This window comes from Sceloporus undulatus, chromosome 4, assembly GCF_019175285.1.
Source record: "Sceloporus undulatus isolate JIND9_A2432 ecotype Alabama chromosome 4, SceUnd_v1.1, whole genome shotgun sequence".
NCBI classification, from domain to species: domain Eukaryota; kingdom Metazoa; phylum Chordata; class Lepidosauria; order Squamata; family Phrynosomatidae; genus Sceloporus; species Sceloporus undulatus.
The window spans coordinates 173,863,885-174,091,770 of record NC_056525.1 but is presented as its reverse complement, the minus strand read 5'-3'; the positions used below and the strand labels follow the sequence as shown (position 1 = coordinate 174,091,770).

Here is a 227,886-nt window from a genome sequence, read left to right as displayed (position 1 = left end):
TAAGTGTCACCTTAAATGAATATTTTTAAACATAATTTTTGGTGGAAAACATTGAGGCAGAAAGTAAACAAGTGGAAAGATTTTGAAATCATTGGTATTATTCATATTGAAATGAATAGGGGATTTTTCTGAAAATGAGGATACAGTCATTGCAGTGGCATCTATTAATAACTTTGGATTTGAAGAATGGATAAACTTATTTCCCTAGGAAACATATTCCTGATAAATGAACCCTTTGTAAGCCACCTGAAGCTGCATCTGCACAACAGAAATAATCCCGTTTGATTCCACTTTAACTGCCATGGCTCAATGCTATGGAGTTCTGGGAAGTGTAGTTATGTGAGACATTTCCCAGAATCCCATAGCATTGAACCATGGCAGATAAAGTGGTGCAAAACTGGATTATTTCTGCACTGCGGATGCAGCCCCAGGCATTTTATTTTATTTTTTAACAATAATAGAGTAACCCAAATGTGCTCCAATAAATTTATTAGGAAAGAATAGTCTGCAGGTGTTGCAAAGGCTTTTGGCTGCAGAACAGTTATTCCAGTAAAAATAAATTCCAAATCACATTCATTAGCCATAAGCTTCAGTGACTTACACAGATTTAACAATTTTGGTCCTTTCTGCATTTGAGAAGGAAAGGATAGCTAAACTGAATTTTAGATAAAGGGATTATATTACTTTCATACTCGGAAAAAAACAAACCCTGCAAGTGTTCTGAAGTATGATTTTAGGTGTAGCATTTTTTTCATTTCTGATAAGTATATTTTGAACCTTGCATGCAGAAACGTGGTGGTGGTGGTTGTCTGCATGCTTATCAAGCATTTTTATAAGTTTACAACAGGAAACCTGTTATTTAGTAAATGTTTTATACATTAAGAACTGATTCTCACCAACTTCCTTAAAATATGTTTATTGTTCTCAGCCTCAGTGTCACTAATGCTAAACAATGGTTGCATTATAATATGCTCATACTCTCTCTCTAAACCTACTTTTGATTTTTTTTAAGTGTTGTGAACTGAGTTTGAGACAAGTTCCACACTAGTGTTTAAATTTCTAGTTATAGCACATAAACAATTGTTTAGAATCATAGAATCGTAGAGTTGGAAGAGACCACTAGGGCCATCCAGTCCAACCCCCTGCCATGCAGGAAATCCAAATCAAAGCATCCCTGACAGATGGCCATCCAGCCTCTGTTTAAAAACCTCCAAGGAAGGAGACTCTATCACCCTCCGAGGGAGTGCCCTTACTGTCAGGAAGTTCCTCCTAATGTTCAGGTGGAATCTCTTTTCTTGTAGCTTGCATCCATTGTTCCGGGTCCTGTTCTCTGGAGCAGAGTTTGTTTTCCAGTTTCTATTTTCACCCTTTCCACAGTATCCTTAAGACTCTTTCTTATGATAGTAAAACCAAAGAAAGGACTCCATCATTTTATTTTTAATGTTCATGCTAAATTTTCCATTAACTTGACTTCAACACAGAATTGAAGTTATCACTGTTGTATGGAGCTGGGATGTTGATGTATATGTCTTACTAGGAAAATTAACACACTGTAGTGGGGTGGGCACAGTGTGACCCATGAGCTGCATGTGGCCCTTGGCTCCACTTTTGTGGTCATCAGACCCCCAAAACCTCCCATTATCCCCTATTTAAAAAATTTCAGCATAGTATTGGGGCAATTTTTGTCCCAAGTTACATAGAACTCCCCTCCAATGTATGAAAATAACGTTTACAACTATCTCATAACTTTATGTTAGCCCCAAACCTCCATTTTCTTCTGCAGTACTTCTCAAATTGGTGGCAGTAAGTGGCATGAGAAGAACTACAGAGGAAAACATATTTGAGCTTGTTGGAGGGGTATTGTGTGGGCTTGCCAAGGGGGAAGCCCACAGGGATCAAGTCCAGCCTAGATCAATGTGGTGGAGGAGTAATGAGGGGTTCATTGCCTTTCCCTGCCAACTTATCTCCCCCAGTGAGGGAGAGACAGCTGGGTCCATATGCCTCTTCTCCACCTAGAACTGTGGCTGCCCCAACTTAACATAAAAGGACTCATGAATCATCACTGAAATGAACAGAGTCGCAAAATTTAATGATTCATCTTGACAAATGAGAGTCAGTTGGTTCTCTTATGGTCTTTTATATCAGAAGGGTTGGTATGATTCATCAGCTGAGTTGTTTTAGCCAAGTCTGCTACATACATGATTTTTCCTTGTGCCAAGGCAGCTGCTCTCTCTCTCTCTCTCCCTCTATAACTCTTCTGTTAAAACTTTTTTGTCCCAGGAAGAAAATACTGCAGCTGTGAGGAAACAGTTGCTGCCCCAAGAACTTTTCTATGGGCAAAAGGGGGAATTGAGAGGCAGCTGGTGGTACATGTCACCAGAAAACATCTCCCCTATTTAAGAAACAAAAAAACAGGAGGGTGGAGAAGAAATCTAGCAAAACCTTTAAGACTTAACCGCTTTATATTTTGGCATGAGCTTTCATGGATATCAGTCTATCAAGCCAGTTGTGGAAGTGGAACAGAATGTAATAGGATACAGAAAGATGCTGATCATGACCCTGGCCATAAATCTTTAAATAACTATAAGGTGATACAGGTCTTTCAAGTGGCTGGTATAGGCTGAGTCTCTGAAATCCAAAATACTCCAAAAATCAAGACTTTTTTATTAGTGGCTTGACACCTTTGCTTTCTGATGGAGCAGTGAACAAAACTATGTTTCATGCACAAAATACCAAAACTATTGTATAGAATTGCAAGCTCAAACTATGTGGTTGCGGTGTATATGAAACATAAATTAATTTTGTGTTTCAACTTAGATCCCATCTCCAAGATATCTTGTTATGTATGTATATCCAGATACAGATATTCTAAAATAAAATTTAAAAATGCAAAAACCAAAGCATTGCTAGTCCCAAACATTTTGGATGAGGGAGACTCAAGCTGTAGTATGAATGTCCCTAGGAAGAAAGGAAAATAGAAATCTCCAGAGAAAAGGAACATAATTCCATTGCTCCCAACAGTACATCTGAACTAGATAAGACTTGGGTTTGATCCAGCGGGATTATTAAGGTGGAATGGATGAGTCTAGGTATGTGACACCTCTGGGATGTGCCAAGTTGAGTAACAGAATTGAATTATTACAAGAAAAGTTGTGTGGCAATTTTGAACTCAACTCTCAGAAACAGCAGGTGTCAGCAAATCAAGCATCATAGCTCATGGCAATCCTAACACAGTCTCTGCTTATGAGTACACAGCACATTTCCTATGTGCTGAGCCAGCACTTCTTTTCTTGTGAAATAGACAATACTTCCCAATGCAGAACATAAGTATAGTTATTAGGATCTTATATTAGCTTCCTCATAGTACAGAGGACATAAATATAATGAGTACTTCATTATTCTCTGTATGCCAACTTTACCTTTCTGATAGATGTAACTTCTGCCACAAGATTGTTTGAGCTGGAAGCTCTTAACTAGATCACCCTTGTACGCTTGATCTTTTATTCTTGTGTGCTGATTTCTCCCATTGTAAACTTATAAACTTTCACATCTTTAAGAATCATGTAGTGTAGGATATTTTGATGGGTAGAGTGTTCATACCATTGAATGACAAGCCCCTCTTCAGCATTCTGTGCAGGGTCTGCAAAAGTTACATTTTGCACAGCAACTCCTCAAAACATCCAACTAGCAAAGCCACTAGTATATTGAGCAGGCAGATTCTAACAGCAATGTTTTGAAACTCTGGTTCAGTGTGCTATTTAAAAGCACAGGAGGTTTCTGCTCTTTGCCTCTGAGCATTCTGTGGTATGATGAGAGGAGCACAAATAAGAACCAAAGGAAGCAGCAACTGAGTGAGAGGGAGCATGGCAAGGAAAAAGCAAGGTTAGAAAAGAGGGGATCTAAAAATGTTGATTTCAGGTATGTCTGAAGACAGATTTTTAGCAAACATATGAGAATTGTTAGCACAAGCTCCACACAGCGAGCCATTTTTTAAAAACTCACCTCTTACCCTAGTGTCTTTATTTGATTTACTGGACTTGAATCTTGCATTGATGGCTGATCAGAGCAAATGCTCGTGTGATCACTGTCCCAAGACTTGCCAGACGGGATTTATGTGTTTATGTGGCTGCATTACAGTATTCCAGAGTCATATTACAAATGTTAAGGTGCATCATTATTATATCAATTTTCTCTCAAGCTAAAAATAAAAACAAATCAGAACAGAGGATTACCTGAATAACACACTGTATCTTAGAGCTTGCTTTGCAAGTGCATTTGTGAATTGTTATCCTTACTATGAGTTTCCTTGAGAGGGCAGCAAAGGACAAGCAAAGCATTCATTGTGGACTCCAGCCATCAGAGTTCACTGCAAGCTGTATAAAGGCCTCTGATGTAAGAGGTCTTGTGACTATACCAATGTGACCAGATGGCCTAGCTAGCAGCCCATCCAGAGAATAACAACCCTCTTAAGAGCGGTACAAATGTCTGCCAAGACCTCTAAGAAAATACAAACAATGACTGAGCTGGTAGATCAAACTGAGAACTGTCTGCTTGAATGCAAGGTGTGCTTTGAAAAATACAATGAGCAGAAAAAACACCGGCCAAGGAACTTACCATGTGGGCATGTGATGTGCTTCGAGTGTGTTACGTCTTTGGCTCACCCCCGGACCTTTAAGTTGGAGTGCCCGTTTTGTCGCAGGATTTGCAAATCTTCAGAGACCAGCGATTGTTTGCCATTGCTGCACCTGATGGAAATCTTGAACCCTTCTGTTAATAATGCTCCAGTTCCAGGAAGGACCATAGGGAGGACAGCTGAGGATGTGTCGACCCCAGCTTCTCAGGTCTTAACATTCACTCTTTCCTTTGGAGGATGGGGAACACTGATCAACCCAACAGGAATTGCCGTGTGTCAGAAGTCTGGTTGTGCAGCAGTGGTTCACGATGGCAAGAAACGGATTAAACTGTTTACTTTCACTGGAAACTGCATGCAACAATTTGGCGAAAGAGGACAGGCAGGAAATGACATCAGGTACCCAAATGATATCACAGCCACACTGGATGGTCATGTCGTCATCACAGACAGCGGGGATCATTCGGTGAAAGTGTTTGATTTTAATGGCAGAGGCAAACTGGTCATCTCAGAGTCCTTTTGTTTACCCTGGGGATTGGCTACTACACCTCAGAATGAAATTATCATGACAGATTCAGAGGCAGGTACTCTGTATTGCTTGAGTGCTGACTTTAAAAGGGGGGAATTAAAGGGAGTGAGAAAACTGCATTCTGATTTGTGCAACCCAAGAAAAGTGGCTGTTTCTCAGACCTCTGGAGCCATTGCGGTCATAGAACATTTGATGGCAAAAGGACCAAGTTATGGCAGCACAAGAGTGAAAGTTTTCAGTGCAGATATGCAGGTCATTGGTCAGGTGGACAGTTTTGGTCTGAATCTAGTTTATCCTTTCAAAATTTATGCCAGTGGTGTGACCTTCAGCAAGGAAGGTCATGTAATAGTTACCGATGCTTACAACCAAGCAGTATTCTGTCTAGGAAAACCTGAAGAATTCCCCGCATGCAAACCTTTAATTACCCAGGGTCTTTCTTACCCCTTGGCATTAACATTTACAACAGATAATTCTCTGATTGTTTTGGATGGTGGCGATCATTCCTTAAAAGTATATACTTTTAAGTGATGCCTTATATAAATGTATATAAGGTTATCACATGGTATGGGAGAAACGGCTGCTTTCCCCAGCCTTAGACAAAGAGTACATGGAAGGCCTTCAAGCACAACTATACACTCTCTGTGGGAATAGCTGGTACAAGCCTTCTTCATGCTAGTAGTATTGAAATCCAGTGCAATTCAATTGGAATATCTGACTGTCCAGATATTTTGGACTACAACTCCAACAATCCCTGATCATTGGCCCTGTTGATTGACACTTCTGGGAACTGAAAGTTGAAATGCCTGGAGAATGCACCTAGGAGTAAGTACCGCTGGACTTCGTGGGGATAACTTCTGAGTAGCCATGAGCAAGACTGTGATGTAAATAGGCTATTCCCACAGAAATGATCGTAGTAAGATGCTGTGGTGGCTACAAATGAACAATTCCAGTGTTTTTCTGTGTCAGTCTGAGGACAGGAGTTCTTTCTCTTGCATTTTTTAGATGTTGCATATGAAAGCACCCTTTCAGCCAATTTGTTATGACCCTCCTGAACCTTTTTAGGCAAGTAGACAGTTTTGGCATTAGTAAAAGGTCATGATTTATGTCACTGCACAGACCATTGGGAACTAACACATGGAATGTCACACTAAGGCAGAAGCATCAGTCCAACTCAGAGCATGGAAATCATGTCACAAGTAATGTAGTACCTTGTAATTAATTTGTCTTTTGTAACCTTTGAAAAACAATGTAACAAGTGAGAATGTTGTTAGAATGTATTGATTTAATGAGCATTGTTTTCTGCTTATACTTTTAGATATTTAAATATGCTTTTTGTCAGTTTTTAAAAAATTCTGTGATTCTCTTATGAATCCAGTTTCACCCCTCAAAAAAGGAGTAACAAAAACAACAAAAACCATAAGTAATGCAATGAGGTATTTTTGAAAAAAGATTGCAGTGAGTAACAATAATAAATACCTCTGTACTTTAATGACTAACAAGAATGAAATACTTTTTAAAAGGAACTTTCCAAGCTCCAGTGCTCCTGACACATAGGGAAAACCTGCTTGTACTGTTTGTGTTGTGGTGTCATCATGCAAAGCATTTAAGCAGAACAAAGCAGGGCAAAGAAGAGGCATGTTCAGGGTGATGAGGCTTGGGGCATAGCTCACACCCCTGGCATTATACTTGCTTTTATCTCACACCTTGGAGCTAGTTAAACTAGTACAAACTTGCCTGCCTGTAATATAAACTGAAGGCTTTTAAAGAATGCTGTGTGAATGTGCCTTGTATAGGATAGACCTGCTTCGTTTGCTTAAAATGGATATCTGTCAGTGACCGCTGCTTCATCTGTTACTGTAGCTGTCCATATAGGTTGGAGACACAGTTCAGAAAACCTGCTTTTTGGGGCTGTAATTCTCACTGCTCACGCTGGCTAGGAAATTGTCAGAGTCACAGTCCGAACACACTCACAATTTCCAAACTAACACTTAGATGTGCCTATTGGGATGTGTAAATTAATATTGTTATTTATTTTTACAGCCAGTTTAACTGTACAAATTGTTGTTTAAATGCTATGATGTGAAACTTTTTTTTTAATGAATGTAATAGCCATGCTTCATATTAAATGCAACTGCATGTTCATTTTCTTCAGTGTTTATATACACATATATATGTGTGTGTGTGTGTGCGTGTGTGTGTGTCAAAAGCAATCTCCATGACTGAGTAGTTTAGTGAAGAAATCTTGCTGTTTTTTAATTCAAAATCTCCCCGCATATAGACACACACCACTGTTTCTTCTCTCATGGGGAAAAATGCCTATCTGTATCATTTAACTAGCAAGAAGAAAAGTATCTGGGAACAATTCTGAGTCAGAGAATATGTGTAGAACAGAAAAATAAAGTGGCTGCATTTTTCTGACAGTTTCTACTGAAATCTGTGACCTCAGAGTCTTCTTTTAATTATGGTAAAAGAAAAGTGAAAAGATATATATGGTTGTAGCTAGCATGTATTTTGGCCCGAATACAGAGTTTTTTGGTATTGATAGGAAGTACCAGATCCATGTAAACAGAATGGCACAGTATATTCCTAGTAGCACAGGCCCAGGGACGTAGCTAGGATTTTAGGAAGGGGGGGAGTCCAGACTAAGTGCCACCATTATAATGTGGCTTTGGTGTGGCGGCGCAGCAGCACACACCATTCATTTTTCTAATGGACCCCAAGAACCCGCCCCCCCTTGGCTATGTCCCTGACAGGCAACCTTTAAAAAGATGAGTACTTTCTTAACTAGAAGTAATTTGAGACAATGATTGAAATGAGATTAATTAATTCTTGATTATTGGATTATCAGATATTTTTAGCATTTTTTTTTAAATTAAGAAATTACTCAGGAAATAAATGTGATGGAGATATACACACATTGTAGGTTTCCATGAAGTAAAATTACCCAAGTCAGTTTGGTTTGGTGCAATACAGAGCAATGCCCCACTGCAAGGAGTGAGCAGCTTTTTGCTCGTTCTTCCTCTTCCCAGGCAGAACCTGCCTCTCCAGTGCTCCTGGGTCCCCAAACATGCACCAAACCATGTTCTGGAGGACTGGCATCCATAGAAGTGTGTGGGGAGACAGTGGATGCTGGATCCTAATTGCCTCTGTCAGTGGAAATAGCTTTTTTCCATTCCTGGAAAGTTGACTTTGGATCCAGCCCATGTTTTATTCTGCAGCAGAGACTCCAGCCACATATGGAGAGAGAAATTCCAGAAGTGCAAGCAGGGAACAGGCACTAGGGATCACATTGAAAATATACAATGGATAATGGTACACACCAAAAGTATTCCAGAAGAAACTGCAAATGCTTTACAGCTAAGCATTTGACTGCACAGATCATTAAAAACTATGGATTGATCTGAAAGAAGTGGCAGTACCAGAACACTGTATTGTCCTGATGCATAGCCTGTATTCAGGAGAGGAAGCTACTGTTAGAACAGAATATGGAGAAACTCAGAGGTTCTCAACTGGAAAGGGAATCAGACAAGGCAGCATTCTATCATCCCATCTATTCAACTTGTATGCAGAAAATATCATATACAGAGCAAGACACAGAGGAAGGAGGAGGAAGGATTGGAGGAAGGAGTATTGACAAACATATGCAGATGACACCATAATACTAGCAGAAAACACCAAAGATTTGGAACAATTACTAAAGAAAGTCAGAGAGGAAAATGCTAAGGCATGCTTGCTGTTGAAAAGAAAACAAAAATAATAACCACAGATGAGCTGCAGGAATAGCTTCAATACAGATGATGAAGAAATGGAAATATTTAAAGATTTTCTGTACCTTGGATCCATCATTGTTCAGAACTCAGAAATGCAGAAATCAGAAGAAGATTTGGATTGAGAAGGGCAGTTGTGAAAGAACAAGACAAGATCTTAAACTGCAAAGATATTAAAACTGAATAACAAAGCTAGGATCCTCCAAGCCATCATATTTCCATCACCATGTACAGATATGCAAGCTGGAAATTAAGAAAGCAGAAAGGAAGATCATCAATTCATTTGAGATGTAGTTCTGGAGAAGAGTGCTGTGGATATTGTGGACAGCCAAAAAGATAAACAAATGCGTTCTTGAACAGATCACACCTGAACTCTCCCTGAAAGCCAAGGTAACTACATTGAGGTTGTTGTACTTCGGCCACATCATAAGAGGAGATGACCTACTAGAAAAGACAATAATGCTAGGAAAGGCAGAGAGAAATAGAAAAAGAGGAAGATCAAATACCAGATGGATAAAATCAATCAAGGAGGCCATGGCCCGGAGCCTTTGGGACCTGAGCAAAGTAGTTAAGGGCAGGAGGGCTTGGACATGTATCATTCATAGGGACACCATGAGCTGAGGCTGACTTGAAATCATTTGAGATTCTGTTTAAATCCAATTGTGTTTGGTAATTAAATATATAATTAACTTGTTTAGGAGGGAAATGCTGGAATGATATTGACCTTACCTGCATGGTGATATCATGGCAGCACAGAACTGGCACAACGGACTCTAAAATATGTTTTCATTTTCATTTGTAAATGTGATGTTTTAATAAAAGGTTTCCTACCCTGAGTGACATGGATAAGGGAGAGTCTGGCCAACTTGCTGAGGCTCAGAAGAGAGTTTGACAAAGGGATTGCAAGAAGGTTTGAGAAAGATTTGCACTCCCCCCCCCCCCCCCCCCCCTGCATATAGTAAAGATTAACTGAGACAGAAGACTGTTTTAAGAGGATTAGCTAGTTATTTTTAAATACCCCATAAAATAAACCACACCAATATTATTAAGTAGCTCTGGGCCATAAGAGACAGGATAGATAAAACCTCTGATTGGATCTCCTGACCATTTGTTTTCACTTTAGATAAACCACAAGACTTAATATTTCTCTCTTCCAATAAAATCCACTTTGTTTTCCCTCAGTGCTAAAATCTGTAATCGCATCCATTTGCAGCTACGCCCTACACAAGAAATGGGGAAATCTCTTCCTCCCAGGGACTGTATGGGAGTGGTGTGCTAAGTTGAAGCTACTGGTGGATAAAGCCAGAACCCAATGTTGGCAGCAGGTCACTCCTTTTCTCCCTTCATACACTCCTCTCTCACTGCCTTGAAGGCCGGTGAGGAAGTAAGATTGCCTGGTTTCAGGACATAAACTCAGATAGCAGGGAATTGCTGTACATCGCTGTGTTCGCAGGCAGGGAGACAAATTTCAGGGCAAGCAGTGTTGGAAGAAGATAATCTGTATATATGAAATGATTTAAATGGTGGGCACCATATTGTCCAGCTTGTCACAGATAAAAACTAGGATACATGTGGCCAAGCAACATTAGAGTGTGATCTAGCTGGGAAAAGTTATTCATAAAGAAGAGCACACATACCTGGAGAGGCTCCAGCACTTTGTTTTTAACTGAGCGTACTGGGAAAGGCACTCTCAGGGAGTGGTGCTGTGAGATTCCTGCTCGACTCCTTGGCCTATGGAGACCCTCAGGATTCAGTCTCATTCTCTATGCAATATAATATCTACATGAAATTGCTTGGAAAGGTGTTCTGGAGTTCTGGAGTAAGGTGTTACCAGTATGCTGATGATACCAAGCTCTTATCACTTCTTTCCACCTAATTCCAAGGAACTTGTTCCTGTACTAAATCTCTGCCTGGCAGCTGTAATGAATTGGATGAAGACAGGGTTGTTCCTGGTAAGTCAAAATATAGGTCTGGGAATAGGGATTCAGCCTGTGATAGGTGGGGTTATTCTTCCCCAGAAAACACAGGTTTGTAGTTTGGTAGTACTCCTAGATTCAGCACTGAGCCTAGAGGCCCAGGTTTCAGCAGCAACCAGGAGCACATTTGCACCATTACAACTAGTGTACCATCAGGCCTCAGGCCACCAGAAAGCCAGGAAGGAGATGAAGCAACTGGAGAGAGTCAGTGAATACATGCCCTTGGGTCCATCACACCATTTCAATCAACGCAGTGAGTTGAGTGTCAGCATTGAGATTTTTGAGTTTTCTTACTGTACAGAGCTTGGTAGTAATGACATGGAGCCTGGTGAGGGGAAAAGTTTTCCTGAGGTGAGCAAGATTTCTAGAAGCCTCAGCAGCAGTGTAGGGTTTGCGGAAAAAATGACCACATGTCATGCAGGTAAGGCCATGCAGGATGCAAGGAGCAGGAATGGCAACAACTATTGCAGCTACAGAGTACATGTTGCTCTCTGAGTGGCTATTGAAAATTGAAAATGGCATGCTCTCCCATTCAGCTGAGTTACCATATTATCTGATGAGCCACGTTTTACCTAGGTTGTCTTGATTTTCCGGGATTCTCTTGTGTCGGATGCACTGAATATTAATAGATGTGAGGGTATCTGCAGTTTTGTAGAGAGGAGAAGGTAGATGAAAAATTAAGAATGTTTCCTGCATTCTAACCTCTCCTAACTGAGACACATACTTCCTTACCTGATCTAACCAGTGAGTTATGCAACAGGAGTTCTCCCCCATCTATATATAACTTGCTGGGATGGGAACCATGACTTCACACAAATTTGTATCCAGATATAAATCACTTTTTGAAAGTTGTCTGTCTCCACTGCATTGCTTTCAGTAATGAACAGAGATGCACATCTGAATATGCATCCAAGTGTAGGGATGGGGGAATCTATCAAGTCTCACATTCTCAAACACTTGAATGTTAAAACTGGGTTTCTTCATCCAACTAGTAGAGCGTATGTTTCTGCCAGGATAGTTAATAAGGTGAGGGGTTTTATCTTTATCCTCCTTCCCCCTCAAGTACACAACAAAGTGGAGAGAGGCTTCCAGGTTCGCTCTGTCCCCATGGCCACTTATCAGCTACATGGGCACACTTGGACATGTTCTGGCTATCCTTGACTTGTCATAGGAACTTATTGCTTGGCTATTGAAACTGGCTTACCTCTATCCAGTTTAATTCAGGCGGCAACCTGATCTCAACAGAAGATTTTAGCCACCAAATTTGCAGCTCAAATACAGCCCAGGTGCATCCAGGAGCGCTCTGCATAGCTCTTTTCAAATCCGGGAGTTTTCTGACTAAAGAAAATGGCCAGCAGAGAGCTCCTGGAAGCAGAAATAGACCTGGACTGTATTTGGGTGACAAATTCAGCAGCTGCCCGAATTAAACTTTAAACCAGATAGAAGTAAGCCGGTTCTAACAGCCAAGTGATAAAAATGACATGATTTAGGTAAGTATCTGACAGTTCTCTACTGTAATACACTGATCCCCAGAATCCTTCAATGGATCTGCCAACATAATCAAATAATTGTTGAAGACATGATGATGATGATGATGATGATGATGATGATGATGATGATGATTTTATTTATATCCTGTTTCCCCCAAACAACAAATTTAAAGCAGTACAAATTAAAAACAATACAAAAGCATTAAAATATAACTATAAAGTTTAAAAACAAGTAGATAATTGATAAAGTTAAAAAGATTGAACATTAAACATATTAAAATATATTTAAAAACTGTATACAAAGCTTCACATACTAACTGCACAGCATTTAAACCCTGGTGGCATGTTTTTACCTGCTCCTGAAAGAAGAGCAAAGATGGAGCCCTTCTGGTCTCTCTAGGGAGGGAGATTCAAAATCTGGGAGCAGCCACTGAGAAGGCTATGTGTCATCAGAAGAGACTCAATAGCTTGCTGAACAACCTGACTACTTGTCTATACTGGACAGAAGGATGATGACTGAAGACAAGGGACATCCTCTCTGGTACACAGAAGAAATAATTTCTGAAGGTTGTCAAGATTCAGAATAATTTGGGACATATATGCAGAACTAGTAAAGTTCTAAGAATTGGTATTATATCATGCTGAAGCCAAGCAGGCAGTGACAGGATGATGCTCTGGGTCCCAGATCATCATCATCTTAACACTGCTCATTTATAGATGGAGTCAGCATATTGTTTTACCAGTTCTTAAAATAAATGCTACTACTTCTACAAAGGTGGTGGTGGTGGTGGTTTATTAAATGACTATTATGGTTGATGCAGCAAGTAATGAAGGAAATTGTTATTGATTTGACAGTTGTTAAAAATATGCAGTTTAATTTGAAAGAAGTGGTACATACTTCCTGTTCTTATGGACAGATGCCAGCTTTCTATGCTGTGAAGCAGAGCATGTGTGTGGAAAGCACAGAGAAACACTAAAATTGCTTATCATGAATGTAGCAAGAGGAAAAAGCTGCAGTCTTTTCCTACAAGATATTTATCTCCACATTTAGTGTAACAGCACTTCCATAAATGTGAACAGTTTGTTATCCTTAGCTGCAAATCATTTTCCCCTTTAAAGACTTTCTAGTTATAGAGAAAGTCCTATCACTTCATCTGCAATAGCTGGGGGGGGGGGCATTTTTAGCAGGAAAAAAATGGTTGGTATGGATCATTTTAAGACCCATCCCTTTCATTGCCAATTTCTCCACTCAGCATCACCCACTTCTAAAAGTACTTATCAGTTTCCCAGACTACTGTGGTTCCTTTATACTTAGTTGTGTGAAAAAGACAACTTGCTCTCTCAACCTTTGCCCGTCTTGGTTGGCCGTCCAGGGGGTGATGCCATTAGGTTATTATTAAAGTACATAATCAATGCATCCTTCAGGGAAGGCTTTCTTCCATCTTGTCTTAAGCAGGCAGTGGTTAAACCACTTCTAAAGAAGCCTTCCCTTGACCCCCTGGATGGAAACAACTATAGGCCTGTTTCATTCTTACCATTTTTGGGCAAGGTAATTGAGAGGGCAGTTGCCATGCAACTCCAAGCAGTCTTGGATGAAACGGATTTTCTAGATTCATTTCAAACAGGTTTTAGGGCGGGCTACCGAGTTGAGATGGCCTTGGTCGCCTTAGGCGACGGGAAGTGTGACCCTGTTGGTGCTTTTGGACCCCTCAGCAGCCTTCGATACCATAGACCATGGTATCCTTCTGGAGCACCTGAGAGAGCTGGGAATCGAAAGGTCTGATCCTACCTCTTGGGTAGATTCCAGATGGTGTTGCTTGGGGACAGTTATTCGGCCAAGAGAGAGCTCAGGTTGGGCGTCCTTCAAGGCGCGATTCTGTCTCCCATGTTGTTCAACATTTACATGATGCCACTGGATGAGATCATCTGGAGACATATGGTGGGGTGTTATCAGTACGCTGATGACACCCAAATATATTTCTCTATGTCTCAGACTGCTGCAGTGACTAAGGAAGGCATCTCTCCTCTGAATGCCTGTCTTAATGCGGTAATGGACTGGATGAGGGAAAACAAACTCAAGCCGAATCCAGATAGTTAGTTTCCAGGCAAGATACAAAGTGTTGGTTTTAACCTTTAAAGCCCTATATGGCTTGAGTCCTGACTTCTTGTGGGAACGCCTTCTCCCATATCATCCTCCCCACACTCCTCGTTCTGCTGGGAAGAATCTTATTCAACCAAAGAGGACTAGACTTTCGGCAGTGACCCTGCGTTCCTTTTCAGCAGTTGCTCCTAGACTCTGGAATAACCTGCTGGACGGGATCTGTCAGATCACCACCTTGGAAACTTTTAAGAAGGCAATTAAGACGGATCTCTTCCGGCAGGACTTTCCAGACTAGGTCTACCTCTATCTACCTGTCTCCCCACCCTCACTTTCCCCCCCTTTTTTCTCCATCCCCATTTCCACCCTATTTGGACCCCGCTATAAAAATTCCTACAAATCTTCTACTGTTTTTAACTGCTATTTTATAGTATTGTTTTAATGTCCTTCTGGTTTAATCTCCTTTTAGTATTACTATGTTTTTATACTGAGGGGGAAGGACAGGGTTTTTTAGAATTTTTAACTGTATCTTGTTTTATTGTTGCAATCCGCTTGGATTCCAAGTGATTAAGCAGAACATAAATAATAATAATAATAATAATATAGAAATGAAAATACCTTTTTGAAATTTTGCATTAGTTAGATATTTTGGGAATCTTTTTAGCTGAATGCGTGGGGCATAATTTGTCCTAAATTAATTAATGAACGAATAGGTACAGATAAAATGACTACACATATTGTATCCAATATTTTGATATATTTGAGATTGTGTCAGCAAATGAGATTTATGAAGAGCCCATAACAGTAAATGTTTGTATTTTTATTGTAGATGTATCTCTAACTAACAGACAGATGGATAGATGGGTGAATGTGTGGGTGGGTGGGTGGATAGATACATGAGACCCAGCTTATGTGGCCCTTCATTCTGATCAGACAGTGGCCACCCAGTTGTCTCTGAAGCCCAACAGCAGGATATTAACACACAATAAATCCTTCCTTGGCATAAAGAGGCAGTTGGTAAAGCAGCATACAGTCTTATCCTCTAATAATTTATCTAATCTCTTTTGAAAGTCACAGAGCTGGTGGCCATCACAACATCTGGTAGTGGTGAATTTCATACTTCAACTGCACACTGTGTAAGAAGCACTTCCTTTATCTGCCCTGATTTGCCCACCATTCATTTTCACTTACAAAATATTATGACAGAGGAGAGAAAAAATTTTTTTCCTATTTACCTTCACCATACCAGGTGTATGCCACATTTTGTATACCACACAGGTCTTTACCTTCTTACCTTTGTTTTCTGAACTATAAATAAATAAATAAATAAATAAATAAATAAAATCCATGTAATTATAACCTTTCCTCATACGGGAATCACTGCAATCCTTGATCATTCTGGTTGCCTTTCTTTTAGTCCCCTTTCAACTCTACAGAATCTTTTCTGAACCACGTAAGTATACCAAATATAGTTGCTCCATAGATTTGCATAAAGACTTTATAAACTTGGCCCTTTTATTTTTTACCTCTTTCCTAACAATCCCTGGAATGGAATCTGACTGGCAGATATCTTGCTTGAATGTTTTTTTTAACAGAATTTGGGATATTGCCATTATGATGAAATATGCTACTTTTGTACAGATCTGTGAAAGTAGGTAATGGATTCCATTTTACAGAAGTATTACTTATATTTTGGAATGAGCATCTTCATGATGATCTGCATTCTTACATTGTTTACTCTTTAACATACAAAGTGGCATTATTTTCTTCTATAGATAATAAAACTTAGACTCATATTTTTTTATATTCTATTTGTTCTGAATATATAAGTAATAAATTGATATGCACATTTTGTAAGTTGGCCTCTTACTTCGTTTCATCGGGAGCCCCCAGTCTCAATTTGGGATTCATATTCACAATAGAACTGTGGGGATCTGTTTCAGCCATACTTGCATACCAGACATTCTTTATCGTAATGATGAAGAGAGTGAATGCTTTGGAGGGAGGGGCCAATAATGGAAGTCTTGTCCTTGTTGCAGTTCACACTCATTTATACTGTATATGTCACGATTCTGGACTGTGACTGTGGCTGTTAATTGCTTTTTAGGGGTACAAAATTCATTTTCTAGCTCTAGAATGCTGTACAGAAATGAGAACTAACTGTAATGGGGCAGAGCAAAAGCCTTAAATGTAAGATGCTGGGAGTATCTGATCTCACTTTAAAAGTTAATCACTGTATATCTTATTTAGTTAGGATAAACCTCCTAGTATCCTTTTTCTTTAGAAAATATTTCCGGTTTTCTGTACATTTTGTTATATCATGGTCTCTATGATTTACCGTTTTTATTTACTTTATGCTGTTTTATTATGTTTTTATATTAAACAATTGATAGCATAAAGTTCTATTAATAAAATCTTCTTTATTAAAGAAGAAAGCAGTTCCAGTTCTTTATCCTTTTGTAGTCTTTAGTATTTGGCTAAAAAGTTGGAGAGATTGTTAAATTTCTCCACTTTTCCCACTATTTCATCCTTCCAAAACGTGACTGAGATCTTTTGGTATATATACATTAGTATAACCATATGTATAAATGTATTGTTATGTGTTTGTACTAACTGCTTTTCCTGTATTTTGTATGTATAGTGTTAATAATAAAAATTTAAAAAGAGTTAATCACTGTGTTTTGCATTGGCAGGAAAGATTATGATGAGAATGTAATGTCCTTGTCGTTTGCTCTCCTTAACACATACACACATACTTAGTATATAATTCAGCTGTGCCTGTCACAAAAACACCACCCACATTTGGGGACAGATTTAAGTAAAAGACATCTGTCTTTCTCTCCCCCGTTTGTTTTCAAATATATGGGGTTTTTTGTGGCGTCCTAACAATGAATAGATTTTTTTTAATGCACACTTAGCAAGGCATTACACAGATTGAATGGTTTGGTAAGTGGCCTTAGAGCATGGGTGGGAATGCAGTGGAGCTGTGGTGGAGGGAGGCCATTTTCTGCCCCTAATACGGTAAAAATGTCAAGGAAAGGAGCGCCCACCATCCCCACCACCTATTTAAAAGACATATAATGGATTGGCTCATTAAAGTATGAATACATGGAAATAGATAAATTAACTCAATTAACTTCTTCATCCGCCTTAGCTCCCTGTTTGCTTCTTTTGGCCTTCAGCCTCATTCTAACTCCTCAACCCATTCTTCTGGTCACTGTCTCGACCTAATTCTTGCAGCTAAATGTGTCATTTCCGACACCTGGCATCGATTTTCCATTGTCTGACCACCATTAATTTCTTTTACTCTTACTTATATCCCACTCCCTCGTCGTACTGTCCAGCGCCATTTCCGCCACCTTCAGTCTGTTAACTCTGACCATCTCGGTAAAACTTTGAATTCATCTCTCTCTCTCTTGATCTTGGAAACTCTGCTGATCATCGCAATGTCTTTATTTAATTCCACTCTTTCTTCAACTCTCGACAGCTTGCTCCTGTATCTGTACGCCTGTCTTCCCTATGACTAGGCCTCAGCCCTGGCTCACTCCCACTATCAGGTTCCTCTGATCCTGCTCTCGAGCAGCCGAACGTCTTTGGAAAAGTCTAGAGAACCGCCGATTTCATTCATTATAATTCATGCTTTTTTCTTTTTCACGCGCTCTGTCTATGGCAAAACAGAACTATTTAAATCGCTGATACGCGTAGGGTTGCCATAAGGCAGGACCTCCAACGGGACAAAGTGGCAAAGGTAGGGCAAATTTCAAATGTAGACATGTTTTTTTAAAAATGGGACACATGAAAAAATTGATAATTTTTTTAAAATGTTAATATAAATGCATGTTCTTAGGCATGCTCAAAATGGAGGACTTTTGGCATTATTCCTAGACAGAAGGCTGAAATGTACTTCTCTTTCTGGCCAAACACCCCCCCCCCCCAATTCTACAAGAACATTTCCCACTTCCAAGCAGGCTAGCATTGCGATCACAGGCAGACCCTTGTGCCACTGCAAACTACATGTCCCACTCCCAAGCAGCCATAGCATTTGCAAGATCACAGGCAGACCTTGTGCCATGCAACTACATGTCCCACTCCCAAGCAGCCACAGCATTTGCAAGATCACAGGCAGACCCTTGTGCCACTGCAAACTACATGTCCCACTCAAGCAGCCATGCATTTGCAAGATCACAGGCAGACCCTTGTGCCACTGCAACACTACATTTCCCACTCCCAAGCCTTCTTAGCAATTCCCCTTCCTCCTTTTCCTTGCCCCCTCCAACCCCCCCAACCCCTCACCCCCTCTTTTTCCCAGGTATGTCTCACTTAGGAGGGATTTATGGGACAGATCCAAAGCCTTTTTTCTATTCTAATGGGGGAAAAGCCTTGAGAAGCCCTGAGCCCCTGAGAAGAAGAGGAGGGGGGCTTAGGAGAGGAAGAAAGAGAAAAGAGATGAGGAGGGGGGAGAAAGGAAGAAAAAGGAGAGGAGGAAGAGGAGGAGGAGAAAAAAAACCGGAACAAATAAGAAGAGAAGGAGGAGAAGAGAAAGAGAAGAGGGAAGACAAAAAGCAACTTGCCTGCAAAGCCCTCTCCGCTTGGAAATTTGGAGCTGCCCAAATAAGGAAGCCGAGGGCTGGACCAATGAGGCAGGGCAGTGCAGCAGACCCGCCCTGCTGGTTTCAGTCCTCCTCTGCTGCTCTCAGCATGTTTCATAGCAGCACTCTATAGAAGGCAGGCAGCAGCCCTGGGACTCAGAGTTGGGCAGCCACCCGGGGCGGGGGCGGGGCGACCGGGCACGCCCCCAGGGGCGGGAAGTCCGCCCACCACCGGAAATGGCAACCCTAGATACGCGCTAATGAGAGGCGTTTGCAGCGTTTGTTCTCCTGCTTCAACACACTACTAAAACCTTCCTCTCCCCCCTGTTTCATCATTTTCCCCCACTGACTTCGCCAACTATTCTCACTAAAGTCACTACTATCGATCCGAAATAGTTCCTCCGACTTGCCCCTACCCCTAACCTCCTGGTAACTTCTACTAATAAACTCTCTGGGTTTCCCCCTGTTTTCTCTGGATGAACTCTCTACGCTGCTAAATTCTTCCAAACCTACTACCTGCTCTCTTGATCCTATTCCCTCCCGTCTCCTAATCTCTATAGCCCTTCTCTTCTGCCCTCGCTCCTCATATCAATCTCTCTCTCTCTATGGGTTCCTTCCCTTCTGACTTCAAACATGCTCTCGTTCCCCAATCTGAAGAAACCCTCTCTGACCCCTCTTCTTTGTCTAGTATCGTCCAATTCTCTTCTTCCTTTTCTTCTAAGGTCCTAGAAGGGTCGTTTATTCTCGCTGTATTAAGTTTTTGAAGCCAACTCCATCCTGGACCCTTTCCAGTCTGGCTTCCGCCCACGGCACTCTACAGAGACAGCCCTCACCAAGATCTCAAACGATCTCTTGCGGGCCAAGGCAACGGCCTCCTCTTTCTCATTCTTCTTGATTGTCTGCGGCCTTTGACACTGTGATCACTGTCTCCTGGTTGATTACTCTCTGACCTTGGGTTCTCCGACTCTGCTCTCGACTGGTTTAAATCTTACTTGTAGACAGATCTTTTGCAGTGGTCACGGGTGGTCAGACTTCATCCTCTGTTCCCCTATCTGTTGGAGTTCCCCAGGGCTCTGTCTTGGGTCCCCTTTTTCTCTCTTATACACACTGTCTCTAGGTAACTCATTTCTTTTGGTTTCTCCTATCATCTGTACGCTGACGACACTCAGCTGTATCTCTCCACCCCTGACCTTTCGACGGGCTTGAACAGCAAGTTTCTTCTTGTCTGACTTCCATCTCTCAGTGGATGCGGCTTCGGTGCTTGAAGCTCAACATGTCTAAGACTGAGCTTCTTGTCTTTCCACCTAAACCCACCTTCAATATTCCTTTTCTGTTTCTGTCAACAACACTTCTATTCAACTGGTTCATCAAGCCCGCAGTCTTGGCTTCATTTTTGACTCTTCTCTGTCATTATTCCCCAGATCCAGGCCACCGCCAGGCCTGTAGATTCTTTCTCCACCAACATTGCCAAGTCCGTCCATTCCTCTCAGCCTCTACTGCCAAGACTCTAGTCCATGCCCTAGTGGTTTCGCGACTAGATTATTGTAACCTCCTTCTAACAGGGCTTCCTCTTTCACACCTCCCATCCTTTAATCTCTGTCCAGTATTCAGCTGCCCGTATTGTCACATCCGCTCGCCGCTTTGACCATGTTTACTCTTTATCCTCCTTCATTGGCTCTTCCCTTCCCGCATACGGTACAGCTTTTATTATTGACTTTCAAAGCCCTCCATGGATTGGCCCCTCCTTACATTATCTGACCTTCTTTTCCTTACATTCTTACTCGCACCCTCCGCTCTGGTATCAAGGTCTCCTGTCATAGTGTAGGACTACCACTGCCCTCTCCGAATTCGTCCCTTCTCGCTTGCTGCCCTTACTCCTGGAACTCTTCCCCCACATGCACACCTCATCACTTCTTACCCAGTTTCAAAACTGAGTTAAGACTCTATTGTTTAGAGAAGCATTCCCAGAGGTGACCCCTCTCTGACCCAGGAAGCTCTTTTAACCATTAATTAAGAAGCCAAGCCTTCCTCCAGTCCATCTGCCTTGGTCCAGGCCTCGGAGGTGGAGAAGATCTGCTGGACCTGATCCCATTCCCCACACCCACTCCCTTCCTTTGTGTTGTGTCTTCTTAGATTGTAAGCCTGAGGGCAGGGAACCGTCTAATAAAGATGTATGTACGCGTGGTAAATTTACAGTGCTTTATAAATAAAGGTTTATATATAAAATAATTATTATATACAAGGGAGATCCTTGGATATTTTAAAATGGATGGGAACCATTTCTCAATTATCTAATCGACACAAAGTTCCTAAATTCACTATGGGCTGGATAAAGTTTTTGCTTTCATTGTTGAGAAAGTTTATATGACGGGAGAGATTAGGTGATGTGTATATAGAAAGTGTTTAAAATTGATGGAGAAATCAAAGTCAAATCAGAATTAAATTTTTATTTTATGATATGTTATTGTCATCTATGCATACACTCGTCCCCGGGTTACGAATAATTCGTTCCGCCATTTTGTAACCCGGGGATCGTAGCCGAATCCCCAAGGGCTAATGGGGAAAAGCCGCGGCTGCGCCGCGGCTCATCAAAACAGCGCCGGCTTTTTTTCGCAGCCGGGGAACGTTCGTAACCCGGAAATAATAATTAATTTATTTTTTTCGTATCCCGGGATTTCGTATCGCGGCGCGTTCGTATCCCGGGTACCAGTGTATATGTATTTTATGAATATGTATGTATGGGGGATTGTCTTTTATGTCTTTATAGTTATGTCTTTTTAATGGTTTTAAAAAAAAAAAGACGAATTGCAGCTCCTAGAGAATTCCAGTACTCATTGATGTGGAAAGGGGCAGAAAAAGGGCAGTCTGGAAAAGCATTTCCAGGACCTCATTTGCCCATGCCTGCCTAAAGGAACAAACTCCTTTTTATCTATCTTGCAATCTTGGCAACTCCTCAAAACATTCTTCTTGCTATCTTGAATAGATTTTTAAAAAAATCTGGAAAAGACTTAATGACAGACAGTTAAAACGGAACAGCAAATCACAATTGGTATCTGAAAGTCACAGATCTCAAGGCTTCCCATTAGATTAATTGGGTGATTCACTCTGATGGTTGTTTTAACTTATTCTCAACAGTCCAGCTATATTGTTCAAAAGCCCTAAGCCAAAATTGAAACATATTTCTCCTTTTTTCCTAAAAGAACAAGAGCCTGTTAAGCAAAACACAAACCATACCTAAAGTCCCTATCGTCTACATGGGAAACATGGTCCATACCGCAAACCTTGATCCATATCCCTCTCTCAGGATTTACCCACATTGTACATGTTTATGGTTATATTATTCAAGATGGTTTTAACAGTGTTTTAACTGAGATGTTATACTGTAATACGCCTATAAGTCGACCTCCTGTTAATTTAAGGGGTGTTTGGGTCCAAAATATGGATTAATAGGACCTTGGAAAATGAGGTATACCAAAGGACTAAAGGATGAAGCAAGGGAAACAACTCAAAGAACTTACAAAATTCCCCAAGGCATAACTGTGCTCACACTAAGGCTGATGGATGAGGAAGAGGGGTCTGTGTGTGTGTGTCAGTGCTTCAAGGACAGATTAAACACTTGCCTTTCACAGGGTGGTTGCTTTTTTAAAGAACTAAGTACAGTATTTACATTGACACATAACTCAGGTTTTTGGATCAATTTTTAAAATAATTTTCTAACTTATACACATGTGTATACAGTATGTATTTTTAACGTTTAAAATTCTTGTAATCATTATTGTTTTTAAATTGATTTTATGTAAACCACCCTGAGATTGTAGTTTTTGTGGGTTTTTCAGGCTATGTGGCCCTGTCTAGCAGAGTTTCTTCTTGACGTTTTGGCCAGCATCTGGCTGGCATCTTCAGAGAAACGTCGAAAGAGAAACCTGCTATTGGCCACATAGCCCGAAAAACCCACAAAAAAACTATGGATGCCGGCCATGAAAGCCTTCGACTTTACACCCTGAGATCTTCAGATAAAGGGCAAGATATACATATTTTAATAAATGTAATATAAATATATATGCTCATTTATCCTGAAATAGAAGAGTGTCACTTGGAAGAAGTTGCGTTATACTCCAGAACTTTCTGGAAAAGACTTTTGCCCCATATTATTTGTGACTATTTGGAGAACTTTTCCAGAATATTCTTTTTGGGTGGCTATTCTTGTTTTTAGGAACAGTGATTATGGCCTGCACAATGCCATCCGTGGGAAGTGGGGGAAATGCCTAAAAGCCACTTTGCTCTCTCTTTCTGAATCTTTTCTGGGAGTGTACTGGATTCACCACCTAATGCAGAAGCACCAATGTAGGGCCTTGTGCATTTATAACTCCTCTGGCTTTAATTCAAATCAGTGCCATCTGGTTTGTCTTAAATCTCCCCAGACATTCACATGTTTCTTCCCGTCATAGATCCCTTCACTAGCTACCAGTTCAGGCCAGGGCCTGTTTTAAATTTTTGGTTCTTGTATTTAAGGCTTTGTGTGCTAATCTCCCTTAGTACATGGCAGTTCAGCTAGCATGGTAGGCATCATCTAGGAATTTAAATTTTATAGGCAGAGGATTATTTTCTGTTCCATTGATGTGCACAGCTTTCTCAAGGCTGCAAGCCTTTCAAGATCTGGATCCACATCTGTGAAACAATCTTCCTCTGGATCTCCAGCTGGAGGAGGATCCCATACATTTTTTGTAAGGGGTTAAAGACCTGCCTCTTTGATTCACTAGATTAAGCTGCTGAGTTGTGCCTCAGGTTGCTGAGACGGGTAAGGACTGGTAGGATGTTGTGGAGGAGGTTATATATATTTATAGAATTACATTTCACCATCTCTGTATTTGACTGTATATATTTGGTGGAAATGGTGTTATAAATCTTGTTGCTATTTATTATTATTATTATTAAATAAGTGTTGCCAACACAGCATAACTCTCCAGTGATCTTTTAGCCAAAGGAAATAGACACTTGAAACCTTGCTGCCAAAATGTTTTGCTGCATGAAGGAGCAGTACTGACTGAACAATATTATGAAAAACAGACACTTTCTAATTCCATAATCATATTACATCCAAATAGGCTATCTGGGAACTGGGAATATCAACGAAGCAGCACTACAGACTGATTATTTTATATCCCAAAATAAAAAAAACCCTAATGTTCAAATAACAAACTAATGATCGTATGGAAGGAGAATATTTACCATTATTTATTTGCTTATCTAGGTGTTTTTCTCTGCCCAGGATCAGTTGTAACAAGCTTTCCAGAGTTAGTCAATGATCCGAAAGTCTAAGCAGAGGTCTAAACTTTAAGGTGTATTCCTACATATGCTTACCTGTGATTTCATTGATCTCAGTAGGGCTGGCTTAAGTGTGCATGATTAAGACTGCAAGGTCATTCCCCTGCCTCCAATCCCAAAACGTTGCCTTCTGTACCTGGTTTGTGATATAACACTTTCATCTCCAGGAGATATGTAAGTTGTGCCAGTGTTTTGCCTCAGTAGGGAACTGAACAAACTTGTGCCATGTAGCTGAGCCTCAAAACATGTGGATGTCTGCAGGGGGAGGCCTTTGCATGAACAACTGTATATATAGAGGCTTCCATACAACTTGAGATCTTGAAAGTACAGGGTTTCCCCCTATCCATTTCTGCACTGTTAAGTAAGGATTGTTTGGGGATAGGATTCCATGTCACACAAAACATAGGGAGTAGAGCTACATGGCATGACCCATTCCAGCTTGGGAGGTTCAGCTATCTCCTTAGATAGACATAGTGCTGCCTACACAGGTCTATAATGCCTGTCCCATTGCCTCACACACTGTATTTAGGATAAAATACAAGCATTTACATTACAAAGTAAACCTCCTTTCTACAAAACCTTTTAACAGATGTTCCCAGCCTTAATTTTCGTCCTTATCCCCTGTCTAGCTGGAAGATTTTTAGCAGCACCAGCATTGGGAGAATGGTAAAGGAGGGTTTGGGGAAAAAGATACAGAACTTCTTCTGGTGTTAAGTTGCAGCAGCATGTCAGCATTAAACAGGGAAATAGAATTTGAGCCTGAAAAGAATGGGGTTCTCTAGTCAGCCCTACCATAGCTGTGTCTGCCTGCCTACAATAAGCAAGGCACAAGAATAGCAGTCTCCAGAATCCCTTACTGAGCAGACATGAGCAGAAAAACAGAGCGAAAGGGGGAGAGCTGATAAACCTGCCTCATCTGCCCAGCATGTTCAAAAGGAACATGGATCTGTAAGTCTGGCCACCCGAATGACAATCATAAGAAAAGTTGAGCCTGGTGAAAGAAACAGTTCTCCTTTAATGCATTTTGTTAGAAGCTTTCAGGTGGTCTCTAGAAGGTTCAAATTGTTCTTGTTTACTTATGCAAGGCTAATCTGATCTGGTTGCTTCCTTTCAAACATGCTTAGTATTGATTTTGAATAGAAAATTGCTGAAACATGTTGAACTGCGCTTCTTCTTTTGCAGGGGAAGAACCTATCCCTATTCTTTCCATGTCATTTCTGTCTCTGGTACTAAATTTTCTATAAAAAAGTCATGTCCAGGAACACATCTACTTCCTTAACTGAGGTATACCTGGAGTGCTAGATAATGCCTTTGATTTTCTCTTCAGGGTGTCAATATGTGTTAAATGTAGGGGGTCTTCCACATTTGCTGTGGTTAGGGACGCAGGGCCACCATGAAAGAGCAAAAACACAAATAAAAAACCCCCATTTTTTTTAACCTGAGATAACATCTCTCCAAAAAACTCTAGGTCCTCCACCACAACTCTATGGCCAGATGCCAGATGTCGACCATAGAATTGCTCTGGAGGACTTACAAATGCCTAGAGAAGTGTTTTCTCTAGGATCGCTATGTCCTCCAGCGTGACACTACCTACGGTCAACATCTGGCAGAGTTGTGCTGGAAGACCCAGAGATTCTAGAGAGACTATATTAATTAAATCTGGAAAAGTCTTGTTTGGAGGTTCTAGCAGGGGAGCGCAGCTATCGTATACCCTTGACCGAAGAACGGTACCAGTCATCCTCTTCCACCGAGCGCACAGCTTCGGGAGGGACGCACATGGAGCGGTGAGGGAGGAAGGGGACACCCGCCTAGCCAGCCTGATCAGCTGAATCAACCCTGGCGATCAATGGGGTGACAGATGTCTCAGCCAGATCGCCCTCACATCCGGTACCCAACCTAAAATTATTTTATGAGGCATCTTGTTTAAATTGTATAAAAGATTAGGTACAATTAAAAGATAAAGATATATTGACATTACAGAGGGTTGATTTGAGATTTGGATTTCATGCCTTTCTCTTTTATTAGAAAGAAAAAGCAAATAAGGATATGAATATGAAATGTGGAGGGCTGGCTGTACATTGTACACACATGGATCTATTCTGGTCCTAATCTGGTGGTATTCAAGCTTTTTGCCCTTGGGACCCCCCCTTTACATCTACATGCAGACCTTGCATGCCGCCTCCACTTGATGTAGTAAATTAATAAAAATAAAAATACTTTAGTGCGTATATTTTCATTCACACATTCTTGTACAATCGACCCTCCTTATCCACAGATTCAAGCATCCACAGCTTGAAAATATTCCAAAAAAGTATAAATTCCAAATGGCAAACCTTGATTTTCCATTTTATATAAGGGACATCATTGTGCTCTGCCATTATACTTAATGGGACTTGAGCATCCATGGATTTTGTTATCCACGGGGGATCCTGGGACCAAACCCCAGCGGATAACAAGGTCCCACCGTATATGCATATTTTAACATTTTATAAGGAATTAACATCATTCAAATTAGAACAATTTTATTTACGTAAATTCAATATTTAACTCAGCACATGTGTACATTACACATAAAAAAGTTTGGGACAAGGAGGAAGAGGACGGACGGATCAGGGCCACAAGTCTCGCTTCCAATAATCCAATGAACCCTTGAGCAACTCTTGTGTTCCCATTGGGGGGGGTGTCTTGCCCCAGTGTTTGAGAAACATTGTCCCAAGCAATCTATAATGTTCTCAGGTTAAAGAGAAAATGGCTTTAACAATAATGTTCAGCAACCTGACTCCATTTTTATTATCTGTCTTTTATTCAGCATCTACGATTTTGTCAGTGCTATACAGAAGCAAAAAGACAAGACAGGCTTCATAATCCAATAGAACCAATACTAAAGCAGAAAGGAATGGGGAGGAAACCAAGCAAATTCAGATAACAATTCTTGAAGTTAGATAATCCCAGCAATATTTTCTGATTTGGAGAGATGGGCCTCCCTGTCCTGAAGATACACACACAAACCATCAGCTGTTAAGACCTTGGGCTATGGCTGAACCCAGATGATGCCTCCTTTCAGCTCTGCAGTCCCTCACAAGATAAGATGCCAGGCAAAGCACTGCTCCTCAGCCTCTCCATCAGCAATATCCAGATAATGGCACTGATTTGCAATCCTTGCATGGATTACAGAGATCAATGTATGCGAAGCACTTGGAATAATCTGAGTAACCAGACTGCAGGAGCTGGGCTGAAAACCACAACTGGGTCACAGTCACACACTGGCAGCCTGATTGTAATTTTAAAAGAATGCACACACACACCATACATTTTGCACCATTAGATACCCAGGTAAGAGTATAATTCAGAGACATAGATCCAATTACACACTGCAGAAATAATCCAGTTTGAGATCGCTTTAACTGCCCTGGCTCAATGCTAGGGAGTTCTGGGGACTGTAGTTCTGTGAGACATTTAGCCTTCCTTGTCAGAACAATAAACTACAATTCCCAAGATTCCCAAGGCGGTTAAAGCGGTTTCAAACTAGATTATTTCTGAAGTGTGTTTTAGACCATAGCCATGTTAGGTCCAAAACACACTGCAGAAATAATCTAGTTTGAAACCGCTTTAACTTCCCTGGCTCAATGCTAGGGAATCCTGGGAACTGTAGTGTTTGTGAGACATTTAGCCTTCTCTGTCAGAGAGTTCTGCTGCCACAATAAACTACAGTTCCCAGGATTCCCCAGCACTGAGGCAGTTGAAGGAGCCTCAAAATGGAATTATTCCCGCAGTGTGTTTTGGACCTTAGCCCGGAATATCGCTATGCCAAGGGATTTTGTGACGCCTTTGAGACTAAAACGAGCAAAAGATGTCGTAGCAGCAAAAGCTTTCCAAAAAGGCCTGGGCTGAATCATCCACATTACAGAAACTGATGCAGTTTGACGCCGCTTTAACTGCCATTGCTCAATGCTAGAGAATCCTGGGAATTGTAGTTCCGTGAGACATTTAGCCTTTTCTCTCAGAGAGCTCTGGTGCAACAACGAACTACAATTCCCAGAATTCCATAGTAAGGAGCCATGGCAAGTACAGCGGTGACAAAGTAGCTCTGTCTCGGCGTTCTTTTCCTTCTGCGCATGCGCAGAGGCGGCCGCTGCTCCACAGGCCGGACGGCGCCTCCCGAAGCTCTCCATATAAACGTTTTCCCTCCTCCCTCCCTCTTTTCCGAAGACGTTCGGCAATCTCCGTCACTTTCCGACCTCTCTCTTCTTCCCTCCCGTCTGCCTGGTCCTGGAATCTCACCCGAAGGCAGAGCGGGAGGGAGGGACGGAGGGAGGGAGGCGAAGATGGGGAGGAGGAGGAGGAGGAGGGCGGGAGAGTCGGGAAGGGGGCCAGGGCAGCAGGGCTTCTCGCAGGGCAGACGAGGCTGAGCGGGAGAAGAGTGGCCTGACTGAGGCGAAGAGTTGTGGAACTTGAGGCTAATAAAGAACGCTTCGGGCGGCTTGAGGCGACTGCGGGTGGTTTGTGGGTTCTGACTGAGAGGCTCGAGGCGAAGAAGGAGAGCTTGGCGGCGCCTGCGTCCTCCCTCCCTCCTCCTCCTCCTCCTCCTCGTCCTTCCTCCGCCCCAGCGATGGCGGCGGGGCTGCGGCGGGAGACTCCTCCCGGCGGCGGGTGCCTGCCCTGAGAGACGGATCGAGGGAGGGAAGCGCCGCCGAGGCTCCGAGGGAAGGGCTGGAGAGGGTCGCCGCCGGGGGTCCCCCCTCCTGCTCCTGCTGCTCCTCGCACGAAGATGTCGGACACCAAGGTGAAAGTGGCCGTCAGAGTCCGGCCCTTGAACAGGAGAGGTAATAATGACGGAGGCGGAACAGGAGGAATAGCCACAACGACGGCAACAAAAGAGAGGGATGTTCGCCTTTATCCTAGTCCCTGCTTGTCTTCCTTGGAGGAGGAGGAGGAGCTTGCTGCATCCACATTGGAGAAATAACCCGGTTTAGCACCGCTTTAACACTTTCTGGCTCTCTGCTATGGAATTCTGGGAGTTGGAGCTCCGCTCTGGGCCCACAACAAACTCCAGCTCCCAGAATTCCATAGCAGAGAGCCAGAGAACAAGTGAAAGCGGCCCCGTGGTTCCACACACAGGGAGGCCAGGCGTCCTCCTTTTCCAGGACGTGTCCTACGTCTCAACCTTCTGCCCAGGAGAAATTGCAAAAGGTCCTCCATTTTGAGCAGGACCAAGAAGCACGGATTTACATCGACATGAGTGTTTGTACAGCTTTTGTTTTCTTGAACGTAGAGAGATCTTGTGGCCCCTCTGAGACTAAGCCATGGACAGAGGTTGTTGGCAGCGTGAGCTTTCCTAGACTTGAGTCTACTTCCTCAGATGCATTTGATCCCCTGTTCACAAATGCGCCTGAGGAAGCAGACTCAAGTCTTCTTTCTTTCAGTCGGTGTCAAAGGTGCTACAAGATCTCTCTACAGACACCTTTAAGACAAACTGATTTAGGGAGTACAAACTATCACTGATACCTCTTTGAAAACTTACTGTTCAGAAAGCTCTGGAGAGTTCTGGTCACACCTTTGAGACTGACTGAAAGAAAGATTGGCAGCATGAGCTTTGGTAGACTTGAGTCTACTTCCTCAGATGTATTTGGTGGCCTGGAAGCTAGGCGCAGGCATATATCTGTCTGTATCTGGGCAGGTTTCTTGAAGAGGCTGATGGATTTCCACTCCATTTGGCTAAATTTGGTGCTTTCCATAGTGGTAGTTTTCAAAGATATAGCTGTGTTAGTCTGTAGAATCAGTACGTGGAAAGGTCTTGTAGCGCCTTTGAGACTCACTGAGAGAAAGAAATTGGCAGCACGTCCATAAAGGTGCCAGCCGTCCTGTGTTTCAGAAATGAACATAGCCCTCAGTAGTGGACAGCCCCTGTGGCTCTGTAGGCCTCCCAAATTCTTGCTCCAGGTCTTTTTAGGGGGGATGAGAACAACGCCCCTGTCATTTCCTATACTCATAGCAGCAAGTGGGTGTTGTTTTCTAGACAGCAGAAGAAAGAAACAGGAAAAGCTCTGCTGTCTGGGGATGGAGTGTGTATCGTTCTGTCAGGGAATGTTCTGAACTCCTCTGTTGTGTTATGTTCCAGAAATGGAGCTGAATACCAAGTGCATTGTGGAGATGGAAGGGAATCAAACTGTCTTGCATCCTCCACCGTCAAACAACAAACAAGGAGAAAACAGGTAAAAAAGGAACACATCTAACTCTATATTTTCAAGTAAAGTAACGATTTCCATGTATGATCTTGCTGAGGAAACATCAACTATTTCAGCACCTCTATTCAGGAAATATAGTCCTGGCATATTATTTTTTGTGGGTGACATAAACAAGGAACAAGATTAATTAAACTACAACACTTGAATGTTGAGATGTGTGTATAGAAAGTTGTTAGTGTTAGCCTTGTAACTGAATTTCACTGTTACTGAGGCATATACCGTCCAGAGTTGATTTGGGAGCAAAGTATTAATTTAGATTCTTAGGCAGAAAAAGAAATCATTGGGGTTGTTTATTAGCTTCCAACTGGATTATCTGCTGGTTTCGTTGTTCATTACAGTTTGTTTTAATGAGGAGAAAGTGCTAAAATAATTTATGTAGCTTGCATTTATTTGTAAAATCTTGAACGGAAGGAACAGTTGGAAACAGTCCGAAATACCAATGTGCAAGTATGTAAAAATAGATATTTTTTCTTTTATTAGTTTTGAGAGGTCAGGAGGGGAGGTTGTGCAAAGGACACATGGATGGGAAAGTTACATTAGTATTCAGTTATTGTTATCAGTTGATTGTTACGACTATTTGGCTTTATACTGAGGGGGATTTTAGGTAAGATTATGTCCTCAAAGTTTTTATTTACACAGAATTCAGTTGAGGGAGAACTAGGGATGTAAAAGTTGTCTCAAAATATCTTTCTTCAGAAACAGAACTAATAACCAGGAAAGAAAGGAAGATAGCAGACTTTCGTGCCGTTAGTGAAGTGTGTATTTATAGGGCTTCTCTTGTGCTGCTCAGATTCTAGTATTTTTGATATTTGCATCTGAATTGCGCTATTAGGAGGGAAGTAAAGGGAAGTATTTGTCTGAAAGATGGAGAGGTGTCTGAAACTTCTTACTTAAATTTCTTCTCTTATGAACTTTGATCAGTAAAAGCTCAGTCATGTGCATTAATCAACAGCACAAAGTAGTCAGCATAAATTGCTAAGGCTGATAACATTAGTGCAATCTGTGGCATTGAACTTGGACTAAGTTAAAAGCACCTGCAACTGTAAGGTATTGGTGTCCTGTTGTATTTATGCATTTGTGTGTGCATTTGAAAATCATTGCTTATTCTTCTGGTCTAATTTTCCTTCCTTGCAGAAGTAAGACCTTGGTTTAAGGAAGTGCCATATATTCTGTTCTGAGCAGCACATTGCTGAATCCAAGTAATTAGGGCTTTAAAAGGAAATTTATTGGGCCCCAATGAGGACTGGACAAGTGTAATGTACTCTGAATAAAGAGCCTCTGATACTCCATGAAGTGGCCAACTGCAGTGGGAGCCAGTTTCCATACCTATGTGCCAGGCTGCTTGTGCAATTTTCAGCTGAAAATCACCAAAAGTACAGTCCAGATGTGACCAGAAATCTACTTCTGCTTTGACCATCTTGTTATTTGTATGGTTTTTGGTGGGATAAGAATATTAAAAGGAAACTGTTGTGTTTGGGGGCATGGTGGCAGTGTTTTGGGTCATTTGAGGATGCTTTTTACCATTTTTTTAAATAGGGGAGGGGTTGAGGGATTGGGGCAGAATGCGTTGCAGTTTTCCTGCCCTTGCTGTACATGCTACACTCTCCAAAATTTCTTCAAGGATGGCATCTGCACTGCAGAAATGATTCTGCTTGACATCACTTTAACGGCCAGCTTCACTGCACAGTGCTATAGAATTCTGGGAATTATAATTTGTTGAGGCAACAGAGCTCTCCAAGAGAGAAAGTGAAATGTCTCACAAAACTACAATTAACAGAATTCAATAGCATAGAGCCATGGCAGTTAAAGTGCTGTCAAAATGGAAAACCTGTGTAGAGTGCTTGACAATAATCCAGCAGTGATATAACCGGAGTATGTAGCCAGATCTGCCTCTTATGGGAACGCTTGCAAGCCCCTCTGGCCATATGACTCTTCAAGAGCAATAATGGATCAAGAAGTGTTCTTAGCCTGGAAACTTGATACTACTGAAAGATGTGTACCTCTGCTAAATTACCTGGTTGTGTAATATTAGCTTCATGAAAAAGCAGCTGAGACAGAACTTGCAACCCATTTGTGTGCAGAATTACTTGTAGCTTGAAGGTAATGGGCTTAAGGATAAAATCAAGGTGTTAGTAAGATGGAGTTGCCTGGCCCAGAATAGTCCCACTGTAGTGTCACACTTCACATGAAGAGTGGCTGGTGGATCTGCCATCACAGCGATGGTGACTCTGCTCTAGATTTTACTGCTGCTTTTTCTCTGCAGCTGCTGTGTGTTGAACAGGAGCTCTCCTGGTGCTGGAGGTTCAGCACCAGCAGAGGTACTAAGCAGTGTTGGAGCAGGTCCTGGAGGAGCAGTAGTAAAATCAAGAGTGGATTTGCCACCCCTACAGTAGTGAGATTTACTGGGCACCTTTGGGTCATACATCTTAAGGATGAAGGTCTGCCTTGTTTTTTCAGTTTTCTAGCTACAGGGGAAAACAATATTTGCAGTGACAAAGCTAGTTCATCATATTCCTTCTTTGTATGCTGTTTTATTTATTGGATTTTAAAAAAAACTGCCTAATTTCCATACTTTTAACAATTAATTTTTTCCCTTTTTTAATACATGTTGAATGAACAACCTTATATATATATTTTTAAAGAAAACCATGATAGACAATAGAGTTATTTGTGGGGGCTGATAAAGTTTGTCCTTTTACAGTACAGTATTTAACATTGCTTCAGGCTTAAAGAAAGTTAGGAGGGAAAGGTTCCAACTCTGGGGAGTTGGTGTTTTGTTGCAAAAGCCTCAGCTGAAACTTATCTGAATGGAGTGTCAAGTGAAATGAGACAGCTACCAACTGTCTTTGTATCCAGAGGAATTATCAGCCAGAAAGAAGCTGCTATGCAGGCGCTCTTCATATCACCTGCTTGAGGTAGAAGATTGAATAACAGCTGACAACAGTCTTTGCCTTTGTTTATAGGAAACTGCAAAACTATCTGATCTTGACCTCTCTTAAATTGCTGTCCCTGTTAAAACTTATCAGGATGCAAAGTGATTTAGGTACAGTTTTTTTTTAAAAAAATTGAATAGAGAAACAAGCATTTATGAGCTGCTTTAGCGATTTCACTAATCACATTCTAGACAGTGACCTAGTTACTATTCTGGTGAAGTACCACTCTCAAACTGTGCATTATTGAAACTCCACGATTCAGGTGACACATATGTGACAGTGTTGTTTCTGATGTATATGAAATCAAAGAGGAAGCAGCTGGTATTGGTTCTTGTTGACAGCACTTCATACTTCTTTTTCATGTGTTTGCAGGTATCAGTTTCAGAGTTTCCTTTTTCAGTATAGAGAGACTAAACACAGTCCTTATTCAAATAATAGAAATATCAAAGCAGATTAAAGATTTTCTTTGAAGATCTGTTTTTGAATGAAAAATATTGGCTTAGGTAAGGCTGTTTAAAAGTTAGACTAGCTGTTGTTAAAGGCTTTACAAGCATGAGTTGCCCAGTACTTTTTCTGATGAATTCTGTATAACTGAAAATATACATGTTGAATGAACTACCTTAATTTTTCAAACTTCTGAGATAGGAAAAATACCAAAAATGTCATAGTTTTGACTAGTCAAAAATATACTTTACAACACATGTAGTATTTAATGTATTGTAGTTTGTAAGAGTTTAGAAAGTCTTACATATAATTGACTTATGTGGGTACCGGAGCAATCATTATGTTTTCACGTAACTGTTATCCTCCCAGCTCAAAGAGGTCATTAGAGATGTGTAGCAATGTTAAATGTAGCATTACCTTGAATGTGTTAGGTACAGTAAATGGTATTTTTGTGAACTGGCCAGAGAATTGTGTTCCTGGGTAGTTGATATAAATACAATAAATAAGCAGCATGTAAATTGCCTCTCATGCCACAGTTAATATAAACTATATAACAATGTAATACAATAAACTATAGCATACTGAGGTATACATTTGATTATAGCGCTATTGGTATACAAAGAGGACTGTAATATTCTTGTGATTTAAAAAAAACGATGTCCGTTCCCCACCTTTCTTCCAAGCATAAGAGAACAATCTAGAGTATATATGGGGTTGTGCAGTCCGCCCCTGAAGGGGTGGCCTACAGCCGCCTCCATCTTCGCCAAATCGGGGTCATGGCAACCGCACGATGCGGTCCAATCTGGCCTTCCCATGGCGCAAAAAGGAGCTGGAAAAAAGTGGTTCCTTTTTGTGCTTTATGGCACTCCTTTGGCACTGCATCATGCGGATGCAGCGCCAGAGGAGTGCCATGACACTGTGCATCGCCAGACTTCGACTTTGTCCCCATGCTGGCTCCCTAGTCTCTGTAGTCTATAGTCTGCATAGCCCCCTAGTCTCTATAGTGGCCCATCCTTCTTATTGGGTTGTGGAGTGTTGTGTAATTTTCATCATAAAACCTTCAGGGGTGCGCAGTTAGTGGCCATCCGGATGTTGTTAGCCTACAGGTCCTATGATCTCTCACCAATGATTGTACAATCTAGGGCTGATGGGAGTTGCACTCCAGCTTCATCTAGAATGCCGCTAGTTGCCCCACCCTATACATAACTACTGTATAGTGAAAGTGTAGTGGATGAGAGTGCGCCCACTCACATGTGCAAGTGTACATTTTATTTATTTATATCAAGGATTTGAATTTGTAATCTTTGTGTGAATACAATGATTTAGTCATGTGTTAGTGCATGTAGATTTGTCCCAACTTCCAGGTTGACATGAAATTTCATGCACAGTTGAATATAAAATTTCACTAAATTGTTAATTATACAGTCCGTCCTTGCTTTATGCGGGGGATCCATTCCGGATCCCGCTGCGTAAGGCAAATTCTGCCTATGCTCGAGCCCCATTGGAAACAATTGAATGGGATGTGCGCCCCTTCCACCCACGCGCGCCCCACGGCTTGAGCACGTATGCTCAAGGCCGCGTATGGTGCGCCCGCACTGTACATTTGAAATCAAAAACACTCTGATATATCCTTTTAGTCTCCTCATCTGGGTGGTGTTATTTTACCAGGTGATAGCCAAAGTGGAAGAGTAAACCTGAACTTAATCATGGTCCAAAGTACACTGCAGAAATAATCCAGTTTGAGACTGCTTTAAGTGCCCAGGCTCAATGCTAGAGAATTCTGGGAACTGTAGTTTTGTGAGACATTTAGCCTCCTTTGTCAGAGCTCTGGTGCAACAATAAACTACAGTTGCCCCACCTTTCTTGTGGACTTGAGGTCCATGGTTTTCAATATTCATGGAGGGGCGACCTCCGTAATTTTATTTTTTTAAAAAAATTAAAACATAAAAAAATTAAAGAAAGAGAAAAGTCAAAATTATTATTCTGAATTCGTAGAAGAGGGTGTTTCTGGTGCAGATTCTTGAATGACAGTGACCTTTTTAGTGATAATTAAATTATTTATTTTGTACGTTGAACGTCTTGCCTTATTTGAGACCATCACTGGTGGAAAATTTTCATCTCTCATCACAGTGTCAGGAGTATAGTCCAGTGGTTGGAGTCTGATCTTATTTGACACTGGTCAAACATTATCTTCTCTCGTTACAATGTTAGGAGTACGGTCCAGTGGTTGGAGTCTGATAGTGCATTTTGCGGGAGGACGTGATGTGATTTTTGAAGGATTATGTTCATAATTTGAATATGGTAAGTTCTGCACCGCCCATGGAGTTGAAATCTGGCTCTGTGTGTTCCTCGTTGAATTTTCATCTCAGCCAGACTAACCAGAAGAGACAGAGTTTGACCAGCTCATCACTTTCTCGAGCTGTGTGTCTGAACTGCTTAAAAAGTGATGGCTGGGCAGCGGGCCGGTAGTAGTGCCCTTTGGCGATGCATAATTAATGAAGTGACTACCACTGCCAACATCTGGGCGACTATGGCGGTCACCCATCAGCAACTGTTTCTCTTTGGTTGTAGATTTCAAAAATCCACACTTTCTCAGCGCATGTGCAAATTGACCTCCGTAATTTTCAATGGGGCGCTCTCCCGCAGTGTACCTCTGTTAGGAAGTCTGTAATTAGGGGAATTTTTAATTAGGTCAAATTGCGTAGAGGGAGGGTCCTAACAAAGCCCTTGCAAGACCGTGTCCCAAGGTGTATACAAAAGGTTGCCAAAGAATCCCTTGAGAGATGACGCAGATACAGACTATTTCCAATTAAATGTCTAGAGTTTATTAAAGTAGAAACACACACATACAACAAAGCGTCACTCACACACACATTCAGTACTTGTGGAAAGCAAAGGGGTGAATTTAGGAGGTAGGTTTAGAGAGAGGCACCACTACGGGAGATATGTTACCTTTGAAGTCTTCTCCGGGAAGTCCGATGCAGGTTTGGATGAGTGAAGATTCACGGCTGCCAAAGCATGAGGAAAGATGGCTGAGGGAGTTAAGTTCAGAGTCCAGACTGGTGTGGGCCAAGCTGCAATCTAGTTATAGCACATCGGGTGGTCTAAAACCAAGGTTTTTATAGGCTGAGTCTAGCCTGTGGCAGAAGATAAGGTTTTAGATAAAGGATTTGTTTACCTGGGCTATTGTTAAGCCAAGGAGAGGATATGTTGCAACAATGCGAATAGGTCTGGACACAATTGGGTGGGCAAACAGATCAATGGGTGAGTCATTAAGCTGATCACCGGTCCATTAGGTATAAGGCCCAAGTAGTGTCTAGCTTTTGGAAGTAGTGGCTCTTCTTGTCTAGCAACTCCCAAACTTCCTGTGGGGATTTTCTAGTTCTTTTATTTCTAGGGCTCCTGCCTCCTATGCAAGGTGACTACGTGTCCTCCTTGCTTTTGGGGGAACAGCAGCTCCTCTAGGAGGTCAGTCTGGGATCAGAGTGAAGTTGTTCCAAAATTTTATTAAAATCTATACTCGATAACACCTCCCATCCCATTCAAGCCTATGGGGATTGAATATTGGTGAGTCTGCATTTTTGCGGGGGTACAGAATGGATCCCCTGCAAAAATGGAGGGCCAACTATACAATTCCTAGGATTCCCTAGCACTGAGTCAGGGCAGTTCAAGGGGTCTCAAATTGGATTATTTCTGCAGTGTGTTTTGGACTCATGTCTAGTTATAACTTACTATCTTAAAAAGGGACAAAGAATGATCCTCTTCAGCTAGAAAGAAATAGGCTTCTGCAGTCATAGCTTTAATATTTAAAATCCTACCTGTATTCCATGCTGATTTCCATCTGCAGCATCCAAAAAGCTTTGCTTCTGGAATGTCTTCATGTCCCTCAGAAACATTTTTATTTTTTGAATTTTGCAGGGTAATTGTTTTTTGCTTTGGTTGGTTACAAATGTTGAGTAAACTAAATGTAAACATTTATATTGGTTATACACTCGCCCCTCTCCTTTTTCATGGGGATGTGTTCTGGACCCCCTCACAAAAATGGAGTTTCACCTACACTCAGGCCCCTTTGGCTTGAATATAGGTGTGCAGTTGCGGGAGCGCGCGTGCGTCTGCCTCGGGCACACGCCCCATTATTTCCCCTTCCGTTCGTCCCTTGCACATAAGCGAGGGACGGGGGTTCCAAAACCACAAGAATGGAGGGAAGACTGTATATTGTATATGCCCATAAAATGACATGGAGAGAATGCTTGCTTTTATTACAGAGTGAAAATACTGGAAAACAAGAAAAAATAATAGAACAAAGCTAAATAAATATATTATCACACCCCTCACAAAAATCTCAGAGTGAAAGGCGAAAGATTTATACGATCTGAAGAGAAACCAAGGTTGAGGATTGGTTATTAAAATTACATGAATTATCAGAGCTAGATAAACTGACGAGGAAATTGAGGTACGAAAAAACAGACAAATTTCTAGGAAGTTGGAGACAGGTCTTTGAGTTCTTTGAAAATAAATGGGGTTTATTGACAACAATTTCCTTAAAGGAATGGTGATTGAGTTATTACTGGGTAGTTCAGAGTAGTAACATAGTTATTGTAAATTGTTTGAACATTACAAAACTGGAACAAGTGGAGTCTATAAGTAAAGATAGATGGATTATTTTTCTTTTCTTGTATGTTTTCTTGAAAAAACAACTATATCAGTCGATAGGCAATACTCACATGAGGAAATAATATTGTATATATTTCTCTATGCACTGGTTCATATTAGAGTTAAAATTTTGGTGGGTTACATAGAAAGATGGAATCAGAGCAGGAGAGGAAAGAAATAATGAAAATACCTTGTTTTAACAACATAGTTGGCTTGTACCTGACGGAGCAGGAAGGTCTATGTTTTGTTTTTGTTTACAGTGATATGTATGTTATGTAATGTGTACTATGTTTGTCTTGATTGTATTTCTATTTAATGTAATTACATTTAAAAACAACAAAAACAAAAAAACAAAAATCCCAGAAGAAAGAAAAAATAATCAATACAGTAGTAGGTTCAATCATTAGAGCTAGCATGGTTTAATGGTTTGAGTCTTGGACCAAGAATGTAGGGAATCAGGATTTGAATCTCTGCATGGCCATGGAAATCTATTGGGTGGTCTTGGGCAAGTCACATTGTCTGAGAAAGGCAATGGCAGAGCCCCTTGGATCAAATCTTACTGTTTATTTAATTATTTTATGTTCCACTTTTCTCTCTTATGGGACCCAGAGTGACTTATACCATATGTTAAATAATACAGCCAAACCACCCTGAAATACAAAAAATAAAACATTAAACAAAATCCACTTAAAACATTAATTTAAAACAGTTAAAAGGACATTAAGGCCTCTTAAACAGCCCACCTGTTGCACTTCTCAAACCAGTTACTAGCTGGAGGCCTGTTTAAATAAGAAGATCTTTGCCTGATCTTGAAAAGAGCAGGGAGAGAGCTGAGCTTCCTTTGGCAGAAGGTTCCATCGTCTGTAAATAGCCATCGAGAAGGCTGACTTCCAGGTCCTTACCAAATGTATCTGAAATGGTACAGGAGTAGGACCAAGAGAAAACCCTCACCTGGAGATCTTAAAACCTGGACAACTTGTCAAAAAGCTTTTCAAGGAACCTCTGTGATTGCTTTGCCTTAGAATTGCTTTAGGTCAGAATGACTTGAAGGCAGAACAACAATAACAGGTTGAATCAGATTAATTACAGCAACAACTAACTGCTCATAAATGACTGGGTAAACAAATGAATTTTAACTGGTAGTGCAATATCAAAATTGCAAGGGAAAATCCTGTTACATCACTTTCCAAAGTTGGGCACCAAACTTGTGTCATCTCACTTAGTGGTGAGACAATGATAGGCTTTCGTCTGCCTTCTGAATTAAAAACATGAGCAGGCTGATACAGGAACAGGTGTTTCTTCAAACACTTGACTTCCACATTGTTCAAGGCTTTGTATACCAGTGCTTTGATTTATTTCTGGAAACAATGAAATGAAATTGAAATGAAATTTTATTTATATACCACCGTTCCTATAATCACGGCGGTTTACCGCAAAATAAGATACAATACAATACAGATTACAAACAGCATAAAAACCATGTACTACAATACAACAATAAATCCATCCTATTCAATCAATAATAAAACAATCTAAAAATACATTAAATAGTAAACAGCAGCGAGAAAAAAGACAGGACATGTCCCAACAGACCCCTAATAAGAAAAAAAAGTAACTAAGCCCCTCTCTATCTCCCTCCCTCTAGAGAGTCCCCAACAGCAGGACCAAGCAACAATCCTTGGCACTCCGCCCTGGTGGTATAGGCGGCTTACAGAGTTCCCTGGGCCGCTCCTGCCCAGATGGAAAAAGGGCGACGGCGGCGTCCTCTTCGGGGGGAGAAACAAAGAGGCAACTTTATAACTATCTTAAAATGGCACAAGTCCTATTCTTTTCATGTAGATTACGTTTAGTCTTTGGTAATTCTATAGGAGTTGTGGAATGCTTCATCACTGAAGTCTTCTATCTCTCTAACTTCACACAGAGCACTTGAGCCACTTTAACTGCCATGCTCCATCCTTTACGGGGATTTGTATTTTCACAAGGTATTTACAGTCTTTTATCAGAGAGCTCTCATGACTCACCAGACTATAAATCCCAGGATTTGATAGGATGCAGCCATGTCAGTTGAAGTGGTATCAGAGTGGTTTAATTGTGCAGTGTGAAATAGATCATGAAAAAAATCCAATATCATAGTGGGATAAGCCATGCAGAGTTTTTGCTGTTTTTGTCCTTGTCTGACACTTTCTTTTTCATGATTCTCTTCTCCTTGAGTCTAAGGGGAGAGATCTGATCTGGATCATCCAGTTGCATGGTTGGGAACTAATCATTTTATTTGTATCCCTCCTTTTCCCCAAAAGAAGGACTCAAGGCAATTTAGGAGACTCACAGCCTTACCAGGCATATCCACTGGCATGCTTCCCCTCTCTCCAGCAGTGGAAGGGAGTTGACCATAGAGATTTTTGTTACAGGTAAAGAGTGCTTCTGGGATCAGATTGCCTCCTCAGGGAGGCCCACTTTTCTCTCCACCTTAAGATGAGAACATCTAGTATATGCTATAGTTCTAGGACATCTTCCCATCTCCTGCACGATTGCAGCTTAGTTTGCCTGCCAATGTGTGGTTGCTAAAGAGTCTCACATTGCATAAACAACTTAGTATCTAGTATTGCTAAGGGGTGGACTGACAACAGCATCACATTTTTTCAACATGGAGGTAATTCTGGAGACATAGTATATTTATCTACTTTAGCTTTGTTACCTCAGTCTGAGACAATTCATTTCATTATCTTTTCAAAGTTAATTCCTTTTGGAATTGTTAGTGGGGAGTTTCAGTAACCTACTTTTGGGGAAGGATATGGCAAAACTACCACTGAATATTCCTTGCCTAGGAAAATCCTTTGAAATTCATGGGGTCACCATAAGTTGATAGGCAAATTGAAGGCACATGCCTTCAGCTATGTGTATCCTACAAAATATCGTAAAATACAGGTTTCCTTATTTATTACTTGCAATTTAAAGTATATAGGTTACCTGGAAGATTAAAAATAACACAAGGAACCAGTTCCAGTACAATGTTCACTGCCAGCCAGTTGGACCTGTCCACCATGTGAGACACTCTCAGCCTACTGTGAGGTAGCAACATGACAACATTATACTCTGGCTAGAATTAGGTAATAGGCTTTATAACCTATGTTCTGAAATTGCTATACAATTTAGTTCTTACTTACATATTGTGCCCTGATAGTACTGGTGTTTGGGAGCAAGTACTGAAATCATTTCTGAAAGGTCCAGATAATAGAATTTACTGTATTATCAATTTTTAAAGGGAAAAAGTCAACTTGAAGCTAATTAGTAAGAATGCTGTTAGCTGAAGCTTAGTTTTGATGTTCTTCTGCACTACATGTAGCGCATGTACAATGTACACTGCCTTTTGACAGTCTACATGAACCTCAAAAGGTAGACCATGACCCCTGGACCTGCTGCAGTTGCCCACTCCGGTCATTTAATTTAGCAATTCTGCTTCCAAGTTTGGCATATCCCCCCCCCCCCCGGTTTGTTCCAAGAAAATTCCTGCTTCTTACAACAAATGTTACTTGAACCTTCTTGCATACAACATCTTCAGAATACAGCTTGCAGTGTGTCCCAAAGTAAGTGTGGAGTCAAATCTATATTGAGTGTTTCCTTGCTGATACTTTCTTTCATCTTGTGTTTTAGTAGGAAGGGTGGGATTTACTATCCAGATCAGTGTTGTTTAATCAAGCAGAGCTAGCTTCAGTTCCAGGTTTAGAAGTGCATGGTCAGATATTGTCATGGTGCCAGTCATAACAGCCATTATTTTTTGCTAGCAGAGGGTTGGAATGGGAGAAAAATAAAAAGGAAAGAAGAAAAATAAGTGTCTGGTGTGGGGCAGGATTTTAAAGTATGACTTATGCTAAGATGCATAAAATATATGATCACATAATGAAGAGCAGATACCCTGCCAAGTGTCTGTGAGAGAGCTTTTTGTTTGTGCAAGTGGAGTTAATGTGCTCTTGTATCCATTTTGTAATCCACGATAACATTTCTGCCCTGCTAAAAGCTTGGAGATATTGTAGCATGACTGGTTAAATTGGCCTTAATGCCAGTTTGAAGCCTAGAAAGAACTGTTTGTGAGCTATCTTTTTTTCTTTTTCTTAAAAAAGATACATTTAGTTCCTCTGGGTATTGTAGGGAGTTCCCTACCATGAGACAGGATTTTTTCTTTATTGTGAGAGCAATCCTGCTTGCTTTAGAAGTTTCATCTACTAAAATTGACGTGCTAATGAAGGGTGGGATAATACTTCTCTTTATACGTTTGCCCCGATAAAATTCGTGAAGGCAGAGAATGTCAGGCTTGTGTTCTTTATTTTCAGAATTTTGTGGTGTTTCATAACAGATCCCTAGCCATTTGTTTTATAATTTTATGATACAATTTTAAGCCTGTTCACAGTTTTAATAGTATTTTACTTTGATGCTTTCCCTTATTGTGTTAGGGTTTTTCCTCCCATGGCTTCAAACCACAAAACATGCCCAAGCCACCATGCTCATACACATGGAACTGGGGGAAAAAAACCCAACAACCCTAGAATGAAAGAAACAAATAGAATTGTAACTGGCTTCCAGAGTAGCAGCTCTACAATGTGCATGCACTGCCAAGATTATAATTGCCCAGCTCCAAAGAGGGACTGACTATAGTGAGTTTTAGGTTATTCCAGCTTGGTTTTCTCCTCCTGCTCACTAGTTTTGTGTTGGGGGATCTTAGAAGCTATCCTCAAACTGTTTTTAGTAATTGTTTGTTCCTAACAAATACAGGAATTGGAAAAGAGAGGCAAGTAACAGACACTGATGTTTCAGTTTCACTCTGTTTGGTACTGCCATTTTAAGCTACCTCAAATAATGCCTCTTGATAAGTTTCTTTATTTTATTTAATTTATTTATTTATTTATTTTTTGTTGGGATGTGGGGTCCATTCTGTTGGGTGTCTAGCCAGTTCAGGTGCTTCTACATTACTTTCTTCTTCTGAGATCTTTGCTTCCTTTGAGATTGGAATATCCAGTGCTTCACACATGGCTGCTGCCTGAGTATTGGTAGAGACTCTAAAGTTTCATCGTTTATGTGGAACACTCTTACTTTGAAGGGAAAGAGAAAAGTGTACTGAATTTCTTTCTTCCTGACAATGGTAGTAAAAAACCTGAAGGTTCTGTATTTATATTTCTGCAGAGAGATTTTCATAGGGTTTAGAACTTTTATATTCCATAGTTTGGTATTGCTGATTGCTTGCAGAACATGGCATTCCTTTGAATATGGAGCAAAGCATGTGAGAATGTTTCTGGCTCCTATGGAACAATGTGATCTTGGGCCAAATGCCTTTCTATAATTCAGTTTTTGCATGCAAAGGGATCTTGTAGCATCTTTGAGACTGAGAGAAAAAAAGAAGTTGGTAGTGCAAGTCCTCATGGGTTTTCATAGAGACCACATGCATCTGAGGAAGTACATTTAAGTCTATAAAAGCTTATGTTGCCAACTTTTTTATCTCTGTCTCAAAGCTTCTAGTTCTAGAACATCCCTTTGCATACTGATTCAGGCAGTTATGCCTTTGAATTTTACCTCAATGTTTTCAATTATGTGGAGATCTGGACAGATTTCATTTAGCCATCAGATAAGGAGATGATTGAATCACTTCCCTCCTTACCTTCTCTTCAGTCCAATAATTTTAGGATCAACCTGCACCTTCATTTCTCTAGATTTCAACCTTATCTAGCAAATTAGAAACCAATTAGAAGAGTACATAATGTTTGTAGCTTTTGTTCCTGGGCTGAACTATGTTCCAGTGTGTCACTAGATATTTTTCTCAGGGATAGTGAATTCTACTCCCTATATAATTTGATGTCTATGGATTGTGGTGCTTTAGTCCAATTTTCCTGGAGTTCAGCTTGAAATTGTTAAAAAAAATCTTCCATTGAATTCTTCTCTAGTTTATCCACTCTGGTTTTGAGCTCTTAGCACCTATTGAGTGGCTGTTTCACTTATTTCAGCTCCCCAGTACCTAAACAATCTGAAAAGCTGCCTTGAACTGTTGATCCTGCATACCTGGAGTAGTTTAACAGTTTGAGATACTTACAGTATTGATGAATGGGAGAGCAGCAATCTTAAAGCTGTCATTTTGCTTGTGAGAAAGCTATGCTGTGATTATTTTTAAAGAAGGAAAACAAATAGCAGAGAGTACTATAAGCACCAATGTGACGCTGCACAGTGGTATCATTAGGAGGGTGCGGTGGTGCAGCTTGCACTGGGTGACACCCTATGGAGTTGTCATCCCACCAGGGGAGGGGTGAGAGCTGCTGGCCCTGCTTCACTGTGGCAGCGATAATCTCCTCAAGAGGAGGCCACTGCCTCCACGAGGAAAGACAAGGCTGAGCTTACCTGGCCGTGCTTTGTGGCGGCAGCCTCTTCAGGAGGAGGCCACTGTTGCTGTGAGGAAGGACAAAGCCAAATATTCCTAGCCTTGCCTGCCTGCGGTGGCAGCGGCAGTCTCCTCACAAGGAGCAAAGGACAAGGCTGAATGCATGTAGCCCTGCTTCCCTGCAGCAGTCTCTTCATCAGGAGGCCACAGCGGCAGCAGTGAAGGAAAAGGGGTGAACACAGCTTTTTGGGAATGCTCCTGGCAGCATCATCCCCCACACCGGGTGACACTGGGGGTCAGGATGCCACTGACACTGCATATGACCATTCAGGGCCAAACATTTTGTCCATTGTCTTGCATTGAGCAATCTAGCAGTAGTTACAAAAAACAAAATGAATACTTGAGGTATATTTTATCCTTTTACATGTTGGCACTTGAAATCAGTTATCCTCAAGTATAGGATTAGGAAAAAGGTAAGATGCTAAGAAAATACCTGGCCAGTAATGATCCCTCTTTGAAGTTTAATTGAACGTACCACATGGCTAAAAATTAGAGGAAAATACATTCATCTACTAGTTTCCAGGAATTCTGTGCATATCCAAAAGTTTTAGATGTTACATTTCCTGCCAGATAGGCTTCCACATGTTCAATAAGTTGAAGGGTGTGTGCAGAGTTTTTACTCTTAAGTAACTTACAATAACTTGAAGGAGTCTTTATTACTAGGTAACTTGCCATAGGTTGAAGGGTGTGTGGATAGAATATTTACTACTAGATATCTTGTGCAGTCTTTTCAACCTCAAGAGCAGAATATCTGTTGTAGCAGGGTTTTTTTTAAGCACAGTGCTTTATAGACTATAGCAAAGTCTTTGACTGCATAAATCATGAAAGGCTATGGAACGACCTTAAAGACATGGTAGTGCCAATACATCTGATAAGTCTGATGAGGAATCTGTACTCAGGACAAGAGGCTACTATCAGAACAGAACATGGGGAAAAAAAGAATAGTTCCCAATTGGCAAAGGAGTCAGACAAGGCTGCATATCATACCTACTTGTTCAACTTATATGCAAAACATATTGGAAGAAAAGCAGGCTTGGACACAGAAGAAGGAGGAGTGAAAATAGGAGGAAGGAATATCAACAATCTGAGATAACGCAGATAACACCATAATACTAGCAGAAAACCTCAAAGACCTGGAACAAATACTAAGAAAGATCAAGGAAGAAAGTGTGAAGGCAGGACTATTGTTGAACATAAAGAAAACAAAAATAATGACCACAGTGAACCTAAACAAATTTGAATTAGACAACAAAGAAATAGAAATACAGGTAGTAGAAGAATTCTCATACCTGGGATCAAACCTTGATAGAAATGGAAAAGAAGACTAAGAATGGGAAGGACAGCTATGAAAGAACTAGAAGAGAAGATCCTAAAATGCAAGGATATACAACTGAGGAGAAAAGTTAGAATCGTACAAGCCATTATATTCCCTATTGCCATGTATGGATCTGAGAGCTGGACAGTTAAGGAGGATAGGAGGAAAATCAACTCATTTGAAATGTGGTACTGGAGAAGAGTGCTGAAGGCCCGTTACAAACAGGCACCCTAGGACGGACTCAGTCCATGCTAGGGTTAGAAAGGGGCATCTCTTCTAGACGCCCCTAACCCTAGCACGGACTGAGTCCGTAACAAATGGCGGCGGCTGTTCCACACGGCCACCACCATTTTGACGTGACGGCGCAAGTGCGCGACTAGAGCCTCGCGGCGTCTCTTCCGGACTGCAAGAAGGAGTGCAATTTTCGTGTTCCTTCTTTGCTGTGTCCGGGATCCGCGCCATTTGGCTGCTGCGGTTCCCGGATGCAGCAGCCGGCGGCGGCAACAGACCGCTGCAATCCGGCAGTCTGTAATGCGCCAAGGATTCCATGGACAGCCAAAAAGACCAACAAATGGGTCCTAGAGCAGATCTAGCCAGAAATCTCCCTAGAATCCAAGATGACAAAACTCAGGTTGTCATATGTTGGACACATCATGAGATGGCATGAATCATTAAAAAACCCCAGTAATGTTAGGAAAGGTAGAGGGAAGTAGAAAGAGAGGAAGGCTGCATGCAAGATGGATGGACTCTATTAAAGAGATCATGAGTATGAGTTTACAAGATTGAGCAGAGCAGTGGAGAACAGAGGGTCTTGGAGATGACTCATCAGCAGGGTTGCCGTGGTTCGAGATCGACTCGAGGGCAGTTAACAACAACAAAATGTGCACTATAGTGTGGTGCTAGAAACAGAACTACATAGTAATTTTATCAGAAACAATTATGGCATCCCAAATTTATGGCATCCCAAATTAATATGTTGACTGTCAAAAAAAATGATTGTGGCTGTTTTCTTCTGTTGAAAGTGATAACAGTCCATGTGCTGTTTGTTTTCCTGCTTTGAAAACATGTAGTGTACTAGGAGCATTGGTGAAGAGCATTCTCATTGAATGAAGTTGTACAAATGGTTTTTATGAATACTTGTGGTCTTGGTTTTGAGGAAATAGAGCTACTATTAGGATTCAGATTTCCTGTCAGAGTAAAAACCAGCTGATATTAAAAGGGCCTGGGGTTCCAGTAGACATATAGTTCAATGCTGTATTTTCAAACCAGTCATGGTGCAGTGTTCATAGTCATAATGTGCATTTGAAATATTGTTTCTGTTAAAATATAGTTGATTATAATTGTGCACTTAATCTTAATGGTTTAAAAAATGAGAACTGTTCCTATAGTCCATTGCATCCTTACCTTGGAGTAACCCTTATTACTTTTAGTGGGAGTGGACAGACATGCACTGTAAGTCTTAATTGCAGAACTGATATGTTGCTAATTCTGGCATTGAACAGAATCTAAGATGTGGTGATACAATACGTCTCTGTGCTAAAATTTCAGATAACAATTTAAATTTTAAAACATTACCATAGAAAAGGAACATTGAAAATAAAATTCACACATGCCATTCGTTTGCCCTGTTTTTTGTATTTAATGTTTGATTCAGGAATATTGTGATGGCTGACATGCTAAGAATCAGTGTCTCAAGGAAACATGTTGGCTACCAAACACTGGTTAATGGAGCATACCAAAAAAATTCAAGAGAAAATCTTCATGTGCTAATAGATTACAGCAATATTTTATACTGAATATATCATGTAAAACTATGGATTGCTCCAATAGGAGTTAGAGATGTAATATGTATATACATATTTAATTTTGAAGCCATAGAAAATACCAATTGTTCTAATTTTTCTGGAAAAAACAGATTTTTCCCAAAAAGTGGGAAATTGTAATATTAATACCCATTTCTTATTGAAAATAATTATGTTACTTTAGGAATATAAAATGTGTAAGCTGGGGTTGTCATAAAAACATATTTGATATATTAAAATACATTTCATTTCAAAAATTTAGTAAATGAATTTACATTTTTAAAATTTTGTTTTGTTAGAAAAGGAGTTATCAGGTCCTGAAATATAAGGCACTTTGGTTTTGTCAGTTTATGAGAATCAAGCAAAAAACACAGTAAAAACAGAAGAAACCATCAAGATTAGTAAAGCAACTACAACTGTTTTATCTCCATTAGTCCTCCCTAGTACCACACAGACATAAAGCACTAATTCTCATAAATTGACTGAAAAAAGGAAACCAATATCTTGAATTGCAATGATGTGAGATATTGTACATATATACCTAAAAAAGCAGTAATGGACTGAATGAGGGAAAACAGATTAAAACTGAATCCAGACAAAACGGAGGTACTCACAGTAGCAGCTCTGAACCCAAGACAACCTCCAGTTCTGGATGGGGTTCACACTCTCCTAAAGGACTGTGTTCGCAGTCTGGGGGTGCTCCTGGATCCGTCGCTCCAGATGATGAATCAGGATAATGCGACAGTCAGGAGTGCCTGTTATCAGCTCCAGCTGATACACCAGCTGCACCCTTTCCTGGAAGTTAGGGATCTTGGAAATGTGGTACATGTGCTGGTAATCTCCCATCTTAATTTCTGCAATGCGCTCTACATATGGCTACCCTTGTGCTTGTTTCGGAAACTTCAATTAGTACAGAATATGACAGCCAGATTGGTTTTAGGGACAACTAGACGAGACCATATAACACCAATCTTAAGATCACTTCACTGGCTGCCCATTAGTTTCCTGGCCCAGTACAAGGTGTTGGTTATCACCTTTAAAGCCCTAAATGGCTTGGGTCCAACCTATCTTCGAGACCTCCTCCTTCCATACACTCCAGCCCCACTCTCGAGTCCTCTGGGAGGAATTTGTTGCAACCTATGAAAGCTAGATTTTCTGCAACTGCCCAGAGGACCTTTTTGGCAACTGTTCCCAAATTATGGAACAGCCTGCTGGATGAGATCCGTTACATAACCACCTTAAACATCTTTAAAAGAGCTGTTAAAACAGATTTCTTCCGACAGGCTTTTCCTGAATAGACACCCAGCCATCAAAAAGAAAACCTAACTGTTGGACCCTGATTTTTTGCTGCAGTCACTGTTTGTTATTTATTATTTTTAGTTATGTTTTATACTGTAAATCGTTTAATTGTATTTTAATGGGGGGTAGGATTGGGGGATATGGACTGTATATTTTAATGTTGTAAGATGCCCCGATTGCGTTGCGTAGAGGGGCAGGATGAAAATATTATTATTATTATTATTATTATTATTATTATTATTATTATTATTATTATTATTATCCTCCAATTTCAAATTATTATGCTGATGCTGCATCCTAGTAAAAACACATATGAATTACCAAGGTGGTTTTTAATTCAGGAGTAATCTCAAGTGCTCTTGTATGGCCTTCAAACATGGTTTAGGTAAATCAAAGCTGCTTCACCTCAAAATGCCGGCTTCCCAGTGGCTTGGGGGTGTGGCATACACACGACCCACATCCCAATGCTGCCAAAGTAAGGTGAAGAAAGCTGTTGTAGGGAAACAAATTTTGTTTCATCAAGCACTTAATTCCTTTTTGCTGTTGCTGGGCTAAAAATTGGTTAGCAACAGAATTTAAAGAGTGCCCATAGGTGTCTTCCCCTCTCCCCCAATGATGTGATCCTTATATTGTGTTCTTGAAAATAATTTCAAGCAATTAAAACAACCTCTGAACAAATATAAGATATGGAGGTGTAAAGCTTTGAATGCATCAGAAGTCATTAGCCTTGTTGAAAGAGAAATTGCTAGTTTCTTAGCTTCTACATTCTAATTCCAGTCCACTAAGTTATGTATAGAAAGCAAAGCAGGTTTGTAAAAGATATTTTAGGAATATGTTTACATTTTATCATGACCCCATCGAAAAGTTTTTTCAGCAATATAAATAAACACGTTTTTCATTATAATTCCCATATTTTATTATGCTACAGAATAGTCATTTTTCAAGTTATATTCCTTTTGCTTTCAAGCACTGCTTCTACTAAAATAATTCCTTTCAAGTTAAGTCTTGTATAAAATATTATAAAGATCTGTTCTTTTCTGTCTTTTAAAGATCAAATATCAGTATTTCTTATGCTGGATTCTGAAAGTTCCACAGCAACATATGAACAATTATACTAGTGAAATGAACATTTATGCTAATGTTTTCAAGGTCATTGCTTTATGTGAATTGCAGAATTGTGATAGCTACATTTTAATCCTTCTGGCAATAATAACAAAAATGGGTTCTTCACATTTTGATAGAGGAAATACTGAACTTGGCAAATCATCTTCAGTCTTGTTAGTAGTAGTAGTAGTAGTAGTAGTAGTACGCTATAGTTTCACTTGATTTTGTCATACTTGCACAAATATTTGTTTGCCCCCTTAGTGGAGATTATATTTCCATACTTTTAGTTGACCATGCCAATAAGGAAATGATTGCTCATGTTGATAAGTTTTTCATGTGTTTACCTACAATACATCATAGTGCTTAAATTAAGTATAATTTCTTTGTAGAAAGTGAGTTTAGCATTTAGCATTTTTTAAAAATGGCTATCAATTTATTGTTTCACTTGAAATAAAGTACTTAAAAATAAATAAATCTCTGTTTCTATTGTTGTTGTGTGCCTTCAAGCCATTTCCGGCTTCTGGGAACCTTTCATGGGTTTTTTTCATCAAGATATGTTCAGGGACTTTGCCTTTGTCTTCCTCTGAGGGTAAGAGAGTGTGACTTGCTAAAAGCCACCTAGTGGGTTTCCCTGGCTGCGTGTGTGTGTGTCTGAGAACTCTGGTCTCCGGAGTCATACTAGATTACCGCACCACACTCTTATAGTGCTGCTATTCCACTTTAGCCGCTCTGGCTGCCTCTTGTTGCATTCTGGGATTTGTAGTTTAAAGACAGGCATTTAGAATTCTCAGCCAAGGAGCTCTTAGGCCTCAATGAACTACAAGCCTCAGAATGCAACAGGAGGCAGCCAGAGCAGTGCAACTGGAATAGCAGCACTATAAGAGTGTAGTGCGGTAATGTGGATAGTCTAATTTTCAAACTACTATACCCCACTGGCTCTCTCTGTTTCTTTTCTTCATAATATACTTTTCAAAGATGTATTGGTCTTTACACTATGGGCTATTTTTGGTAGTTGCTTTAAAATTAAATTGTTAACAGTTGGTTAGGTGAGGTACGGTAATCATTGAAGTGTTGGGTGACGGAAATCTAAGTTTGCCCATTCAGCCATAAATCTCACTGGTTGACATTGCACCAGTTACCTTTTAGCCTCATCAACCTCACAGAGTGACTTAGTGTTTTAATATTACTCCAGCTTTTTAGGTTTTTGCATCATAAATAGTGTTTTATGCTTTTGCTTAAATTTCCACATTGCTTGCACACTTTTGCCTACATCTCCATACTGCTATATGACTAGGAGAGTTATTGTGATGTGTACCAAGTTTGTGTGAGACAAAACAGACCTGATTTTACTTCTGAAGTACTCCTGGGTATGCTTACTTCTTGACATGTTCATTAGAATCAATAAATACTTTATGGAAATTCTGTACACATCATTTAACAATATCAAGTATTTGAATAGGCCGGATTTATTTAAGATTATAATGTTAAATTGCTTTGAGTTGCTTTAAGATTATAATCCTCAAACCTATAGTTAAGAAGGTACCAGCGTGAGAACTCATTAAACAAAGTGATCTCTGAAAATGTTTCATTCCATGTTAATTGCTTTCCATATTAACGATGACTCCTGGCTGAGCTGATCATTTGCATGACTACATTCTGACCCCAGAGCATTCTTCTGGGTGCACAAAAAGCTTGCCCTTCTTGTGCTGGAATGGAAACTATTTCATAATGATTTCTTGGTGGCAGCTGTATTACCTGTGATTTTTAAAAAAGTTAAGAGTTGTAGAAATAATAGTTGTAGAAATAATCCCTGTTACTTTGTAAAAGATTACATTTTAATTCAGTTATCTAATTTTAAGTATATTTTATTTCTGTCTGAATGCTGTATGCAGGTAATACTTGATTGTTTACTTATTTCAAAAGGAACTTTCTTTCTGTTGAAGGCTGTGTTCTCACAGGAGTAATTTTTCAGGGTCCACATTATAGCAGTAAATAGTTGAAGTATTCTTTGCACTCTTTTGCTACTATCCTCCTTTCCCTCTTTTCTCCCTTCCTTGCCACCTGATGATATTAAGTGGAGCATAATTTATGATCCTTCGGTGGCTGGTTGCCCATCCCTGGTATATAATGTTGTTATGTGCCTTCAAGTTGTTTCTGACCATAAGGCGAACCTATCACAGGGTTTTCTTGACAAGATTTATTCAGAGAGGAATTGCCTTTGCTTTCCTCTGAGGTTGAGAGAACATGACTTGCCCAAGATAACCAAGTGGGTTTCCATGGCTGTGAGGATTCAAACTCTGGTGTCCTGGAGTCCTAAACTCCCTGGAGCCCTGGTCTCCTAAAGCCACTACAGCATGCTGGCTTTCTAGTTACATGCTTGATAATAAAAAATCATGTGATTAATTAATTAATTAAACCCATGTGGTGTTCTATCATCTTACTATTTGGACATCAGCATGATTGTTGCCCCTTCACTGCGTTGTATGTGAAGGCATTTATTCTTCCTGAAACCATGTTCAAACTGGGAGAGCTTTGTTGCAGCTGATGGCTGATATGTATAATTCTATTTGAATTTGTAGCCAAATAAATAACATGTCTACATTCTTAGGTCAGTCACATGGGATATACATTTCTTCCAGAAAATACCCAACAGTACAAAGACAAAATAGAGGTTTGAAAACTAGTAGTTTAAAACAGTTTGTACATTGATCCTATAAGTAAGCTTCCCATAGCTGCAGTCTTCATAATATCTTGATACTGATAAACTGGTGTGCAACTTGTAAGAATGACCTAAGTTGAATTTTCTTATTTTAATGCACCTTTCATAGACAAGATAAAGGTTGCAAGAATTGATTTGGGGCCTGTCATTTCCAAGGAACCTCTCTGTTTATAGGACATTGCTGACAGCAGCCCAGTGCCATTACAAACAAATATTGACACATGAGGAAAAAACATGCTGTAATTTTTCTGTCGTAATGATTAAATGGTTTGTGGCCTTCTCAATATCTCAGTCTTTACCATAGGTTTATCCATAATCTTTTCTCTCCTCTGTTATTTCAATTTTTTGTACTGCCAGTCTTGAGCAGAGTATTTGTGTGTTACAAGTGATACTCTGAAACACAATTCTTGTGAATGTTGCCGGCATGCAGTTGAAAGTGGAAGAGAGATACTGAGATGTGAATGCTCCTCCCAAACATGCAGGATGCAGGCCTTAACATGCTGTCAAAGGACAGAGTTAAAGGCTAACTTCAGAGACATACAACAGCAGGTACATAAAAGCAGCAAGACGCAAAGGCATGGAATCAAGAGTGGCATGAGTACAAAGGAAGGATAGACGACAGAACACATGTGAAGCAGAAGTCATGCACATGGAACGTGCCACCACCTGTTGAGACACCCACCATTGGTCTTAGTAAGTGGGCTGTTATGCACACCCTGTTCTTTCTGCCTGTTCTTTCATGCTTGGGTACCTAGAGCTCCTAAACTTCTGCCCTATGAGAGAGTCATTCTTGATGCTACTTCAGCTAAAAGCCGCATCAGCTGGTGGGTTCAAGCATGTGAAGGCATATTCCTTTTCCCTCACACAACTGTCTGTTTGTCCTGTACTCCAAAATGGGAGGTTGGGAGTGAGTCAGAGTAGAGAAAGCTTTGGCAGGAACAGTAGAATAGCTATCTTAAATCTTGTGCAGGCATTGTCACATGTGCAGACACTTTTCAAGCCTTCTCCTGTCTGATATACTCACACTGCACTTCCAAAATGAGTATCGGTTAAAAAGAAAAGAAAAGAAAAAAGAGCAGAGGCTCTGAAGTAATGAGGCAGAATAATGTGTGGACTGGCTGACCTCTATTAACCTATCCTTGATTTATCCAGAGTCACATAGGAAGCTGCTATTATAGCAAGAAGACATGCTTTCTGTATTTACATAGTTCCTGTGGAAAGTATTTTCAGCTTTGTGATAACAGAAGGGCAGTAGCAGTGTCTTTAGGGTAGAAGAACTGGGTCTTTGATTCTAAATACTGTATTAAAATTGTTGTTTTTCAGAAGGTGGAGGTTGTTATTTAGGTGAAACATACATGTGTTCCATAATCTGTCTCAGGCTTTGAGTTTTTTTAATTATTTGTTACCTGCTCTTCCTAGCAGACCTTAAAGGTCTTCCTTCTTTTTACCTATTTACCTGAGATCTTTCTACTAGAACCTTGGATTTTATGCATGCGAGAGGCTGGATTCTACATTCCTTCATTATAATGATACTGCATTGCCATATAGTTCCTGCAAAAGTATTTAATACTTATAATACTTATAAGAACAGTCTTCATTTAAGTAGTTTGCATGGGGAGCCAGAATGGTGTAATCATGGTTTGAGCCTTGGACTATGACTCTGGAGAACAGGGTTCAAATCTTGGCTCAACCAATGTATCCTACTGAGTGTTCTTGGGCAAATCACACTCTCTCAACCTCAGAGGATGGCAGTGGCAGACCACCTCTGAAGAAACTTGTTGAAAAAACTCCATCATAAGTTTGCCTTAAGGTTGCCATTAGTCAGAAACAACTTGAAGGGACACAACAACAACAAATATAAACAGACAAATAAAGGTAGTATACCATTAGTCAGCCTGATGGTTTGAGCATTGGATTATGACTCTGAAGATTTGTTTTACATTTTTCTTCTAAAGAGATGCCTTTGTATCTTGTCATTTTATTTTGTCATTGTTTGGATATGTCACTTTTCAACAAATGATCTACTTTCAACATTATTTGGAAAGTCTGGCCACTGAGGAAGGAACTTTTATTTTAATAAGTGGGTTCTTTATTGATGCATTTTTAATTTGATTCAATTTCCATTATATTTTAATATTATCATTTGTGTTTTAATATCATAATGGGGATTGTGTTTTCAGCCACCTTCAGTACCCCTTAGTATCCCTGGGGTTTTGTTTCAGGACTCCCCCCCATGGATACCAAAATCCATGGATGCTTAAATTCCATTAAATGCAATGGCAGAAGTAAAATGGTGTCCCTCATATAAAATGGCAAAATCAAGGTTTGCTTTTTAGAATTTTATTTTTTGAATATTTTCAAGCTATGGATGGTTCAATCTGTAAATGCAGAATCAATGAATATGGAGAGCCAAGTGTACAGGGACAAAGGCAGGATAGAAATATTTTATAAAAATTTAAACTGAATTTTAACGATGTGTTGAACAAGAAATTGGTAGCAATTATTCATAACCTACCTTAGGAAGTAATTTTTTAAATTCCAGAAATAATGATAAATCAAGCTTTTTCTTAATAGTCCAAAAGTAGTCTAGGAGGGTCAACAGAACTATTTATGATATTACAAAGATGGTTTCACCATAATTTAGATCATAGTGGAAGGTTTGTATGAAACATCACATTTCCCTAGGAATGGAACCCAACATAAAGCCTCATTTTCCACTAGAGCCCTTTTACTTTCTGAGCTACCTGCTAGGCAACTAGGATACAGTATAGTCTGAAAAAATGACTTCTGAAGAATTGATCTCTTAATATTTAAAAAATTAGATATAAAATTATCTCTTCTTAAACAGAATACAGTTCAGTTTAAAAAGAAGTAAATTTTAATACTGATACGACAGACAACTGAGTCAAGATTATCCTGCAAAGAAGTTGAGTTAAAAGTTACTTTTAACTGAGAGAGTCATGCAGAAAAGAAGTCTGAGCATTCCAAAGGGAACAGCAGTTTCATTTTGCCAAACCATCATTTTGTTAAACCATCTTGGTTATGCATTTACTCTTCCATCTATAGGAAATCAGTTCTTCCTCCTATAGGAGATCCAATTCAAATAGTGATTTCTAATCTGATTTGAAGGGAAATGTTTGTGACAATTATGGATAATTATAGATAACTATAATTCTACAATCAGACTAATGTTAACTGGACTGTAGTTTGCCTAATAAAAAGATCTCACTAAACTCTCCCCACAAAACCCAGAAAACAATGGAGAGAATTGGCAAGTGCAAGAGATGTTGTGCAAGAGAGATGGTATTATGTTCTTTTCACAAGGATCAAAACCTGTTTGTTAAGTAAAAAAAAAAAATTGGTGCAAGCATGTTTATAAATTAAAATTCTTCTGCTTCTTCTTCCTCATCATCTAATTATGTTGTTTTAGATCCAAAACACACTGCAGAAATAATCCTGTTTGAGATCACTTTAACTGCTAGGGAATCCTGGGAGTTGTAGTTTAACGTGGCACCAGAGCTATCTAATAGAGAAGGCTAAATGTCTCACAAAACTACAGATCCCAGCATTCCATAGCATTGATCCAGGGCAGTTAAAACAATCTCAAACTGGATTATTTCTGCAGTGTGTGTTGGACCTAAATTGCTGCAGACAAAAATGTGTCGACTAGAAGTGACCAAAGCTTGGAAAACAGGACTTGTGCCCCTAGGTAATTGGTGGAAAAGAGTCTGGGACCAATGGCTAATGGAGAAGCTATCAGATAAAATGAAATTTAATTTAGTACAACAAAACTAAGTATCTTTTTATGAAAAATGGCTTCCTTTTCTTAATTTTGTTAACACAAACTATATAACTGTCCTCCCACCACTTGCCTGTTGTCACTGTGGTCTGATGTTTTCCAAACAATCCAATCTGTATAGGGCTATATATGTGTGGCACTTTTGAATTTTTATAACTGTAATATTTTGTGGGGTTTTAGCCATCTTCTATTCTTTTTGTGTGTGTGTGTGTATAACTTTAATAAATTTAACTATATTAAAAATTTGTTGATCTCAGAATTTGACATATACACTTGGACTATTACTATGCAAAGGGATTTTGTATCACCTTTGAAATTAATTGTGTGACAGAAGATGTAGCATAAGCTTTCATAGACTTGGGCTACTTCCTCAGAAGCATGGAGTGAAGTAGTCCAGGTCTACGAAAGTTTATGCTACAACTTCTGTGGCACAGTTAGTCTCAAAGATCCATATGCATACCGATATTCCAGACTAACACAACTATTTCTTTGAATTCTACAACTGGACTAGTGAAAGCAAATTTCCCTGTTACTAGAGGGAGGTGGGGTTTGTTGGACACATAGTTATGGAATAACAGAGTTGGAAAGAACCTCATGGGCTATTCCTTGTACAATACAGGATCTCCAGCTAAAGCATTCACAGCATGTAGTTGACTAGCCTTGATTTGAAAGATGCCAAACTGCTCTTACTGTCAATAAGTTCCTTCTGATGGTCAAGAGAAATTTACTCTACTATAAATTCAAGCCATTATACCTGGTCCTATTCTCTGGGGCTATAGAGAATGGGCCTGCCCCCTCCTCTCTGTCACAGCCCTTGAGGTATTTTAAAAGTGCAGTCATGTCCACTGAGTCTTCTCTTCACCAGGATGAACACTGCTGTGTAGGGTGGGCTATCATGCCATGAGGGGAGAAGGCATTCTTGCAAATCAAGTGGAGGCACCTTCTGTGAATGCAGCCCTTCTGTCTATGAAAAGCAGATCCAAAGAACATGATGAATTTTTATTTTAGAGGAGAAAAAAATGATTTTTCTAAGTCATAGAATCATAGAATCGTAGAATCGTAGAGTTGGAAGAGACCACTAGGGCCATCCAGTCCAACCCCCTGCCATGCAGGAAATCCAAATCAAAGCATCCCTGACAGATGGCCATCCAGCCTCTGTTTAAAGACCTCCAAGGAAGGAGACTCTATCACCCTCCGAGGGAGTGCATTCCACTGTCGAACAGCCCTTACTGTCAGGAAGTTCCTCCTAATGTTCAGGTTGAATCTCTTTTCCTGTAGCTTGCATCCATTGTTCCGGGTCCTGTTCTCTGGAGCAGCAGAAAACAAGCTTGCTCCCTCTTCAACATGACATCCTTTCAAATATTTAAACAGGGCTATCATATCACCTCTTAACCTTCTTTTCTCCAGGCTAAACATCCCCAGCTCCCTAAGTCGTTCCTCATAGGGCATGGTTTCCAGACCCTTCACCATTTTTGTCGCCCTCCTTTGGACACGCTCCAGTTTCTCAATGTCCTTTCTGAATTGTGGCGCCCAGAACTGGACACAGTATTCTAGGTGGGGCCTGACCAAAGCAGAATACAGTGGCACTATTACTTCTCTTGATCTAGACATTATACTTTCATTGATGCAGCCTAAAATTGCATTGGCCTTTTTAGCTGCCGCATCACACTGTTCACTCATGTTCAACTTGTGGTCTACTTGGACTCCTAGATCCCTTTCACACGTAGTTTCATTCAGCCAGGTGTCACCCATCCTATATCTGTGCATTTTATTTTTCCGCCCTAAGTGCAATACCTTACATTTCTCTGTGTTGAATTTCATTTTGTTAGCTTTGGTCCAGCTTTCTAGTCTATTCAGGTCATTTTGAATCTTGATCCTGTCCTCTGGGGTATTAGCTATTCTCCCTAATTTGGTGTCATCTGCAAATTTGATAAGTATGCTCCCAATTCTGTCATCCAGGTCATTGATAAAGAAAGTCAATAAATATTAGACCCAAACCCACCAGAATAATTTTTCCACCTGTACATACAGAGTACACTTGTTTCAGGCACTAACTGTTACCTTTTTTATGCTTTCTGTTTATGTGGATGATATATTGGCTATCCTCTTCTGCTACTATTGAATTTCCATTCTGAAGAAAACAACCAAAAGTAAGTGATCTTCTTATCTTCCTTGTTCTGCTTTTTGTTCTGTCAGAATTTGCTGTGCTCACGATGTTATATGACACATACCTGAGTTTTTAGAATCTTTTTCTAATTTGTTCTGATTAATAATGTCATTTAGGGCTATTTCCTATATTATTTTTCTGCAGCAGGTTATAAGAGTGCAGAGAAAAGGTTGGGTATTCGATAGATAAAAGCTAGAAAGGAATAAAATGATCTATCTGTGTTGTATGATTAATCACATGAAAGCTGGATTTGTTGAGAGTCAAATATGACTGAAAGGCATGTTCAGCAGGTCTGTTTTAATAGATGTAGATGCATATACTAGATTATGAATAACTGAAGGCCAGTTTAGATGTTTATTGATGGTCAATTTCTAAGACTTTGGTACTGTATAGAAAGGTTTTGGTACAGTAGTCTAGATAAGAAATCAGTGTTGATATTTTGGGAGATGAACCTTTCCCGTGATTCCGGTCCGGTGCCAAATGGATGAAGATGCCAGTTATCTCTCCAACACAGGAACAGAGCGAAACTCCAAAACAGGCTTTCGACTTGCTGGAACAATGCCTGGAGAAATAGCTGCTGAATCAAAGAACCACTCTCTAGCAGTTCACTCCTTAGAGGGCTTTATTACTTTGTTTCAAATAAACACGAGCTAGTCACTACTATACAAAAAAACTCTTACTGTCACACCACACTGTCTCCAAACTCCCACAATCCACCAGAACTTGGGCGGGTTAGAGACGGGCAGGGGAAGACGTCTTGAAGGTGTCTTCCCCTGAATACGGAGCCTCCAGACTGCCCACCCTGGGGGCGTGGCTAAGGTGGATGGGGCTTCCACACCGGGGGCAGTGAAGACGCCTCACCTGGGGCCGTTTCTTACCCGCAGGTTCCATACTGCCCCCTCGTAGGACACTGCAAAGAGAGAGGCACCTTCCACACGGGCGGCCAAAAACACGACTTTTTTTCTTTTGCCGGCTGGCGGATGCGCAGCTGCGCCAGTCAGCACCAGCAGCAGAAAGCGTATGTGCACATTTAAAGTGCCCAGGCCCCTTTAAACTTTTTCCCCCACCCTACCCAAGAACAAAGGTGGCCTCCTACCAGCTGGTGATCAGCTGATGTTGGCATCCTTGTCCGCTTATGCGTTGCCAGTGTCACCAGCATCATGGATGCCTCCTCTCCTTTGGTCCCTGCACTCTTGCTGAATCTGCAATGCACAGCCACAGCTGTCACCGCTGCCACTGCTGTCCCCCTGCCATCCCCCATCACCTCCCTTGTACATATGTAAATATTTAAAGTTTTAGCATTTTTTTATTGTTAGGTGAAAATGGCGCAGGAATGTGTGTAGGGGTTCACTTTAAATTCCAAACTTTTCCTTATCACTTTCTACAACCAAAACATTCGCAGGCAAAACTTACAACTTCCCGTGATTCTAGCAGCGCATGCGCACATGCAGCTCTAGGGTTACGGTTACGAGCATTAAAATAGACTGCAGCTGTGCCGCAGCTTCCACAGCTGCATGGCATCTGACGCTGCAATTAAAGCCTGACTGCAAACCGCGCATGTCCCGGGATCCCGACTCATTATGCGACGCAGCAGACACGGAGCTTTTAAATGGGCAACTTAAATTAGCGGCGTGACAATTGTGGCGTATCGGTGCAGCAGCTTATATACGGAGATGCGCACGTACACCGCTTATCAAAAAGAAGCGGGGAAAAGTGGCACCTTTTTATTGCCGCTTCTTCCCGCTTGGGGCATGCGTTCATGGCGGCATTCAGGTAAGGGCCGTCTAAAGGCTACACCTTCATGACGTCATGAGCACACCCCTTTTTGTCCGTCTGTAACCCGCCAGTGTTTTCCTTATATACAGTATTACCATGAAGTGACCACTAAGCCCAGCCTCTTCCTTTATATGTTGCTATGCACCACAGACACCAGTCCATCTTCAGACTGCAGACATAGCATATTTACATTGAGTCCTGCTCAGTTGACCTTGAGCATCCGGCTGCTGCTCTGGACTCCAGCTGTAGCCAATTTAGGCTTCTGCATCCATTGCCACATCTGAACATTTTTACCTTCAATACATTAACAATCAAATAGTTGTAATACTAAGAAATCTGAATAGTAAAATATTGAAATTGTTTTTTTTCCAGACCAGCAGGTATAATTTTGCTAATCAAATTGGTGTGAATAGTGAATTTAAAAGTTCTTATTTTAATTTAATTTATTTTATGTAGGTGTTTGCCTTTGATTACTGCTTTTGGTCAATGGATGAATCAAACACTGCAAAATATGCAGGTATTTTTTTATTACTTGTATGCTTGGCTGAGCAAGTAGACAGACAAATGACTGAGGAGTAATCAGATGGTGAAATGGTGGTAGAAGTGTGGGATAAGCACTTCTAGAAGCTCCTTTCCCCAGATTCTGCCACCTGATGATCTCTGTCACTTAATGTATATACCTATGTATAAGTCTAGAAATTTTAGTCATCAAATTCACCCAAAAAAACTGGGTTGACTTATCTATCATCAGTGTAACTACTGTAGATTAGTTTTTGGCATCATTTTCCTTTGCTTCGTCCTTTACATCTTTTGTTATATGCCCCTAAATTTTACTCTTGACTTATCAAAATCCATAATTTTGGCCCCCAAGCCTTCCCTAAACTTATACATGAGGTTGATGTATAGTCAAGTATGTACAGTGTATTGTATCATGATAGGCATGATGTTCCTGCAGAAAATTTCATAAGAAATGCATGTAGTTTAGTGCCTATCTATCCCTTCTTGCACTTAGACACCCACACTCTTTGCTTGTAGCTGTCTTAGTTTTCTAATTACATTAATCTGTCTTTTTCTTCATTTAATTCATTATGATTTAAGAGGAGAAAGAAACAACTATAGAAACCATTCAGATCATGTTTTTGCATTTCCATAACAGTAGAATGGAAAGAGAAGACACTTGACTTGGATTATTTGAGAAATTGGTTGATTAGTAAAAATAATGACATGCTTGTTCAAGCAGCTAACTAACTATAGGATCCAACTGCATCCATTACTTGTTCTGTATGACTCCCTAAATGTGATAGAGGTAATGTTTTATACAAAATCAAATTGCACTGCAGGTGTACTTCAGTTTACAAAGTTACTGTGTTGCTAGATTTGATACAGTTGAAGATTTATTTTTCTTCTGATGGTCATATTAATATTTAATACTTTTGTTTCTATTCTGTGTATTAAATGTTATAGGTCAACAAGTAGTGTTCAAGTGCCTTGGAGAAGGAATTCTTGAGAAGGCCTTTCAGGGATATAATGCTTGCATTTTTGCCTATGGACAAACAGGTGAGAGGGTGCTATCTTGCAAGTGGGAATGTTTCATTGTCCCAGGGACTAGGGAATCACTCACTAAAGTCTTGTTCCTCAGCATGAACTTATCCTTAGCTGCTTTGCTTTCTTCACATCTCTCTACCTTAAACATTTATTTCTTGCTATGGTTGTGTTTATATAAATAAACACACATTCCTGGTGCATTCTCATCATTCTAGATTTCTCACTTTCAGCCATATCAGGCCACTTCCCTCGTTCTTCAGTAATCACTTTCTGAATTCTGGTATCCCCTTATTCCCAGGGATATGTTGTAATTTTATTGAAGTATAGCAACATGTTACAATTGCCAGTATTTTAAAATGCTAGTAACAACAAGAAGAAAAACCTTAGGAGTTTATCCCATATCTTAAAAACCTGAATTACCCCTGCTGTGTTGAAATCTCTTTCGGGATAAAATCGGATATTATCACAGACAAAATGCTGCCGATGTCGCCACCTGGCTGAATCCTGGCTAATTTCTGGCTAGAAGTCGCACTCTGGCTAGAAGCCATATGGCTGAGCACAGCTTCTAGCCAGAAGTTAGCCAGGATTCAGCTGGGCAGTGGCATTGGCAGCATTTTGCGTGTGATAACATCTAGGGTAGGGGTAAGTCGGGGTTTTAAGCCATGTGATAAACTCCTTAGTTGAGGCACTTTTAAGGTTCTGCTGAATGAACTATATGTTTGCTTTTAATTGTCTTAGTGGTGAAACAGATGACCCCGAAGCATAATGCTACCCCTGAGAGAGACGGATTGGGGCTGTGGCAACCCACGCTGCAGCCCCAATTTGATCAGCTTCCACCCCAAACAGGAGTGGAAAAAGTCAGCTCCTATTTGGGGTGGAAAAAAGTCACCCCTTCACATCTAGGGGTGCCATGCCCCCAAGTCACCTGGAAGCCAGCCGGCATGTAATTCCCAGCATGGCTTCCAGGCAGTCTGGGGGCGTGTCATGTCTAAATGCCATGCCCCCAAGCCAGCTAGAAGTCAATTTTACCAGGCCATCTGTTTTGGCCCTTTGTTAAAGGGTTAAAGGACAGTGTTTTTAAACCAGAGATAATGATGAAAACAAGAAAAATAATTTCTTTTCACTGGGCAATTAGAAATGGTAGCTCTGATGGGAACACAGAAGGACTTCTCCTTGGCTACTCCCTGGTTCTGGAATTCTCTCTGCTGAGAGGTTAGATTGGCAGCCTCTTTGCTGTCTTAATACACCCAAGTGAAGACATTTTTATTCTGGCAGGACTTTGAGAATATGTTTCTTTTTTAAAAAAAATAAGTTTTTGTTAATAGTGTACGTTTTTAAATTGTTTTAAATAATTTGATCATTTGGTTGCTTTTTAACTTTAATATATTGTGGATTTTTATCTGTATTTGTTGTAAGCCAAACTGGGTAAAAGATAAGGTATAAATACAATAAGAAGAAACCACATTATGATTATTTTTACAAAACAGTAAAAGTAATTAGAATCCACAATGCAGAGCAAATGCTTCCCTTTGGAGCAGAATATCCATTTGTAATTGCTGTTTTTATGCTTTAAATTATACCCTTTGATGGAGTTTAGTGGTGGTATACCTATACTACTTTAGGAGTATAAATGGATCCAATTCAGACCCAGTGTTTGCTAGTGAATAATTCAGTACTTCTAGTGTGAAGCCAGACGTATGTTATCTTCAGACAAATCTATGAAATTGAAGAAGGATTTGTTAATGGAGCCATATTGAAATGTGCATTCCTTACATTTTCAGAAGGTGGATTGACTCCTATGTATATTCTTGGGTATTTCTTTGTAACACAAAGTTCAGGCTCAGCTTGTCCAGCCAATAGTATAAAGAAGACAGAAAAATGCTATGAAGACAGATATCCTATGTCAGATTTCAACTGTATATTGAATGCAGTTTAAAGCAAACTATTATATCACAGCCTCCTCCCTCTGTTTGCAGAGATGGGATAATACTGGCCAGTTTTAGAGGGATGTTTGTTAAACATGATGATTGTAGAAGAGCCCAAACATAATGATTGTGGGTAGCATAGGAATTTATTCCGAAATCCAAATAATTTTTAGAATAGGTTACTTTTCTTTATTCATTTTCTTTCAGGCTCAGGAAAATCCTTCTCAATGATGGGCAATGCAGAGCAGCTGGGTCTGATCCCACGTCTCTGCTGTGCTTTATTTCAGAGAATAACTTCAGAAGAAAATGATTCACACACCTTCAAAGTTGAAGTGTCCTATATGGAAATCTATAATGAGAAGGTCAGAGATCTACTGGACCCTAAAGGGTGAGTAACTTCTTTCTATCTTTCTATGGGAGCCTGATGTCTGTACAGTAGCAGTAAAGGACAAAGTAGAGAATCAGGCTCTTGTGGGAGACGTTTTAAGTGAATGCGACGGTCAAGAGCACTTGTTATCAGCTTCGGCTGATTCGCCAGCTGCGCCCATACCTGGCCCAGAGGGACCTAGAAACTGTTGTACATGCTCTGGTAACTTCGAGACTGGATTTCTGCAACGTACTCTACATGGGGCAACCCTTATACAGTGGTACCCCGGGATACGAATGCGCCGGGTTACGAATTTTTCGGGATACGAAAAAATCCCATAGGGATTTATTGCTTCGGCTTACGAAGGTTTCTTCGGGTTACGAAAAAACCGCGGCGCTATTTTCCGCCACCGGAGGGCAGCAGAGAGCTATTTTTCCATTAGCGCTTATGGGAATTCGGCTTACGAAGGTATTTCGGGTTACGAAATTAACCGCGGAACGAATTAATTTCGTAACCCGGGGTACCACTGTACCAAACTCGGAAGCTGCAAATGGTGCAAAATATGGCAGCCCGGCTGGTCACTGGTGCGTCCAGGACCAGCCATATAACACCAGTTTTAAAAGATCTTCATTGGCTGCCCATTCGCTTCCGAGCTCAATATAAGGTGTTGGTAATTACCTATAAAGCCCTAAATGGCTTGGGCCCAGGATACCTGAAGGACCGCCTCTCCCCGTACATCCCGCCTCGCACTCTCAGAACGTCTGGGCAGCAGCTACTGAAGGTGCCTAGGGCTAGGTTGGCCTCCACTACTCGGAGGTCGTTCTCCATAGCTGCCCCAGCCCTTTGGAATGCGCTGCCCACAGAGCTCCGCTCGTCCACCACCCTGGCCCAATTTAGGAAGGACCTCAAAACCTTCCTATTCCAACAGGCATTCCCCGAGTAAATATCCTGTGGGCCTCCCTCCTCTCTTTCGTGGCCAAGAGGTTGGGCTTTGGGGCTTTACTGTTGGTTTGTTTTTAAATATGTTTTTATTGGAATTGTTTGTATTTTAATTATGTTGTGAGCCGCCCTGATCGGAGGAAGGGCGGCATATAAAAAATTTTTTTTATTATTTATTATTATTATTATAAGTATTATTGCAGCAGTCTTCTTCATATTCCCTTTTGCATTGTGGCTGTGAAAGTAAGGTGAAGGTAGAAGTGACAATGTGTGTGCTATGAGAAATTATATTTTATTAAAATATTTTCAATTAGCACTTATATTTCTAATAAATAGTATTTCCCTGTAAAGTAAAAGTTTGTCTTCATTGATGTTTATCATTAAACTTTAGATTAAGACAAATTTTTTGTTTCAAAGGAGTCGACAGTCACTCAAAGTTCGTGAGCACAAAGTTTTGGGTCCATATGTGGATGGTTTGTCTCAGCTAGCAGTTACTAGCTTTGAGGTAAGTAAAGAAGAAGGGATGTGGGGGGCTTAGTGGTCAAGATGCCAGTTCTGATGAATGGAAGATTGGCAGTTCGCGGTCCAAGTACTGCATGATGATGTGAGCTCCTGTCACTAGTCCCAGCTTCTGCCAACCTAGCAGTTCGAAAGCATGCAAATGCAAGTACATAGAAAAGTACCACTTTGATGGGAAGATAACAGCGTTTGGTGCAGTCACATTGGCCACATGACTACCAGAGTAGTCATCGGACAATGCTGGCCCTTCAGCTTAGTAACGGAGATGAGCACTGTCCCCTACAGTCAGTTACGACTAGATATTCATGTCAAATGACTACCTTACCTTCACCCAAAGAACAAGTATCTAATGAAGTTAAGGTATTGCCAGTGGTGGAATCAGGGAAAACCTATATGGAAGCTACAGCACACTGGCCTGTACCAGGCTAGGTAAATAGATGAGTGCATGAAATATGCGAACTTATGCTCTGAGCATATCTAATATGGGGAAAGTAGTTTGTCCTCAAAATTTAACCCATTTAAATGCATGTAGAAATGTTTTTAAAATTTTAAAGAAAAAATAGACAATTTAAATGCATAGCAAGTATCTAATACCTATTTAATATAAACTTTCTGATACCAATGAAGGTATTTCACTTAGCAGAATGTAAATTAATTTAGTCTTCTTGTATTTCCTAAACAATTTTTTGTTTTGGGGTTGGAAGAGAAGTGAAGTTTCAATATTAATCTTATTAAAGGTGAGCAATCCTTGGGTTTTATTCCTGGGTTTTATACAAAAATTAGTGCTTCTACAATAAAAAAAAATTCTCCTTGGTCCAGTTAAGGAAAGATAGTATTAGTGGCAATGGGATTAAATATTGTGTAACTCCAGCCCAAGTTTTAAGATCTTCGAGGAAGGGTTTTCACTTGGCACATTTGGTGAGGACATAGGTGAGATCCTTCTCAGTGGCTGTCCCAGGCTGTGGAATTTCAGTAGGCACTCTCTGTTCTCTTTCTGCTGGTAGACAAAGATCTACCTTTGGTGCTTAAATTATATGGCAGAAGAATGTTTTAAATGTGATGTGATGAGCTTTTATCTTTATATTATTTTAGTCATGTTTTCAATGTATTGTAAATGTTTTTACTATGTGCTTTTTTCTTAGAATTGTTTGTTTAATTGCTTTTTTAACTTCTGTGTAATAATATTTTAGCTGTACTTTGTTTTACATTTTTGTAAGCCATTTTGAGTCCTTTAGTAAGAAAAAAGCAGGGCATGTATACATCATCCAGCTAATCAATCAGTCTGCCCAAATGGATTTATGTCGGCCTGTTTAGTCATTAAATAATGTTTTAAAATATGAACTTTGCAAGGATTTGTGGGTTAACTTACAGAGAAAAGAATGTATTAAAACTAAACTTGAACATATCTCTTTCTGAATGCCCCAGGCTGGCAACTAATGTCCCTTTCCACCAAAACAAGACATAATAAAATTAGTTTTAAAAATCAATTACATTTCTTTGAACTACTGGATTAATCCTGAAGGTCAGCCCAAGAAACTAGGTCTCAGCAGTCCTTCTGGAATGTACTTAGATTTGGGTGTGATCAGTATGTTGTGAAAGGAATTTAAATAAGGAAAGAGAGAACTAAGTTCACATGTACAGTAATGACTTAGTTTATACTCATGTTTATTTGATTAATACCATGTTTCACTTTTTGTAATGTGCCAGTTTAATATGGTGGTTAGCATGAGAATGTTGCAAATGGAAAGAATAAGTTCACTGTTATATTCATTGTTCTACATTGTGCTTCAGGATATTGAGTCACTGATGTCAGAGGGAAACAAGTCCCGAACAGTTGCAGCAACCAATATGAATGAGGAAAGTAGCCGCTCCCATGCTGTATTTAATATTATAATAACTCAGACACTTTATGATCTTCAGTCTGGTGTAAGTGAATTGAGTCTAAGGTGTCTTTTGTTTTGTTTTGTTTTTTGACAATAGAATTATTGATAATGTTACTTAAAACATGCACTTATAATTCCCACCTGTTGATTTCAGTGATACTCATTCCTAGAACAGGTATTTTGATTTTTTAAGACATGCACAGAATATTAATGGAAATGTAGTTTTAAAAAGTTAAGACTCAGAATATATAACATAAGGCAAATGCTCTTTAATGTGGGCCAGAAACCTAAAGGGATAATGTGCAACCTGCCCTGATAACTTTAAACCTACATTGCCATGAAACCCGGGTTTTGCCAAGGACACACATTCCTATGAGATAGCATATTTTATTTTGCTATTACAGATTATGTAATATATTCTAAATGTTTTTGATCCAGCAAGGTGTTTAGTGTGTTGTTTTATTCTAAAGAATAAAGGAATTACAAACTAACAATAATAATCTAATGTTTCTTCATTCTGGCCTCTTTTTAGTCACTACTGAGAATGGGCAGCTGTATGTCAGCTGCCAGAAACTTTATGGAAGCAGTTTTGTAAAAACATACAGTTCAGCACTTACCAGGTAGTTCTACTTTGTGCATTCCAAGAGATCAGTGCAAAAAGTAGAACAGAAAACTTGAAAGACATTGGAATGAAAAATTATACCAGAGATCTCTTGTCTGTTGCCCAGCCTAAATATTTGAAATTGGTTTTAGGACAGTTGGCAGTAGCAATAGCTAGTACATTTCTATACCACTTATCAGTGAACTAACTCTCTCTAAGCAGTTTATATGTGTAAGCCAATTACGTTCAGCTAAATTATATTGACAGATTAGTGGAAAGATCCATTGTTGAAGGGCTGTGGCTGACTCAGATGTTCAAGGGAGTATGTAACAGAGATCTTTCAGAACAATTCTTTGGATTCACATGCTGATCACTTGTTTAAAAATGCCTCCATGGAAATTTGTGCATATGAGAAAAGCTAATATAACAAGGAGAGGTCATGACTTAGACAGGGCATATAAGATAAACCTCAGTAGAGTAATGGAGCTGCTATATTCTGAACCCACAAAAGAGTTTTGTAAGCTATACCATGCCTATATGTTCATTTTGTCTCAATACTCATAGAGTAAACCCTGCAAATAAGTTGACCTCTGTTTCATTGGTGCACCTATGGTAGAAAGGGAATGGAAATATTGCTCATATAATTAATTGTAACTATCTAGATATTGTTCATTTTTGCCTCTGGGCAAACCTTTTTAGCACTTTTGATGCCAAAATGATGTTATAATCAAATGAAAATTGGGTATACAGTATTTATTATTTTTACTATTTATAATCCTCATTGAAGGGAAATCAGTTCATACATTTAATTTGGATGAAAAGAAATTACAGATATCTTTAAGTATTTGCAGCTGTTGAATTAGAATGAGGTCTTTGCAATAGTGTATGAGAGGCTTAAAAGAAGTGTTAAAACCCCAGTATTTTGCTGTTTTAAAAGCTTTCTTATCTGCCCAACACTAGTCTTTTTTTTTCCTTTTGTAAAGTTGTAAAAGGGCTATTCATGTAGAACTCTTGATGTTTATGTTTAATATTTCTTTGTGTTTCTTAGAATTCTGGAGAAAAAGTGAGCAAAGTCAGTCTGGTAGATTTGGCTGGTAGTGAAAGGGTATCTAAAACAGGAGCAGCAGGAGAACGTCTCAAGGAAGGCAGCAATATAAACAAGTAAGTACACTAGTGAAATTAAGACATTCACTGTAACCCCATTCATCAAATCAAGTTTCTGATCAACTGGCTACATGCAAATAACACCTTTCCCAGTAGATAAGATCCCAACATCCTGTAGTTTGGGTTAACCTCCTCCCACTTGCTCCAGATAGGAAGGAAAAGAAGAAAGACTAACTGGCTGTGCATGCAAGTAACATCTTTGCTTTCTGAGTCTTATGCTAATCTAACTTAAAAGTAGTTTTTTCTTGCTAATGCACCAACCGTATGACTAATGTGAGATCTTTAACCTGGAGTGATAGTAGCAGCTCACACATTACAATTTTTATACACCCATTTCCCTAGAGGTATCAACAGATATTGCATCAAGTGGCAACCACTAAAAAGTTTACATTTTTAGTAACTGCAGCAATTCTTAGATTTGTTGTATCCATTATTGAAGCAAAAATAATTAACCAGTAACAGGCTACAGTTTAATAGCATGTAGCTTTTAAAGATGTCTGGGCTGCCCATAACTTCAACAGTGGAGTTAACAGACAATAGTGAATGTATTCTCACAGAAAACAAGTAAAATGAAGAAACCTCTGCTTTAATTACAGATATTTTCAAGAAAAAAACTACACAGTTTTTATTATATAAGAATGCTTAAAGCTATTGAGTGCAAACAGTTAGTAAACTATTGAGTGTAGACAGTAAGTAAAGCAGTAATCAACTCTTATTAGCATATTTTATGGTTTGTTATCCATATGTACCAGCTCTCTCTCTCTGTTAATCCATTTAAGAAGAATGTATTTTTGGTCTATTTTTTGTAAAGTATATTGACACAGCAGCTTCTCAACCATCAGAGTTCATCTCATGATTTATTCTCTCTTCTAGTTTGTATGAATACATCCCTTATTTTCTCTGTTCCAGTAACAAGCTTGGTTAAAATTTTATCCAGAGTAGCTTTTTAACCAAAGGCCAAAGCTGGCTTTCAGCAACATCTGCAACCAGAGGGACATGTATTCCAGCTACCTTAGAAAATGCTGCCAGCTATATCAAAATCAAAATGCTGCAGCTGTATTTATCAAAAACACTGATAGTGCAAGTTTATGTGTATCTACTCAAAGGTACACTTTACTGTGTCCAGTGTAGCTTTCTCCCAGATTTGTGTAAGGTTATATAGTCTGAGTTTCTCCATACTAGCGTGTACCCAAGAAGGTCGTGATTACTTGGGTTTTGAGTTCATCCAAATTGAATTTTTGCATCTTGGTTTAACCTGTAATCTTAGGTTGAGTTTAACAGGGTGCAAGATGTGGCAGGGAGATAGAATATTTTTTATGTCTGGTTATACAGTTACGTGGGGATCCATTCCGGATCCCGCCGCGTAAGGCGAATTCCGCCTATGCTCGAGCCCCATTGGAAACAATGGGGCTCGTGCATGGCGGTGCGGCGGCGCGAGGGGCGCAACGGGCGCACACGCCCATTCAATTGAATGGGACGCGCCGCCCCTTCCACCCCGCGCATGCCCCGCGGCTTGAGCGTGTATGCTCAAGCCGCGTAAGGGGAGCCTGCATTATGACACAGGCGCGCTGTACTTTGACCCAACCTAGAGTAGGTCCAGTTCAGCCATTATTGTTAAAGCTTTTACACTGATGCTTTGTGCAAACATTCTTACATTCATTAATAAGCTTTTAATTTAATTATTGCATTAGTGTTATGCTTGAAAACGAACCAAATATTAAATTAAATCTTGTTTAATGGTATACTAGAATGTGTTGGAAGCATTAGTTGTTTAGAATGCCTGCTCCTTTACATATTAAAACAGCAAAAGATACAGCTACACAGGACAAATTAATGAGTATATATGGTCATTTTAGTATTGCTTAATCATTTGTGAACAACTTACCGTATATACTCGACTATAAGTTTTTTGCCCCGAAATGACCTCCAAAATGCTGGGGTAGACTTGTCCACGGGGCAAAAGATCCTTCGACCAAGCCTCTCCCCAGTCGGGCTTCCTCTGCAAGGGACAGCACAGCTGGGGAGACGCTGGACACAGTTGGAGAAGGGTGAGCACTCGCCCTGGATTTTCTTCTCAACTGGGCTTCCTCCACAGGGGAAAGCCCAGCTGAGGACAGGCTGGAAAGGACGAGCCATTGCCCAGCAGCCTCTCCTCAGCTGGGCTGCTCCCTTAAGTCCGACCCTCAATGTATCCATGGGTCATATAAAAATCCACACTTTTGGCACCAAAAGTTGACCTTGACTTATACACGAGGCTGACTTATAGACAAGTATATATTTGAGCATAAGGTGTCTTATGCTCCATTATGTTCAAATCTTCCTCTATTTCCCTTTGAGTCAAGAATTTATCAATATCTTGTTGTAGGTTACACACAGCATTTTTAAAATGTAGTAAATAACATTAGTAATTCAAAAGGGAAGCTCTCTCTGTTGGATTTCAGCAGTTCCTACATATATATCAGACCTTTATAGATAGTGGTATTTTAGAACTCAACTAGATATTTGTTATTTATATATATAAAGTTGCATATCCTGACTGCTTTTAAAATCCAAGTAAATCTAAAGATTTACTACTCTTATTAGGGTTTTATGATCCATTGTTCTTCTTAATAAATTCTTCTCTTGAACAGCCATTTTGATTTGATATGCTTTTATTATATCCTTAAGACTACATTCCTTGTGAAATTCTACCCCTTTCCTGCTTCTTTCTCTTTTGTATCTACCCTGTTCCTGGGTGGTCTTTTTCTTGGACTGCATTTTATTCAACTGTGTGTAGTATTTCAGAGCACTCCCTTGTAGCTTATTGTTGATGTTCATTGTGACCTGCAACCCATAGGCTTTACAATGCTATTTTATCCTTCTTCACAATCTAATTATTGTTCAAGTTCTTTTCAAATGTTAATTTTTTTTTAGTTCATTATGTATTGCACACCCTGCTTTTTCTTGCAAGGCTGCCTCTTTTTAATGTTATGTCAAATCACATGTTTCATGTTCACGCTAATAACAATTTGCTGCTCTTGCAGGTCACTCTCAACACTAGGTTTGGTTATCTCATCACTTGCAGACCAAGCAGCAGGAAAGGGGAAAAACAAGTTTGTGCCTTACAGAGATTCTGTGCTCACCTGGCTTCTCAAGGTAAATTGTGGCCTTGAATTTCATTTTGGGAGAAAGATGGGATGTAAATCAAATAAATAAATAAATAGGATATGGATAGGGCTGATATTATCATGCTTTCTTGCACATCTTAATGTACCTGTGTTTGGTTTTAAGTGAGCTGAGGGGGGAAAAATCGCAGCTGCAGCTTATTCTTAATATGACATGCTTTTTCCTTCCTTTCCTAATATTTTCACAAGATTACTTATTTTCTAGTTTGCTTTTTGCACAATCATTTCTAATCTGAGAACTAAAAATATTCAGTGCAATTTATGTCAGATGCAGCTGAAGACTATATACTTTAATTTTGAAATATGTATGCTAAATTTAAGGAGACTGCATTTAAAGCAGGGGTATATTTTCAATCTATCTTGCATTAATAGGACAACTTAGGAGGAAACAGCCAAACAGCTATGATAGCTACAATCAGTCCAGCAGCTGATAATTATGAAGAAACACTCTCTACACTGAGATATGCTGACAGAGCTAAAAGGATAGTTAATCATGCTGTAGTAAATGAAGATCCAAATGCCAGGGTCATCAGAGAACTACGTGAAGAAGTAGAGAAACTGAAAGAACAGCTTTCTCAGGCAGAGGTAAAGCTGCTAAAACATTACATTTACCTGCAGTTTTATGAAATATGTGCACAGGAATGATAGCAATAGCAAGTACATTTCTATACTGCTTACCAATCTACTAAGCGATTTATAAAGCTAATTGCCTCCAACGATCTGGGTACTCATTTTAGCAACCTATGGAAGGATGCTAGGTTGAGTTGATTCAGAGCCCTTTGCTGGTATTCAACTCACAACCTTGTGGTTTGTGAGTGAGTAGCTGCAGTACAGCCATTTAACCACTGCGCCACCAGGGCTCAACCAAACATTTAGGAAGATGTCATTAAGTCTGGTAGAATATACATCTAGAATATGCTTAGTGATTTCAAATCTACTATGCAACTTGCATCACAATAGATTTGCTTCAAGATAAATTGGTGTGCTGTATATCAGAAGGAGAAGAAAGAAGTGGCATGCAAAAAGAAATAGAAGGGCAGTGTGGGGTTTTTTTTTAGTTTTTTTTTTAGTATGTACATCCAAGGAGGTGACACTATTCACGGCCATCATGTTTTTCTATTATAATTTATTTGCTTAATATTTTGGAAATGAATAGACAGCAGAAAAGGGCTGAGAATTTTAAGAAGGGTGTCATTGTCATATCTTGGATTTTAAGGCTATGAAGGCTCCAGAGCTGAAGGAAAAATTGGAGGAATCTGAAAAGTTAATAAAAGAACTTACTGTCACCTGGGAGGAGAAGTTACGAAAAACAGAAGAAATTGCACAGGTATTTAAATATTTTCTGTACTCTTTATATTAAATAACACACACACACACAGTGACTTTGCATCTCTTAACTCACCTTATATTTCCAAAGATTATATGACTGAGAAAGTGCTTCCCACAGTTGTTTCATTGTGGATCAGATTCTTCTATTGGCTTTTAATTTTAGTGTCTTATTTTTACTACATGCCCCGGTTTGTAGCACACAGTGCTAGCTTATTGACTGTGTTTGCCTAGGCTTTGTTGAAGACTTAAATAAAAAGCTTCACATAGTATAGATGACTACAATATGTAGAAGTCAAAATATGTCCCATGATAGTATATAACAGCGGAGTGAAGCAGACGGAGCAAAAGCAGTGGTCAAAGGCTGCTCCTGCTCTGATTGCTGTGGAACCTTGGTGACTGAACACATGGTCCCGGGGCTGGCTGCTGCCACTGTCTCCAATGGGCCACTGGCAAGAGTGGCTTTTTGCTGCTCCTTTTGCAGCCGGGTTTGGGCTGCCTTAGTTGGCCTCAGAACAGCTTCTGGGTGGTTTGAGGGTGTGCATTGTTTGAACGCCATGCCCCCAAAGCTCCAAGAAGGCTCTTTATTTGGCCCGTCTGTTTCAGGCCAGCAACACCTAAAAATCATCACTGTATTAAAATGAGCACCTCTGGGCAATGGCATCACTGAGAGAGGCTGAGGTGGTGAGGATCACACCAGGTGACACCTCAGAAGAGGGGTGACACCTGGCCAAGCTGCTTCCCCACCTCCCTGCCATGCTCCGTTTTACTCACATGTAAAGTGGCACAGGGCAGGGAGGAAGAGGACACAGCACTCCCCATGTCCTTGCCTGGTGCCGTTTTACTCACAAATAAAGCAGTGGTGGGCAGGGAGGAAGAGGGCAGGGCCTTTTGGGCCTGTCCCCTGGAGCCTCCCAAAGGCCCTCCCCCCACACACACTGAGTGATACCGCAGACTGGAATGCCACTGCCTCTGAACATCAGGTATGCTTATTTCAAACAAAGCTGAAGAATTTCACATTTGGAAGTTGAGTGTCATCTTTGATGTTTTGTTTCCAAAATTTGCAAGGGAGTGTATTGCAAATAAAGTCAACTAATTTTACACCTTTGCAGTTGTTAGCATCCATTAACTATTTGTTAGTATTTCTGTTGTATTTAAATACAGTCAGCCCTCTGAATCCCTGGATTATTAAATCACGGATTCAACCCTCGACGGCTTGAAAATATTTTAAATATATTTAAATTCCAATAAGCAAACCTTGATTTTGACATTTTATGTAAGGGACACCATTTTGCTACATTATTGTATTTAATGGGACTTGAGCATGCATGGATTTTGGTATCCATGAGGGTCCTGGAACCAAACCCCAGCTGATAAAAAAGGCCCACGGTACTTGTAATTATTGTGAAGGATCTTGAAAAATGATGAAGATCTTCCTATATCTGTTGTTGAGGCTTCTGTCAGTGTAAGTACACCCTTGGATTCGAACTGCAAAATGTTGTTTTTCATTATTGAAGACAAAGCTGTATGACTGTGTGCATGACTTCATTATTCTTGGTTTCAAAGACTGGTTAACTGGTACAGTAGATGTAAAGAACTAGATAGGCTTACTTAAGATAGTCTTTTCCATATTAGCATAAATTAACTTGTTCCAGTCGTGCTCTAGTCTTTCCCATATTAGCATAACATATCTGTCCTGGTCCTGTTCTTTTAGGTTGGTGAGCATTACTGTTAATTCTGTTTTTGTTTCTTTGGGTTCCCTTCAACATGAGGAACACTGCTTCTAATTTTTTTTTTAATTTAAAAAAGTTATTTTTATACTTCATGTTAGAGCAGTATCAAAAACAAGTGCATCAAAAACCAAAGATGTTATTCTACTTGTTGTATCTTTTGAAACAGTGGGAGCATGGAAACTGATATAGAACCTGTCTCTTATGGTACTGTGGGAACTCTTATGTAAACATTTACACAAGAGTGCTAACAGCTGTTTTTCTTCCGCTCATGATTCTTTGGATACAACCCATAACATTTAGTTTGTTGCTACTAAACTAAATACATCTCATGAATTTCACATTTTCTGTGTATTTTGCAGGAAAGACAAAGGCAGCTAGAGAGTATGGGTATTTCCCTTGAATCTTCTGGCATCAAAGTTGGGGAAGACAAGTGTTATCTGGTGAATCTAAATGCAGATCCTGCGCTAAATGAATTATTAGTTTACTATTTAAAGGTAAAAAGATTATTAAATCAGTTATAATCTGTATTTGACTAATTTTTGCAACTTCATTAAAAAAATACTGCATGAAACTGGTGTGTGCAACTGGATCTTGAAAATATAGCAGGCTTAATATTTGTATTGTGTTTCATTTTAATTGATTCTAAGAGTATAGGTATTAATTGGGGCAGTTTAAAAAAACTCAGAATCTTATTTGTTAGTGCTTCTCGTCCTAATGGTAAAGAGGGGTACATTGAGCAGGGAAGAAAAGAGAAATGCAAATGCTCACAATTTTATTAGTTACAGTTGAAGTGCACAGGGCATGGATCCAGACATCAGCCCATTTTCCTGCCAGTTGATGGGCCTCCACCCCCAGCCCTATGACTGAGTGAAAACTGAAGTATGTCAATGTGAAGGAACTGATGTGGGTACAAGTGTGCATGGTTCCTCAATCACATAGGATTGAAGCTGGTCCTATGTTCCCTGACTTGGCATGTACCAGACAGACTTCATCACTAAGATCCCTGAAGGGGATTTCCAAAATATAAGGGAGTAGACATGCTGGCTCTGCCTGCCTCACAAACACGATCTACTTCAGTCTCCTAATCACCTCAAATAAATTTGCAGCAAATAATATGATTTAATAAAGATGTGACAAAATAAGAAGAAGAATAGTAATGCCAAACCCACAGTGAATAAAATACAAGTGGAAAGAGGGATTGGAAAATATTATGAGAAGAAAGAGGCTGAGCGGCATGGTGGGGAGTACTCCCAAGTTGGATGAGAAAGAGAACTGCTCTTCCCCAGTCCAATCTGGGAATCCCACCATAAGATCTGACTACATAGTAAGTTGATGGTGATGCCAGCAGTTCCATTGGCTTAATAAAATAAAATGACATCAGACAGCATGGGATCGTTCTGCCTTTGCTCCAGACCTCTGAAGAGTGCAAATGGGGCATGGGTAAGCTGGGAGCCTTGTTTGTTGAAACCTTTTATAAAGTTGACCAACAATTCTTTGTCATTGGAATTTGTTGTTGGGTTTTTTGTGGGTTTTTCAGGCTATGTGGCCATGTTCTAGAAAATTTTCTTCTTGACGTTTCGCCAGCATCTGTGGCTGGCATTTGTTGTGTTTGCTCTCAATAATAGATGTTTGAAATGTTGTTCTATAAAGCGCTTCTTTGCTTAATTCTTTATAATAGTGACCATGTCTTTGTGGGATTTTTTTAGAGGAAAGAGGAAGCCAGATGTTGATAGATATACACTCTGGATTTGAAGAAAACTTATTTCAGTAGGCTTAGGAAAATAATGGGTGAGATCCCATGATCAGAAATGGCCAAATTGAAGAAAGTTCATGATACATGGATGTTTGTCTTTTAAAACTCAGTTTATCTGAAAGTTCTTGGTACATCCACCCTGTTTCTTTAGACACGTCTGTGACTCTAGACCCAAAGGGTTCTTCTGTCCTTAAAATATCTTTCCTCAGAAATATCCCTTTAACCGTGGTCCTATTACCGGCCCCAATTCCTTTTCTAGTCCACTCACTTAGTAAGTGATTCAGAGATGGGCTCCCAATATCCTTATCTATTAAGTGTTTTAATATTTTGGTAGTGTGTTTTTGATGTTTTTAGTTATAAATTACCTCAAACTACTTCTCTGTAAACAATTAGGAATATAAACTTTATTTACAGTCAGAACTTAAGTTAGTATCTTTTTACAGTTGGTTCTCAAATCAAGTGATTACACTGTGTACAGCACTTCACTTGTTACAAACTGTCTTTGTGTCAGTACCCTCACTGACTTTGTTTCCACCTGAACCTGTGCTTTATTACTCTAAACACAAGTTCTAATAATGCCCCTTTACCAGGACTATGAATCCTGTGAAAGTCTGGCTCAGTTAACATTCTGTCAGGTATGAGTCACTCTGAACTAGCTCTTCAATTGTCAAATGACATTCTCTTATATCTCATTAAACTTCTTATTTCATCTTAGCTCTTTGTTCCTTGCACAGAAGTCTGAATTCTATTAAGGTTTACTGAAACCTCTTCACTTCTAACATTACATGACACACTCCTCCTCCTTTCAACAGCTTCTCCCCTTTTATAGTCATTCATCAGGCAGGCCCCCACCTTTGCAGCCAGCTTGTGATTGGCTGTGGGGAAAATTTCATTCTGCCAGTGTCTCTCCACAGTGTTCCATTTGTCTTCCCCATTGGAACTGTTTTGGATTTGTGCCTTTAATATCTCACCTTTAAGAAATGCCCATGCATCATGATTACCTTGAGCATTTCTGACTATATCTTACCCACTATTTTACTAAGCCTATTGAATTCAACTTTCTTGAAGTCTGGAGTGCATGTCTGTCTACAGCTGGCTTCCCCTTTCCTATGTATAGCAAATCCTGAGGACATAGTCACTCTCACCCAAGAATCCTACTACCTTAATCGCATTGACCTTAATCACATCTAACCATCTCTCTTGGTTAGACTCAAATCCAAAATAGTTGAATCCCCCTGTGGCTTCCTCCACCTTCAGTACAATAACATTGTCTTCAAGTCTAGTGGAAAATTGGGTGGACCTTACATTCTTGGTAAAGTTTGACATCCAATAAATATGAGGGTTGTTGAAGTCTTCCATTACTATTGTATCTCCCTCTTTCAGTGTTTGGTCATTTGTTTTAGGAAACATAATCTAAATGCTTGGAGACCTATAGCAGACACTGTGTTTCATCTCAGCAGTGAATACTGTTTCTCTCACCTTTAATTTTTACACAACCTGTTTTCCATGCTCTGAGTCATGGATCTCCTCCCAGTACACATACTTGACGTACATACTTGTATACATACTTGATATACAGTGCTACTGCTACTACTTTCCTGTTTGAAATGTATTATACTTTTCTATTATTAGAACCATCCCACCAGGTTTCAGTGATGCTTGTTCAATCATACTTACTTTCCTGTGTTGGGAGTTCAAGTTCATCATCTTTATTTCCCATGTTCAATGTGTTAGTATAGAGACATAGAAGAGCATGGGTTATTCTGTCCAGCTGATTCTTTATTGTTGTTTTTCTGCCCACTCTTGGATTTTTGTACTATTGGTCCAATTCTCCCTGTATCATTCAAACTATTGTCCCCAGTATTTGGTGCCTTCTGCCCTCTGGAATACCATCTCCCATCCTCATGTAATGCAATTTAAAGCCCTCCTGATCAGTTTTTCAAAACTTGAGCAAACATATTCTTACCAACTACTGTGAGATGTTACCCATCTCTTGTACAGTGGGCCCTCAGAATTCACAGGGGATCCATTCTGGACCCCCCCCCCCGGTGCGGATACCAAAATTCATGGATGCTCAAGACCTATTGTCCTTAATGGCGGCATGGCCGCGTGGCTGCACCGCCATTAGGGAGAATGGGACTGAAGTACCACCCCTCTCCCCCTTCCTTCCTTCCTTCCTTCCTTCCTTCCTTCCTTCCTCTCCCCACTTCCAAGGCTTCTGCCCTGGCTTGGCTATGGGGGCACCGTCTGGTGCCCAGTCGGCCAGGGCTTGAGTCCAGCACCCATGACAGAACCTCATTCTTAGAGCCCAGAGGTTACTTCCCGGATGCTGGGCCTGGGCACAGAGGCTCCGAGACTCAAGCCTTGGCCCCGACCCAGGTCCCAGCCCCCACTGACTGGGCACCAGACCTGCCCCCAAAGCCAAGGCGGGGTAGAAACCTCAGAGCTGGAGAAAGGAAGGAATGACAGAGTGAAGGAGGTGGGGGGGGCCGAGGAACTTTTGTCCAATTGTCCCCAATGGCGGCACGGCTGTGTGCGCACTGCCATTGGGGACAATGTGGGCTTGCCATCCGCGGGTACTCAAATCTGTGGATGGCAAGTCTGCGGATAAGGAGGGCTCACTGTAATTCTTCATATTATAAACAGTTAAGCCATAAAATACAGTGTCTTGCAAATGTGATTAGAAGTTCTGTTTGCACCACTGTGTCTTTGTAATATTGATACAGAACATTAATACTGTACTATATCTTTTTGCTTAAAAATCAGTTTGAAAGAGAACTGTTTTGGACAACAATCCATTACCTTTGCTTAGGATAGCTGTATTTTTCTTGTGTAGTGAATATGAGCCTAGGATTTCAGATAGGATCATACTTTGTGATCAATAAGTGGGTGTTTGTGTTTGTAAAAGAAGCAGATTTTGTTTGTGTTCTGTCTCAACCAGGATCACACTAGGGTTGGTGCTGACACCTCACAGGACATACAGCTGTTCGGAATAGGGATCCAGCCAGAGCACTGTGAGATAGACATTGCACCAGACGGAGAAGTTACTCTTTCTCCGAAAGAAAATGCAAGGTATGGACAACTGTAAAACTAATTTTGACCTACAAAAGGAAATAGTGGCTGGCATTCTGTGAGGGACATGTGACTATATAGATTTTCTTACATGTGCCTATGTGCTTTTGAGAGCATTGCAGGGGTCCTTTGGAGAAGGGTTTCCCTCAGCAGTGCTCAGAGCTCCCCTGGTTTACTGAACAGCCTCTGAACAGCCACATCACCATTCCATGTTCTGTGAGCAAGATCCCAGAACCATCTAGCTGCATCCTTAGCCAGATGAAAAATTATGACATCAGCATTGAGTTCTGCTGGATTTCTTCGGAGGTCTCAGCACTGCTGTAATCATTTTGTGTCTGGCTGCATGGACAAAACCAGGGATTGCTGTGATCCTGTCTACTGTCCACAAAACACAGTATGGAGCTTCAAAGGCTGTTCAGTAAATTGGGGGAGAGGCATTTGACTCATCCTAGTATAGAACCATAGGAGGACCTCCTATAGTGTACTGAACCATACAAGATTGTGGCCTCTGTTTGTAATTTAAGCAAAAGGGGCTCCTCATAATCAAATGTTTCCCCACACTAAGCTGTGATATAGTCATAGGCCCCAAGCAGACGGGCGGTAAAGCCATGATCGGGCTGGAGTTGGCCCAGGATCATGGTAATTGCATGGACCCCTCTCAAATTGGTCTAAGTGGGCCACCACCAGGAGCTGATTTTCCCCACTCCTTTTTCTAGGGGCTTTTGGGTGTCCTTGGCGATCTTGGAGCGGCTTCTGGCTGCTTTGGGGGTGTGCGTCATCTGAATGCTATGCTGGAAGCTGCTTCTTTTAGTCCATCGGTTTCGGCTCCTAGGGATAAGTCCTGCTTGATACACACAGACACAAATTCTTCCCATTTGGCAACTATATTTTATTTCAGTGTTTCTGGGAGATTTTTCCCTAGCTGCTTCTATTGAGAAATTCTTAAGTGCATTGACATCCTCCACAAGCTTAATTATTGTGCTTAATGGTGCATGAAATGCTGAATACAAAAAATCAGTTTCAGTTAACATGATGCTAATACTAGAACCAATCACTTCTGGATACTCTTTCAGCTAACAAAATTGCAGTTCATATGGTCATTTAACATTTGCTTTCCTTTCGTTATATTTTTTTTTACCATACTTCAGAAATCATTTTGGAGCCAGAAACATAGTTGGGAATACTACTGAAAGAGATTTTTTTCCCTTTAAGTTACTTACCTTGGTCTCAATTTTGGGAACTGGCAGTTTAACAAATTTTTAGAAATCAGTTCTGTTTCTTCCATATTTTTTGCTTCTTTCTGTAAGCTATACCATAGTATACTGTACTGAAATGCTGTAGACTTAAAAGAGTACAGAATTACAAACAGATAGTATTCACTGTTGAGGTGATAAAATGACATTATTTGGAGTTAGTCATTTTTGACTGGCAAGAACAAAAAAGCATGCCACTGGAAAAAACTTATAACTAGGCTTTGTTTTCCTTGTGCTACATCCAAAATTCCTAAATAGGCACAAACCTTGTTACCAGAGTTACAACTGACAACAAACTGACTCATTTCATTGCTAAATCAGATAGTGAGCTAAAGTAAATTGTGATATGGAAATGAGTTAAACTGTTTTTTTCATGTGGCTATTTACCACACCTGGATTTTTTGTGGGCATTGGGGAATGAACACAACTATTTAAAATGGTATTTCTGAGAAAATTGGATGCCCAAGATGTATTTCATTATTTTAATGTGTTTTTTTTAGGAACAGAAAAGGGCCCCCCTCCTCAAAACAGATTTATCTCAAAGTGTAATAACTTTTTTTTAAACTGGGGCTAATATGTGGAATGTACTTCTTCACATAAAGTAATTTAATTCTGGTGTATAACTGAGGAAGTGACATATTATGTGCCTCATTAAGAAGGTTTTAAGTAGGTTTGTGCAGACTAGGTTGAACAGCCTGTGACCCAGTTCCTTAAATGTATGTGCTGCATGTTGCATTATTAAAATAAAAGGCCTGTCTCCCTTGTTTACAGCAAGGAGGAACTACAGCAGCAATAATTGTTTGTCAGTAGGAATCAGCCTCTTGTTGCTTACAGCCTTCATGAGTAATAAAGACTTCTATGTTTTTTGTTTTTATGCCATGCATGTTTTTCCCTTAGTAAGTCTTTCCACTGCTCAATTTTAAAAAATTGCTGGATTTTTAAAAAAATCTCCAATTTAAGTTAACAGATAACTCAGCCATTTATTCCAAACCTGGAAACAGGTAAATTTAAACAAAGAAAAAACATGTCTTCATAGTTGTTCAGCAACATACTGTAACATCCAAAAGGAAATTAGTAAACAAAAGTGACAGGAAATATGACAGCCTCTCCTGGGCACTTCTCACACAACAATAACTGTAATTATAGGACTTCATGAAGATACAAACAAGCATCAATTTACATAATCAAACTGGAATAGAAAATGGTAAGAAGAGGGTTTGTTTCTGTTCTCAGTCTCTCATGCTTCTGTACATATGTTCAACTAGAAGATTTAAGAGGTAGGCCCAGTGAATATATCACATTTGATAGTGTTGCAGAATGGTTTACTCTGCACACTGAAATATTTTATGCGCCTTGGATGGGTCATGGAACAGAATTCAATATTGTGCTATTGTGCATTATAGTAAGAAGATTTTTTCTCTCTAACATAATTCCAGGGAGTCAAATTGATAACACATACATACCCTCCCACCAGACCCAAGGGCAGTTTTAGCCAGTGGGAAGGAAGGAACTGAACTACCTCTGCATTTCTGTCTTCAGAAACAAATCCTGTGATCTGCAATGGATAATATTTTGTGGCCAATTAGATTTTAGTTAGAAAAATTTGCCATGCTACCATTTAGGAACTTGAAAACTAAAAGATGATCTAACTTTTTATACTATTTTGTTTTGTTTTTAGATCCTGTGTAAATGGCACATTGGTCTATTCTGTAACACAACTTTGGCATGGAGATAGAATCTTATGGGGAAACAACCACTTTTTTAGGTATTGTTTTTACAGATCTTTTGCCATCTTACTTACAGAGCCATATTAATAGTTAATAATTGTGTTTCCATGGGAATGTCTGAATAGCTTTAACTAAGACATTCATGCATGTGACAGTTCAGAATTTTGAAAAGTCAGATTTCCTAGACATAAGATGAGTAAGTGCATGCTGTGTCAAGCTTGCCTAGGCTTTAAAGAAGTCCATGGAATATATTCTGAAATAACTTTTTCCTTTAACATGATAACTATGTTGGGAACAGCCTGGAACTGTGAGCACACTTTATCAGTTGCTCTAGTCTAAATCTTGGTATGATCACTTGTGCAGAGTTTAAGAGTAAATATGGAGCAGTGTGTATATCACTGTGAACAGGAAGAAAAGCAAGATGTAGTCAAATCAGTCATTCAGTAGAGCAAATAAAACACGGTATCGTAAAACAGAAAAACTTCATTCTGATTGTTTCATTTTTGTCAAATTATCTTCTTGTTTCTATGAGGAAGAACACCACCTTAGTTTGCCCTAGCTCACTGTTCCTTCCTCATCCCTGTTTCCTTATAGCAGCTTGCAGTTCAGTGAGGCCTTAAATTTAAAATAAAAAGTTTATTTCTAAGCAAGTGAAGTGCCCTATATTGGACAAATCTTGTCTTAATAACTTGTATAATGATCAAAAACTAATTGCATCTTTAGCATGTTTCCTCCAACTTCTTTTATTCAAGACAAGTTTTCATTCCTTTCCTCTCTTCTCCAGACTCCTTCAGTGTATAAAATTCTTATCAGCAGAATCAAAACAGTTGTCCTTGTTCCACCCACTGCTTTTGTACATTTACCAAGATCTTTAATAAGGATCTTTATACATTTTTAAATAGAATTAATCTACCTAAGAGAAAGCGGCGAGATTGGTTGAAAGACCCAGAAAAAGAGATGCTATTAGCAGAACATGATCTAGATGCAGCTAGTGAAGCTTCTTCAGAACCAGACTACAACTATGAGTTTGCACAGATGGAAGTTATAATGAAAACACTGAATAGTAATGGTAAGAAAATGATGGTTCAAAGCTGCTGAAAATGCTCAACAACTACACAGAAATTATTTACACCCTGCTGATTGGTTGTTTAATCTGTTTGTCTTAGCGGTAGAAGAATGTGGGGAAATTATATTGTTTACCAGGGTTGTTTTCATTCTGATAGACTGACCCTCAGTATACAATCAGCCCTTCTTATACTTGGATTTTTTATACATGGATTCAAGCATCCCCGGTTTGAAAATGTTCAAAAAAAGTTTAAATTTCAAATATCAAACCTTGATTTTCCATTTTTTAATAAGGGACACCATTTTGCTATGTCATTATATTTAATGAGACTTGAGCATCCACAGATTTTGTTATCCACAGGGGAACTTGGAAGTAAGTCTCAGAATTCTGTGTAGTTTATCTCCCATTAAGTAGGCTTTGGATTGAAGTCTTAATCTTGTTACTTCTGTAGCCATGTTGAGAAGGGGAGGGTACTCCACTCTGTAAATCTTTAAACTTCTTAAATCTCCCACTTTCAGTTTCCCTTTCCCTCTTTTTTCTTTCACTTGTGTGAAAATTGATACATTAGATATTAGAAAAGAGATAGAAAGTGGGATTGTGTTATTTTGTGTTTTAAGAAACAACACAACCAAAGTATGCTACTATATCAGCAACATATTAACAATAAAGATAATAAATTATAAGGTATGGAGGCTTCCTTTCTACCTAGATCCAGTACAAAATGTGGTCCAGATCTTGGAAAAACAATACTTGGAAGAGAAGCGCAGTGCTTTGGAGGAGCAGAGAATGATGTATGAGCATGAACTAGAGCAACTCAGGCAGCAACTCTCTCCAGAAAGGAGGTATCAGCATTGCAGTGACAGGCTGTCAGATACTGTCCAGACTGCTCAACAAAAAATGAATCTCTGGTCAGAAGAGAGGTGAGAACAATTTAAACCATAGGTGATTGGAATAGAAGTTGAATAATGGAGAAAAGTATAATTGGTGATGGTTTTCTAAAATTCAGGACACAGGAGTCTCTAATGGATGGAGTGTTTTGAACATTCCCACTGTAACTACTGTATAACTTAGATCTATCAAGTGAATATTCCTGCGTTGATAGAATCCTCATGTTCTGGATGTTAATGATAGGGATAGGACTTGGTTTGTTAAAATAAGATAGAAGAGGATGTAGGATACATATAGTCTTAGTAATTAAGCAGAAGAGTAAGGAGTAATAAGAGATAAAGAGATACTTGACGGACTTTATGAGGAATTCAGAATTATAGCTAAGAGTTCAGCAACACAAAGAACAATAAAGGGGGAGGGGGGAGGGGGGAGGGAGAGGAGTTAAGGAACAGTGGATGATTATATTGATTGTATTGAACAGGAATGTGTTTGACTTTCTCTTTCTTTATATTTTAAAATTCAATAAAGATTATTTTTTTAAAAAAAGAATCCTCATGTTCTTACCATCATGGTTATAAAGATCTTAAATAACTCTGCAGTTTAGTTCTAGAGATATATTCGAGTCCAAGGATATGTTTAGAAGGCTTAATTGGCTGGAAAGAATAGAACAAATGCCACAGATTAAATCTTAACAAGGTAGCTACTTAAGTTCACTATAAAAGCTGAAAGCATAGTCTCATTCATTATAAAATACCAATTGCACAGACTAAATTATGTTCGTCAGTTAAGCAAATGTAAACAAATACCAATTTATAAATACAAGCACCAATTTAGACATAAAACATATGGTCCAGTTCATTACAACATAACTATGTTGCAGAATTGGTGTAGGGCATAGTGTTTCTATATTGCTGTTGCAGAGGAGACAAACTGGAAACAGTTTCAGTAACTGTACAGAAGTTCTGTTTTGATGACCTAATGCAACGGCTATTCATTTTACTAACCATGTCTGCCAAGTGGAGGAAAGTGGGCCTAGTTATGCCCTGTATTGATCCCTCTCTGGAAGCTTACAATTGGATTTAACATCCTTTTTAGTTTGGTCCAAAACACATTGCAGAAATAATCCAGTTTGAGACTCCTTTAGCTGCCCTAGCTAGGGAATCCTGGGAATTGTAGTTTATAGTGGCAGCAAAACTCTGACAGAGAAGGCTAAATGTCTCACAAAATTAGTTACCAGAATTCCCTAGCTAGCATTGATCCAGGGCAGTTAAAATGGAAAAAATTGCAGTTAGTGGAAATGTGAAATGCTGGCTTAAGGGGTTAGTCAGAAATAAGAGGCCTGAACAGGTACTTGAGGTTTAAATAGACTTTGAGATGTTTGGAAGGGTTGTTTGGCATGAAGTAGAAGACAGATTGTAAAGTTATGAACAGATGAGTGGCTGATTTTAAAAAATTACAGTTGTGTTTTAGGCAGGTTTTTATCCATTCTGTGCTTTTTTAAAAAGTCAAAAGGTAACCCAAATATTGAGATAATTAAAGGCTGTATGAATTTTGTATTATCAAATGTATGCAGTTTTATACAACTTACTCAAACTTCTGTTTGTCATAAGACAGAACATTGAAAATCTTCACTTTGCTAATAAAATTTTTGTTCTAGATTTGACATTCCACCATGTACACTTTTGCAATTTATGAGAGCTAGAGTTGATTTCTTTTTAAAAAAATGAAAAATTAGAGAGGAGTAGTCTTCACGAAACTGAATGTTATGATGAGCAGCATACACCGTAATTTAAACAAACAAACAAACAAACAAACTTCAGAATCACAGCATGTATGCAGTTCTTTTTAGATGTGATTTGTTTTACTCTTTATGGTGTATGTTTTTATAGAGCAGCATCCAGTGTTTTTGCTGGGTCAACAGCAAAACAGATGTTAACAGAGATGAAAAAAGATGCCGCTCATAGATAAGAGTGAGTTGATGTTGTAATAAAGGATTCATAGACATTGCTAAGTCTGCAGTTATCTTTCATTGAAAATACTGGACATAGTTATTCTAAATTTTGAAAATCAAAACTCTTTTACTGTGAACATGCTTTTGAAAAAGACATGGACAGATCTTCTCAATAATACTCTATAATACTACAGGGTCCTTCCCCCTTACAATCTCCCATATATATTTTGCCTCTGCAGGGATGAGTTATTCCGCCAGAGCCTGGCAAAACTAAGAGAACAAATAGTTAAAGCCAATACACTAGTAAGGGAAGCAAACTTCTTGGCTGAAGAGATGGGCAAACTAACAGATTATCAAGTTACGCTGCAGATTCCTGCTGCTAACCTGAGTGCCAATAGGAAGGTAAGAAAACTGTTAACTGCTGCTATTTTGTATAATCTCTTAAAAGAAGAAGAGTCATTTAGATTCAGAAACAGATTTTAAGGAAAGGTTCAGGAACAGGGCACATAAAAGAGTTGAAATCACAGAATTCATTTTATTTATTTAAAGTATTTTTGCATTGCCTTCTAGCCCACAAGGGCTGCTGAGGTAATGAACAAATAAAAACCAATTAAAACAATATAGAGATAAAAGCATTTCAATATCACATTAAAATATTCTTTAAAAAGTCCTAAAAGCAGTCTAAAAATAAATGTACCTTCTCTAATGTTTCTGTCTCAGTTAGCTTGTATAGTTAAGGGCTGTTCGACAGTGGAACACACTCCCTTAGAGAGTGGTGGAGTCTCCCTCCTTAGAGGTCTTTAAACAGAGGCTGGATGGCCATGTGTTGGGTATGCTTTGATTGAGATTTCCTGCATGGCAGGGGGTTGGACTGGATGGCCCTTGTGGTCTCTTCCAACTCTATGATTCTATGATTCTAAATGTTTGTTTGTACACATACAATAGAGACAGGGCAGAGACAGATATAATTTAGTTTTCTGCTGATAAAAAAAACTAGCCCTGATTTAAGAATTGATTGTTTTAATCAATATAATGTTAGTTTTAATTTTATATGACTGATGTCTAATTGATACACACAGTGCAGTGACATGGTGCATCTTTCACAGGCATACTGTCTTTGATTGTATTTGGGATATTAAGTGTGTGAACCATGGACACTTTCATTTTACAGAAAACAGAAAGCCAGCATACTAGCTACAGTTTTTTCTACTGATAGATCTTTTCATATGCAAGGAACTCTTGACATGGTCACACAAGGAATGCTCCATTTCAAAGAAGACATGTATCCCTGTGTTTTTGGATCACTTTATTCTCTTCATGCAGTAAGGGAACACCTAGGGCTGGGTTCTCACTATAACCAGACTAGACAAGAGTCTAGCAGACTAGACAAGAGTCGCATGACAAGAAAAATTAGTATATGCTTAGCCCCTATCTTCTTTCCCAGTTCTTTCAATTCCCTTGGCCTGAGTTAAGTTTATCTTTTGCTGTTCTCTGTATCCAACCTAATTAGATCTCTTTTTCTAAATCTTCCTTAATCCTTCCAATTCTTTTATTGCTCTTTCCTCTGTCCTCTTCCATTCTTGATCCTCTTTTTCCTTCTCTCCATACTTTTTGGCTATTATAGGGTGACCCTCAGCATAGTCCTCCAGATCCTTTTTGGCTGTGGCAAAAAAAAAGTCCCCTGTCTGCAACATTCACATAGTGAAGAGGAACAAATCATTCCTTACTGTTTCTTACAGGAGCTGTTTGGACCTGCATGGCTCCAACACACATGAGCACACACACACACACACCACTTCTGACAATTCCATTGCTGGGACTGCTATGCCAATTTCTGAAGCTGAACTCCAGGTGCTTCCAAAGACATCCATCTCTTGGTTTCTGCCTTACTCCATTCTGGCAGCTCCATGAGACCCAAGAATAATTTACTGGGAGGCATTACAAAAGATGCAGTGGCTCAAGTGGTTAAGACACTGACTCTATTGATTGCAAGATCGGCAGGTTGGCAGTTCGAGGCCCGAGTGCCACATGATGGGGTGAGCTCCCAAGACTAGTCCCAGCTTCTGCCAACCTAGCAGTTCGAAAGCATGCAAATGCAAGTAGATAAATAGGTACCACTCTGGTGGGAAGGAAAACAGCGTTCTGTGCAATCATGCTGGACACATGATCACAGAGTAGACTCTGACAACGCTGACTCCTTGGCTTAGTAACGGAGATGAGCACCGTCCCCTATGGTCAGACACAACTTGACAACTTTGTCAACGGGGAATACCTTTACCTTTTATTACAAAAGAGGGGGAGGATAACAGAGACCAGTTTAGGGAAGAAGAAGTTTGGAGAGGGAGCTTTAGAAGTTGGTGCTGTTCCACATCTCGTTCTTCTTCCCACTTGCCTTGTCTGTGGCAAGATCCAGCATAAGCTTTGTCTCTAGCATTGCTATGTTGATTGCAAGTGTGCTTCTTTCCTTTTCATCAAAATGCTTTGCAAACACCCACTTGTCTTCCTTTGCTTTTCTTTAACAGCCATCTTTCTCTTCCTCTTGACCTTGTGGCCACTTTCTAATTCTTTCCTAGCAGCCATTTTCATCCTTCTATCGCCAGTGGCCATTTTGACCCATGTTTTCCACCGACTCAGGGCATTGCCACTACAATGGGACTGAAGATAGTTTGAGTATTTGTTTGACAACAAAGAAACAAGAGCAATGTGTAACATCACTGATAAACTGTCTGTAGTGTTGTAGCTGCTATTGGACTGGATAAATAGGGTCCCTGGTGCTGATATTCAGTGGTGGATGAAATACGGAAAGACTAATAAGTATATATGTCACATAATACTCTATAGATCTTAGGTTTGAAAAAATGATTTTTTAAAAAAAATGAGTTTTAAGTTAGTTTTCCTTTCTTTGTTCAGAGAGGTGCAATAGTAAGTGAACCTGCTATTCAAGTAAGAAGAAAAAGAAAAGGTACTCAAGTGTGGACCATTGAAAAGCTGGAGAACAAATTAATTGACATGAGAGATCTCTATCAAGAATGGAAGGAGAATGTCCATGAGGTACTGAATAGAACAGGAATTTTTGCAAGTCTTTACGCATCTTATTTTAAAGCGGAGTAAGCTTTTGCTCCTCGTAATAATAATAATAATAATAATAATAATAATAATAATATGTTTTATTTATATACCGCTATATATAGCTAGTTAGCATATAAAGTTATATATAGCTAGTTAGCATATATAGTTAGCTATATATAGCTAGTTAGCATATAAAGATGGGTTGTTTAGAAGGTTTTTCTCATCTCATAAATTCCAGATGTAATACTTTACATACAGTATTGGTACCTTTTGCCTTTATTTCACTTGCTTTGTATAGGTTAAGTACCTACATATGACATTACAGGATGTATTTTATAATATTCAGTGTAGTGCATATGCACGTTGTATCATTTATGTTTTTGAAATAAAATTTGTCTTTTAAAAAATAGATGAAACGACTCACTGGAAAAAGAGGTGACCCTTTCTATGAAGCACAAGAAAATCACAACTTAATTGGTGTAGCAAATGTCTTTTTGGAGTGCCTTTTCTGTGATGTTAAACTTCAGTATGCAGTGCCAATTATTAGTCAGCAGGGGGAGGTAAGGTTATAGGTATCTGATACCTATCCTGTTTAGTTTAAGTAACTGAAATAAATAAATAAATAAAGCTTTTATTTATATCCTGCTTTTTGTTAAGACAATCAAAGTGGCGTACATCATTAAAATAGTACAACAATAGATACACAATATCCCCCCCCCTTAAAAAGAATTAAACAGTTAAGGATTAAAATTACATAAACATTAAAATCATTAAAATCAAAGACGGTAAGCGAAATCATAGCATATGTGGGAGAGATCATTTTGGCCGAGTACTATTCTGGGAAGGCCTGCCAGAAGAGATCCATCTTGACAGCTTTCTTGAAGCTGTCTAAGTTGGTAATTTGATGGATCTCATCCGGCAGGCCATTCCACAGGCTGGGAGTGGTTTTAGAGAGTGTCCTCTGGGAGGTCGCAGTCAGTCTGGTCTTTAAGGGCTGCAATAAATTTCTCCCAGAGGACCTGAGGGCATGAGGCGGATTATATGGAAGAAGGCGATCCCTTAGATAAGTTGGACCCAAGTCATGTAGGGCTCTAAAGGTGATAACCAACACCTTGTACTGTGCCCGGAAACTAATAGGCAGCCAGTGGAGTGACTTTAATATTGGTGTTATGTGGTCACTCCTAGTTGTTCCGGTTATCAACCTGGCTGCCATGTTCTGTACCAGTTGGAGTTTCTGGACTAGGCACAAGAATAGTCCCATGTAGAGCGCATTGCAAAAATCAAGTCTTGAGGTTACCAGTGTGTACTACAGTTTCGAGGTCTCCCAGTTCCAGGAAAGGGCACAGCTGGCGTATCAGCCAAAGCTGATAACAGGCGCTCTTGACTGTCACATTCACCTGATTTCTCATGTGAAGCGACAGATCAAGAACCACCCCCAAACTGCGGACACAGTCCTTTGAGGAGAGCGTGAACCCCAATAGGACTGGAGGTTGCAACCTATGCCTGTTTTAAGGGCCCCTACTGTGAGTACCTCCATTTTGTCTGGATTCAGTTTGATCTTGTTTTCCCTCATCCAGTCCATTATTGCCTCAAGACACTGTTTGAGGGGAGAAATGCCATCGTCGTCGCCGATGACCAAAACATGGAGAAATATATTTGGGTGTCATCAACGTACTGATAACACCTCGCCCCATGAATATGCAAGTGTTAATGGTTCAAGGATTTGTGGTAAACTGGGGAATTGCTGTTTGCCTTCATTATTTTCAATGCTGCTGATTGCATCCTCAGCTGCAGGTAGAGGAAATGCAAAACAATTATTTTAGAGAAAGAATGATACTGACACCTGAAGCTGTTGACTCTAATCAAGTAGTTCAGTTTTACTTCATTTTCCAACTAGTGCTTAAGTATGCTTAATATAGAGCTAGATAAAAAGGAAAAGGTTATGGAGTATTATTTAGAAGGATTGTCTTTGTTTTGTTTTATTTCTAGTTATGTAAATGTTAGTGACAGTTTAGTAAACACATTGGAATTTCTTACATGTAAATTGAGTGGTTCTGAGAATGGCTTGCATTTTTTCTGTGCACATGTTTCTTTCATTTATTTGCTGAAGGTACAAGTTGTATGTACATGTTCATTGGGTAAACTGGTGGCATGCACTGCCTCAAGGTCTTAAATCTTAATGTTTCTGTGATGCAGGTTGCAGGGCGCCTACATGTTGAAGTTATGCGTGTCACTGGTATTGTCCCAGAACGTGTGGTGGAGGGAGATGACTCTTCTGAAAACTCCAGTGAAAGTGGAAGTTTAGAAATCATGGACAACAATGGAGAAATTATTCACAGGCCAAAAAAATTCACTTGCAGGGTAAGGGCAATACTATATTTACTAATATTATAAAAGTATCAGATGTATAGAATCATAGAGTTGGAAAAGACTGCAAGGGCCATCTAGTCCAATCCCTTGCCATGCAGGAAATCACAATCAAAGCATCCCCGACAGATAATCCCCGACAGACAGTATTATTAATGTCATATTCTGTGCATTATTTTACATTAATAGTAAGTGATTCTGTAACTGATCTATTTTCCTTCTGTGCTTCCATTAAGATATGTTGTCCTTAAAGAACCTCTCTGTTTATAGTCATCTTTAGTAACTGTTGTAGAAAAAGCTTCTGTTTGGCAGGTAGAGTCAACAAAATTAACTTTCCTTTAAGAGATATAAGAATTCAGAGCTGGATTAGCTGCAGATTTTACAATACTTATGTTAAAAGTGCTTTTTTAAATTTATAAGCCTTGTGACCTAAAATTTTACCCATTTACTCCTGTACTTTGTATCTCAATACTCTGTTCAGGAAAATATATTATTATAAGTATGACAGTATACTGAACTTCAGTTTTACTTTTATCCAGGTAATTATTAAAGAAGCAACAGGACTGCCACTGAATCTTTCAAACTTTGTTTTCTGTCAATACACCTTTTGGGATCAATGTGAGTCAACTGTTGCTGCACCAGTTGTTGATCCTGATGTGCCTTCACCTGTAAGCAGGGATGCACAGTTTACAGTGACTTTTTCTCATTGCAAGGTAATTATTTTGTTTGTTTTTAGAGTACCATGGGCACATATTTGAGCATACACATCCACATCTGGACACATACTTGCATTGCAGTTTATACATTTAACTTCATCATGGTATACAGAGAGATGAAATACAATAGTTTCAGTTGTCCTTAATGAACAGGAAATACAGTCATCCCAAAGTGTATTTTCAAATGAATCAAGACTTTCTAAGCCTATTCACTGTCTCTCTTCTACACACTGTTTTTTAATATTGAACATTGACAAAACATGAGCCCTAGACATTCAGAAACTCTGAAGAAGAATTGCCTAAAAGCTTTGTGTATGCCAGCTTGAATTCCCTTGTCTGATCCTCTTACAAGGAAAAAGGCTTATATTTAATAATCAAAAGTTTATGTAAGCTAACCTCCATTAAGATGTGCTTAAATGAACTGTGAAACAGGACTAAAATAGGTTCTTATGCAAGACGAAAGTATCCAAGAAGCTTCCCCTCAGTGTTTACAAACTACCTATAACCTGAGCAGCTCTTGTCTCTCCTTTTTTGTAGACACCAGAGAGTTCAAAAGCTCCTGTCCAATTTACTTTTTAAAATCTAAAACCTCTGTCTGCTTTAGTTCTTCATTGCAGTCTGGTGGATTTGATGGGGAAATAGTATGGTTCTAGGAGTTGATTACATGTGCTTTCCCCCCACCTTCTTATATTCAATTCACATGATGTATGTCCTTACCTGAACAAGCCAGCACTATTTCTGGGATCACCAGTTGGATGTTTGAGGTTAGAGGTTGTTGGATGTTAGGATGCTAAAGTGAATACTTTTCATGCAAAAATCAAGACCTTGAGAGACAGGTAACCACACCATGCCTATCTAGGCAAAATTTCTGCTTCTTCTCTTAGGGATGAAATAGACCAGTGGAAGGGGCAGCTTGAATCTGCCTCTCCTGAAGGCAGATTGGGTCTCCAGCAATCGCATGCTGCGGCCCCAATTCTCTTTTAAGCTGCCTGAAAAAGGAGTGCCAAAAAGCTGCTCCTTTTTTGGCCAGCAAAAAGCTGGCTTTGCACCCATGCTACAACTAGAAGCCAACTTCATGATGCTACAGCAGCGTGCAGCGCATAAATGCTGCGCCGCTGGAGCGTCATGAAGCCATCCCTTTGTAAACAGCTGGGTGGCTTCCGGGCAGTTTGGGAGCATGCAGCATGTAAATGCTGCACTCTCAAGCCGCCTGGAAGGTGGCTTAACTTGCTGGTCTATTCCTGCTCTTTGTTCCTTTTCATTCAATGTAGCTGTAGCAGCATGTTTAGAATGTTTCTGTGTTTGTAGCTGCTGTTTGTGAGACAGTTGCTTGAGTCCCTTTTTTCCCATGTTTTTCTTTCTACTTTAGTCATTTCTTAACATGCCACTGTATTTGCTTCCCATTTCTTCTCTGAATTGTTTTTTTCATACTTTACTGAGCCTTCAGGTTCATGGATTTGAGAACCATTTTCAAGAAGTGTGTTGACTATGAGAGTAAATGGTGTTTATAATAATAGTCATCCCACTGTCTTGTTCGACTGAGTACAACACCATTGTGTGGGTGTAATTTTACTTACAGGTAATCATAGGATTGATATTAAAACTAAGGGAGCAGCAGGACATAAGAAATTCTGAGCACTGTGAGTGATAAAACTCGTTCAAAAAGACATGTACCAGGTTGAGATTGTGAACACTTCTGGATCTTATGGAGCTAAGGTTTTTAAAGGACAGTGCGTTGAGATAAATGTGTAAACCTCAAAAAATTGGTGGAGAGGCAAGGAGCTTTCACTGCCTCTGCCAGACTCTGGGGAAGTGTAGCAGTGTAAAGTGTAAAGACCAGACTCTCAATTTTCTAGCATGGACATCAAGGGCCAGTTCAGCAGCTTCAGTGTAATAGAGCCCATATATAGAGAGCTGTGTTAGGATCTTCTGTTTTATTTACACATGACCTAAGAGGGTTTTGGTTTGTTATTTTTTGGTAGTTTTGTGATTTTGCAGTTCTGCAACTTCTTGTTATATTCTGGGCAGATGGTGCCTGTGTGTGTATAATACATTCACATTTTATATAGATCTGTATGTGTGTGTGGTGCATGTCTTCAAGTCATTTCCAACTTATGGCGACTCTAAGACCCTATCATGGGGTTTTCTTGGGAAGATTTGTTCAGAGGAGGTTTGGCATTGCCTTCCCCTGAGGCTGAGAGCATGTGCCTCTCACAAAGTCACACAGTGGGTTTTGTGGCTGAGCTGGGAATCAAACCTGATCTTCAGAGTCATAGCCCAATAGCTACCACTACAGGTAGCGATTTAGAATTCAAATTTTCCTCTTATGAATGCCTCATTTCCATCCCTCTTTGTTTTCTACCTGCTCAGTACACTAGTGAGCTTTTCTGCTATTTCTCATGGCAGGTAAAAGAAGGAGAAATCCAGAGTTGAAGGAAAGGACAAAGGCAGACTCCTGGGCAACATCCAGCCCTGCCACAGACTTAAGCTGGTGGTGGCAATAACCCAGGCTAATAGCCTCAAAGTGGGGATTCTCTCTTCCATTCAGAGGCAGAAGACAGGAAGGGTGGGGTGGGGTAGTAACCTTCCTTCTTGTTGCTTGTTTTGCTTGAAGGAAGAACATATAGCTGAAAGTGCCATCATTGTCAAAACCGTATTACAAGCGCTTTAGTCTAAAACCTCTTCAGTTCAACAATTGTACCACCATGTGCAATAGGCCCATCAGTGTCTTATACTCATATACTGGAATTATGTAACTTGCCACTAGTAATAAAGATCTGATCAGAGAAAAGAGTGAGTGGCGCAGTGGTTGCTGCGTCTGGGAACCGCAGCGGCCAAACCGCGCGATTCCTGGACACAACAAAAAAAGCCAAAAGTAGCGGCTTCTTTTTGCGCCACGGAAATTGCGCCCCAAAGCGCCAATGACACACTGGCGGCGTCATTTCCACCATGTGATGTGTGGACGCTAGGCGTCCACCACATCAAGATGGCAGTGCCTGTGTAGAACGGGTGCTGCCATTTTGTACGCGCTGAGCGCGTACTAGGGTTAGGGGCGTCCGGAAAGGACACCCCTTTCTAACCCTAGTACGTTCGCGGCACGTACTTTTTACCTGTTTGAAATGGGCCAGTGACTACCTTCATCTTTAGGGAAAGTAAACATCAATCCATCACTTTATTTGCATACCTGTTTTCCATATATACTGTAGATGCTGAAAGTGGTTCAGAATGGCTTAGTGTAAAAAATAGTACAATCCTATTCATATTTAATTCAATACCATTTTATAACAAATATGTGACAAAACAGTATCAAAATGCTAATTCTTGTGTGTACATGTATGCCATCAACTGGTTTTGCCAATTTCTTACCTACTTAAAAAATATAAAACACTCATGGTCCTTGATATTTTGTATGTGGTCTTTTAAGGAGTGTCAGAGAGGCAAGGCTAGTTGTGTCAGTCTCAGATGATTAATAGGAACAAGGTGAAACAATTTCTGCCCTAGATGGTAATCAGCAAGCAGCATCATTTCCTCATCTGTGGATGGTGGAAACAGCAAGAGCAGAATTAAATGTTTGAAAACTGGAGGAGGAGGAGGGACCAGTCCCACATGATGGTAAGGATGGGATTAAATTCCTTCTAGTAAGCAACAGATAAGAGTGTTCCTCTGGTGGAGGAAGTGGAAAAGCAGTATTTAACAAAAGTTTTCTCAAAGCTGTTATAGTTTAGTATGATAACATCAATATATAACAACAGTTAACTAACAGCAGGATCTGAAGCCAGTTAAAAGCATATTACAGTTAAAAGCAGCAAAAAGACATTCAATATTAACACACACATAATTTAGAAATGGCTATTTTCACAACATTTCTTGTCCTTAAAAACTGAGCTTAGTTCTTTTTTATAGTTGTCAGACATATAGTTAAAAAAATCACTAAGCAGATTTAAGAAGGAATGGCACCCATTGATAGTTTATTTAAGAAAAGAATGGGACACAGATTCTGTGATTGGTTTGGAATGAAATATATTAAATGATATAAATAATGACAAAAGAATTAGTAAAAACAAAAAGTACTGGATATAAACATGGAGTCAAAATAGATAACAAATTCTGAAGTAAGATAAGCAATAAAATAACAGGATAAATGAAGAGACCAGGAAGACTACCATGTTCTTTTAGGTTTTGTCTTGTTTTGTAATGTAATGTATGTTGTGTAATGTAATGTGAGTATAGTAAGTATATCATTCTGGTAAATTCATTCTTGTTTGTTTTTAAATTTTATGGAAAAACAATTAAAAAAGAAATCTGGGCAACATCGCTTGAAATCTTCATGGCACTGCATGATAATTAATATGAACTGATTTGTAGTATTACCTCTTTTCACTGGGACCTTTTATAACTCAGGAGGGTATATTAACAGAAATATCTTAAGCATCTAGTTGTTTGGTCTTTACCACAGAACTAATAAAATAAGAGTTGTTGTCTTGCTTTGTAGGATTATGTGGTGAATGTAACAGAAGAATTTCTGGAGTTCATTGCAGATGGAGCACTTGCCATTGAGGTTTGGGGTCACAGATGTGCTGGAAATGGCAGTTCTGTGTGGGAGGTGGATACTCTTCATGCAAAAACCAGGACCTTGAGAGACAGGTAACTCAGTATAGGTATACTCAGTATAAACACACTGCAGAAATAATCCAGTTTGTGACCACTTTAAAACTGCCCTGGCTCAGTGCTAGGGAATTCTGGGAGCTGTAGTTTTGTGAGACATTTAGCTTTCTCTGTCTGAGAACTCTGGTGCCACAATAAACTACAATTCCTAGGATTCCCTAGCACTGAACCAGGGCAGTTAAAGCAGTCACAAACGTGATTATTTCTTCAGTGTGTTTTGGACCATAATTTCATTCTTGTGGTATTGCAGTCTTGTGAAATCTCATTACAAGCAGCCTATTCATTGGGTAGGATGGTGTAGGTGTGTGAGTGGGGAGTTGAGAGATGGAAAATGTGTGTTTGTAGGAGTCTGAAATATAAGAGAGGCAGAGAAAAGGCCAGGAGATGGTGGTGGGAGCGGGAAAGGAATTGAAATAAGGCATCCTTTGTATGGTCTGCTGATTGGTTGATATGGGGCAGTGAGAGTTTTGTGTACATTAGAACTTTCCCACCAGTCAATTGAACTGAGTAAAAGAAATGCTTCTAGAAATTTTCCACTGAGGTGCTGAGAAGAACATTCCTGTTAATTTTATTTTTGGATTGTGTTTAGATGGAATGAAGTAATGCGCCGAATAGAAATGTGGGTTTCAATTCAAGAACTGAATGAAATGGGAGAATATATGGCCGTGGAGCTCCACCCAGCAAAGGATGTAAACACAGGAGGGGTTTTCCAGCTTAGACAGGTACAGTGGGTTTTTCTGTTCTTGGGTGGGGGTGACACGATACTACCATGCTAGTAAATGTTTACAATGATTTATGTTTTCTCCTCTGTGTATATAACCAGGGCCATTCTCGTAGAGTTCAGGTGGTGGTTAAACCGGTCCAACATTCAGGAACATTGCCACTTATGGTGGAAGCCATTCTGTCTGTCTCCATTGGCTGTGTAACTGCCAGATCAACCAAGCTGCAAAGAGGCTTGGACAGTTACCAGGTATGAACTTTACTTTGAATAACTGAATTATTGCAGTGTAGTATAGAAGTGTGATTTCTAAAAATACCTTGTCTGGAATCTGTATGTTCACTGTAAGTTATCCGTATAATATCAGAGCTAAAGTCAATATCATGTTGAATATCAAGTTGTAAGGATAAACATGAAGGGAACAAAGGGAAGGTTGTTAAAGAAAAAAAGAGAAGGAGCTGGAACTAGAAAGAGTTGAAGAAAGAGAGTAGAAGAAGAGGTTTAAGGAGGAGATAGGAAAGGAGACAGAAGAGAAAGGTAGAGAGAACTAAGAAAAGAAAGAAAAAGAGGGAGGTGGAAAGAAGGGAAAAGGGAAATAAAACAGATATGTAATGAAAAGGTAAAGTTGTATAAAGGTGATGGGAATAAGATATAAGGTTGGTAAAGGTTGCTATGGTTACAGAATTATTTGTATATTTATAAGATTTAGATATTTGTACATATGTAGATTTGTATGTATGTTTGTATGCTTATTTGTATTTTTTCAATAAAATTTTTTTAAAAATTAAAAAAAAAAAGAATTTCAGATGCCATAGACAAACAGATAGTTACTACTTTCCTCGTGCCATTTTTGTTGACCTTCCAGACACATCTGAGTGGCTTTTGTGAGAAAGAGAAAGCATGGTATTTAAATAGTGCCATGATGCTTGTTGGCAGCATTCTCCGTCACCTTAATTCTGTGCATTTTAAGCTATTCAGTGGGAACATGCAAAATTCTTTTATCAGTGGTCCAAAACACACTGCAGAAATCATGCAGGTTGAGACTGCTTTAACTGCCTTGGATCAGTCCTAGGAAGTCCTGAGAATTGTGGCACCAGAGCTCTTTGACAGAGAAGGCTAAATGTCTCACAATACTACAGTTCCCAAGTTAAACTGTCTCAAACTGGTTTATTTCTGCAGTTTGTTTTGGATCAATATGCCAGAAACTAGTACCAAATCTGTATTCATTTGCTACAGTTATTTCTTTTCTAGGGACTTATCAGGGACTGGCAACAAAAGACACTACTCTGGGTAGCAGTGCCTTAATTCTGATCCACTGGAATAAGATAGATGCATCTTAACCAGGGACTGTGCAGACCACATGGCGTGCAGTGTCACGGTGCTCCTCTGGTGCTGAGTCCGCACTACGAAGTGCCAAAGGAGCGCCGTAAAGCCGCAGCTATCATGCCCTTTCCAGGACGCAAAAACAAGACGCTTTTTGTGGCTCTTTTTTGTGCCCTGGAAAGGCCAGATCGGGGCCACAGCATGCGGTTGCCGTGGCCCTGATCTTGCTGTAAAAAGGATGGCTGGAGGCCGCTCCTTCGGAGCTGTCTGTACAGCCCCCCAGTGGTCTGGTTGAGCTGATCATTTAAACTATGGGTCAAGAGCCTGTGGCCTTCAGATGCTAGATTCCAGCTCCCAATAGCCCTGGCCCACATAATCAGGCATGATTAGAGATGCAGTTCAGGCACACCTGGAAGGTTGCAGGTCCCTTACCTCAATCAAGGCCATGTTTTAGATTGCAGTAAACTAGTGTTCTACATTATGGCCAAACTCTGAAAACTGTGGTTTGCTTTAACCAAAATAGTTAAAACAGGATCAAGCCATCATTACCTTTGTATTAATGAAAATAAAATAAGTGAGAGGATAGCCATGAATTTCATCTTGAACTTCTTAGAAGAAAAGTAGGATATCAATGTTCTGCCTTTCCACTGGTTCCACACTTATCTCAGTACCTAGCTCATCTTTCTCTAATTTACTTATGAGCATATTGTTTTGTATCGTAATGTTGCTGTATTTCCTAGGCTTTTAAAAAAATAATTTGGACAGAAAGCTACATTGAAATAAAAGGTTGATTTGCTTTGTTGTTTATGCTGTATTTGGAGATAGTATTATTTAATAGTAAAATAATATTTCATCATAACTAATCAAGATATCATCCAATGTGCCTTAAAAATTGATGGTGTTGTTTTGTTCATTGTCCAAGTTGCAGTGCCGAGTTTGAAACCAAAATTCCAACTTTGAGCTCACGGGGGCGGGGGGGGAGGGATAACACATAATTAAATTTGACAGTGTTTTTTGTTGTTGCATTGGTCAGTTTAAGTTGAAGTTCCAAACAGGGCTTCTTAGAAGCAAGGGGGAAGAGGCTGCCAGCAGGGAATAATTTTTAAAGGGCTAGAGAAAATCTTTGGGGCACTTCTGTTAAAATTTCTGATGCAGAAGGGAAAAAGTAAGTGACTAGAAAGCACTAAAGTATTAAAATTATCATTTCTGAGGCTAAAATAATGGCAGGAAAATGGGAGAAATCTCTCCGAAGTACTGCTGCTAAGACTTCTAGAGGTAAAAATGGTGAGAGAGCATGAAAAGTTAGGCACATAAACTGCTGGGGATATTGGGTATGGACAAAGCTCAGCTAAATAATTTTTTAAAAATTGCTAAAATTAAATATTTTATTTATCTTCAAACATTTTGGTCAAGCTAATGTAAAGTAGGTCCAACCGCATGAAGCAAGCACTATCTGGTTTGACAATGATAGCCTAGCTGTAGATTGCCTTGCTTAATGCAAGCATTATTGTGCACAAATTAAAAAAAAAATCCATCCATGTCTAGCCTCTTGGTTTGCGTGCATAATTTCATATACATATTTCCTAACAAATGATTGCACAGCATTTTGACAGTCCAGATTTACCTGCTCAGAGAGAACCAATCGTAGTCTCCCCATCACCCAGAGTATGTAATCACAGAATGTTACTGTTGTAAATAAGCACCAACAGAGGAAGGCTGACTATATTCTTAGGACTTCCTGGTAATGCCAAATAGCAAAAAACCTTAATTTTAAATTACTCATTTAAATAAGGGAGCACATTAGTCCAAACGAAGCCACAGGTTGACAAGGCATTGTCATAGGGGCCTTCGTATGTGCATCTTCTCTAATGTGCGAGAGAGAAGAGAGGCTTTGATGGTGAGCCACTAAGGTTAGATTTGGTGGATTTTTTTTTTAATCTAAGTTGTAGATTTGTGTATGTTCTTATTTGGGATGTGTTAGTAAGAAAAAAAATGCATGTTCTGTGTGTTTATAAAGTGTATTTTTTTCTACCAGAGAGGAGGAGGAGATGATGATGATGGTGATATGGATAGTTATCAGGTATTGCTGCTGTTGCTATCAAATCACATGGCATGGGGCACAGCTAATGCTAATTATCATCAACTCCAGAGGGCCTCCAAAAGAGCAGTACTACATGGAAAAATAGTTTTTGAAATGCCTCTGCTTTAAAAGGTCTAGGTCTCCTAATTTACAGAATGAGCCATTTCAATTAAATGTTACAGTATGTTGTGTTCTTTCATATGGCATCCCATTCTGTTGATATGTTGTGGGTAGCTGAATTGATTAAAGAACAGAAAATATTTTACCTCTCTTTCCATTAAAATGGCCCAATAAAATATAATAATAAAGTTAATACAAAAGATGGACAGTAGATAAAATTTCAGAAATTAAAAGAATTAAAAACTGTCGGCAACCTAACAGATGGAATGCTGGCCAGAAAAAGTGGTTTCCATGTCTTATTAGTGGAAGAGAGTCCTAGGAAGGACCTTTCTTACCTTGGATGCAACAGCAGAGACCAACATACTCAGAAACTTATGCAATGTGAGGGACATGAGTGACCTGGCAGAAAGGTTTTTATGTAACAAAAAAGATTTTATTTTCACATATGAATATAAGTTTTCAGCCCTGCGTGAAATTAGTGAATATTTTTATGTACCTGTCATCCAGAATTTGTTTGAAAGTTCTTTAAATCACAGTGTGCTATCTGTAGATACAAGTATGCTAAATATTTACTTGTATTGTTAAACAACTAATTTGAAAAGACTGGCCTGTTAACTTTGGTTCACTAATGAGAACAGCCTTAATACATATTTGCATTTTCACAGTAAAGCATCACATTTTGAAGGGGATTAAAACTTTTAAGAAACTGCAGAACTATCCAATGCAGACATCACTCCAAATAACTTAGCATAATTATTCCAGAAGATCAAACTTAGGTTCTTTTTTCAGTTCTCCAGTTTTGAATGAATTCCTGGTTATTTTATTTTTATTTATCTGTAGTTTTGCTGTGCTGCAATTACAGTATTACAGCATTCTGAAAGCAAAGGGAAGATCAGAGCTGTTTTCTTATGAACCCTCTTCAGCATTGACTCCAGCTAGTGTACCCCTTGTTCATTTAACAGAAGACCACTGAGGTTGCCGTGCAAGTGAATCCTGGGGAAGGGGAACAAATCATGCCCACACCACGTGGCAGAGCTCCAGACAAGCACCCAATATTGTAATGAATATTTGCACGAGAAATAGTAGCTCAACAATAGCATGGGAGGCCATTAATGGATTATTTTCAGTAAAAAAAAAGAAGAAGAAGAAGAAGAAGTGCTTCCCCTTTGTGTGATAAGCACTTTAGTCTACATGTGTTGATTGTTGTGTATCTTTAAATTCATATCTGGTCCAATAATGAATAGGAGAGTGTTTAAGCGGTTTGTGGATGAGTAGAGAGGAATCACTTTTGTACACTGACTGCAATTCTGCAGCCTTTCTTAGCCAGCACTCCTCCACTATGGGGGCTCTCATTTAGAAGTATCATTCCAGTATGAAGCTTGAGTGAGGGAAATGTGGCTTCAGGGGACCCACCATGGCTGAGAAATAGCAGAAAGGTGGGAAGGATTTGTATTTACTTGCCAAGAAGCTGGCCTGCACACATTTCGATATGATTATGGTAGATCTAGGTTTAAATACACAGTTCTGTTACTGTTAAAAGTAGATTGAGGCTAAATTAGTAACTAATTTGCTTCCAGCTATTCATATTGCTTCCTGATAATGTGTTATAGAAAATGGATTAAATATTTCTTATAGTATCAGGGAGCATGATTGCATGATGGGTTTTTGCTTGCATGAGAATGATTTAGTTTTCTGGTAGCATTTACTTATGATGGAATTTACACTGGTTGGAGGGTACTGTGTTGATAGCTCTATAATCGTTTTTGTTTCCATATGCTACTAAATGGTTTGTTGGCCACTGCTTTATTCTTTTGCTTAGATCAGCTTGTAAATCACAAATATACAATGGATGTCATTGACCTAACTATGGAGCAGCTGATGCAATACTACCTTTTCTTTCTTTTTGCTGTTTGCAAGTTGGGCAAGCTTACCTCTCTGGGTGATAAACTATTTAATGTAAATTAAACACTTCTGTATGTCAGCCATAAAACTATTCACTTACCTTCTCCCAATCAAAGCCAAAATTGTGTTAAATTAAATACATATATTATGATGGAAAGAATTTTGTATGTTTAGAAAAAAAATCTCTCTCTTCAATAGGAGGAAGACTTAAACTGTTTGAGAGAGAGGTGGTCTGAAGCACTAATAAAACGGAGAGAATACTTGGATGAACAGATTAAAAAAATCAGCAGTAAACAAGGTTGGTGACCCTTGTAGTTTTGTATCATTTGGAAGAATTTTGCTGTTAAAATGCATAGTATTGTGCTGGGATATTAAACATTTTAAATAACTTCTGGGATAATTAAAAAAACTATCCCTGAACTAATCTTGAAAGAAACATTTAGTGAGATAACTGTTCTGATATTTAGCTCATTAGAAAGTGAAAACTGGATATCCATCATTGCAGGAAAATTCATACTGAATCTATTAAAGCTGATTTGCATTTGTGGTGATCTAAAGCAGGCTGTATGCTGTATTTTTCCTTTTTATGTCATAGAAAAATTAGAAGATGATATAGAAAGAGAAGCAAGGCTTGTAGAACAATGGGTGGGATTAACAGAAGAAAGAAATGCTGTCCTGGTTCCAGCACCGGATAGTGGGATCCCAGGTGCACCTGCAAATTGGTGAGTGAAGAAAAATGCATTGAATTGCAATTAGTCTACATAACAATTTCAAGTGAATATTGTAACCACTTAGCAAAGTAGTAAATACCAAAAGGAAAGAGAAGCAACTGCAATGCTAAGTCCATGTATGCTTTTGTATATGTTGAAGTTTTTCAAACCACATCACCATAGTGCTGTGAAGAGAATTAGCAATATAGAATAATCTGAAATAAAAATTCACAATAAGATTTTTTGATTGTGTATTATACCATCTTGTTATAATTGAAGCATTCAATGTCCTTTGTGTATTAATATACTTACAAATTCCTTAATATTTTCTGTTCAGTGACTCCACATAATACAGATGGACAATATTCTGTATGGAAGATTGTAAAAAAATTAGCAAAATCTGGTTAAATTAATTTAGCTTGGGTTTCTTTTGAAAGCACTGTTTGCATAGTCCTTATCAAAGCTGCTAAGTCATTTTATCAACATCAACAAATTATGTTGAAACTTACAACGTGTAACTAATGTTATAATGAAGCAGATGCATACAGCATTTTATATTTGAGGCAGATAAAACTATTTTATGACTTTTAAAAAAAATCTCCACTCCCTATACTCTATGGTGAGACTGCAGAAGAAACGCTAAACATTGCAGCAGATCCCATTTGTTAATCTCCTGTATTGATGCAAGTTTAAATAACTCTTTTATTGGATTGCATTTTCCAGTAAAATAGCTGTACATATATGTGATTCATTATATTGATTGGGATGCTTCCTTATTGTTAGGATCCCACCATCTGGAATGGAAACACATGTCCCTGTACTTTTCCTTGATTTGAATGGTAAGTTGGAGTGAGCGCAAGGTTGAATTTGCACTGCAGTTTTTAAAAAAGTGTTAGGCCCCTAAATTTGAAGTGACTGCTTGAAAATTCAGGTTTTGCTTACTAAATATGTTGAGTAACACTTATTGATTGAATTATAGAGTTCTTTCCTAATGTAGAATGGAACATTCCAAAGTAAAGTCCAAACATGATAAACTAATCCTTACATAAAGCAAAGGGCCATAAATAAATAAAAATATTTATTAAATTATAAATAATACCTTTATTGAGCCAACTTGAGGGTCATAAAATAATTATGCAAGGTTTTGAAATCTTCATAATTTGTTTTACCTGTAGATTTTTTTTGCTGAACTCTATGGCAGATAGAATTCTTTAATGCTAGAACTTGCTGTCTTGTAACTTCCATTTTCTTTTTGTTAGCTGATGACCTCAGTGCCAATGAACACCTTATAGGTCCAAATGCATCAGGTGTTAATTCAATACTACCAAAGGAGCATGGAAGTCAATTCTTTTATCTGCCGATTATAAAACACAGTAAGGATGAGGTAAATTACCAATAGCTATTCCACACAGCATTTATGGTTACTGCATCCTATCATACAAGTATATAATTTGTATTCATATTGAATACATTTAATACTAGTTCAAGTTTCAGGCTTCAGATGTTTATTCTCTCCTTTATTTTTATGGAACAGTGTGTAAATTCTGTTCTTTTCCCACTTAACAAAGTGGCCATTGATTTGCTCTAATTCATGTTAGTTAACATATTTTCCTAAAGTAAAAATGAAATATTCATTACATGTATAAAAGTTTATACTTGAAAGTCTGATTTAAGTAGTTTGCTCAGTTGCTTATACTCTATTCTTCTGCTATACCTCTGTCACTGTTAGATATAAGTAACTTAATTCTCCCTGAATTAATTGGGTTAACTACAAGTGTGATTATGTCTGAATCTAGCCCATTATCCAAATTAAATCCAATGGAAATGAGAAAGAGGAGGAAGGGGAAGGGGGAAAGGAAGGGAGCAAAGATGATATAAAATGTTTATATACCACATATCATCTGGCAATGCCCTCGGGGCAGTTTCAATTTAATGGTTTTCAATGTGTGGATAGCTACCTCTTGTGTGTATTGGACGAAGAATCATCCTGCTGTCAAGTTTAAATAATCTCAGGTGCATTGTTGTGTAGGTGTATATTTGGTAAAGTAAAGATGAGTACTGCTGCATTCTTCTTCTGGACTTTTAGAGGACTCACTATAACCAACCCCCAATTTTAAAAAATGCTACAGAATTTTCAATGTAGCTGCTGCTTTTCTTTCGTTTGAAATATGTTAATGAAATTGGAAATTGTTTAGCCATTTCTGTATTTCAGATCTGTACTTGAGCAATTTAGATTAGTTTCCTTTTTCATATTTAACTGAATTGTGCTCTTAGGTTTCAGCCACTGCTGCCTGGGACTCTTCTGTGCATGATTCAGTGCACTTGAATAGGGTAACACCTCAGAACGAGAGAATCTACTTGATCGTGAAGATTATAGTACAGCTCAGTCATCCAGCTGCAATGGAACTCATGTTACGTAAAAGGATCGCTGCTAATATTTACAATAAACAGGTATTGGGCATAGTCGTGTAATTTAGGTGTGCTTTCAGCCTCACATACGCTGTATGTGATAAGGCATTTCATAAATATATATATTTTCCTAGCATTTTTAGATGCAAACATAGGCATGCTGTTTACTATGTGCTAATAAATGTCATTTTTCCTAGAGTTTTACCCAGAGTCTCAAACGAAGAATATCCATGAAGAATGTATGGTATGCCTGTGGTGTGACCTATGAAATTGTGTCAAATATACCAAAGGTAAATTTTACTTCATTTCAATTAAGAGATGCCATAAATGGAAATGGGAAAATTGAGAAAAACTCGCAAACTGCTTGCTCAAACTACTACTTGAGAAATTGAGTAGTGTTGTGGCTGTATATCAGTTTTATCCAGATAACTTTTTTTTTAGGCCACAGAAGAAATTGAGGATCGAGAGACTCTGGCTCTAATGGCAGCTAAGAATGAAAATGAGGGTACATCTGATGGTGAAACTTATATTGAGAAGTATACACGTGGCGTGTTACAGGTGGAAAATATTTTGAGTCTTGAACGACTAAGGCAGGTGAGTAAAACAAAGCTCCAGCCTGTTTTGTTTCATTGTAGTACAACTGTAGCTTTTAGAGCTGTCTCTTACTTCTTTTTATCTGCTTTTAGTCTTAGATGTAGTAGACAGAATTAATGTGTACTTGGTTTTACGACGAGGTTTTGTTATAATGTTCTGTCCATTGTTGTAATATTGCCTAAAACCTGGTTATGTAAAAAAGAAATTCAAAAGAGAGTACAGTCGGCCTTCCACTTTTGCGGGGGTTTGGGGTTCAAGACCCCAGCCAAAGTGGAAAAACTGTGAATAAGCAGGGGAAGTGAGAGGACCAATCATGCTCCTCCATGCCTTTCCTGATGTGATAGCTAGCTTCCTATAGCCTGCTATCCCACTGGGGAATGTGCGGGGGTGGTGGTGCAATCACTCCTCCTTTCCTTTCCCCAGTGGGATAGGTGGCTGTGGAAAGCCTGCTATCCCACCAGGGAAGGCACAGGGGCACTATTGGGATAACTGGCTGTGGGAAGCTGGCTATCGCACCGGTGAAGGGGTGGGGTTAATGCACGCACACCCTTCCTGGCTGCTCACTCCCTCCTAGGCTTTTTCTCCTGAGGGGAAAAGCCCAGCAGGGAGGAGGAGTGTGCGTGCACATAGCAAAGACCTTGCAAATAATTGAAACCATGAATGTCAAAGCCGCAAATGTCAAGGGCCTACTGTACTCTATAAATAAATGTACAGGAGGCCCTTACTAACCAAGGATTTGGTATCAGCGGATTTTAGCATCCGCAGACTGAAGTTATGAAACATTTAATTTCTTTCTTTTTTTTACCTCGCAGATATCAAGGGCCCACTGTAATGTGTGGATGCTCTTCCTACGGTGGGGCTTGTTTTTGAGTAGGAATGAATAGAATTGCACCTCATAGTTGCCTGCTTCTGTCACGGGAAATGTGTCCCTCTGTGTGTATTACCTTTTTCTGTCTTAAAACAGGCAGTCACCATCAAAGAAGCTCTTTCTACAAAGACTCGACACATACAGAGGAGTATTAGCACACCAAATGTTCACAATGTAAGATGGTCTTTCATGTTTATAGACAAATACATGGAGAGGCATTTTTAAAATAAGTGACCAGGTGCAGTGATGAAATCAATATTAGATTCCTATTTTCCATTTGTTGCAATCAACAGTAAAGGCATGAACTGGAAGAATAGTTTAAGTTAAAAATTAGAAAGGAATTTCTTTTAGCAGATTAAGTTGCTTTCTCAGCTGCTTACAGAATATAATGGGATATACAGTCAGCCCTTCTTATATCTTGTTTTGAGAGGGGCACTATGTATATATGCATGTATTTTAACTTGTTGTATGCCGCTTTGATTGCCTGGCAAAATGTGGGATAGAAATAATTTTTTTATTATTATTATTTATTACACAGAATTTTTAATAAACGGATTCAAGCATCCATGGTTTGAAAATGTTCAAAAAAAAGTATAAATTTCAAATATCAAACCTTGATTTTCCATTTTTTATAAGAGACACCATTTTGCTATGTCATTATATTTAATAGGACTTAAGCATCCATGGATTTTGTTATCCTCGGGGGATCTTGGAACCAAACCCCAGCGTATAACAAGGGTCCACTGTATATATTTATTTAATAAATAAATGAATAAAATAAATGAAATTGTTGCATATTGGTTGAATTTTTAATATATTCAGTAACCATTTGCCAGGTGTAACTGAGTTGTATACTTTCCAAAATGAAGATCGTCTGTGAATGTTAAGGTCTTGAGTGTTTGTTACCATGTTTCTCCTTATATGCTGAAACTGAACAAGACTGTGGTTTTCACATGCAGCCAAAACAATTAGTTATATCCTGATAGGATCAGTTTGGCTTACAACTATTCATTGTTGTATTTTAGGTTTCTTCTAGTCGATTAGATGTTTCTGGCTTTGATGAAGATAAGGTATGGAAATTCAGAAAACTTAATTGGGAACAACTGTAATCTTAGAAAGTATTTGAAGCTGTAGTACAATATAAATGCCTTTTCCTTAATCACTGGTATAAGAAAGATTATTTTTTGTCTTTAGCCATATATTACTTAATATTGTTTAGTATAGCAATGTAGAATTTGTTTCAGCATTACTAACAGGAAAATACTAAGTAACTTCTGTTCAGCAAGGTTGTTTTAATTCTGTATATGAAATCTTTTCAATTATTATTTTTGGTTGGCAGAAGGAAAGATAAATTAGGTTTGCCAGGATACTTATATGAAATTTATGAATTGCAAAAATTCCTAACAGTTTCTTCATTTTAATGAAAAAATAGTTGGGATTACTGATGTGTAATACCTAGTATCTACTGAATGAATATTTTTTGTTAAAAAAACATAATTGATGAAACAGGTTTAGTGAATGTGTTCATTCCCCCCAAGGACCATTCACAAAATCACAGATTTCCTGCCTTGTCAGAATGTTACACATGCTTTTATTTCAGGAGTATAGGTACTGCATTGGTACATATCCCCAAGCATCTTCAACTTGATGGGAAGGAGAAGAAATTTCCCAGTAGAAAAGGATAGATCATCTGAAACTTGGGTTGGTCGTCCCCATTTCATAGCAGGCAGGACAAGATTGAGGAGGGTCCTTCCACCATATCCACATTTGAGAGCAGCCCCCCTTTGTCTTCAGTCTTTTTCCACCTACTGCTCATGAAAGACAAAAAACTATCATGGAGCCCTGTTTTCATCAATTATCTTTTCTGCCAGTATATATATCTCCAGCTATACAGCCTGCCCCTTCATCCTTAGCCTTATCCTCCTCCTCTCTCACCCAGCCTCATTCCCTGCCACCCAGTGGGAGTGTGAACATCCAAGAAAGCCTTTGTCCATCAGGAAGCCAAGGAGAGAGAGCAGGAAACTGCCATGCTAAGCAGACAGCTCTTCCCCATGATAGACACAACACCAGTGGAAATGCCACTCCACACTAATAGGATGCAGGTGGTGAGGGAGGAACAGGCAGTCAGTCAGCAAAAAGCCCTTCCCCAGGCACAGTCAATAAATTGTACAGTCTACATCATGCAGTCAAGAGGACAAGTTGCAGGGTTCCTTAATGGCCACTCCTGTATCAGCACTGGTGTTCTTAGCAATTTTTTTGCAGGAATGGAAAAGACATGTTAAAAATCCCTGAAAATATAAGGGATGAAACTGCCCTAAAGAGGTCACACAAAGCACTGGCCTGTGCCATCAGGGCAATGGCATCAGTCTCAATCCTTGCACTGGACCAGAGAATTACTGAGAGAGGTGCCCCCTCATTGAAACCAGGGTCAGACAAACCAATTGTTAAAGGCTTCAGCTTACACAGTAGACAGAACCCTGGGTTGGTAGCCTTTCCCAGCAGTGAGCAGAGGCTGCCCCATCTGGAAACCAAAGAGGATCCAAATAACAACAGATGCCAGCCTGGGGTGCCCACTGGAAATGGAACAAGGAGAAGCAGTCTTACAGGATCAGCTAGTTAGAACTCAGAGCAACCAGGCTGGCGCTGCTAGCACTCATACACATGGGCAGAGAGAAGGCGGTTATGATCAGACAGACAACACCACAACAAAGGTCCATACAAATCATGAGGGGGGGGGGGGCTCATGCTCACATTCCCTAATGACAGAGGCCCAGATGCTTCTGTCCTGTGCAGAGGAAAACTTGTTGTCCCTGGAGGTGGAACATTCACAAGACTCCCTCAACTCGAGAGTGGACTGGCTGAGCCAGATGGACATCAAACAGCAAAGATCAGCCAAGAAAAAAACTATAGTCATCTGGGTGGCACCAGCATGACCAAGAGGGTGTGGTTTTCCGATGTCATCAATCTGACCCTGGGACACTCTGACTCATATGTCTGGATCTCCTAGCACAGGGACAGGTGCATCACCGTGATCCTGCATGGCTACCCCTACACATCTGGAGATTGATCACAGCATTCTGAGCAACAAGGGCTGTTCCCTTGCTAGTGATGCTAGTGGCAAGAAGACCATCCACCATCAGGGTATAAGAATAGAAATTCAGAGTGATCTATCAATGGTGCATGTGAAAACATGTAGACTGTCGGCACTTCTGAGTGGCATCACTGCTTGATTTCTTATAAGAAGGGATCGATCATGGGCTCAGACTGAACACCAGCAAAATGCAAGTCACAGCTATTGCATCCATTCTGCCACATAACCAAGCAGCAAAGGTGATATCACAGCCATAGGGTCATATCTTCATGAAGGGCATATCCAATTTGTCCCCACCAACAGCGCACCAGTTCCCCTCCTGGGATCTGCACATAGTGCTAAAGACACTGATAGTTCCCCTCTTTGAACCATTATTGGAGGCATCCTTGAAACACCTTATCTGGAAGGTGTTATTAATGATGGCCATCACCTTAGCACTCAAGGTCATGGAGTTGGGAGCACTGTTAATCAGAAGTGACCTGTTCACAATAAGGCCAGACTTTTTGGTGCTATGCCTGGACCCCACCTTCAATCTGAAGGTCAGTGAGAAGGAGGGTCCTTTAGCAAGCGTTCCAAGCCTCAAATTGTCTTCCCTGCCAGCATACCCTCCCTGTTGGGGTGGCTCTGGCAAGTCCTAAATTTCAGAATTTTCCATTATATCTACTGGGAAAAGGAACATCAGATCCTATGTATGAGATATTAATTTCTAGTAGATATAGACCAAACATCCTAACCACTCCTGAAATGCTGGCGGTACAAGAGGATTCTCTCAGGGACCAAAGCCAAAATCATGAAGTGAGAGATGATGCAAGCAACCTACCAAGGGGTGGCATGGCCAAGGGGTATTCACCTCCATTCCAGATCCCCACCATAGGTTGGCTAATTTCTCCTGTAAACTTTTACTTACTTTGTCTTGCCTGTGCGCCATTTCCCCTAATGTTGGGTCTTTATAAGTGACTGAAGACGGGGGGGGGGTTACGTGCTCATGTGGAAATGTGGGAGGACCCTCTTCAATCTTGTCCTGCCTGCTATGAGTGAAGAGGGAGGAGCAACCCAAGTTTCAAATTGTTTGATCCTTAAATACTGGAAATAACATTCCTGTTACACTTATGTTATAGGGAGATGTGAGAGAAGATTCAGAAAGGGATTAAAAAAAAAAAACAGTTAAAGACAACATACTGTACATTTGACACACAAGAGGTGGAACAGTAGAGGAAGAGAGGTTATGCTAGAATGAAAATGATAGAACTGAAATAAGAAGGAATGGCTCTAAAAAGATTTTCATAGACAGCCAAAATAAAGCTGCTTCGAGTCACAGTGGAGGTATGGTGTTTCAATGATGCATGCGTCCTAAGAGTCCAGTTGCACCAAAGCCACGCTCCACCCTTAAGGGGGAGCTTGCTTTGGTGCGGCTTCTGGAACTCTTAGGACGCATGCATCAGTGAAACACCATACCTCCACTGTGACTCGAAGCCGCTTTATTTTGGCTGTCTGTAACAGGCCACTCAAACTCTTCTGTTACTTTTTGGGTCTGGAAAAATAGCAGTCTGGGCAGGTCACAGCACTTCTGTTCAATTGAAGATGCTGTTGGGTGGGTAACCATACAAAATCATGTGGTGGAAACTGAATATATACATTGGCCAATAACATCTCCTGCCCCAAACCAAAAATTAGAGTTAGTCACTTCCCACTGTGTTTATCTTTAAGAAGTGGAGAGTGATGGTATGGAAATGTGAAAAGTTTGCTATACTACCAAGAAAGGAGCACTCTAAAATTGTTGTTGTTGTTGTTGTTGTTTGTATCCTGCCTTTCTACTGGTATAGGAACTCAAGGTGTCTAACACAATTTAAAACCGTATAAGTTAAAAAGCAATACAAAACATTAAAATGTAGGTACAAAGTTAAAAAAAAACAATTTCAAAAAGTTAAAAACATTACACATTGAAATTTAAAATATATTTAAAACTCTATACAAACGCTATACAAACCTTGCATAGCATTTAAAGCCCAACCTTTGTTAGTCTGAAAAAGCTTGCTGTCACAAAAATATTTTTATCTGCCACCGAAAGGAGAGCAGGGATGCTCTAGGATGGAAGGGAGTTCCTGAGCCTGGGATCAGCCACCAAGAAAACCCTCTCTCTTGTTCCAGCCAAACAAGACTGAAAGGGTGGTAGGACAGAGAGAAGGTCCTCTCCTGATGATCTCAGTGCTCTAGTGGGAAGATACTGTCCTTCAAATAACCTTTTAAAAATCACATGTATATGCAGATTTATTTATATAGATGGATGAATTACACATGCATTATTGCGTGCATGTTTATGCTACATACACTCTGATCAGGCAGTATTCTGATGCATGAAATTAAATGGATCTATCTGCTGGCTCAAAAAGAAAACAAAAAAAGTAAGCCAATAGTGGATAAGTAGTGACTTTTTCTGTACAAATTCTGTACAATTGCTATTACAAGGAGAAACAAATTTGTACACCCATAGAGAGTACTTGATAGTTTTGTAACAGAGATTGACAAAATAAAACTGCAATCCTAAACACATTTGCTATGGAGCAAGCTCTACCCAAGGTGCCTTGTGAAACATACTTTTCAGTAAACAAGCAAAATATTGCACTGCAAAGCATTCATGATATTATAAAAGGAAAGAGAGAATTGATTCTTAGAAAACAAAATACTGTCTTAGTTTGTGGCTTAACATGTTCCTGTTTTTATTTGGGTTATGACTTTAGGGCTGGTCAGAAGGTCATCTAGATGTATTAGAATGTTCTTCAAGTTACCAAGATGTATCATGTTATGGTACTTTACCGAGGGAATCACCACGCAGAAATAAGGATGTTGGCGGTAAGATTTTATTCTGTTTTAAGTAGGTCACTAAACATTTTTGAAATAGTGAAAACAGGATCAATGGTATAAATGAAATTTACCTCTAGATTTACTATCTTTAGACTCTTGGTGCATTTGTGCATGTGTAAAATACTCAGCCTGTGTTTTTAAAAAAACCATACAGGGTTTTAAAACAATCTGCTGGAGTTGTTTCTTTCACAGACACAGAGACATTCCTTTCTTTTTGATACCTTTGAAGGCCACTTTTTGATACCTGAGAAAGCCACTTCCAGTGCTAGAAAGCAATACTGAGCTAGGTGAACAAGTTAATAGAGGGCTGCTTCCTTGGTTCCATAAACTATCTCCTGTGGGATGGATAATGCAAAGAAAGTTATATGTGCATACATTCTTATTAGAACTGGCTACTTCACAGATATTTCTGGCTTCCCAGGTGGATTTCCCCCCCTCCCTTTAATAAGAAAATACCAGCAGTTCCAAATTGGCCAAATCTTTAAATTAATAAATCTAGTTTTAAGATTCAAATTCTTAGTATAGAAATTTGGCTGCTTTTGGTTGCAGGTAGGTTGATCAAACTATTTAAAAAATACATTATTCCATCAGTGGACTTGGCACTTAGCATAATAGGTTAAACTGAAAAATGATAATTTCTCTGAAGAGGTTACAAGGAACAAGACTGGAAAACTGGGAATAATAATATATGCAAATACATATTCATGAAAACAGACCTGAATAATTTCTCCACTCTGGAACCAGTTGTGGAATGCCTTCCCCATAGAGGCCTCATTGGCAGCAGTGCTAGGTCATTCTGGTGCCAAGTTAAAGCATAATTTCTTATTACATACTCTTGGACTAATGATTTCATAATTATCTTTACATATACATAGTTTAGAATGTCTTTTAACTTTTAAAATCTGTTTAATAGGTTCTTAGAAGGTTTCAGTCATTTTTACAGTTTTTTATATGAAATTAAACTGGTTTTATTGTAAATTGCAGAATTCTTACAATATAGAGTGGGTATTAGGTATTATTATTAATAATGATGTGGAGGAGGAGGAGGAGGAGTAAAATTAGTGGCAATTTAGTCAACACATGATAATTGATTGGCAAACTGACTTTAACACATTGTAGTCCATTTTTAATGCCCAGATTACTTATGATTAGTTATTTAAATTAATGGTAGTTTTGTAGGCTATCACAATAGACCAGTATTCTTTCTTGGTTATATTACGCTGCAACAGAAATGTAGTCCATGTGTTGGTGCAAGTAACAAGACTAACAACTGGTTAACAATTTTGAGACACAATGTTTGTTCCTTTTAGCTGTCTATGATGAATGCACATAGATTCAGATCAAAAATATGGGAAAATTTAAATACTGGATTTGCATAATTTGTGTCATCCCAACCTCAACTGCTATTTCTGAGCATAACAGCAACATCTTATCTTAGAGGTATGAACAAAATGACCACAAATGATTCAATTGGATGGCACATAAGGAACAAATGTGATTATTATCCTGTTATGATTTATCTTTTTTTTTTATAATTGATGTTTTATTTTTGCAATCTTATGTTAGAATAGCTAATCTTGTATGTGTGTGTATACGTATGTGTTTGTGTATATTTTTATTCTCCAAAGGTTATGTGTCGGAGAATCCACATCCCTCAACTGTCAGCCCATTTAAAGCATTTTCTCCACAGCCACCCAAGTTTTTCAAACCCTTAATGCCAGTAAAAGAAGAAAACAAAAAGACCTCTCTTGAAACTCGGCCTCTGCTTAGCAAAGAGGTAGGTAATTGTAATAAAACAATATTATATTTTCTGAATCTGGATACATTTCTGACCTTTGCCTTGCAGTTTTCATAGACATGGAGCATTTGAAATCCTGAATTACAGTTGTCCAACTTCTTGGTCTCTATTGGAATACCAGTTTTTTCCTCTTTTGGTAAACATTTCTCTGTGGAGTTTGTTTTTGCTTAAATGTGTGTCTGTGAAACATCTGTCCTAACTTGTCAATTTCTATTAAATTTGGAAAATGTTTCATATTTTCCACAAATTTTTTAAAGACACCAAAGCCTTGCAAAATGGATTTCTTTAGTTAAGGTGGGCCGTTCACCTTCCTTGCCTCAGTTGTTTTAATAAGATAACCACCTGACTTACTAACTTGTATGAGTTTGATGTGATGTCTTGTGTGTCTTAACCTTTGCAGAGCATGCCATCATCTCATGTACATAACACTGGTTGTGTTGTGCCCTCAGGAAGTAATGTCTGTAGCATGCCAGTAGAACCCAATAGCATGCATGAGGAGAAGATTGTAAGTGTTGCACCTGTTTCTATTGTAATGCCTGGTGGTGGTTTAGGCCCTTTCATGCTTTTATGCTAAACTGTAGTGGGGAAAACATGTGCATACAGTGTGCCTTACTACATACTGGCTTTTATGCATGTCACAAAATGCATATTTTAAAATCATTTATGTAATTTTGAGGGGTAAAGTTGGATCATATTCACTAGCAAGCATCAAATTTTTCTCCCTCTACCTTTCCCCCTGGTCAAAAATTGAAGTGTTAGCATTCACTAGTTTTACAGCACTTCTTCATTTGTAATCTGGATCATTTTTAGCTGAGTCAAGCTAAGAACATTCTAGATTACATATGAAAAAGTTCTGGAAAAGTAGTGAATGGTAATGCTTTAATTTTTCAGATGTTTAAAAAAAAGAGAAGAGAACAATGTATCCATTCTGTTGCACTCTTTAAACATTTGTTTTCCATCTGAAAATTGGAAAACAAATGTTTAAAGCATGAACCAGAATGGATATGTTGTTCTCTTTTATTTGAAACATCTGCCTCCCTTGGTTTCCTTGCCAGGGCAATCAACTTAATAAAATATACTGGGTAGATTTGCCTGCCTTGCTTTAAAGGAGAATCTCTTTTATTTGTAAAGAGGATTGAGGTTCAGGAAGGTTCCACTAATTCCACCAACAGCACTACCATGTCACCTACCATGTTGTACTGAAGGGTTCTCCAGCACACCAGAGTAACACTGGGGTGTTGTAGAGAGGGCAAGAGCTGCCATCAGATTTCTTAAAATGGGAGAATCCCATGAGCAAAACTGTGAATCAAACTTTTCAGCATTACTAATTGTGTTTCAACACAGGTTTGTCATCACAACACCAGCCAAAAAACCCCAGCCTTATTTGAATTGAACTTGGTTCTTCTAGACCAGGATTAGGCTGTTAGTAGTTTGGGGTACTAACTGGCTTCCTATGGGACCAGTGGGACCTTCCCCATTGTGTCCCTGGATTTTTAAAAAAGTTTTTTAAGATATGAAATCCACAAAAGGCCCCACCACACACACACACACACACACACACACACACACACACATCTTTTAAGAGTCATGAGAGTAACTTCACTGTGTTTTGATCCAACCTACGCTGTTTTATGTCTAGGAAAGGCCTTTTTACAGCCAAGATATAAAACTCAAGTCAACGTATAGTTGACTTCCTGGTTGAGAAGAGTCATCTTCCGGCCTTAAAACAACTGGGATGTGGGAGAGTAAAAACATCACAAAATTTTCTTCCATGCCCATTTTCCCACTCCTGCTCTAATCCATAGCATACAATTGTAATTTCCTACAGGTGGTTGAAATCAAGAACTATTTGAAATTTTTCACTAGTAATCTTGTGCTATTAACACCATTCTTTTCACTGAACTAATATCTTATCATAATTAATAGCATTTTTCTACTTACCAGTTGTGTATGTTAGTAACATGTCCTGTTGGGCAGCAATAGTCTTGATATCACCTTGTGATGAAATCCGTGTTTGTTTTTGAGAGGCAGCTGATATTATTGGCTTCTCAGTCAGAGATTGAATGAATGAATGAAAGAAACACAGGAGCTAGAATTGCTGTAAATGTAGCAAATTTAAGTCTTATTGCTTAAAAACAGGAACAACTCTTTATGAGGGAAGTTCTTCTTAAAATTAGTGGTGTAGTAGGCTTGTGTAAGCCTGCCCCTGTGATTTCTGAGCTTCAGCAGGAAATCCAAATATATCTGAATAATTTCTAGATTCTAATACTAGTTTAAGTTGTCTGCTGATACTTACACTGTCCTTTCTTTATTCTGATAAATCCAGTGAAATCTGATATGAACAGAAGAAGTTTTGCTATCACAATAATAATACTGAATTTACTAAAGCAAAAGACCATATTAGGCATGGTCTCAAGAAGAAAGAGTACTGGCAAGTCCTTTACTCTTCAGTAAAACAAAAACCATGTGCTAGGTGCTTGTAAATTTTCAGTGAAGCTACACAGTGAGAACCTTCTTCACAGATATATCCTGCATGATTCATTTTGTTTGCTTGTGACCTCACTTAAAACCTCCAGGAACAGCTGTGAGCATATGGTATAGTGAGTTTATGGACAATTTTTTGTACATATTTTGTAAGGTCTCTAGAAATAGATATAGTAACAGCAATACATTCTGCATGACTATATACTAATACATATTTCACTGTTATAAAAAATATGTGCAGAGAAAATATTGACAAGTTTCTATACTTTGCTCATGGACTTTAGGAATTGAAAAAGAAATTGGGTGATATCAGTATATAGATTATGTTCTTTGTAGATCTTAGAAAGAGCTATTTTAAGGTATAGAAAATGTGTGGACTGTGGAGTCAGGTACAAGTTTTTATTGTTCTGTACTTCTGACGTTGCCCAAAATTAATTTTTCTTTAGCTTTTATATTTTCTCCAAAAGGGTCCTTCAGAGTAGGAAAGGGTTAAGTCTGATAGTGAGCCCACATTACAGATTTTTGGCTTTAAGTCATAGAAATCAATTGTAACAAGTATGAGCGTATAGAAGTTCTGACCAGACAACCTCTAATTGCTCTTCAATACTTACCATTTTCCTCCCAAAACAGGACTTCTTGCTAGATCTATACTGTATGGCTTAGCTATCTGCCAAAATGACAGTTAAAATGCTTTTATATAAATTTAGATTAATACTGGCAGAAGTATCCTGGTTTACCTCAGGCCTCCTGTCCTCACCCTAGTGCTCAGTACTGTCTTTCTTTCTCTTTCCTCATCTGCTGATCCAGATTGGCTGCTCTTAACTATGAACCTGCTGTTCTTTTTCTCTCACAGATGTCTCTTCAGGTACTTTTTCTGATCCCTCAACCTCAGACTATCTTTTTCATTTCCCACCCTGGTGATAGTTTTCTTTTTCTCTTATTTTCTGCTCATTCTCTTTTTTCCAGTTCTCCCTCAATTCTAGAGATGTTTCTTGCCATTCTAGTGCACATTCAGTACCTTCCTCCCACTTTATTGGGCACCAGGATCCTCTCCTCCCCCCTACACTTTTTGTAAGAGTTTTTTTTTTTCCTATAAGAGTTTGAAGGCCCTGGAGAAGGAAACAGAAGTCACACACATGTGTTGTTTTCACTACATACCTCTGGTCCACATGGAGTTCTATAGAGCCTTTCTGCAAAAAATGATTATGCCAGGTTTGAGTACAGCTTCCCCTTTTATTGTTAGGAAAGGCTATCACCTAGTGACTGAGGATGGTATTGTAGGCTTAAATCAGTTTAAATTACTAAATGAATCAATCCTTTTAAAAGACAGGCAACCCTCAAGATCATCAAAAGCTGTTTGCCTTCATAGGGAACCCAACAAGTGACAGGTAGTAATTTCTGGTCACTTAGAAGTAATATTTGACAGTTGGGGAGAGCAAGACAGCATTGAGGGGCAAAACCCTGATTCCCTAGTGGACACTTTTGGCCAGAAAAGTTTTTTTCAGCCCATTTAAAAAAATAAATACATTCAGGCTTGGGAAGGTTTGTGGTTATCCATGGGACAAGGGCCATATGGGACTCCCACCCCTAGATTTCATGCAGTCTGTGGACTGTATGGTTCCTGCTGCTCTACTACATATACACTAAGACATAGAATTAAGCCCTCCCCTCACAGAATGGAGCTTTTCCACTGCTTCTCCCTCCCCGAAAATTGATCCTGAGGGGCATGGTTTCTGGGACAATAGAAGAGAGAATCACCAGAAACTGGATATCACTCATCCTTTGGTGAATGGAAGTACTTTGTGTTAACATATGCCTTAGATTCAAGCCATGGATTGCCTTTGTGTAATTGCCTCGTTATTATTACTGTGAAAGTAATTTAGATTGTATGTCAGTATGTCTGCTTGCAATGATGATGATGTATTACAAATAGCTTATTTAAAATATAGGGAACTTCTAAAAAGTCTGCCTGGTTTATACATGTGCAGTCCACCTTGTTTATTACTGTTACTACAACCTCGTTGACTTGCTTTAAAGTGGGTATATGTTTCAGTGAATAATTAGCCACTGAAGGAAGTGGAAGAAACTACACAGAGACTGATTTGGAAAGAATAGGCTAGGTTGGTGCTACTAAGTAGAAGTCTATAAACCAGTGCTGGTCTGTGAGCTATTGGATGCTGGTCTGCAGTGTTTCCAGGGAAATAAATAAATAAATAAACAATTGTAGCCAGTGGATGGAAATGTTGATGGGGGAACTCCTGCAAATCCACCACATTAGATAGTTTAAGAAGCACCAGGATAATTAATTCAAATACAAACTGAGATTGCAATTTAAGTAGCTTAACACAATAAAAGTTGTACTAGAAACTTGCAAAAAGAGTAAAAGCAACAAATTCATTGGTAGAATGTCATCTGTTCTGTATTCTGAGAGAACTAAAGGTCAGAGGACACTATATATGACACTGCATATTGTCAGATAAGGCTATATACAAATTGAATTCAACATAAAGGGAGTCATCTGTACCTCCATGGTAAGACATTACAAATCAATAATTCCATGAGAAAATAAGTTTCCTAGTGCCTGGTACACCTGTCAACATCCATAGTTTCAGGCTATGTTAGTAGCTTTTATTTAAAGTCATACTTTCACCATAAAGGTTCTCAGAGGCAGTGGTGTCACTAGGGGGATGCAGCCCTCACCGAGTAACATCACAGAAGAGGGGTGACACCTGTTTGGGCTCTCCTCTCATTGCACACCTTTTGGCTTACCATGGCATCTCTCCTGGCTTGCTGCAGTGGTAGAGGCATCCTTACGAGTAGACTTCTACTGCCGCAGCAAAGCAACAGACTGAGCGACCCTCTCCCATATTGCTGTGGGGGCAGAGGCTTCCTCGTGAGCAGACCTCTTCCACCACAGCAAAGGAGAGGGCCCAACAGACCCTTTTGGCCCCTCCCAGCAGCCTCCCCCCACCACACACACACTGAGTGACACTATTGCCCAGAGCAATTTACCATATATCAGTAGCAAGATATTCCCCAGGTTTACATGACACTCAAAAAAGAGATGGGAAGGAGTACATTCATGCCTGCTCTTTAACAACGGCAGGAGCACATTGTCCACTGAATAGTTTCTTGAATATATTACTGATTCTCAACTCCATTCTCTTGCTAGGCAAAAGATTTAATATTCATGTTTATTTTTTGATACTTGGATATAAATCAGGGGCATTTCTCTGTTCAGCCTGCTTATAGTCATGAGAAGAAGGCCCTTTCTCAAAGCTCTGCCCCATCCTTGATGGGGTGACAAAGCCTCCATGATACAGTTGCAAGATTGTTTTTACATCTGGTGCTTTGTTCAGTATTCCATTAAGAAGAATGTGGGACATACGAAGCCAGCTCCCTGGAACTGATGACATAAAGTGATCTGGCAATACTACTTCATGTCACCAGACTTGCAGAGGGCTTGAAAAACTGTTTTTCATTCAGACTCTAAATAGAGTCTACTGTATATGAACAAGAGTGGACTGCTGCATAATTTTTTTCCAGTGCAGTCTTCACCACAGTTGTTATCTTTACATGCTTTTGCTTATGTCAGGGATGGAGAAAGTGCAGCCCACAGTCCACAAACATCCCCCCAAAACCATTTTTGCAGCCCTCAAACACCTCCCCCAATTTTTCTGCATGATTTTTGGGAAATTATCAGCCAAAACCATGTAAAACCTCTCTAAGAATGCCCCTATAACTCTTTTTTAAAACCTGTGTATTGACTGAAATGGCAGCAAGAAGTGATGCAGTGTCTTAACTGTCTAAGAAGATGGGTATTGAAATTTTTAGTAAAAGGCAAAAGATGTATACGATCTGAAACTAGAACCTAGGAAGTGTACTCCCTCAGGATCCAGAGAATGGTACAACCAATACCATGAAGCCAAAATGGTTTCACATTTGTTTTTCTCATACCACATAGAACCCCATCCATCATAGCAAACTATTATAAATTAGGGGAGGTATCTGTGATGTCGCATGGATGATGAAAGAAAAATCAAACATTCTACCAGATTTACAACTCTCTGGATTAACATCAAGCAGCAATTTGGATCCCAGCCGTAAGGCTTCTGAGATAATGGGAATATAACTGTCTTTATTACCACAAGAATCAAACTCTTGAGAATAATGTGAATAGCAGATGCTCTTTAAAAAACAACAACCCTGCTACAGAGCAAATTCAGTTGAAATCAAGTTGAAATTAAATGCAGGCTCATAGTCTTGTTCAGTGCCTCAGGAAAAAAAGAAGACGTTGATTGATCTCTTATACACAAGTAGCCATTCATACACACAATCTGTTTTATTATAGGACAAGTGGTATACACCATTGTTCTTTACAGGAACTGGCTGCAGATAAAACTTTCTAAAATAATGATTCTTTCAGAATCCTTGATAACCAAAGCTGTCCTGTTTAAAATCCTAAATAAATAAATAATATCATCTGGTATACATCCCTGTGAGAAAACTATGTACTTTGTGGTGAATGCAAATGTTTGGAAATGGCTGTATGTTGCATCTTTTCAGTGCATCTGTTTGCAACAAAAAAGATAGAAAGACTAGAACATTGTGAGTGAGCAAAATGTTTAAATAAAAATGATGGTTTTTCTGCCATATGGATAGGGCTCATTTTGAAATTGCATGATTGCTAGCATCTTTACATTAAAGACTGTTGACTAAACAACATTCTTAGTACTTTTTAGTATCTCATTACTAGGTATTTACTACATTCATTCTTCAACTAGGTATTTACTATGTTCATTCTTCATTGACAATGTGCCATGTACTATTTAAATGCAGCAATACTAACTGTTAATTTTTACAATTTTAGCAGGACTCTGAGGAAGATGATGAGCTGGAGGCCATTAACAAGAAACCTTACGTGCCCGAAGAGTTTGCTGACTTCAGTGTTTACAATGCCAGCCTGGAAAACAGGGAATGGTTGTCCTCTAAAGGAGATTTTGTAAACTCTCGTGTTCTTGAAAAAGAAGTATCTCGTAGCCCCACCACAAGCAGTATTACTAGTGGCTACTTTTCCCACAGTGCCTCTAATGCAACTTTATCTGATATGCTTGTTCCTTGTAGTGACAGCACAGATCAATTAGCTAATCAGATAAGAGATTTGGACTTGAATGACCATTCTGTAGTCCACCTAACCTATGACTTGAAATCTTCAAACAAGGAAACTTCAGAGCCAGAAAAGGATTTGGCCAAATACTCAAAATCCATGTCACCAGTAAAAGGAAATGGTGCCTTAGCAATAGAGATTCCAGTTTCTGAAAGTGCTGGTACAGATGCTGCAAAGTCACATTATTCATCTTTGGAGTCATCGGCTAATAAAAAGAGACGACGGGGGATTGAATTTCCATCTCGAGAAGCAACCGTGGAACACACTTCAAATGTTTTTGAAGATCATGCATTTACGGAATTCATGGGTGTTGATGATGGAAAGGAACTTGAATATTCAATTCATCCACAATTCTCTTCCAGTGGTGGTGCTAGCAGAAGAACAAAACTCTCAACAGCTGGAGTGAACTATGCATCAGATCTCCCTAAAAATGCTCACAACCAGGACAGTCCTGTGAAGCATTTGGAATGCCTACCAGTAGGATACCAGCTGTCAAACAGTATTGAAGACCCTTTATTGGCAGTCAGAATAAAAGAGGCTTCATTTTGCCAGACATATGCAGATTCTTTAATAGCAGAGAACTTCACAAGAAAAAGTCTTGCAGATGCCTCTCATGAAAATATTACATCTGAAGAGACCTCTAATTTGGTGGCAGTGGGGGAAGAAGTGTATATTGGTAGTGATAAGACTGGCATAGTAAGATATGTTGGGCCTGTGGATTTTTCAACTAGTACCTGGGTTGGCGTTGAATTACATTTCCCAGCGGGTAAGACATTTTCATTTTCAGAATATATGAAGAATTTTGTGCCACAAAGTTGTTTAATAATACTTTTGTGTCCTGTATCTGAGGACAAGAAAACATGAACCTGTGAAATTGGGGACGCATGTTGAACTTTGTATTTATTCATATTCTAATATTCTAAGTTTTTTTTCCAAATATGAAAGTCAAGGCTTACATATATTCTCCACACGCTCCCACACCCCAAGAAAGATTATTATCCCCATCTCCACCCAGGGCTAATAATAAAAAAAAAGACTTGTGTTGTAGTCAAGGCTATCTGATGGGAGGGATGTGAAGCCCATATTTTAGAACTCAGCAATCAGTTTTACTGTCCTGTGTGTTATAGCTGGACGATGGGAAAACGGAGCTGAGTTGAGAGTCAGTGTATATGTAGCTTATGGTTGAGGAAAAATCAGAGTTGAAATTGAGAATGAAGAGATCTTCAATAGTAAGCTTATGATTCTTCCACCATTTGGTAATATTTATGAAACCTGGGGTTTTTCCCCAGTACAGTTTAGCATTCTTACTGAATTTGATTTTTAATTGTGAACTGGTTTGAGTGGAATTTTCTCTTCACAAACCTTAAAATACTTTTCAGTACAGTTTAGCATTCTTATTAAATTTGATTTTTTATTATGAATGGGTTTGAGTGGAATTCAGAGTTTATCATTTGAATTTTAGAGTTGGAACTTGATATGTTATTGTCAGATGTGAATGTCTTGCACCTAGGAGGATAATTCCTGCTTAGCAAATAAATAGGTTAGAGTCAATATGGTACAATGGTTTGAGTGTTGGACTAGGACTCTGGGAGATCAGGATTCAAATCCTCAATTGGCCATGGAAACCCACTGGGTGACCTTGAACAAGACACATTCTCCCAGCCTCAGAGAAACACAATGGCAAACCCCCTCTTAACAAAATCCTGCCCAGAAGATCCTATGATAGGTTTGCCTTAGTGTCTCCATAGGTGTAAAATGACTTGAAGGCAAGCAACAACAACAAATGACTCAATGTATTTAGTGCATAATGTATTCAATGCTATTTCTGATTCAGCTTTAACACCCCTGCTTCTCCAATTGTGTCAAATTCCATAGTCCATCAGCCTTAGCCAACATAGATAATAATAATAATAAATTTTTATTTATATGCCGCCTCTCCCACAGGATCGAGGCAGCTTACAACATCAATTAAAACACAGTATAAAATACAGCATACAGTTAAAATACTTCCCATTAATTCCCTCTCCTACTACCACAAAATAGCAATTAAACAATCACAAGAATTAAAAAGAATTAAAATTAAAAATAATCAAACAGTTAAGCCAGTCAGAGGGATGGTCCATTAGGGTGTTAGGCTAGTGGTAAGTGATAGACCTTGTAGGCTCCTCATCCCTATTTCCATTGCTGTAAACTGTGCTTCATTCAGGTATCAGATAATGTGAGAGGCCATCTATTTTGGAAAAAAATCAGTACATATTAAAATGATACTGGTATCGATACAATATATTCCCAGCATATCTCTGCAACCAGACAATATTTATGAACAGAAGTGATGGATGGAGATTTTGACAACTGAAAACAGCAATTTCCTTCCTAGTTTCTATAGTTATGCAGCAATTAACTATACCAGTATTTAGATCTGCATCAATTTATGGTTGCATTTAGAATGCCATGAATCCCTTGTGGATACTATAAAATATATTTGTAAAAAAACATGAGTTCATCAGCTCAATCAAAAACAGTGAATATATCTCATTACATTTCTTGAAAACATTGAAAATTTCCAAACAGTTCCTGTGATTTGAAGTCCAGTGATGGCTCAGAGACTTCTAAATCTTCAGTGTAACTCTTAATTAGAATACAGTGAGTCTCACAATATCAAGATGATCATTTAACTCTTTGTATGTTTGTTTTAAGGGACACATGATGGAACTGTAAAAGGTAGAGAGTACTTCCGCTGCAAGCCACAACATGGGATGTTTGTTCGTCCTGAATGCCTCACGAAAACACCAGCTCCCACAAAGACATGCAGTAGCACTTCACAATCTCAGGTATCATCGAACATGGAGAAATGGAAGAGTTCAGTTCTTCAAGGGCCGCCCTCTTTCAAAACAGGGACAGGAAGCCTCTGTCAATCAGGAGATGCAGCAGCTTCTGCTTTTTCTAGAAAACAGGAGATCAGGAAATCTTGGATTAACTGAAGCTGCAGTTTTGTTCTTGTTTTTGCACTTGCTGCACACATCACAGTGTGGGACTTTTTTCAAAGAAATTGTATAGTTTTAATCTATTGTAACTAAATGTTTGAATTATGTACACATTTCTCTAGTTCTTTTTTTAAAATAAATAAATAAATAATATATATATATATGGAGAGAGAGAGAGAGAGAGAGAGAAACTTTATCACTTGCCTGCCTGCAGGCCAACACATCTGCACACTAAATTGTTAAACTGCAACCCTATACACATTTGGGAGTAAGCCCCATTGAACTCAGTGGAATTTACACCTGAATAGGTATGCATAAGATTGTGCTCTTTGTAGCTAGAACTGTGAGGTACTTGATTTTGTTGCTCAACAAATTACACTATATGTAAAACCAGCGGTTCTCAACCTGTGGGTTGCAACCCCTTTGGGGGTCAAATGGCCCTTTCACAGGGGTTGCCTAAGACCATCGGAAAACACATATTTCCAATGGTCTTGGGAACTGAGATGAAAATCATTTTATTGTTGGGAGTCAGCACAACATGAGGAACTGTATTAAAGGGTCGTGGCATTAGGAAGGTTGAGAACCACTGCGTTAAATATTTTGTGGTGTGGGAAGTCAGTGGGATGTGAATATGTATTTGAGGGAAAACCTACCATATGCTGTTAATTACCAAAGAACTTACGTTAGGCTGATATACTTGTTGTTTATATCCTGGTTTTTATTGTATATGTTTGTTTTAACTGATAGCTTGGTGCCATTTTTCTAAAGATTAACACCAGGCACAATGCTGCCTTATATCCTGTTTAATAAGCACACTGAAGAAAACGGCTTTCATTTTTATTTTTTGTCTTATTGGGGGGCCTGCTACTGTGCTGACTTGACATTTATTGAAAATATTTACAATGCCTAAAGCGTGTATGTTTGGCGTGGTTCATGTGCCAACACGGGCCGATCAGGCAATCTCTATGCAGAAACAGTATTAACTGCAGAGGAAAAAAAGGTGGACAACATTTTCAACAAATGGCTTCTCTTTTGAAAACGGACAGGAAACAAAGCAGCACCAATAGTACATCTTACTGAAGGTGTACTGTTTTGTTGCTGGCTGTGACCAAGGTCAGATAAAGGTCTGAAGTGATTTGATCTGTAAATTTCATTTTATACTGTGGATTTGTATTATGCTTTTTTGTTACTGGGGAGCTATTTCATGTACAGATACTGTGCTGGATATTTGTAAAGTAGCAAACGGTAAAAAAGACAGTCATGAATGGCCTGCTGTATTCTTTATTTTTTAGAAAGTATGAGATAATGGGACCCTAAAGCAAGCTGCTGCTGCTGCTGCTCTTTGATTTGTATGTATAGTAAGCTAACTCCTAGTATTTTGCAATTACTGTAAAGAATTGTAATTTATATTCTTTTTCTGCTACACTGTATTTAATTGGTACAGAATGTTTGTGTGTTAGAATACAGATGATTCCTACTGTATTTTACAAAACGTCCGTGCCTATTTGACTTAATTTTCCGTAACATAAAACTTTTATGAGATACAGTGCTTAGTTACCACTTGATAGCTTGGCATAAGTTGCATTTACATCTTGAAACCAAAATGATGAATTATTAAAAGAGGTGAAATATATTGCTGATAAAAAAGCTGAAATATATTGCTGCAAAAACAGCGATTGCTTCCCTCTCTCCATAGTTTATGAGATAAATATGGTACTTGCCACTAGGAGACTTTCAGTTTCTCAAGTGTTTATTAATTATTTCAACACAATACTATACTTTCTCCAGTACTTCTCTTCTTTAGCAGCCACTTTATCAAAATAATACTATTTGCTTCAGTGTGACTGTACCTACTATGATGCAGAATTTTTAATGGTAAACTGCAGTTTTTAAAGGTATAAGTGCACCATAGTAAAACACAAAATGTGATACTATAAAACAACTTTTTACGATCCTAAAAGATTAGTTGCTCACAGAAAATGCTACAAATAGTCATAAAACATTAAATTTATTATAAAATAAATTTAAATTGTTCTAAATATACGTTGAAGTGACCTAAACCAGTGAAAGAATATGTTAGCAATAACTGTAATATCCAAGGATTGTGACCATCATTACACTACTAGAAAAAAAGCCTGGAGGTGGCAGTATTCCACTACAGTAGTGTTGGGATTTGTGTGGCCCTCCGGATGTCTTTGGACTGCAACATCCAGCAGCCCTAGCCTGCATAGCCAAGGGGAACAAAATCCTGGGAGTTGTATTCTGACAACATTTATATGTCTACCTGGATAATTAACAATGGTATACTTTTGCATATTATTCTATTTGATACAGTCTTGAGTTCTAGAGTGAATTGAATTGTATAGCGAAATGCATTATTACAACATGGGCAATGGGAGGGTCGCCAAAGATTGTTGGGTTGGAGCAGGAGTTATGTACACCAGAGTACTTCTGGTGCTGGAGAAGAGGCTATATAATCTGGATTTATATTAAATACTGTATAGCTGTTACTGAGTTCTGATATTCAGTACCCTCCCTCATATTTCCCAGTTTTGGGGATTTTTAAAAATACATTCTTAAGTAACAGGAACACTTCTCAATTTTAAAACTTTTATGAAGACTTTTGAATCAATGTGAAGTCGAAGACTTTAGAATCAATTTGTAACAGTTGATACTAACGCTGGCTCACTGCAGCTACCAGACCTCCGTTTTAAATACTGTAATTGGAAGTGTTAGCAGATGTGGGGTCTGGCATCTGATACATTATAGCCTACATTTCAAGTTGAAGGTGAACAACTTGAATCAAATGTATATGTATCTATCTCAAGTACAATGAAGTGCAAACAAGGTAAGTATGACAGCAAAACATGATTATTTTGAAATGAAATAGCAGCAAACCTCTGCAAAGCTGAAACCATAAGCAGAAGTAAAAAGCCATATCTAACGTACTAGTAGGCCTTGGTATCCTCTGGGGTTTGGTTCCAGAACCTCCTCTGGATACCAAAATCTGGATGCTCAAAGTCCTATTAAATGAAATAGCATAGTAAAATAAGTGTCCTTTACATAAAATAGCAAAATCAAGGTTTGCTTTTTGGAATTTGTATATTTTTGGAGTATTTTCAAGCCATGGACAGTTGGATCCATGGATAAAGATATGGATGACTGATTATATTAAATCTCAAATATTTTTAATAAGTCACCATATGTTCTCTAGTCTGGGTGTTTGGTTATGCATTTACTGTGCCTGGATAAAATATTTACCCCCACTTTGTGTTACAACTTGAAACTGAAATAGATTTTATTGACATTGTTACCACTTGGTGTACAAAAGATACTCAACACTGTGAAGGTGCACATAATGTTTTTACTGTGGCCCCAAAGTTAAGTAAAGAAAAGCAATCTGGTACTTGTTAGTTGCTATGTATTCATTCTCAGATTAAAAACACTTATTTCAGGAAGGCCCCTGACTTTCTTTTCAAGCATAGCTAAACAAATAGCATGATAAAGATCAAGATGCTATCAAAAGGAGCCCATTATGAAGTTGTGTATAAGCACTAACCAGAATACACACACAAATACACATACAATACCCCAATTGTTAAGTCCTAATAACACCATCTTTACAGTGAAGCCTTGTGTCGTCTTCATTATGTGGTGGGGATTGGGATGACCAGATGTTCTTCTTTTCCAGGACATTGTCCTCCAGTTCATCCTGTCCAGGAAAAATTCCAGAATGTCCCCATTTTGAGCACGACTAAGAAGCATGAATTTATATGAATATTTTTAGCTATTCTTTGGTACTGCCCTCCATTTTTCTTGAATGTCCTCCATTTTGCGGTGCCTTGTCCTCCTTTGCGGTGAGGACATCTGGTCATAAGGATGCTCTTCTGGGACTACCTTGCAAAAGGGAAGCCTCTTTTTTCTGTGTCCACTTTGCTGTGTAAGAGCTTAAAATTTTCAAGTGTGAGCCATTTCTTTTGGTCACTGGGAGGAGGAGGAGCTAGAAGCCTCATTCGACAGAACTGATGGTAGAGGTGTGCACCTAATGGTGCACGGATTTTTCTTTTCACAGTCATTTTTATTTTTATAGTCAAGGAGGGTTTGGAGTACAGAGGAAAAGGTCACCTGGGCACAATGTTGGAGGACATCTTCAATTTTACACTTTTCTATTCACAACTCTCTTAAGGGACTCGTGGGGACTTGCTCAGAGGAAGTGAGTCAGTGACTTGCCTCTGGAACTAGCTAGTAGAGGAGGTCACTTCACATACAACAGAAGTACATAGTTGGAGGAATGTCACACACAGAATTAGGGAAACCAGGGAACGTCCTAATCGATTTGAACCTCTCTATTATCAAGGATGATGAGCAACAGTGGTAGGGACAGACTTCGGGGACAGAGCAGGGGAGCCTGAGAGTACCACCAAAGGGAACAGCTACTACTAAGCCTCAGAGGAGGCATGTGGTGGTTGTGGGGGACTCCTTGCTGAGAGGTACTGAACCAGTGGTTTGTGGGCCTGACAAGATGTCTCGGGAGGCGTACTGTCTCCCTGGGGCAAGGATCCATGATGTGAAGGAGAGACTGACAAGACCTGTCAAGCCTACTGACCATTACCTTTTGGTTCATGTGGGAACCAATGATACTGCAAGGCACAGCCTTCAGAATATATTAAGGGATTATGAGACTTTGGGTAGGAGGTTGAAAGAGATGGATGCACAGGTTATTGTCTCATCTCTTCTCCCAGTTGAAGGGCATGGTCCAGGAAGGGAGAGGAAAATAGCAGAGGTGAATAACTGTCTCTGCAGATGGTGCCACCAAGAGCGATTTGGATTTTTGGACCATGGTCTGAGGTTCCATGAGGAGGGACTTCTGGCAATGGATGGGTTGCATCTCACGCCAATTAGCAAAACGTTTTTGCCAATAGTCTCAAAAATTTGATCAGGAGGGCTTTAAACTGAGTTACGTGGGGGAGGGGGACAGTATTCTGGAAGGCAAAAGGGCTGGAGAAAATAGTAAAACTGTCATAGAGGGAACAAGAAAACAGTGCAAGGACCCAAAAGTGGAAGGCAAAGGAACTTGCTCAGGCAGCAAGTCAAGGGGACCCATGGTTTAAGATGTCTCTACACTAATGCACAGAGCATGGGAAATAAGCAAGATGAACTCGAACTCCTAGTACAACGAAGCAAATGTGATATAATTGGCCTCACTGAAACCTGGTGGGATGAGTCTCATGATTGGAATGTGGAAATAGAGGGGTATAACCTTTTAAAGAGAAATAGGCCAAACAAGAAAGGAGGAGGAATAGCACTATATGTCAGAGATATTTACACCAGTGAAGAGATCCAGGACATCAATCATGGAAGCCAGGTGGAGAGCATCTGGATAAGAATCAAAGGGGAGGGAAACAACAAGGATGTTACGGTGAGAGTCTATTACAGACCCCCGAATCAGACAGAGGAATTGGATGATACCTTTCTAGAACAAATGACCACACACTCAGAAAGGAGAGATGTAGTAGTGATGGGCGACTTCAACTATCCCGATATTTGCTGGAAGTCAAACTCAGCCAAATCCTCAAGGTCTAGTAAATTCCTCACTTGCCTTGGAGACAATTTCATTGTCCAAAAGGTGGAAGAGGCAACAAGGGGATCAGCTATTTTGGATCTGATCCTAACCAACAGGAATGACCTAGTTAATGGAGTGCAAGGGGTGGGATCCTTAGGTGAAAGTGACCATGTTCTCCTGGAGTTTGTTATACAATGGAAAGAAGAAGCCAGACATAGTCAGACGTGTATTCTAGACTTTATTATTTCTGCAGTGCGGATGCAGTCTTTCCCATCCCAAGAAACATCAGATTTGTTTGAACACAACATTGAAATAACATGGATGACCCTTGTGGTCTCTTCCAACTCTACGATTCTATGTTTTGCGTGTCAGTTTTTTTAACATACTATATAAAATAGATATTAGAAAAATCAGTGTGGGTTCACACACATACACACACATATTCCCCCTTTCACACAAACACAATAAACTTTTGAGATTGTATATGTACCTGTCCTCAAGTCATCTGTCAACTTACTGCCATGCCATGAATTTCCCAGAGTTTTCTTGGGGTCTCTAGCTTTACAAGGCCTTTAGCCTTCTGTTCTCAAACCGAACCACAAATCCTAGGATTCTGTAGGATGGAGTCATGGCAGTCCAACTGCATGAGTTTTTAACAGTGTACATAGGAGCTGGTTTTGCCCAGTCCCTTCCTCTGAAATACAGCCTACAGCACCCCCAGTATTCCTTGGCGGTCTCCCATGCAAGTACTAACTAGGGCTGACCCTGCTTGGCTTCCAAGATCAGAAAATGGGCTTCGAATTTTGCCCAGGGAAAACCTGCAGCCTGGAGTTGCATCCGCACTGCAGAAATAATCTAACACTGAGGGCCCAAACAGGCGAAAATAAAGCTGCTTCTGTCACTTTGGAGGTATGCTGCTTAAATGCTGCATGTGTCCTAAAAGGCCAGAAGCCGTGCCAAATCCATGCTCCAGTCCTAAGGTCTGGAGTGTGGCTTTGGCACAGCTTCTGGACTCAAGAAGCGTGTATCGTTTCAACAGCATACCTGTTTAAGTGACCCGAAGCAGCTTTATTTTGGCCAGTCTGTTTGGGTCCTTTAACTGCCATGGTTCCATGGGGACATACTAAAACAAATGACAGTACTTGCTCATAAAGATAAATGGGGGAGTACTTGTCCATAGGGAAACCTAGGAGGATATGTGCTCATGGGGATACATGGGGGAAGATTGGATGGCACTTGTCTTTAGGGAAACCTAGGAGAATACTTGTTCATAGGGATTCATAGGGTGATATGTATATGTGTTGCCTATGTTTCCCTATGGGCAAGTATCCCCCAATGTTTCCCTATGGGTCAGCACTGCCATTGGTTTTAGTACCTCTGGGCTCCAATGTGAGGTAACTGTGGGAGAACTGTGTCCGCAACAAGCTGCAGCTCCCAGAGTTACCTAACACGGAGCCGTGGCAGTTAGAAAAGTGGGCTCAAACCGGATTATTTCTGCAATGCGGATGCAGCTGAAAGGGAAGGGGAGAGAGAGAAGGACAAGCCGGGCATCCTCCCTTCCAGACAATGAAGCCCCACAAAATGTCTCCCTGTGGGCAAAGCGTGCTCTTCCTCTCCCCGTCCCTGAGGAGCCCCAAGGGCCGCGGAGGCCGTGGTTGGAGCCGGGGCCTCGGTTGGGGCGAGAGAGGGAGACGACGTGCCACCCTCCACGCAGAGGCCGGCTCTCTGGGCCCGCCCTTGCCTCCTCCTCCTCCTCCTCTGGGGCTTGTGGTGGTTACGGTTGCCGCCCCTGCAGCGCGGCCTCCTGGCGGGGAGGGAGCAAGCCCGGTCCTGAGAGGCACTGCTGAGGCGGAGGAGGCAGTCGCAGGGCTTGGGCCTGGCGCTGAGGGGAGCCCGAGCAGGCAGCCCTCTCTCCCTCCCTTCCTTCCTTCCTTCCAGGAGGCAGGCTCTGGCCTGGTTTGGGAGTTGAGACGGCAGAGCGCCAAGGAGGAAGGAGCTGGCCCCCGGTATGTGGCCTCGTTGCCATCTTGGTGGTGGTTCCTTATTTCCCCCCCCCCCCCCCCCACGGCTCCTCCCAGCCTTATTGGCCGGCGGCAGGGATCCCCAAGCGCCCCCCATTTGGAGCAGGACGAAGAGCATGGCTTTGCATTGATTGGCTTCTTTGGTCAGCGTCCTCCATTCCCCCCCAAGTGCCCTCCCCTCCTTGGCGGTTATGGCAGATGGTCGCCTCGCCCCCAGAGTGTCTCTGTGTGTTGTTGTTGTTGTTGTTGTTCCTCCTTTCCCCCAGTTTGCTGCTGTTCCTTAGTGTGTGTGTTGTGGTTCCTCGTTTCCCCATGTGTGTATCTGCATGTCGTCATGCCTTCTGCGTTGTTGTCTTCCCTGTCCCTATTTCCTTCCCATAACTCCTCAGAAGAAAGGCCCTAGGAAGGGAAAGGGCTCCCTCCATGCTCCATGCCCATTGTGGCCAGATGTCACAACTGCAAAGGAGGACAAGGCACCACAAAATGGAGGACACCCAGCAGGACCTGATCATGGAAAAGCTTTAAAACAACCCTATAAATATACATTCATGCTTCTTAATCATGCTCAAGATAGAGAGCATTCTGGAATTCCTCCTGGACAAAAGGTTGAAACGGAGGATATGATTATTATTGCAATATTATTATTATTATTGCACTGCTTTTCTCCTAATATAGGGACTCCAGATGCCTTTAAAACATTTAAAACAGTGTAGGTTAAAAACAAAACAGTGGCATTAAAATGTAGATACCTAGTTTTCAAAAACCAATTAAACCATTTTAAAGGTTTTTAAAAGTTAAAAGCATGACATTAAAAATTAAAATGTATTAAAAACTCCGTACAAACCTTAAAACTGGAATTAAAAGTAAAGCTGTTCCAATTCTAATCCTCCAGGCGTTGTTATTTTCTTCTCAGAAGGAAGGAAGGAAAGAAAACTTGACTGTTAATTTATATGTTGTCTGTTTGTTCTCTGAGAAGCTTGCATCCAGTAACTGACTACACTCATCCCTCCCCTTTTGCGGCTTTGATTATTCATGTTTTTATTAATACGATCTCTCTAGGAATATGTAGGTCCTCCAGTGCAACTCTGTGGTCAACTTTACCCAAAAGTCACACTGAAGGACCTAGAGATTCCTAGAGAGAACACTTCTCTAGGCATTTGTAACTCCTTCTGCGCAATTCTTTTGTCAGTTTCTGGCAGATGTTGACCACAGAGTTGTGCTGGAGGACCTAGAGATGCCTAGAGAGGTGTTCTCTCAGGTAAAAGCATAGTATATTATTTGCAGTTTTTCCATATTTGGGGTCCTGTGCCCTTAATCCCAGCGAATGTGGAGGGACAGGTGTAGTTTCAGGTCCCCTTTGCTTCAGTGCAGTGGTGCATTGGATATTATGCACCTCCAGATCGTGCCTTGTCCTCCTTCCCCTCCTTTCCTTTTGGGTCCTCTATGAGAGCTAGCATGGCTAGTGGTTTGAGTGTTGGACTATAGCCCTTATCAGATGAGTGTGGAACTGGGGGTCTTCTGCACTGGGCGATTCGAATTCTATTTCGGCACAAACCATAATACCTGGGAGTCCCTCCGCATTGGCATGATTCAAATTGGCCAATCAGGCATTCGCGCGAAGTGCACTCAGTCAAGAATGGTTTGTCACAACTGGATGCGCAACATGGAGGATTGGCCGATCTTGTTATCGGCCGCCTTGCACATAGCTCATGGTGCCCTGCTTGTTGCAACCTTGATGAGAACGCTTCCGGGTGATAGGGGAGGTCACGTCATGACAGCCCGGTTAAACAGCTGGAGAAGCCAGCCCATGCACAGTAACAATTGCGATACAACGCCGCCCCAATCGCTACATTCCTCTCTGTTCCTCATCTACAGGCCTCTTGGGTTTTTTTCCCCCCACCTTTTAAAAGCACAGTAGCTTAGTCCCTTGTCTTCCCTTGCTGTATCTGCTCAAAAGACAATCATTCGCAATTTGCTCAAAAAATTGGGTAAAATGTAACATTGATTGTTTGCAACATTTGTAGCTTTCTCCCTCTGCAGAAAGCAGTGCAAGCCTGGCTACAATCTGGCCTCGGGATAAAACCATGCGCATGTGCGCTCAAAAAAATTGTTTGAAATTTGAAAAGGGGGGGGGGTTTGCCTGACAGGGAGCTCCGTTCATGGACCTGATATTTTTCCTCCTGCAAGTAAGGAATGCCCAGCGACGAGGGCTTTAGGCAGGGATGCAGGGAAAAAGACCGGCTCCTAAAGGATGCCTTCCCTTGCTGCCTTCTGCCCAGGGTCTTTCCTCCTCCCCCTTCCCTCCGATGAGGGAGGAATGCCTTGCCCTTCCAGGCAGGAAGAGGCGCGGGGGGCACGGGAATCGCGGTTCCCAGCAGCCTCCCCTCCTCCTCCCGGCTTGGGCCGCTGGGCTGCATCCAGCAGGAACAGGCGCGGGCCGCTGAATCGCGCGTCGCCGGCCGTTCCAACGGCCTCCTCTCCTCCTCCGCTTGATGCCGCCTAGGCTGGCTCCAAGCCGGGGGTGGAGGGAGGAGGAGCTGGCCTGGAACCGCATTCCATCCCGGCCCCCGCTGCCTCTTCCCTGCTGGGATCAGCCAGGATGCCGTCTCAGCCGGGAGGAGGGGAGGAGGAGGACCGCTGGGAACCGCCCCCCTCCGCTTCCCTGGAACCGGCAAGAGGAAGCCCACCTGAAGTAAAATTGGATCTGGGGGTTCTGCGATGAATTCAGGACGGGTATGTCCACCCAGACCCATTCGCACTGAGATCGAACAGAGCCCCATCCAGGATAGCGCCATCCCTTAGCGCGCACTGCCAACCGCTCCAAAGAGATCCATGACGCATTCGTTCGGATAGCTCGCGCATTCACGTTGTGTGGTTGGGCCTTCGATGCTGGTATGTGGTATGGTGCGAAATAACGGGAAATTCGAACACCCAGTGAGGAAGCCCCCAGTTCCACACTCATCTGATAAGGGCTAATGTCTCTGGAGACTAGGGTTTGAATCGCAACTCAGGCATGGAAATCCACTGGGTGACTTGGGCAAATCACAAACTCTCAACCTCAGAGGAAGGCAAACACAAACCCCCTCTGAAGAAATTTGCCAAGAAAACCCCATAATAGAGTTGCCTTAGGGTCACCATAAGTGGAAAACGCCTTGTAGGCACTAAACAACAACAGCCACTGCAGCCCATAACACAAAACAAACTGTTTGGGGGAGATAAGCCCTACTGTTAAAAAAAACTCTGCACCTTACAAATGCATTGAGATTAGGACACCCAAATCCATGTGAGTGAAAATATTCGAACAGCTGAATTGGACCTACAGTTATGGATGGGATTTGTTATTCACTATTCACATAATTCGTTGACTGCAGTTGATTGCTTCTAATTGGGTTTGAATTGGATTTAGTTCAAAACACATGAATCTGTTTTCCTATTAGATATGCTACTTGTTTATTACTGTGGTGGTGGTGTGCCTTCAAGTTGTTTCTGACTTAGTTCCTCCTAATGTCCCTTCTCTACTTTGTTATTTGGCTACAGGCAATTCCTGGTCAATTTTGGCTAGTGCTTAAATAAAAGACCCCAAAAGTTAACCATCACAGTTCAGAATCTTATTGATTGATCACAGCTATAGAAGACTCATTGAGTCAATTGTTAAATAGCAGGTCAACACATAGGTAAATTCACTTAATTTAGTGGGTCTATTCTAATTAGAATAAACAATAGGATTTAGACCAGGATTTTACTGTTGAGAGATTCTAACACATAACGGTCAAGATGAGAAGCAGAATAGCAGCACTTACAGTACTGTGGATGTTTTTTATGCTGTGATGGGAAGACGTCTTGAGATTTCATTTCTTGTGCACCTAAGACTGCGTCTGTATTTCCAGAGCATGTCAGGAGATACAGTAAACTCTTTCTGAGCATAGCGTGAAGTCCTTAACCAGTCCAATGAAGAAGCAGGTCACTAACCACAACAAGCTATACCCTAAATTTCAAGTGAAAATATCCAGTGTGTCAGCAGAGCTGCTTTGTTATTTGCTTGTCAAGCAAATATGTTCATAGTTTTCTGTTTAATCTTTTTCTACAGTTAGTACCGTATGGTGATCCTGATGAATCTTTTCCACTCTGCTACGAGACGGTTGGTTTCCCAAGTATATTGTGGACTTAAACCTGCTTCTTCTAAGAAACAAAGGACCTGCTTTGAAATGACGCGGCCCAGTTCAAGTAAGATTAGATTCTTCACGTCCTTCTGCAAGATAAGATGTCTGTAAACTGCTTTTTATTTGGAAGTGAATGATCCTTGAGGTGAACATTTGGAGCCTTCCCTTTGAATCACTTGGACCCTGAGACCACTGTTGGTTGAGACAATTGCTTCTGTAATCAGTGGGATCTGTTGAGCTATTCCCAAATTTTTATTTTTATTTTTTGCTTATTAAAAAGGTTCTTTCAATGGTTTCAATTTGGTGGATAGTTTAGTTACATTATGGGCATCCTTCAGGAGTGCTTTAGTTGGGTATTCCTGTACGGCAGGGGGTTGGACTAGGTGGCCCTTGTGGACCCTGCCAACTCTATGATTCTACAATTGATGTATGTAATTATATAACTGTGTATTTTTTATATTTTTTACTTAAGTCTTTGTAAGTGCTTTAATTGCAGTGGTTTTAAATTTTTAAAGGGCCTGAGTCTCAGGTTCAGACAAAGGTGGGGTAATGATGATAGAGTGTGCCCGTGTCATATGTGGGCACCTTTTACATGGCTTCCAGCTTACACTGGAAGCCCTGCACCATTCAATGAATGGTGCTTGCGCCCACGGCACTCGCACCGCCATGTGCACAAGCCCCATTGTCCTCAATGGGATTCGAGCCTAGGCGGAACTTGCCTTACGCGGCAGGGTCCGGAATGGATCCCCGCGTAAGGCAAGGGACCACTGTATAATCTTCTGTTTTGCTTAGCATAACATTCATATATTCAAAACTTTTCAGCAGACCACACCTTGATTGTCAGCACTTTATAGCTCTGCTACCCAAAATCCCTTAACTGGAGACCAAGACCTTACAAATTTTGGACCTATTCAAGGTTAAATGGGTATGGTTCCCATTGAATCTGATTTCAGAAATTGCTTCAAAAAGGGGGGGGCATGCTTTTTGTCCATTTAACCCGCGTCTAAAAGACGCTGGGAAAATGGGGTTTTTTGGTCTTAATCGATTTATTTAGAAATAAATTGATTCAGCCCAAGTGGAACCAGACGGATTCAAATCAAAATTGAATCTGGCCTGGTTCCCACTGGCAGCCCAGCCGGGGGGGTGGGGAACTAGCATGGCTTCTTTGGATGCTGACCGGGTTCCCTGGGCTTTTAAATTTTTTTACTGCAGCCAGGGAGGCCAGAAGGAGAGATGCTGGTAGCCTTGCGACCTCATTGCCGGCTCCCCCCCCCCCGGGGTCTCCGCGCCCCCTTTCCGGGCCCCCCCTCCGCCGGGAAATTAAAAAAAAAAGGCCCAGGGAACTCGGTCAGTGGCCAAAGAAGTCGGTAAGGAGGCTGGGCCGGGGATTTGAGGGCCAGGAGAGGCCAGAGATGGGCCGGACCATCAAGCTATCCCCCCCCCCCCCGCCACTGAACCGATTCCTGAAACTGGCACAAACATAGTGGGAACTACGTTTTTCAGAACCAGTTTCAGAAATTGGTTCATGAAGTGGATTTTCCGGTAAGTGGGAACAGACCCATGAAATGGCTAACATGTAAAAAATTTAGGATACTCTTTTTAGCAGATGAATTCAATTAATAGTCATGTATGCTAATATTCCTAGAACTAAGTTTTAATATTTACTGAAACAATTCAGTATTTGTAGTGCCAACAGTAACAGGAGACCAGAAATGTTAAGATATAAAACTCTGGCCACATTGCTCAGAATAAAAGAGAATTATTTGTCCTGTGCCCTCCTATCCAGCCATCATTATAGCTAACAGGAAATTTCAGCTTATGTTATACGCTTCCTTATGAAAATAGTTTTCTGTTTGTTTAAGTGCTGTCACTTTACATTGTGGGAAAATTGACTTTTCTTCCTTTTCTTTTTAAAGATGTTGCTGATTTTCGAGAAGTATTTGCTAAAGCAAAACATATAGCTATTATTACTGGGGCTGGTGTCAGTGCAGAGAGTGGTGTTCCAACCTTCCGAGGTGCTGGGGGCTACTGGAGGAAATGGCAGGCTCAGGTATGTACTAATCTTTACCTGCATTTCCAAAATGCTAAGTATTGTTACTTGATAGTGCTAGTAGTACTCAGGAACCTAGTAGAATCTTAAAACCTGGAAATGTAAGCTAGTTAGAGTGGTCAATGATGTCCATCAGTACATAAGGAGGAAAGCTAAGGGTATAACAATCCGAAACCGAAACAGCTTGTTTTCTCCTATTTTCCACTTGATGTTTGCAGTACAATATGACCCCAGTATCTGTGGAGGATGTGTTCCCATGGTTACCACAGATAAGTGAAACTGGTTAACCACAAATACTGTATTTACAGCAGAGGTTGACCATAGAGTCACACCAGATGACCCCCAGAAGCCAGTAGATGTGGTTTCTCTAGAAATACCCAAGTCCTCTAGTGTAACTGTGTGGTCAGTTTCCATAGACTCATGCTGGAGGACCTCCAGATGCCTAGAGAGGCAGGTAAATGAAACTGTGCTTACCAGTCCTGTGGATATGGGGGTCATACTTTCCTTATACTTGTTATTTTTTATATTTAGGCTATATTGATTAAATATGGCTTGCATGTGTGTGTGCGCGTGTGTGCATGCGTACACAAATAACATCATCTGTTTACAAAACATTAATACATGTACTTCTTCCCCCCACTCACTTGAGGTGTGTAGGGTGGCTTTATGGTTTACACCCCTTGCTCATTTCCCCCCAATGTGACATATCATTTAAACAAAAGCCGAAGAAAATAATGGATGTGAGCAACATAGCCACTAAAGGAATTTGGTATAAAGTCTTTGGTCCAAATCTCATCTTAATCACAAATTCTCCACATGGCCTTAAATTAATCAATCCAGTGTCACTCAGATTCAGTCCCCCACCCCCATTTGCAGTATGGATGACAGTAATAATGGTTTAGCATTTAAGTGTTGCTGCAGTGAGCAAGTCACTTATAATGTGTCCAGAGAAAAGCGGAGAGGATTTTGTGAAGCCAAATGCAGTTCACTGTTACAGAGACTCTGATCTGGCTTCTGTTTTGTATGATACTGCTACTGATTGGCTCCTAACTTTAGCTTTTCAAGTTTTATTTTCAAGCTACTTTTTGTATTGTTCAATAAAATTTCTATTTTGTTTTATCCTCTTACTGTTGCCTATTCATTATTAAGCATACTGAATATTGCAGTGCATTGTATTAATGCCAAGCTCTTTTTCTGCTTTTATAACTGCTCATAGTGAAAATGAGGCTTCATAATCATGTTTCAATTAATTTCTGATTTCTTCCCTGGCAGGAATTGGCTACTCCAGAGGCTTTTGCAAGAAATCCTTCTAGGGTTTGGGAGTTCTATCATTACCGTAGAGAGCTTATGTTTACTAAACATCCAAACCCTGCACACATTGCTATAGCAGAGTGTGAGGCCAGGCTTAGCAAGCAAGGCAGGAGCGTTGTGGTCATCACACAGAATATTGATGAGCTCCACAGAAAAGCAGGAACAAAGCACCTCTTGGAAATTCATGGTGAGAATTCATAGCAATGTCTTACTGCTGCCTCCTATAGCTATCCTTTATTTGGGTTTTTCTTTGGGCATTTCCCAGCATAAACAATGCACATACTAGTAACAGACCTGGCCATATACTATGACTGGACATTTTCCCTCTCCTTTCCTGTCTTAAATGTCCCTGAAGCAGTAGCTTAGCTAACTTTGGATTGTGCAGGGCTGTCCTCTTAGCCTGCCATTAAGTGGGGCCACTTGGAATTGCTTATGCCCTGTCTCCAGTCTCTGTTCATCCTGCTACTTTTTAGGTCCTGCAAAGCTGATCTCTCTTTCTATCCCACAACTATGGGCACCTTCCACCCATGGCTGCCTCAGTAATTTGAAGGCCTGGTGGGACGGTGAGACAGGTAGAGAAGGTGGTTAGCCTGCTGGTAACAATAGTGGTAGGTGTGTGGATTTATTTGGTATTCCTGCTGTGAACACTGTGCTCCTTTGCAAAGCTGCAACAGTCTGGGTGGTCACTACCCATGACATAGGGCTGGGAAGGAAACAGCACAGCAAAAAGTAGTGAGGAAACAGTGTAGCAAAAAGTATTGAAAATATGCCATGCTCCAGTACCATGGCTCTGATTGCTGCATTTTCATAAAAAAGAAAACATGATGAAATCTCCATGGCTTTCCTGTGTATTGTGCAAATTGTGACTGAAAGGGAGGTTAGAAATTATATTTGAGGTGACAGAGTAAAAATTGCAAGCACAAACCAGAATTCCCAGGGGTGTGGACAGCATTTCTTACTGAAGCTCCTTACCAGCTCCCTCTGCTGTTCTTGAGGGCTTGGGGATCATCCAAAGAGCTCCAGTGGGAAAGGGAAATTGGTAGTACCCCAGTTTTCAGCATGTGACCAAAGTCTTTATATCTTGATCTTATATTTAACTCACTTATTTTTACAAGTTTACTATATATGAAGGCAGACTTTTTATAATTTTGGAAATGTAGGTTTACAAAGTCTGTTTGCAAGTATTTTACAGACTTATATAGCATGTATGTGCTACATCTGCAGTCATTGGGAGGCATTGACCTGCTTTGTATGTATTGGTTCAACATATCTCCTGTGGGTAGCCAATTTCACTTGCAAGTCAAGTATTTTGTTCCTTGTTAGAATTGTTAAGTTCCTGCAACATGTATCAGATCTGCACTTCTTTGTTAGTAGTTTTGCATCACCAAAAGAAGGCAAAATTTAAAGATATAATCTGGATTTGTTTTTGTTTTTAACTTCACAGGAAGCTTATTCAAAACGCGATGCACCAGTTGTGGAAATGTAACAGCAAATCACAAGAGTCCAATTTGTTCTGCTTTGGCTGGGAAGGGGTAATTGGTTTGTGCTGTAATATCGACAGATTGAGTCAGTGGGGAGCGATAGAAATGTTGCCTTCTACTAGGGACAGTTTTCCTAAGAAAAGTTGAATGAACATTAGAGATGAGATTCAGTCAGTCAGTCATTCACACACACACATACATACTAGATGTCTGTAAATACAAAGCTCTTCTGTTCAGACAGAGGGAAAGGGATGGAAATATCCACCAAGAGTATTTCCCCAAACTTGTGGGGTGCATCTTCACAGGAACTTCCATCCTTAAGCAAAGTGTGATCAAAACAGTCCTTTAGACAATTTTGGTCAGTCAGGTTGTACTGTACTCTTATCTCCTTTCCATGCTATAAGAAACTGAAGAGTAGTCTGATATAGCTATTAACATTATTGGGAGAAACAATTTCTAAGACATTTAAAAATGTTTTTATAAAGAAACAGCAGAGAGACAATTTTCATTACATGGAATTTAAAAACATTTTCATTTGCCATTATTTGCCACTATGCTGTAAGAAAATTGCTCTCACTTCTCTCAAGCTAATTTTCAGGACAAAGTGGTCCCTGTAGTACTGATTACATCACTGGAATCAATATTCTTACTATTATTGATATGTGAGAAATTTCCTTGATAAGAGAGAGAATGCGATACTGATTTTGACAAATATTGTGAATCACTGTTTATTTCAAAGTTTACTCTCCCTCCCCCGTCCTCAATTCTAGTGCTCCAGATCGTGATGCAGAAGATACCCGGATTCCAGTGGAAGAGCTTCCTCGGTGGGTGTTGAGCCATTAAAACAAGGAGTTTGGGCTGATGACTATATGGATTATAGAACTTTTTTGTCAGATAACAGACCAGAGCTGTGTGAGAGTTCCACCATGCTCATTAATTGTAATCCAAGCATTTTCAACATATTCATGTTTTGGTCATGCTTTCATCCAAAGGGGAATTTCAGGGGAGTGTAAGTCTCCTACATCTCTCAAAATCTGCAGTAAGGAGTCAGGACCTCTCAGCCCCCCTAGAAGAGTGTTTTAGAGGACAGGGGGCTGCAAGGAGGAGGGAGAACTGCTGAAAACTGTCCTTTCCCTGTTCTGCTGACAGATGCCTTCTGTCAGTGGAGAGATACTAGTCTGATACCATCCTATGTTGCATTCTGAAAAACTGTGTATACTTACTACAGAGTAAGTCTTGTTAAGTGCAGTGGGATTTAATTTTAAGTAAAGATGCTTAGAATTCAGCTGCCATTCCTTTTGTTCATTGTACAGTGTTTAGGTTTTGGAAAAATACCATTTTATTAAAGCAAAACTAATCCTATTTTTTCTTTATCATAAAATACAATGCACTCAATTGTTAGAAAATATTTATTACAAGATAGAAGTACATTTTGATAGTAACTTCTTCATACTCAACACAGCCTTTTATTTGGCAAAGTAAATTTGATATTTGGTCATAATCCAACCAAGTTAAATATGTATATGCTCCATTGGTTTTAGCTGTAGAACATGTAAGCATTTGGTTTTTTCCTGTTTTAAACTCAGTAATACATAAAATAGTTTTTTAAAGGCTGAATCACACTCTTTATTGCATAATTGCCATTTCAAGATTGGATGACATTTTGAAGCATTTTAGAATTATTGGATGCTAAATAAATTATCAAATTGATTTCCCATGTGGTTTTGTTTCAGATTAAAACAGTATAGTTTAAAATAAATAATCTAAATTTGCAGTAAACCTGGTATAATTTCAGCAGACTGTGGATTAAATTAACTAAACATTTGATATAGCTTTACTCCAGAAATCCTATTCTTCTTTTGCAGGTGTGAAGAATGCAGTGGCCTCTTGCGCCCTCATGTTGTGTGGTTTGGAGAAACTTTAGATTCTGACATCCTGACAGAGGTTGAAAAAGAACTTGAGATTTGTGACCTCTGTTTGGTGGTAAATTATTTTTTAAAAGAATTATTGTATTGTCTTTAAGGACACTAGCCTAGTTACAACTACATGTTTTCATGCAAGGATGTCGAATAATGCAGCTTTGGTCATGAAACTATTCTATATTGATATAACACAGAGCTGAACAGTTAATTGCTGAAATCTTATCAAATAATGGTGAAATATTTCCATAGCATGAATTCAATTAAAACAACAAAGAGATATTTTAGCTGCCAGGTTTGATACATGTGCTTGTTATTGAAACAAAATGTCTTTACATTGATGCTGCTGTCTTGATTTCAGATAAAACTGTCGAGGTCCTGATAAACTGTTCAAGGTTTTTAATGGTCTATGTAAACATTATTTTACATCCGCCACAATACTGTGTTCTGGATATGCAGGTTTCCAAGGTGATAATCACTTTTAGATTGCACAGTGTTATTACATCCCCCCCCCAATAATTTGTGATTGGAAAAAGGTTACCTTAAATTAGTTACCAGATCAGTGTTGATTTTTAAAGGTAGAATGAAGTTATGTTTTTCACCATGCAAACATAACATTTTGTTTACAAATCAGTAGTGTGCCTCATGGGGAAATGTATCGCCTTCTCCACTCTGTCCCACATAAATTCTTCCTTTTATTCTTTTTCATGTTAACCATAGCAGAATGCAATGTGCCTCTATCAATTCAAATGGTATTCACAAATATTTAAAGCTGGCTTACAAAAATGTAGTTAAAGGTTACTGTTGCTGTTGGAACAGTCTTTGGTTTAGAGGCTGGGAATCCTGGTTTCTGTACCAGTTTAAAGTAGTTGGCTGCAGTGTTAATGCTTGTTGTTCAGTAGTTGTTGAGATAGTGATCTTGATGAGATATATTCTTGTTTTTTTCAGGTTGGGACTTCTTCTATAGTGTATCCTGCTGCTATGTTTGCTCCTCAGGTATCTGCTAGGGGAGTGCCAGTCGCAGAATTCAACATGCAAAGCACTCCAGCAACAGACCGGTTCAGGTAATATCTTAATACCTTTTTACCTTAATACCTGAGGAAATTTAATTACCTACTTACTGATTTCCATTAATTCTTCTGCCAAAAAAGGCCAATCAAGATAGCCAGAAATGCTAAATTACAGAATAAGAACCAAGTCTTAATTAAAACCTAACCTAAAAGTCAATGAAACACATAGTAATAAAAGATAGAGCCAGCACCAACAATTAAAATTGCTTTTCGCAACATACCAGCTTACATACCAAGGGCCAACATCAATAAAATGTCTTCACTTGCTGATGGAAGACAACAGAAAGCCAGCCTAGTCTATTAGAATTGGAAACAGCCATTGAAAAGGGGCATGCCTGGTGCCCATGTCAGAGGTACCAGGCATGCCACTCATAGGGGCAGAATTAAGAGAAGCCCTCCATCTCTTTGTCCTGCAAGGAGCAAGTATGATGTGTACAAGAGTAACCTGCCCATCATCTAAAACGTATGGCAGCAATAATTTAGAGCCTAAGTATGTTTAATACCATAGAAATCAGTGGGAAAAGAAATAAAGATCATATTTGAACTAGTTCAAGAAATGGGAGAATAGCTAAAAGAGTTAACTCTCTTTTTAAAAGAGCTACAGGACTGGCCCACAGCCTGGCTCCCCTCCCCTCAATATCTTTGTTTGGGTTAGGGTTTTAAGATAGTAATCAACATGTATTTATATAATATTTATGTGTTATTTGATGAAATACTGTTTAAGTCCTAAATAATCTTATGTTTCAGGTTCCATTTCCCAGGCCCCTGTGGCACTACGCTGCCCCCTGCACTTGCTCGCCATGAAACGGAGATCATCTCATGAGCATTGATCAGAAGCACAAAGAAACAAACAGAACTGTTAAATTCAACAGTGTGAAAACACTAGAAGGACTTTGAACCGGTAGAGGACACCTTGCTTGTTATTCAGCAATGGTATCTGAACATCTCACTGAACAAAAGAGATCATCGTTCTCCATCTGATTACCAGAATGAGCAAAGCAAAAAAATATATCAAGGACATCATTTTTGTTGGAACTAAAACAGTTTATGTGAAGAGAGGGCCTACATATCCAAATAGCGTAATAACAAGATATTTGGGCTGCGGAGTATCAGATTATGTCTTTAGTCAATCTTAAACGTCAAGGGACTTTACCACAACTGTATGCTTCACAGAATGATTTTTTGAATGTAAAATTCTGAGGGGAAAATTACAGGAGTCAATAACTAGATGGTCAAATGGCAGCATTTAATAAAGTCTACCCACAAGTATCTTTGCAGAAAACTAATAAAACAAAGCAGTTTTTCTCAAGATGATGGACACTAAAATATTCAGGTCTAAGACTGCATTTATTTCTAATCCTTGCTGCTATGTGACTTCAAGTCATTTCTAACTTGTGGCAACTCTAAGGTGAACCTATCACAGGGTTTTCTTGGCAAGATTTGTTCAGTGGGGCTTTGCCTTTGCCCTGAGGCTGAGATGATATGACTTGCCCAAAGTCACCCAGTGGGTTTCCATGGCAGAGCAGGGATCTGAATAAGTGATGATCCAGTGCTCAAGCCACTATATCATACTGGATCTCATTTCTGATTGTATAAGAGTCATCGAATGCCTATATGGAATAGCATCCACTTGCATAGTATAGATGCCTTGTTCCTTTTCAATTCTGGACTTGTTTGAATATAATTCTGGGCTTACTTATTATAGTCTTTTAATTTGCTGGTGTCATTTTAAAAGGACAAAAATAAATTTAAAAGGTGCTTTTGTCTTTGTTGTTCCAAAATAACTTTCCTTATCTAAAACGTGAGGCTGTATTGTTAGGTCGCTATTAAATCAGTGCTGCTGCATTGATAATACTGATAGAAGTTCAGTATGGGAAGTGAACTCAGGATTTTCATAGCGTGGAATAGAAATGTAATCTTTTTGATTGCAATGCAGTTTTGTAATTTCCATTTTGAGATATATATATATATATATATGAGTAGTGCTTACCAGAGTCTCCCTTGTGCTTAAAGAGGTGGGGAGGGAATCTTCCTTATCCCACTGTTGTTGTTTCTGACTTTCGGCAACCCTAAGGCAACCCTATCATGGGATTTTCAGTGGCTGAGAGGGTGTGACTTTCCCAGAGCCACCCCATGGGTTCCCATGGCCAAACAAGGAATTGAACTCTGGTCTCCAGTCCTAGTCCTATCCTCAAACCAGGCTGGCCTCTGTGATTTCTTGTGCCTCCTGAAAAGCTGATTTGCAGAGACCCTCTTGAATGGCAGGAGGAAAGAGAGTCTTCCCATCCTCTTCCTCAATGGGGTGAATCACTAACCAGGAGGAATGCATTGGCTCCAGACTCACTACTACCATGCTTTAGCTCTCACTGGGTGGATACTGCTCTGAGACACTAAGGCAGTGCTCTCATAGTCTCAAAAGGAGAAGGTTATTTGGGAATGGTGGATATTTACGGGGCTTCAAGTGGTTTTCAACTTACGGAGGCAAACTTTAGACAAAAGACTTTCTGTCTGCTATGGAATTCTGGGAGCTGGAGTTTGTTGTGGGCCCAGAGCGAAGCTCACAACAAACTCCAACTCCCAGAATTCCATAGAAACGAGAGAGACAGACAACAAAATTAAAGCGCTATCAAACCGGGTTATTATTTCCCCAGTGTGGACGCAGCCCTGGAACAGCATTTGCCACACCAACAATAGCACTCAAACCGGAAGTTGCGTTGTTTGGCTTCGAGGCGGAGCCCGCCCACGGTTTGGTCACTTCTTTTTCCGCTCAGGCTATCCACTTCCGGGTCAACCGGAAGCCGGGCGAGGAAGATGGTGGCGCGAAGGAGGACCCGCTCGGCCGCCGCTGCTGAGGTTGCTCCTTCCTCCTCTTCTTCTTCTTCCTCGGAGGAGGAGGAGGCGCCCGAGGAGGTGCCCTTCGAGAGCGCGAGGGAGGCGGCGTCGGAGGCTCGTCGGGCGGCCGCCGAGAGGGAGCGGAGGTGGGAAGAAGCCTAAGGCCCCTGGCTGCATATACAATGTAGCACAAGGACCCAAGACCGCAAAGCAGCCACTCATCATCCCCAGACTCTGCCATTCCAGATGTTTGGGACTTACTTCAGCCCCCAGAATCCCAGACTGTTGGCCAAGAGGTCTTGAAGCAGAGGCTGGGTGGCCCTCTGCCAGGGATGCTTTGATTGAGAGTTCCTGCATGGCAGAGAGGGGCTGGGCTGGGCTGGGCGGCCCTTCTTGGGGTCTCTCCTGACTCTGTGGTTCATGGCTGAGGCTTCTGGGGGCTGAAATACAAAACACCTGGAGGACCGGAGTTTGGGAATCGCAGCCTTAAAGGCCCCATATCCCTTCAGATCTTGGAAAGTAAGCAGGGTCAGGCCTGGTTAGGACTTGGATGAGAGACCACCGATGAGTATCCAGTGCTGTAGGTTATACTTCAGAGCCAAAGCCACCTCTTGTGTATTCCTTGTCTAAGGAAGCCTTATGGAGTTCATGGGGCTGCCATGAGGGGAAGGCAGCTCAAAGGCACAGAGAGGCGCTTCATCTCCTCCCGTCCTGGAGAGCCAGAGGACCATCAATGAACTTGTGTTCATTTTGTAAAGCACTAGGTCTTTTGGAAGGAAGGGGGGAGCTTGTTTTATAGTGTGCTGTACTGGTCTTATAGCTGCATTACTCCTTCCTTCCATTAAAACAAATCCTTAGCCAGGGGCTTTGGAGTGATAACAGCAACTGATCACTTCTTAAAAGCAAGCATACATACTCTGCTCTGGCTATACCCACTTTTGGGATGCAAAGGTAATGGTGCTGTAGATAGCTCTTTGTATCATGAAGCATGTAAATAGTGATTATTCCCCTTTTCTTCTCAGAGACAAGGCTCTCTTAAAAGAAAAGAGAAGACACAGAGAAGAACTATTCAAGGAACAAAAGGTAATAACGTCGTATCTTCTCTCCTTATTCATTGTGGAGGCTTTCTAGCAGGGAACTGGAGTGGGGAAATTCTTACCCTTCAGCTCTTTTGGACTAATGGCCAGATGCTCCGGCCCACATGGCACCCAGTGGCACACTCACGTCCAAAGCAACTAGAGAGACAGAGTAGCCCATCTCCATCTGAGTACTTACATTTTGGGATGTTCTGCAAACAGGACACTAAAATTTTGTACACTCTCATTTAGTTGTGTATCGTGTTGTGCGGCCCTTGATACTTATATTCTTTGTAACATGCAAATCTTTCTGCAGACAACCTTTTTCTGGTTGTCCTAAATCTAAAAAACAAAAGCCCCAAACAACAAAATCACATTTAAAAGAGATATATGATTCTAGCACTGTATGAGTTGGACGTTACCATGAACCAAAATCCTTGAATTCATATTTCTTGCTTTTCTGTATGTATGTATCGCTTGTTTAGGGTGTAATTTCAAAAAGGTCTTTAAAAATACTGAAAGTAACACAGCCGTTCCTTGTGAGAAAGGTTTTCTTGGATTTAATCTAGTCATCTTGAACCCTGTGCAACAATTTTGGTCATAGACTAAAAGCCACAAAAGAGCAAAGACCAAATGAATTAATTTCACATTAACTATTTTTCTTCTTACAAGATGAAACGTGGTCAAGATACCAATCTGTCAACTCCTAAGCATACTTTGACAACGATATAAACTCTCAGTTGAAGGCTAGGTGTGCAATTAGTGTTGTGTTACTAGAGGGCTGATGATGATTATCTGGAAACAGGCTTCACTTACAAATATCACAACTTTTAATGTTGTGGGTGCTATTTTTAAACTTTGTATTTAGTCTTTTAAGCGATGTTTTAATATTTATTATTTTTACCTTTATAAATTAAATGTTTAAAGTAGCGTTTATATTTAACTTTTATTGAACATTTTGCAGTTTTGATCTGTATAAATATGCTGTTAGCAGCCTTCAGTCTCATTATTGAGAGAAAGGTGGGATATAAATGAATCATCCTCATTCATTTTAGAAAAGAAAGCTGCTTCCTGCCAGTGTGTTAGAAGAGTTGGCGTCATCAGCACAGAAAAGGTAAGCCGAACAAGTTCGAGGGCAGAAACAGATTTCCCAACTTCAGTTTAACTATATGCTGCCTTTGGCTGCAGTTCAGAAAAATGGTGATTTGCTTGACTTGTTTTCCTGTTGCATGTCAACTACTGCTCTTAATGCCAGTAGTTCAAAAGAGAGCCTAACTTTTTTCTAGTTTGAACTGTCTCTGTATTCATATGTGAGATGTGTGGACAGCATAGCTTTTGGGCACCTGCAAAAGCCTTCCTTACTTAGTCTTCTGATTTCTTTGTGTCCTCAGAACAAATATTACATACTTCTTGAATTACTGTATATATAAATAATTGCTACAGGTTTATAAACGGCTTCCTAAATACAGCTTTCTTTTCTTCAGTAAAGAACAGCTGCCTGATAAATCACAGGAAGGTATGTATAAAATTCTGCTCCAAGTTATATATATTACTATTATTGTGGGTTTTTTATTTAGATCTGACAGATAACACCAGTGAAATAGTATACTTACTGTAAGAGAGGCATTACATTTTTAGCTTTGTTTAATACCGTTTTTGGTAATTGGTATTTATCACTTCTTTTTCTTCTAAAAAGTTATATAATGCCTTAAATTAACTTGCAATTACTTAATTAAAGATGGCCACACTTTGCAATTACTGTTGGGACATCATACAGGAATCAAATAAATTTCAGTGTATCAATTGCTAACAGATCAGAGTGTCGAAAAAGAATCTGAAAATGAAAATGAATCCGAAAATGATAAAGAAGATTCAAATGAAGACAGTGGAAATGAAATACTGCAAACTAGGTATGGCTTAGCAGTTCTTACTTAGTATGCCATATAGAAGTAAGAAAACCCTCTTAATTCATTCTGAGTATGTTTGATTGATAATACCAATCCCTTTACACCCATTTAATTGGCTAAATATCAGTTGAAACTAGAAAAAGCACTGTAGAGAGACTGCATTATGTACTGCAGGTTTGTGTTGCATTCTGAAACAGTCATTCGGAAACAGATTTTTTTTATCCATGGATTCAAGCATCTACAACTTGAAAATATTTTTAAAATATATAAATTGCAAAGGCAAACCTTGATTTTGCCATTTCATATAAGAGACATAATTTTGCTATGCCACTGTATTTAATGGGACTTAAGCAACCACAGATTCTGATATCCAGTGAGGGTCCTGGAATCAAACCCCAGTGGATACCAAAAGTCACCTGTATAATGAGACAAATGGGAAATATGGTGGCAACATTCACAGTTCTATATCAAGTAATTTCTGTGATGGTGTAGGGTTGAAACTGAGCCACAACCTTTGCTGGATCCACACTACTGAAATAATCCAGTTTGACACCATTTTAACTGCCCTGGCTCCATGCTGTATAGTTCTGGGAATTGTACTTTGTTGTGGTCCCAGAATGGTGTGACCACATGGGTACCATCCATATGGAGGCATCCGTTTCCCCTATGGTAGGCAATTTGTGATCCCGCGTGTACTGTATATTCCCATGATTGGCTATGGCTGATGAAAGGTACACTTCAGCAACATCTGGAGCACCACATGTAGTCTAGTCCTCTTTAACACAAAGGGCATCTCCATGTAGCTGTGAAAGCCCCACATCCTTCTCAACTGTCTTTTGTGAGGTAGTACCATGTGTGAACCAGACATCTGAGATGGTGCAGTGGGGGTCAAGTAAGATATCACTTTTTGGCAATGAAGAGCTAATTCTTTGTGGTAAAGGGATTAATTTTGATTCTGAGTCTAAGTGAAAGTTGTTTAATACATAGGAAATCATGTCATCATTAGTTATATTAATAAGAAAACAGTGTATTTCAGGAAGTTGAAAATTGTTTGGCTAAAACATTCTGAATGCAGTGGTTCCAGTAAAGCAAGGGATAACAATGTCTAACCTTTTCCTTTATCACTAGGCTCCAAGAATGTTACATGGCTGTCCGATTAAAAGATCAGAGTTTAACAAACAGTCAACAGCAAGCAGCGAAAGACTTCATACAAAGGCAGCTGTATGGAGCAGGTTCCAACCGAACTACAGGTACTGTGACTTCTGCCTGATGCATCAGCAGAATATATAATCATCTGTTTGCATAGCTTGATTAAATTACCCATTTGTCTTTTCAGCAAACCAGTATTTTTCTGTTGAAAACAAGAAAAGTAAAGTTAAAAAAGCTGCAGTCCAGTTTGTGAATAACTCCTGGGGTGAGTTTTTATGTTCCTCCAGTTGTACATTGGGTTCAGGTTGAATTTCCTGGTACACACAGCAGGTTGATATCCAAAAATGTTCATCATGTTGGAACAATTTAAAGTGGTCTTCATGCATTGTCTATATGTGTTGTCCAAAATTTGTCAAGTCTAGACTTGGTTTAAACTTGAGAGGAATCCGTCGGAGATGAGTGTATGAATAAAAGCTTCGAGGTAGAGTGGATATGGCAACCAAATACCCTCAAGACAGAAAGAAACAAGCAGAGGCCTATAGGTTGAAGAAACTTAGCTAAATAAATGTTTGTTAGGAAAGAACTTTTATTCCATTATCAAAATTCCCTAAGTGTTCTTTGTGGGTAGAGTCCATTACATGTATAATGGTTTAGGTCAGCAGTTCTCAACCTGTAGGTCGTGACCCCTTTGGGGGTCGAACAACCTTTTCACAGGGCTCACCTAAGACCACTGGAAAACACATATTTCCAATGGTCTTAGGAACCGAGACAAAAATAATTTTAATGATTAGGGGTCACTACAACATGAGGAACTGTATTAAAGGGTCACAGCTTTAGGAAGGTTGAGAACCACTGGTTTAGGTGACACTGTCTACTTTTTGAGGGAGAGGAATCCTATGAAAACTTCAATGCACTAAGACCCATTTGACTTTAGGGTAAAGCAATGTGAATTACTGATTTTCAGAGTACACTTGTCATTGCCCATTTGCGGGGATCCATCCCTCCCCCCCGGTGCCTATCTGAAGTATCACAGATATTCAAGCGCCATTAGTGAGAACCTTGTGTATTGCGAGAGCACTGTAAGGGTTTTAAAGGGGCTTTATGTGCACCTTTCAAAAGTTTTTCACTTTTGGGGGCCTCAATGAAATTTTCATAAATGTTTTTGGGCAAAAACCCTTCACAAAAGGGCATCTCAGTATGAATGAGAAAATGGGAGAATATTCTTAAGTTCCTAGAATATTCTTTGGCACAGTGGTTCTTGACATACGAACCACTGGTGGGACTGACATAGTTTAAGCAAATGTTCCCAGTAACGTTTTGAACTTTATAGTTTTGTTTCACAGTTACTGTGGAGTAAAAGGAAATAGTCACCTCTTCCACAGTAAGTGAATCTGACATTTTAGTGACTGCCGGCAGTAGGTGTGGGAAGAGGATTTAAATGGCAGGGGCCAGCTTCAGAAGGGGACAGAGTTTCTCTTATGATTGAGGTTGTTGAAATATATGCTTTTTAATCTTTGTAAACTGCCCGGATTGCATCTTGTAGAGGGACGGGATAATAATAATAATAATAATAATAATAATAATAATAATAATAATAATAATAATAATAGCTTGTAATTTAAATATCCTTAAGCTTGGCATTAGTGATGTCACAACTACGTGTTTGCTTTTCCCCTAGGTGAAATGGAAAAGCAAAAGGCAAAGAAATTTACAAAACACTGGATGTCTTCAAAAATGAAAACCGACCTATAGAACTTCACTGTAAAATGAGCAAATAGATTTTAGTTACGTTTATGTTTTGTGAAACTATTCCATTGTTTTCATTTCTGTAACTTTGTACAAATGTTATATTCAAGTTTCAACCTTATCCTATGTCTTCTAAATCCTTACATATTATCCAGTTCAGTTTTTGACTGACTGACAGATGGGCCTCTTAAGTGGATAGTATTTATCCATTCTTAACTGAAAGACTGGATTTGTTATCTTTCACATTTATCATTAAACATTTTATGCCTTGTCTGTCATGACCTTTCCTCCTTTATACAGTGCTGGGTTCTCTGTGTAAAGGTAACAAAAATGAGTTTGCTGTAGCCGATTTCCAACAATTGAGGTTCTCGGTATTGGCAAAACTGACGTCTGTATGTAAATGGGCACTAGCCAGCAGTGGCATCTATCCAGAGAATATGGCCCTTCCTGCCTCTTTTCCCCATGTATGTTGAGGGTTGGGAAAGCCTTCTTCAGCAGGTTTTTTGGAAAGTGATGAAGTGGGAAGGAGAAAAAAAATATGCCACTACCAGCAGAAAAATAGATGAGAGAGAGCTAAACACAGAAACCTATTTAACACATGCAGTCCTAGCTAGACACAGGACCATGACCATGTCTCAAGAAATGGTGCTTTCTTTAAAGTAGTCATATCTAAATGCAAATTTAGAAGTTGCTTACTCAGATCCAAAATGTAAGACAAGCAAAAAGGTAAGGTAGCCATCCTCCCATAAGTAGAAGTATTTAATGGCTGGTTAATGATGATATCACTACATTTTATTGCAATAGAGTACTCATTTAAGCACTTTTAAAAATGCAGGGTGTACAAAGATTAAATTAAGACTGAAATTGACTAAATATTTGGTTTTTATATAAATAGGCCATAACCACACTGTGTTGACATGTAATACTGTTATAATACAACAGTTAAACAGGTGAGTCTACAACATAAGTTGTCTGCAATTAAACAGGAAACAGAGTTGAAAAGACCATGTTAAAACAAAAACCACTAGGAAACAGGTTGAGATTTTAAGTAGCAACAAACATATTCACTCAGCTCCTGAGTATTTCAAGTTTTACAGTACACATTAAAAATATTTCTTCCCATCAATACTATACAGCCAAACTGTCAGGTACTTATGCATTTTGCAAATTACACTGATTGATCTATGTAATAATGGGGGTGGAAGTTGGCAAATTATCCTGCTTGAAGTTTACATCACCCACATACTAACACATCCACAACATTATCTATTTGACCCTATGTTTCAGGAAGTAGGGCCTTTTTGGTTTGTTTGGAACGATTCAAGGATTTGTTGATCTGATGTTACTGATGATATTTTACTTTCGTTAAAGATGGAAAATTTCTCCTAACAGTAGTTTAGAAAATCATTTGCATCATGCTGTAAACTAGGAAGCAATGTAAAGCAACAGACCTGTCCTTAGTACATAATTTTAAAATCCAAACTCCCAGTTGGCAGAGCTGGTCTACTTTCATGTTGAATATATGCCACATCACACACCTCAGACATCATCTTCATATGCATAGCTAATGTAGATAATCTTCCACTGTGGCAAAAGCACAGGATCCAATTCCTGATCGGGCCATCAATCCTAGACATTGTGAAGCTTGTCCCATTGCAAGTGCAAGTGGAGGCTGCTTTGGTAGATTGTGTGTCTCTGAAAACATCCAACAATGAATATTTGTAATGTAGAAAAATCACTTTTACCTTGCAATTACGTTTTCAAAAAATCCAGCCCTCCATTATTTAATTTATATTTCTTTCTCTCAGCATGGGATCCAAGCTGGTGAACAGCACAGAATAAAATGGAATACAGCTAAAAACAATTACAAATTATCATATTAAAACACTAATTTAAAATGGGATAAAACCATGTGTGTGTTTATTTTGGTCAAAACCTGGTCAGTATTGACATTCACTGATTCTTAATTGATAGACTGAGTAGAAAATATTAATATTTATGCCAATGGGCTTGGTTTTGGGTTTATACACAAGCTAGGGCGAATGATCCCAATCAGTTACTGATAGAAGTAACAATTTGCACATTTACTGAAAATTTCAGCCTTGCCTTCTATACCACAAAATTTTAAGACCCACTATGATTTGCACTATCATGGCACAGAAGTGCTCTTAGTTTAAGATATGATTATTAGTTACAAAGAGGATAACTGGTAAAACTTACCTAGTATTGCACTGTTGAGAACAGAACAGACAGGCTCTCTCTGAATGGGATCCAGCTGGTTTCCCACTGGACTGCTCCAGGGATCCGAATATGCCAGTAAACTAAATGCATCCTGTTGAAAAATCAGTGCTTACTTCCCTATTACCAGATTTTACAGAAGTCTAGCTATAACTATCCAATTGAAGTAAATTAAAAATGCTTTCTATTTTAAGCTTTTATCTCGCTCAAATAAAAACTAAAATTATATTCTTACCTATGCACCAAATTTCTAAAACATAACACTCCAAATACCTCTTTCAGTGTCTTTAAAATCATGATAAAATGTCCACTCTGTAGAGTAAGAGCTTATTAAATAGTATGCAGCAGTAGTTCTCAAGCTTTTACCCTTGTGAGCCCTTTTACATCCAAATGTGAATGCTGCATCCCCCCTCCCCAGATATAGTAAATAATTAAAAAAAATATTAGTGTGCACACTTTTGTTCACATTCTGTACATTCAGGAATATACAGGAATATATTCATGCAGCACCATCTCATCCTGAGAACTGGGACAATGAAGGGATGGGTGGTGGAAGAAAGCAAAGGCTGTGGTCCAGCAAGTTTCCCTGTTGCCCTCCTCCCCTCTTCAGTCAGAGGTGACTGCTCCAAATGCCCTCCTTGTGTTTCTCTTCCCCTTGAGGAGAGAAAAGGTTTGGGAAGAAGATGAGGAGGGATCAGGGCCTCCAAGTGTCATGCTTACCAGGGGGTCCTACCCCACCATTTGAGAATGGTAAAAAACAGTTTAAATCCCCCAATACTACTCAAATAGATCCATTAAAATGTAAACAATCTTTTGAAGCCAAGTTTAAATTATTCATCTTGACCCTGTTCTTGAACAAAAACGGGAATGAACTGTAACTCAAGTGTGCATTCCAAGTTTAGGAATCATACAGAACAAAGTCCTTTCCCACGTGCCAACAAGGGGGTTTCTGCAAGCAGCAATATTTTCAAAAGATCACTCATGCTCTTGTGACACTAGTCAAGTTCATATGGAACAAGTGGCTCCACAAGTAGCCAGACAGCCCTAGGCCAGGAATGGCCATGCTCCTGAGGGCCATACTGCCTAATTCCTGGCTCTTCTGGAGGTCTGCAGGACATAAGGATGTAATTCTGGGCAACCAGAAGTGAAAATTAGTCACTTTTTGTCCTCTTTCAAGGTGTTTTGTGGAGGGAGCTTTCCAGAACATGTAATGGTCTTGCAAAAGAGATTTTTTTTATCCTTAAAGGTGGTTTTGGTACAAAAACAGCATTTTGTCTGAAACATGTGAATGTGTGTGGGCTTTTGCAATGGTCACTGGAAGCACCCTCTCAAGGGGCACTCATGGCCTGATGAACACATTATTCCCCTTTGGCTTGAAGTTAGGATTTGCTAAACCAACGTTTTGGGCATACATTCTATTAGTATTAAAATATATTTATTTGGACTATTACTTGAAAAAGAATCCCATCACTGTCAAACACAACATTATTACTGATCACTAATTTTCATTGCCTCACAATCTAGATATGTCATAGGGTCACAGAGTTGTAAGAGACCACCTATCATGCAGGAACACAGAATCAAAGCAACCTCAACAGATGGCCATCCAGCCTAAAAACCTCCAAAGAAAGAGACTCCATAACTCTCCAAGGGAACATGTTCTACTGCTGAACCGCTTACTGTCAGGAAGTTCTTCCTAATGTTCAGGTGGAATCTCTTCCTCTAGTTTGAATCCATTGGTCTGGGTCCTATTCTCTGGAGCAGCAGAAAAGAAGCTTGCTCTAGCCTCAATATTGCATCCCTTCACATATTTAAACAGGGCTGTCATATTATCCCTTAACCATCTCTTCTCCAAGCAACACATTACCAGTGTTTCCTGTGAGACTGATCACATCATCACAAACTTATATTGTAGTGCCAGAGCATTTAAACTTACTTTGAGCATCTTCTTATTTGCTGTGTTTTTGCCACACTCTCTTCTTAGCTGTTCACTCATGGCTTGCAATTCTCTGCCAAAGTGAATCATTCTTTCAATTGCTGCTTGGCTGCCTCCACACAGTTGGCGTCTCAACTGACTGGAATCAACCTCTGTAAGAACAACAAGGCACCTTTACTAGTGTACTAGAGCAATAAGAACACTGTGTTGGCTTGTGAATGATTCATTTAATTAGTCAAGAGAAAAATGGTAGTAGGAGGAATGTGGATTTATTTATAAATCCAACTTATATACCACTTTTCAGTTCTGAGAACTAAAAAGCAGCATACAATAAAATTTACCATTGTATCACCTGTTTAGTTATATCATAACACCACAAAACACACTAAAAATAATGAACAGTGCAAAAATGTAACAAAATGATTTTTTTTCCTGAAAGAACCAATGATTTGACCAGGCAAGCTTTCTTTGAAGAGTTCCAATGCCAAAATGTACTATTACTAGTAGAAGACCATCTTGCCTCTTTTGGAAGCAAGTATCTAATATAATGCCTCATAGGTACAAATTAAATAGCATTCTAGACAGAAGCATTTAAATAATTCTATAGTCCTGTGCACATTCCCTAGGAACAAGTCCCATGATACACAAAGGGAGATACAGTCAGCTCTTCATATCCATGTGGATTCTGTTCCTGACAGACAGATCCCTGTGGCCAGCAAAATCTGCAGGATCTCAAGTCCCGTTGTTTCCAATGGTGGCACAGCCACTTGAACACACCACCATTGAGGAGAATGGGATGGTGCCATCTGCTCATCCTCCAATCTGCATATGGCAAGCCAGTGTAAGAAAAGAGCCAACTATATTTCCAAACATATATAGGACTGCACTCTAAGACTCTGGCAATCAGAAAGGTCCACCATCTGGGACTAAATGTTAATATATAACGGACTAATACTCTGCCAGTATAATATAAACTGTTTTTGAAACTTTCTTAAAATTTAGCAGCAGCTGCTAAGGTGATTCTGAAGAGCAGTACTCAAAAAGAGACAAATCTAATGCATTTTTGGGCTCACAGAACAATTTTCAACTGAAACAGATTATGTATATAAGCACTTCTATTCAAAATAAGTTTATATGGATTTAATTAGTTTAAGTCTACTGAATGAAGATACAGTAAGGTAAATTTCAGCCATGCAGTTGATAGTGTAGGAAACAATGACTGTGGCAGAGTTGCAGGCGAAGACCAAGATCCCATACACTTTTTTTGCAGTGTAAATATATACTAATGTTTTTATCATACAGTTGAGCACAAGTGCTGAATACTTCCTCACCCACTGAGAGAGCAGGCTGGGTTTGCACTTGCAGAATGACTGTTGGTTTACAGACCACACTTACACTAGCATAGCATCCCAAAAGGGTTCTGGCCAGAGCATAGATCTGTCATCCAATATACCTAGAACATAAAAGCTGTACTCTTTTTCTATTCCACCTAGTGCTATGGTAGACCTCATTTTAGGTTTCAGAACGAGCTTTAAAAAGCCTTTCCCTTACATCTCTAGCACAGAGCAAGATGGAAATTTATGACAAGCAAGTGGCCTTTTGAAACCACTTTGAGAATCTATTTGTCTGTTGCTCTTAACTTCCACACATGACTAAAAAGCCATCTACTCTTCACTAGTATTTTCTTCCTGTCAGAACTGAGCTTTTCCACCCTATTGGAGTGACCTGCTCCTCTCTTGTAAGCTATTGTCCTTGACTCCTAAATTAGAATCTTGATTTATTCCATTGTAACCTAAGGAGTCTACATTCTCTCTGCAGATGAAAACCCCTTCCTCCACTTCAAAAGGAATTATTGTCACTCCTGGTTTCACACCTCCCATTGACCTCCTCCCATACTAAACCCATAAGGAATCCTTAGTAAAGCTTTTTGTACTTATTTACTCATAAATCGTAATTCTCATATTTCACTGAATCTAATGGTAATAGTTGTAATATAAACAAGAACAAGAACAACAACGGCAAAATTAAAATGATCTTTAAATTATAATATCATATGAAGAAAATACATGTATTTATATATACATAGTTTCATGTGATTAAAGTGAAAATTTGGTAAAAATGATGTTTTAAAGAAAATTTTTAAATTTTTATTTTTTTTAAAAAAATTAAAAATTAAATTTTGAAATCTGAAATGTTAAATTGAAAAAAAACTACCTGGGGCCTCGCCTTTCTCCTCCCACTAATCCTCACCCCACTCACCCCATCTCTTCAGCATTATAAAGAAATACAGACAAATGCCACTGCCTGTTTCTGAAAAAATACAGATGTTTGAGGAGCAGTGGTATCACCTGGTGCGATCCTCATCCCCTTAGTGAAGCCACTGTTCTAACTCAGTGTTGCTAGAAGAATTAAATATTTTCTTTAGCACCATTTCTGCTGTGTGTTCAGAGACTTAGGCCCTAAACAGATCGGCACTTTGTGCTGGCCTGGGGCTGAAAAGTAGGGCTGGATAGGGCTGTGTGTCCACATGCACCCAACCCTACCTTCGCAGCCTATGCGCCATGTTGGTGCACGCCCGTCCACATGAGGCATGCCATGACGACACACGGGCATTGGAGCACCCAAACGGCGCTCCGTAGAAGGGGCGTCATCATGGCGCATGAGTGCCATAATCGTGCCTTCCAGGAAGCTGCTTTTAGCAGCTTCTTTTTGCTCCTGAGAGGGATTGGATCATTGCTGCGGCGTGCAGTTGCCCGGCAACAATCTGGGGCAGAAAGGAGTGGCATCTCGCTGCCCCTTCCTGCCCATCTGTCGAGCCCCTCAGTTCTCAATGGTTAACTGAACCTTTCCTGAGCTCTGTACCTTTTCTTCACCCTCACTGACCAGCATACCTGTGGTCTCGGGGTAGATTTTAAAAATCACTTACTCCTCCGTTTGTCATTTCTTTCTTTCTTCTCTTTTTTTTTGGAAGGCAAGCGGGAGTCCTCCCTTTCACCATCCTTGTCTTGTATTTTTCTCTTTTTCTTTGCCAATTCTGCAGCCTTAATTATATTTTCTTTAGAGAAAGAATTTGAACAGATTTTAACTAGTTTTTAGAAAGATGAAGAGAGTGAGAATGTGAAAAGCTAACCAGCTGGCCAAGCAGGAAAATTAAAACTGATGAGGAGTTGAGAGTAAACGTCTGAAAATGGATTTGGAATTTGAGTCTCCTATCTTTATGTGCTGGCATAAGGGGATGCTCCACTTGTCATGGACTCTCCTTCAGACACCCTGAGCATAGTAAGTTATTTTTGTAAATTTGTAGGAAGAAACCACATTATTCTTTAAACAATTAATGTTCACCTTCTATACACTATTCTCAATCTTTCACTCCCTCCTAACCACTATTAATCAATAGTCTTGATCCAGTACTGGTAGGCAGATAAATAATTAGGGAGAAGACTTGCTAAGAGAAAAATTGTACTCTTCTGTTTATAAAGGGCTACCAAGAAAATTCTGTTTTTTTTAAACTAAGTAATTCCAAAAATCCTTATAGATATGATGCATAAAAGAACAATATTACTAGTCACAGGCATTACCCACTCTATATACCAAAGACAAAAAAGAACATAACTGTGAGGGTGTGGAAGGGTTTAGTTACTTTGAAGATTCAAAGGCCTGGGAAAAAATAGTTCAATAATTCTGTGGCACTGGAAAAATGCAGAACATAGCTTTTTATGTAAACTGGTTTCAGACAAGCCTCTGCCAAGAAAATAGGATGTTGCATTCACAGTGTAAAATGGTCACATTATCAGCTATGATGCAGAGAACATATCACACAGAAGCCATTTCACAACATCTGATTGACCCATCTCATCTAGCCTCAACTGGTATTTCAGTATGAAATTGTTTTATGATGGCTGGGCAAGAAAGTGCCATTTTAAGCACAAAACCACCTTGAGTCCTAGAAAAACAGGGCCACTCTAAACTGTCTTCTTAGTATATTGAACTTTACAGCCAAACTAGAGAATGAAAACATACAGAGAACACAGCAGTTCTTATTCAAATGTTTGGCAGATACATAGGAAGATCTTCCATAAAATATTTTAATTGGAATTTTAATTTAAATAAAGAATTTGAGAATAATGTAAACTTCCTGAAAGCAAAACTGAGTGGCTCTAAATTTCATTTCATAATTCCAAGTAAATTAAATAAAAAGTGATAAGTAATATAGAAGAAATATTGCTGCAGACCCATTTCTGTGTCACATTCTTCCATTTCGTGATCATGTTTAGAACTACCATTTAGGAAGCCATTGGATGACGTCTCTGCAACCCCATTGGAGTAGTGATCTGTTTCCATGTCTACATCATTGCTGAGAAGAGGAAAAATGCATCATTAACTGCATAAAGACTTCGGAATTGGGTCTCATTTTTAAAGTTTCACCTTCACATGCTCCACAACTATGGAGGAATATAAACGTTCATTTTGATACACATCCATGCTGTGTATGGATATTCTGCATCTATAACCTAAAATCTGATTTAAGGTTCAAGAAAGAATCCTGATCAATTGGCAGATGATACAGTTTACACTGAAACAGCTCATCCTGGGGAAAAGTCCCATCTTCTGTTGGCTCTCTCAGGTCTCATGGTGGTGTTAATAACATTATAACTGAGAAAATTATGCAGCATTGGATAAATGAAAGTGTAAAGATATATAAACAGTGCTGGCTTCAGATTTGAGGGTGGGCATGGACAGATTTCACTCATTACCCACTCCCAGTGTTCACTGAGTGCTCATTAAGGGTTACCAGTGGTGTTCAGCCCACAGTACTGAATTAAGCTCTTCACACTTAACTGGCAGGCACTACTACCTTACATACACTCTCCTGAATATAAACAGTGCTGCCCAACTGCCACCGCCTGAGTCCCTTCTGGTTGCCACTATTGGCAGGGAGACATTAGTATGGCAATGTCATTCAGGGCTCACTGTTGCTATAAGGCTGAACATCCCGACAGTTGTCCTGTGTCAGATTCCAAGCCACTTCAAATGCTAAAATGGCCCTTTTAAGGCTCTTATTTCTATGTGCCCATTTTTAAAAATTCATTTTAAAAGGCTGCTCACAATAGTGTGAAACAATGTTATAGAAAGCAGAATGCGAAGGGATCTTGTAGCACCTTTGAGACTATGGTAATTGTAAGGCAGAGGTTGGTAGCATGAACTTTCACAGACTTGAGTCTACTTCCTCCAAGGCACAGAAAATAGAAACAGCTTTCTCTGTTGTTCTTGGCTACTTTTGCAAATAGCTCATTGTCAGATTTTCTTTGCAATGTGCTTAAATATGATTGATCGTTTATCAGCTTCTAGTATTTCTTAGGTTAAAGGTAGGAAACAATCATAACAGACTTTTATAAACTGCCCTTACCCTCCCCCCAAAAATAATCAGCACAATACTAGGTTATCTAATGGGCAAACTAAAAGTACTTCATGAAAAACAGTAGCATCATGTGTTATTTAATGTACTCACCTGGAATAGCTATTAACCTGCTGTGATCGTGTTACATTTATATTATTGAGTTCTGGTACATTCAGACTGGTAGACTGATGTTTACTGTGACAGTAGGACTGATGTACTTTGTTTGATATCACTCCATTACTGCAACTACTTTCAAAACCTAAAACCAAGCAAGTAAAAATTTAAACAATCAGAATAGTATTTAAAGTAACTCTGCTACACTAGCCTACACTTAATATATACTTCCATACAACTTGTTTGTACAAAGCATTGTAAAGGGCAAGCTAACCTCAAAGCATCCAGTTCGTCTCAGGGTACTGTTTTTAACTGTTTTAATGTTTGAAATTATATGTTTTATTTTTGTATTTTATTTTTACTGTTGGGCTGTAATCCTGCCTCGATCCACCTGGGAGAGGTGGGAAAATATATATAAATTTTAGGATTATTATTATTACCTGATGGGCAGGTGCAACTAGAAGCAGCTCTCTCTTCCTATAGCCATCCCTCCCTCACAAAGCAGAAGCACACTCTCCACTCTGCAGTGGCCACAGCAGTAGATGAACTGATGCAGGATGAAAAACAATTGGTCCCTTCTTCTGCCTGTTAGAAAGTGATGCTGAGAGCACAGCCCTTGGCTGAGGAGAAGATTCTTCTCTGATTTTTATTGATTTCTCAAACAAACTGAGAGGAGTAGTACCAGTTAACAGGTGTTAATGTAATATAAGTTCCACTTACTCCCCATCACTTTTATTGAAAAGGTCTGAGAAGGTGAAAACTCTTCAAGTAATCAATTTCTGTTGAAAACTAATGCTGTCACAGAATGTGAGAATCACACACGCCACATTCCATATTTCTATCTTAGGTTAAATAGGACCATACCAGAGGTAATACTCACATGACTGTCCTCACTGTGGATAATAAAAGGAGGTACATAGGAACAGATAAGCTCCTAAATTGTTATTTTCAACAGGAAGAACCACCCATTCAGCATTGTAGAACACTAACCACAACACACATTATTCATATGCTAATTAATGGACAGAATTTAGAAATGAAATATTTCTGAGTGCAACCTTCTGCAGCTGCCTTAAACTCACCAGAACAATGCGTGCTACTTCCTTTGCTTGTTGCTAGACTGTGAATATTCATTCCATGACTGGGGCTCATACTGGGACTACTGAATGATCGAGGACTAACAGGATAACTATCTTGAGATTTTGGACTGTGACCTCCTAGACATCGCACTTCACTGTCTGTACCATTGACCATTTCTATGAATTGGCGTACCCTAGGAAACATAAGAGAAGAATCACTTTATATATCTAAGATAATACATTTCAAAAATCTAATTGCACTATCTGTATTATTAAATATTTGTATGGTTGTAGTTTTGCTGCAGTTTATTACATAAATGAACATCAGTGACATATATAACCACTACTGCAGAAAGAGATCACCTTATTCCCACTCTGTGTACAATCAAACCACCTGTTAACTGCACCAAAAAGAGGAGGTGGAAAAGACAATAGAGAGAGAAAGAAAGTGCCATGCTGCAGAAGCAAGAAAACCTTTCCTGAGTTCCTAACTGCAGCTGTTTCCTCATATCCCAAATAAGGCAATGCAGTAGGGAAATCTGGTAGCAATACAATCCTTTATATGTCTGCCCAGAAGTAAACTCCACTAAGCTACATGTGGCTAACACCTAGGTAAGTAGACATCAACTATAGCCTAAATATTGGGGAAAGGTTCTGAGCATGTCATTTTCATTCCTTAAGGAAATAAAAAAAGTAGCAAACAGAACATACAACATTCCTGAATATAGTAGAGATATCATTGATTTTTTTTATAAAGCTGAGATTTCGCCCCCCCCCCCAATATTGTTCAGTAGGAGAAAGTTTCCTTGCACTATTCCCTTTCCCCTTCTTTTTAAAATGATTACATGAACATTTGTGAATATGTGTGCATATCTTAACATATTGAGAAACACAGGAAAATAGTTTGAGAGTTGTAGGAGAAGGGGTAATTTCTGGACCTCATTCCCAGCAACCACAAGTGCACTATTTCTTTTCTTTTTAAAGTGCTACATGATCACTCTTCTCAGCCTAACTTAGAATGAGATAAATAAACAACAGATCTCTTTATGACCTACTTTCATTTTCCAATTAGAACTTAAAATATACAAAACCAAAGTTGTGCTGGTGGGCAGTAGCCATGCAATGTAAAGGTCAAGATCAGGATACATGAAGTTACTGACAAATTCAAAGGCACAAAACACTATTTTCACTTTCTAAAGCTTTTCTACAGAACAATCAAAATTGGGAATCTGTTCTTATATAAAATGGTTCTCAAGAATGTGGAACATAAGATAATATTTCAAACCATGTTTTGCATACTGTGAAAGCATATCCCAATTCCTACACCCAGATAAGTCAGTTAAACCACTGGTTAGTATGGGAGCTTGAAAGCACAATACACAGATACACTTTACTTGATGACTCACTTCAAAGCAAATAGAAGATTAGGATTTCTTTCTAATAGACTTGGATACAGTTGTTGTGTTGTTTCAATGGCTTCTCCCATTCTTCCTGCTAAAACCAGTTTCTGAATTCCTGTTCAAAAAAAGAAAAAAATTTAACAGTTGGAGCTCTATATATATTGGTGTATACTTCAACATCTTAACAATTCTAAGCTCTAGTGATTTATGTGAAAGAGTTAACCTTCTCACACACCTTTTTTTTTACAGCAGCCATTTGCTATTGGGCTCCAACAGAATCCTTTAAAATCCTAAGGATAGTGATGGATTTCAAATTCTTTTCAACTTCACACATACACACATATTTTAATGGTACTATATTGCCAGGGCAGGCCTTCTCAAAAACTGAGGTACAGCAGACATCACAATACTAACTTAAATTCTTCACTAAAGCCACAGATGAAGGGAGGGGGGAAGCAAAGCAGCAACAGCAACAACAACAAAATGCCTAGATGAAAATGCATAGCCTCACATTACAATAATGGAAAAGGTCCAATATCATGCCTCAGTAGTCTATCAGCTTTTCTCCCCCTGCCCAAACATTATAAATTAAAAATCAGTTGCACTAATATATTAAGAATGAATGTAAAATAAAATATTAAAAATGACATCTTAGCACAACAGTTTTCATTGAGTAAATTACAAGTTATACATCTCTCAGTGTCTCAAAAGTGCATTGATACTGTAATTTTCATATAATGCATTAAACCTTTCAACAGATAAATATATACCGGGCACCCACACCATACGCAGCTTTCAGCTTGAGGGAAAAAGCCGTTCCGTGCCACATGCACACATCCCATTGTTTTCAATGGGGCTCAAACATGTGTTTTTCGCTTACACAGGTGAGGGGTCCACAACAGATCCCCCACAAAAGTGAAGGGCCCACTGTACATTCATCTACTTTCAGTAAATTAAATGATCAGTTAATACGTACTGTATTAGAAGACCAACCCACTGAGAAAAGTATTTTTCTCTGCCATTGTAGACCATCTGAAGTAAAACAAATTCATCATGCAACAGCTGATTGTTCAGATTTGCAAAACAGTGAGCAATAAAACTCCATGGCTGAGATTCATGGGAAGCATTTTTGCATTTGTAAAATCTTTTGGTATTCAGCACTGTTCTCACTTACTTTGTCTATTTTTAATGGAAGCTAATTCTTCTAGGACAGTCTGATCAGTAGATCTGGCAAAGGCCTCTGCCGTTGCACAATATCCATGATGTACCAAGTAAGAAGAAACCATCCTGTAAAAAGATGTCAAAACACATACAAGTAAAAATATAGCATGGAGGCAGTTTCCCAGCAATTAATAAATAAATAAATAAAAATCCTTGATTAAAGGCCTAGGTAAATTTAATTTGAGAAAAATCCTAGAAAAGATCAACTACTGTAGTTGTCCCAGAAAGAGAAGAGTGATTTAGCCCTATTGCCATATCAAATATTTAGTGAAAAATGAGATGAAGCATATAAAGCAGCAACAAGGTTCCATATACATGTAGCAATGTGCCTACCTAGGAAATCCTCTAATTTTGCAACTAAAAGCAATTCTTCACCTAAACCTAGAATGGTTGAGCAATCTTTGCTTTCTTGTCACTCACTTTATCAAAACCTGCCATTATGGCCTTGGTGCAGATGCATAACTTTCACTGACAAGTGGCTTTGATTCCAAAGCAACAATTGGTAGGTAGATGACATAGCCTAGTTAGTATTTACAAGAAAAAAGATACAGGGTGATCTCTTTTTTGGACTGAAGCAAAAGGCAAGACAGAACTGATGTGTACCAGCTACAGAATAAAGAGGAAAAATAATTTGTTCAGCTTTCTAATTATAAGCACACAGACAAGGTTTTAGAATCAACATAAGAGATTAAAATCCACAATACTCTGAACTATCCTATCTTTATTTTGAAGTTTCCATGGCAACATGATTACTAATATAGCAAAAAAAGATACTGACAAAGGGTCTTGCTGCTTAACTTGCATAATCTAGCATGCATTAATAGTACAGTAAGACCCTCCCTCTATCCATGGGGAAAACATTCCAAGCCCCTCCTCCCATGGATGCCTGAAACTGCAGATAGTACTGAACCCTATATATACTACAGCATATATAGTTCAAGAGCTAGCATGGTGTGATAGTTTGAGCATTGGACTGTGACTCTGGAAGTCAGGATTTGATTCCCTGCTCAGCCTTGGAAACCTACTGAGTGACCTTGGGCGAGTCACACATTTTCGGCCCCAGAAAATCTTGTGGTTCGCCTTAGGATTGCCATAAATTGGAAACTACTTGAAGGCACAGAACAACAAATATATATAGCCCACAAGAAGCCAAAAATCAATTCTGCCTAAGGAAGACAAAGGCTGATGTTGGGAAATAGGCCATTGGCAGCTGCAATCCCATCCTCATGGGAGCCAAACACAGATTAATGAGGCAGCAGGAAGGCTCTCCATGTACCACTACCATTTCACCTCTACCTGTTGGGACTCTCCCCACAAATAGAGGCGTGCTACTGAAGCCAGTGAAGCTGGGTGATAGTCAACAGGCAGTGTGAAGGTGGATATACACATACACTCAACTTCTGCTACCTTCTACTGTTCTACAGTGTTGGATTACACCCAAATACTTAAAAAGCTAGCACCAATTTACCACATTACCTAATTCAAATGTTAAAATATTGAAGCGGAATGCACTAATTTGGATCTTTAAAATTAGATGCAATGGATGCCCATTTTAATGCCTGAGTTTGGTAATATAAGCCAGGGGTTTTGTTCTCAATTCATCAACTAAATTTAATTACCTGATACAACTGTGCCTAACCATCTTTCTCAGGCACTACTTCCACTCACACAAAAGCATACAGATAGAGGTGTGAAGAACAGGATTTGTAAGCTTGAACAGATAAGTCTCAAGGCTCTCAAAAATGAGTAATTTAATCACGCATTACAATATTCAAAGCCTTACTTTTGAATCATTGTCTGCCATTCCCCTTCCCGGTCTCCTATTGGGAATCTATCAATCTGAGCTTGAATTTTTGTTCGCCATTCTCGCATATAGTCTTCAATATCAAACACAAATGGATGCTGCCCAAAATTAGCATCCACCACTTCTCCTGGTGTTTGAAGTCCAACTGTAGGATACAGGTTTGGCTGCAAGAGAGTATTGCAATGCATACTTTTATCTCTCAAAATTCAAGCATATTTATTTTACATCAGCATTAAACTATTGTGTTATTTTTACTGACTGGTAAAAGCAACAAAACCTGTGAAAACCCAACTGGCAGAAAAATCTGCTTTAAGTAAATACGCAGCCACACAGAAAATATACATAGTCAGACAGATAATTATGATTCCAGGACTATCTGAGGGCCTTAAACTAAGACAGCAAAACACTGTTTTGGCTACCCTATCTATAGCAGACCTAACAGTGGTAAAATAATGTATGATCAATGTTACTATTTTATAGCAAAAGAACAAAGTAACAGACATAGGCCTGGTACAGACCACCATTTTGCAGCGGCCAGGGGCTGAAATTAGGGCTCACGCTCTGCATTCTCTCGGTGCCATTTTGGGCGCGCATGCGCCAATGATGTGCCTTGTGTGCCGTGTTCAAATGGTATGGCACACAAGAGATGTCACCGCTCCGCTCCAGGGTGCTAATGGTGCCTTGGCAGCGGTGCGGAAAGGAGCTGCGTTTTCACAGCTCCTTTTTGGAGCAGATCGTTGCCACGCCCAGGCAGTTGCTTAAATATCAGTATTCCCCAAATACTATGAGATTGTTCTGATTTCTGTTGTGATGTTGACCACAAAAACACAAATATTACAGGGTGATATTCTGGTAGACTTTGATAGCTTTTCAAAGACAGCTTGTGATAGCTTCAAAGATAGCTTTTCAAAGATAGTGGCAGAACATCATAGGAACAAAAGAAACTGTCTTATGCCAAGTGAGACCACTGGCCCATATTTCTCAGCACTGTCTATATTGACTAAGAGTGTTAACACATTAGTAGGTCTAAATTTAACAAGCAACGTCTCTCCATAGTCTCACGGCAGACGTTTCTCCTATCATTTGTGCCTTTTTTTCAAACTAGAGATGCCAAGAATTGAATCTGGAACCTTTTGCATGCAAAATATGTCCTGTGCCACTAAGGTTGCAGCTCTTATACTGTATATCACCCTAATACATAACCAAAATATTTTCTGAAGCCTGAAAGACAAACACTTACTTATTGCTAACATACCAAATAGGAGACAGCTTTTACAGTGCCTTCCCAATATTTCTACCAAAATTAAAAGTTTCTTTAAAACCTTTAACATCTCACTTGGAACAAAAGCAATGTTTCTATTAAGTAATGGACTAATTTAAAAATTACTAATTTGCTACAACAATTAAAATAAATGATCTAAAAATAAATATACATGAAGGTGGAAAGGGTTTTAAACATAGGAATTGAAAACATTGAAAATCTTTCATCTTACCGGCAAATCTGTGAAAGCAATACCTGTAATCAAGAGACATTAGATAAATTTTTATATTTATAATTGTTTAAATATGTTTAAAAACATTAAATACAGATCCTATGTTAGTGCCCTTGTACTCACATGGAAGCAGCCCAAGTCTCACCAGAACAGGAAATAACTAGTGGTAAGTTGTTTCTTAAATCAAAATGTTTAGTTTGATTCACTGTTCTTACTAAAATATAACAATTGAAATTATACACTGAACCAAACAGAATAAGACAGTGAACCGTCTCAAAAACAAATCATTTAGCTTAAGTACATGAAACTAATTTATGAATGTATAATCCCACTTTTTTGTTATTTGATCAAAGACTTCAAAAAGTACTAACAAAAGCACTACTGGAAGAAACAAAGCATTCATCTGATACAATGTAATACTTTTACTTTTAACATTAAAAAAAGAAGACTGAGATCCTACAGCGGGACTGGTTTCTACATGCTGAATTACTCATTGATTGCAACTCTTCTGCTGAATGACAATGTTGCAGTAACCAAATATGCAACCAAATGCACAAATGAAGGGGTTCTTTCAACTTTTTCAGCAAGGGAAGAAAGATAAGAATCAGCTGAAAATGCACAGCTGCACCCATAATGGTAATGCAGATATAACTTTGCTTCTGAAACTTTGAACTGTAGGTGGATGCTGTGCGTGCATAATTCTTACTATGTCAAATTTGTAAATACTATTATCACAGTTTTATTACATGCATTCAAAGTAAAATCACCACCACCGCCACTTCTTCATACCCAAACTATGTCCATTCTTTGTGTAGAAGCAGGTATTGTTGATAAGATTTACACAGCAACCAATGACATCACCAGTTGTAAAGGTTGGGCCATATGGCTGTCCAGTTCCAGAAGAACAAAATGAGTGTCCATCATCTCCATGGTAACCATATGAATGTTTATCCCAACCTAAAAGCAAAAACATTATGTTTAGTATTTACCACAAGGCTCAGAACAGAGGATGAACTGGATTGAAGTTCAGACATGCTTAGAGTAGAGCTATTAAAATAACTGGACTTTAATTAATGTTCCATTCATTTCAGCACGGATATTCTAAGTCACGTTGAACACATTGACATGAACTTGGAAAAACTACTTCATTTGCAAGATTTTAGGAAATCCTGAAGCCATGCAAAAACAAAAAAGCAAAACCACTCCAGCTTTATCGGCTGCAGGGATTTATTTATATGGGAAAGAACTGAGTCATCTGAAAAACTGAGATGTAATACAAGTGCAAACTTACTTTACTTTTTAAAGAACATGTTATACCTATAACAGCATATAACACTAATTGGCATATTTATTAAATTTAGAACTAGAAATCAGTGGTGACTTCCCCACTAAATTTTTAAAACTAGTTTCAGGTCTTACTAAACATTGCTTTTGTTGGGGATACAGTAATATAGCTAGCATACTGAGTATAAAAGCCTTGATAATAATTTCACTAAAATTATTTCTGAAAGGGCATCAAGACTTCAAATTGGTAGTGCAAAACAGGACAGATAAGTAGCTGATGGAGTATTTGTATCCTGGATTACCACTTTTAAAAAATGTATTATATCAACCTTTCAATCTAATGGATATCCTCAACCTATCTGATATGAGAGACTAGCAATTTTCCCCCAGTGTTCATTTAGCTACAACTGCTTCTCTCTTACCTGGAATTTGCCAGGGGCCAGCAGCTAACAGCTTGTAAACCAGCACCAATCCATGGACCACCACTTTGTGTTGCACTATTCCAGAGCACAGTTTTCCCAAATCTGTTGCACTAAATTGTGTGTGCTTCATTTTACCGGAAGTTTGTATAAGAAGCAAGTATAACAGCACTGCCTTGGGCACAAAGGTATATATTCTTTTTCTTATCTTATTTCTATGAGTACAGATGAATTTTAGCTGCCATCCATCATGCTTACAGTGTCCCTACAACATTTCACAGTGCAGCCCACCCTTGACAAAGAGGCCTAAGATTTTGAACAGCTTCTGATGTGATGTGAGGAGCTGTCTAAGGTCTGAATATACAACATGTAAACCCCAGTGCTCTCTTTCTTCTCTCTGTCCCAGATTATATTATGTTACAATGATTGTTTTCACTAAAACTGTTTTTAGTTGGAAGAAATTTAGGTAAATAGAAGATGAACTGTTTAACAGCTCACTACAACAAACAGATGACTGGAAAACCGAAATAATTTCTGGACATCATACCTGGTAATCTGTTCATGTTCACACCTTGAGCAGAGAGCCCAATTCCCATATAACTGTAAAAATGAAATAAAAGTTTCACCTTTTTGTGTTCCATAAATAACCACTTCAAAATAGGACAAGGCTGATGGAAAACCTATGAGCTGTTATTTATAACTAAAGGCATGGTAGCTCTACAATAAAAAAGGCACAGATATATTCTTTTGACAAAATGGCATAAACACACAGTTCAGTTCCATTCCTGTATTGAATCCCAAAATTTTAAAGATCTACTGACGTTCCAGGGTAAACATTTCCATATACAGTATAGCTTTAATTATTCTATTGCACTTTTAATTTATTGAGAATATTAGTGACTTGTAAGAATAGCATGGAAGCATAAACACTTCAGTTTAACAAGAATCCAAGAAGACAATCTAATTTAGGCAGAATCTTTGCTATGTACTGAAAAGGTCTGTGCTCTTTCTCCCAAGTATTAAGGAGCCAGTTTCTCTTCTATTGTTATTTATACATAATTAATGGTCTTTTAGCTGTACATTTCTATTTTGCATTCTTTTCTTTATGTGCTTGAGAGTAATGTAGCCAATATTAGTATCACAAGTTAGTTTAAGTGACATCATTTTAGTCAGAAGCAAAGCGTGAATGACTCTTCAAATGGAACTGTCTTGGCTTTTGTAATTCCAAATTAATTAGGTTAAGGATTTATTGGACACTTCCAGGTAAAAGTAGGTGAAAGTTAAACACAGGAAAACAAATAAAAAGTCACAAATGCTCCCTACTATACAGATATGCAATAGTGGTTTGGGGAAGAGAAATCCTGGTGGTTGCACAGAATCTTTGCCTAGAAAAGGTAACATAGATATGACCAATAACAATCTCATAATCATGACTAAAATAAGAAATTGGCTGGTAAGTCATGGTAAAGCAACCTGTTCTGTTGACAGAATGAAATACTTTAAACTTTATTCAAACAACTTTATTCAATTAATTTTTGGGCTTTAATGTAATTTTTAGTAATTATTGAGCCAGCCTAGTACAGGCTAGTGGTTTGAGTGTTGGACTAGGACACTGGGAGAGCAGGGTTCAAATCCCTGTTCAACCATGGAAATCTACTTGATGATCTCATGCATGTCACGCTCTCCAAGCCCCTGAGAAGGAGAAAGGCAAACCACCACTGAAAAAATCTAACCAAGAAAACTGTAATTGGGTTGTTATAAGTCATAAACGACTTGGCAAACTAAGGACTTCATCAAACTAGGCTCATAAGGTGCCCTAATCATGTTAGTTTAGGGTAAAGGCTGGGGACAGTAATTATCATAAGAGCTTTTCCAAATCGCCCTGGCGCTGCTCCTATCCCAGCCTTCCCCCTTTCCTGTTCTAACCCGCTCTTCGTGATTAGGGCGGAAATACAGAATTCTGATCTGTATTTATTTTTATTCTTAATAATTGTGGGATTGTGGCATTCCATTAAATTAAAAAATAAATACAGAAAAAAATTATGAACATTAGTATTTATGGATATCCAGTAAACAGCACCAACATTCACTTTCCATTTCATGAAGAAGCATTATTTTTTCAATAATTACCATCACTTGCTTCTGGATAGTTATTACAGCCCAATCTCATGTTTACTTAGAAGTAAGTTATCAAAGCAGGCTGGAATTAACAGAACTTTGACACTTCAAGTGAAAAGCAAGTGAACAGAAAAAAGAAAAACGCAGCAGTGTATGGAGATAGTATCCTGAAAAGAATGAACCATTTATCCAGAAATCTGGGTACTGCCTGGAGGCATGACTGGGGTTCTCAGCTACCCCATTCACTAGGTGTAGTTAATCAGTAACACAGCAGCAGATGTCACTTGGTCAAATATTGAGGAAAGTAGTAGCAAATAGGTCTCTGGTAGGGCAGAAGGGCAACACACTACAGACTGTCACTAAGCTGTGCTACAGTGTTTCAAACCACAAACACCACTTTGGTTTCCAACTAGGGCTGCAGCCTGCAGGCAACCAAGGTTTGTCATGATACTGTAATCAAGCCATATATTTTATGATCGATTTCAGAAGGTGACATATGCATTGAGTTTTCTTATGATTATCTCACTCAAAACCATTCCATGACTTGTGAATGTTGTCAATAACATAAATTCATAAGTCATTCGATCCGCTCCCTCAGACTGTAAACTGCTTGAAGCCATCAGCATAAATGTAATCATAATATTGCTATATTCATTTCTACAGCATAAAAGTATGATCTGGATTTGAAATATGAAGTAACTGGTTGCATAATTTGGGAAGAGAAAGTTTATCTAATCTGCGCTGCTATTCTTCAACTGACAGTATTTTTTCTCATTCCCTCATAATTCTAGCCCCCAATTAGATCTTCAGACTGACAAGAAGAAGCATCAATTCATTTGTAACATTAATCATAAATCTAAAAGTTGCTACAAATTGATTTCAAATCACTAACTTGCCTAGTAGGAGACTCTGGGAAAGCAACAAAGAACTTCAGAATACATTTACATAATTTCTAGACTTACGGTATGTTTAACCTCTTAAATTTATACTGAATGCAAGACATGCAAACACCGAATATTGTTTTTATCACAAGCTTACAGTGGCATTATTACAACAGTGTACAGCTAAGCCATTTAGGATAGTTCCACAGTCCCAGAGATGGGTTTAACATGCATAAGAGTAACAGCCACTACTTCTATTCCATTTATTTTATACATAAAACCAGTAATCACATTACATTATTTCCAAAGGCCTTTTTTTTTAAAAAAAAATATGGCTATCCAACCAATCACAGTATAAACATTGGGGGGGGGGGAATAATTAAATTGCCCATAAATGTAGTCCACAAATATATCTGGGCCTACAGCAGATCAGGCAGCTGTATTTACATAAAAGCCAGGCAAGCATTTGAACATGAGTATGTATGTTTAGCAGTGAAACTCCTGCAAAGCATTCTCTTTTCAGTAGGTCTATTAAAAATGGCTACCATGACCACATCATACAATGAGTTACTGAGAAGGAGGCATGGGCCTCATGCATCATGTTGCACTGCATTCAGAAACATCAGAATGTTACCAGCAAACAAACAAAACTTACCAAAACATTACACACAAAAAAGTAAACAAGTGTTTTCCAAACTAAGTAAGACAGAGGCCCACATTTTGCAATACAAGCCTGTTTGAGTAACACAGCAGAGCTTTATGTATCTGTCCTGAAAATCTGTAGGATGCACTTTTAAAAGATTCAAATACAGTACAGTGGAACTTTGCCTTATGAGGGGGATCCATTCTGGACCCCCCCCCCCGGCGTAAGGCAAATTCCGCCTATGATGGAGCCCTATTATAATGAATGGGGCTTGTGCATGCAGTGGTGCGACATGCCAGCAGCTGTGCGCGCCACTGAATGTATTACAGCACAGCTTCTGCGTAAATTGGAAGCAGCGTATGGCACGCCTGCGTATGGAGCGGGTGCGCTGTATATTCTAAGTATAGGAACAATACTGTTTCCCTTGAAAGGTGTCCAGAATAGGGCAGAGGGTGTCCTTTTGGGGTTTGTAAAGCGTGTCATGGTGGTAGACTATATGTACTCCAAAAAAGGCTCCCAGAAAGTGCCATGGGTGTAAATCTTATCAACAATAGTGCAGTGCAAGAGTGAGCTAGCAAAAATTTGAAAGTGATAAGAGGATCAGACACTTTACTACTCCAGAACCCAACCCTGCTTAGGACTGCGTGCTCTCTCTCTCTGTGTGCATACTCTGTACATGAGCCTCCTGGGTTTATTTTCATAAACATAAAAATCATGTAAGATTAGATGTTTCAATCTGGACACATTTCCTATACTGCTTTACACATCCAGGCTCCAAATTGGGACTCCAGTCTGACTCTCAGTACTCTGCAGCTTAGTTAACTGATAAATTCATAATTACTTCATTGCTAATTTGCCTCCTATCTTTTGAAAGTAACACACGCAAAATTTACTATAGAACTATTATGTGCCATGAGTTGGAAAGAATTCTAATAGCATTTTGTTTGAAAATACAGAAAGGCAAATAGAAATTATTCTGGGATGACAGTACATATCAGTTTTTCTTAACTATGACTACAGGTTATGAGCTACTATTCTACCTTAGCCAGGAACTTTGAAAGAGAACTCACAATCACTACTCCTCGATGTGTAAGAATGCACAAAATCAAAACAGAAGTTATGCCCACACTCTTTGGTTGCCTGACTAAAACTACAGTTGCCCCTCCGCTTTCGTGGCTTTCACTTTTGTGAATGTGATTATTTGGTAGTTTGTGCCTGGGATGAAGGTGGGTGGGGCCTTAGTTATTCATGGTTTTTCCACTTTTGTACTGGTCTTCCACCCCAACTCCTGCAAAAGTAGAGGGACAACTGTATATGGCTTACATAATAGCCCGTCGAAGGAGTGAGAAACACAAAACCTCCAGATATGCCTTGACTGCAACGTCATTTTTAGAAATGGGTCAAGGTTTCTAGGGCTGATGCAAGTTCTACCAAAGCATCATTTAGCTGGGCACAGGGTTCTCATCTGACCTTTGGTGCAATGTAAAAAGTGTGACCTTACCTCAAATATTTTTATAACATTTCTGATTCATTTTTACAAAGAAAAACAGAGTTGAACAATTTGTTTTGTAAAGTATCCTCTGGGGTTTGGTTCTAGTCCCCCACCCCCCGCCACACCAAAATCCATGGGCACTCAAGTATCATTATAAATAGTGGCATAGTAAAATGGTATTCTTTATAGGGAATGACAAAATCAAAGTTTATTTTTTGGATTAAAAATATACTGTATATTTTAAAGATGTGGATGGCTGAATCCATGAATACAGAAGGCTGACTGTATTGATGGATATGTTTAACTCTGTAGTTTTATTCTGAGCCAGGAAATTTAATGAGCACTTTTTTAAAAAGTCCATTTTGTAATCAAAATGATTGGTTAAGACTAAAGTGAAATTGAAGGCCACAGACACCATCATGAACGCCTTGGAGAAAAAAATTGAAATATTAATATAACAGATATCTACTTTTAGTTAGTTGTCCTTGCAGACTAGTCCTATAATAAGGAATTTAAAGATTCATCTGAAAAAAATACTTTTGTAATACACTCAATTAACAAAAGAATCTAAGATACTATGTACTTGATGCATTCAAAACAGCTGGTTACTGGTTCAATATATATATATAATATTTCACCCACAAAATTTCTAATACAAATGACTGATTTTGCATGACAATTTATATTAACAAAGAAACATTTCAAATAGTTTGCTCAGGGGGTTGTCCGCATGTGCCAAATGGCCTGGCTTCCCCCGGCCTGGCATCATCCAGTTTAGACAACAAAGGCAAAAACCCCTGTGGCAGGATCAAGCCCAATCCAGCCAGTTCAGACATGGATCCGGAGGATGCGTATATGTAACAGGGCTTTTATTGTAGCAACACCTCAACTGAGGAACTCCCTACCCAAATAAGTTAGGCTCTTTTATACTCCTAATGAGCATCCAAAGCAGTGCTGTTCCTCACAGCATTCAGTGTTTGAAATTGCTGTTTTAACTGCTTAAAACTGGATTCTAAGATTGTTTTTAAAACTGCTTTTAGGTTTTGAAGAGCATTTTAATGTTTAAAATGTTTTATTCCTATATTGTTTTAATTGGGTTTTATCTATTCATCCTCTGGAGCCCTTGTGGGCTGGAAGACGATATAGAAATACACTTGTCCCTCCACATTCCCTGGGGTTAGGAGCACAGGACCCCTGTAAATGTGGAAAAACCCCAAAAACAAAAGCACTATGTTTTTATCTGAGAGAACACCTCTATAAGAATCTCTAGGTCCTCCAGTGCAACTCTTTGGTCAACATCTGCCAGACATTGGCCACAAAATTGCTTTGGAGGAGTACAAATGCCTAGTGTTTTCTCTAGAAATCTCTAGGTCCTTCAACATGACTTTTGGTTAAAGTTGACCACAGAGCTGTGCTGGAGGACCTAGATATTCCTAGAGAGAACATATTAATAAAATCCGTGAATAATCGAATCCACAAAAGTCAAAGCCACAAATGGGGAGGGACGAGTATACTGTACTAGAAATAAATAATGTTCAGGCCTGCTTTTCAGGGTTATATTCCCCTGGTTTACTTGTTAACTACATAGGCTATTGATATTAATATTGTTGGAACAGTTTATATTATTTTTATCATTTGTCTGAGGCATGTTTATTTATTTATTATGAGTCTTGCTTGGAGTGAATTTTTATCTCTGAGACCCTTGCCTCTTGTATTGGTTGAAATTACAAATAACAAAACAAAGCCTTTCTGTAATGCTTAGAGTACGTTTGCACAGTGGAGTCACTAGGGCTGCCATCATCCAATGCAGTAAACTCCTGGTGTCACTCCCAATGACCTCCTCCCATACCACATCATACCATACAGAATCCTGACTAATGTTTTCTGTACTAATGTTACACACATAAATTGTAATTCCCATATATCACTGAATATAAGGGCAATAGTTGTGACATAAACAATCAGCAATATTAAAATTATACCTTTAAATTGCAGTATCACATGCACAGCTTAAATGTACATATTTATATGTTCATAGTGTTATGTGGTGAAATTGAAAATTTGACAAGACGTAATGTTTTTAAAGAAACGTTAAAATTGTAATTTCTTTTTTTACAATTTAAAACTAAAAATGTATTTTAAAATCTGGTGCCTTTCTTTTCTCCTCCCACTGAGCTGCATCACTTTCACACAATTTCTTCAGTATTTTGAAGGGACGCAGGTGAACACCACAGCTCATTTCTGCCCAAAGGCAGATGTTTGGGGAGGCAATAGAGCCCCCCATGCATTCTGAAAAACTGCTCCGAAGGACTGGAAACGCCCCCCCCCCCGCAAATTTTTTATCAGTGCTAAGAGATGCAGTGGGGAAGGAAGGGAATAAATGTTCAGCCATTTGGGTTCTACAGTGCCAGTGTGACACTGGATTTAGGCTTTTTTTTTAATGTAAGTCAGTATGGTGTAGTTCATTTGAGTGTTGGACTATGGCTCTTGAGATCAGGTTTCGATTCCCAGCTCGACCATGAAACCCACTGGGTAATCTTGGGCAAGTCACATGCTCTCAGCCTCAGCAGAAGGCAATGGCAAACCTCCTCCAAATGAATCTTGCCAAGAAAACCCATGATAGGTTCACCGTAAGTTTGAAACAACTTGAAAGCACACACAACAACAACAGAAACAAAAACAACAACAGCAGCAGCATTAAGATGCTTCAAAATGATAGGCTTACTACAACTTAGATGCTAGTACTTTATGTTCCACATATTCAATGGGGTTCCTTTTAGGAAAATGAGCATACAAATCTATGCAAACTGAGTTTAGAGCAAGCCCCCCATTAATTCAATGAAATTTACTTCTGAATAGATATGCAGAAGATTTTATACCTGTCTAATAGCTGTGTATGTATTATGTTCTCTAGAATTATTCTACAGGCACCAAAAATCAGCTTGTTTTGAATGCAGGGTTAAATGTTTACACCAGCCAATTGTTACACTTTTATTTTTCAACAAGATTTTACCAAACTCTATCTTTAGTGGTTCTTTCATTAATTAAGGTCCAAAACATACTGCAGAAATCATCCAGTTTAAGACTGCTTTAACTGCCCTAGCTCAATGCTTGGAAATTCTGGGAACTGTAGCTTTGTGAGACATTTAGCCTTCTCTATCAGAGAGCTGGCGCCGCAATAAACTAGAGTTCCCAGGATTCCCTAGCACTTAACCAGGCAATTAAAGCGGTCTCAAACTGGATTATTTCTACAGTGTATTTTGGACCTAATATCTTGGCACATATCAAACTGAAGCAGCAGTATGACAATCAGCACAATGGCAATGTGCATTAGGTTGGCTCCACTTGCTTCACAAGAAGAAAGAAGATGTTTTGCAGGGATCCTAGCTTATTGGCTGTGAACAAGTGCTCTGGGCCAACTATTCTATTTCAAGTGGGGGGGGGACCCACAAAGCTAAAAAGCTACAGCTGGCCAAATGCAAGTGCACCTTCCTCTTTGGTTTATTCTCTCTCAACAAAGCAAAGAGAGAATCCATGGTTTTATGTCTTCTGGAAGCAGAACCAAGCAGGCACCAGCACTATGTGTGTCCTTGCTGAGCAAAGCTTCCTGCAGATCCCTATCTTACTATGATACAGTGGGCCTTTGGTATCCTCTGAGGTTTGATTCCAGTCCTCATCATCCTGCTGGATACCAAAATCCATGGAGTCTTGCTCTATGCAATGGAGTAGTAAAATGGTGTCCTTTTTATAAAATGGCAAGATCAAGGTTTGCTTTTTTTAAAAAAATACGTATTTTAAGCCATGGATGGTTGAATCCATGGATATGAAGGGCCAACTGTTATGAACGTGTTGAAAAAGCATGTCCTTTGCAATGTGCAGCCTGACCCCCTAGAAAATGACTTCTTAGCTAAAACTGTCACATTCCTACTGATAAAACTAAACATCTAGGTGAAAGATACCCAATTAGCATAACACAGCTAAATGAGAGTTAAAAGAAAGTACGATTTTAGGCATATAGCAGAAAGGTAAATATAAAAATATTTAAGTGTTAATGCTCATGTAAACAATCAGTCTAGACATTCTAAGAACCTTAGATTCAAGAATAGCTGGTGAGATTCAAAAGTCAAAGTATGAAAAGATTTCATTGTTGAGAAAGTATTACAGTAACCCAATTGATATATTTTTCAATATCTACTACAGAAGGTGAGATATTCAGGTGGAGTCCCCCACTTCCCAACATCATCATTCATCAGGCCCTGAGATTCCCCCTGATTTTTCTGCATTTTCCTTAAAGCACTTGCTTAAATGTGGCAAGATCAATCCAGAATTGAAATGCAGAATATGATCATTCTAAGATAAACATTAGATATTTAGTTATAGTAGTTTGATTATCTAGGAAGGCTGAAGACCCATAAAACAAATAATCTTTGGAGGAAAGACAGAAAGAGGAAGCTTCTCCCTAACTAGGGAATACATCTCAGCATAAAAACAAGTTATGTAATACTGCTTGGAAATATAGGGACATTGTGAAATGCAACGAAAAGGAGAATGCAAAAGAGAAGCCAGAACTTAACTATTCAGGCTGCAATCCTGTATCTACTTTCCTTAGAGTAAGATCAATTGAATTCAGAGGGACTTACTTTAAAATGGACATGTACAGGATTGCACTGTTAACCCAGTAAAGATTTCTATATATCACCTATAGTAAAGAGTAGTGGAGGACTTCTTTAGAAATTCGGTGCTCTCTGGCTAACAAAGGAGCTTGTAAAATCCACAAAACAGTGATACCTTTATTGGACCAACCAAAATGCACAAAATACATGTTGAATGCCTTCACAGTTCCACTGGCTTTTTCATCAGGCATTATTGTACTTTGTACTTTGCTACATAGCCAACATGGTTACCACTGGACATGTTTATAGCTTTGCAAAGGTTAGAGGCAACTTGGATCTCAAGAAGAGCATCTCTTGTTGTCTTGCTAATGGAACTTAAATTTTACTTCCAAGAGTACCCACATGGCTAGAAGGAGGTGCCTGCCTGCCTGTATGTCCCTCCATACCACCTAAACTGAGAACAGATATATTTTGACAAAATGCAGGCTTGTGACTAACATTGTCATAAATTTTTATTCTCCTGTATAATTTTAACACCTTTGCCTGATGAAGAAGCCAGTGGAGCTTTGAAAGCTTGCAATATGTATAATGTGCATTTTTGTTTGCCTAATAAAGGTATCACTGTTTTGTGGATTTTTGATGTCATTGTACTTTGCTACATGGCCAACACAACAACCCCTGGATCAGGGATGTAGCCAAGGGGGGGGGTCCTTGGGGTCCGGACTCCCCCTTCCATTAGATAAAATGAATAGTGTGTGCTGCCGTGCCACCGCACCCAAGCCCCATTATAATGGTGGCACTTAGTCTGGACCCTCCCCCCTTCCCAAAATCCTGGCTACGTCCCTGCCTGGATATAAATTAGTGCAGTTATTTCTAGAGACTGCTAGGTCTCAATCCATAATAGATACAAAAGCTTTTACAAATGAAACAGGTTAAGACTCTGGAGACCACAGTTCAAATCCCCACTTGGCCATGGAAATCCACTGGGTGACCTTGGGCAAATCATACCCTCTCAGCCTCAGAGGGAGGCAAAAGCAAACTCCCTGTACTCAAATCTTGCCAAGAAAACCCTGTGATAATTTTGCCTTTGGTTTGCCAAATTCAGAAACAACTTGAAGGCACACAACAACAGCAAATCCACATCTAATTATTCACTTTCCTTCAGAAAAGTGCCATAATCTACAGTTAATTTCATTTCAATAACAATTCCACTGGTCTAAATATTTACATCCTCACCTCATTCACCTTCCTAATAAACAATTTAATAACATCTAATCACAGGTGGAAACTGCAATAAGAGAAATAGCAAAAAACAAGTTACAAGGAACAGATGGGACCAAACCTGGGATCAAACATTGATAGAAATGGCGACAGCAGTCAAGAAATCAGAAGAAGATTAAGAATGGGGAAGGTGGCAATGAAAGAACAAGAAAAGTGTGGATGGGTGTGTGCCATGATGGTGGCAGGCCAGTGGAACTAGGGCTGGGGGCATGTGGATGCCCAGCCCTAGTATGTGGTCAGGCCGGCATAAACTGCTGGTCTGTACTGCACCTAAAATGCAAAGATATACAACTGAGCACAAAAGTTAGAATCATACAAACCATTGTATTCCCTATTACTATGTATGGATGTGAGAGCTGGACAGTTTAAGAAAGAAGATAGGAAGAAAATCCATTCATTTGTGATGTGGTGCTGGAGAAGAGTGCTGAGGATCCCATGGACAGCCAAAAGGACAAACAAATGGGTCCTAGAACAGATCAAGCCGGAAACTTCCCTGGAAGCCAAGACATTCAAACTGAGGCTGTCATACTTCAGACACAACATAAGAAGAAAGGACTCACTGGAAAAGACAACAATGCTGGGAAAGGTGGAGGGAAGTAGGAAGGCCACATGCTAGATGGATGGCCTCTATTAAGGAGGTCATGCGTATGAGGTTGCAGGAATTAAGCAGTGCATTGGAGGACAGAGGGTCTTGGAGATGTCTCATCCATAGGGTCATCATGAGTCGAGATCAACTCCAGGGTAGTTAACAACAAAATAACAGATCACATATTCAGATCACATATTCCAGTTTTACCACTACCTGACTCAAGCTGAATGACAACAAACAATGTCAACTCAGTGAATTCCAGACAAGACAAAGTTAAAGCTGGTTCCAAATCACAAATTGTCTATATACCATGCTGTCTTTTGCATTGTTCATTACCTCTGCACACTGAACACAGTGTGAATTATACAAGTGTTTACCATGTTATTGCTCCTCTATATGGTATTTTACAAATCTTATTCTTCCCCACAAACATACTGAGACATATCCTATATATTCACATTTTACAGATAGGTAGATATGGACTAGAGTCACTTGATCCAGATAGGAACTCAGGTCTTAAAAATTCAAATGGAAGAGTTGATTCATACTACACTGTCCAGTCTATATAACTTGTTGATTCATCAGGACTAGTTTTACGGACAACTGTTGGTGAGAATTTAAATGTATAGAAGAAGTTTCACCTCTAACAAAGTAGAATATTTAGGTATTGAACACTACAGCTAAGGCAAGTAAGAGCCTTTTAGTTAACAAGATTAATCTTGTCCAGAGAATCTTCCAAAGACAATTATTACATAAAATTCATGTTTGACCACACAGGAATTTTAAAAAGTTTACGTTCAGCATAGAGTTATAATACTTTCCAAACACTGGTGTAGGTCTTTTTAAAGAGTTGTCAGAGAAGTCTTCAAAAAGGGCTAATGTACCAAAACAGGCCACTAGGAGTCAGGGCAAGTCATGGCCAACTTGTATCCTGAACAATAATTTGTCATGTCAGGTATGCAGCAGGAATGCAAACTCATACACATCAACTCTAATCACAGAAATAATAATATGGAAATTATAGAATGTAGTGCACCATCTAAAAGGATCACTAACTTTTGAATTTACTAGAAAGATATTACAGAAAATCAAAACCTAAGAATAGCAAACTCAGCTTATTGAACTGAGAACTATCAAAAAAATGTTCAGGAAATATGCTTTTATTTATGAAAACCTAGCTGAGGTTCAACTATCCTTTTTTATATGTGCAACACAGGGAATTCTATTACTGTTTGCAGTGAAATCAGGTTGGTGAGAGAAAATGCTTGATTTCTCAGGAATCTCCAGGAATTAAAGATACACCGTTAGTTACAGATTTCAATCTAATAATTTGGACTAAACCTTTAAATCGAGAACACTCGATTTGCAGTTAAATCTCTCCTCTTTCTATTATTTTCTATTTCTATAAAGCTTAAATAGTATAACATATAGTATATCAAACACTATGGACTCTAGAATATGGATCTCACTATGAAGGGGAACTTCACAGAAGTTATTTTGGTAGAAAGTTTGTATCAATTAAACTACATTTTAAACAAAAATGCACTAAAATCTTACCCATCTCTTCCTTTACTGACAATTTTAACTTCAAAATAGTATATTCCACAAGCAGCAGGTATGGGATGTGTGGCTCGAACAGAAGCAGCATCTTTAGGAGTTTTTCCATGGCCTGAAAAATATATTAAAATATAGTTCAGAATACAATATTTAGTATAAATATTACTTAACATATTTTATTGCATTAATGGCACCACACTAGATATAAAGATCAAATCCACTGCAAAAAACTTCAAAAGTTAAAATATGCAACATATGTATTCTGAGTTGCTTAGCAATCCTCTTTCTATATTATAAAATTCATTTTATGTTTCTAATCAGGACTCAACAAATTAACAAATACTGTACAAGGTTTAATAAATCTCAGAAGAAAAAGGTGACAATTATGATTATATTTTTCATTGGCCAGCTTTTGGGACAAATCATGATTTAAAATTAACATCATGAAATTGTTAAAGACATTAATTATTACCGGTGAACCAGTAAACAAACTAGAGTTTAGTTTCTTAGTTCACACATGTGAACAACCCAGGAATCAATTAAAGCAGGAAAGAAATTTGATTTATTTCTCCTCCCAGACACAAAAGGGGAGAAGCTAATGGAAGCAAAACATTTTGCAATGTAATTGTTAACTCTGTGTGGAAACAGCCCCTGCCCTTAGGCTAAAACAAACAGAAAAGAAGGAGGAGTGCCAAGGGGAAAGGAAGATTACTGGTACCAATACTTTTGTTATCTCAAGACTTTCACCATCAGAAACTCCTCTGAAAGCCATAAGCTGCCTTCATAACTACTGTCGGGGAGTAATTATCGATACAGGAGTGAACATACCAACCACCAATGCCAGTTCAATGTTGTTATTTTTGTTTTAAATCAAGCAGAGAATTGACAATAGCTTCCTATTCGGTCAGAAAAGCCCAAAAGGCAGATTCCAGTAAATTCTGGAGATGAACCATTTAACATGCTCCACCACCTACTAAGGCTACAAAACCACACTCCTCAGACAGGATCTGTCCATGACAAAGGAGAAAGTACATGTTTGCCCCAACGAATTCATACATTTAGAATAGCAAACCAAATGTAAAGTGTGATTCCTACAAATTTGTTGGGGTGGTAATAGTATTTTTAACAAAACAGCCTTAATGTGAATGGTGAATCAGTACCAAAAGACTGGAGTTGTTGCCACAAGCTCAGTCAGGGAGTTGGTTAGGTTGCTACATGCTGGGTACATCAACAGGATCTGAAATATGTTTATACAACCAAGGGCCAATACCAATAGTTACTACAGAATGTTTGTCAGATTGAACATCTGGTCAAATGGAATTTGGGGGACAAACTACCTAAATCAGAATGGCCTTTCAACTCCCTTAACCTGGTGTCAATGTATCAAAATGGATTTTCACGCAGGATCCTTCAAAAGAAAGCAAGCCTTAAGAAAGTTCTCAGGTGTACTTTCTTAAAATTTTCAAATAATAGAACACATTATCTATACAGTACTGTATCTGATAAGTAAGAAGCCTTGATGCCCAATTCTGGGGAAAGGGAATACTGTAATTATCACCAGTACTATAAGAAAAAGCAAGTTTTTTCAATTCAGTTTTCTAAGCCAATTTACTGTATATACTCATGGGTAAGTCTAGGAATTTTTGTCAAAAAATCAACCCCAAAACCTGGGTTGACCTATCCACAGTCAATGTAAGTACTGGACCTTAATTTTTGTTTTAATCAAAAATGAACCTTTCCCTTCTCTGAGTACAGTGGTGAAAAGTAAGAACAGTCTGTCCTGGGAGAACTGAAAAGAAGCACCAACTCCCTCTACTCTCTCTCCTGTGGTGCCACTTCTGGCCTTTTTGAATGCTTGGTCAGAAAAATGGCAGCAGGTCTTTGGCACTTCCCCTCAGAGGAGCGCCAAGATAAGAGTTAATACAGTACTATACCTTAACTCTTGCCTTTAGATCCTTTTTGATATATGCACATTTTTTTAACCCCATCTGTGGCTGGTCGCTTCCCCCACAAATCGCAGGGCAACCATTCACCATAGTTCACTTCTCATCCATCAAGCTTTTAGCAGTTATGCTTGCCAGAATTTTGTGAGTTCTTCAATATCATTTTCCTCTGCTGCATAATTTGTTACATGCCCCTAAGTTTTACCCTTGACTTATCCAAGAGTCATGTCAAAATCCTTAATTTTGGCCCTAAACCTCCCCCCCCGACTTATACATAGGGTCAACTTATACACAAATATCTATAGTACATCTGATTTATAAACAAGGAAGAGTAAATTATATTACTGGTTTATTACAACTTAATTCATATAATGATCTAGTTGGCTCATTATGGGAAAATACTGAGCTTGAATGGATTCAACAAGGAGTATTTGTCCTTAAACTGTTTCAAAATAAATAAATTTGTTAAGCTGTTGATACAGTTGGCTTCCAAAGAATAACAAACACTAAACATACGGAAATTTCAGTATATTAAAGAACTTTATTCTCACCCCCAGCTTCTCTTTCACTTTGTAATTCTGTAGCCTTTAGATCTGATTATCAATTTTCCAAGTGTCCAAGTGTCTTTTATCTTCTTCTTTTTAATAATATTTGGAACTGTACAGTGTTGCACCTTATGCAGTGATGCTACTACCTAAATAAGGAAGCCCTGCATGGAAAAAAACCCCTTCTCTGCTCTTTCCCCCTGAAATTTGACCACCCCTCACAGCAGAAACAGAAAGATATCCTTTTCCTATTCAGTCTGAGTAAAATGCACCAAAATATCCCCTTCATTATCACTATAGGGAGAAAAAGACAGAAAGACAGCCTAGGTGGAGTGGTGGCAGCTGTATGCCATAGCCCCAAACCCCATGACGCCAGCCAAAAAAGGAATGGTTTTTAACCACTCCATTTTCAGCCTTTAGAGAGTGCAACTGCAATGCCCCAAGACACCTGGAAGCCACTCTGGGCACCTTCAGGGCATCATGGGGCTGTGTGGCATGTGCCTGCCACACCCTCAAGCTGCCCACAGCCACCCAGAAGGCGGCTTTTAGTGCCGGTCTGTACCAGCCCTATGTCTCTTTAGATACATTTCTTCACTGGCATTCATTTCAGAAGAAGAAACTTTACCTAAACAAAGTCTTCTGTACTTTCCCCTCCATATTCTCTATTAACTAAGTGTATTTTCTGAACAACAACAACTGTCAGTGCAGTGTATGAGAAAGGAGTCACATAGCTTTTTCCTTCCACAGGTGTGGTCATAGCTCACTGCAAGTCCTCTGAAGAAAGTGTTTAACACTGCTATTTTTGAACATTGCAGCAGAAAGGAAAAACAGAACCCACTAAATATACTTTTAGATTATGCCAAGCCACAAGTATGCTATTTTTTACTTGTTAACAAAAAATCACAGAAAACAGAACACAAAGCAAAACAAAATACAGAAGAGAAAATTATGAGACAACTGGAAATTATGGCCAAAACATAAGCCACAGTTAATGACATACCTCAGGAAGTTAAAAAAAAGGTACCTCAACTATGAGCATGTTAACAAAAACAAAAGACAGAACCAACCTGAAAGTTCAAGTTAATGGCTGCATTCAGATGTAATGCTAAACATCTGAAAGCAGCCATTAAGGTGGACTTCCTGTTAGTTTTTACACTGTAAACTATGGTTTGGCATTACAGGAATGATCACTCTCCTTCTTGGCTTGCTTGCTTCTCCTTCTCCTCATCTGCCAAGCCACAAGATGGAGACTGGAGACTTCCAGTTCTATTTTAAAACAACCACAGTATAGCATGCTGTCCAAATCTTAAACTGCAGTTAATATCTTAACAATGGTTAGTAAAACCAGGGCAGCTTCATGAACTCTGGTTCAAGCCTGGTTCGGATACCGGTAACCACTGCTAAAATTAATCAGAGTTTGGACAACAAGACAAGTTTTAACTGGAAGCAAAGACTTCTGAACCTCTTCCCATGGAAGTTGTGAAAGAACAGGGGACACACAAACCTGTGGGAGACCAGGGGAGGCTCACTCATAACACTAGGCTTAGCATTACATGTGGACCCATCAATTCATGTTCTTTCATACAGCATTTCTAGTCAATACACTGCACTTAAACAAACAAACAAAAAATCCCAAATCTCCATTTGAAGAACAGGCCTTCAAACATGTTAACATTTCCTAGTTATCCAAGATTGTATGTGCTCACCCTGGGAGCTGACACTTTCTATTTCAGCATTGGCCCCTAGAACCTCAGTAGTGCAGCACATACCCAGATTTTGTGAGTCTACACCAAACCAAACATTCAAATCAGTATTTAATATTTTGTACTGAACAGATGCTGGAGCCCAGGAACTCTTCTCTTTGAACAGAAGCCAACTGTAATATGCTGCTATCATTCACCTACACTTTGAACAAAGGCCTCATATTTATCAAAACCTGACTTGAATTTCACCACTTTATACTCTGGACAACAACAACAACAACAACAACAACAACACACTGGCCCTGTCTCCCACCCTCTTCTGTATTCATCTACAATCTTAGCAAAGCCTGCCTTTCATAACCAACCCAGCAGAGGATCTGGATCCATAACAATAGATGAGTGCTTTCCAGGTTTGCATTCATTTGTATTCTTTGGGCCTTAATATCATAGTTGTAGGAGAAACTCTTAGTAGCTGATGCCTCTTATTTTTCTTTATTTAACAATATTCTATTTTTACATGTCATTTCTGCCAGATATACAGGAGGCCAATAACAACCGAGGCAAGAAACGTTTCCATATGAAATTTACTCTCTCTGTCCTTAAGGCCTGATATTTTGATATATTAAGATATAGAATGTAAACGTATAGATAACACAGATAAATAAGGATATAGATAAATATAGATAAACTACATTAAGATCAATATAGATATAGGTCCAGAAGACACTGCAGAAATAAACCAGTCTGAGGCTGCTGTAACTGCCCTGGCTCAGTGCCAGGGAACGCTGGGAACAGTATGATAGCAGAGGGCTCAACGTCCCACAAAACTACAGTTCCCAGAATTCCCTGGGCCATTAATCCCTGGCAACAAACCAGGATCCTCTAACCTTCCCCCTTTTACATTGGTCTCTGCGCCTCCATCTGACCTTTGCTCTCTTGCTCAAGAGACAGGCATCCCTTGCCCTGGCTGGTTATTTTTAATGGACACGTCACGCGGCGGGAGGGCGGCCTCTCTCCTGCCCTGACCCTGGAGGAGGAGGAGGGCGGCGGGAAGGGACCCACCTCTCCTCCGCCCAAAGCCAAGCCATCATCATCGCCTAATGATCATGGCTGCTGCGGAGAAGAACAACAGGCCCGAGAGGGAGGAGGAGGAGGAGGAGGAGGAGGGCTGGAGCCGGATTATTGTCGCCACTTGGGTTTCCCAAATTGGGCAGGAGACCCAATGAGAGCGACTTCCTGTTGTTCTGCTTTGGCGCCGCTTTAACTCTTTGTCTGGCTCTCTGCTATGGAATTCTGGGACTTGGAGTTTGTTGCTCCGCTCTGGGCCCCACAACAAACTCCATCTCCCAGAATTCCATAGCAGAGAGCCAGACAAAGAGTCAAATGCGTTCCCAACCGGGCCGTGGTCTCTCCCTCCTCCGGGGCTGCCCACCTTTGTAGTGGACGCGGAGGTTGTTCTGCGAGAGGCCGATGTAGCTGAACTTGTCCTTGGGGCTCCAGGAGCGAGGCAGCGGCGTCTCCTGCTCGTCCACCGCCGGGTAGAGGCGCTTCAGGCGGCGCTTGAGCTCCTTCTCTTGCTCGTTCAGGGCCGGGTCTCCGCCGCCGCTGTGAGGGAAGGGAGACGGGGCGCTGCTGCTGCTGCTGCTGCTTCCGCCAGGCATCGGCCCAGACCCGGAGGAGGAGGAAGAAGAGGCGGTTGCTGTTGTTGCCGCCGCCGCCGCCGCCGCTGCTGCCACTACGGCTGGCGGAGGAGGAGGAGGCGGCGGAGGGGCGGCGGAGGCCGGCGGAGGGGGAGGAGGAGGAGGAGGCGGCGGAGGGTGAAGCAGGAGCGCGGCCGGGGAGGGGGACGCTTGAGGAGGAGCCGCCACCGCTGTCGTCGTCGCCGGTAGCGGCTGCTGCTGCTGCTGCTGTTGCTGCTGCTGCCCGGACATTGCGGGCCTCGTCGATTGAGGGAGAGAGAAAAAGGGCTTTTTCCGAGGAGGAAAGGGAGGGAGGTGTTGACACAAGGCAGCCCTAAACCGGAGTGACAGCAGCCTCGGCTGACTGAGGGGGGAACCAGACGGAACTCTCGCGAGAAAAGGATGGAAGTGACGAAAGAGGAGGGAGAAGGTCGCGAGCCCCGTCGCTGGGATGGATGCGCGCCTGCGCTCGAGCTTAGAAGCCGAGCTGAGGTTTGTTGTTAGTAATGCGCCTGCGCGTAAGTAGAGAGGAGGGGTTGGGTTTTTGTGTGTGATTGACGGAGGTGTGTGGCGCGAGACGGCGGCGGCTTGTCGCGGATGGCTCTGTTGCTGCTGCTGCTGCAGTACCGCCTCCGACAATCAGCTGAGCAGGGAAAGGGGCGGGGCTTGTCAGAGTATGAAGGGGCGGAGTCAGAAGGGGAAAGGGGGCAGGAAATGGCGGACTGAGGGAGGCAATGAGACAAGAAGGAAGGCAACAGCAAGGGACCCGGATGGAGGAGGAGGGCCTTTTTTTGGCCCACCTTTAAGGGAGGGCGGAGTTAAGGAGAGTGTACTGAAAGGAGAGATAGTGTGTGTATATATATATATATATAGAAAGTCATGTTGCTTATTGACGGAGTTAAATATCATATATGTATGTATATGTGTATGGCAGGGGGTTGGACTGGATGGCCCTAGTGGTCTCTTCCAACTCTATGATTCTATGATTCTATACATATACACACACACGAATGCAGAAAATCATCGTTTATTGATTGAGTTAAACATATACATGAAGAAAGGCATGCTTTTGGAGCTATACAGTACATTACATATATATATATATATATGTATACACACACACACAGATGCAGAAAATCATAGTTTATTGATTGAGTTCAATTATATATATATATATATATATATATATGAAGAAAGGCATGTTTTTTGGAGTTATACATACATATATATATGCACACATACACACACACAGAGTCTGCCCTTGGCAGATAAGGCAAATACCGCATGCACTGGAGTCCCGTTTATTTTGATACACAAATGCAGAAAATCATATTATTGATTGTGTTAAACATCATATATATATAGTCATGTTTTCTATTGGTGGAGCCAAGCTTCATGATATATATATATATATATACACACACACACACACACACACTCATGTGTAAGTCCAGAAATTTTAGTAAAAAAACTGACCCTAAAAACCTGAGTCGACTTATCCATGGGTCAATGTAAGTACTGTACTTTTAACTCATTACAGTATTTAAAAGGGAGCCATCCTCTAGTGCAGAGGTTCCCAACCTGGGGGTCGGGACCCCTTTGGGAGTCGAATTACAATTTCCTAGGGGTCACCAAGGACCCCCCTCAGAGGCCCATTAAAGCAGCAGCCACCTCCAGGCCCCTCCTCAGTTGCTTAGCTCTGCCCACAGAGTCCCCTTTCCTGCCTCTCTCAGGAACATAGAGCTCTGCAAAAAGGAAGAGAGACAGCAGCACAGCGAAAGAGTTTCAGTTTCACTTTGAACCACTACCCCTCTGCCCTTCTATGATGGGGCTTTCTGGTCAGGTTTCTCCAGAGGAGCTTTGCCATTGCCATCCTCTGAGGCTGAGAGAGTGTGGCTCCTTTTCCAAGGCTCAAGGCAAACCTATCCTGGGGCTTTCTGGACAGGTTTCTTCAGAGGGGGCTGGCCATTGCCATCGTCTGAGGTTGAGAGAGTGTGGCTTCATGCCCAAGGCTCAAGGCAAAGCTATCCTGGGGCTTTCTGGACAGGTTTCTTCAGAGGAGCTTTGCCATTGCCATCCTCTGAGGCAGTTTTTGCGATTAATAACTATACTTATGTTCAATTTGTAACAATGAAAATACGATTCATAACAGTAGCAAAATTAAAGTTATGAAGTAGCCATAAAAATAATTTTATGGTGGGGGGTCACCACAACATGAGGAACTGTATTAAAGGGTCACGGCATTAGAAAGGTTGGGAACCACTGCTCTAGTGAAAGGCCAGAGTGTAATCTGCCCTGGAAGCACTGCCTCCCCGTCATCTACTCTCTCATCCATCCAGCCTTCAGGGTGAGCACAAACAGTTATGCTTGCTGGAATAACTGGAATAATAAATGGCCCTATCTATCTATCTATCTATCTATCTATCTATCTATCTATCTATCTATCTAAAGTCCCACTTGATTTAGTGGGTCTGCTTTTAAGTGTCACCAGTACAGTATATCCATCCTACTCAGCTACCAGGTTTATCTTAGCCCAGATGTGTTTGTTTATTCATTTACACAAGTGCCGGTCTTACTCCCTAACACTGAGTTTGTTTTTATTTACCTGACACTGGGTATATAAGAATGCTTTTGTTTCATTTGCAAAAGCATAGCAACTCTCGTTAGTTCGTTTTTTCAAGGATAGAAATCTGTTCAGTATTAGTATTTACCAGTAAGGCTTGACACTCTTACCTTAAACCCAGTAGAAGCATGAAGAGCAAGCATGGTGTAGTGGTTTAAGCAATGCACTAGTGACTCTGGATACCAAGTTTCAAATCCCTGTTCAATCATGGAAATCCACCGAGTAACTTTGGTCAAGCCACACTTTCTCAGCCTCAGAAAAAGGAAAAGGCAAACCTCTGAACAAATCTTGCCAAGAAAGTCCTGTAAGAAATTCATCTCAGTATCACAATAAGTTAGAAATTACTTCAAAGCTCATAACAACAAAGAAGCATGAATAACCATTGTGTTGTGAACATACTTTTCCACATTCACACAACAGTGTGGCATAATGTTTACGCCTGTAAAGGATGGTATACAAATTATACTTGTTTCCCCATGAAATTAATTTGTTTTGTTTAAATATTTATATTTCACCCTATATCCAGGCATCTATAGGCAGTGTGTGCAATAAAATCAATCCAAACAGTTTAAAACAATGAGAATTATTTTAATAGTTATGAATAATAACAATAGTAAGAACATTTTAAACAGACTAAAAGCATATCAAACAAGCTTATTTTCTGCTGCTCCAGAGAACAGGACCTGGAACAATGGATGCCACCTACAGGAAAAGAGCTTCCACCTCAACATTAGGAGGACCTTCCTGACAGTAAGGGCTGTTTGACAGTGGAACACACTCCCTTGGCTGTAGTGGAGTCTCCTTCCTTGGAGGTCTTTAAACAGAGGCTGGATGGCCTTCTGTCGCGGATGCTTTGATTGAGATTGCCTGCATGGCAGGGGGGTTGGACTGAATGGCCCTTGTGGTCTCTTCCAACTCTATGAGTCTAATTTCACAAATTAAAACAAAACAGTTGATAATTAGTTAGAATCGTATAAGCGAAAACCATGCACATGTGCCGGTTTGGATGAAATCGGTTAGGCTTCAGAGGCATGTGGAAAGGCTTGGTTTTACTTGTTGCCAGAATGACCAGTTTTGATGCCAACTGGGCTTCTAAGCGAAGTGGATTCCACAACTGGGGTGCCACAACAGAATGTCTTCAATGTAATTCCCCCATTAGCAGGCCTCTATCCCCTTGATCAGGTGTATACATAAAGAGAGATGCTCCTTGAAGTTTCAAGGTCCTGAGCCATCTAAATGTTGTCGTCAACACCAAGCGTTTGGATAAGACGCATACTGGTGGCCAGTGCAATTCCTATAAGACCAGAATTATAGTTCCTATATGTTTCTGCCAGCAGTGGAGCTGCTGCATGTTACACAAAGGGCCAGACAGCCCAAAATAAAGCTGCTTCGGGTCACTTTGGAGGCATGCTGTTTAAATGACACACGCATCTTAAGAGGCCAAATGCCACACCAATTTTGCAACTACAGTACTTGATTTTACAACTACCTGCTAAGGCAAATAGTTGCAAAAGCAATCAAGTGAATATGCAATCAATTTAATTTTTTCTTTAAAAAAACCTTGGGTGATCTAAAGGTGGGAGGGACCCCTGGGGGTCCCCTGCCACGCTTGGATTGGGCAATCCAGGCATGGCAGGGGTCCGGGAGGGAGCTGCTTATGTCATTTATGATGCACAGACTTGCATTTTAAAGCGGTGCAAACTAGTGGGGATGACAATTGCACCAAACAAACGACAAACAAACTTGGAAGGTTGCCAGTTTGTTTCCTCCCATAGCCATCATCATTACCATTGCCACCACCACATCTATAAGAAGGCAGCTCTGTCTAGCAACCAACTGCTCAGACGAAGGGAAAAAAGGCTAAATACAGGAGCCATTTTATAGGATAAACTCAGACTTTCCTGGCCAGCTGTACCATCTAATCTACACCCACCGTCCAAGCAGGTAACTGCTATTCCCTCCTTCAGCAATTATGGCACTGAACACAATGAAAGCAGACCGGTAGGAGCATTTCCCTCCTGCCATACTGATACAGAGGAGTTTGAGTTCCCTTGCACATCACTGTATCTTTGCTTCACCAAACCTGTATACCACCAAGCCAGGGACACCAGGAGCCTGGCAGTGAATTGCAGTGTGGAGGTGGTCCACTTTTACTTAGCATCATGGAATTGCATCATGTTGAACAAAGTAATGGTGCTGCCATTGCTTGTCACAAACCACCCTGAATTCTTCTAGCCAAATTGCAGTTGCCATGAGGCACCGAATGAGTAGATGGGGTTGCCGGTTCTGTATTCAAGACATATGTATAGATTCTGACAATGTACATATACTGGAGATCTTTGGTACATCCAGGCAATTTGGTCCTAGAAAAATTGCACTTAAGACTGCCAGTTCTCAAGGAATTTTATTGAAAGATGTCAAGGCTGCTTCTCCACTTTGTATGTTCACTACAGAAAGCAAGGCCCCACCAAAACAAAACAAAACAAAAAAACCCTTATTTCTCTTCGTTTGCAGGAACTGGGTTTAAACTCTCCAAGATGTAAATCTGGAAAAGCTACTTCTAAGCATGTTATCTCCCACATGGCAATATGACTAATGTATCTTTCTGTCTTACATGAGTATTCAGCATTGGACATTAATTGTCCTGCCAAGCTCTTTTGAATGACTTTGGCAAGACAAGGCTGGGACCAGGTCTGGGTCAGAAAATAAAAGCTATAAATTAAGCAACCTAAGTAAGCATCACCAACATTCTTTCCATTGGGATACAAAGGAAAGGTCTGCTTCAAATGGTTATGTATTCTGACTAAAATGGAAATAAACTTTCTTAGTTGCAGATACATCCCAACAAGGAAACAGTATCAAAGGAGGGGGCTGCCAATGTGCAGGGAAGGTATTTCCAAAAGGTAAGCTAGAGTACCTCAAGAAAAACATTTCAGCAAAGGATCTCAAAGTAGGACTGAAAATAAAGGTTTGCAGGGCCTTTCGAAAAAAAATAATCTGTCAAGGTTCTCTGGCTAAAGCCATGGGCTCTAATGTTCAGATTTTAGCTCAAAATAAAATGTGTAGGGCTTCTAGTTTAATAGGATTTCAGCAAAGCAAGCATTTCAGGAAGGTGTGCGGATGCCGAGAAGATAACAACTTTGGTAATCTCAGGAGGTATCTTGGGCTCCAAAATCCAGAGCTTTTGTGGGCAAGAACATTTCCTTATCCCTACCTGTGTAAGTTCTGGTTGGACACTGATGAATCATGACCACAAGACCAGAGGGGAAGATAGAGATGTTCTATCATATACCATGACTTTAGCCATTCTATTGTGTTTTATGATTAGTGTCTTTAAAAATTAGCCTTTTTGTTAACACAATGTGGTAAGTTAAACTGTTTTCCTCCTTTTGAATATGTGAAGCAAGGACTGAAAATTATTTGACAATTATACATTGAGATCAGTCTTCCAAAATACTTTTTTGGTGATAAATTACTGGGAAGAAACAATAGTATTTTATGGCAAAATTTTCTCATAAAGGGGGGGGGGGGTGTTCCATTCAACCACCAGCCACTTAAACAAGCAGATGTTAGTTGGTGGTCCATTAGGTAGATATGGTCTAGTAACCCTCCCTTTCCCCAGTCTTAGGCTTCTGATGTTCTTTCCCCATTTTGAATACTGATGTTGTATCATTATCATTATCATTATTGTTATAGTTTATTTCTAAAGCGCTGTAAATGTACACAGCGCTGTACATACAAATGATCAAATCAATAAAAATAAAACCTGCCAATGGCATACAATCTAAAAAGTAGTGCCTTGATTTGTTTTTTGAAACTGGGTCAGAAAACAGTTGACCTAGTCTTAAGTATATTAACCTACATTAAATTATAGCTGCCTTGACTGAGATAAAGATACAATGTTCCAGGTCAAATGTGCCTGCATGTTTCAAGGAATAATTTAGAGTAGAAAGACAGTTGCAAAAACCACATGCTACAGGGAAAGGTCAAGTCCTCCAAGCAAGACTTCTTGTAGTGGCCAGCTTCCAAGGAAGTGACAGTCTCTCAGTGACCAGTTACGTCCAATGCAGAGAACAAATTGACCTTGCCTTCTCAAAGAAACCTCACTTCATCTTCACAAAAGATACAAGGTAGAATAAATTTTACCCAAAAGTCTTAAGAAGAAGAGTTTTTGCTAGCTTTACTTCTGTTTCTCGCTCTCAGCTTTTTGACATCTGAAAAATGCTTCAGGTGCTCGGACATGATTAATCTTCTGTGGGAAAATACATACCATTTTGTACAGTGCCAAGTTTCTTTTGTTTCAGTTGAACGTGCCTGGTCTTGTGTTCAAGACATTTAAGTTAGAATACCCCTCTTTGCCCTCTGGTTGACTGAAAATCAAGCACTAAATGTTCCTAACTTCCAACACTCTGGAAGAGAGTGGCCCTCGCCTTAAAACTTAAAAAAGGGGAAGGGAGGAAGTGCTGCACCTTCTTGAGGTGGCAGTAAGGAAAACTATTTCAAACTGCCAGAAAACAGATTTCCAAATAGATGCCTCTTGATCACAAGGAAGGAGCCAACTAGGAGTGGCACAGCTGTAAATCGCACTCCTCCCTCTCCCAGTCACAAGTCATATTTGCATTACAGTCCTTTTACATTTTGAAGTTTGAATTTGAGTTATTTCTTTCTTTGTACGGGAGCACTTTCAGGAGATCACATGACTTAGTACATTAGGCAAGATATTCTCCCCTCACTACACAAGTACAATGCCAGATTTATGGCAAGTCAATGCAACAATGCTGCTTATTCTCAATTTCCTTATCCTCACTCCCACCCAGCCCTACACCTTTACACTAGACTGAGCTAGAAATCAAGTCAGGTCTTGCAGAGACAATAATTTGTGCTGTGTCACTGTGTCCTGTTTTCAAGGAGAGACTGTATGATGGTTTGGTACTCGCTATTCTACCATTGCAGAAGGAAGCAGCATTTCTGAAAAAATATCCTAACGCTAGCAGATTCCTGGCCGTAGGCCACAATTCTATGATGTGCAATACAGTACAAACCTTAGCTCCTCGTCACTACTTGTTATGCTGTTCCTAATCTGTAGCAGCCCGCCTAACATACAAAAATTTGACCCACAGCTCTTCCCTTCTGTTCCTCATGCCAAGAAAAGACCACCAGCATTTCTATTTGTCATCTTCTAGTGAAGGTAGGGCTGGTGTCAGCTACCAAAATTCCTGGGCAACGTAAAAGCTTGTCAGCACCAGGTGTCTAGGCCTACTTTCCCCACAATGCACCCTTGCAAATTATGACTCTGTAGGATATTAAACTGGCAGCCCCCGCAAAGGCATGCAGTACTGCTTGGAACAGTGATGCTGCATGGCAGTGGCACACTGCCCAAGGATTCTCACACCTGGAGCTGACATCGGCTAAAGTTTCAAGTACACAATCAGCAAATACAGTATATAGTGGTAACTGACCAGCTTATTCTGCAGTTGTGAAGCTAAGAAACTAGACATCGAACTTAGAATCCAAAGCCAGCAGCCCATGATTTTTTACTGGCTTGCTGTACTCCTTGACAGCATTCTGAGAAAGCGAGTCTAAAATTGTGGGAATGCTACTAAAGCTTATCACTTATGGCAGGTGAGGGAATAGGTGGCCCACCAGACATTTTCAGACTGCAGCTTCTCCATCCAAACAATACTTGAAGGGCCACACACTTCCCACTTGTGATTTATGGTGGTATTCTTTAATCACTAATAAATCTTAGGGATAGAACTGGATAATATATCCCACTGCATGAGCTAGCATCAGCAGCCTTCATTACTCCTACAGCTCCACATAGGAGTGAGCATGGGATCAATGATTCCGACACTGTGACATGTAGCAGAAGCTCTCTAGAGCAGGGTTTTGTTGTTTTGGCACGAGTGTAGTGGCAAGAGGAGCAAAGTCCAAATGCTGCTGACCCTGAATCTTGGCCTATGATGGTGGTTACCTTTTAATCACCAAATAAAACGCAATAGTAATTGAGTCAGTTGAATGAACAGGACACATTTGCAATGATAGCAAAGACCACATTTTCCCACATTATAAAGGCTTCTTTGTTGTGTTGGCTTGTCTGTGGAATGCTCTCCCAAGGGATACTTTTCTGGCATCAACCTTGTTGTCCTTCAGTCATCAGCTGAAAACTTTGTATTCACTCAGAAGTTATATTTTGAGAGTCAGGTTGGTGTAGTAGTTACAATTCTAGACAAAGACCAAGGACACACAGCTTTAAACCCCTACTGAAGAGCCAAGCTCACTGGGTATATGTGACCCAACAATTATCACTTAATCTTATCCTATAAAGCTGTGGAGACAAGCAGATTTAATACCTAGTCAAGAATCAAGCTTCCTGAATGTACTTGACCCAATGACCACCATAGTCTAAAGTACCTTAGAAGCTTGTTGTGAGAATAAAGTATGTAAGAGGAAATTACAACAAACAAGGATGTCATCTTGAGCGCCTTTAATAATGGCAGGATATACGGTATATAATGAGATGGCTAATGGTTCAAATTTTTAAAAATCATTTATTATTTTGTGTTTGAAAGGTAAGCTGCTCTGAACGTCCTTGCACTAAAGAATTATTTAAAAAGAAACAAAGAAATAGTGAGAGGCTAGGTTTTCAAAAGGCAATCACAAACTCTTAGACTTTCATTTCTCAATTTGCTCAAGCTGTTTATTTTATTAGACTGCCAGCAATCATAAATTAGGCGGAGATAAAAGGAACAAGCAATTTCATGTACAATAGCTGTTTTTATTCCAGAATGCATCCTTATGGGTCCTTGTTCTGAAGAGTCAGGTAAAGCTGTAATTTTATTAATCTCTGCATAAGTGTGTGCACATAGCACCATGGCATACAGCCAAGTGATTGTTGACAGATATAAAGGAAAAGCCATTAAAGTTTATACTGATGCACCTGTAAGGAAAGGTAAAACTGTTTCTCCAGGTACATTATGTAAAGATTCAATGCTATTCCAAAATTTGTACAGTTAATGGTACTGTAGTGCCTGCATGCTTCAATACTTTTACTGTCAGACAAGAGCATTAAGGAAGGTATTGCTTTCACACGAAATTCCACTTTTAGAGATATCCGAATTTCTTTTAAAATTTCTTTTAAAGCAAAGTGTTTTTGCTGAGAGCTTCTAATGAACAGAGGTTTTGATAAGACACTGATGAAAACATTTAAGACACTGTTATTCTTTTGTGCTTTTCATGTTACCTAAAACAAACTAAGGGCTCATTCCCACTTAAAAAAATAATCCTCCTTACGCACACTGTGGAGGTACAAATGCATGTGTCCTCCCTGCTTGCCTCTCTCTTTCTGCCCAGGCCTCTGCCAGAGAACTCCCGGAGAAGTAGGCTGGGCAGCGGAGAAAGGTCTGGCCTGGAGGAGGAGGAGGACCGGAGGAGATGCCTGCTACTGCTGCCGGACCACCAGCACCCAGCCAGGTAGGCCAGCGGAGGGAAGGGGGGGACCCATGGGGTCCCTCTGGGGCCACTGCCACCCTTGGATTGTGCGATCCAAGGGTGGTAGTGGGGAGAAAGACTGAGGGAGGAGGAGGAAAAAGGAGGAAGGAGGAGAGGCCGGTGACAGGGAGATGGCAGGGGCCATTCCAGCTGCCCCTGTCATCTCCCTGTCACTGGCGGCGGATTTGATCGATTCAGCCCAAAAAGGAGCGGTAAAAACCAGCGTCTTTTTGGCGCGATTTGCCAATGGGAACTAATTCTGGGTCTAACCCATAATGTCTCAGGCAGTGTCATCTAATACTGAAGTCCTTCCCTTTCCACTCTCCATCTCACAAAAGGCAGCTTCGATCAATAGTAGCAATTTATGTAAACCTTCTCACAAGCCATCATTTTCTAGGTAGAACAGGAACCTTTGGACTTTTGCTTTTTAGTTGGTAAAAACTGGTAAAGGATGCACACAAGTGTTTATTTACTGCTTTATAAAGAAACAAACTATGAGGATATTTCTTCCATTTCACCAACTCACTGCTATTTCAACAAACATTTTGTGTCTCTTTGAAGGACACTTGCTCTCCTCCTTTCCTCAAGAACTGCTGTTTTCTTTTTCTGCAAGACTCTTCTTACCACAGCAAGGAATAATATGGAATCAGCCGCTTGAATTTCTGACAGCTGTACAGAAGTTAAAATCACAGACCTGTGTGTGTGTAATGGGGAGCTGACAATACACTTTTTTACTGGCATCATGTTAGACCTATTAAAGTTATTGTTCAATGGTGTGTCAACACACAGTTAAATCCCTGATGTAGTGGTCTACTTTAATCAGGACTAGCAAAAATATTTAGGCCTTTGACTGCCTAGTAGCATAATATCACCTGCAGATAATCTTATTTTCAGATTTCATAGTACAACAATGGAAACAGAATTACATGTTAATTTTCCATAGAGAAAATGGTTAGTTTTATATTCTTTTCCATTTGCTGATCTAAGATTGATCATTTTCTACAGATCAAGCTGAGATTATAATATTGGGCTCATTTGTAAATCAATTTATGTAATATACATGCCTTTCATATACCTGGCATTATTATCCATTTTTCCTTTCTTTCATCAGCCATAAAGATGGCATATACCCACTTAAAAGTTAATCAGTAGCCTAGCCCAGAACAATATACCCACATTCTTTCATGTTATCACAAAAATTCAGTGCTGGAAGACAAGTTAGTAAGCCTGTGAAAAGGGAAAATTCATGCCAATTAAATTAATTAAAAACACTTTGTTCTTATATCTCGATTTTCCCTCTCATTTTCTGTCATCTTCTGTTTTAAAAAAATCAAGTTCAGTCAGTCTGTAATTTCAGAGGTCTCCTTCTCCCATTCTGAAATAAAATGCTACCTTCACATTTTCTAAACAGATTCAATCGGTCATAATCTGTATTCAAAATTCTAACTCATGCCATTTATCTGTCTCCTACTTGTGACATCCTATAATCATCCCAGTGGCCTTTAATTCTGGGCTGTTGACATGAGTAGTATTGACTACTATTTGTACTGAGATCTTTCCCGGGGCTAGCCAATGACAGTTTTCCTGAACTCTGCTCCCTCCTCCCCCCAAAACAAGTTCCTCTCTTTAGAGCCCTGAGATAAAGTACTTTGAATGTGGTTCAAGAATAATTCATGTGGCTGTTAGAATGAGGTGTGCCCCATTAGCATGAATATGGTTATTGATAAGGGTGCGCTTCTGTGCTGATCTACCTAGGGGTTAAGACTCCTTGAAGAGAATGGGTACTTTCCCCAGAAAACATGCTTATGATTAATAGCCTACAATAGCTCTGTACGGCTGCAACTGCTGGAGGTTTGGGAACCAAGTGGTGCAGATAAGACAGTTAGTACATTTGGAGCTAGCTGACTGAATTGTGATATACTCAAATCATCAGGTACATTGGCTGTCTATTGCTTTTTGGGCCTAATTCAAAGTGCTGGCTTTGGCCTTTAAAGAGGGGACCATGAGTTTGCCCAAGCATTAAGTTCAGTATTAAGAGGCCTTCCTCTCTGGCCCACTAACAAGAGCCATTAATGACCTGGCAAGTACTAGAAACAGAATTTGCTCAGTGGTGGCCCCACACTTTGGAACTCTCTCCTTGAGATGCTGATGGTTCACTATTACCATATTAGAATTATGATTTTGTTTCCATGTGTTTTCATTTTATAAGTACAGTGGTACCTCGGGATACGAAATGCGCGGGTTACGAAATTTCCGGGATACGAAAAAGTTGGATTGGCAAAAACTGTTTCGGGTTACGAAATTCATTTCGGCGCGAAATTCAAATGCTATAGGCTTCCAGCGCTAACGGAAAGCTATTTCGGGTTACGAAATTTTCACGTTACGAAGGGAATGGCGGAACGAATTAATTTCGTAACCCGAGGCACCACTGTACCTAAAAGATCCCTGTGCTGAAACCAAGGGTGCCATTAGGATATGAACTAAAACTGGGGCCTAACCAACAGAGTTGACCATGGAAAACAGGCTTTTTCTCTGGTGGCATTCTACTTGTGGAACTAATGCACCAGAATTCTGCCTCATACCCTCTTTTAGCTACTGTACCTGGTGAAGTCAACTCTACATTTGGCTTTTGTTGTGTTCATGTGTTAGCTGTTGGGTTTATAACAATACAATATTCAGTCATTTTTAGTGCTGCTGCTGCTCCTTGCGTTTTACTATAACTACTATGCATTTTACATTTTCATATTGCACTTTTGTGATTTTTTAAACAGTCAAACATATCAGTATCAGAAAAAAGGCACATCCATTCCTCAAATAGGTAACTTCATAAGTTTATGAACTGTGAACAGCCCTTGCTCATTATAAAAGTTGTCAATGGCTCAAGGCAGTAATTATATACATAAACAAGCTTGTACTATTCATTTATACATGTTAAATTACCACTCCAGTTACCATTCCAGAAATAATTTATACAGAGCCTCTCTATTATGCAAACATTGTGACTAGACAAAATGAAGGGGTTCTGATAATAAATTATGATAAATCACTTTAACTCTCTTTGCAAATCTGATCCTTCAGTTTGCCTATTATACAGTAATTCAAATTTTTAGGTTTTCATGAAAACTTCCTATCCTTCATTGAAGTTGGTGATCTAAAGCAGACCACAAATTATCTTCCATTAGCACTTCTGCAATGAGGATGAGTGATGCAAGAATTTCCAAAGGATCTTATTTCAGAGGAAAAGAAGATACATTTGGAGTACATATGGCTCCAGAGAAGAATCTCAGTCTCTGGGTGACGAGCTCCATTTTCTGGAAGGAAGCTATTTTTCTTAGACTTGTTATAGGCACTGAGGACAGCATTAGCAAGAACAGTAGCAAGAAAGGCTTTAATAACATTTTCTCTGAGCAGTTCTCTCGGGTGACCCATCAAAGAGATCATTTAACAGCTTTGTACTGAATTGTATAATGCACTGTAAAATGTCTTGGGACTAATTTAGATTCAAAGGGGGGGGGTTAATAAATCTACTTACTGATCACTGTAGAGTTCTTCTCCCTATCAAGTTTGTTGAGCTGGAAGTGAAACCAAATTTTTGATGCTTATATTTTAACTTATTCTTTTAAAAGTAATGCTTTAGTTCTACTCTGCTGGAATAAATGAGTCCATAAATAAATGGACCTATAATATTCAGGTAAAAATACTTCCTGTGCCCAAATTGCTGTGGATTTATGTACACTTGGTCCTTGGGATTTTATATAGCAATAGCAAGTACATACTGAAGCACTCCCTACACGGTCTACAATGTGTAAGCTAACTGCCTCCAACAAGCTGGGTACTCATTTTAGCAACCTCAGAAGGATGCCAGGCTGAGTCGACTTAGAGCCCCTGGCTGGCATTGAACTCACAACCTTGTGGCTTGTGAGTGAGTGGCTGCAGTGAAGGCATTTAACCACTGCGCCACCAGAAATCCCATACATAGGGGTTTGGTTCTGGGACCCATGTGGATGCAAAAAATTGAAAATAACCATGTCTCATTTTATTAAATGATGGTAATGTGAATGTGTATGCTTCAGTGTGTCCACATTCATATCGCCACCTTTTAATATTATGGGTGTTAGAATCCGCAAATGATCAGATTTGTAGATCCAAAGGGCAAACTGCATATATATTAAAGCTAAATTCCAATTCTGCAGTTCTCAGCAACACATAAAAATAAGAAAAAAAGACCATCACATCCTGAATAATATATTTGTGAGTAGAAAAATTTATTTCCCATAGAAATAATTCTGATATTAAGTAAACCAGGGTCACCGGCTATATATGTAATACAATCCCAGTGTTGGTTTACTAACGTATGGCTAAGCCTTTTACACCACAGTGGAAAACAAAAGAGTAATTCAGGGCTAGGCATCTAGAAACTTTATTACAATAAAGGTAGGTCAAAAATTAAAACAAAAAACAGCTGCATAAATTCATTAACTAGAGAACAGAAGATAATGTGGTGGGGGAAGAATAGTGCTTTAGCATCTATTGAAGGCCAGGTAAAGAAAGGGGTGAATGGATGAGAGAAACAATTAGGATCTCATTAAATAAATGCCAGTAAGGTCATTCAGATGTGGTCCTTAATCTATCCCTTATACCCCAGAAGAGCAATACTTATTTAGGTTTACAGCCTAAGACAACATGTGACACTAATAAATACAAGGCAGCCCAGATATGAAAGGTTATATTTTTGCCTCCCCACTCATCCTCTTCACCTTCCAAAGTGAGTATGTATTATAATTTGACAGTGCTGAAAATGTTATTTTTCAACTCTGCCAGGAATCTGAACTACTTGCAGTACAGTCTAACATGCCTTCTCATTATAAAAAAGTATCAATGGAGCTTAGCACCTGGTAAGTGAGTACAGGGATGCAAATTTAAGATTAAAATAAATGTATTTGCTATTTTAGAACCCAGACAAATTAGGAGGAGCCAACTGCCAATGTAGATAATACAGATACTACTGCAGAACTGAGTTTAAGTTGGAAACATGTCTTTCAATGCTTTCTGCAGTCATAGAAATGACTGCAGAGCTACTATTTCTCCTTCCTTGGAGGTTTTTAAACACAGGCTAGATAGCCATCTGTCGGGGATGCTTTGATTTAGATTTCCTGCATGGCAGGGGGGTAGGACTGGATAGCCCTTGCGGTCTCTTCCAACTCTATGATTCTATTTAATTCAGAGGTCACACTGGATGCTAGCTGTTAATCATATTTAAAAGAGATGGACTAAAATTAATGGGATATAAGTATGATTACATTTGGATCCACACTAATGGCTAAATTCAGAGTGACAGCCACTAGGAAAATATTTTGATTACCAATTCATTTCCAAGTCGTTGTGTGGACATTTCAGAATTAATCTTGTGTATGGTACCAATCTTGAACACATTTATTCATATGTAAATTTAGGGAGGAAAGCCCAGTGATGACTGTATCATCGCCTAAGTACAAGACTTCTAAGCAAGTCAAGCTGAATTACAAAACGTCCTTGGGCTTTAGGATATAACTGTAAGCACATGCCACTGAAGCTAATGTAATGTGATTCTAAATCACTACATGGAGGATAACAGGCCTAAATCCAATTACAGCTGGCCCTCCATATTCACAGATTCTGTATCCATGGATTCAACCATCCACAGCATGAAAATATTCCTCCCAAAAACTTCCAAAAAGTAAACCTTGATTTTGGCATTTTATATAAGGGACATCATTTTACTACACCACTGTATATAATGGGATTTAAGCATCCACAGATTTTGGTATCCATGCACAGAGCCTGGAACCAAACCCTATTGAATACCAAGGGCCAATTGTAATAGCCAATAATTCAATGAAACTTACATATATTTCTTTACAAGGTATTTCTTTAGAAAATATTTTTCCCCACAAGTTTATATTAGATACATAAATATATAGATGTACAAGCACATCAGCTAAATTATAGCAGCTTACATACAAAGAGGCTTTGGAGCTGCAGTTACATAATATTTAAATATATTTATGCAGCATATTGTTAACAACAACAAAAAGAGGTAAAAATATTTAGTGCCAGCTTCACTGCTATGCTCATCTTCCATATTATTCAGCAAATTTGAATAATATGTTACCTACTTCTTTGTAGTGATCCATAATGTTAAATGGTAGTAGTAGCAAAAAACCACATTAATCTAGAACAGCCAAACTTCATTGTGGGAAGAGCATATTAAAATAAACATAATATGTCATTCAAAATCTTTCTGAAGACAAAAAAACTAGACTATAAAAATTTCAGGGAAGACTGCCTCTGACAGCCTTACTAGTCAAGGTGCACAGTACCCAAGTTATTTCACTTCCCAAGACAAAAAAATTCCACAAATTCCTCCATGGTGACAGATTAAATACTGTATAAATTTTCATGATACTCAAAATCTGCTACTTGGGACTAATGGAAAGGTCAGCCTTGTGAGTGGAATAAGATATTCTGCCATAGCAGAATGACTGAAACACAATCACACAATTCTTACAAACCATTTCAATGGAATATGTAAACCTGTACGTACACAGGGTCTACCTCCTTTATTTAAATGAGACAGCACAAGATTGTCTGGATCAGTGCAGTTACAGTCAAGTTCTGGCTTTTTGGAATTTATTTGTGAACTGTGTCCCAGAAAGATATTCTAGCTACCATCCTATTGCCAATTTATCCTTTAGGAGGGTTCTCAAAAAGACAGAACTCCGTCAGTGATTAGTTTATACATCTGTATTTCTCAGAACTGGTGTTACTATAAAGCAGTGCTTCTCAATTATTTTCTGTCATGCCCCCCCCCCCCAAGGAAGAAGAAAACATTTCACGCCCCCCCCCGCGCGACTGTAAATAGTATCATTTGTCTATAAAATTGTTATAAGTACACCTCTGCATAACAGAGCCTCGCGCCCCCCTTTACAGAGCCTCGCGCCCCCCCTGGGGGGCCCGCCCCACTATTTGAGAAAGGCTGCTATAAAGTAATCATTGGTAAATAATTCCAAACATTTCAATTCACTTCATAAAAAAATGATATTTTAGGGAGATCTCTTACTACTGGGCTGCATTTGAATTTTGCTTATTGTTGAACTTTACTACCAGCCCCAAGTTAATGAAACACACCCATAGGCACTGCAATCTTATACCCATTTGACTGAGAATAATTTATTTGTGTTTGCTTTTATTTGCCATTTATTTGCTCTTGAGCTGACCTGTATAGGACTGTGTGGTCAGCCTCTTATGTCCTCTACAACAGCGATGGGCAAAGTCCAGTCTGCCATTCTAGCTCAGACACTTTTGTTCAAAATCTGAAGTGACCAGAAGTTACTTCAAGTTTTTGGAAAAGATTACTACAGGCCTGGGCCCACTGAAAATAGCCTGAAATGGCCATTGGTGCCTCCTTGATGCTTATGGGGATATGACTGACCAGTTTTTTAACATTTCCTAAGAACTGAGTGAGGTAGGGTGATAGTATAGCCCTCCAACATCCTGGGGGAGCTGATGCAGCTCCCCACTTACTTCACACTGTGCTGTTCTTAATCTACAGGAGCAGTCAACATACAGAAATTTAACCCATGATAGTTCCCTTCTGTAATCATTTTTCTTCCTTTTTTAAAAAATATCAAGTTGACACTTAGGATGTGGTTTTCACTCTACTATTCATTTGGCATTTACTTTTCAATATGAACTTGTACATTACCTGTTCATAAAACATTAGCTGGATAGAAATTTACCACAGTAGATCACAATCAAAGTATAATCATCTGTTAAAACACATAGACAATTTTTACAGAATGGTTTAACAACACAAAGGAAATGTGTAAATCTAGGTTCTCCTATAATTTAATAGTTACATTTGGTTTGCTGGTAAATAATCGTAGAATTACAGTAGCCTAGAAACACATACAAATTATGTGGTTGGGCAAGGCAGTATAAAATATGGTGGCCTGTGAGACAGGCCATGTTTCTATAGATATACAGTATTGATACTTACATTTGTTTTCAGGCACATTCTTTGGTTACATTCTTCAGTTCAACAAATAAATAAAATGGCAGTGGTTGTTTGCAGTAAAGGCTACATTATTTCAGCTAGATGATAACCTATCATTTTCTAAGGCAAGACAGTACATGTTGTTTCAGAATAGATGCTTTGTTATACCCATAAACGATAAAATCCCAGTGCAACGGTAAGACATGTAAATACTGAACCTGTAAAAAAACAGAGGTGGGGGAAAAGTATATATACTGTCAAAATTTAATCCTTTTAAAAATATAAGCCTGACAACACAGAAATCTTAGAACAATTCAAAGTTCAACCTGAATCTGCCTGCAACTATGCATTGTTAGACAATATGGAAATCAAGGCAATCTGCACATTTACAGAATCACAGCCTATGATCTACATTTCTAGAACAGAAGGTAAATTTCAAAGGTGGTGGTGGGCAGGAGATGGGAAGAAGAAAGGAAGATTATATATCACAGTTCCAGGAGACTTAATACCAGACACAGTGAAATATTGTTCATGAAATCATATCAAAATGGTATCGTTCTTGAAAATATACTAGTGTATAATGCTGGCTTTTTATGGTGAAACATGTCACAAATTAAAGTTTTATTATCTTACTAAGCAGTAACAATGGAATTGTACACACCGTGATACGTACCAAAGCTTGAGCAGATATTACGTTAGAAAAAGGTGGTAAAATTCTGATACTAATCAGAGATCTCCTTGTTCTAAACTGATGGACCCACCATCACTTAACAGTTTGTACCATTTGGCAGGCAAGCATAACATTTCATATAAAGATATCAAACACAGGGATATATACAGCAGACAACTGAGACAGGAAACTAGACATATGCACTGGGACAGATCTACTTACCTGCTAAATATTTAATGTTGTCAAGTTTGTGCGATTCAAGCATTGTTTTCAGACCTGCAACTTCGGTGTCTATTTTTCTGTCCGTCTGCGTTAAAGCTCGATCTTGATGTGCATGCTTAAATGAAAGGTGGTGTTTCAATATTTAAATATTTCCATTAAAAAGACTCAAATCTATAAAAGGTAATACTGTAAGGTTTTACATAATACTTTACATTTTCTACCAATGCTGTTACCTCTAGGTTTATCCCCCGAACATCTCCTCTGTTTAGATATCAAATTGATATCAATGGGATGTTTAAAATGCAGCCATGAGGGTGCCCGAGTATGAGAAATCGCTTTGCCATACAAGGAAATCCAGTAAGCTCAGCATGGGGGAGCTCCAGAGCACGTAGACAGGATAAATTGGTTGAGATTGGTAACTGCACAATCCCTGCACTGATAGGAATGATGGTGGGCAATAGACCAGGTGCTTACATGTGAACAGAAATCCAAATGCACTCCCTTTCAGGAGCAATATTCTTTTGTCCAAGGTCATTTGCACTTACAGTCCAGCAATTCTCAACTTCCTTGCTCATTCTTCTCTTCTGGAAATCCTTTCATATCCTGAAATTTGCCCTGGGATATGTTTTGTCCTATAAAATGCCTACCAAAACACCCCCAATTTGGTTTCGTTTGAAATTCATACAGACTACTCTGTATGTATCACACCTGACTCCTCAGCATGAGCTGGCCATGCCATGGTCCCAAATAGTTGCTGAACCATTTTCCATTTCACTACAGTCCCTGATTGAAGCTACACATCTGGAATTCATACAGTATCACCCTCTGCAAACCCCTTTAAGTTGCTATCTGCTACTACCATTATGTTGTTAGTTCTTGAGTGTGTATGCATGAGTGGATGTCTTGTCTGAATGATTTTGCCTTGATCACAAATAAAATTGTGTTGAACCTGCTCCTGGGAGTTCTGTTTCTGGGAACCACCAGACATAGGCTTGATACCCGCTTTAGTTGCCTGAGCCCTCTTGGCTGCTGTCATTTGAGGGAATAAAATTCCCCTATTTGAATATTGTTACAGTATTTGAATATTTTTGGACCCTTGCATTTTGGGTAACAATGCAATTTTTTCCTTGTAAAATCCTACCCATTGTTTTGCTTAATAATATAATACATAGGGGTTCATTTGAAATTTCTCTCTCCTCACCTTTACTTTGGACAATAAACAAATGAACAAACAAACATAATTCTATCCTGTCCTTTGCCCAGTTTGGGACCCAGAGCAGTTTACAACAAATTAAAAAATATATATATTAAAAATGCACAAGATACAAAAGTTAAACCAAGGTTAAGCAACCAAAAACCAGATTAAGCAAATTAAAACCAGATTAAAACATACACTATGAAATACACACTCACGTGTACATGCACACACACACACACAAGCACAACAATGAGCCAGATTTGGAACACTGGTTAAATGAAATTGGCCTTACATAGTCACTCATCAAATACTTGTCAGAACAGAATTATCTTTACTTGTTTATGATAAAAGTAGATAACTCCAGTGTAACGTCTTTGGAAAAAGAGATTCAGAGCCTGGTGACAACCTCCCAGAAGGCCTTCTCCTGTGTCCCCACCAGATGTACTGGGGTGGGTGGGTGGAGAGGACAGATAGGAGGACCTTCCCAGAAGATCTCAAAGCATGAGCTGGTTTGTAAGAAAAAAATGTTGTTGTTGTTGTTGTTGTTGTATACCTTCAAGTCATTTCCGACCACAGTCCTTCAAATAACCTTGACCTGAGCCATATAGGGCTTTATAGGTAAAAACTAACATTTTGAATTGTGTCTGGAAATGGATGGACAGCCAGGGGGCGTTAGCAGTCTGGCTGCAGCTCTTTGGACCAATGGAAGTTTCCAAACACTCTCCAAAGGAACATGTCACTGTGGCCAGATTTTATGTCTCAAGGAATGGGCACAGCTGGTGCATAGGCTTTAACTGTGCAAATGCACTCCTAGCCACTGCTGAAACCTGAGCTTCCAGGCTCAGAGTTGAATCCAGGAGTACACCTAAGCTGCATATCTGGATCTTCAGGAGGAGTGTAACCCTATCCAGCAAAGTGTGAATATCATTTCCTGCTTTGCCTTAGAGTTAGACTGACCAGGAGACATCTGTTTTGTCTGGATTAAGTTCTACAGTATTTGCTTGCCCTCATCTAGTCCATTACTGATGACAGGCTGTAATAGTTTAGGACCAAAAGTTTGCTTGGCTAACAGTTTCCTTGGCTTTGGTGGAAGTACATTGAAGTCTCCGAGAGCTGCCAACTTCTTTCATTCAGTTAGTCTCAAAGGTGCTGCAAGATCTCTACATACTGATTCTACAGACTAGCATGGCTACATCTTTGAAGAATGGATTGCTAAGGTTACTGAGTTAGTCCAAGCTGCCAAACTGACATGGGTTTTAAAGAAAAAACCAACTGAAGATTAAAAAAAAAAAAAGACTGGAAAGCATTTACAGGTTTTTTAAAGCAATAAGAAATCTAATGGAGCAATACTTTATGACTTTGTCTATGAGTAATTTTAGTAGTAGGATTATTAGCTGAAACTTGTAATGGTGGAACAATATATTTTGTCTTGCTTTTTTCCCCCTTCACTGCATTCTGGACTGTGGAGGGCTTATAGCCTTTTTGTGTGTTAGGCTCTATCTGCACTACAGAAATAATGCAGTTCGATACCAGTTTAACTAGCATGACTCAATGCTGTGGAAATCTGGGATTTGTAGTTTTGTAATATATTCAGCCTTTTCTGTCAGAGAGCTCTGGTGCCTCTACAAATTAGAAACCTAGAAATCCATAGCATTGAGCCATGGCAGTTAAAGAGGTGTCAAACTGCATTATTTCCGCAGTGTAGATGCAGCCTTAGGGCCGAAACAGATGTCCCGGTAAAGCTGGCTTGTAGCTTTTAGATTCATGCCCCACAGCTGGCAAAAAGCTGGTTCCAGCAGCAAAGGGGGAGCTTTTTTATGCTCCTATTTGGGGTGGAAGCTGGCCAGATTGGGGCTGTGGCATGCGGTTGTAGCATGCCGCCCCCCCCCCCCCAGGCTTTCTCAGTGTTTGTTTGTTTCAGCTCATAGTTAGCTAGTGTTTAGTGTTTTAAGAACTGTTAAAACTGTTAAAGAGTTTTCATGCTTTAGTATTATATATCAGTTTTAATTATATATGAACATGTATTTTTCCTCCTTTGCCTTTTTTAGTCTTCCTTCTATCTTTATATATTTATTATGAATATTTATGTTTGTGAATTAGACAGTTTATGTTAAAAATTAATACACACACGCACACACACAGAGAGAGAGAGAGAGAGAGAGAGAGAAATACAGAGGAGACAGATCCTTCAGTTCAGTTCTTACCAATTCCACTATTTCTGTTCTCATTTTCAATAGTCTTCTGTCATTAAGTGAATACTAAAAAATAAAAGGAGTGGATCAATTTCTGCTTTAAAACAAGGTAATCATTTGCATATTTTGTTAACATTGTATTGTTATTTATAATGTCCACAAGCATCACTGCAACAGCTTCTGGCTTTAATTGCTCTATTCTTTACTCTTGTACGTAATGACCATGCCAACACCATGAATTAAGAGTTGTCAAAAATACTATCAGTCAAGATTAAGAATATAACAGTCCACCTGCGCCATATGTGGACTTCTCATACGTGGACTTGAGGTCTCATGGATGGCAAGCCTGGGAGGACATAATGGCATGTGCACCTGTGGCTCACACACGCCATGCCACGCAAAGGAACACACCCTATTCATCTCTATGGGGCTTGATCATATGCTGAATTTCCTTTATGGGGAGGGGGATTCAGAACGGCTCAACCGCCTATGGTGCGGACAGATAGTACTAGTAAATGTACACTGAGCTTGAAAAGCCATTCAATAAACTCAGCAGATTTTCTAAAAATAATTTACGCTAGTTCAGAAGGTTTTTTAGGCTGACAAAGCAATAGGTTTCTTAAGTACAGTTTAACCCCCATATCTGTGGGACTGGTAACCAGTTTTACTTATCCATGTCTCGGGAAAAAAGGTTCCTCTAGGCATCTGGAGGTCTAGGATGCCTAGCAAGACCACCTCTCTAGGTATCTGGAAGTCTTCCACCACGACTATGGTCAACTTCTGGTGGAAATATAGGGTTCACCGTTATTTGTGATTTTCATGATCTGCAGTAAGTCTGGGAATGTATCCCATGTGGATTCAGGTGTCACACTGTATAGTAATATTCAGAAGGTCAAGCTGCAGTTTGTTTTCTAGAAGACAGACATTCTACTTCCTAATCATATTTTAAATCCAGTAGCTTTGTGCAGTTGTCACCCTGCCCTACACCATTCCTATAGAGGATTTACATAATCCTTTAGACTGGCATTGGCAATGTTTCTGAACAATTATCTGTGGCACTGTTTCTGAACAATATATGAAATAAAAATATACATACCAATTCTTTCACTCTGCTTTTTTCTAGATTGAAATCTAACTTGCTGTCTGTGCGAACTTTGGAAGTTTCATCCTAGAGAAAAATTGTACAGCACTAAATAGAATGATTGTGTATTGTTATTCAAATTCTTTAATCATTTCACAAGAAAAGCAATACTGTATTTAATTTCTTTCATTTTTCTTTAGATTTGTTTATTCAAGATCAGATTTTTCTCCCAAACCTACAAAGCTATTTCTCTAACTTATTTCTGCTACAAGTACCAATTGAATGTGAGGAAAATGGATTTTCCCCACCCTAAATAGCAATAGTTTCCCTTCACTTAAAAGAAGGGTAAGCAACTTGGGAGGGGGGGGTATTTCCCATCCGCACAAGCTGCACTGTCACAATATTTACAATTTCATATTTGACCATTTCTGGTAATTTTTTAAACATGTTTTGGAATCATTGGGACATTTGAGGGGTTAGGGAGTCAAAACCACTGTGTTTTGCAATCATTATGAACCGTTTAGGGTCACTGTGGGGGGGGGGAAATTGCCCTCAAATAAACTTGGGAGGGGGCCCCTTTGGGGACTTACAAACAGTGTCCCAGAGCCATATGTAGCCCAGGGGCTACACTTTCCCCCTAAAGGCATTTGAGGAATATTTTATATTGATGGGCTCCTCTCAAGATTCAACACCTCAGCGCATTCTCAATTCCTCCCACTTTACATGAACAGGACAGGGCACAGAACCATTCCAGGTCTGGTCTTGAAGCCAGCTGCAGCTCATCATATTGGTGGCTTAAAGGTCGGCTATCCTTTTCTCTGATGAGTCAGTTAACCAGTCCCAGAGCTATTCTTTTAGTTCTTCTTAGTTCTTTTAGCACCACATCCCCTCTCTTACAATCTTCTACTCTGAAAGTATTCTTCCTGCCCTCTTCCTTTGGCAACCTCTACTGCTCATAAAGCTAAAACGGCTCCACTGCTTGTTACACCACCACTGCTGTTCCACATAAACCCTTATCTAGTTCCACTAAATTTAATTTCAACCAGCTCTCATTGCATCCAGGTGCAATTGTACTGTTCTTTCTCTCAGATTCATCATAACAGCATGTGTGATTTTACTGCCATTTTGATTCAACAGGAATTGAACACTACAGATTCGCTTGTGTGGCTCACTCTTCTAGGATAATGCTCTAAGTGACTGCTGCACAAGAGAAAACCCTTGTTTTTAGGGTTGGGCATGTGCAGTGCTCTTTGCTGAATCAACAGACAGGATTCCCAATGCCCTCACCTCTCACAATTCTATTGATTTTTTTGGTCTCAGAAGCACTCCTAGTCTTATAATGCAATCCTACATCTACTCAGAAGAAAGACCAGCCAAATCCAATGGGATTTATTCCCAAATTAATGAAGCCTGTAAAAATCTTACAGAAAGCACAGACATGCAAGTACCTAACTAAAATTTTATGTTCAGTGAGTTGTACTATTCAAGTGCAAAATTCCTTACCGTTACTTGCTTCTTTAGCTGCTGAAGTTCAAGTTTTATTTTCTTTGCAATTAAAAAGAGAAAAGACTTAACATTAACATAAGCACAGATACAAAGTAGCAATGCATTCATCAAGCACAGATTTCAAGCTATAATCATTTCAGTTGCTTTGATGCCACTGAGGCAGAGTGACCAGACATCCTCTTTTCAACCATCTGTGCAAGGGTCTGGGAGGAACTCCAAAACATCCTCCATCTTGAGCATGACCAAGAAACCTACTGATTAGCACCAATTGCTGTTCCCCTTCAACAAATGTGTCTACATGGCAGGCTGTATTTTCTGCAAATAGGATGACAGGAGGGATCCTTCTAAAATTATTTTTCCCCTAGATGCAGCAGCAGACAAGACTTGCCTCCAGAGCTCAGAGTGTTTGATTCTCACAAGGGAAAAAGGAAAGAAGGCCACTGAGTAACACCATGTTTGCTGTTCCTCTTTGAGAAATGTGTCTACAGTCCACCAGTATGTCTCCCAGCCACATAACACTACTTAACTCCAGTTCCTTCCATTCCGATTTCCAATGTTAAACCTTCTCCCCTCATCGTCCTTCCCCTCTCTGGACCATCTCTAGCCACATAACACCACTTCCCTACAGTCTTAATCTGATGTTAAAACCTTCTCCTCCAGTACCAGAGAAATGGTGTTAGATGGCTGAGAGAGGTCCAGAAAAGGAGAAGAATGGGGGGGGGGGAGCTTTTAACATTAGACAGGAAGGAACTGGAGGGAAATGGTGTTTGGCGGCTGAGAGAGGTCCAAAGAAGGAGATGGAAAGAGGGAGGAAAAGAGAAGGCTTTAACGAATATGGCTGAGTATATAATAAAATACAGTATATGTAATATAGCTGTAATTAAACCACATGAAATGAATTTATATTTATATTAGTATTTTTAGACTTTAGTTTGTAATGTCCTAAATTTTAGTGCCTTTTCCTCCTTTTCAATTATGATACCTGGCCACCCTGCACTGAGGGAATAAGAGGAGAGTCTCAAGTATCATTAAAAATCACAAAAAATTAAATAAACTGCTCATATGGAATGGGTTGGTTTCAAACATGTTAAGCAGCTTTGTAGCTTTCAACACAGCCAGAGGTAATGTATGACTTTTGCAAGCTATGTAAAGAAGGGGAAAGATACCTTCCTTTCAGAAAAACAAATTCCATGTGTACTTCAAATTCTCCGGAGCTGGGCTGCAAATGTATTTAACAGACTGTGCTAGCTGTATCTGAAGAACATAAATAACTGAATTCACTTGTATGTCATATTCCTAAAGGATATCTCACTAAAATAAAAATAACTTCACCATAGTTCACCTTTTCTGCTTTGTACCACAAGTACTGTTCCTGTTAAATTCAAATGCTATTCCCACATACTGCTTTCTATGGATGTTTTTACTGTTATGTTTCCTCTTTCAAACATATAAAAACCCACACTGAAATGCCAGATGTAGCATATAGCAAAATCAAAATTACCTGAAGGCACATACCAACAACCAACAACCCATAACTAGTCTTAATGTTTTCCTTTACTTCTACATTAGGGACTATGGTTGGGAAGACTCATGACACATTTTGTGCTAATATAATGAATAACAATTTTACTGTACTGTGGATAAATAGTTTTGGATTTTTTACAGCTGCTTTTACCTCATTTTCTGCTCGGAGTGCTGAAAATTCACTCTTCTCTAAAATAATCATATCTTTTTTCACAACACCAATATGAGACATTATCTGCTGAAGAGCAATTTCCTTTGAAAGAAAAAAAAGTATTTTAACTTAATAATATTAATGTCAATATGATAATCTGCTCTACATTCATCATAATGACAACTCTTGTGAACTAGTATTTAAGTAATTGAAAAAAGCCTAAGAACTTCATTTAGTCAAACACTGTGCAATGCCTCCATGCATAGGAGTCCCACTAGCATTCCCCCATTCTGCCCAACTAGGGATACAGATGGATAGAGAACAGATAGAGAACACCGGTACTGCCCCATATACTACAATCCACACACTCATAACACTATCTTAACACTGCTCTGATAATGTTGTATATATTCTTCTTAAAAGTAACCTCTCTGTACTAGACTAGGGTCCAAAACACACTGCAAAAATAATCCAATTTGATATCACTTTAACTGCCCTGGCTCAGTGCTAGGGTATCCTGGGTATTGTAGTTTATTGTGGCACCAGAGCTCTCTGACAGAGAAGGCTAAAAATGGTCTCAAACTGGATTATTTCTGCAGGGTCTTTTGGACCTAGGTCACATGTCAAGCAACTTATTCAAGTTATGTATAAAACTGTTTGTCAGCAGCCAGACTGAACTAGTTCTGAGGTCTTAAAAATTCATATAGCTGGTGCGCACAGATACTCAATTCCTCAAGATGCCTTTTAACTTGCATTCATGTTCTATGTTTAAAGGACAGGGAAGGAGGATGGAGTCAGGGCAGTCTTGTGCGCTGGCACCATGTCTGGAGGAACAGGACTGCACTGAACCCCAATCTCCAGGACTACTTTCCGCATAGGCATCTTGTTTGGGCCTGGAAATACTAAGCCTAAATGTACCAAATCTTAAGCATAAACATGCTCTCTTTATATAGCTAAACACATCATATAAATAGCATAAGGAATTACTTTTTAAAGTCAAACAAAACTGTGCACTTATGGCAATAGGTCTAATTTAAGTCTATGTTTAACAATGTTTAAATATTTAAAACATTTCTTAAAATTCACTTATATATTAACAAACTATTTATATAACCTGTTGTATTTTCGTGACCATGTCCTTGTATATCACATCCGTGTTGCTCTTCATAATGTTCATTAAAGCAGAAACAATTATCTCAGACTGCTGAGTAGTGAATCCTGCAACATGAAAACACTGTTATCTGACAAATATTAATTATGTGTGAGTCATATATGACATAGCCAAACAGGATCTCTGAAGTATATAATATTCACAAAACAAAAGCTATCTCTGGCAATTATTTATAGGTTAGCTTGCACATTAGAAAAGCTTAATCTTGTCCATATTAATCAACACTGCAGCATATAAAGTGTCGAGGCAGCACTAAAGCTTCCCTGAAGCTCCCATGAACTTCATTTACAACACAATCCACAGAGAAGCAACTCCCAGGGCATGTGTACATGTACACACACTGAGGCAAGTAATAACACAAGAACAGAATCCAATTACTTATACCAAAACAAAGAAACATGTATTACTATATAACAATAAATCAAATAAATCAAATTACCATTTGCTTCCAGGAGGCATACGAGGGCATGAGTGTCAAAATAAAGCTTTCTGCTTCCAGATAGAGAAAAACTAACTTTGGTGTTTTCAGACTGTGCTGGTGATGCAGAAATGGTGACATCTAAATAAGAAAGAAAAGCACATCAAAAGAAGCAACAGGATACTTAGAATAAACAAATCTTTCCACAATTACAGCCTTGGATCACTGTACAACTACATTTCCCCCTTCTGATTTAAGTGGGGACAATTTATGGTGCAACAAATCCCAAATTTATACAGGATGGATTCTTTCCAAAGTCATTATTTTTTTAATCTCTGCTGGAGTACTTCCAACATGTAGTTTCCCAATCCAGGCAAAAAGAACGGAAGGATTACAATAATAAACAATACATGCAAGAACATTTTTCATATACATCGCAGCCAGAAGAATGAGCACACAACAAATCTGAGTTATCTGTAAATGCATTACTTCTGAACAGCAAGGGTACAATATAAAGAAAGTGAAACATTTTTTGGGGGAAATCCACTTGAGTTTTAACTTGGTGATAAAGAAAAGATCATGTAAAAAAAGTACAAAACAACGAAACCCAAAATTTCCTCCCTTCAATTAAATGGCTTTCCTGATATTTAACACTCAGCAGATGGATGCTGTAGGTATTGTGACCATAGCAGCAGAACATCATGTATTATTATTACAGTATTTTTACATAGTTATTATTATCATTAGTTATTAGTTTTGTCTCTAAAGTTGCACTTTGAATATCAGGAGGTTACTTCAAAACCTTAATGACAATTTTTGTGTGCTGCATTCTGGGGAAAAAGATTTGGTAAAGCAAGACTGATCTAAAACCAAAAATCAGAGAAAGAACATTACTTCTATTTATAGTATTGCATTTTAACTGTTGGTTTTGTATGTTTTTCATTTTTCTTTTGCATTTTAAGGTGCTGTACTTCGCCTGAAGACTTGAGGAGGAGAAGGGATAACACGCAAATACATAAGTCATAATAAATAACTAAACAACAAACAAATATTTGACCACTGTTTAAAGGAAAACCAGACCTTTTTTGTTACCTGAGATCTGACCTTTTTAATTTGTTGTCTGTTTTTTTAAATCTATATAATCTTCTATTATTATCTGTTGTGTTATATGTATTTTGTAGAATGTGTGCCATTGGCAGGTTTCATTTTTGTCGATTTTATTGTTGTATGGACAGCTCTGTGTAAATCTACAGCACTATATAAATAAAGTATAATAATAATAATAATAATAATAATAATAATAATAACAACAATAATTTAAAAAAATAAACAGTTTTATTTATTTATTGATATCCGACCTTTCTCTCAAGTTAGGACCCAAGGCAGCTTACAACATACATACATACATATATATACACACACACAGTTTTAATATGATTTTTAATATATATACTGTAAAAATCATATTAAAACTGTATATTTCATATATATATATATATATATATATATATAACGTATATATACTGTGTATATATATATATATATATATATACACATATACACATTATATATATATAAAAGTATATATAAAATCATATTAAAACCGTATATATACGGGGTGTGTGTATATATATATATATAGTTAATTACATATATTATATATATGTGTGTATGTATATAAATCATATTATATATAAAAGTTTGTATTTAAAATATCATATTAAAAACCGCTTAAACTTCCTTTTCTTGAAGTAACAAGTAACTGAGATCCCAAACACACTGCAGAAATAACCCGATTTGAGACCGCTTTAACTGCCCTGGCTTCAGTGCTAAGGGATGCTGGCATTGTAGTTTATGGTGGCCCCAGAGCTCTCAGAGGCTAAATGCCTGACAAAACTACAGTTCCCAGCATGCAGTGCGGAGGCAGCCTGCTCAGTCTCACCTCTCTCTTCGGCGGCCCGCCATCGAGCCGCGTTCCTGCTGAGGAAACGGGGTCTCCCCGCCGCGCGCCTCCCGTCTCCTAGGCAACGGAGGGGGACCCGGAAGAGTGTGACTCCCAACCGCCCGGCGCCGCTGGGAATATGGAGGACCAGGCCAGGGCCTCCCCGAACCAGGGAGGACCCTTTCCTCCCTCTCAGCACCAGCCCCACGGCGCCCGCCTGGCTTCTGGCCATCGCCGCCGGAGTCGAACTTAAAGGGCTTCCTTCTCTCGTTGTCTCATGGCTACAACGCCCGACTCTTCCCTCCAACCCAAGCGCTGAAGGTTCCGGCGCACACAAGGTTCCGCTTCGGCGCGGCTACTGCGCATGCGCCATGGGAGCTGTGATTATTAGTTTCAGCAGCCATGACCAGTTTCCAGAATGCTGGGAGTTGCAGTCTTTAGGTCTATATGAGCCTTACCCTGAAAACAAGGAGGGAATATATAACCCCTCAGGTTTTCTTGGACTGTTTTGACTCCTATTACCTCTCCCTATTTGCTTTACTAAGCCTTATAGTAACTGTGTAAATTTACAGCGCTTTATAAATACTGTAAAGGTTAACAACAATAATAATAACAATATTTGTGGGGCTGGACATCCCTCCTTTGAATGCATCTGGGTGGCCTTTGTGCAGACTATAGCTCTTTTCTCTGGGTTCAGTGTTGGTAGCCTGAGTTTTGACACTCATTGTGGAATTAATAACACATTTGCTGAGATAATTTAAAGATCATTTATCTTTGTGGCACACGAAGATAAAAAGATACACACAACTGCAACCAGCTCATGGCCTCAATATATTAAAACAATTAGTGCATTTAGACAATTAAGCCATGGCAGTAACTTTTGATATGTGTGAGTTTTCAGACGCTTGTCTTTTTATCCTGAATCGTTTACTAGATGTAACTAGATTTCCTTTGATATTTAGTCTTCAGAGCCTACTGTCAAAATCATCGTGACTATTGCCAAAGCAAATGTTTGCAAAGGCTGGAGCATGCACTTTCATGTCTTTTTCATGTTCTCCGCAGCCTTTCAATTTGTGAAAAGAAAATGTATGCAACATGCATGTCAGAAATTATGAATTATAGCACCAGACTAAGATTGGGAGCTTTTTTCTCAGGTAAAGCATGGCAAGCAGCTTTGCAACAGTTTGACCTTTTCCAAGGATGAAGCAAAGGAAAACAATGCCAACAAATGTACAAAATTCCAGTAGACATAACTGTTTGTGTTCGTACTAAAGGCTGGATGGATAAGAGGACAGAGGGAGGTCAGTGCTTCCAGGAGAGATAACACTCTTGCCTTTCACAAGGGGATAGTTCCTCTTTTTATACAAGAGTTAAGGTACAATACTTACATTGGCCTCTGGATAAGTCAACTACATTTTTGGGGTCAATTTTCTGACTTAAATTTCTAGACTTATACATGAGTATATATAGTAATATGTATGGTCAAAGAATAAATGACACAGCTTGGTCCTATTTTTATATATATATATCAGAAAATCCTCCTGAATGATTTATATTTCACTCAGATGCCACTTTCTGCATCTTTGAGCTCTGTATCTACACACCTAGAGAGAAAGAGGAACAGAAAGAATAGAACAAACGATGCAAGGAACAGGAATACTTCTGTTGTTTTGTTGTTGTTGCTGTGTGACTTCAAATCTTTTCCAGCTTATCACAACTCTAAAGCATGCCTAAGGCCAGCCCATCATGAGGTTTTCTTGAAAAGTTTGTTCATTGTCATTGTCTGTCCTGGACTGCAGCCAGCACACACAAACAAACACTGATAGTGATGGCTCAGCAAGGAAACTAGCTAGGCAGCTAGGAAACAGGCTACAGACCTTTCTATAGTCAGAGAGGAGCAAGCCCCAAAAAAAGCCAAGGTCAGGATACCAGAGGTCGCAGAAGTCAGTTCGGTCCAGGGTCAGGGCAGCCAGAAGGCAGCAGTAGTCCAGTTCGTTCCAAAGTCGTAGGTTCAAGACAGACAAGGGTTCAGGAAACAAGGAGCCAGTGCCGACAGCAATCGCAATGAAGGATTCTGCAATAATCTCTGGCAAAGGGGTTGGCATTCTCCAGATGCTTAAATGAGAGACACCCTCCCTTGTGCCAGCTGTGGCTTATCTGCAGATTGCCTCTCTGCAAGCCTCTTGGAACGACACACACAAGAACTCTCAGCTCTCCTCTGCCTAAAGGAAGGGACCTCCATGCTTGGTTCTTCCCCAGGGGCAACACTAGGCTGCTGAGCCTCTGGAGGGAACCCCACAGAGCTAGGACCTGGCTGAGCTTCAACCCCTGGGGCTGGGAGATCAGGGCCGGGGTCTGGCAGGGCAGGACTGGGACCTGGTATAGCCTCCATCTCCTCTTGCACTTGAGGAGCCACGGCCTCCTCCTCGTCCTCCTCGTCCTGCTCTTGGCTGGCCATGACATTGCCATCATCTGAGGCTGAGAGGGTGTGACTTGCCCAGTAGGTTTCTGTGGCTGAGTGGGGACTCAAACCCTCCTCTCCAGGGTCGATAGTCCAGTACTCAAGCCACTACACTGGCTTTATAGAGTTGAAAAATTAGGGAAGGCTGCATCAATGGATTTTTTCCCCCAGAGACTACAGTCATTTCGGCAAGAAAGGTCATGGGAATAATGTCTTAAAGAGGAGGGAGTCATTCCCAAAGAGATTTTCTCCATGTTACACAGCTAAGAAATATAATAATCTGAACCAAAGGGTTTTGTTTTTTATTTGCAGTGGAAATATATCAGATGCAATCCAAGCTCATTCTTTTTTAAACAGAAGGGACAAAAGAATAGAACAAATCCTGGGGGATTTAGCTCTGAGCTGTCTTGTATAAGCATTTGGTAGCTCCCAAAATTTTCCCACCTTCCTCAGAAAGGGTGTTTACTCATTGGTGTGGTTTTTCCTCCCTTGAAAAAAATATTGGTTGTAACAAGCATGTTGTCCACGTGATATTTAGTGACTTTATGGTGTGATGACTGAATAAAGTTGATACTTCAGGCACATCATGAAAGTGAGCAAACCTTGGATCCACCCATAGATGGCAGCAGCTTCTAACAACGCTCTCTTCTCATGCCATTTAAGGTCAGTGCATGTTTGGAGCATAAAGAGCCTAAACTGAGAGGCAATCCCTAAACCAAGGCTGTTTTGGTTCACATTGTTTACACTGCTTTTCTTTCTAGGCTACTCTTTAACCTGTTTCCTTTGCAGATAGAAATAATCAGTCTTGATTCTGTTGGAGAAAAAAATAAAAATAAAATCCTGCTTGTCTGACAGCCTCCTCCTCATGTTTCGATGCAACCTGTGCCATATTTTTGTACATATAATATCACTACATAATCTTCCTAATCCTCTGCCATATTAAGCTAAGTATCTCCATTTTCCTATAATGCACTGCCACATCTTTTTATTCTCTCTCCCACGTTTCACCGATACTGCCACACACATACCATGGGGTATACTATAATTCCTGAACCTATTTCTAAACCACCTTCAAATAGCTCAGTACAGTCCTTAGCCTCCTTGGACGACCATGTTAATTCCCAGATGTATTGAACCACCTATCCTGATGCTGTTTTTATGCTGCCTATCTTATATTAAAAAAAAATCTTGATTTGTCTCCTTGCAATATCTTCAGTGGAATATTTCATTACTCTGCTATGAAATCTCTAACCACCATCTTGATAACAGATCTTGCTACAGATCCCTGCCATAACTTCTTGATACAATCCCAGCAGCATGAGCAATCAGTTGTCTTGAATTTACATGAAACATGAGGCACAGTTACACCACAATGAATCCACTTTTACTGTTACAGCAATATCCTATCAATTCCTGTGATTGTTAGTATAGAGAAGCCAGAAGGGGATTTTTGAATTCTGGAGACAGCATGGTGTAGTGGTTTGAACATTGGACTATGACTCTGGAAACAAGGGTTTGAAAATTCACATTGCTATGTAAACCTATTTGGTGACCTTTGGGATGTCAGACACTTTCAGTCTGAGAGGAACAAAAGCAAATCATTTC

At 39.5% G+C, this 227,886-nt stretch overlaps 7 protein-coding genes across 24 annotated transcripts; 5 read left to right on the top strand and 2 right to left on the bottom strand.

The window, feature by feature from the left end:
- The first annotated feature begins 3,544 nt into the window (after window positions 1-3,544).
- NHLRC1 (NHL repeat containing E3 ubiquitin protein ligase 1) lies at window positions 3,545-5,964 on the top strand. Its single transcript, XM_042466294.1, has one exon. It carries the CDS (start codon window positions 4,482-4,484, stop codon window positions 5,685-5,687), a length of 1,206 nt encoding a protein of 401 aa, XP_042322228.1. The 5' UTR covers window positions 3,545-4,481; the 3' UTR covers window positions 5,688-5,964.
- Window positions 5,965-28,639: 22,675 nt separating this feature from the next.
- KIF13A (kinesin family member 13A) lies at window positions 28,640-129,570 on the top strand. Of its 11 annotated transcripts, none has more exons than XM_042462242.1 (40): window positions 28,644-29,227; window positions 30,523-30,616; window positions 59,273-59,285; window positions 61,535-61,595; window positions 62,543-62,635; window positions 64,756-64,936; window positions 66,272-66,359; window positions 68,165-68,299; window positions 69,906-70,018; window positions 73,045-73,156; window positions 73,558-73,770; window positions 74,402-74,512; window positions 76,604-76,738; window positions 80,912-81,069; window positions 84,001-84,087; window positions 84,952-85,118; window positions 85,825-86,035; window positions 88,194-88,356; window positions 90,865-91,005; window positions 91,434-91,583; window positions 93,220-93,384; window positions 93,930-94,103; window positions 98,599-98,750; window positions 99,361-99,493; window positions 99,595-99,741; window positions 102,848-102,892; window positions 105,113-105,212; window positions 105,510-105,636; window positions 106,408-106,463; window positions 106,884-107,008; window positions 107,899-108,075; window positions 108,231-108,323; window positions 108,475-108,627; window positions 109,592-109,669; window positions 110,521-110,565; window positions 115,325-115,436; window positions 117,077-117,225; window positions 117,647-117,751; window positions 124,601-125,663; window positions 127,595-129,570. In XM_042462242.1, the coding sequence occupies exons 1-40, from the start codon at window positions 29,173-29,175 to the stop codon at window positions 127,876-127,878; spliced, it is 5,964 nt and encodes a 1,987-aa protein (XP_042318176.1). In that variant the 5' UTR covers window positions 28,644-29,172; the 3' UTR covers window positions 127,879-129,570. The 11 variants fall into 11 exon arrangements, with proteins under 11 accessions (XP_042318184.1, XP_042318186.1, XP_042318185.1 ...); XM_042462243.1 differs by having other exon boundaries at window positions 80,939-81,069; window positions 127,595-129,569; XM_042462247.1 differs by lacking the exon at window positions 117,647-117,751 and having other exon boundaries at window positions 124,604-125,663.
- A 5,661-nt stretch (window positions 129,571-135,231) lies between these two features.
- SIRT5 (sirtuin 5) lies at window positions 135,232-149,214 on the top strand. Its single transcript, XM_042465708.1, has 9 exons — window positions 135,232-135,450; window positions 139,553-139,689; window positions 141,542-141,675; window positions 142,948-143,173; window positions 144,431-144,518; window positions 145,238-145,291; window positions 146,333-146,450; window positions 147,335-147,450; window positions 148,204-149,214. Exons 2-9 carry the CDS (start codon window positions 139,563-139,565, stop codon window positions 148,277-148,279), a joined length of 939 nt encoding a protein of 312 aa, XP_042321642.1. The 5' UTR covers window positions 135,232-135,450; window positions 139,553-139,562; the 3' UTR covers window positions 148,280-149,214.
- A 1,008-nt stretch (window positions 149,215-150,222) lies between these two features.
- Window positions 150,223-156,439, top strand: NOL7 (nucleolar protein 7). Its single transcript, XM_042463759.1, has 8 exons — window positions 150,223-150,434; window positions 151,311-151,371; window positions 152,420-152,478; window positions 152,849-152,880; window positions 153,178-153,274; window positions 154,400-154,521; window positions 154,608-154,685; window positions 156,099-156,439. Exons 1-8 carry the CDS (start codon window positions 150,268-150,270, stop codon window positions 156,170-156,172), a joined length of 690 nt encoding a protein of 229 aa, XP_042319693.1. The 5' UTR covers window positions 150,223-150,267; the 3' UTR covers window positions 156,173-156,439.
- On the bottom strand, window positions 154,278-194,003 carry RANBP9 (RAN binding protein 9). 5 transcript variants are annotated; one of them, XM_042463755.1, is made up of 16 exons: window positions 193,350-194,003; window positions 187,727-187,838; window positions 175,100-175,152; window positions 173,639-173,806; window positions 172,850-172,872; window positions 171,336-171,520; window positions 169,506-169,618; window positions 168,338-168,446; window positions 166,935-167,125; window positions 165,850-165,997; window positions 164,573-164,694; window positions 163,267-163,395; window positions 160,341-160,492; window positions 158,387-158,498; window positions 157,705-157,861; window positions 154,278-154,956 (listed from the first exon to the last, which is right to left on the bottom strand). In XM_042463755.1, exons 1-15 carry the CDS (start codon window positions 193,846-193,848, stop codon window positions 157,731-157,733), a joined length of 2,247 nt encoding a protein of 748 aa, XP_042319689.1. In that variant the 5' UTR covers window positions 193,849-194,003; the 3' UTR covers window positions 154,278-154,956; window positions 157,705-157,730. The 5 variants fall into 5 exon arrangements, with proteins under 5 accessions (XP_042319689.1, XP_042319688.1, XP_042319687.1 ...); XM_042463754.1 differs by having other exon boundaries at window positions 154,278-154,622; XM_042463753.1 differs by lacking the exon at window positions 154,278-154,956 and having other exon boundaries at window positions 156,908-157,861.
- Window positions 193,954-207,309, top strand: LOC121928691. 4 transcript variants are annotated; one of them, XM_042463760.1, is made up of 4 exons: window positions 193,954-194,088; window positions 199,048-199,122; window positions 203,573-203,692; window positions 206,893-207,309. In XM_042463760.1, the coding sequence occupies exons 1-4, from the start codon at window positions 194,048-194,050 to the stop codon at window positions 207,167-207,169; spliced, it is 513 nt and encodes a 170-aa protein (XP_042319694.1). In that variant the 5' UTR covers window positions 193,954-194,047; the 3' UTR covers window positions 207,170-207,309. The 4 variants fall into 4 exon arrangements, 3 of the variants coding, with proteins under 3 accessions (XP_042319694.1, XP_042319697.1, XP_042319695.1); XM_042463763.1 differs by lacking the exon at window positions 206,893-207,309 and adding an exon at window positions 204,272-205,312; XM_042463761.1 differs by lacking the exon at window positions 206,893-207,309 and adding an exon at window positions 204,272-205,312 and having other exon boundaries at window positions 193,960-194,088; window positions 203,526-203,692.
- Window positions 207,310-211,348: 4,039 nt separating this feature from the next.
- On the bottom strand, window positions 211,349-224,159 carry MCUR1 (mitochondrial calcium uniporter regulator 1). Its single transcript, XM_042463758.1, has 9 exons — window positions 223,821-224,159; window positions 221,900-222,019; window positions 221,404-221,507; window positions 220,290-220,391; window positions 218,612-218,653; window positions 217,124-217,195; window positions 216,040-216,093; window positions 212,638-212,752; window positions 211,349-211,963 (listed from the first exon to the last, which is right to left on the bottom strand). The coding sequence occupies exons 1-9, from the start codon at window positions 224,050-224,052 to the stop codon at window positions 211,908-211,910; spliced, it is 897 nt and encodes a 298-aa protein (XP_042319692.1). The 5' UTR covers window positions 224,053-224,159; the 3' UTR covers window positions 211,349-211,907.
- Window positions 224,160-227,886: the final 3,727 nt, after the last annotated feature.

Excerpts from the sequence above, each read along its gene's own strand:
- MCUR1 (XM_042463758.1), bottom strand. The coding sequence starts at position 224,052 with ATGGCCAGAAGCCAGGCGGGCGCCGTGGGGCTGGTGCTGAGAGGGAGG. Across the intron at positions 222,020-223,820 it reads GCGGGCCGCCGAAGAGAGAG|ATGTCACCATTTCTGCATCA; the intron begins GTGAGACTGAGC and ends TTTCTTATTTAG. Across the intron at positions 218,654-220,289 it reads CACTCCGAGCAGAAAATGAG|AAAATAAAACTTGAACTTCA; the intron begins GTAAAAGCAGCT and ends TTAATTGCAAAG.
- NOL7 (XM_042463759.1), top strand. The coding sequence starts at position 150,268 with ATGGTGGCGCGAAGGAGGACCCGCTCGGCCGCCGCTGCTGAGGTTGCT. Across the intron at positions 152,479-152,848 it reads GCGTCATCAGCACAGAAAAG|TAAAGAACAGCTGCCTGATA; the intron begins GTAAGCCGAACA and ends TCTTTTCTTCAG. Across the intron at positions 154,522-154,607 it reads AGGTTCCAACCGAACTACAG|CAAACCAGTATTTTTCTGTT; the intron begins GTACTGTGACTT and ends TTGTCTTTTCAG.
- LOC121928691 (XM_042463760.1), top strand. The coding sequence starts at position 194,048 with ATGGATGCGCGCCTGCGCTCGAGCTTAGAAGCCGAGCTGAG. Across the intron at positions 194,089-199,047 it reads AGCTTAGAAGCCGAGCTGAG|TTGCAGATACATCCCAACAA; the intron begins GTTTGTTGTTAG and ends AAACTTTCTTAG. Across the intron at positions 199,123-203,572 it reads AGGGAAGGTATTTCCAAAAG|GCCTCTGCCAGAGAACTCCC; the intron begins GTAAGCTAGAGT and ends CTTTCTGCCCAG.
- RANBP9 (XM_042463755.1), bottom strand. The coding sequence starts at position 193,848 with ATGTCCGGGCAGCAGCAGCAACAGCAGCAGCAGCAGCAGCCGCTACCG. Across the intron at positions 165,998-166,934 it reads AAGTAGCACGCATTGTTCTG|GTTTTGAAAGTAGTTGCAGT; the intron begins GTGAGTTTAAGG and ends GCTTGGTTTTAG. Across the intron at positions 163,396-164,572 it reads AGAATGTGACACAGAAATGG|AAAATATAATTAAGGCTGCA; the intron begins GTCTGCAGCAAT and ends CTTTCTCTAAAG.
- SIRT5 (XM_042465708.1), top strand. The coding sequence starts at position 139,563 with ATGGTGATCCTGATGAATCTTTTCCACTCTGCTACGAGACGGTTGGTT. Across the intron at positions 141,676-142,947 it reads GGAGGAAATGGCAGGCTCAG|GAATTGGCTACTCCAGAGGC; the intron begins GTATGTACTAAT and ends CTTCCCTGGCAG. Across the intron at positions 146,451-147,334 it reads TTTGTGACCTCTGTTTGGTG|GTTGGGACTTCTTCTATAGT; the intron begins GTAAATTATTTT and ends TGTTTTTTTCAG.
- NHLRC1 (XM_042466294.1), top strand. The coding sequence starts at position 4,482 with ATGTCTGCCAAGACCTCTAAGAAAATACAAACAATGACTGAGCTGGTA.
- KIF13A (XM_042462242.1), top strand. The coding sequence starts at position 29,173 with ATGTCGGACACCAAGGTGAAAGTGGCCGTCAGAGTCCGGCCCTTGAAC. Across the intron at positions 62,636-64,755 it reads TTTTGCCTATGGACAAACAG|GCTCAGGAAAATCCTTCTCA; the intron begins GTGAGAGGGTGC and ends ATTTTCTTTCAG. Across the intron at positions 94,104-98,598 it reads TGACTTTTTCTCATTGCAAG|GATTATGTGGTGAATGTAAC; the intron begins GTAATTATTTTG and ends CTTGCTTTGTAG.